Raw genomic sequence first — 288,358 nt, forward strand, 5'->3', positions numbered from 1 at the left:
AGTCACCAGGGGGCATAGGTTTGAGGTCTGTGGGGCAAAGTTTAGAGGAGATGTGCGAGGCAGGTTTTTTACACAGAGGGTGGTGAGTGCCTGGAATGCGTTGCCAGGGGAGGTTGTAGAAGCAGATACATTAACAGCATTCAAAAGGCATCTCAACAAATACATGGATAGGATGGGTATAGAGGGATACGGCACAAGGAAGTGCTGAGAGATTTGGCCAAGGTTGGTATCATGACCGGTACAGGCTTGGAGGGCCGAAGGGCCTGTTCCTGTCCAGTATTGCTCTTTGCTCTTTGTTCTTTGTTCTACCTCATGTCTGGAGAGTGCCATTTTGGATTGATACAAACCTCTGTTGTACTAGCAGTTCATCTTGTCGTTGATGCTGCACTGCGCTCTGGTCTTCCTCTGGGCACATTGGATGTGGCTGGTTTGGTGTAGATGGTCCTCAAAACATACTGATCCAATGCTTTCCCCTAATAATAAGGGCTGGCCAGCTGCAGACTTTTCCCAAGAACGGTTCTCTGCACTGCAAATGTTTCTTTTTCGGTCATCCTTATAGAAGTTGACTCACCATCTTAATGTTGTACGTCGATAGCTGCCCCAGATGGTCTGGAGGCCCAGCATGATGGAGGACTTGGTTGTTCATGATTTTGTCAAACTTTTACCCAATATTTCCGAATCCCACTAAAAAACTTACCTTTTCATGTACTTTGTATCAGCTTTCTGCACTGTAAATTTCTGTGGCCACACTTACAACGTAGTAGCTTACGCCAATGAGTTCAGCTCTAATTATACAATGCCATCAGTGACAGTATTCCAAGGCATCTTCCTGCCCTTTTGAATTGTGCTACGGTGAAATTTCTATCGTCCACGCAACTTGACTTTGCTGCTTGCTGAATTGCCCAGAGGCAATTTCTTATTTAATCGGAGACAAGTATATTAAATATGACAGTCTTGAATCCAGAGCAAGCAGGTGGTAACTTTAAATTCAAGGCCAGGGGTGATGTCAGGAACCTCTTCTTCACAGAGGAACAATGGAAATCTGGAACTCATCCTCAGAAAAATGCTGCAAAGGCTGGAGAACCAACTGGAAATGTCAAAACAAAGAGATTTTTCTCAGGCAAGGACTGTAGAACCAAGGCTGGAAGATGGAGTTGAAATGAAATGAAATGAAAATCGCTTATTGTCACAAGTAGGCTTCAAATGAAGTTTCTGTGAAAAGCCCCTAGTCGCCATATTCCGGCGCCTGTTTGGGGAGGCTGGTGCGGGAATTGAACCGTGCTGCTGGCCTGCCTTAGTCTGCTTTCAAAGCCAGCGATTTAGCCCTGTGCTAAACCAACCCCAGTTCAGATACAAAACAGCCAATATATAATTGGACAGTGGAACAGACTCAAGGGCTGAATGGTCTTCACCTTTTCCTATGTTCGTATTAAAATGTGGAGCCTATCATGGTCCAATTGCCAGCATCGACCCTGTATTTGAAATCCTGCTTCAACTAAAAGCGACACTTCGTTTTGACTCCCTGTGCACAAAGCCATGGGAGATTATAATCTACCTCTGTTGTGTCAGCATGTTCTGATCATACACTAATCCTTAACAGTTCATGTAATGCAAATTCAATACACAAATAGATGCGAGTTAAAGCACTCATTAGGATAGATTTTTTGTGAACTTGCTTCCTAACTCGAGTGCATACGTTGGGATTTGTATCAGATCCTCTAAGAGCTAATGCCCTTTACACTTAATTCATAAAATCTCACTCCATATCCATTCAAAACTGACTTCAGCTTTTAATATCACTGGCTGTCTGCCAGTCATTTATGGTATTGGGAAAGAGACGAGCAGTTTTGCAAAATTAAACTGAAGACATTTTGATGCTTTGAAAATCAAACTAGCTAAAGCCATGAGGAATTTTGCAACTTGCACCGTGTACTGATAGCAGAAGAAATAAAGTGTGTGGGAAGCTCAACTGAACTGAGAAGGGAGCCATCACCCCTTGTGATATCAATAAAGCTGAAGGCATTGGATACGGCAAAAGCTATGGACCCTGACAATATCCTGGCGACAGTACTGAGACTTGTGCTCCAGAGCTTGCCATGCGCCCTAGCCAAGCTGTTCCAGTACAGCCACAACACTGGAATCTACCCGACAATGTGTAAAATTGCCTAGGCATGTACTGCACACAAAAAGCAGGACACGTCCAACCTGGTCAATGACTGCTCCATCAGCCAACTCTTGATCATCAGTAAATGATGGAATGAGTCATCAGCAGTTCTATCAAGCGGCCCTTGCTTGGCAATAACCTGCTCACGGGCACTCATGTGGGCTCCGCCAGGTCCGCTCAGCTCCTGACCTCATTACAGCCTTGATCCATGCATGAACAAAAAAGCTGAACTCCGAAGGTCAGGTGTGAGTGACCGCACTTGACAATAAGGCCACACTCGACTAAGATTGGCATCGAGGAGCCCTAGCAAAACCGCAGTCAATGGGTATCAGGGAGAAAATTCTCCTCTGGTTGGAGTCATACCTGGTACAATGGAACATGGTTAGAATTGTTGGAGGTCAATCGTCTGAGCTTCAGGACATCGCAACAGGAGGTTCTCAGGGTAGTGTCCTCGGCCTAACTGTCTACAATTGTAGCAGCAATGACCATCCTTCCATCATAAGGTTAGAAGTAGGGATGTTTGTTGATGACTGCACATGTTCAGCACCATTCGCAAATGACTCCTCAGGTACAGAAGCAGTCCATGAAACAGACAATATCCAGGATTTGGCTAACAAGTGACAAGTAATGTTTGTGCCACACAAGTGACCACCTCCAACAAGAGAGAATTTCACCATTGCCCCTTGACATTCAATGGAATTGCATCACTGAATCCCCCACTATTAGCATCCTCAGGCTTACCATTGACCAGAAACTGAACTGGACTAGCCACATAAGGCTAGGAAACCTGCGGCGACTAACTCACCTCTGCACTTCCCAAGGCACAAGTCAGGAATGTGATGAATACTGTCCACTTGTCTGGATGAGTGCAGCTCCAACAACAGTCAAGAAGCTCGACAAAGCAGGCCACTAGATTGGCACCCCATCCACAAATATTCACCCCCTCTCCTACCACCGCACAGTAGCTGCCGTGTGTATCATCGACAAGATGCACTGCAGGAACTCAGCAAGCCTTCTCAGACAGCATGGGCGGGATTCTCCGAATCCACGTTGGGTCGGAGAATCGCCGGGGGCTGGCGTGAATCCCGCCCCTGCCGTGTCCCGAAGTCTCCGCCACCAGAGATTCGGCGGGGGTGGGAATCGCACCGCGCCGGTCGGCAGGCCCACCCCCGCCGATTCTCCGGCCCGCAATGGGCCGAAGTCCCGTTGCTGGAATGTCTGTCCCGCCAGCGTGGATTAAACCACCTTTTGAACGGCGGGACAAGGCGGCGCGGGCAGGCTACGGCGTCCTGGCGGGGGGGGGGGGGCGCGGGGCGATCTGGCCCTGGGGGGTGCCCCCACGGCGGCCTGGCCCGCGATCGAGGCCCACCGATCCGCGGGCGGGCCTGTGCCATGGGGGCACTCTTTTTCTTCCGCCTTCGCCATGGTCTTCACTATGGCAGAGGCGGAAGAGACCCCCTCCACTGCGCATGCGCGGGGATGACGTCAGCAGCTGCTGATGCTCCCGCGCATGCGTCGACCCACGTCGCCCGGCGAAGACCTTTTGGCCCTGGCTGGCGCGGCGCCAAAGTCCTTTCCCGCCAGCCGGTGGAGCGCAAACCACTCCGGCGCGGAGTGAGGGCCGGCCCCTAAAGGTGCGGAGACTTCATTACGCCACTCCATTACGCCGGAGCCCCCCGCTCTGCCGGGTAGGGGAGAATCCCGCCCCACGTTCTGAACACACCACCGCTACCATCTAGAATGGCAAGGGCAGCAGACACATTGGAATAGCACCACCTGGACGTTCTCCTCCAAGCCACTCACCATTCTGACTTGGAAATATATCACCGTTCCTTCGCTGTCGCTGGGCCAAAATCCTGGAACTCCCTCCCTAACAGCACTGTGGGTGTACCTACACCACACGGACTTCAGCGGTTTAAGAAGACTGCTCGCCACCACCTTCTCAAGGGCAATTAGGGATGGGCAACAAGTACTGTCCGAGCCAGGGAAACCCACATCCCCTTGAGTGAATTAAAAAAAAAAGCTGAATGAAGCTTTTTAAAAAGCAAACAGAACGTATATCTAAAATCTGGGTGTAAATATGTGGGTGTATGTGTGTGTGTGTGTTGCAAAAGGGATGAAACTATTGGGAGACGCAAACATGAGTGGGCCATTTAGCGCTACAAGTTTTTTCTGCCATTCAATTAGATTCTGCCCTATTAAAGCAAATTACCGCGGATGCTGGAATCTGAAAGAAAAGAGAAAATGCTGGAAAATCTCAGCAGGTCTGGCAGCATCTGTAGGGAGAGAAAAGAGCGAACGTTTCGAGTCCGATGGCTCTTTGTCAAAGCTAACAGACAGAGAAAGTGGGAAATATTTATACTGTGGAGTGAGAATGAAAGATGAGTCATAGCCACAGAAACCCAGGGAAACCGGCTAATGGCCACAGAAACCAAGGGAACAGAGTGCTAATGGCAGTCCCCAGAGAGGACAAAAGATGTGAAAGGTCAAACAGCAGAGACACTAACATCAGAGGATGAACTGTAGATGTGGGGGGAGGAGGAGGGGGAAGCAAAGAAGAGAAAGTTTAAGGAAAGGTGGATAAGATTGGGGGGGGGGGGTGTTAAATATATATTGAGAAAGAAATGGTAAAAGACAGTTAAAATGAAATGGAATGGAAACAAATGGGTCGAGGTGGGGTAGAGCTGATCATCTGAAGTTGTTGAATTCGATGTTGAGACCGGAAGGCTGTATGTAGCGTGTCTAACCGGAAGACGAGATGTTGTTCCTCCAGTTTGCGTTGTGCTTCGCTGGAACATTGCAGCAGGCCAAGAACGGGCATGTGGGCATGGGAGCAGGGTTTTGTGTTAAAATGGCAAGCAACAGGAAGGTCAGGGTCCTGAATGCGCACAGACCGAAGATGCTCAGCAAAGCGATCACCCTGTCTGCGTTTGGTCTCTCCGATATAGAGGAGGCCTGTATGAGATGCCTGACGTGCATCTCAACTCCATTGACCAGCTTTAGCTTCATATCTTTTCCAATCCTAACCGATTAGATGCAACTCAGAATCAGGACCATCCGTGAAGCAAAATCTCATGTGGCAATGTTGCAGCATGAAACTGCTGTAAATATGTTACCGAATGAATTTCCTGAAAAAACTCCAACTGATCTCTACTCCAATGACATTGCAATATCGAAACATTTCAGGAAAACAACCTGGGCTGGATTGTCCGCAGCCCCGCGCCGAAATCGTGTTTGGTGCAGGGGCGGAGGATCCGCTTTTACTCCCGAATCGGGCCCGGTGCCGCTCCCGCGATTCTCCGGTCCCGACAGGCCCAATTCCTGACGCCGTAGCTCTAACCATGTCTGGCTGGTCGGGACTCAGTCCGCAGCCACCCTGGTGGGGGCGGGGTGATTAAGTACTGGGGGGAGGCCTTATGGGAGGCTGGGGCGGCGGGTTTGATGGAGAGGCGCGGGGCAGATCGTTGGGACCTTCTTTGTTGGCCAAGGTCCGGCAGCTGAGTCTGCCATCGCGTTCGGCGCCAACGTTGGAGGCTGCTGCCGTGCGCGGACTCGGAACCGGAGATGCGGGGCCCTTTCGCACAGTGAAAGCCGCGAGAAGAACTCGGGGGGCCCTGCCAACCCCTTGCAGGTCGGTGAATAGGTCTTAATTTGTTTTAAAGGAAATCTGACGTGAAACGTCAGCGTTTCTATGCCGGCGTGGGGACATGGCCCCATTTTTGGAGAATCCAGTCCCCCATCTTTATACAACACCTTTTAAGATAGTGAAAATGCTCAAGCACAAGCAGACAGACCCCAGACCAAATACGCAGTGTAAGAGGATGAGTGACTAAACTATTGGTCAAAGGGGTGGGCAGAGTTCTCAAGGAGAATTAGCTGGAGGAGTTTTGCCAGTAAGTGCCAGAGTGTGACATGTTGTCAGCTGAATATGCGGCAGCCAATGGTCAAAGGGAGGGCTATGCACCAGAAATTAAAGTTGTAGATTCTAGTGGGAAAAGGTAATGGATGAAAGGGATTGGATTTTGCACTGCGGGTGGTGCGTGCCTGGAACCCGCTGCCAGGGGAGGTTGTGGAAGCAGTTACATTAACGGCGTTCAAGAGGCATCTGAACAAACACATGGCTAGGATGGGTATAGAGGGATATGGCACTAGGAAGTGCTGAGGAAGTGGCCAAGGGTGGTATCGTGACCGATACAGACTTGGAGGGCCGAAGGACCTGTCCCTCTGCTGTATTGTTTTTTGTTCTTTTATTCTTTGATATGGGCAGCAGAGATTTAGATGAGGGAGCAGGATAGGAAGGGGGGGAGGGGGGTGGTTGTGAGTATTGGCCTGTAACTCCCTGGCTCCCCGACGAGTTGGACACCCCAATCCCCTCCCGCCCGCGAGCACCACCCCTGACCTCCAACTCACCCCTAACCTCCCCACCCCAATCCACCACAGAAAATATTCCTCTAGTTTAAAGTGGAACACGATTTAACCTGCTATCTCGTGTCAATGTTCAACTGAAAATGATGTTATGTTGTTATTTCCCACAGTTACAAATACAGTTTTTGTTAAACTGACAACCAGGGGAACAGACTTAACCGATCTTTTTCTCGGAACTGTCCTCCAACATCACAGGTTTCAGGCTTGGTGATTGTTTGAGTGAATCAGCCATGGCTGGGTTGAAAGCACTCTTTGTTTCGGAGTTAGAAGGCTGTGAATTCGAGCTCTATTCCAGAGACTTGACCACCTAATCCAGAATAGTGCAACTTTGAGGGAACGATCACTCCACTGTTAAAGATGTTGTCCTTTTGGGTGAGAGGTCAAACTGAGCTCAGTCTGCTCTCTCAGGCGAATGCAGAAGATCCCATGACACGAGCTGAAGTAGATCAGTGGAGTGCTCCCCAGTGTCTTTGTCAATGATCATCTCTCAATCAACATCAATGAAACAAGATTTTCTGGTCATTATCACGTTGTTACTTTTGGGAGCTTGCAGTGCGCAAAGTGGCTGTCATGTTTCCTACATTACAATAGTCACTGCACTGCACAGGTATTCCATTGATTGTAAAGCCCTTCAGAACATCACAATAGGTACTGTATAAATGCAACTTTTTGTGAATGAAGAAATCACTGCATGGTGTTACGTGAACAAGTTTATGCTAAATTCGTCTTACTGTTTGTAGGTGGAAATATGGAGGTGTTGAAAGTGGTTGCTTGTTCAGTGTCATGGTCAGTGGAAACAAGTTGAATCGAACCCACCAGTCAGGAACCTGGTGGGATCGGGTGTAATATTTAAAAAAATCTCCATTTAAGTCAACAAGTAACAATGGGCGGCAGTAAAATCAGTGTTCCACCACTTGCATGGTTTTTCCACCTGGGGAGTTAGGTTACAATTGCTCCCCATGTGTAGAAAATGACCATTGCTTAATTGAGCTGTGCTTAGCGTGTATAAATACTGGGCTCCAAAGGTTAAATTATGGCGAGAGATTACGCGAACTGATGCATTCACTGGAATTTCGAAGGTTAGGGTGATTTGATCAAAAATGTTGTGATATTTAGGGGGACAGATAGGGCAGATAGTGAGAAACCTCCTGCCACTTGGAGAGTTCATCGGGCAAAAATGAGAGACAAACCCTTCGGGGCGAAACTGGGAAACATTCCACACACAGACTTATAGAACTTTGGAACACTCTTTCTATAAACAGTATTATGGACCAGGGTTTAGAGAACCCCAAAGTATATCATGGAGTTCACCTGCTCCACAACTTTAAATAGATTTTGCTTATAGGGAGCACAAGGGCCCACTTTACAGGTGTGGTGCAACAGAGAGCTAAAGTATGTTTAAAACAAAACAATGTTTATTCTATGAATCCAGTTAACATTTTATAAACACACAGTAAACAGTTTATCAACTACCAACACTTAACTCCACAGATACAATACTTTATAGATAACCCTTTAATAACTTCCCGAACAACATCCATAAGTTAAACCCTTTTTTAACAAAGACAGCAGGTTTAAATGCTCTACAGAAACAGGTATTACTTTGAAATCATCAATGATCTGGAGACATTCTTTAGGTTGTAGCGAGAGAGATCATTGTAGAGCTGCTTGCTTTGAATGCAGCTATCCACCTCAGAAAATGAAACCAAACACACTGCAGCTGCCAGCTCAAAAACAAAAGTGAAAGACAGACACCTCAGTTCCACCCACACACTGACATCACTGCAGCTATTTGATAAACACACAGTTCTTAAAGGTACATCCACCTGATAACAGCAACTGATACAAGATCATTTGTTAATTTTAAATATAAGGTTGGTAGATTTTTGTTTACCAAAGGTCCATCAGAACTTAAGGAATAGGAGTAGGCTGCACTGCTCTTTGTGTCCACTCTGCCATTCAATGGCATTGAGAGATATGGGACTAAGGAGAAGATATCAAGTTAGGTTACAGAGTAGCCATGTTCTCCCTGAGTGGCAGAATGGCCTTGAGAGGCTGAATGGCCTCCTGTTCCCATGCTCCTGAATTGGTTATAACCAACAATCATCCTCAAAAGGTTTCCTATAGTGCTATAAGAGTTCTTCCTGTTAATTCCTTTGTTTCCATTTTTCTTTTGTTATCTTTGGTCCGTGGACCCTTAATCGGGATGTGCCTTTTAAGCAGAAGACTCAGTTAAAATAGCCTGCTTACCAGTACTCTGTGTTCACAGGTTTTTTATTTTGCAGAGGAGAGACCAGACTCCTCGACATCGAGTGGATCTTAGGAACCGGTTTTGGAGGGACTCGGTTCGATTGGTTAACTGGCAACAAGTGGGTTGGCCTGGGGCAGTGTTCTGCCTCATAACATTCAGTGATTGGTTCCTGCCTGGTGCTTTCTGAGAGAATTTAGCAGAAGTGCTTATGCCTTGGAAGTAAAAGGAATGGTCTCTTTCTCTCCTGCTTGCTGAAGTGAAAGAGCTGCTCTATTGTCCTGCAAGCAGTGGGTGCCATGCACATCCTTTGCTGTAAAGCTGAAATGATGCTGAGTCTGCAGAGAAAGTAGACAATCCTGCCGGACAAAACAATCTCAAACCGAGAAGGAAGAAGTACCAAAACGAAAGCCTGAACTTCAGAAAGACATTAACTGGAAGTCATCCCAGCATCAACGATCCTTATCCTATTATTTTTATTAATATTTCCTTTCCCTTTCCACCACCGTGTCCCCTCTGTGGTGTTTGTCTGGGAGTTGGGAGAGTTAGAAAGTGGGGGTTGGGAAAGGGGTAGTAGATAGGCAGTTACATTTTCTACCCTTTTAATTATAATATTGTACATAATGATAGGTTACTTGTTTTTTAAAGTTACACATCTGGTCACTGTGGTATATTAGCTCAACCAAGGACCTCGGGTATTATAAATAAAAATCTAATTTCACCAGTGTTGTGACTCTGAGTCAAATGGGGCTGAAATCGACAGTGCTCTAGCCCAGGGTGTTGTGACTGTAATCTCCTGCACGGGACTTATGGCTGGAAGGCACTGACTGGAGAAGGAACCCTGTAGGGAATCTACCGGGTAGGGTAAATACCGGTACTATAAATAAGCCTAAGTTCTCTATTTTACTCGGTTTGGACTCCCTGCATCCTTATTAAAGTGACAGTGTACAACACAATAGTTTTACAGGGTACAGGGAGCGATGAGTTTGCCTGAATATTGTTGGCAGTGATTTGATCTGACACAAAGTATAGATTTTCCCTCTGTTACAGCTGAGTGAATGGGTTAGCATTGACAATGTGGTGTTCACTGATTATGTACAAATACCACTTTTGTCGAAGTACAATGGAATGCAATGTACCATTTGTACTACTCAATCGAGACAAGTTGACAGAATGAATTCTGCCATTGCTATACGCAGCTGAACACAACCAAACAATGTTCTGCATTATAAAGAAATGTTTAGCTCAGTTGGCTAGACAGCCAGCTCTTGAGGCAGTGCAAGACCAGCAGTGGGGAGTTCAATTCCCCGTAGTGGCTGAGATTATTCATGAAGGCCCAGCCTTCTCAACCTTGCCCCTCTGGGTGTGGCGGTCCTCAGGTTAAATCGCCGCCAGTCATCTCTCCCCCTCAAAGGGGAAAGCAGCCGATTGGTCATTTGGAACTATGGCGACTTTACCTTTACCCTACATCCAGCTGAAAGGAGAGACAAGGCCTCAGTTTAACATACACAAGACAGTGGGAACCCTCTGCGGCGTGTTTTGGGGTGGCGCAGGTGGCTCCCTCATTGGCTGGCAGGGGGTTCCTCTGATCCCACTGATGTCGACAACTGATTTCCCGTTGTTTGAACGCTCCATTGTCGGGGAACCCACGGCGTTCTGCCGGTAACGGCCGAAGCAGCCAGAAAATCGCACCCCATACCCCCAGCCACAAATGGCCATGTTAATTAGAGTAGGCTTGTGGTAGAGTTCCCATGGAGCCAGTGTTTGGACCCTCGCTTTTCCTGAGAAAGATTTAAGTCCTTGACCGTGGTGTACGGGGTGCAATCGCAATATTGATACAAAACCCTGGAAGCATAGAGAAGTGTGAAGTGGATATGTAGAACTTCTAAAGGGCATGGACAAGTTGGTGGAATGGGTCAGCCTGTGGAAGATGCTGGTCAATGCAGAAAAATGTGAAGCGTTTCATTTTGGTGGGAAGAACATGGAGAGACAATACAAAACAAAGGGTAAAACTCGAACTGGGTACAGGAGCAGAGGGACCTCAAATATATGTGTCTAATTCATTAAAGGTGGCAGCGCAGGTTGAGAGCATGGTTGATAAAGCATACAATGTCCTAGGCTTTGTTAATAGGATATAGAGCATTAGAGTGAGGAGGTTACGTTTGAACTTGTGTCAATTCGCCCTCAGGTCGCCCTGTTCTGGGTGCCGCACTTCGGGAGGATTGTGAAGAAACTGGAGAGAGGGCCGAACGAGAATGGGTCCAGTGATGAGGAACTTCATTTTTAAGTTTTATGTTGCCGAAGTTGAGACTGGGCCTCCCTTGGCAAAATGTACCCTGAGAAGAATTGTTCCCACTCACGAAAGGAGCAAGAAGGAGAGGGCACAGATTTAACCAAAGAAGCAAAAGCGATAGGAGAGAATGGCGAGGATATGGAAGGTGCTGCCTGAGAGTGTGGGGAAGGCAGGTTCACTCAAAGCTTTCGAAAGAGAATTAGACTGTTATCTGAAAAGGACGCTAGCTCCAAGTAATGGGATGAAGACAGGGGAATGGCACTAGGTGAAATGCTCATTCAGACAGCCGGTGTAGACCCAATGGGTGGGATGGCTCCATCTGCACTGCAACAATTCTGGGACTCTGATTCTAGATTTAGACTTATTGTCACGTGTACCGGGGTACAGTGAAAGGTATTGTTCTGTTTACAGTCCAGGCAGATCGTTCCATTCATGAAAAACATAGGACATATGATAAATACATAAAGTCAATACATAGACATAGACATCGAGTGAAGCATATGGAGTAGAGAAGGTGCATAGCGAGATCAGTTCGGCCCTTAAGAGGGTCATTTAGGAATCTGGCCAGAGTGAGGAAGGAGCTGTTTTTGAATCTGTTAGTGCGTGTTCTCAGACTTTTGTGTCTCCTGCCCGATGGAAGAGGTTGAAAGAGAGAATAACCCGGGTGGGAGGGGCCTTTGATTACGCTGCCCTCTTTCCCCAGGCAGCGGGAGGTGTAGATGGAGTCAATGGATGGGAGGTAGGTTTTGAGTGGTGGACTGGGCGGTGATCACGACTCTGTCGGATCTTACCATCTTGGTCTGAGCAGATGCCATACCAGGCTGTGATGCAGCCAGATAGGATGCTTTCTCTGTTGCAACTGTAAAATCTGCTAAGAGTCAATGCGGACATGCCGAATCTCCTTAGTTTACTGAGGAAGTATAGGCGCTGTTGTGCTTTCTTAGTCGTAGTGTCAATGGCGGACCAGGACAGGTTGTTGGTGATGCTCACACCTTGGAATTTGAAGCTGTCAACCATCTCCACCTCAGCACCATTGATGCAGACAGGGGCGTGTACGATACATCGCTTCCTGAAATCGATGACCAGCTCCTTAGTTTTGCTGATGTTGAGGGAGAGATTGTTGGCATTGCACCACATCACTAGGTTCTCGATCTCCCTCCTGTACTCTGACTCATCATTGTTTGTACTAGTTCCATTAACATCCCTGCCTTTAAGCAGCCTACATTTTCCAATAATGAAAAAAAAATAACTAGCAGAAAACATGTAGAAAAATGTAATTGATTTCCATGACAATTCCATGCCATCACTATATTCCCTGACACCATGATGTTTCATTATATCTCATCCCAATGTTATTGTCAGTAGGAACATGCTGCATAATCATAAATAATAGTTGTGTAATCAATCTGGGGGGTGTTCAATCCCATGCTATGGTTGGATGTGGTCCATCTGCTTTGATCAATTTCCTGTTAATGTCTCCACTGGTGATCAGCATACCTTCTTCAAAATGTAGGACAAGGTTGTAAGCTGCGTTTGGACTAAAATCACCACAGGTAAAATGTTCACAGTAAAGCAAACACAATTATAATCATTCCGGTAATGATTAAAATAAAGCTATTTAATGCGTGATTTTCCACCCATTTTGTGGATGACGTTAAATATAAATCCTCCCGCCCAAAATATGGTAGTAGCGAGGCTGATAGTTGCTTCAGAATCTAAGCTAGTACTCTTCCAATGATATTTACAATGGTATGATAATTGTATAATAATTCCCATAATTAAAATACCATGGGCGTCATTCTCCGCCGGCGGGAGTCTCCGTTCTGCCGGCGCCCGGGGGTTTCCCGACGGCGTGGGGCTGCCCCACAATGGGAAACCCCATTGACCGGCCGGTGTTACAGAGACTCCCGCCGGCCGGTCGGGGCAGAAATGTGGCGGGGCGGGTAGGAGAATTTCGCCCCATATGTTCCGCAATATGTCACAATCAATACTTAAAGCTGCTTTTGATGTAGTTGATTATTTTGTCTGTAAATTCTGTCTGTAAATTCTGTTCAGAAAAATTAGTAGCCAAATAATTTATCATGGTAGCTATCCCTGTAGTCAACGGTACTAGCTATTTTACAAAAATTTCTAACCCGAATGGTTTGGCATTCTTCAAAAATAACAGTGAAGGCATTTTGCCACGATTCTCCAGATCGGTGACTAAGTGCTCCCGCCAACAAGAAAACTTTCCTGTGCCATTCACTGGCACACCGGGGTTTTTGCTGGGTCTGAGAGGGCCAGGAACTAATCTAGCTGACAGGTCCCACTCCTTAGAGATTTAAAATGGCGCTCCAATCTCAGAATACTGGTGCATTCCCCCCTTGGATCACTGACAAGCCACCCTTCCAACTCTGAACATTGACAAGGGCCCCCCTCTGATTTCCTTTCACATGCTCAGATCCCCCCTCATTTGCCCCCTCACCCCCAAAGCCCACCCTCCTCATTCTCCCTTCAAACCCCACCCTTTGGCAGTGGCAACCTGGCACTTTGCAGCCTGGGGGTGATAAGGGGGTGAGTACCCTCTCTAAAAATGACTCCAGCGTGCTGAAGGGGCTCCTTCATCGGAAGTGGGGGTCAACGGGGCTTGTAATGGGCTGGAGGGGCTCAGGTCAGGGTCTTTCTGGGATGGGGATCTTTTGGCTGCTCATCCCGTCTGCAGGTTTAATACCCTTTAAATAGCCAGTCAGTATCTAAAAGTTAAAATGACCTTATAATAAAGTGAAAGTGTTCCCCTTGGAGATGTTGATGAGCCTAGCAACAGAGCAAACAGATTTTTACCTAAGGCAAGCAGGTAACAATGGGGTTTAGGATATAAAGATTTTGATTCATGTGTTAGAGGTTCAAAGAAGGAGACAAAGTGTCTGATTTGGCTTTACATTCAAAAAGGTAGAATCACAAAATGAATGTAGTTAAGTTTGCCTTCTGAAGTGTGTAGCTTAGATAAGGGAAGACTGAAAGGGAAAAATGGTACATCAGAACCTATGCAAAGGTAGCTGTTTGAGACCTCAGCCAACAGCAAGAATACTTGTTTTATCTCTGAGCAAGTCATGTCTGTGGAAAATGCCTGCCTTGAAAACTTTTGTTCTACCTCAGGAGCAACCCCAAAGAGGTATAACTGCCGGGTGTGGTAACTGTTACTGGATTATTTTATAGTTTCTAAAAATCTGCAAGATGTTGCATGAACCCGAGTAGAATTAGCAATGAATGCTTTGAAATAAAAGTGTTTGGTACTAGTTAAAATTTGTGGTACTGTGCATGCCCATTAATGCAGCTAATTTACTTTGATTTACAGTGACAAAATTCATAATGCTGAAGTGCAAAGGGACTTGGGAGTCCTAGTCCAGGATTCTCCAAAGGTAAACTTGCAGGTTGAGTCCGTAATTAAGAAAGCAAATGCAATGTTGTCATTTATCTGAAGAGGCTTGGAATATAAAAGCAGGGATGTACTTCTGAAGCTTTATAAAGCACTAGTTAGGCCCCATTTAGAATACTGTGAGCAATTTTGGGCCCCACACCTCAGGAAGGACATACTGGCACTGGAGCGGGTCCAGCGGAGATTCACACGGATGATCTCAGGAATGGTAGGCCTAACATACGATGCACGTCTGAGGATCCTGGGATTATATTCGTTGGAGTTTAGGAGGTTGAGGGGAGATCTAATAGAAACTTACAAGATAATGAATGGCTTAGATAGGGTGGACGTAGGAAAGTTGTTTCTATTAGCAGGGGAGACTAGGACCCGGGGGCACAGCCTTAGAATAAAAGGGAGTCACTTTAGAACAGAGATGAGGAGAAATTTCTTCAGCCAGAGAGTGGTGGGTCTGTGGAATTCATTGCCACAGAGGGCGGTGGATGCCGGGACGTTGAGTGTCTTTAAGACAGAAGTTGATAAATTCTTGATTTCTCGAGGAATTAAGGGCTATGGAGAGAGAGCGGGTAAATGGAGTTGAAATCAGCCATGATTGAATGGTGGAGTGGACTCGATGGGCCGAATGGCCTTACTTCCACTCCTATGCCTTATGGTCTTATTTGACTTTATTGTTGTATGTTTGGTTGCTCAATAAACACATTTGTTTAAAATCGTCACAAAATGTCTGAGACATCATTTGCGGGTTTCAAATCTTTTCTCACATTGAAATCAAATTGCAAAATACGGTTGAGGGCAGCTGTCTCAAGTTTACTTTCTGTGATTTGGGATATCTCAGTATTTACCATTCGTTGTATTCTTAACAATGAGTGATTCCATGCTACACAATGTCAAAAAATGACCGCCTTCTACACGAATAAACAAAATTGAACAATTTTGATTCGCACTGTTGTGATTGTGAAAAACAATTTAATTGTTTTGCTGCAATTTAATTGTTTTGCTGCTTATCTGATGACTGCTCATGAGAGGGTAGTACAGAATATACTGTCTAGAGGGACAGCCAGATATTGTGGAAATCTTGTCAGCCATAGGTTGCAAACGAGTATAAATCCATAAAGCAGATGTTTCTCACATACTTTCACCAAAATAGTTAAAAATCCTAATGTTGTTCACAAACTAGCTTACACACTTTTTAGATATGTCTTTGAAGATATAAATAAACTTTCAACAACACTTGAGAGAACATTAGGTCAAAATAATTGTTTTCTTATAAAGGTTCTTCACCGTTGGTTTTGCACATTATTTGTGAAGGTTTCGCAGTTGGACAGAGAGAATTTAGAGTGGTTTGTAGGGGGTCAGCGGATTTGCTTCCTCCTCCTTCAAGGTGCTAAACTTTGATTGTCACGGAGGAGCTATGATTAGGTGTCAATTTGCAGCTGGCAACGACCAAAATTGCTACCGATCAAAAAATGCCACATTCAACCCCATGGGAAGATATTGACCAGAGAAACACCTTCTGCATAATGAGGACTTACAACTCACCTGGCAGGAAATCATCCCCTAAATTTAAATGTTGCCGCCGCAACACTTGATGCGTGTCCGAACGTAATCATGGGAAATAAAGAAATAAATTGCAAATTACAAGCAGCGGGGTAGAAGTGAAAACAAAAATTTATATAATTCAAGAAATGTATCTGTGAATCTTGCCCACTGCAGCAGCAATGTTAACAATGCAAATAATTGTTTGACACTGACTGGAAATCCAGCAATTTTACCAATTGTATTGTAAGGATTCTATTGCAATGAACATACCTATATATGTGTGGTTCTTCAAAATTGCAGAATAAAACAGAGAGTCAGGAAAGCAGGCTTCTAAACAAATTATGTGGAGTTTGCAATTGTCTTATTATTCCCCCAAATTAAATAACTTTGATATCTCTTATTGATGGTTAGTTTTCATCATTCGCATCGACAGACATGTGTGATTATCTCCCACCATACAAATATCTTGTATAACTGGCAGAAAAGTGATGACATTGATAGAGAATGATCAGTTGTCCTGGCGATACCCACACAGTTTTCATAACATCGTGCACAGAAGCCTCACCAATGTTGAACACACCGACATCGATTACACGAATGTATTAACAGGTGTGCACTCGAAGAAATAGTAACAAACATTGGGCTGGATTCTCCGGCCCTCCCAGCTGTGTGTTTTCTTAGCCGCGCGCAACTTGCTTGTGACGGGATTCCATCATCCCGCCGCTTGTCAATGAGATTTCCCATTGTAACCACCCCATGGGCGGGGTTGTGATGCTGGCGAGGAAAGTTCATCGCAACAATCTGAGGTTTCCGGCCAATGAGTCATTTGTTGCAACATGAGCTTGTCCCAATGAGCAATATTTGCAATCTTATTATTAGGCGACGAAGCAAAAAGCCTTGCATTTATTCTGCACCTTTCATGCCCACAGGATATCCCAAAGTGCTCTACGGCCGAGAAAATACTTTTTGAAGTATTGCTGCTGGTATAATGTTGGAAATGTGGCAGCCAATTTACACTCAGCAAGCTCCCACAAAATACAATCTGACAATGATCTGATTCATTATTTTTGTGAAGCTGATTGAGAGGTGAATATTGACACCGTGGATAACCTCTCTGCCGATTCTGTGTAATTGTGCCATTGAGAGACAGCAGCTCCAATGGTACAGCACAGTGTTAGTGCTGTACAATAGTGTCAGCCTGAAAAACAGGGGAGAGGAGGCAATCAATTTGTTTACCTGTGGGGTCCCTTTAACTTGTTTCCCTGTCCGTGCGCCTGTGGTTACCACTTGCCCGTGGCCTCCTCGGGAATTGTTGGGTTCCTGCGAGGCAAGCGGCCTTCCTACTTTGAGGAATCATTGAGTGAAGGACTTCCTAAGCACAGTAATTTTGTGAAAGGTCCATTCTTGGATGTGTTAGTTGGTAAAACCACTGCATGTTACCACTCTTCAATACATCAAGGAATACTTTCTCAGAAAAGTTAATAACTGACTGCATTCTAGTACGCTGCCTGATTACACTGGCTCATGGAAGATTTTACCTTTGTGTTGGTGCATGTATATTTCATCAGAGATGGGGGACGTGCCGCCTAACCAGCACGATTGTGGTTACATTAAATTGTGCTGTGCAGGAAAACCTCCACCCCAAGATGCTCAGTTCCATGAGTGGACCTCGAATCTCTGACTTTCCAGCTTTGGAGTGAAAGCTCAAAATTATGAAGCACAATTTTGAAAATGTCATCATTCTTATTTTGTGAAATTTTGCCGACTCAAATTAAGGTGGGCGATCCTTCCCACGTCCTACGACTGGAGCACAGGCCTGACTGTAAGTAATTAAGTCTAATGCCTTATTCTCTTCTTGTCATCCCGTGCAAAATATATTTTCTCTTGACTTCCCTTTGAAAGCTGACACTTCTGAACGGTCAATTTTATGTTTTTTTTGGAATGATGTTTTAACACAGGAGCAAAACCGTGGGAGGGTGCGGAACTGGAAGAATACAGCTATCAATTTTGATTTGGTCTCGCTGCTTTATTTGCATCTACTTTTCATTAAAATGATGGAAAAGGCACAGTCACGTGAGTCTTTAAATATCTTGGAGGCCGCTTATGTTATTTAGACTAGTAATTCGGAGGCTTGGACTGATGAGTTGGAGAAATGAGTTCAAGACCCATTATGGGAAATTTAACTTGCCTTGATTAAATTAATCTTAAATGGTGGCAGGAATTCTCCGGCCATTGGAGATCTCTTTTCCCACTGGCAGTGCACCTCCGCCTGTGGGTTTCCAGGTGATGTGGCCTAGCTGCAAAGGAAAGTCCCATTGACAATCGGCAGGAGTATAGATCCCTGTTGCCAACAAACACGTGGCTGGGGAACCGATGAATCCAGCCTGTCTCAGCAAATAATCTTTATTATTGTCACAAGTAGGCTTACATCAACAGTGCAATGAAGTTACTGTGAAAAGCCCCTAGTCGCCACATTCCAGCGCCTGTTCGGGTACACAGAGGGAGAATTCAGATAGTCCAATTAACCTAACGAGCACGGAGCATCCGGAGGAAGCCCACGGGGAGAACGTGCAGACTCCGGGGAGAACGTGCAGACTCCGCACAGACAGTGACCCAAGCCGGGAATCGAACCTGGGACCCTGGTGCTGTGAAGCAACAGTGCTAACCACTGTGCTACCGTGCCGCCCACATGCGAAAGCATCTATCTGCTAAAAGCACACGCTAACTTATTCAGATGCTAACTTCATAAAGGGAATGCTGAGTAATTCAAGCAAGGGAGTTGAGGTTTGATTCTCATCTGCACTGAGTGATTTATGGAGAGCAATAAAGAAACTGTTACAATTGACTGGAGGGTGACGAATGTTCCTCAGAAACCATATTCCAACCGCGATCCAACAGGCCTGAGAGGAGGAATAAAATTTGTGCTGTGGTCAGCGGTCAATGCAATTAATTCCTCTCTGTTGGGTGGTGGTCGGTGCACTTCAATTAGCCTTCATGTCCTGAAGCGAGGGAGGAGAAAGGTATTAAAAAATAAATAAACAAGCTGGGCATTCCTATTTCCAGCTGCATTCCTGTGCTCGCTCCTGGGGACTGTATGTGCACAGGGCTGAGTGGATGGAGGACTGAGCTCAGCTTTGTTTCTGTCCTTCAATGTTTTAGCTCCTCTGCGAACGATCAACAGCTGGGCAAGGCGCCAGAAGAATAGTGGTGTGTGTCTCGCTCTGCAACATGTCGCTTAAGAGCAGGAGGAGGGTGAAAACATTCGAAAGCAAAACAGAATTCCTGTTTGACCCTCTGTGCCAGGTCATCGGAGGCAGTTTGGAGAGATTGGAAGAAAGCAAATCAACTCCAAAAAGTTTCCATTGTTTTGAATTTAATTCACCCCAAAAGAGAGAGTGTAACCCTTGCGGTTATATTCTACACCCCTTCGACATAAATGTACCAACCATACAGAAGGATTGGCAAAACAATTATGTTGGTTCTTTATTTGAAGATAAGACCTTTATATGGATTTACTAGAAGGCTAAGCATAGCACTGATCTCTAGCCTGCTGCTTTTACATTGCTGACAAGTCATGAAGCTAATACAATATCCTGTTGATGTACTATTGATAAATAGGAAATTAAGATACTCATCTCTAAATGCACATGCATATCATATCACAACATGCTCATTTTTACTCACTTAAAGAGTCACATTATTTGCAACGAAACAAAGTAATGTTGGGTGAAATTCTGCCACGTGGGACTAAGTCCTGTGGAGGGGGTGGGGACAGGAATTGTTTCCCTTTGCGGAAAATCAGGTCATATCTTCCTTGCCTGACCTCATTAATGATGCAGCCAGGGATTTAGCGCCGCATTCTGTGGTGAGATGGGCTTGATTTAATGTGTCCAACCGGCATATTCGGGGGCCATGTTGAAAAGACATCCAACATTACTAGCCCACCTGTTGACGAGAGAAGATGGATCTCCAGGGATACGCCGAGGTTGGAGAATGGGCCTTCTCGAAAACATTGAATCTGGGAGATCCACCTGCAGATGCTCCCCCCCTCCCCCACCCACTGCTGTTGTGGTCCAGGGTCAGGGGTCACTGCCGGCCTCCATCACAAACTGGTGCAGGTATGAGGCTGCACTAGCCACATTGCTTACTCGGCCTGCCTGCATTGGCAATTGTGCTAATGGCGGATGGATCGCACAGAACCTGCAGACTCTGCCTGTCCAGGAGGATAGCGACTGCATTGTAGTGCTACTTCCAAGGTGTGATCTTTGGATTGGTCCAAGGTGTCTTTTTGGAACAATGGCCTAGATGCTATCATGAGCTAAATGGTTCCGTCAGCTAGATCTGCCGCCATGCAGCCGCCTCTCACCTCGGCATCTATTTAGGAATTGGTCAATGGTCTCTTGTCCAAAAGGGTTATTGTCTAAAAGACATGAATTTCGGGCAGTGCATTCTGAAACTGAGCTTCATTCGTAAGTGAACTCCGAGTGTTGACCATAATTTATTGAGTTTTTAAAATGGATATCGGACAGAACTGATGTGTTCAGTCTGTGGAAGCCTTCCTTGCCTGAAGCAATTTGAATTTTTATTGCTTGTTTATCTCTTTTGGAAATACTAAGGCCCAGACAACACAGATTGATGCATTGAATCCATAGAATCCCCACAGTGCAAGCGGAGGCCATTCGACTCAACGGGTCTGCTCTGACCCACCAAAAGGACACGCTACATCACCCCCCCCCCCGCCATTGCTGTAACCGCACCCAATCTGCACGTCTTTGGACACTAAGGGACAATTTATCATGGCCAATCCACCTAACCTGCACATCTTCAGACTGAGGGAGGAAATCAGAGCACCCGGAGGAAACCCACGCTGACACGGGAAGAAACTGCAGACTCCGCACAGACAGTCACCCGGGGTTGGAATTGAACCGGGGCCCCTGGTGCTGTGAGGCAGCGGCGCTAACCACTGTGCCCCTGCGCTGGAACAAAGCTGAGCCATGTAGTTTTACTGCACAGAAAGAGGCCATTTGGCTCATGGTGTCTGCACTGGCCATCAGACGCCCCTTCTAATCCCATTTTCCAGCACTTGGTCCCTCGCCTTGAATGTTCTGACAATTCAAATGCTGATCTAAACGGTTCTTATGTTGCGAGGTTCACTGCCTCTTTCATCCGGAGGGTGGTGGGAATCTGACACTCACTGCCTGAAAGGGTGGTAAAGCCTTTCCTCAAATCCCCTCCAAATCTTCTGTTCCTTACCTTACATCTATGCCCACTGGTTATTTGCCCCTCTACTAAGGGGAATGGTTTCTTCTTATCTACCCTTTCTATGTTCCTCATCATTTTGTATGCCTCAATCAGGTCCCCCTTCAGCCTTCTCTGCTCTAACGAAAACAGGCCCAGCCTAACCAGCCTCGCTTGATAACTGAAACGCTCCAGCCCAGGCATCCTGATGGATCTCCTTTGCTCCCTTTCTAATGCAATCACAGTAAGAATTTTACAACACCAGGTTGACGTCCAACAGGCTTGTTTCAAATCACTAGCTTTTGGAGCACTGCTCCTTCCTCAGGTGAATGAAGAGGTGGGTTCCAGAAACGTATATATAGACAAAGTCAAAGATGCAAGACGATACTTTGATTGCGAGCATTTGCAGATAATTAAGTCTTTACAGAGCCAGAGAGAGGGGTAACCCCAGGTTAAAGAGGTGTGAATTGTCTCAAGCCAGGACAGTTGGTAGGATTTCACAAACCCAGGCCAGATGGTGGTGGGGGAATGTAATGCGACATGAATCCAAGGTCCCGGTTGAGGCCGTACTCATGTGTGTGGAACTTGGCTATAAGTTTCTGCTCGGTGATTCTGCGTCGTCACACGTCCTGAAGGCTGTCTTGGAGAACGCTTACCCGAAGATCAGAGGCTGAATGCCCTTGACTGCTGAAGTGTTCCCTGACTGGAAGGGAACATTCCTGCCTGCCGATTGTCGTGCGATGTCCGTTCATCCATTGTCGCAGTGTCTGCATGGTCTCGCTAATGTATCATGCTTCGGGACATCCTTTCCTGCAGCGTATGAGGTAGACAACGTTGGCTGAGTCGCACAAATATACACCGCGTACCTGGTGGGTGGTATTCTCACGTGTAATGGTGGTACCCATGTCGATGATCTGGCACGTCTTGCAGAGATTGCCATGGCAGGGTTGTGTGGTGTTGTGGTCGCTGTTCTGAAGGCAGGGTAGTTTGCTGCAAACAATGGTTTGTTTGAGGTTGCGCGGTTGTTTGAAGGCAAGTAGTGGGGGTGTGGGGATGAGCTTGGCAAGGTGTTCATCTTCATCGATGATGTGCTGAAGGCTGCGAAGAAGATGTCGTAGTTTCTCCGCTCCGGGTAAGTACTGGATGACGAAGGGTACTCTGTCGGTTCTGTCCCATGTTTGTCTTCTGAGGAGGTCGGTGCAGTATTTTGCTCTGGCGCGTTGAAACTGTCGATCGATGAGTCGAGCGCCATATCCCGTTCGTACGAGGGCATCTTTCAGCGTCTGTAGATGTCTGTTCCACTAAGGATGTACAATCACATCCTTCTTATAGTGTGGCGGCCAGAACTGCCCACACCAGTAAATTCAGATCGGAGATGTATTGCTTTCCATTTGATTGTTGCTTATTTTGTGGTCAGCTTTTAGTTCTTTAGAAGATTTTGGCTCTCCCCCACTTTTGATAGCTGTGCATGTTTCTCAGTGTTCTTAGGATTAATTCAGCTGTGTTCTGCAGCCCTTTTAGTTGTCACAGCCTTAGCTGGTCTTCGGATACTGCTTGACTGCAATAGTGGCACTGTTAGGATCTTTCTAATTTTTCCCAGTTTTTGTTCGAAGGTCTGTCCAGGAAACAGTGATTTTGGTTGGAAAATGGCTGCAAGGCTTACAAAGTGAAAGCAAATAGTGAAAAAACATTTTTTCACAGGCTTCTTTTAGTTGCTCTGGGCTGTTACAGGATAGATTCTTCTTCTTAGCCTAGCCTGCAATGTATAGCCTCATCAGTAATAAAGTCACCAGTCTAAAGTAAAACCTGCTGTTTAATTTCTGTTCTCATTTAAACTTTGCAGCGGTTATGAATTAAGCTCTCTTGGATTTAAGCATAATTACTCAATGCCTACTGGTTGAACTAAGGTTTGAACCCAGACTAGAGGTACGGTGCGCATAGAATCCCTACAAAGCTGCAGAGCCTTTATATAATCCTTACATCATGGGGCGGCACGGTGGCACAGTGGTTAGCACTGTTGCTTCAAAGTGCCAGGGACCTAGGTTCAATTCCGGCCTTTTGGTGTCTGTGTGGAGTTTGCACGTTCTCCCCGTGTCTGCGTGGGTTTCCTCCGGGTGCTCCGGTTTCCTCCCACAGTCCAAAAATGTGCCGGTTACGTGGATTAGCCATGATAAATTGCCCTTAGTGTCCAAAGATGTGCAGGTTAGGTGGGGTTATAGGGATAGGGTGGGGGAATGGGCCTAGGAAGAGTGATGTTTCAGAGGGTTGACACAGACCTGATGGGCCAAATTGCCTCCTTCTGCACCGTAGGAATTCTATTCTAGGATGTGACTCTTGATTGTTTCTTCACACCAGTTGCTTTCTTCTGCTGCCCTCTGACTCCTCACCACCAACTTGACAAGTCAAAGCGTGTCAGTCAATCCTGAAAAACAGGCAAATTTAATAAACCAAGTAGGTAATAGAATATTTCCTCCCAATTATTGCAATATCACTTCCTTGTTAATAGAAGAAAGATATTTATCAACAACTTGGATCTATATAACATCTTCAATCAATAGAAACATCCCAAAGCATTACAAAAATGATTCATGTCGAGACCATGATAAAGGCATTGGAATCAGTGATCAATGACTAAATCAAAGAGGTGAATTCTGAGTCGGGACTTAAGGAAAAACCACGTTGAAGGCGTGTCGGGAGGAAATTGCACAGCTTGGGAAAATAAGAATATCAGAAATAAGAACTCAGATAGGCTATTGAACAACTTGATCCAGGTCCACCCCAGCTCTGGCCTGGGCAACCTGCCTTCTTTGTAGAATTTAAATCCACATTTTGGATATATACTTTCCTGTCAGGATAGATGTCTGATGCAGCTATCTCCTTCCGGGGCTGCATGTTCTGCACATGGGTAGTGTTGTCCTTTGCAAATCATCCAGTTCACATTAAAGGCCATCCTATCCCAGTGAAGCCCACCTTCTGCCCTGCTAAAGATTACATTTTTTTTTCCATTAGCACATCTTGATTACCATCCGACTAGTGGCTTGTAAGGGTCAGCAGATATAATTCCTCCTCCTTTAAGGTGCTAAACTATGATTATCACCGAGGACCTATGATTAGGTGTCAATTTGCAACTGGCAACAGCTGAAATTACTACAGTTCAGAAAATGCCACATTCGACCCCATGGGCAGAGATTAGCCGTAGAAATACCTTAACGTGGACTTGCAACTCACCTGACAGGAAATCATCCCCTAAATTTCAGATATTACAGCGACACCACTTGAGTAACTGTCCAGACTTAATCATGGAAAATTAAAAAAATAGAAAACCACACATAGCAGGATAAAAATGAAAACAGAAATTAATGTATTTCCAGAAAGTCATTTGTGAACCTTGCCCACTCCATAGCTGTTTCAGAAACAACCATTTAATTGCAGCAGCAACCTTGGCAATAAAAATAATGACTTCACAATGGAGATCCAGCATTTCCACCAACTATGCTGACCTAGGTACGTGTGATTCTTCAAAATTACAGAATGAAACAGTCAGACAAATAGCCTTTTGAATTATGTAAATAGAGTTTGAAATCATCTTGTTCCCAACACTTGGCCAACAACTAAATAGTTTTGATATCTCTTATTGATGGTTAGATCAGATCATTCGCAACTACAGGCATCCGTGAGAATGTTGTGATTATCTTGCCGTACAAATTTCTAGTAAAACTGGCAGAAGGGTAATTGATACGGAATATTCAGTTTTCCTGGTGAAACCTGTACAATTTTCTCAATATTGTGCTTTGCGAGGTGCCTCAGTTTTGACAAGTCCTTGCACAGAACCCGCACCAATGGTGAACACACCCACATCAATTGCAGCAATCTATTTAAGGGCGCTATCGAAACAACTGACACGACCGTAATGGGTCAGATCTTGAACAACGATGAGTCAGAGTACAGAAGGGCCATAGAGAACCTAGTGGCATGGTGTAACGACAACAGCCTCTCCCTCAACATCAGCAAAACCAAGGAGCTGGCCATTGATTTCAGGGAGCAAAGTATCGTACACACCCCTGTCTGCATCAATGGTGCCAAGGTGGAGATGGTTGACAGCTTCAAATTCCTAGATGTGCACATCACCAACAATCTGACCTGGTCTATCCACTTCGACGCTATAACCTAGAAAGCGCAACAACGCCTTTACCTCTTTAGGAAACTAAGGAAGTTCGGCATGTCTACATTAACTCTTACCAACTTTTACAGATGCACCATAGAAAGCATCCTATCGAGCTGCATCACAACCTGGTATGGCAGCTGTTCGGCCCAAGACCGTAAGAAACTTCAGAGAGTTGTGAACACAGCCCAGTCTATCACGTGAACCTGCCTCCCATCCATTGACTCTGTCTACACCTCCCGCTGCCTGGGGAAAGAGGGCAGCATAATCAAAGACTCCTCCCACCTGGGTTATTCCCTCTTCCAACCTCTTACATCGGGCAGGATATACAAAAGTCTGAGAACACGCACTAACAGATTCAAAACCAGCTTCTTCCCCAATGTTATCAGACTCCTAAACGGCCCTCTTATGGACTGAAGTAGATTTAGGACTGAGTTTCGGAGGAACTTCTTCACCCAAAGGGTTGTGAATTTATGGAATTCCTTGCCCAGTGAAGCAGTAGAGGCTCCTTCATTAAATGTTTTTAAGATAAAGATAGATAGTTTTTTGAAGAATAAAGGGATTAAGGGTTATGGTGTTCGGGCCAGAAAGTGGAGCTGAGTCCATAAAAGATCAGCCTTGATCTCATTGAATGGCGAGCAGGCTCGAGGGGCCAGATGGCCTACTCCTGCTCCTAGTTGTTAAGTTCTTATGAACTCATCTCTCCACACATCTTTCCTACCGAGTAGTACTACACTCCATATGTTCAGCCGATGCCTGTACCTATGTATTTACATTGTGTATTTATGTATGTCCTCTGTTTTTCTCATATATGGAACGATCTGTCTGGACTGGACGCAGAACAATACTTTTCACTGTACCTCGGTACACGTGACAACAAATCCAATCCAATCCAAATCCAAATGGGAACAGAGTCCCTCCATGGTTGCGTTTAGCCTGGTGTTCCCGTCGCTCCGCTCAGCGGATCTCCTCGTGCAGGAGGAGATCGGGGCATCATTTTTATGTGACATCCCGATCTGATGATCCTCCCTGCCCCCACAACCCGACCCGACCTCCAGTTCCCCCAAAGCCCCAACTCACCTATAAGGGAGTCCCTGGGCCTCCCGCATCCACACCATCTCTGTTGCAGGAAAAATGCCAGCTTAGCACTGCCAATCTGGCACCGTGGCAGTGTCCCTGCTGCCTGACAGTGCCACCTGGTAACCTTGGCAATGCCAGAGTGCCAAGCTGTCATCAGCAGTGCCAGGATGCCACCCTGCCCAGAGGGCAAGCACCTGGGGGCCTCGATCCCCTGGGAGACTCCGGGAGTGCTGTTCCATCTTGTTCCCGTTTGTGGAGACCAGCACTAAATAACGTTCGCCCAAGGTCTCCGATGCGAAGGGAGTAGATCCCAACCCCACAGTACGACCATGGGGGTGCATATTAGAGTGAGGCGAGCAGTCTCACTAATATGCAGATTTTCAAAACAGTGAACCTGCCCATAATGGGCGAGATTCAGGTCTTGACGCCTCACGATACCGCATTAGATCTCGCGGGGCTTGGCGAGCCGGGTAGATCATAGAAGAGGGATCAGCTGGCACAGCCGGGACTGCACGCATTCCAGGTGCAATACAGGCGGCAGATCACGCCCCAAAGGTATGCACTAGAAGGAATAGAAACTAGCATTGAATCATATGTTGCAACATGAGCTACTCCCAAAAAGCAATATTCCAAACCTATTCGGTGAAAAAGGAAAAAGGATTTGCATTTATTTGCAACTTTCATGGCCACGGGGCATCTCAAAGTGCCTTACAGCTGATAAAAATCTTTTTGAAGTATTGCTGCTGGTATGTTGGAAATGTGGCAGCCAATTTACACACAGCAAACTCCCGCAAAATACAATCTGACACTGACCTGATTCATTATTTTTGTGAAGCTGATTGAGAGGTGAATATTGACACCGTGGATAACCTCTCTGCCGATTCTGTGTAATTGTGCCATTGAGAGACAGCAGCTCCAATGGTACAGCACAGTGTTAGTGCTGTACAATAGTGTCAGCCTGCATAACAGGGGAGAGGAGGCAATCAATTTGTTTAAGTGCAGGGTCCCTTAACTTGTTTCCCTGTCCGTGCGCCTGTGGTTACTTAAAGTGACCGACTTGTGCATGGCCGGCTGGGGAATTATTGGGTTCCTGCGAGGCCAAGTGGCCTTCCTACTTTGAGGAATCATTGAGTGAAGGACTTCCTAAGCACTGTAGTTTTGTGATAAGTCCATTCTTGGATGTGTTAGTTAGTAAAACCACTGCATGTTACCACTCTTAAATACACCAAGGGATACTGTCGAAGAAAAGGAAATAACCAGTTACATTCTGTTACGCTGCCTGATTACACTGGCTCATAGAAGATTTTATCTTTGCGTTGGTGCATGTGTATTTCATCAGAGATGTGGGACGTACATTAAATTGTGCTGTGCAGGAAAAACTCCACCCCAAGATGCTCAGTTCTGCGAGTGGGCCTCGAACCTCTGACTTTCCAGCTTTGGAGTGAAACCTCAAAATTGTGAAGCACAATTTTGAAAATGTCATCATTCTTTTATTTTGTGCAATTTTGCCGACTCAAATTAAGGTGGGCGATCCTTCCCATTTTGTTCAGGTGACATTCTGAGAATTTGGAATCTTATGGCATTAATGAAAGAAGTTGAACAATCAGGATTTACCTACAATCCTACAGGTTCTCCATCCAACCCCATTCTCACCTCCACACTTAAATCCCTCGTTGCCATGACCAGTCTTTAATTGAAATTTAAAATCCCGCACTTACTTCCAAGACTGGAGCACAGGCTTGACTGTAAGTAATTAACTCAAATGCCTTCTTCTCTTTTCATCTCCTCATCCAAAATAATTTTTCTCTTGACTTCCCCTTATGAACTGGCAATTTTGTATTTTTTGTGAAATCATCCTTTAATACTCGAGCAAAGCCACAAGAGGCTGTGTAACTGGAAGAATATCGCTACTAATTTTCAAGTGGACCTGCTGCTTTTTTTGTATCTACTTTTCATTAAAACTAGGCAAAGTTGTCACAGTCCCAGATGACCATCGACTGCTTTCCCCCTTGGAGGGGGTAGAGCTGACTGGTGGTGATTTAGGCTGAGGGTCCACCACACCTCAGGCGAGGGGCAAGATTGAGAAGGCAGAGACTTCATCAATAACCTCAGCCGGTACGGGACGTGGACCTATGCTGCTGGCCTTACCCTGCATCATGGACCAGCCGTCCAGCCAAGTGAGCTAAACCAGCCTCCCAGGCAAGGCAACTTGACAGATAATAAGGAAAGCCAGCAGGGGGCTTGGTACCGAAACCCAGTATTGAGCCCGGGACTTTTGGGTCTTCAGTCTAACGCTCTCCCAACTGAGCTATTTCAGCATTAAAACTAAAGACAGGCACAACCCCATGACTCCTAAAATACCCTGGAGGCCACAGTGCGATAACTTAGCATCAAGGGATAAGGTAGAATTGTGTTTAAGTGATTTGGACTAATCATAGAATCATAGAATTTTCAGTGCAGCAGGAGACCATTCGGCCCATCGAGTCTGCACCAGCCCTTGGAAAGAGCACCCAACTTAGTCCACGCCTCCACTCCATCCCCGTAACCCAGCAAGCTCACCCAACCTTTGGACACTAAGGGGCAATTTATCACGGCCAATCCACCTAACCTGCACATCTTTGGACTGTGGGAGGAAACCGGAACGCCCGGAGTGAACCCACGCAGGCACCGGGGGAGAACGTGCAGACTCCGCACAGACAGTCACCTGAGGTCAGAATTGAACGCGGAGCCCTGGAGCTGTGAGTCAGCAGTGCTAACCACTGTGCCACCATGCCGCCCCATAATTCCGAGGCTTGGACTGATGACTTGTAGACATGAGTCCAAGTCCCAGTATGGGAAATTTAACTTCAATTAATTAAATAAATTGTGAATGGCCTCAGCAACGGTGACCACGAAGCGTACATCCAGGTAATTCAACAGTACCCTTGAGAGAAGGATACCTGCCATTCTCGCTCTGTCTGATCTCTGATGTAGTTCCAGACCAGTAACAGCCTGGTTGATGTTCAACAATCCTATGAAATGGTCCCAGCAATGCACCATAACTAGTTCCTGTTCACAAGGTCGCTTACATGCATCATTATTGGGGCACTTAGGGATGGAAAACAAACGGCGGATTTGCCAGGAACCTTCACATCCTCTGAATTAATAAATTAAAAGATCACTTTTTTTCCATTTGCTGTGCCTGAATGTAGTTGTTTTTAAAGTATTAAATTTGCTTGGGTATGCAAGCTGCTGTGATAAATAACCTGATAAATGGCAAAAATGGCGAGAGGAGTTGTGATAAAATATCAAAGGATACTGATATCAAAGAATCCTGACAAATGAAAAACGTTCACAGCCATTTGTCAGCATCAGGAACTTCAATGCTCCACAAAATCTGTATCTGTCTTGAAATATTGTAAAACTGTTTGACAGGTCTCTCCGAAAACCCATTATTCCTCCAGGGCTCAGTGTAGTTCAAAGACACAAATCAATGGATGTGGTGAGACCAGCTTACTCCACACTATAGTGTCCCCCACCCCCGCCACATCAGCGACATATAGTTGTGCTGTCAGTGTTCAGCAACTCAAGCAGCACTGTGAAAGGTTTATCGTACGTAACTGGCATTTCCGTTTCAAAGGACTGTTCCTGTGTCAATTGTCAGAAGAAAGGCCCACACGATAGTGAACCTTTACTCAGCATGTACCGTATCAACCCATACTTCTAAACATCTGGGACATTTCCCATGCACCCGCCCTTTTCTGAAGGAAAATCGCCTTACTGGAGAAAGTTACTCTTACACAGGGGAACCATCAGGTCGAATATACAGTGAGCTGCTATCAGACTGGGCACCATCATCACAAAGTCTCCATTTGAAAGAACTGATCAGTGGTCTTTGCTAGGTTGAGTCTGTAAGGGGCTTCAGAGAGGACGGACACCTTCAAGGAGCCTCCATAGATTTCTCTCATGGTTCATCTGATGTGCATCGGGCTGAGCCCACACACATTGGCTGTCACGTGAGTTGATCTGGCGCCGGGGCATTGTCCAATAGTCTTCCCCAGTATTTAAACTTTACCCTGGCCGAAAGCTCTCCCCGATTAAACCGTCATTGCCACCAAGCGGCGATCAGCTTCTCCGGAATGAAGGTGTTGCCCCAACACCACCACTGCCAGACCAATGATGATGGGTCACCTCCCACACCCCATTCATTCTTCAGTGTTTTGCTTGGTTCCAACATTCCAGCGTTAGGCTGAGATTGTTGCCCTCCTACCTGTCCAACAACACAATGGAATGGGGTCCTGGCGTGCTACCCTTATGGTCAACATTGTCCACTCCAGTCAAACCATTCTGCCTCTGTCATTCAATCTGTAACAAATCCTGGACTGTTAGGGGGAGATCGGAGGTCCTGGGATATCTGGCGGAAAACCTAAGCTGCTACAATTTGAGAGACATGTGTCATGTGATTGTCCCTTTAAGAAAGGCTTGGTCTTATCACATGGCGAGTAGCACGACTTCAGTGATGTCATTTGTGGGTGGAGCTGGGCTGTGGCTGTCAGGTGAGAGGGTGTTTGGGATTTGGGGTTTCAGTTTTGGTTTTGGACTGCAGAAGAAAAAAAGCAGCATTTCCCTGTTTTCTCTGTTTTTATTTTAAAGCTGTTCCTGTGAACTGAAACCACATTGGTTGTGGCAAACTGTCTTGGTAACTTTAAAGATAGAGTTGCTTTCCGGAAGGAGCTTTGAATCTGCTGGGTTGTAAACTGGATCAAAATCTCAGGGAAAGGACCAGTCCCATTCAAGTGAGATTACAGTGTGCTGGGCCACGCCCTTGAAAGGGGTTTTGGTTTATTGGATTTTGTATTGAATTGGAACAGCTAAGGGGGGATTCATTAAGAGTTATATACATAGATTACTTTAGCTGTTGTGTGTTTTTTCATGTTTGTAATTGAGAACAAATTCTTGCTGTCTTGCATACATGTTAACTACATTCTTATAATAAACTCTGTTTTGATAAAAGTGCCCAGGAAGGCTGATGAATCACACCTGAATTGAGGGCTCTTGTACTCATCCTAGCCAAATTCAACATAAAGGTTATAGGTCAGGTGAACTTCATAATACATAGAACATACAGTGGAGAAGGAGTCCATTCAGCCCATCGAGCCTGCACCGACCCACTTAAGCTCTCACTTCCACCCTATCCCCGTAATCCAATAACCCCTCCTCACCTTTTTTTGGTCAGTAAGGGCAATTAATCATGGCCAATCCACCTAACTTGCACGTCTTTGGACTGTGGGAGGAAACCAGAGCACCTGGAGGAAACCCACGCAGACACGGGGAGGATGTGCAGGCTCCACACGGACTGGCCCAGCGGGGAATCGAACCTGGGACCCTGGTGCTGTGAAGCCACAGTGCTATCCACTTGTGCTACCGTGCTGCCCACAACGCACTTTGGAGGTTCTGAGCCCTGGCCCATAACACATATAACAATGCCAATCGGTATCAGAAGACATTCAAAGAGCAATACCATGGGCAAAATTCTCCGGAAACGGCGCGATGTCCGCCGACTGCCGCCCAAAACGGCGCCAATCAGACGGGCATTGCGCCACCCCAAAGGTGTGGAATGCACCGCATCTTTGGGGGCCGAGCCCCAACATTGAGGGGCTAGGCCGGCGGCGGAGGAATTTCCGCCCCGCCAGCTGGCGGAAACGGCCTTTGTTGCCCCGCCAGCTGGCGCGGAAATTACATCTCCGGGCGGCGCATGCGCGGAGCGTCAGCGGCCACTGACAGTTTCCTGCGCATGCGCAGTGGAGGGAGTCTCTTCCGCCTCCGCCATGGTGGAGACCGTGGCGGAGCAGAAGGGAAAGAGTGCCCCCACGGCACAGGCCCGCCCGCGGATCGGTGGACCCCGATTGCGGGCCAGGCGACTGTGGGGGCACCCCCTGGGGCCAGATCGCCCCGCGCCCCCCCCCAGGACCCCAGAGCCCGCCCACGCCGTAGGTGATTTAATTTACGCCGGCGGGGCAGGCAATTTATTGGTGGGACTTCGGCCCATCCGGGCCGGAGAATCGAGCGGGGGGGCCCGCCAACCGGCACGGCGCGATTCCCGCCCCCGCCGAATCTCTGGTGCCAGAGACTTCGGCAACCGGCGGGGGCGGGGCTCACGCCAGCCCCCGGCGATTCTCCGACCCGGCGGGGGGTCGGAGAATGTCGCCCCATGTCTGACTCTCAAGTGTGGTCTATTACTGCGACTTGCAGACTTCCGCCATCATCTGTAGTGAGGCAGAGATGACAGTATTATCCTACTATTGTTGATCAATAAAACGTGCACATAAAGAGAAAATATATCATATAAAGAGGAACGGACAGATGGTTACGTCTTCATTCCTGCAAATGGTTTAACGCTAAAAGCAGCGTACAGTCCTGTAGGGAAGTCAAGCACCATTATGAAATCACTTATTCTTCATTTCCCTCTGATTCTGGAGTCAAGAAAATAATAGATTCATCAACGTTTGCATATGATCATATCAGCAATATTCTGAGCCGGCAGGATTACAAATAAATTGCCTTCTGGGAAAACAAATCAAATACTTCAGCGACGTTGAGGCTGAAACTAATAAAGGCCAAACTTGATGAACATGTGGAATTTGATTAATTCTTGTTGTCCGATGTTAGCATTTTGCCTGCTTTCAGGAAGTATTGCGAGATAAACTTGCTGACCATGAGATGGTGAAAATTAGACAGTGTAACCAAACAACAGATATATTTATGATGCGTTGTTAAATGCTAGACGGTCTTTTGATGTGCTTAACTTTGTTAACCATTAACAATTTACCCATTGCACACTTTGACAACTGATTATAGAGAAAAGTCACACCTAACTCCAGGCAAACAAGGACGCAGATCACTGTACGATAAAATGTCACCACAGTCCCAGAGGTTCCTCTCCCTTTTGAGAGCTGACTGGTGATTTAGCTTGGGGGTCACCAAACCCTCAGGTGTGAGGTATGACTGAGAAAGCAGGGCCTTCTTGAATAACATCAGACGGTGAAGGAATTGAACCCATGCTGTTAGTGGCGCTTCGCACTACGAACCAGCCATCCAGCCAACTGAGCTTGGGCAGCTCGGCGGCACAGTGGTTCGCACTGCTGCCTCGCAGCTCCAGGGACCCGGGTTCAATTCTAGCCTCGGATGACTGTCCGTGTGGAGTTTGCACTTTCTCCCCATGTCTTCGTGGGTTTCCTCCGGGTGCTCCAGTTTCCTCCTACAGTCCAAAGATATGCAGGTTAAGTGGGATGGCCACACTAAATTGCCCCTTTGTGTCCAAAAGGTTATATGGGGTTAGTGGGTTATGGGAATAGGGTGGAGGCATGGACTTAAGTAGGGTGCTCTTTCCAAGGGCCGATGCAGATGCAGTGGGCCAAATGGCCTCCTTCTGCACTGTAAATTGTACGTATTTATGTGTGTATGAAATTGACCCCTGGCTGTGCGATAATAACTACCTGAAATGAAACAGAGTGGAGCCAAATGAGTTTTGCCTGATGGATTCATCTGAGAGTCACAAAGAAATTAAATGAATCAAACAGAAAAGAAACACAGTAAGTTTGGAGAAGTCACGTTTTGTTGTCCAGAGACGTGATTGGGCAGCAATGATCTTGATTCTTTTTGTATGTTCTTCCATACTGTGCGAATGATTGAACCTGCTCATGTTGCAATAGAGCTTTGCCGTAGCCAATTGGAATCGCCAATCTAAAGCGTTGCCAGGACAACTTGGGGCTGAGCTTAGTTTAAACAGAAAGTGCTGGAAATGCTCAGCGGGCCAGGCAGTGCTTATGAAGAGAGCAGCAGATTTAACGTCACATATTCTGCCTGATTTTTATTTCATGCCTCCGACATGCGCAACATTTCATACTAGGGCTGACGTGCAGGAACATAGTAACCACTTTGATGGGACTAAAAGCTACGCAGGACCTTCGCGATGGGTCAATTAGGTGGCACTGAGCATTTGTATGTTTTTCATTTTTCAGCGGCAAAGAATTTGTTGCACGGCAATTGACAAAGTTGCCTTTGAATGATTTGACATGAAGACGTGTGCTCTTTGCAGTTGCCTCCAGTATGTGAAAATGTTAAGAGGTTGGTGGCCCCGTTATCATCGGTGGAGCTTCTGAATTGATGCAATGAGAATGATCATAAACTCACCACTGGGAGGATTATTCCGCCATGCATCAATGTGATTTTCCAGACGCCATGGAATGCTTCAGTCAACATCAGTGTGGCAATTCACATTTGCCGGAACAGCAATTAAAGTTGTTTGTAAGCAAAGTGCTTGCTAAGCTTGACATCCTTTTGCTTCGCTGTCGTGTCAGATGGTCATCAAAGGACATCCGATGAGACGAAACCTTTACAAGGCGGATAGGAATTTTGGAATTGGTAAACAAACCTCCCTTGCCAGGAGGCAAAAACAAATTTACAGATTCCATTGAATAAGAAGATGGAATTCTGTCTTTTCCTTTATCAGGCAGCTTTGAATACTTCAATGCGACCAACAAAGAGCTCCAGGGAAGACACTTAGACTGAAAGTCAATGCACAAATTTTGAAAAGTAAGCAGTTATAACGGATTGATGAGGCGCTGAGAATGCTGCGCCGCTTGTCAAAATTTGCTGACTGGATTTGATGATGCAAGACGCTAACTTTGAGCTTTTTTTAACTTCCTGTGTTGTCTGAATGGGCAATTTTACTCATATTGAGCTGGATTTTGATGTGGTTGTCAGTGAAATGGCACTGCTCACAAAGGAAGCGAGCTTTGTGGCATGGATTTTCCAATGTTAATTTAATCCATATGGGATCTCAGGCATCTCGCAACAGTGCTGCCAACGCGCAGACTAATTGGTCAATCATGGTGAAGAATTCTCATAGCCAGCGAACCAGAAAATACAAACTAGTGATTATTTTTCTCTTTGTAATGACTTTTCAAAGTGAAATCAAAGACGGGACAGACATGGGTTTGAGGTCGAAGCTAATATCTCATAAAGTTCAGAACATCAATACTTTATAAAATTCTGGGATGTTTATGACTGGGGAATTTGACATTCCACCAATGTAAAATTGTTCTTTCAGGGCCAGAGAGGTGTTCAGAAGCACTTGCAAAAACATATGACATTGTAAAAAGCTGGGTTACACCTCTTTCAACAAGGTGGAAAGTTTTCTGGAGTTTTGAGGGAATAATTGTGCAAAATGTCGAGATTCATGTTAATTCAGTGATTTCTGACCGATTTTCTATCATCAAGGGCTTCAACAGCACACCCTGAGGAGGAGCAGGGAACTATGAACAGCAACCTCTGGATTCCTGTGTTTAACTGCGTGCGTAAGAAGCTGCTGTCAGCCTCAGACACTAATAACGTCGAATGGTAACAATGTCCCCGTCATTACAACCACAATATCTGGGCTCAATCCAGGTCATGATTTATTCCGGTGAGTTTACACTGCCTGCCCTTGATCCAGTTTCATTGCACCCCACGGACAATTAGAATCAGGCAGGCAATGCAGTATTTTCTTTGAGGAAAACCTAAGTTGTTGCTCTGACAACACTAATGTTTTTACATTGTGCCAATTGCCATCTGAGGAAAATGGAAGGGGATGGCAACTTGAAAATAATACTTCTCACAACGTCAGGCCATCCCATTTGCAGCCAATTAAGTACTTGTTGTAGCATAAGCACAGGAAGCAATTCAAGCACAGCAGGATCCCACCAACAGCAATTTGACAATGATCAGATGATTTGTTATCACTGTGAGGTGTTGACTGTGTTATATTCCTTGCCTTGTTCTCCAAGATAGTCAGATATTGGGCGCGCTAATCTCCCCCCCCCCCACACTCCGGGTGGGAGAATCGCCGGGGCTCCGCGTGAATCGCGCCACGCCGCCCTGACCCCCACATGCGATTCTCCCACCCCCCGGAAACCAGCGGCGCGCGATTCGCACCGGGCCGCTCGGAGAACCGGGGAGCAGCGATTCTCCGGCCCGGATGGGCCGAGCGGCCGCTACGACACGACAAGTTCCCACCGGCGCCGTCCACCCCTGGTCGCTGCTGGCGGGAACTCTGCGGGAACGCTGGAGGGGGGCAGCCTGTGGGGGAGGGAGGGTGTCTCCTTCACCGGGGTGGCCTCCGATGGGGTCTGGCCCGCGATCGGGGCCCACCGATCGGCGGGCCGGCCTCTTCCCCCCTCCGGGCCTACCTCCTTCCGCGCGCGGCCCCAGAACACAGGCGTGAACCGCTCCAGCGCCGTGCAGGCCCCCTGTGGGAGCCAGAATAGATCGTGCCCGGGCTCTGTTCGCACCGTCGTGAAACACGACAGCGTTCACGACGGCGCAAACACTTGGCCTCCATATCGGAGAATCGCCCCCATAGTGTTGACAAAGAATGTAAAATAAGAAGTTTAAAATCAAAATGAATTTATTTTACACTACTAAACTGGATTAGGTTCGCACACCTTACTAAGTAACTGATAATAAACTAGTAATACTGAATCTGTAGTACAGTAATCAATATTGTCTCTAACTATTAAACTACACTATAACTCAACCACGTGCTATATTTCTGCAATGAAATCTCCTTCTGCTTTCTCATCAGCTTCTCATCATCTTCTCCCAGAATTCCTAGAGATGCTGCCTTATATACAATACCTTAGTAACGCCTTTTAGTGTTGAGTTACACATAGTTTCTGTTGTTAACCCTTTACAGCACTTGTACTGTACATATCATTGCAGACTGGAGGATGAATGGTGGTCAGACCAGTGGAGAGATCTTTCCTGACCTTCTTTGGAACGCGTCACGAGAATTTTTGCAGTACATTGAGAGGGTAGGTGGTTTCAAATGTTATCTGCAGGATGTCACCTCTGACAATTCAGCCTTTCCTCAGTAATGCGATGAAGTATCAGGCTGGGTTAATTGCTCTAGCCCCTTGTGTGGGGTTTGAACCCATGTCTTCTGATGCAGAGGTGAGAGCATGGAGCCACAGAAGGCAAAACGCTGCTGCCTTCTTCGGAAGATGAAATGTGTAACCTGTAACCTGTAATAAGAGCAGGAGTATGTTGTGTCATGGCAGGCTTGATTTGGATGGCTATTGATACTTTTGTAAAACGCTAATAAATTCAATTGAACTTTATAACATACCAACGTGCTTCACAGGAGCAGCAAATCTTGCGTAAAATTCGATACTGAACCTCACCAGATGACATTACGATAAATGGCCAAAAACTTGGTCAAAGAAATATGTTTTTAAGGAATATTTTAGATCAGAAGTGAAGGTGGCGAGGTTTTGGGGAGAATTCCAGAGCTTAGGAGCTCAGGCAGCTGAAGGCACGGCCACCAATGCTGCAGTGATGAAAACAGAGGCTAGAATTTGAGGGGAAGTTAAATCCTTTTTGTTTCATAACCTTGACTTTTCCTCTGATTTCTTTTCTTTCTGGAGTAATTGAGGGGCGGGATTCGCTGACCCCCCCCCCCCGGGCCGGGTCGGAGAATCGCCGGGGGGGGGGGGCGGCGTGAATCCCGCCCCCGCCAGCCGCCGAATTCTCCGGCACCGAAAATTCGGCGGGGGCAGGAATCGTGCCGGTTGGCGGGCCCCCCCCCGGCGATTCTCCGGCCCATGATGGGCCGAAGTCCTGCTGCTGTCATGCCAGTCCCGCCGGGAAGGGAGGTTGTTTGATTCACGCCGGCGGGACTGGCATGACTGGCGGCGCGGGCGGGCTCCGGGGTCCTGGGGGGGGGGGGGGCGGCGCGGTGCGATCTGGCCCCGGGAGGTGCCCCCACGATGGCCTCGCCCGCGATCGGGGCCCACCAATCCGCGGGCGGGCATGTGCCGTGGGGGCACTCTTTTGCTTCCACCTCGGCCATTGCCTCCGCGATGGCCGATGTGGAAGTGACCCCCCCCCCCTGCGCATGCGCAGGGATGACGTCAGCAGCTGCCGACACTCCTGCGCATGCGCGGCCTTCCGCCGACCGGCGAGGTCCCTTCGGCCGACCGGCGAGGTCCCTTCGGCCCCGGCTGGCGTGGCGCCAAAGGCCTTTCCCGCCAGCCGGCGGCGTGCCAACCACTCCAGCGCGGGGCTAGCCTATCAAGGTGAGGGCTTGGCCCCGAAAGGTGCGGAGAAATCCCCACCTTTGGGGCGGCCCGACGCCGGAGTGGTTCCCGCCATTCCATCCCGCCGGGACCCCTTGCCCCGCCGGGTAGGGGAGAATCCCGGCCCTGATCTCCAGAGTAATGCACATCAGCATTGTGCTGTTAACCAAATGCCAGGAGCACATTTTGAGAATGGAACCATTTGTACAAATCTGTATTAGACACTTCTGCTGTGACTACCAGGGAAGCGTTGCTCTGTTATTTGTTGCAACATCGTAAATGCAGAGTTGCTGAATCTATCACTAAAGCTCATTCAGGGTAACTCATTTCCAGATGACATTATCCATTCCATTACTTTTACTCCACATTGGTTTCGTGTGCTCTTTGCCTTTTGTTCAATAAAGATTTGAATACTCTATATCAAACTTGATCTTTCCAGGACAGTTTGAGTTCTGAAATATTACCTTTCCAGAAACAATAATTCAAAATGTTATTTGTTTTGTTTTTATTCAACATTATATATTATGTAACGTTGATGGATTTTTCTGCATGTGAGCTTTCAAACCTGTACTGTCAGCAGGTCAAGGGGAAATAATGTTTTCCTAGTCTAGTTGGATTTGCTTTTCATTAGATTAGCATAATAACATTCTTGTTAAAACTTTGTTGACGAAAAAAGTTTTGTGTCTATACAACATTGCCACTGGTGAATTATTTAGCATTGCAGAATGAATGTGTTGGCTATTATTGGGTGTTTCATAGTAGTGTTCGAATTGGAGGAGCATGCAGTTTATAGAAATAAGCTGGTGAACCTCCATTGCATTCAATTTCAGTGACTGCAATCCCGATTTAATATATTACAAGCAACAAAGGCACTATCATAAAAAAACAGAGGGTGCTAGAAAAGCTCAGCAGTTCTGATGAAGGGCCAAAAGATTCGAAATGTTAACTCTGCTTTCTCTCCTTACAGATCTTGTCAGGCCCGCTGTTTTTTTTTCTAGCACTTCCTGTTCTTGTTCCAGGTTCCAGCACCTGCAGTATTTTGCTTATTTTATTAAAAGTGCTTTAATTATGGCTAATAATTAATAATACTATTTTATTGAAGAAACGTGTTGACAATCCAATACACCATTTCCACATTATAGGCATCAAGTACATATAGGTTAGTATCTGGGATGTATGGAAAGATGACAAAGGACTAACAACTTAAAACAGTTTACGTAAGATTTCTTCAGCAGCTTGTGGTGAATGTAAATACAGTTAATTCACCAGTTATATTCTATGTTTGTAAATACAGTTAATTCACCAGTTATGTTCTATGTTATTAACCCTATGGGTTTTATCTGTGGGCCATTGTATGGCTTCACCCACAGGGGGAGATGTTGGAGGATGTTGGAGCATGTACGGGCTCCGCCCATGGCCCCACCCCTTTGAAGGAGTATAAGAGTAGCTGGCCTGTGGGACTGTCCTCAGTATGTACCAGTCGCAGGCAGGCAAAGTTGATAGTTAATTAAAACCACTGTTTTACTCCGACACGAGTCCTTGAGTGAATTGATGGTCGCATCAATTTAATTAACTACCTGAACAAAAATGATTATGGAGTCAGCCCTCAAACCTGACAGACTGGAGCTCGATCCACAGGCCGCGGAGGCGCAGGAAATGTTTTTACACTGGCTACGGTGTTCCAAGGCCTACCTTGCTGCGTCGTCGACACCATCTGTCATGGACGAACAAAAATTGTGTCTCCTCCACGCACGGGTGAGTCACCGCATTTCTGTGCAACTCGAAGAGGCCACCTCATATACCGCCGCTCTCGCAATCCTCGAGCGCATCTACGTGCGGCCTGTGAACGAGGTCTATGCGCGACATATTCTCACTACTCGACGCCAGCGCCCCGGGGAGTCACTCGACGACTGTCTGCGCGACCTCAAAGCCCTCGCGCGCAACCGCAACTATCAGGCCGTTACGGCAACTCAGCACATGGAGCTCGCCGTCCGAGACGTCTACGTTGCGGGGGCCATCTTCATCGACGCCCGCCACGCTTGACCAACGGGGGCCGCCATCTTGGACGCAATCTGCTATGCCGCTCGACGTGTACGACCTGCTCGGACAATCACCGGGGGCCCGCCCCAGCACAGCCGACCACGCCGCCAGTTACCCTCAACTCAGCGCAGTCACCTTGGACCAGTCGCGACCCAAGCACCTCAAGAGCTCAATGATGGCCGTCCGGGTTAACGGGTATGAGACACCTTGCCTGTTCGACTCCGGGAGCACCGAGACTTTAAACCACCCGGATCTGGTAAGCCGCTGCTCGCTCCCGATATTCCGGGCGCAACAAACAATTTCCCTCGCCTCCGGGTCGTACTCGGTACAAATCAGAGGGTGCACTATGGTAACCTTAGCGGTCCAGGGCGCTGAGTACACTAATTTCCAGCTGTACGTGCTCCCAGACCTCTGCGCCCCCCTCCTTTTAGGGCTCGATTTTCAATGTAATCTCAAGAGCCTGACGCTTAGCTTTGGCGGACCCCTGCCCCCACTCACGGTGTGCAGCCTAGCCACCCGGAAAGTCGACCCTCCTTCCCTCTTCGCTAATCTCACCGCTGATTGCAAACCAGTAGCCACTCGCAGCAGGCGATATAACATGCAGGACAGAATATTTATTAGGTCTGAGGTCCTGCGTCTCTTGCGGGAAGGAGTCATCGAGGCCAGCAATAGCCCCTGGAGAGCTCAGGTGGTGGTCGTCAAGACCGGGGAGAAGCGCCAGATGGTGGTTGATTACAGCCAGACCATCAACCGGTTTACGCAACTTGATGCGTACCCCCTTCCCCGGATTGCAGCCATGGTCAATCAGATCGCTCACTACCGCGTGTTCTCCACGGTGGATCTGAAGTCTGCGTACCACCAGCTCCCAATCCATCCGGAGGATCGGCACTACACGGCGTTTGAGGCAGACGGCCACATTTTCATTTCCTCCGGGTCCCTTTTGGCGTCACAATTGGGTTTCGGTGTTCCAACGAGCAATGGACCGAATGGTGGACCAGTACGGGCTGCGGGCCACGTTTCCGTACTTGGACAACGTCACCTTCTGCGGCCATGATCAGCAGGACCACAACGCCAACCTCCACCGATTTCTCCAAACGGCCAAAAACTCAACCTCACCTACAACAAGGAGAAATGCGTTTTCCGCACCACCAGGCTAGCCATCCTCGGCTACGTCGTGGAAAACTGAGTCCTAGGACCCGACCCTGACCATCAGCGCCCCCTCCTGCTACTCCCTCTCCCTCACTGTCCCAAGGCCCTCAAGAGGTGCCTTGGATTTTTTTCCTACTACGCCCAGTGGGTCCCCCAGTATGCGGACAAAGCCCGCCCACTATTTAAGGCCACCCTTTCCCTCTGGCAGCTGAGGCTCGCCAGGCCTTCAATTGCATCAAGGCGGACATCGCCAAAGCCGCGATGCGCACGGTGGATAAGTCCGTCTCCTTCCAGGTGGAGAGCGACGCATCAGAGGTCGCTCTTGCCGCCACCCTCAATCAAGCAGGCAGACTGGTTGCGTTTTTTTCACGCACCCTCACCGCCTCTGAACTTTGACACACCTCGGTCGAAAAAGAGGCTCAAGCCATCGTGGAAGCCGTGCGGCGCTGGAGGCACTACCTCGCTGGTACGAGGTTTACCCTCGTCACCGACCAACGATCGGTAGCCTTCATGTTCAACAATACGCAGCGGGGCAAAATCAAGAACGATAAGATCTTGAGGTGGAGAATGGAACTCTCCACCTATAACTACGATATAGTATATCGTCCTGGGAAGCTCAACGAGCCCCAGATGCCCTGTCCTGCGGCACATGCGCCAGCGCGCAAGATGACCGACTACGGGCTATCCATGATGATCTCTGCCACTCGGGGGTCACCCGGCTCGCCCATCACATCAAGGCCCGCAACCTGCCCTACTCCACTGAGGAGGTCAAAGCTGTAACCAGGGACTGCCAAATCCGTGCGGAGTGTAAACTGCACTTCTATCAACCAGATAAGGCCCACCTGGTAAAGGCATCCCGGCCCTTTGAACGCCTCAGTATCGATTTCAAAGGGCCCCTCCCCGCGAATAATCACAATACCTACTTTCTCAATATTATTGATGAGTTCTCCCATTTCCCGTTTGCCATCCCGTGCCCCGATATGACCACCCCCACTGTTATCAGAGCCCTGCACAGTGTCTTCACCCGGTTTGGTTTCCCCAACTACGTCCACAGCGACAGGGGCTCGTCGTTCATGAGCGACGAACTGCGTCAGTACCTGCTCAGGAAGGGCATCACCTCGAGCAGGACTACCAGTTACAACCCCCGGGGAAACGGACAGGTGGAGAGGGAGAATGCGACGGTCTGGAAGACCGTCCTACTGCCCCTACGGTCCAGGAACCTCCCGGGTTCCCACTGGCAGGAAGTCCTCCCCAATGCGCTCCATGCTATTAGGTCCCTCCTTTGCACGGACACAAATCAGACTCCTCATGACCGCTTGTTTATTTTCCCGAGGGGGACTACCTCAGGAGCCTCGCTCCCACCCTGGCTGATGACACCGGGTCCGGTTCTCCTCCGGAAACACGTTTGGACCCATGAGACCGATCCCCTGGTAGAGAGGGTCCAGCTCCTGCACTCAAACCCGCACTTCTACATTTATTGAATGATTATAAGTTATTTTGCCTTTTTGCTTTGCATAAAATGTACAGCACAGAAACAGAATTTTCAGCCGAACTGTGACATTCTGATGTTTAACCCATTCAATCCATCTGCTGCCCCTCTTAATCTCTATCAGTATGAGTTCCTAATCTTTTCTCTCTCATGTTTTTATCAAATTTCTCCTTAACTTTTTCTGTATTATTCAGCTCAACAACTCCATTGCTGGCAAGTTTGACATTCGCAAGTCGCCTTCGCCCCTCACAAGTGCCAGGCTATGAGAATCTCCAAATGAGAGAATCAAACCATCACCTCGAGGCATTCAATGGCATTACCATCGCTGAATCCCCCACTATCAGCATCCGGGAGGTTAGCATTGACCAGAAACTGAACTGGACTAGCCATACAAATACTGTGGCTACATGAGCAGGTCACAAGCTAGGAATCCTGCAGTGGGTAACTCACCTCCCGATTCCCCAAAGCCTGTCCACCAGCTACAAGGCACAAGTCAGGAGTGTGATGGAATGCTCTCCACTTGCCTGGATGAGTGCAGCTCCAACAAGACTTCAGAAGTTCAATACCATCCAGGACAAAGCAGCCCCGCTTGATTGGCACCCCTTCCAGATTCAATCCCCTCACCACCGACGAACAGTGACAGCGTGTGCACCATCCACAAGATGCACTGCAGGAACTCATCAAGGCTCCTTTGGCAGCACCTTCCACACCCACAACCACTACCATCTCAAAGGACAAGGGCAGCAAAACATTGGCACATCATTACCTGGATGTTCCCCTCCAAGTCACTCACAACTCTGACTTGGAAATATATCACTGTCGCTGGGTCAATAACCTGGGACCCCTTCCCCCAATCGTACTTTAGATGTACCCACATCACATGAGCTGCAGGGGTTCAAGAAGGCAGCTCATCACCACCGTCTCAAGGGAGATTATTGATGGGCAACAAATACTAGCTGATCCAGCAAAGCCCACATTCCGTAAAAATACGGGCTGGGGCTGTTTAGCACAGGGCTAAATCGCTGGCTTTGAAAGCAGACCAAGGCAGGCCAGCAGCACGGTTCAATTCCCTAACAGCCTCCCCGAACAGGCGCCAGAATGTGGCGACTAGGGGCTTTTCACAGTAACTTCATTTGAAGCCTACTTGTGACAATAAGCGATTTTCATTTCATTTCAAAATAAATTTATAAATTTTAATCAATTTTGATTTCTCCTGAATCCCCGATTGGACTTATTGGTCATTGGCTATTTTTACATTTGTGCGTCCGAATTCACCACAAATGAAAAAGATATTCTCTATGTCTGTGCTATCAAACTCCATAATAATCCTAGACTTATTTTACCTTCGCCCTCAACATCCCTTTTCGAGAGAAAATAGCCCCAGTCTTTGATAAGTACAAAGGACAAAGAAAATTACAGCACAGGAACAGGTCCTTCGGCCCTCCAAGCCTGCACCGACCATGCTGTCCGTCTGAACTAAAAACCCCTACCCTTCCAGTGACCATATCCCTCAATTCCCATCCTATTCATGTATTTGTCAAGACGCCCCTTAAAAGTCACCATCGTATCTGCTTCCATTCCCTCCCCCGGCAGCGAGTTCCAGGTTCCGACCATCCTTTGTGTCAAAAACTGACCTCGTACATCTCCTTTAAACTTTGCCCCTCGCACCTTAAACCTATGCCCCCTAGTAATTGGCTCTTCCACCCTGAAAAAGGCTTCGGACTATCCACTCTGTCCATGCCCCCCATAATCGTGTAGAATACCATCAGGTCGCTCCTCAACCTCCATCATCCAGTGAGAGCAAACCAAGTTTCTCCAACCTCTCCTCATAGCTAATGCCCTCCATACCAGGCAACATCCTGGTTTATCTTTTCTGTACCCTCTCCAAAGCCTCCACGTCCTTCTGGTAGTGTGTCCACCAGAATTGAACACTATATTCCAAATGCGGCCTAACTAAGGTTTTAAAAAGCTGCAACATGACTTGCCAATTTTTAAACTCAATGCCCGGGCCGGTGAAGACAAGCAACGTCTCTGACAGGCATAAGCGCTCGCCTGTAGTGTCAGCCTCGCATATCTTATTCGATCCTTTCCATGATATAGAGACTAGAACTGTGCAGATTGTGAGAAAACTTACTTTGTGATGAAATCTTTTCTAAAGTAACTATTTAGAGACTGCATTTGTATCCTATTGAAACTCCATTATCATCCACTCGCTAATGTTTAATCAGAGACATGTGTTGTATGTTTTATATGCAACCTAAATTTTAAAGGGCGGCATGGTGGCACAGTGGTTAGCACTGCGGCCTCACAGCACCAGGGACGCGTGTTCGATTCCCCGCTGAGTCACTGTCCGTGCGGAGTCTGCACGTTCTCCCCGTGTCTGCGTGGGTTTCCTCCGGGTGCTCCGGTTTCCTCCCACAGTCGAAAAATGTGCAGGTCAGGTAGACTGGTCATGCATAATTGCCCTTTAGTGTCCAAAAGGTTAGGTAAGGTTAAGGGGATGGGCTGGGGATGGCGGCTGAGGTAGGATGCTCTTTCGGAGGGTCGGTGCAGACCCGATGGGCAGAATGGCCTCCTTCTGCACTGTGGAAATTCTATGATTGTGTTCTGTGATAAATCAGGTGGACGGCAACAAATACATTGCAGTCCTTAAACATACAGCATGCACTAGTACATTGTACTTAATAGGCTAATGAGCCATTGAATACACAAGTGTGATAATGTACATGCAAATTAACAGCTGCAAATTATGTCCTGATTCAAAATAATTTGTAAAAAGTCTTTTCATATTCATACAATGCAATGATCTAAGTGGGGGGGGGGGGGGTGGGGGGTGGGAGAGAGAGATGATTCATATGTAAATAGCAACCACTTGAGAAAACAAGGACCAAAAAACCCACTAAACATTCCACAGTGCTAGCGAGAAGAGAAGCTGAGGACATTTATAGCATTCCTGTATTAATGTTAGTCTGGGATGGACTGGCTGCGCCCGGCACACCTCGCCAGGGCACGGTTTAGCATTGGTCCACACAAACGTGGCGCAGTCATAAAGGCACCTGGGGAGGGGAGGGGTCTCCCAAGCCATCAGAGAACCCTGGGTGGTCAGCCCCTGAACAGGATGGTACCTTGGCACCCCCACTGGTTACTGAAACTGCCAGTCTGGCACCTTGGTACTGGCACCTGGGCACTGCCTGGGTGCTCGGGTGGCACTGCCAAGCAAGCAGGGGCACTGCCTGGGTGCCAGGCACTAGGGTTGCCCATGATCGAATGGTGGAGCAATTCGATGGGCCGAATGGCCTAATTCTGCTCCTATATCTGGGGCTGTTTAGCACGGGGCTAAATCGCTAGCTTTGAAAGCAGACCAAGGCAGGCCAGCAGCACGGTTCAATTCCCGTACCGGCCTCCCCGAACAGGCGCCGGAACGTGGCGCCTAGGGGCTTTTCACAGTAACTTCATTTGAAGCCTACTTGTGACAATAAGCGATTTTCATTTCATTTCATATCTGAGGCACTTATGCCAGGAAGTGGTGCCTTGCCCTTAAGAGATGAGGTGAGTGGGGGGGGGGGGCCGGAAATTGAGGACCTTGGAAGAGGTAAGTTGGGTGAAGTGGGGGGGGGGGGGGTGGAGGGTTCCGCGGTGGGTCAATGGTGGTGGGGGGGGGAGGGGTCAAAAGATCGGGGTTGCCTTTAAAAATGGCGCTCTGAGTTGTCTTCCTGACTAAAGCTCCTCGCCAAGGCCATAAAAACCGGTAAACTGCCGTTGGATAGCAGAGTCTTTCTCGGCCTTGCTGCCTCAATGTGCCCAATTTCCCGCTGAACTGCACCCAGCGAGAGAGGGGAAAGATAAAGTGCTGGGAATGACTGAGTAAATCAGGTAAATTAGAGTCATGTCAGTAATAATCATAACACTACACCTTTCGGCTAAGATCGAGCGTTTTCTAGTCAGCTTGGATCCAGTAAGATTCTCTTGTGGGGACAATGAATTGGATTCAATTGGAAAGGGTGTTTGGAGCAAGGAAGGAGATGGATTAAGAACTTGTGGTAGTATGTATTGGGGGTCATGTGGGACTGGAAGCCCTAATGTCATTGGCTGACAGATCCCGGGTCCTGGTTGGCCGTTGACGCACGGTTTCAGCTGTCGGTGCAAAGGGGAGGGGGACTGATCCTCCTGGGAAGGGGGCGGTCGCGGGGTGCGGCGGTGGCAGGAAGGGGGGCGGTTGGGTTGATGGTGTCGGGGGGGTGTGCGTGGAGTACCCCGACGGCCGACAGGACACGGTCTCCCTGCGGGATCTGGCGCCCGCCGGCACCACGCACACCCCCCCGACACCATCAACCCAACCGCCCCCCTTCCTGCCACCGCCGCACCCCGCGACCGCCCCCTTCCCAGGAGGATCAGTCCCCCTCCCCTTTGCACCGACAGCTGAAACCGTGCGGCTCCCGGAGGCGACAATGCTGGTACAAGCACCACCACCACCGCCGGGGCCGAGGCGATCGACACGGACGACCAGACCGCCCGACCGACTCGTGGCGTCGATGTAAAACAAAGATGGACTGTCCAATGAACATTTTGTTTTTCCTATACCCTCTGTAAATAGTTGTAACAGGACGATACTGTCCAATACTGTACTACCATGTAACTGTTCTATCCTACCAGGACCAGCCCTGTAAACCCTTACCACCATACGAAGCATCACCCCGCCGGGTTCATTTTTGACAAGGGGTGAATGTGGTAGTATGTATTGGGGGTCATGTGGGACTGGAAGCCCTAATGTCATTGGCTGACAGATCACGGGTCCTGGTTGGCCGTTGACCTCATACTCCGCCCTGAAGGCGAAGTATAAGAAGCCGGTGCCTTCCCCCGCAGGCCAGTTTACTATCGGGCTGCTGGGGAACAGACACGCTTAATAAAGCCTCATCGACTTCACTCTATTCGTCTCACGGAGTCTTTGTGCGCCACAGAACTCTCCCTGTCCACTCTGCACAATGGCTTTGTAACTGAGAAAGGAATAACATTTTTGAAAAGATAACATGTCGATGCATCATCGTTAAAATAGAACACATCCCGAGGCACTTCAAAAAGCTTTAGTCAACAGGGTATGCCAATGAACCACATAAGGAGATATGGGCGGGATTCTCCCCTACCCGGCGGGATGGAGTGGCGGGAACCGTCCGGCGTCAGGCCGCCCCAAAGGTGCGGTTTCTCCGCACCTTTAGGGGCCAAGCCCTCACCTTGAGGGGCTAGCCCCGCGCCGGAGTAGTTTGTGCGCCGCCGACTGGCGGGAAAGGCCTTTGGTGCCACGCCAGTCGGGGCCGAAAGGACTTCGCCGGGTGGCGGAGGTCCGCGCATGCACGGGAGCGTCAGCGGCTGCTGACGTCATCCCCACGCATGCGCAGGGGTGGGGTCACCTACGCGTCGGCCATCGCGGAGACCTACACGGCCGACGCGTAGTAAAAGAGTGCCCCCACGGCACAGGCCCGCCCACGGATCAGTGGGCCCCGATCGTGGGCCAGGACACCGTGGGGGCACCCCCCGGGGCCAGATCGCCCCGCGCCCCAGGAACCCGGAGCCCGCCCGCGCCGCCTAGTCCCGCCGGGAAGAGAGGTGGTTTGATCCTCGCCGGCGGGACAGGCATTTCAGCAGCGGGACTTTGGCCCATCGCAGGCCGGAGAATCGCCGGGGGGGGGGCTCGCCGACCGGCGCAATTCCCGCCCCCGCCGAATATCCGGTGCCAGAGAATTCGGCAACCGGCGGGGGTGGGATTCACGCCAGCTCCCGGCGATTCTCCGACCCGGCGGGGGGTCGGAGAATCCCGCCCATGAAGTCAACAAAAGGCGGAAAGTGAGGTAGAGCTGCAGAGCAGTGTGGGGGTGGTTATCTCGGGCTTAGCGATTAAATTTGGAGATTGGCATGTGAGCACAATTAGGGGAGAGCAGACATCTCAAAGGGTTGTGGAGTTTGAGATTACAGAGATAGGAAAGGGTGGGAGCACGGATGAACTTGAAAGCAAGGACAAGAACTTAAAAATCAAGATGTTAGTTGATCAGGAGCAGAAGATGTCGATGAGGACAGGGGTGATAAGGGATCGGGAATTGGTGCAAGTGAAGACATGAGCAGGATGAGTTTCAGGTGACCAAGTTCTTGGAGAGTAGAAAGAGAAATAAACAAAGAGAAAAGAAGACGATGCTAAGAGAGAGAGAGAGGGAGAGAAAAGAGGGAACAGACAGAAAGAAAAAGCACAAGAGAAACCTCCATCTTAAAAATTTCTAACAACAATTTACTACCTGTTGGAATGAGACTCCCGAGTTCAATTATCCCCTTTTGCTATGCAGACATTGCTTGGCATTGCAGGGGCAGAAATCTCATCAATACCAGGGTAGCACAGTGGTTAGCTCAGTTGCTTCACAGCTCTAGGGTCCCAGGTTCGATTCCCGGCTTGGGTCACTGTCTGTGCGGATTCTGCCCATTCTCCCCGTGTCTGCGTGGGTTTCCTCCGGGTGCTCCAGTTTCCTGCCACAGTCCAAAGATGTGCAGGTTAGGTGGATTGGCCATTCTAGATTGCCCTCAGTGTCCAAAAAAAAAAGGTTAGGTGGGGTTACTGGGTTACGGGGACAGGGTGGAGGTGGGGTGGGGTGCTCTTTCCAAGAGCAGGTGCAGACTCAATGGGCCGAATGGCCTCCTTCTGCACTGTAAAGTCTATGAAATTCTATGTAAAAGGGTCTTTACACTGCAAAACACCAGGCATAACTCTGGTGATTTCAGTGATAATTAACATGAAAATGCAGCAACTTCTTGATGTTTAGTTTGAGTAAGTTTAAGTTGATGTTGTGCAGCAACTTGCGACAATTTACAATCGATGAGTCAACTCTTCCACATCAACTGCTGGATAGGTTACACACTCATAACGGTGAATGCTATTAACCGCGCTGTTATCTTCAGAGCAAATTCTGGGCCGTGGCAGACTGTATATTTACAGATCGCATTTGCATTCCAGTTGATTTAGTTTAGCTTGCCATATGAAACATCCAAATGTTTTTCATGACGGTCAATTTAAATAAATCAGCAAAATCAGGCATCTTCAAAGCACAGAGGCTATCTCTGTAAAAACCGTTCTCATGGATTGTAGGTACCGAACCATAGTTTAAACAGTTCTTTCCGTCATGCATAACATCCCTGAAATGCAAGGAAACGTTCTAACTTGGTACATTTCACCAACGTAATTACTCGTCTAATTGTTGTTTAATTACTTCAGTGGCAACCTTTATCACCCATAATAAATTATATGGCGACTCCAATTAACACAACAGCCCGAGATAAACTATTCATTTATAGTGCCAAATATAAACAATTAGTTAACCCACCCACTGCTAAACAACCTCCCAAAATTGCACTTCATTAAAATTTGCCTCTGATCCTTAAACACAGCCTAATTGATGAATAAAACAAGGAGGACACATAAAAAGAGATTAAACTATCCCTTTAGTGCATTACAAAAATGTATTTGTCTGAGAAACGTGGCAACTACAATTAGCAAGGGGGATGCCTGATTGAGGGAAAAATATAGGCTGAAGCACCAGGAGGGTTCCCTCCTCCTTTTTGAGTAATACCTTGAGGTCATTTGCATTCGTTTGAACCACCAGAAATAGGGAAACGGATTCTTGGATTAAAGGCACCAGTGTCTCCAGCAAATGTAACAGTCTCCCCAACGGGCGGCCAATTGTATCGTGACATGATTGCATTACGTTACATGTGTGACAGAAACAGGCCATTCCATGCCACCAAACCATGCTGATGTTCATGTCCCACCTGAGCCCCTGTCCATCTTCCCTCACCTAAGTCAGTCATCAAAACCCTCCATTGCCTTCTCCCTCAAATGCTGTCTAACTTCCCCTCAGATACAATCGTTACTATTAGCACCAGCAGCTCTCTGTGGGAGTGAGCTCCACATTCTTAAAGGGGCAGCACGGCAGCACAGTGGTTGGCACAGTTGCTTCGCCGCTCCAGGGTCCCAGGTTTGATTCCCGGCTTGGGTCGCTGTCTGTGCGGAGTCTGCATGTTTTCCGCGTGTCTGCGTGGGTTTCCTCCGGGTGCTCCGGTTTCCTCCCACATCGTGCAGGTTAGGTGGAGTGGCCATGCTAAATTGCCCTCAAGTGTCCAAAAAGGTTACAGGGTTATGGAGATCGGGTGCAGGTGTGGGCTTATGTGGGTGTGCGTTCCAAGGGCCGGTGCAGACTCGATGGGCCGAATGGCCTCCTGCCGCACTGTAAATTCTGTGAAAGGTTCTTCTGAATTTTCTTTTTAATTCCTTGGTGACTACCTTACCTCGATGATCTGTAGTTATGCTCTTCCGCACCTTGCAGCCTGGGAAAGTGGCAGGATTCCCCGGGGCTGAACAATGGCTGTGCTCCGTGGAACCACGAACGTCGATCGGGAAAGGGCGCCACTCAAACACTTTGGTTCCTTTGTGACCAATAACACCGCCTCAGGCAAACAAATGTCCACTTTTCTGGGAAGCGCCCTAACGCTTTTCTTTTAGAGTATTGTGCAAACCAATTATTCTGTGACAATATTACTAAACTAGCTAAAATCTAAATATATTTAAGTGTTAGAAATTGAACTTTGAGTGCAGAGACAGCGGATGAATATGAAGCAGGCAGCGGACTGGATTCTCCGATTCTGGGGCTGTGTCCCCATGCCGGCGTGGGAACGGTGGCGTGTCAGAAGGAAATGGTGTAAACGGCCACAGATTCCCCGTTTTGCTGGGGGCGAGCATGCCGGCGGCGTAAAGCACCCAGTTCCAGCTGCCGATACAGCCCGGAGAATTGCCGAGTCTGTGGTCGCGCCTACAGCAGCCGCGCCGTGCCACCTGGCAGAAGCCGCTTCCGGACCTGGCCCGTGAAATAGTCCCCCCCCCCTTTGGCCGCTCGGGTGCCCCCTCCCCTGCCCGCCCCCGACTGTGGCAGCGCTGGACTGAGTCAGCAGCCGGCAAGCCGAGTTCCCGATGGATGAGGCCACAGGCGACCGACGCTGTCAGGAACTCGGCCGGTCGGTGGCGGAGCGTCGGGGGGCGGGCGTCAGGCAATGCCCTGAGGCCGTCGATACGTGGCGCGCCGTACTCAGAGAGTACGCCACTTTGGAGGGGGTGCAGCACCGTGAATGCGACTCCGCCCCCGATTTTGTCAGGAACTAAGATTCCTGAGAGGGTCGGCAACCAGAGAATCTCGCCTAGTTTTCCCACACATGAGGCATTCATTTGAACACAAATTAATCAATGGATACATTTAGTTTCGCAAGCTAGTAAACAAAGTATTGTAATGATCCTGGCTTAATGAACAGTGCAGTATAATAAGGGCAGCACGGTGGCGCAGTGGTTAGCACTGCTACCTTACGGCACCGAGGTTCCAGGTTCGATCTGGGTTACTGTCTGTGTGGAGTTTGCACACTCTCACCGTGTCTGTGTGGGACTCACCCCCACAACCCAAAGATGTGCAGGGTAGGTGGATTGGCTACGCTAAATTGCCCCTCAATTGGAAACAAAAGAATTGGGTACTCTAAATTTATTTAAAAAAAGAAAAGTGCAGTATAAAATCTTCTTTTCTGGTTATAGTGGGTTTTTCTCCCTCCTGGCTCGCACAAAGTCATTGGCTGTCTCCCATTTGGAGATTCTTGCGATTGGCTGCTCTCCATTTGGATTGGTGGTGGTGTCTGTCACGGTTTGACAGCTGAATTCTGCCAACTCTGGCATCGGGTGCCTGCTCTTTCCCAGAGTCGTTCATTTATCGCCATTTCCAGAAAAAATCTCTGACTGACTGGCTCAGCCATCAAACGTTTGCTCCTCTCATTTGTCTTTTTCAAAGCCTCGTTTCTTCGGGATTTTGAACAGGAAGAGTTTTTCCAAGATTGCCCCGCTGAGAGACTGTCTACTTATGAGCTTTTATCACACCAGGGTTGTTGGTTTTGGTGAGTTTTAACTTGACAGTGCAGAAACATCATTAATATAATTTACGCCGAAAGATGAGGAATCATATTACAAGGGATCAAGCAGAGTTGAATCTTTTGTTTCTGCATTCGACAATTAGCAGAAAGTGATACAACTATGTAAGTTACCTCAGGCAATACATTCTGCTTTGAATTAGACAATACAATTTGAATTAGATGGTATGCAATTCACATGTACACCACAACACCAGTGTTCTTTGATTGTGAAAGGTACATCTCTGCGTAGTTCATGGAAGAGCAAAGATTACCCCCGTGACCATGGCAGTTTACACATGTGCAACAAGGTTTTATCCATCTGCTTGAATTATCAGAGCATGCAACCATCGAAACATTGTAGTGCAGAAAGCGCGGTAAACCAAGGTGGGAACAAAGCAGAATAAGGCTGAGGCATGTGGCGAAGAGAGACAGACTCTGGTAACTGTGGTACTATCATAACTATCAGCACTGCAAGGGTTAATGTGGTGTCGAGAGTAGCCACTAGAGGGAGGTACAGTTACAACCAAATAAGTCAGTGATGCTAAGCCTTGTGGAAGAGTCTGGGTGAGTGTGCAGGAGTTAGCGAGTGAGAGTCAGAAGAGCAGATAGTGTAAGTGAGTGCAAATCATAGTTAAACCAGTAGTGAGATTAGATGCAGATAAGTGTAGTTTAGATGTTATTAATCAACTGTGTACTCTTAGGGAGTACGTGTCTAATCCAAGTTATTAGTGTTAATAAATTTATAGTTTTGTTTAAGTTGAAGCTATTTTGTGGTCTTTGTGAACACTACATCAACCATCCTGAAATAAGCAACACAAAAAATACCACAGTAACTAAACACGTTGGGTTAAAAGTAAAAGGAAGGTAAATAAATGGTCACATCCAGTTTGTTTTCTTTGAACTCTCTGCCTCGTTTTGCCTGGAAGAAAGACTGTAGAATTTGAAAGCGATGAGTTTAAGAAGTAACAGGGCAACTTTTACATTTATTTGTGAACAGAACTATCGGTGTCAGTTGCGAGTAGGTCAGAGTTGGTTCCATGTTCTTCAATGAACTGTAGGTAACTGGACTCTTTGGAGGAACCTCTCACGTCTTAAAAGTGCTTCAGTTACAGAACTTGCAATGATGTAACATCACTAATGTCCTCTGGATATCCCAAACTGCCTTACAGCCAGTAAGTACTTTTCACTTGAGTGCAGCGGCTGTTGGTAATGCAGGGGTTATGGCAGACAAGTTGAGGGAACAACGTCCCACCAGCAATACTGGGATAAATGGGCAGATTACTTGATTTAGTGATGTCTGTTGACTCCGGAAAGAACTCCCCTACTCTTCTCCGAGATAGGGATGAGGAGGTTTTTCCATTCACCTGAGAGGGCAGATGGGGCCTCAGCATATCTACTAGTCCTCAAGGCTGGAATCAGTACATTTGCGGTGAAATGCTGTGAGGCATATAAAGAAGCGAGCACTTTACACTGAGAGTATACACTTCCCCACAAACAATGTTCCTATAAAGACATTCAAAACTAAAGGAAAATATCGCTTATAATAATAATAATCTAATAATAATAGCTTATTGTCACAAGTAGGCTTCAATGAAGTTACTGTGAAAAGCCCCTAGTCGCCACATTCTGGCGCCTGTTCAGGGAGGCCAGTATGGGAATTATTGCCAGTCATAACAAGTGTTTTGCAAAGATTTTGCATTCTCATTCCAAACGGTGATCTTTAATGATCACAGAGTTGTAGTCACACCCCACTGAAATAAAGCCTGATGTCTTATTAGGGTGGGCTTTTTTTTCTTGCAGAGAGGCTTCTTGCAGGGGCATTCATTTCATGATTTCAGGAAGTTAAACATTTTCTTGACTAACTTCCATTTTAATACTAACAGACATTGTACATAGCATAAAAGCAATTTGCTGTTAAAACAATTCATCACCAAGGCAATCACGACTGATAGTTTATTCATATTTTTCATGCCAGATTATTAATGCAGCCTTAATGTCCATTTTCTGCTTTCTTGGGCAATTTAATTCATCCCTTGTCTTAGAAACCAACATTTTATCCATGACTTGTAATGTTAATCCTATAATCACCCATTTAATCTCTTTAAATGGAACAGCACTCCTGTCATGCACAAAGCCACAAACCAAAATTCATGCAAAGTAAAAATTAGCTACAAAACCAATTCCCTTGCGATGTTAATTAACTTAAACTGATAATTGATTAGTCCACTCACTGCAGCGAGTACGAAAGTACACAGTGAAAGATGCAGAAAACCAAATAAGGCCCCATTAAGCTGATGAAATGAATTTTGGATAGCAAATGTGTGCTGGCCAGAAATTTTACAGACATATGAAGGAACAGGAATGGGCCATTCAGCCCCTCGAGCCGGCCCTGCTATTTGAAAAGGTCATGGCTGATCTGATAGTAACATCACATCTGCACTCTGCCTATCCGCACGACCCATCACTCCCTTGATTACCAATCAATCTACCTCTGCCTTCCCTGCTTCCACCACCTTGTCAGGAAAAGAAGTTCCAGAGATTTCATGCACGCTAATGCACTGTTTAGCACTGTTGCATCACAGCTCCAGGGACCCGGTTTCGCTTCCCGGCTGGGGTCACTGTCAGTGTGGAGTTTGCACGTTCTCCCCGTGTCTGCGTGGGTTTCCTCTGGGCAACCCAGTTTCCTCCTACAAGTCCAAAGATGTGCGGGTTAGGTCGATTGGTCACTCTAATTTGTCCCGTAGTGTCCAAGAGTTAGGTGGGTTGCGGGGATTGGGGTGGAGGTATGGGCTTAGGTAGGGTGCTCTTTCAGGGGCCCATGTAGACTCGATGGGCCGAATGGACTCCTTCTGCACTGGAAACTCTGTGACTTCTATGACTTCTGACCCCGTGTGAAACAATTTCGCCTCCCCTCTGTTTTACTTGCATGGCCAATAGCGACCCCTAGTTCTCGATTCTCTGGCAAGAGGAACATCCTCTCCAGATCCATCCTGTCGACGCCCCTCGTATATGTTTAATCGACCTTGGAAGGTATAAATAAAAATGACTGCAAGGAAAATCTGGAAAGCTGAAATTTAATAGGAACAGAAAGTGCTGGAAATATTCAGGAGATCTGGCACCTTCTGTGGAGAAATGGGACTTGGCCGTCGTGGCCGACCCCGCTGGACTTCACCTCTGTACCTTTTTGACCAAGTCTCCTGAGGCCTTTCCTGATAAACCTTTTTCATTTTGGTCAGGTCAGGGGTTCCCATGAGTCAGTGGGGCTCTTTGGCCTCTCCAGGGGAATGGGTTTCCACGTGACCAGTAGCAAGCTGACCATTTGCAGGGTCCTGTCAGCAGTCAGCATCTCAACAGCCAGGATCCTGTAAGTTGCAGCTGGTGGGGGCGGTGGAGGGGGGGTTAAGATGATTTTATACAGCACTGGGGGACTTAGCCAGGGCACCCCTATCCTGAGGCGGACACATTGCTACCAAGTCATTCCCCGTTACTCCCTGAGATACAGTCATTGACAACCATCCAACCCACATAGTTTGAGAAGTCTTCTTACCTCCTTGCTACCCCTCAACGGCCATGACGCCTGGGACCGGCTTGTAAATACCGGCACCAATTTGTGCCTGCGTGACTCCAGCTGAGAGGGCTGAAGAATCGCAGGAGGCTGGACCATCAGGCAGTACTCGATGGAGTTTGGTAGGATGAGAAGGTGTCTCAATGAAACTTAGAGGATACTGAGTTGCCTAGATTGAGTGGACGTGGAGAAGATGTAGTCGGAGAGATTTGAACCTGTAGGCACAGCCTCAGGCTGGAAGGACAATCCTTTCAAACAGAGATGAGGAGGGATTTCTTCAGCCTGAAGGTGCTGAATCTGTGGAACTCATTACCTCAGAAGGCTGTGGAGGCCAAATTACTGAGTGTCTTTGAGGCAGAGATAGATAGGTTCTTGATCAATAAGGGACCAGGGGTTATGGGGAGAAGGCAGGAGAATGGGGATGAGAAAAATATCAGCCATGATTTAATGATGGAGCAGACTCAATGGGCCGAATGGCCTTATTCTTATGTTCTTATGGTTAATCAGATTCAAATGGGTGTAAATCACTGGAATCCATGGTGCTGCTGGGATGGAGCATGTAGCTGGCTGCTGGTGCTGTCGGGGGAGCGGACCAACAGAACAGGATTGGGGCCCAGCGTGGATCCCGTCGTTCGGCCGCTGCCCCATTCTCCGCCGGATCAGGAAACCCACTACTGGCTTTGGGCAATGGGGAATCCAGCCCCTTATCTACCCTTTTGTTACCTTCAGACCTGAGTATTCCCATACCCTCCTGATTGATGTCCGACAGGTGTCAGTTTGTAGACTTGAGTTTCAACATTTTGCTGTCCATAATCCTGGATCATCCCTCACCTGTTTCATTTGTACCCAATGACCAACGTTGGTTCCCAGTAAAGCAGGGAGGGGGGGTGGTCAATCTAGAATGGGCGGGGAGGGGGAGGGCTCAGTCCAGGACAGGGGTGAGGGGTTGGACCGCAGGAAGATGGGATTGGAAGGGAGGGTGGGGCTGGAGTTGGTAGGGGGTCATTCCGGCAGCCGGTCGCACGAAGACGGGGGCCAGGCCGGGTTGGGGGTGGGATGGAGTCATAGAGGGTTGGAGGGGGGGTGGGTAGCGGGAGAGAGGGGGGTCAGGCCGAGCAGGGGTGGGTCCAGATCTGGGTGGGGGTAGGGTGATGGGTCTCCTGGAGGGCTGTGTGTTGGAGGGGGTGGGTGGGGGGGGGGGGGGGGGGGGGGGGGGGGGGTTGTTGGGTGCTGCGCAAAGCTGAGTTTACAAATAGTTACTCTGGAGTTAGAAGTGAGTTCTTTCAACAAAGAACAAAGAAAAGTACAGCACAGGAACAGGCCCTTCGGCCCTCCAAGCCTGTGCCGACCATGCTGCCCGTCAAAACTAAAATCTTCTACACTTCCGGGGCCCGTATCCCTCTATTCCCATCCTATTCATGTATTTGTCAAGATGCCCTTAAACGTCACTATCGTCCCTACTTCCACCACCTCCTCCGGTAGCGAGTTCCAGGCACCCACTACCCTCTGTGTAAAAATACTTGCCTCGTACAGCTCCTCTAAACCTTGCCCCTTGCACCTTAAACCTATGCCCCTTAGTAATTGACCCCTCTACCCTGGGAAAAAGCCTATGACTATCCACTCTGTCTATGCCCCATATAATTTTGTAGACCTCTATCAGGTCGCCCCTCAACCTCCATCGTTCCAATGAGAACAACCGAGTTTTTTCAATCTCTCCTCATAGCTAATGCCCTCCATACCAGGCAACGTCCTGGTAAATCTCTTCTGCACCCTCTCTATCGCCTCCACATCCTTCTGGTAGTGTGGCGACCAGAATTGAACACTAATCTAAGTGTGGCCTAACTAAGGTTCTATACAGCTGCAACATGACTTGAAATTTTTATACTCAATAACCCGGCCAATGAAAGCAAGCATGCCGTATGCCTTCTTGACTACCTTCTCCACCTGTGTTGCCCCTTTCAGTGACCTCTGGACCTGTACATCTAGATCTCTCTGACTGTCAATACTTTTGATGGTTCTACCATTCACTGTATATTCCCTACCTGCATTAGACCTTCCAAAATGCATTACCTCACATTTGTCCAGATTAAACTCCATTTGCCATCTTTCCGCACAAGTCTCCAAACGATCTAAATCCTGCTGTATCCTCTGACAGTCCTCATCGCTATCCGCAATTCCACCAACCTTTGTGTCATCTGCAAACTTACTTATCAGACCAGTTACATTTTCCTCCAAATCATATCTAACTCTTTCAGAGTATCTATCAGGGAAAAATTGGCAGGACCATCTTAAGTTAGCGATTCAAATCTCTTCTATCGGATGGTTCCCAGTCCATCGCAATGTTTCAGAAGAAATTAGTATTTCTGGGCAATTGCTAGGTAAACCCTAACATGGGATCTTTCTCGTGGGATTCACTAGTGCATCATTGGGATACGCCGTACTTGTGACGCTGGGGAACCACAAATCCATCGAACTCCTACAGTGCAGAAGGAGGCCATTCAGCCCATCAAATATGCACCAACCTTCTGAAAGAGCCCCACTTCTTTGCCTTATCCCGGTAACCCCACCTAGCCTGCACATCTTTGGACTGTGGAAGGAAACAGGAGCATCCGGAGGAAATCCACGCAGACAGGCGGATAACTTACAACCTCCACACAGACAGTCACCCAAATCCGGAATTGAACCCGGGTCCCTGGCGCTGTCAGCCAGAAGTGCTAACCACCATATCCATCGTGCTGCCAACATATTAAAGGTGCTGCATAAATGCGAGTTGTTGTTGTTGAAGTTGACCCTTATTTTTCATTAGTTGATTTTCTCGGGTGGATTTGACTCTCCGGTGTTGTGTTTATCGATTCCATTATCGATACATAAATTATCTAATGCATAATCGCGGAATGTATAAACACAAGAGTCCATCCAGTCCATCAAGTCTGTGCCGGCCCTTTGAGCGAGCTGTCCAATTCGTCCCAACCCCCTGCACTTTCCCCAAATCCCCGCAATATGTTTCCCCTTAACCCTCGATCGTTACGCAATGTATCAAAATATCTTTGTTTTCCAACAGATTACTGAAATGGAATGGATAAATCCGGCCTTTCCATGACATTCACAGAAATGATCATGATAAAGAACTAATTTGAACTAATTGCATATATTCAAATATCAGAACCTGTTAACAAATTCTTGACTTCTTTAATTATTTTTTGCATTCATTACTTAGCTTTGATAATACGCTGTTCCTTTTTATCAAGAGAGATTCATTAGAGTAAGATTAAGCCAGAATTACTTTTTATATTCGGCTCAGTTTAATAAACATCCCAGATCTACATTGAATAAAGCACACACAATTTTACCTGCAAATTAAACAAAGGATATATGATAAATATTAATGAAAGAAAGCAAGGACGGCATGGTAGCACAGTGGTTCGCACTGCTGCCTCACAGCTCCAGGGTCCCGGGTTCAATTCCGGCCTTGGGTGACTGTGCGGAGTCTGCACGTTCTCCTCGTGTCTGTGTGGGTTTCCTCCGGGTGCTCCAGTTTCCTCCCACAGTCCAAAGATGTGCAGGTTAGGTGGGTTGGCCGTGATAAATTGCCCCAGAGTGTCAGAAGTTAGGTGGGGTTACTGGGTTACGGGGATAGGGTGGAGGTGTGGGCATTGGGTAGGCTGCTCTTTCCAAGGGCCGGTGCAGACTCGATGGACGGAATGGCCTCCTTCTGCACTGTAAATTCTGTAATTTTATAATTCTATGATAATGAAGGGGGCAGTTCTAAAAAGACTGGGGGTGGGATTCTCCCCTACCCGGCGAGGAGGGGGTTCCGGCGTAATGGAGTGACGGGAACCACTCCGGCATCGGGCCGCCCCAAAAGTGGAAGTCTCCGTACCTTTAGAGGCCAAGCCCTCACCTTGAGGGGCTAGGCCCTCGCCGGAGTGGTTTGCGCTCCGCCGGCTGGCAGGAAAGGCCTTTGGCGCCACACCAGCCGGGGCCGAAAGGTCTTCGCCGGGCGACGCATGCGCGGGAATGTCAGCGGCTGCTGACGTCATCCCCGCGGATGCGCAGGGGAGGGGGTCTCTTCCGCCTCCGCCATAATGAAGACAATGGTGAAGGCGGAAGAAAAAGAGTGCCCGCACGGCACAGGCCCGCCCGTGGATCGATGGGCCCCAATCTTGGGCCAGGCCACCGTGGCGGCACCCCCCGGGGACAGATCGCCCCGCGCCCCCCCCCAGGACCCCGGAGCCCGCCCGCGCCGCCTTGTCCCGCCGTTCAAAAGGTGGTTTAATCCACGCTGGCGGGACAGACATTCCAGCAGCAGGACTTCGGCCCATCGCGGGCCGGAGAATTCGGGGGGTGGGCCCGCCGACCGGCACGGCGCGATTCCCGCCCCCGCCGACCGGCACGGCGTGATTCCCGCCCCCGCCGAATCTCTGGTGGCGGAGACTTCGGGACACGGCAGGGGCGGGATTCACGCCGGCCCCCGGTGAGTCTTCGACCCGGCGTGGGGTCGGAGAATCCCGCCCATGGTGTGACAATGGAGAGATAAAAGGGAAAGAACGTGTTTAAGTGGGGAGTCAGTGACATAGTGGTGTTGCCGGCGGACTAGCTATCCAAAGTCAATCTCTGATGACCCGGGTTCGAATCCCGCCTTGGAAGATGGTGCTATTTGAATTCAGTAATCAAAATCTGTAATTAAAAGTCTAAAGATGTCAATGAAACCATTGTCGATTGTTATTAAATAAAACACCATCTGGTCCACTTATGTCTTTCAGGGAAGGAAATCTGTCATCCTCACCTGGTCTGGCCGACATATAACTCCAGATCCACAGCAATGTGATTGAGTCTTAAGTGCCTTCAGAATGGGCAATAAATGCTGGCCCAAATGGCGACGCCCACAACCCATGAACGATCAAAAAAGTAGATACGGAAACTTATGAAGGGAGCTGTTCTAGATTTAAGCAGACAGCAGGAACAGCTAGTCAGGCCCCCAGCAAGCAGCATGAATGAAGCCAGATCCGAAAAGCCAGCTGCTGTTACCCTCCTCATGAAAGAACTAAATGTGCTGTGTGTGAAAGTTACTGGAATTTCATAGACCTTAAAATCGATAAGAATTGGCGAACAGGTGGGGAAAAGTAGCTTTGAAGGCAGTTAAATTAAGATTGTGTGGAACTGTTTTAAAATATTGGCACTATGTGAAGACTTTGCCTTATTTAAGTGTCATTCTATTTAATTTTATCATTTTTTTTCCTGTTTCCTAATGAACATTTACTTAAATATAAAATCATCATAGGTAGTCAGGGACATCATTTTTGGATTTCCAGCCTCTCCTCATATTACACAAACTACAAAAACAAACGTGAGGGCAGTTGTCTCAAGTTCCCCCTCTGGAATTTGACCAGCACAGCGTTTACCATCGGACGTGTCCTTAACACAGTCAAAGAATGTTTGAAGAACGCTTTTGAAGATATCACATGTAGTAATCAATCGTTCTGAGTTTGATCACCGGAGTCTATCTGTGCTAGATTAGTTGAGCCTGGGCGTGGACTCAGAGGAAAGTAAATACACTGTAGATTTTTCTGGAAGCAAAGAGCAGCTATTTTTAAAAATAAATCTTATAAATAAAAGTTTCTAGACATGTAGAAACTGGTGTGTCATTCCTGCACTGCTTCAAGATATAAAATACATGCTTGGCCTGAATTTGTCGTCTGTAGTGTGGGCACAATCGGTGGGCCTAGAACTGGGCATGAAACATGTTCCTGGCACCGGTTGGCCCTGAAGCATGATTGCACGCTGGCGGGCTGATCAACGTCCAGCCAGCATCAAACTCGCCCTGTGAAAGACTGACGGGGAATTCGGGAAGAGAGCGGGTGCCGAGAAATTGAGGTGCTCCCGATCCGCTCCCTCAGGGGGACAGCCACTGCGGAGCATTCTCAGGGAGCTGCTGGCTCCGGGCAAATAAATATCGAGGGAGAAACTGTGCCACGAGTGTCCGGGCAGCACATACATACACAGACCCCCAAACCCCATACACATTTGTGAATTCTATTTGAGCCCTGGGTCAAGGTTGCCAATCGGCTTGCCTGCTGACCCTAAGGGCAGATGGGCGACACCAAATTCCGGGTAAATTGATCCTCAATTAATTTAAATTTGCTTCTAGATAATCGGCGGGCACACTTCTGATTTTCACGTGCGCCTTTCGGCGAAATATTGCGTCAGAGCGTGATGACATCAGGACGGGCATCCAATATTTTCTCACTTGATTTCACCTGCTTCCAAGTCGGGCACATGCCTGAACTTTGTACGTAAAATACTAGCCCAGGAACGCAAAGCGAAATCCAGAAGGCACGAGCAAAATGGCGAGATGATCATCCTCCAACGGCAGAGCAGATTCGCCCAAAGGCATTGCTTTAACTGGAGTCCGAGTAGCAGAGGGGGTGTGGGACAATCTGCCCATAGATAGAGTCATAGATGTTTCCAGCATGGAAACGGGCCCTTCGGCCCAGCTGGTCCATGCCGCCCAGTTTCCATCACTAAGCTAGTCCCACTTGCCCGTATTTGGCCCATATCCCTCTACACCCACCCTGCCTATGTAACTGTCTAACTGTTTTTTAAAGGAAAAAAATGTACCTGCCTCTACCACTGCCTCTGGCAGCTCATTCCAGATGCTCACCACCCTCTGTGTGAAGGAATTTCTCCTCTGGTCTCTTTTGTATCTCTCCCCTCTCACCTTAAACCTATGCCCTCTAGTTCGAGACTCCTCTACCTTTGGAAAAGGATGTTGACTATCTACCTTATCTATGCCCCTCATTATTTTATAGACCTCTATAAGATCACCCCTAAGCCTCCTATGCTCCAGGGAAAAAAGTCCCAGCCTATCCAGCCTCTCCTTATAACTCAGACCATCAAGTCCTGGTAGCATCCTTGTAAATCTCTTGTGCACTCTTTCTAGTTTAACAATATCCTTCCTAGAATAGGGTGACCAGAACTGAACACAGTCCATGTGTAGTCTTACTAATGTCTTGTACTGCTTCAAGAAGATGTTCCAACTCCTGTATTAAATATTCTGACCAATAAAACCTAGCATGCTGAATATCTTCATCACCACTCTGTCCACCTGTGACTCCACCTTCAAGGAGCTATGAACCTGTATCCCTAGATCACTTTATTCTGTAACTCTCCCCAACTCCCTACCATTAACTGAGTAGGTACTGCCCTGATTTGATCTGCCAAAATGCATCACCTTACATTGATCCAAATTACACTCCATCTGCCATTCATCGGCCCACTGGCCCAATTGGTCAAGATCCTGTTGCAATCTTATATAACCTTCTTCACTATCTACTCTGCCACCAATCTTGGTGTCACCTGCAAACTTACTAACCATGCTTCCCACATTCTCATTCAAATCATTAATATAGATAACAAATAACAGTGGACCCAGCACCGATCCCTGAGGCACACTGCTGGTCACAGGCCTCCAGTTGGAAAAACAACCCTCCACAACCACCCTTTAGCTTCGGTCGCCAAGACAATTTTGTATCCAATTGGCTACCCCACCCTGGATTCCGTGAGATTTAACCTTTTGCAACAACCTACCATGTGGTACCTTGTCAAAGGCCTTGCTAAAGTCCATGTAGACAACGTCGACTGCACTGCCCTCATCTACCTTCTTGGTTAGCCCTTCAAAAAACCCAATCAAATTGGTGAGACATGACTTTCCCCTTACAAAGTCATGCTGACTTTCCCTAATTAACCCTTGTCTGTCTAAGTGCCTGTAGATTCTGTCCCTCAGAATACCTCCTAACAATTTACCCACTACAGAAGTAAGGCTAACCGGTCTGTAGTTCCCAGGCTTATCCCTACAGCCCTTTCTAAACAAGGGCACAACATTTGCTACCCTCCAATCTTCAGGGACCTCTCCTGCCGCTGTCGATGATTCAAATATCTCTGCTAGGGGCCGGCAATTTCCTCCCTAGACTCCCACAACATCCTGGGATACATTTCATCAGGTCCCGGGGATTTATCTATCTTGGTGCACTTTAATACCTCCAGCGCCTCCTTCTCAGTAATATGTACACTCCTCAAGACATCACTTTTTATTTCCCCAATTTCCCTAACATTCGTGCTTTTCTCAACAGGAAATACTGACAAGAAATATTCATTTAGGACCTCACTTATCGCTTGTGGCTCTGCACATAGATGACCTTGTCTACCCTTAAGAGGTCCTACCCTGTCCCTAGTCACCCTTTTATCCTTTGTGTATCTGTAAAAGCTCTTTGGAATTTCCTTTGCCTTATCTGCCAAGACAATCTCGTGTCCCCTTTTTGCCCTCCTGATTTCTCTCTTAACTCTACTCTGACAAGCCCTATACTCTTCAAGGGATCCACTTGATCCCAGCTGCCTATGCATGTCATATGCCTCCTTCTTCTTGTTCCCCATGGCCTCAATATCCCGAGTCATCCAGACTTCCCTCCTTCTAAGATCCTTACCCTTTGCTCTAAGAGGAATGTGCTCACCTTGAACCCTAGTTAACACCTTTTTGAAAGATTCCCACTTTCCACCTGTCCCCTGACCTGCGAATAGGCACCCCCAATCAACATTTGAAAGTTCCCACCCAATACCCTCAAAATTGGCCTTGCCCCAATTTAAAATTTTAACTTTTGGGGCAGAACTATCATTCTCCCTAGCTATCTTAAAACTAATGGAATTATGGTCACTGGTCCCAAAGTGATCCCTCACTAACACTTCCGACACCTGCCCTTCCTTATTCCCCAACAATAGGTCAAGTTTTGTCCCCTCTCTAGTCGGGGCCATCCACATATTGAATGAGGAATTCTTCCTGAATACACTCAACAAATTTCTCTCCATCCAAACCCCGAGAGCTATGGTTGTCCCAGTTAATGTTGGGAGAGTTAAAGTCCCCAACCGGCGCGGCCCGATTCCCGCCCCCGCCCAATCTCCGGTACCGGAGACTTCGGCAACCGGCTGGGGGCGGGATTCACGGCGGCCAACGGCCATTCTCCGACCCGCTGGGGGGTCGGAGAATGACGCCCCAGAATCTCAAGAACAGAACTCTGGGTGAGCAGAGTTTGTATATACAGTGTTTAATTTTAGTTTCTGTGTGATTGATTACACTGCTCAGGATGCATCCTATCATCAGCATCATTTTACACTGATTACTTTTTAGCTCATCTGTGAAAACAGTACATTAATAACAGAAAAATGATTAACCACAAAGCAGACTTGACAACAAATTTATCATCTTATTCTGTAATAATATTAAAGAGACAATGCAGTAGGCAAAAAATTGTTTATCTTAATAATCTGATGAATGATTCCCATGGTATTAACTAGGTAAGCTGAAAATCAACATATCTCAGGGCACCGCACTGGGTTATTGCCACAAAATGGTCTGGGTTAAGAGACTGGAGTTGCAAGTGTTGTCCAATTACATTGTACCCGAGACTGTCCAAAAAGTAACAGCGAGTTAGCAATTCACACCATTATTAATGCACAAATCGCCCAGTGAGTTCAGGGAATGAAGTGATACATTGTGAGTTGCGAATCACCAGAGGTTGCTACTCGATTAACACTGTTTGGCTGTTTGCTTTACATAAACTGAATATCACCCTGAACTTGGCTGTTTTTTTAAAATGAACCTGCTGTATTAACACTTTAATTGGGTCAATAAACACATCACAGGATGTTAAATATAGTAATTAATAGCATTACCATTCTTTCAATCACATAATTGTTAATGCAATGCTAAGCAACCCTCAGAAATCGAACAATTTAAAAATAATTCAAGCTTTTTTCTTTAATTTGATTCCCTTTCTCTTAATCCAACCTCTCTTTCCCTCTCTTTGTTTCACTTTCTGTTCCTGATTTGACTCGAATTCAACTGATTTCCTTCTCCATCATTCCTCTGATTTTTTTTCTCAATCATTATATTGGGCAGCACGGTAGCACAAGTGATTAGCACTGTGGCTTCACAGCGCCAGGGTCCCAGGTTCGATTCCCCGCTGGGTCACTGTCTGTGCGGAGTTTGCACGTTCTCCCCGTGTGTGCGTGGGTTTCCTCCGGGTGCTCCGGTTTCCTCCCACAGTCCAAAGACGTGCAGGTTAGGTGGATTGGCCATGCTAAATTACCCGTAGTGTCCATAAGGGTTGGGAGGGGTTTTTGGGTTGCGGGGATAAGGTGGAAGTGAGGGATTAATGTGGGTCGGTGCAGACTCGATGGGCCGAATGGCCTCCTTCTGCACTGTATGTTCTATGTAATCTATGTAATCTCATTGGTTAAGGAGGCATTCTGTTGGCCCCATCACTCACTGAGGTGCCAGATGTCCCATTGCTCTCACTGTACTGTTATAGGTTTATGCCCTCAGCAAGGTACGGTGGAATTTTGCTTCAAGCTGAAGGTTCTATAAAAATGTCTGACTAGTAGGTCATGCCACAGTATGCCTGGTTATTTGCAATTACATAAAAACTGATGTCTAAAATCTGACCAGGTTGAAAAAATGTTTTTTTAACCAACATTTAAAGAGAAAGCATTGCGTTAAGAATAATAATGATAAATATTTTTAAAATATTTTGCTGCAGGATTCAAAGTAGTTTGGAGTTCTTTAATTAAATAGTGTTTGAATGAGCTCACAACTATTAAAATCCCTCTTATGTCCTTGCAAAGGAGACACCTGCCCTTCTTTAATTGAAAAGGGCTGACATCCTCTCTATGTATCTGATCGATTTAGTAGCTAATTTCAACATTATTACAATCAATTCTCATTACATCAGTTCTGTTAAATAATGAAGTTCATTGATTGTAAACGAGGTTGTATTATCTTTTTTCAAAGCGGTGACGGGTTTTGAGATTAGATTGCTGATATAATATGTGGGAGATGTATCGCTGTCCTGTGCCCTGGGAATAAATAAATCTTGGGTGTTTGCCCTATAGAGAAACAGTCTGCTTCATGCACTGATTGGCAATCCCATGTGTAAACGGTTAGCAAAACAGGATAGATGCTGTATTCTTTAAACACAAAATGAGTACAGCACTTAAAATAACATCTCTAATGGAAAGGAACAAATGCATCCCCATAACTCTTCAATAAGATGCCTGTTGTTATTATAAATCAGTCCTTAGCCTTACTGATGAAAGTATTTTCAGGATGTTCTTAAGAATCGGTCATTCCACAAATATATATCTCTTCGACCTCAAATTTCAGGAAGTCGACACCTGGATTCCGAAATGGTGAATTTCAATACAACCTCCTCAGCTCTGTTCACAACTGTTTTGACTGCGTGAATCCACCAGAATCACTCTTACCCGACACTTGTGTCGCAGCTCTGTGCACTCTATAGCCAAGTTCATGACTTTAAGTAACCAAAGCAGTTGCAACAACCCTGGTATTTACCTACTGCCGGCTCCTGGATCGGGCTTTCATTTTCTTCAGCCTGCCCTGCACTGCACCACCTGGTGGTCAGTGCCCAGATGCCTCCGCGTCTTTTGTCTGATTTCAACCAGCTTCAGTTTCCCTTTCAACCTGAGGTTTTAGTTTCACATCCCCGAGAAACCTGAAGATTCAATTTCCCTTTCAGTTACGGCTTGACGCAAAAAAAAGTACCAGCTTTGAAACCAGGGTCAGTGAACCCGAGGGAACATTTGACTAACTGCCTGTTCAGAAATCCCGCACTTTCTTCCCCACTTGTCCTGAAATCTGCACATTCTGTCACATTTGTCATCCCCATAACAGAGCAAGAGGATTGAGAGGCGGAAAGTCCAACAATACATCAGAAGAAGACAGGTATAGAACATAGAACATAGAACATAGAACAATACAGCGCAGTACAGGCCCTTCGGCCCACGATGTTGCACCGAAACAAAAGCCATCTAACCTACACTATGCCATTATCATCCATATGTTTATCCAATAAACTTTTAAATGCCCTCAATGTTGGCGAGTTCACTACTGTAGCAGGTAGGGCATTCCACGGCCTCACTACTCTTTGCGTAAAGAACCTACCTCTGACCTCTGTCCTATATCTATTACCCCTCAGTTTAAAGTTATGTCCCCTCGTGCCAGCCATTTCCATCCGCGGGAGAAGGCTCTCACTGTCCACCCTATCCAACCCCCTGATCATTTTGTATGCCTCTATTAAGTCTCCTCTTAACCTTCTTCTCTCCAACGAAAACAACCTCAAGTCCATCAGCCTTTCCTCATAAGATTTTCCCTCCATACCAGGCAACATCCTGGTAAATCTCCTCTGCACCCGCTCCAAAGCCTCCACGTCCTTCCTATAATGCGGTGAACTGTACGCAATACTCCAAATGCGGCCGAACCAGAGTTCTGTACAGCTGCAACATGACCTCCCGACTCCGGAACTCAATCCCTCTACCAATAAAGGCCAACACTCCATAGGCCTTCTTCACAACCCTATCAACCTGGGTGGCAACTTTCAGGGATCTATGTACATGGACACCTAGATCCCTCTGCTCATCCACACTTTCAAGAACTTTACCATTAGCCAAATATTCCGCATTCCTGTTATTCCTTCCAAAGTGAATCACCTCACACTTCTCTACATTAAACTCCATTTGCCACCTCTCAGCCCAGCTCTGCAGCTTATCTATATCCCTCTGTAACCTGCTATATCCTTCCACACTATCGACAACACCACCCACTTTAGTATCGTCTGCAAATTTACTCACCCACCCTTCTGCGCCTTCCTCTAGGTCATTGATAAAAATGACAAACAGCAACGGCCCCAGAACAGATCCTTGTGGTACTCCACTTGTGACTGTACTCCATTCTGAACATTTCCCATCAACCACCACCCTCTGTCTTCTTTCAGCTAGCCAATTTCTGATCCACATCTCTAAATCACCCTCAATCCCCAGCCTCCGTATTTTTTGCAATAGCCTACCGTGGGGAACCTTATCAAACGCTTTGCTGAAATCCATATACACCACATCAACTGCTCTACCCTCATCTACCTGTTCAGTCACCTTCTCAAAGAACTCAATAAGGTTTGTGAGGCATGACCTACCCTTCACAAAGCCATGCTGACTATCCCTGATCATATTATTCCTATCTAGATGATTATAAATCTTGTCTCTTATAATCCCCTCCAAGACTTTACCCACTACAGACGTGAGGCTCACCGGTCTATAGTTGCCAGGGTTGTCTCTGCTCCCCTTTTTGAACAAAGGGACCACATTTGCTGTCCTCCAGTCCTCTGGCACTATTCCTGTAGCCAATGATGACATAAAAATCAAAGCCAAAGGTCCAGCAATCTCTTCCCTGGCCTCCCAGAGAATCCTAGGATAAATCCCATCAGGTCCCGGGGACTTATCTATTTTCAGCCTGTCCAGAATTGCCAACACCTCTTCCCTACGTACCTCAATGCCATCTATTCTATTTGCCTGGGGCTCAGCATTCTCCTCCACAACATTATCTTTTTGCTGAGTGAATACTGACGAAAAATATTCATTTAGTATCTCGCCTATCTCTTCAGACTCCACACACAATTTCCCATCCCTGTCCTTGACTGGTCCTACTCTTTCCCTAGTCATTCGCTTATTCCTGACATACCTATAGAAAGCTTTTGGGTTTTCCTTGATCCTTCCTGCCAAATACTTCTCATGTCCCCTCCTTGCTCGTCTTAGCTCTCTCTTTAGATCCTTCCTCGCTACCTTGTAACTGTCCATCGCCCCAACCGAAACTTCACACCTCATCTTCACAAAGGCCTCCTTCTTCCTCTTAACAAGAGATTCCACTTCCTTGGTAAACCACGGTTCCCTCGCTCGACGCCTTCCTCCCTGTCTGACCGGTACATACTTATCAAGAACACGCAGTAGCTGATCCTTGAACAAGCCCCACTTATCCAGTGTGCCCAACACTTGCAGCCTACTTCTCCACCTTATCCCCCCCAAGTCACGTCTAATGGCATCATAATTGCCCTTCCCCCAGCTATAACTCTTGCCCTGCGGTGTATACTTATCCCTTTCCATCATTAACGTAAACGTCACCGAATTGTGGTCACTGTCCCCAAAGTGCTCTCCTACCTCCAAATCCAACACCTGGCCTGGTTCATTACCCAAAACCAAATCCAACGTGGCCTCGCCTCTTGTTGGCCTGTCAACATATTGTTTCAGGAAAACCTCCTGCACACACTGTACAAAAAACGACCCATCTATTGTACTCGAACTATATCTTTTCCAGTCAATATTTGGAAAGTTAAAGTCTCCCATAATAACTCCCCTGTTACTTTAGCTCTTATCCAGAATCATCTTCGCCATCCTTTCCTCTACATCCCTAGAACTATTAGGAGGCCTATAAAAAACTCCCAACAGGGTGACCTCTCCTTTCCTGTTTCTAACTTCAGCCCATACTACCTCGGAAGAAGAGTCCCCATCTAGCATCCTCTCCGCCACCGTAATACTGCTCTTGACTAGCAGCGCCACACCTCCCCCTCTTTTGCCTCCTTCTCTGAGCTTACTAAAACACCTAAACCCCGGAACCTGCAACAACCATTCCTGTCCCTGCTCTATCCATGTCTCCGAAATGGCCACAACATCGAAGTCCCAGGTACCAACCCATGCTGCCAGTTCCCCTACCTTGTTTTGTATACTCCTGGCATTGAAGTAGACACACTTCAAACCACCTACCTGAACACTGGCCCCCTCCTGCGACGTCAAATCTGTGCTCCTGACCTCTATACTCTCATTCTCCCTTACCCTAAAACTACAATCCAGGTTCCCATGCCCCTGCTGCATTAGTTTAAACCCCCCCAAAGAGCACTAACAAATCTCCCCCCCCAGGATATTTGTGCCCCTCAGGTTCAGATGTAGACCATCCTGTCTGTAGAGGTCCCACCTTACCCAGAAAGAGCCCCAGTTATCCAGAAATCTGAATCCCTCCCGCCTGCACCATCCCTGTAGCCACGTGTTTAAATGCTCTCTCTCCCTATTTCTCATCTCACTATCACGTGGCACGGGCAACAACCCAGAGATAACAACTCTGTTTGTTCTAGTTCTGAGCTTCCATCCTAACTCCCTGAAAGCCTGCCTGACATCCTTGTCCCCTTTCCTACCTATGTCGTTAGTGCCAATGTGGACCACGACTTGGGGCTGCTCCCCCTCCCCCCTAAGGACGCGGAAAACACGATCCGAGACATCACGTACCCTTGCACCTGGGAGGCAACATACCAAACGTGAGTCTCTCACGCTCCCACAAAATCTCCTATCTGTGCCCCTGACTATAGAGTCCCCAATTACTAATGCTCTGCTCATCTCCCCCCTTCCCTTCTGAGCAACAGGGACAGACTCCGTGCCAGAGGCCCGTACCCCATGGCTTGCCCCTGGTAAGTCGTCCCCCCCACAAGTATCCAAAGCGGTATACTTGTTTCTCAGGGGAACGACCGCAGGGGATCCCTGCACTGACTGCTTTTTCCCAGTCCCTCTTACAGTTACCCATCTATCTCCAATCTTTGGTGTAACTAATTCCCTGAAGCTGCTATCTATGACCCCTTCTGCCTCCCGAATGATCCGAAGTTCTTCCAACTCCAGCTCCAGTTCCCTAACTCGGTCTTGGAGGAGCTGGAGATGGCAGCACTTCCTGCAGGTAAAATCAGCAGGGACACTAACTGCATCCCTCACCTCAAACATCCTGCAGGAGGAACATTGCACTCCCTTCCCTGCCATTCCCCTAACTTACTACCAAGATCTGGCTAACAACTAAATTAAATTTTTTATAAAAAATAATAATAATATAATAAAATATGGTACTTACCTCAGACCAATGGGTTTTATTATTAGGTTAGAGGAGGAGGGCGGGTGGGAGACACTACACGTGTAGTGTCTCGGGTTTCCTCTCCACCAGAATTTATTGGTGAGGGTCTTCCCAGACGTCCGCGGGTCGACTTCCTGTTCCCGCCTAAAACACTAATTAAAAAAAAAAAAAAATTCTCAGCTCCTGCTGAAATTGACTAACCAGCCAGCTCCACTCCCGCCGAAATCGACTGGCCTGCCCCTGCAAATACAAGTGCTTTTAAAGGACAGACTTACCTCCCAGCAACCACTTCCGCACTGCTCCCGCTGAAACTGACTCACCAGCTGTTTCCCGCCGAAATCGACTGCACATTGAGTCTCATATCAATTCCCACGGTGACTCTCATACCTGGAGCACAGGCCAGGAGTCAAGAGTGAAGGTTAGAACAAGTTTTAGCAAGAATAGGAAGGTGATTACCAATGATGACTAACTGATCGACCAACTTTGTGAGGAATCTGTGGAGGATACCACGGACTGTCAGAGTGAAGGGGAACTGGCAGCCAAAGTGGAAAGACGACACTAGAGAATTATCAGTGTGCCATTCTCGAAGCTCCCCAGTCCTCCCACTCTCTGTTTTCCATTAGCCCTTTATCTCTTTAACATCTTAATGCCTTCCAAAGTTCTATTTATTATTCTTCTATGCATTCTATGCAAAAATGTCCCTTTCCCTTTGCTGCCACTCAGGTTTGTCTCTTGTCTTTCCCTTCTCAGGGGTCTGCACACCTGATATTAACCTACTTATCCTCCCTCAAAGACACTGACTGACCCGTTGTGTACGCCTGTCAGATTTTATGTTCCGATTTCCAGCATTTGAATAATTTTACTCCTCCCTTGCGGAATTTGTTAAGGGCTTTGTCAGCATTTGTATTTTTTTGTTGAATGTACTTTTAATCATTCTTAAAATCGAACTCCATCTACAAGTTTGCTGACAACACGACCGTAGTGGGTTGGATCTCGAACAACAATGAGGCAGAATACAGGAGGGAGATAGAGAACCTAGTGGAGTGGTGTAACGTCAACAATCTCTCCCTCAATGCCAGCAAAACTAAAGAACTGGTCATTGACTTCAGGAAGCAAAGTACTGTACACACCCCTGTCTGCATCAACGGGGCCAAGGTGGAGATGGTTAGCAGTTCCAAATTCCTAGGGGTGCACATCACCAACAATCTGTCCAGGTCCACCCACGTGGACGCAACGACCAAGAAAGCAGAACTGCGCCTATATTTCCTCAGAAAACTAAGGAAATTTGGCATGTTCACATTGACTCTTACCAACTTTTACAGGTGCACCGTAGAAAGCATCCTATCTGGCTGCATCACAGACTGGTATGGCAACTGTTCGGCCCAAGACTGGAAGAAACTACAGAGAGTCGTGAACACTGCCCAGCCCATCACACAAATCTGCCTCCATCCATTGGCTCCATCTACACCTCCCACTGCCTTGGGAAAGCGGGCAGCGTAATCAAAGACCCCTCCCACCCGGCTTACTCACTCTTCCAACTTCTTCCATCGGGCAGGAGATACACAAGTCTGAGAACATGCACAAACAGATTTAAAAACAGCATCTTCCCCGCTACCAGACTCTTAAATGACCCTTTTAAGGACTGATCTGATCTCTTCACACATCTTCTCTACTGTGTAGTACTACACTCCTGTATGCTTCACCGATGCCTGTGTCTATCCATTTACATTGTGTATTTTAGGTTTGCCCTATTATGTATTAGCTTTTCATGTATGGAGTGATCTGTTTGAGTTACACTGCAGAACAATACTTTTCACTGTACCTGGGTACACGTAACAATAAACCAATCCAAACCAATGGAAAACATTTTTGAGGATAGAATATTAATGAATCTCTTATTGAGGGAGGTGAAACAATAGCATGCCTCGGACTAGTTGAACGATCAATTGCCACTTGGCTCAGGCCGAACCTACTTTGTTCATTGGAGCTGACGATTTGCCTCTGCTGTGCCTTAAGCTGGACCTCTATTGGTCACAACTTTCCAAATTAACAATTGTAAAAGAAAAATGTATTTTACATGTCCGAGGACACCTTATAATTAAAGTCTGATTAAATAGAGATGAACAGCTAAAAATAAAGTGGTGGTGTGCAGGATGCCTGAAGCAGCAATGAAGCACAGTACATTTTAATCTGTTAGGTCTCTCACTTATTTAAATGCAGATTAAAGTAAATTTAGAGATCGTGGGGAAGGAAAATGTTTAGTTTTATGAAGCAAATGATTACGTTTTAATATTTGTGTTATTAAAATAACAAGGCAACAGTAACATGTATTAATGCAGTGCCTTCGGCATCCTAAAATGTATCAGAGTGCTTCACTGAAACACTGCTAAATATGATTTGACACCGAGGCACATAAGGAGTTGTGAGGCGAGTCCGAAAAATCTGTGGCCATCGTCAGGGAGAAGGGTGACGTGGGCGGAAAATCCACAGAGGATTGGGGAACGTGATTCTCTCTGGAGAGATTGCATATCCCAATCTTCCCCGCTCCATGTCACTGACACGTTGGAGGGGGGGGGTTTCATTTACATGAATTATAATAAATTTCAATATTATTAACGTCACGGTAGTGAGATTTACAACAGCTTTTTTAAAACCTGAATCAGTCCGGAGGATCCCTCCGGGGGTGGCATGGTGACACAGTAGTTAGCACTGTTGCTTCACAGCGCCGGGGACCCGGGTTTGATTCCCGGCTTGGGTCACTGTCTGTGCGGAGTCTACATGTTCTCCCAGTGTCTGCAGTCCAGGAAAAATTCACCCTTTATGCCCAGTTTGACAGTGGTCCCTTAATTATGAACCGATCACATGAGGTTAGCCTTTAAAAAAACTCCTGCGGAAATCACTGGCTGTGCTTTTTAATTTTGAGCAAATTCCCTTTCACCTTCTGTATTCTGCGGACCCTTAATTCCGCGTTGCACTGTTGCTATCTTAAGCCTCTCATGCGCCACCGTGTTGAAAATCCACACCCACTATCTCTTTCACCTCGTCTCGGTTTTATTTCTTCCAAAGAATGCTTTAAATTTGGTCAAACACGGCTGGCTTTGGTTAATTTAAACTTCTCCAAGTGCTTAGTAATTTCACCATGTATTATCGGATCTCATATTCTTATAATTGAAGATCAATAACGCATATAAACAACTCTACAAATCTGTCACTTTCTAATCAATGCTAAAGTAACACTAAACAATTGACCACCAGTCACTAACATAGAAGATAAACTTCAGAAAAAGTTTGTGCGTTCATTATTAAAAATGTTATTGAGGTTTTGCTTTTGCTCAGGGAATATTATTCTAACCTCTGAGCTGAAGGATTGTAGATCAAACCCCACTTTGGAGATGAAAGAAATATTCTAGGTTGAGTGATCTGCGCATCACTGAGGGAATATTCTTCGCAAGGTCTTGTGATGCAGTGAGTAGCTTCCCTGCGTTTGAGCAACGCCTTCATGGCTTGTATTCCACACCAACATTATTTTTTGACACAGTGGATTAGGCAATGGTTTTCGAGGAGTCACCAGATTCGGGGCAAACACTCCCTCGTAACTTAGTGAGCCTAAGAAAGGTCGGAGTTGGTTAACATTCTGAGGTGCAGGTGCCTCTGTAATGGCTTTGACCTTCAAAGGCCGACTTATGCAGTCCCTTGGTGATGATTACATGTCCCAGATATTCGATTGAAGATCGGAATAATTCGCATTTGTCTTTTCAGACTCTTAATTATTGATCTTCTAATCTCTGCAGTGTGGCATCTGGGTTGGAGGGATGCTTTTCCTTGTTCTTCCTGTGGTGATATACCTACGAGCCATATCATAGTTGGGTGGTATGAGGCCTCCAACCAGGAGGTGGCGGTACAGACACCCCATGCAGTCTCAAGACCAAGGTCATGTGACCTGGAACTGGTCTACAAAGAGGGGCTCATCTGGCCACCTGCAGAACATGAAATAGAGGGTAATAAGACATACATGTAACAGGTCAGCAGAAGTTGTAAGTTCCAGAGTGGTAGCGAGACTCCATGATAACGTGCTCGGTATGAGATTGCCATCTTACCGCACGAGACACAATTAAAGCATCTTGGTTTGGACAGATCAAAGTGTTTGGTGAGTATAATGGGTGGGGGGGGGGCGAGGTGGGGGGGGGACATTTAACCTCAGTAGGAGTCTGGTACAGCAGGAAAATCCAGGCACAAAAACACATGAAGATACTGTAGAAGATCTGCAGGGCCACCATTCACCACACCTCTCGTCATCGTCATCGCAGAAAGGTTTAGGTTTCACAAGCAATGCCAAGAAGGAGGGAAATCGATTGCACAGTTTCTAGCCGCGTTGAAAAGATTGGCTGAACACTGCAAAGTCGGGGACATGTTAAACGACACCATCCGAGACAGACTAGTCTGTTGGTTGCGGAGTGAGGCAATTCAAAAGCGGTTGTTAACCAAATGCGACCTGACGTTAAAGAAAGCTTTGGAAGTTGCCGCATCAATGGAAGTAGCAGAAGAAGAATCTCAACAGTTGAGCTCAACCACAGGAATTCACAAGATGGCGGCTGAAACCTGAATGTATCTCCTCGATGCTCATTAAAACAGCTGCTCACCGGAATCCCCCCACACATTCTAAGCTTGCGTCAGGCCAGAGGGAAATTATGTCAGCCTCAAACACGTTTGAAAAATAGCGGCATGCGCAAGTCGGACCTCGATGCGATTGAGGCTTCGAGGTGAATGCACAATAAGTAGCCTACCTGCCACAGTGCTGCGCTGCTCTTGTTGCATTGAATGCTGCGCTGCTGGGGCAGAATGGCTCATGCCCTCCAGCTCCATACCGATGTTGGCTGTCTGGACAGCACTCTGCTGAGAGACTCATGCTACCTCGCTACTCGAAGTTTGATCAGGGATGGCATGTGAGATGAGAGTGGGGCTGACAAAGGCAAAGGTGGGGGGCAGAAGGAGGGTTGTGCAAGGGAAGGGGGAGGCAAGGGGGTACAATGGAAGACAGAGGGGCAAGGAGAGGAGGATGATGAGCAAGGGAAGGCAGACGGAAGACCATGGGTTCAGAAGCTGCATCTCGACAAGGGTCCATGAAACATTGACAGAGAAAGGAGTCAAAGGGATATCACATCATTGACTGGAAGGGGGTGCACGCAGACTCCGGAATGGGGTGGGGGCATCTCTTTAGTGTGACACATAGGGGATGGTCCACAAGAAGACACAGTCGTTGAGCGGTCTGCAGCTTGGGAGGGTCAATGTTGTCCTTAGTCCTCATTCCAAAGGTGAACTCTGAGGGATCTTTGTGAGCCTCCTTGTCATTGGGCTCCTGCTGAGCCTGAATGGCCTCGATCTGCTGGTGCCGAGAGAAAGAAAATAAGGTTTCATTGGACGAGCTGAAGCTATTTCAGTGTACATTTGACTCAGCGTGGTTGTCAGGGTTTGATGAAGTGATGGAGTTGCGATCCATGCTAGTTTGTTGGGGCGGGGGGGGGGGGGGACCAATCTCCAACTTGACACAGGAGCGATTCATGTTGTCCCCAGCAAGGTCAGCTGTAGCCTCCTCAACTTCAGCGAGGGAGGGGATCTCTGCCAACCTCCCCTCGGTCTGGGCTCATTCACGTTCGTTGTGCGCCAGCCTGGCCTGTATGAAGACGAAAGAACGGCATGTGATCAGAGGGGATGGAACAAAGCCTGAGTGAGGTGCATGCCGCCTGTGCATGGTGAGGCCTCCCCAGGAAGAACAGAGGAAGGTGTGAGGACCATGATAGATATATGGGCCGGGATTCTCCGCCGGCGTGATTCTCCGGAAGGCCGGCGCCCGGGGGTTTCCCGACGGCGTGGGGCTGCCCCGCAATGTGAAACCCCATTGACCGGCTGGCGTGACGGAGAATCCTGCCGGCCGGCCGGGGCAGAAATGTGGCGGGGCGGGGAATCCCACCCCATCATGGTTGTAATTTGAAAGTGCCCCTGAGAGAAGGCGTGTCGAAATGTGTTCCCCCGTGAATGGATGTGTGGGATCCATCAAGCGAATTGGGATTTGAGTGCATGATGCCAAGATGGGAATTTGATGCTGGAGGGGGCTGAGAGATGACTGACCCTGGCAGAGCAGATGTGGTCATTGATCTACTTCCTTCAGGCAGCAGGGTGGCGCAGTGGGTTAGCATTGCTGCCTCACGGCGCTGAGGTCCCAGGTTCGATCCCGGCTCTGGGTCACAGTCCGTGTGGAGTTTGCACATTCTCCCCGTGTTTGCATGGGTTTCACCCCCATAACCCAAAAGATGTGCAGGTTAGGTGGATTGAACACGTTAAATTGCCCCTTAATTGGAAAAAATGAATTGGGTACTCTAAATTTTTTTTTTAAATGTACCCACCTCCTGCACGACGTGACGCTTTGGGTGTGATTTCCAGCAATGCCGACCTCCTGGAGGACAGCCTCCCAGGCCAGAGGGGTGACATTCTGGTGCATCTTGGATCCACCTGGTGGGTAAGGAACACACCTCTGCGCCCGGACTCCGCGGATCAAGGCCTCGAGGGCCTAGTGGCTGCAGCAGGGTGCTGCCTTTTGCTTCTGGCTGGATGCACTCTTCAGCAGTCTCCCACTGGCAGGTGGCCTGGAGAGAGTGAGATGGGTGTGTTAGACTGCCGTTTAGATAGGACGCTGGGACCAGCTGACGGCGGTCGGACGAATCAGCTCCTGACCTGCCAGGTGATTCAGAGAGATACTCGCCTGTGCATAATTAATGAGGTTCCAAGCATGGAATCGAGCAGGAGCTCGCACCATTCTGGCCAAGGGAAACGGTGTCGCCGGATCCACAAATGGAGAATTCCGCCCCAGAGCTTGATAGCTCAAGAAGGTGTGCCTTCATGGCATGGCCACCTGTAAATCGGCTCCAACACATGCCAATGTGAGGTGGTAAGAGTGGGTGAGAGTCCTGGTCAGCCATCTGATGGAAAGAATGTCAGAGCCTCTACCATTTGGATGTGCACATGCGATCCAAGAGCATACAAGGCTATGGGCCAAGTGTTGGATTAGGATGGTTAGGTGGTTGTTTTTGACCAGCAGAGACACGATGGGCCGAACGGCCTTTTCTGCGCAGTACAATTCCATGACTCTACCGGACCGTGTTACGTGTGGAAACGCTTATGTCACCACAGCAGCTCAGGCATCCTGAGTGAAATGTGCCACAAACGACACAAGAGAGGGTGAAAGGAGATTTACAGAACGCCACTCATTTCATTACCATCTTTGCGATCTTGTGTCTAAAATGGCTGCTGGAGGTCCCGGACAACAACAGCTTGCATTTATATAGGGCCTTTACGGTAACAAAATTTCCTTGAGGCCCTTCGCAGGAGTGATGTCAAACAATATTCGACACCAAGTTGCCTGAAAAGATATTCAGACAGGTGGCCGAAAACTTGGCCAAAGAGGCGGGGTTTCAAGGAGTGTCTAAAAAGGAGAGAGGGGTGGACAGGTGGAGAGGGTTAGGGAGGCGATACCAGAGTCAGCTCCTTGGTGGTTGAAAGCATGGCCGCCAGTGGTGGAGTGATGAATGTCAAGCATATGCTCTTGTGTTATGTAGCATAAGCTGCTTCCCTGATGTATGCTCTGACAAAGGAAGGTTCAGACTTGGAGATAGGTTCAACACATTTATTGAACAGTTAACAATTCTCTTACTTGAGTTCGACTCTCCTGCTGATCTTGCTATAGTAACTCAGTCTAACTAACCAGTCTGCTCTCAGCCATGCGGTGAGTGTGACGCTTCAGATCTGCCCCTGTCCTTCTCTCTGAGTGTCGCCTGTGGAAAGAGAAAGAGCATGTGTGCCCTGTCTTTTTATATGGGTTGCCCCCTTGTGGTAATGTCACCTCTGGGTGTCTTGACTGTCCATTGGTTGTGTCCTATTCTGTGTGTTCATTAGCTGTATGTCTGCATGTCATGATGTCTCTAGTGCTCCCTCTAGTGTTTACTTAGTCTTATTGTATTTACATTAACCCCTTGTGTATTTACAGTGATGCACATCACCACATATGCAAAAGGCCAGAATGGCAGGAGTGCAGCAGTCCAAGAGATAAGGGGCGAAATTCTCCCCCAACGGCGGGATGTCCGCCGACTGGCGCCAAAGACGGCGCCAATCAGACGGGCATCGCGCCGGCCCAAAGGTGCGGAATGCTCCGCATCTTTGGCGGCCTAGCCCCAACATTGAGGGGCTAGGCCGCGCCGGAGGGATTTCCGCCCCGCCAGCTGGCGGAAATGGCGTTTGTTGCCCCGCCAGCTGGCGCGGAAATGCGGCGCATGCGCGGGAGAGTCAGCGGCCGCTGTCAGTTTCCCGGCGCATGCGCGGGAGCATCAGCGGCCGCTGTCAGTTTCCCGCGCATGCGCAGTGGGGAGAGTCTCTTCCGCCTCCGCCATGGTGGAGGCCGTAGCGGAGGCGGAAGGGAAAGAGTGCCCCCACGGCACAGGCCCGCCCGCGGATCGATGGGCCCCGATCGCGGGCCAGGCCACTGTGGGGGCACCCCCCAGGGTCAGATCGCCCCGCGCCCCCCCCAGGACCCCGGAGCCCGCCCACGCCGCCTGGTCCCGCCGGTAAATACCAGGTTTGATTTACGTCGGCGGGACAGGCAATTCCTGGGCGGGACTTCGGCCCATCCGGGCCGGAGAATCCAGCGGGGGGTCCCGCCAACCGGCGCGGCCCGATTCCCGCCCCCGCCCAATCTCCGGTACCGGAGACTTCGGCGGGGGCGGGAGCGGGATTCACGGCGGCCAACGGCCATTCTCCGACCCGGCGGGGGGTCGGAGAATGACGCCCAAGAGCTGGAAGAGGTTGCAAAGCAGAAGGTGGAGGCACAGAGGAATTTGAGAAATGCAATGAGGGCCTATATACACTTTTACGTTTCTGATGAAGTGAGGTTTTTTTAAATCATTAAATCAAACAGATTTTTCTTCCGACAGGTTTATGAGCTGCATACATTCTGAAGAAATACAAATTTTCTTCTGGTATTACTAGGATAATACGAAGTTGCTAATGCAAGTTATCAGGTCCATTCTATCACTAATAATGTGCAGTGAGCAGGGACAGGGATTGCTCCGACAAATAGCAGAGTTCATTTAATAAAGTGATCTCTTACTCTCCTGCGACTCTGCCTTCCGCGTCTCACTTAACATTAAATTATCCGGATATTGTCCGCTTCGTTTGAGGGCAGAAGAAGAGGCACCTTTTTTTATCACGGCGTGTCAGTTCAGAATTCAGATGCTGGAGTTTCAAATCTATTATCATAATTGACCAGCAAAGATGCTGATGGGCTGGTGAAAAGAAAAATATTGCCATCAGGACCCCTGGAATTCGAATCCAAATAATTAAAAATAATTCATGCCCAGGCCCCACTTTGTGGGATTAAATTGGAAATGCGTGACTGAGTTAGGATCGCACCCAGAATTAATTGGGCTACAAAAGACAAAACTGCAGTGTGTTTTTTTACTCTCCTGACAGTGACAATGGTGGTGATAACAAAATGGCAACGTTTTAGCCTCACTGCAGATTAGCGGGCTGTTTTCCAATTGCAATCAGCCGCACTTGTACCCACTGTGAACGCGGCTTCATTCGACAAATGCTTGCTTTCAAGTACAGATTCTGACATTGGGGTTTCTTAATGGAAATCACTTGCCCATTTTGTCCACGCTGTGCGCTTCAGAGAAGAAAATCAATCTCTGGCTTGTTGGAAAATATTCTTTACTTTTAAAAATACAATCTGACGGCGAGATATTCCCCGTTTACTCTTTGGTGGCTGTCCCTGATCAGCACCCAGCGAATTACGTAGTGCATTCCCACCCCTGCTTTGAAACTGGTCACCAAATCTTCGAAAGCTACGTGAGTTGAAATCTGTTAACCGTCTCGAGGTTGTGGTCCAGTTCAGAAGCTTCAACAACGGGATTTGACGTTGCGGAGAGCCGCCCTGTTTGTCTTGCAAGATGCATTTTTCAGGTTCCTTAGGTTAATCACCAAACCCACCTCACGCTGTTGCCTTCCATTACATTGTAATTACTGAGTGGCGGGGGTAGGGGACAATGGAGCTTGCTGAAATTATTCCAGCTCCTCCCCCCCCCGCCTACACACACACCGTGAATCGAGTGCTGCAGGACAGATTTCATTTAATTTGGTGACAGCTGCAAACATTACCCCCAACCCCCCCGATGTGCCCAGAGAGTTAACAGTGACATTGATAATAGCCCCAGAAATAAATGGGAGCCGATCATTTTACTTGCTATGTCCTTGCACAAAGGCAATCCAACATCCTCAGTGTAAGCCTAAACAAAGTTTATACTTTCTCGCAATTGATAGTCCGGCGATTAGTATTTTAACCCCAGAGGTTTTTCCTGTACACTTTACCTTTCTTTATCATTGTTCTCACATTGATCAACAGTTTAAACTCTGCTTCCTGTAACCTACCTCACACTGAGTCCCACTCACCTAGTCTGGCAATGCGTTGATTTTTCAAATTTGACTACTTGTTTTCAAGTCAACACATGGGCGTCATCAGTCGACAGCTATCGCCTCCTCCAGTCCACAATCGTCCGAGATCTCGGAGCAGCTCCAGTTCTGGGCGCTTGGGCAGCCCCAATTTTCATCGCCGCACAATGGGGAGGCAGTGGGGCAGTGGTATTATCACTGGACTGGTAATCCCGAGACCCAAGGTAATGCTCTGGGGACCTGGGTTCGAATCCTGACAAGGCAGACGGTGAAATTCGAATTTGATAAAAAATCTGGAATTAAAAGTCTAATGATGACCAGGAAACCATTGTCAATTGTCCTAAAAACCCATCTGGTTCACTAATGTCCTACAGGAAAGGAAATCTGTCATCCTTACCCAGACACTTAAATACCTCATCCCATTACCGAATAAAGAAAGAAAAACAACTCCACCCATGCCTACAGGTGCCTAGGCCCAAAGCTCTGAAATTCTCTCCCTAAAGACCTACACCTTTCATATCTTCTCTCCGCTCCTTTTAAGACACTTCTTAAAACCCATCACTTTGTTAATAAGCCCTTGGCTACCAGTTCCAGAGAATAGTCAGATTGGACTTGAAACATTAACTCTGTTTCTCTTTCTCTCCACATGCTGCCAGGCACGCTAAGTTTTATCCAGCTCTTTCTGTTCTTATTTCTGTGTTATAACCCAACAGAGGTCCCAGAATCAGGACCATATGGTTTCCCATGAGCCCCCCCCCCCCCGGAATGTGTACTTCCTCTTTAAGAGGGCGGGACTTCCCCTGAACACGGAGAGCCCAAGCTGAATAAAAACAGCAGCCTGGTTTCAGGTCGAGGAAGGAGGCCATCAGGGGAGTAGAGGACTAGTTGAAATTGTACCGTAATAAATCCTGTTGGTGATTTCTACTATCGTCTAGGCCTCCTGTTTTCCGCAGATTCAACACTGGCGATGAGGATTCAGTGGAGCTGCCCTCGATACCGGTTGCTGCATGCGCGGTCCACCTCGCCTCGGCCTCCGGAGACCCCACTACTCACCGCTGAAATGCCGCATGTAGTAAAGCTGGAGCCTTTTGGCGCAGGTACAGGTGATTGGAGGCAATATGTGGAACTATTTTCTTCGAACAAATGTGATTGCAGACGATGAGAGACAAGCTGAGGTATTACTAACAGCTTGCAGAGGGCCTACCTACAGTGATAAAGAGCCTGACTCACCCGCACCCCCCAGAGAGCTATCATCACCGTTCTGGTGGCCCCAGTGGGGGAGGATTTCAACCCGAAACTACCACTCATCGTACTCCGTTTCTAGTTCCTCATGGCTGGTCAGGCCCAACCCGAGTCGGTGAGTGACTTCCTGTCCTGCCTCTGAAACTGGCTTTGACTTCCGAATTCGGAGCGACATTGAATGAGACTCTCTGGGATCGCTTGGTATGTGGACTCCGCGATGCGGCCACGCAACATAAATTACCAGCTGAGGCCCACCTGGACCCGCAACATGCGGTGGAGATAGCCATCTCCAGAGAAAGCGCCGAACAAGGGGTCCAAGAACTCCAGGGACTGGCGGTGCTCAGTCTGGGTCACCAATCACACTCGGCTGGAACTGAGGAGGCTGACCTGGCAAGGTCACACATACCAGAGGAACCCAGGCCATCGTAATAGAGGCTGGGAAAGCCGCTGGATGTCCTCCCCCGATCAGGAGTAACTGGAATACAACCACCGGGCAGCGGTGGCCACAACTGGCCGCAGAAACCAGGGGACAAGGAGGCCTGTGAGGATTTACCCACCTGCTGACCCGCTAGGCACGACCACCCCCCATGTGACAGGGCTTACTACGTGGTGGATGATGACAACACCTAGCAGCAGTTACACTGCATTGCTGCACCAAGATGTCTATCTATGTATTAAAAGTTGTATCTTTATCCTATGTCCTTTCATGTATGGAACGATCTGCTGTACTGTACGCAGAACAATACCTTTCACTGTACCTCGGTACACATAATAACGATAATAATAACCTTTTATTGTCACAAGTATGAAGTTACTGTGAAAAGCCTCTAGTTGCCCCATTCCGGCGCCTGTTCGGGTAAGCTGGTACGGGAATTGAACCCGCGCTGCTGGCCTTGTTCTGCATCACCATGATCGTAAATCTAAATCTTAAATCTTAAGAGTGGCGCACGTTCAGATCTTCCTGAAATGGACTCCCAATCTTCATGGACCTCGACACAGGGCAGCAGTGTTGCTAATCAGTCACCCCACATTCGACTGCATTTGGTGATTTCTATCGCTGACCCTGTTGGACACTGACGCGAGGCTGGCCACTTATACAGGGGAACCACTGGCAATAGCGGGCACTTCAACTGTTCCGGTCGGGTTTTGTCAACAGTCTGCCAACCTTCCTCTTGTCGTTGTCCACGGGAGCGGTCCAAGCTTGTTGGGGCGTGACTGGTTACGCCACCTGTGGTTAGATTGTGTGTCACATGCACCCACATGACCCAGAAGGGGTTATGACAAGGTTTCTATTGGTGTTCCAGGATGGCTTGGGCACCATTAAAGGGGCTATGGCCCAAATAAGCGTGGAGCCGATGGTTGAACCATGCTACTTCCGCACTGGAAGGATCTGAATGTCTCATCGCCTTCGCCTCAATAATGTTGGCCGACGCAGAGAAACAATATGCTCAGAGTGATAAAGAGGGTTCAGCTGTCATGGTTGGGGGTCAATGAATTCCATCAATATGTCTACAGGCATCGCTTCCCCGTTCTCACGGGCCACAGGCCCCTCCTGGAGATCTTCAAGGATAAACGAGCAATTCCCACAGCGATGGGCACTGCTGATAGCAGCGTATGGCATGTGTTGGAGCACTGCTCCGGGGCCCCACGCCGACGCATTCAGCCATCTGCTGACCAGGCCACCGGCACCAGCGGCGGCCAGCGAGATCATTGCCGCTCTCCATTTTATGGACTCGTTACCGGTCACGGCGCCCTGCATCAGCACGTGGATCCAGACGGAGAAGGACACAAGCCACTGCGTGAGTTCACCCCAGGAGATGCGCTAGACGCCCGGAACTTCGGCGTCGGGGCCACTTAGATACCGGGGATCGTGTTGGGGAAAAAGGGCCCTAATTCCGACCAAATAAGGACATTGGGCCATGAGACTAATGGCCACGTGGATCATCATCGAAGCCGCGTGTCGAATACTCCTCCCGTAACAGCCATTGATTTGGGCATGCCAACTCCGCCGCCTTCACAGCTGCCCCCTGCTGCCCGTGTTACCGCCACCCCGCCCACCCCGCTGCTGGCCCTGCCAGTTGTCGAGGATCCAGAGGTCATTGTTGGGAACACTGTGATGTCGAATGAAGAACCGCCTAGCTCCTACTTGGAGACTGAGATGGACTGGACGTTTCCGGCACCACTGGAGACGCGTTGGCTGGCTCTCATGACCGCATCAGCAATGCAGCTGCTGCCTAGGCACTTGTCTACTCCTCCAACCCGATATACTCCTTCTGTCGCCGAGAGTTCTGCATCTGAACACCGTCCACAGGCGAAATGGCCAAACGGAACGCCGCACTCACCAATGGGTGTGCTCTGGACCTAGTGGGGGAGAAGCGTTATAACCCTAATGGAGGTCCCGGGATCAGGAACATACAGTTTTCCATAATCTCCCGGGAATATGAACTTCCCCTTTATGAGGATAAAACTGCCCCTTTAAGGGGCAGGGCTTCAACTTAACGCGGAGATGCCCAGCCACGTATAAACCTCGGCATGGTTGCAGATTGAGGAAGGAGGCCCTTCGGGGGGGGGGGGGGGGGGGGGGGTGTATGAGTATTTGTAATTTTATTGTAATCAACCTTATTCAATAATTTCTACTGTCTTCGGGGGGGGGGGGGGGAAGAGTATTTGTAATTTTATTGTAATCAACCTTATTCAATAATTTCTACTGTCTTCGGGGGGGGGGGGGGTGGAAGAGTATTTGTAATTTTATTGTAATCAACCTTATTCAATAATTTCTACTGTCGTCGAGGCGTCCTGTTGACCACGGATTCAACATTCTGATTTCCAGCATCTGCAGTATTTTGCTTTCACTTTGTCCCTCCTTGTGTGGCCGGGCGAGGACTGTGGTGTGTTGACAATCTTGGAACGAGCACAGGCGATGAGTTATTATGTTAAATGTGCTGTGTAAATACAAGTTATTTGTGGGAGATTTTTCCAGGATAAATAAATGTGATACACCTCGAAATATTTTCAGAAACGTTCACAACGAGCAACAATAACTTTCGCCATTCAATTGCCGGTGTAATGATTATCTTACCCACAAATTACTTTGGAAGAATCTGAAGGCACTTTTAGCTGCTTGCTTTAGAAACTTATGATTTGATATTATGCTCTGGGAATAGTGCTTGATTTTTCACAGCACCTTTCACATTCAGCACCATTCCCAGAAACCATACTGCAGCTTGTGAAGAGAATTCAGGAAAATTGTTCAGAGAACACTGATGAAACGACAAGGCATCATTTTAAAATGAGGAGATTTTACAGCAATAAATAGGGAATTCTGGCAAATCTGTTCAGTCTTTATATTTACATGAGCATCTGGCAGATGTTTCATATACTTGACCTTTGGAAATTGAGATGTAAACATTTCCCAGCATTCCACATGCTTGGTTCTAATGTAAAATATTAATATTTGAAATTCTGTTGAAGGTTGTCAGAGAAAAAACTGTTGGTTGAATATTCTCCCGCAGCAGCTGAATTGCAACCGGTTTATGATCCCCCTGGGAGCGCAAACCGACAAGCTACATCGTGCAAATTGATGAATGTCTTGGAATACGAGGGACCCCCAGAGGGTGCTGCCTTGAGCGGGTGGCCCGATAGCGAGGCCCCACGGCCAGCCAGCCACCCCCTCCCCCATCGCAAATTGTCCCCAAACCGACGCATCGCACAACAGCCCCCCCCCCCCCACCCCCGGATTGCCTGGGTGCCCAGGGGTGACCTGTCCCCCCCCCCCCACCCCCCCCCAGAGACCCCTGTCGGAAGGGGAACCCCCACAGGGACCCCTATAATCGGGGGGGGGTGTCCCCCACAGGGACCCCACAATAGGGGGACACACCCGGGACTCCTTAATAGGGAGATCCTCCACAGGGGGAGTCCACACACCCTGCCTAAAGGGTACCCCCATAGACCACCCCCTCACAAACAGACCAGCCCCCCCCTCAACAACGGAAATGAGACACCTGTGGGAAGCTAGAGAGCAGTCCAGCCAGGGGCAGTGAGAAGAATTACAGCTGTAACACTTACCTAGCAGCTCCACGTGTCCATTATGCGCTGACCACCGCTACCACTACCTGCCAAGCCAGAGTGATGCGGTTGGTGGACCTCCTCCAGCCATCACGGGGGTAGAGGACATTGCGGCGGGCCTTGACAGCGTCCAACAGGCAGTTCAATGAGCAGCACTGAATTTTGGAGCAGCAGCACGCGTCTCCCCTTTGCGACCCATGACTTCCACGAGGCAATCTTTGGCTTGCGACATTGAAAACGGTGTGAAGCCGCTTAAATATGGCACACTGAGTGAGGAAGCAGTGAGCTCAAGGCAGGGCAGTCAAAGGAGAGGCTGCCCACCCGCGGTCTGGTGTGTTTCCCTGGCGGGATCCTTAATGTGGCAGGAAATGGATGGGACAGCGCAAAAACCCACCATTGCGGCCAGCGGGTTAAACCCCATTTTTCTTCCCACCCCACTGTGCCACGGAGGGAAAAAAATCACACCCTTGGTTCTTTTCAAATTCAAACGGCTGCAACGTTTAGAAAATGGAAACTGAGGAGTCTGTGCATTTCATATTCCAATTGGATGAGTTTTTCATTCCAAGGGAATAGATTTTGTGGTTGTCTTTCACCATGGCTGTGTGATTTAGCTGACTAATTGTGTGTGAGTAAGAGATAGAATACTGTGCCAGCTTACAACAAAATAAAGTCTATGAATATCAATGCCTGGTGTATTTTTGAAAAGTCAATTGGCGAGTTTTATTGTGAAAATGCTGGAGTGCCTTCTCCCCGATGACAAATCCTATCGGTAGCCATTTGCAACTCCTCCACCATTCCCACAGCCCCCTCCCCACAAGAGCAATAATCTCGAACGTTCTATCCACAAGACCTGGTCTCCCCGCCGCATGTTTCTCGGCGACACCCTGTCTGTGCGCGGCCGGATTCCCTCTTCCCTCAGCTTGTCAATGGGTGGCACGGCAGCACAGTCGTGCTGCCTCACAACCCCAGGGTCCCTCGGGTGACCGTCTGTGTGGAGTCTGCACGTCCTCCCCGTGTCTGCGTGGGTTTCCTCCGGGTGCTCCGGTTCCATCCCACAGTCCAAAGATGTGCAGGTTAGGCTAAGGGGTTATGGGGAGTGCTCTTTTGAAGGATCGGTGCAGACTTGAGGGGCTGAATGGCCTCCTCTGGCACTGTAGGGAATTTGTAGGGTTTCTATAAACTCCTCTTCCAGGCTACTGCTGCCAGTCTGATAATTTCAAGTTTATATGTAGGTGAAAATCACCCAGAATTATTGCCTTCCTTTTATCACAAGCACCCAGTATTTCCTCTTGTATACTTTGTCCTACATTATGATCACTGTCACGGGGCCTGTTGACCTCTCCCACTATTGGTTTATTTCCCCTGCTATTCCTCACCTCCAGGCAAAGCTATTCCACAACCTGATCTCCTGATCCAAGCTAATCTCGAACTATTGCACCAATGCCATCCCTGATTAACAGTGCTACCCCTCCACCTTGACCGAGCTTTCTATTCTTCTTGAATGCCATATACCGCTTAATATTCAGGACCTATTCCTTTTCCTGCAGCCACGTCTCCGGAATAGCTATCAGATCATATTTATTTTTATATTTAAAATAAATTTAGAGTACCCAATTCATTTTTTCCAATTACGGGGCAATTTAGCGTGGCCAATCCACCCACCCTGCACATCTTTGGGTTGTGGGGGCGAAACCCACGCAAACACGGGGAGAATGTGCAAACTCCACACGGACAGTGACCCAGAGCAGGGATCAAACCTGGGACCTCAGCGCAGTGAGGCAGAGTGCTAACCACGGTGCCACCGTGCGGCCCCAGATCATATTTATTTACTTCAACGTGGGCTATCAATTAAATTACTTTGTTATGAATGCGATACGCATTCAGATACAGAGCCTTTAGTTTTGTTGTTTTTGTTATCTTTGTAACTATGGACGGGATTCTCTGATCCTGAGGCTAAGTGTTGACGCCGTCAGAAAGGCCGTCGTGTTTCTCGACGCCGTCAACGCGGCCTCAGGATCAGCAATTCTGGCCCCTACAGGGGGCCAGCACGGCGCTGGAGCAACACACGCTGCTCCAACTGCTGATCCTGGTGTCAACTGGGCGCCGCGGGATCCGCGCATGCACAGTGACTCCGGCGCCAACGCGCGCATGCGCAGTGGCTCCCTTCTCCGCGCCGGCCCCGATGCAACATGGCGCAGGGCTAAAGAGGACGGAAGAAAGGAGGCCTCCAGCCCGAGAGGCTGGCCCTCCGATCGGTGGGCCCCGATTGCAGGCCAGGCCACAATGGGCCCCCCCCCCGGGGTTGATCCCCCCCCCCCCCCCCCCAACAGGCCATCCCCGAACCCTTCCAAGCCAAGGACCGGCCGGCTGAGAGCCGATAAGACCCGCGCCGGTGGGACTGAGTTTTCTGTTACGGCCGCTCGGCCCATCCCAGCCCGAGAATCGCTGGGAGGGCCGCGTAGAGCGGCCCCCGACCGGCTCCTTGCCAACCACGCCGGCGCCAATGGCGCCGATTCTCTGCTGTGCGGAGAATTGCTTCGTGGCCTCGGGGCGGCGTGACGCGATTCGCGCCGGTCGCGGTGATGCTCCGGCCCGGCCCCGGGCTGAGAGAATCCCGACCCTAGTCTTGCCTATTGGTGTGTTCTTAGGTTTTATCTGCGTACCTTCCTGCTATTCTATGGCTCCAATTTACCATATTATTATTGTCCTTGAATCTGCCCCTTTATTTGCTGCATCTACTCAAGCCTGATCCCTCACAGCTTTGTTCAGTTTCAAACCCTCTCTACTTCCCTAGATATGTGATTTTCAAGTGCACTGGTCCCAGTATGGGTCGGGTGTAGGCCTTTCCAACAGGGCCCAATGAACTGGGACCAACTTAACCTACACCAACCTTTGAGACATGCATTCATTTCTCTGATCTTATGTAGCCAGTGCCAATGTGCACATGACTCAGGCCATAATCCAGAGATTATGACCTTGGAGGTTATGCTTCTTACTTTGGTGCGTAGCCCCTCATTCTGACCATGCAGAACCTCTTCCCTTGTCCTGCCAATGTCGTTGGTACCACTGTGGACCTCGATGGCTGGATCTTCCCCCTCCTGTTGCATGCTCCTCTCCAGCCCTGCGCAGGTGTCCTGAACCCTGGCACTGGGCCGGCAGCACAGCTGTCTGGATCTTCCCTTTTTTGCCGCAGACAACAATGTTAATCCCCCTCATTCTACTGTCCTCTAACCAAGATCACATTCCTGTTTGGTCGCCGCTCCTCGCTTGAACAGCTTCCTGTACCATGACATCATGCCCAGTCTGCTTACCACTTTGATGGCTTCGCTCTTTCATCCACACAGGTTGTGAGCACCTTAAACCTGTTGGACAACTGCAAGATCTGACGCTCCTCCATTACCTTCAATACTTTTACCTGCCTCACACACAATCACAACCTCCTGTCTCTCAGCATTGAGCAAAATCGATCTACTCTGAGAAAGGTGACTGTCTTCTGGGGCAAAATGTCTAAATATTTCTCCCCCTGTGTTGCACAATGTTTGCAGTTTACCTTCTCGTCAATAACCGTGATCCTGAGTTCCTCTAACTGTTTATACTTTCTGCAGACATGTTCTTTCCTCGCATTGGTGTCCAATACCTCCCATAAGAGTTATTTGAAGCTAATTAAGGGAGTGAATAAATTAAGTTAACTAAATCGTATAATTTGCAGTAGTAAGACAGGTGCTTTGTTACATCTGTGGAATGTGGGTGGCAGGATGGCACAGTGGTTAGCACTGCAGCCTCACAGCACCAGGGGCACGGGTCCTGGGTTCAATTCTGGCCTTGGGTGACTGTGTGGAGATTGCACATTCTCACAGAATCCATAGAATTCCCACAGTGCAGACCGAGGCCACTTGGCGAACATCCTGTTCGCACCAACCCTCCGTAAGAGCACTCTACCTCGGCCTAGTCCCCCGCCCTATCGCGTGGCCCTGTAATCCCACCCAACCTGCAAATCTTTGGACACTAAGGGGCAATTTATCACAGCCAATCCACCTAACCTGCAGATCTTTGAACTGTGGGAGGAAGCCGGAGCAGCCGGAGGAAACCCACGCACACACGGGGAGAACGTGCAAACTTAATTATCTCAGAGTAATTCCTATGTACACCACACCTCTTCCTCCCCGTGGTCCGAATCCCCCATGTGACCCGAATACATTACTCACTCAGCCAATTTGTGCACAGCAAGTTCCCACAGGCTGCAATGTGATGAGGGCCAGTTAATCCACTTTTGTGATGTTGTTTGAGAAATAACTGGTGGCCTGGACACCAAGGTAAGCCTCTCTGCGCTTATTGCGCTGGTACAATGGGCTGACCTGCATTCAGCTGAAACGGCAGCAAGACCTCTTGTCAAAATAAATGTTGCTTGATGGAGTTAAGGACAGAAAAATCTGGAAATTCTGAACATTTCTGAACCATTAACTCTGTTTTCTTTTTCTCCACAGATTCTGTCAGACCGGCTGAGAACTTCAAGAATTGTCTGCTTTCTTGTTTCGGATTTCCTACACCTGCGCCATTTTACTTTTGTAGGTTGTGAGAATATCTGTTTCGATTCGAACAAAAAAAAGGATTCGCTTAGGGATTGCCCCTGCTCCTAATAGTGCTTTGTTCTACTCAGACAACCTTATGCTGTCAGCAGTCATGACTAATCATAGAATCGTTGAATTTACAGTGCAGAAGGAGGCCATTCGGCCCATTGGGTCTGCACCTGCCCCTGGAACGAGCACCCTACCCAAGCCCACAACTCCGCCCTATCCCCGTAACCCAGTAACCCTACCTAACCTTTTTGGACACTAAGGGCAATTTAGCGTGGCCAATCCACCTAACCTGCGATCGGGGCCCACCAATCGGCGGGCCGGCCTCCCCCCCCCCTCCCCCCCCCCCCCCCCCCCCCCCCCCCCGGGCCTACCTCCTTCCGCGCGTGGCCCCAGAACACCGGCCCCATGTTGGTGAGGGGCCGGCGTGCGTAAGACGTTCCCCACGCATGCGCAGGACGGTGCGGCCCAACTGCGCATGCACGGTTTGGCGCGGCGCCCATTTGGCAACGCGTAAGGTCACTGGAGCAGTGTGAACCGCTGCAGCGCCGTGCTAGCCCCCTATGGGGGCCAGAATAGGTCGTGCCCGGGCCCTCTTCGCGCCGTTGTGAAATGCGACGGCGTTCACGACGGCGCGAACACTTGGCCTCCCCCCCGTCATGTTTACTTTGAACATGAAACACGCTATACAAACAATTTGATCATTATTCTGGAATTAATATTTTCCAACGAGTTCTGTAAGTTCCATGAGGCCACGGAAATCCAATGATTTGCATCAAATTGAGGCCTTCCAAAATTTATTATCCGCCCCCCCCCCTTCCCCAGTTCTCCTGATTTCACAGACTGTCCAGTCGACGACAGAAATAAGTGGTCATTACAATACACATAGAGCTGATCCAAGGAGCAGGATGGTGGTGTAGTCATTGAGTTAGTAACCCAGCGACCCTGCCTAATCCTTTGGCAAGACTGGTCCTAATCCTACCATGGGTGATAGAATTTAAATTTCTGACAGAGCTAGGCCGTACAGAAGCCCCAACAGTGAAATCCAGCATTAATCGTGAACTCATAATGGGGGGTTTTTCAGCAGGTTGTTCATGATCCAACGCTATTATTCCAAACACACCTGTTTGGAATTTTATTTCAGCAGATGGCGCATCACATTATATTCCTCAAATGTGAAATTCTCAAAGCACATTTAATATCTGTATATCTAGTTATTTAAAATCCACATCTCTGTTTTTTTGACATTAAGATCATCTGTAAATAATATCAATAGCAAGGTTATAGGTTTTGTCTCGTGGGTCCTCTGCTGGTCTCAGATGCCTAATTTTAACGATTTAGATTGATCGCTATCCTTCATTTCGTGTTAGCTAATCAATTCATTATACAATTTACTCCTTCGTCATGGTTCCCAGGAGTTTTATCAAGTACTTCAACCACATTATCGTTGTCCACCAGCCCTGTTACATATTCAAATAACTCAAAAAGCATTTGTTTGACACGCACCTCCCTCCCCAAGCTCCTCTCAGCGGCCTTTTACAGAAGTGTGCATTAGCCTGGAATCACCACCTGATTAAGCGCACTTCATATTGCTCGAGGGAAATGGCTGTGCAGCCCCTAGCTTTGTTCGGCGGAGTCTTGCCTCTCCGGCTGAAGGCTGGGGGTTAATGTCAGGTACCTGAGCACGAAGAGTTGGTGTTCCAGTCTGGTAGCTCCAGAAGTGTTGTATTGTTGAGAGAACAGGGGCGAGATTCTCCGACCCCCCCGCCGGGTCGGAGAATCGCCGGGGGCTGGCGGGAATCCCGCCCCCGCCGGTTGCCGAATTCTCTGGCACCGGAGATTCGGCGGGGGCGGGAATCGCGCCGTGCCGGTTGGCGAGCCCCCCACCCCCCCCCGCGATTCTCCGGCCTGGATGGGCCGAAGTCCCGCTGCTCGGATGCCTGTCCCGCCGGCGTGGATTAAACCACCTACCTTACCGGCGGGACAAGGCGGCGCTGGCAGGCTCCGTGGTCCTGGGGGGGCGCGGGGCGATCTGGCCCCGGGGGGTGCCCCCATGGTGGCCTGTCCCGCGATCGGGGCTCACCGATCCGCGGGCGGACCTGTGCCGTGGGGGCACTCTTTTCCTTCCGCCTTCGCCCCGGTCTCCACCACGGCGGAGGCGGAAGAGACTCCCTCCACAGCGCATGCGCGGGGATGCCGTGAGCGGCCGCTAACGCTCCCGCGCATGCGCCGCCCGGCAATGTCATTTCCGCGCCAGCTGGCGGGGCGGAAATCAGTCCGGCGCGGGCCTAGCCCCTCAAGGTTAGGGCTCGGCTGGTCAAGGGGCGGAGGATTCCGCACCTTTGGGGCGGCGCGATGCCCGACTGATTTGCGCCGTCTTTGGCACCGGTCGGCGGACATCATGCCGATTACGGAGAATTTCGCCGCAGTTCTTTTTTGATGAAGTGTTAAACCATCAGCCCTGTCAGATGGGAATGCATTGGCCAGGCTACGGGCTGGATTCTTGGGTCCCGCAGCCGCATGTTTCTTCGCAGCGCGCCGTTCGCTGGCGGCAGGATTCTGTACTCCCGTCGCTTGTCAATGAGATTTCCCACCGGAGCCACCCCCAGGCTGCCAGGAAACCCCCATGCATGAGGGTGTGAAGCCGGCGAGAAAAATTAATCGCAACGGCTGGAGAATTCCGACCTACGTCACTAAAGTAGATCATCACATTGCTCTGACCATACTGGCTGCTGCATTTCCAACATCACAACAGTGACTACCCTTCACAAGTCCTTATTTGGCTGTAAATTGCTTCAGGAGGTCCTGAGTTAATAAAAGGTGCTGTAGAAATAAACATATGTCTTTATAATGAGCTATTTGTCATTCGTTCATGTGATGTGGGCTTCGCTGGCTAGGCCAACATTTATTACCCATCCCGAATTACTCTTGAGAAAGTGGTGTTCTCGAAACGACGCTGTCACACATATCACATCACATATCACATCACATATCACATCACATATCACATCACATATCACATCACATGTATCAAGGTGGGAATATTTCGGATAATATTTTTTAAGGGGAAAGGAACTATTTATTTTCCTGTTTTTGCCTGTCCATTAGACTGTAATTATTCTGTGCTACTGCTCCACTCACCCCTTGTTTCAATATGGGCACATGCACTCTCAACGTGGTGTCTTTTTCTGAATTTCCAATGATCAGAGATTTGCCCAGAGGCTTGCTTGAAACCCTGAGAATTACTCCACGTGGAAGTAATTTTGCCCTTTTAAAAAAAAAATGATGCGGAAGCAAAATACTGCAGATACTGGAAATCTGAAATAGAATCAGAAAATGCTGAAAATACTTGTCCGCTCCAACTGCATTGGTGAAGAGAAAAGCAGAGTTAACAGGGCCTGGGGGGGGGGGGGGGGGGGAGGATGTTCTCCCCACCCCCGTTTTTGGCGGGTGTAGATGATTGAGGGGGCGGAGGATCGAGCCGGAGACCCAGAACGACTTTTACGCTGACCGGAATTCCCCACTCGATTGACCCCGCCCTCCCAAAAGTGGCGTATTGGGGTTCCTATTGTGCAATGACAGGAACCCCATTAAAATACATTTGAATGTAATTCGCGGCCTCCCCATTGTAACATTCTTAAAAAATGCATTTCCGGGATGTGGCCGTCGCTGGTGAGGCCAGCATTTATTGCCCATCCCTTCAGAAGGAGATGGTGAGTTACCCTCTTGAACCGCTGCAGTTCTTGAGGTGTAGGTACACCCACTGTGCTGTTAGGGTGGAAGTTCCAGGATGTCGTCCCAGCGACTGTGAAGGAACGCCGATATACTTCCAAGTGAGGGTGGTTGAGTGACATCCTTCCGTGCAGAAAAGTCCCCCCTAACCCCAGCAACGTGGCGCAACATTGGAGCAGCTTACAACAGATTTTTACAAACAGGGAACCCACTGGTGCACAGGTGAGTGCAGCCCCCAGAGGGGGAGAGGGCCATGCCCGGTCAGTTGTGACGTTGTGTCATCCGTCTCGTTTTGCCTCCGAGGAAAAGCCTGAGATAACACTTGGGCAAAAAAAATTAGAAAATTCTGCCCAATGTTTTGCAGCAGTGAATTTTCATTTGAACTGACAGGAAAGGAGGTGGAACATATGAAGGAGCAGGGGTTGAGTGCAGAGGCGCAGTAAATGTTTACAGCAAGGGGGAAGGGAAGAAAATTGATGGCGCGTTGTACAAAATATGAACAGACTATTTGGCAACACACAAGACTAAATATTTGTTAACAAAGAGCGTGATGTGTTTTGCAAATTTGCTTTCTGAGCCATTGAGGAAATTGTGCAGCATTGCGCTAAATCATAACCTGCATAATTCACTCAGGAATAACCTTGGCATTCATGATTATAAAAACTGCAAACATCTCAAAATGTCACCACAGCTGTGAGAGAATTGAATAGGATGATCCGCTACAGAAACAGGGTGAGGGAGTTCAAATTCAATCCAGCGAATTACATGCAGCTCACGTGGAAGTGCTGAAGGAGATCAGGGCCGGGATTCTCTCACCCCGGGGCCGGGCCGGAGAATCGCCGGCCCGCATTGCGCCACGCTGCCCCGACACCGGTCCGCCGATTCTCTGGCGAGCGGAGAATCGGAGCCATTGGTGCCAGCGCGGTCGGCGCGGCGGAAGTCGGGGCCGCTCCACATGCGGCGCCGGCGCCGTTCACATCTGCTCTTCGCCGGCATGACCTCAGCGTGGATGCATCCAGAGGTGGCCTGGTGGGGGGGGTGGAGGGGGGGTCCGACCCCGGGGGGGCCTCCGCTGTGGACTGGCCCGCGATTGGAGCCTACCGATCGGCGGGCTGGCCTCTCGGGCTTGGGGCCTCTTCTGTTCCGCGCCGGCCCGTGTAGTCCTACGCCATGTTGCATCAGGGCCAGCGCGGAGGAGGGAGCCACTGCGCATGTGCGGCAATCGCGCAGGTCCACTGCTCATGCGCGCGTTGGCGCCGGTCCCTCTGCGCATGCACGGACCTCGCGGCGCCCATCTGACACCGGGATTGGCAGTTGGAGCGGCATGGGTTAATACTTGGCCTCAGGATCACAGAATCCCGCCCAGGGTCTTTTACTTTTCTTTTAATTTGTACCCCAAAATCAGTGTTGACCAGCTCGACACAGGGTTAAGGTTTTGCTTCTGCATCCTGCCACGGAAACCCTCATTCAATGCTCCAAACCTCTCCAGGTTGGTCGCCCACCATCCCCCCTCCGTAAACCTCAAAAAAGCTGCACCAGTAGTGGAGCATTGGAAAATCGGGATTATGCAAAAGATATAAATTGGAGATGTGCAAAGATTTTGGAGTGAACAGTTTTGGCATTGGGGGAAGTGCAGAGGCTGTTTATTATGTTGAAATCGGATATGGTGCGACTTTCTCATGAGGAGAGGTTGAGGCTGGGGAAGTAATATTAGGAAACACAGAAATGTCAGAGGGACTGAACAATTACTTTGCATCAGTCTTCACGGTGGAAGACACCAGTGAGATACCAGAACTTCGGGAGAATCAGAGGGCAGAGGTGACTGTAGTGGCCATCAGTAAGGAGAAGATTTTGGGGAATCTAAAAGGTCTGAAGGTGGATAAATCACCTGGCCCGGATGGAATATACCTCAGGGTTCTAAAGGAGATTGTGGTGATCTATCAGAAAAAACTGGAGGCATGGAGGGTCCCAGAAGACTGGAAAATGACTAATGTTATACCGCTGTTTTACGAAGGGAGGAAGGCAGAAGATGGGAAATTATAGGCCGGTTAGCCTGACTTCGGTCATTGGTAAGATTTTAGAGTCCATTAGTAAAGATGAGATTGCGGAATACTTGGAAGTGCATGTTAAAATAGGACTGAGTCAGCATGGAGGTCATGTCTGACAAATTAGTTAGATTTCTTTGAGGAAGTAACAAGGAAGTTAAACAAAGGAGAACCAGTGGACCTGATCTATTTAGTTTTCCAGAAGGCCTTTGACAAGGTGCCGTATAGGAGAATGTTAAATAAGTTAAAAGTCCATGGTGTTAAGGGTAAGATCCTGGCATGGATAGAGGATTGGCTGACTGGCAGAAGGCAGAGAGTGGGGATAAAGGGGTCATTTTCAGGATGGCAGCTGGTGGTGACTAGTGGTGTGCCTCAGGGGTCTGTGTTGGGACCACGCCTTTTCACAATATGCATTAACAATCTAGAATGAGGAACTGAGAGCATTGTTGCTACGTTTGTAGATGATACAAAGATATGCAGAGGGAAAGGTTGTATTGAGGAAGCAGGGGGGCTGCAGAAGGACCTGGACAGGCTAGGACAGTGGACAAAGAAGTGGCAGATGGAGTACAATGTGGAAAGGTGTGAGGTTATGCATGTTGGTAGGAAGAATGGAGGCATAGACTATTTTCTAAATGGGAAAATGCTTAAGAAATCAAAGGGACTTGGGAATCCTAGTTCAAGATTCTCTTAAGGTTAAAGTGCAGGTTTAGTCGACGGTTAAGAAGGCAAATGCAATGTTAGCATTCATGTTAAGAGGGCTAGCATACAAGACCAGGGGTGTACGTCTGAGGTTGTGTCAGGCTGTGGTCTGACCCCATTTGGAGTATTGTGAGAAGTTCTGGGCCCCGTATCTAAGGAAGGATGTGCTGGCCTTGGAAAGCGTCCAGAGGAGGTTCACAAGAACGATCCCTGGAATGAAGAGCTTGTCATATGAAGAGCAGTTGAGAACTCTGGGTCTGTACTCGTCAGAGTTTAGAAGGATGGGGGGGGATCTTATCGAAACTTACAGAATGCTGAGAGACCTAGATAGAATGGACATGGAGAGGACGTGGCGAGGATGTTTCCACGAGTAAGAAAAACTAGAGCCCAAGGCCATAGCCTCAGACTGAAGGAACGATCCTTTAAAACTGAGATGAGGAGGAATTTCTTCAGCCAGAGGTTGGTGAATCTGTGGAACTCTTAGCCGCAGAAGGCTGTGGAGGCCAAATCACTGAGTGTCTTTAAGACAGAGATGGATAGGTTCTTGATTAATAAGGGGATCAGGTGTTATGGGGAGAAGGCAGGAGAATGGGGATGAGAAATATATCAGCCATGATTGAATGGAGGGGCAGACCCGATGAGCCGAATAGCCTAATTCTGCTCCTATATCTTATGGTCTTATAGCACAGTGGTTAGCACTGTTGCTTCACAGCTCCAGGGTTCCGGGTTCGATTCCTGCTTGGGTCACTGTCTGTGCGGAGTCTGCATGTTCTCCCCGTGTCTGCGTGGGTTTCCTCCGGGTGCTCCAGTTCCCTCCCACGTTCCTGAAAGACGTGCTTGTTAGGTGAATTGGACATTCTGAATTCTCCCTCCGTGTACCTGAACAGGTGCCGGAATGTGGCGACCAGGGGATTTTCACAGCAATTTCATTGCAATGTCTTCTTTAAAATTTAGAATACCCAATTCATTTTTTCCAATTAAGGGGCAATTTAGCGTGGCCAATCACCTAGCCTGCACATCTTTTGGGTTGTGGGGGCGAAACCCGTGCAGACACGGGGAGAATGTGCAAACTCCACACGGACAGTGACCCAGAGCCGGGACCGAACCTGGGACCTTGGCGCCATGAGGCAGCAGTGCTAACTACTCTGCTGCCATGCTGCCCCATTGCAATGTTAATGTAGGCCTAATTGTGACAATGATACAGATTATCATTGTTATTATAGGTTGGTCTGTACTCATCAGAGTTTAGAAGAATGAGAGGTGTCCTCATTGAGGCGTGTCGGACTCTCAGGGGGTTTGACAGTGTAGATGCTGAGAGGTTGTTTCCCCTTGTGGGAGAGTCTGGGACCAGAGTGTGTAAGCTCAGAGTAGCAAGTCACCCATTTGAGACAGAGATGAGGAAGACTTTCTTCTGTTAGGACAGCAGGCCAGAACCCAATTTTTGTGAGGATATCGGATGAGAAACGGCAATCAATTTGCAATTTGTAAAAAGATGAGGAAAGGATTCTTCGCCCCAGGAACGATGTCTCCAATAAGTATCTTTTAGTTAAATCAAACTTTAATTGAAACATAGAATTAACCACATTAACATCAAAGAAAGAGCTTTACTGTTATCAATTCACAGGCATAGCAGCCCCTCACATCTGTTCTGACAACATGGCAACCATGAAGCATTACTCTCTCCACCGAGACTACCAGACTCTAGAATCCATACTGTGGTGAAATGTATTCACCAGGAGATGTGGTGCCTGTGTAACCTTTAACCTTTAAGGATTGAGCTGGAACCCCGGTAGGCTCCGCCTCTGCCCCCCCCCAGGATGGTATATATTCCTGCGCCCAGTGGGTGGCGCTCATTTGTACAGAAGTCACTGGCAGGCTAGTTCTTTGTGTAATAAAGCCTTCGTTCACTTGTCCATATGGTCTCGCTGTGAATTGATGGTATATCAATTTATCTCACAAACATCGTCGCTATGGACGCCGCTCTCAAGCCAGAAAAACTCGACTGAGACGCCTGTGCCCCAGAAGCCAAGGGGATCTTCTCTCACTGGCTCCGCTGCTTCGAGGCCTACCTCGGCTCCTCCGAAGCGCCTATCCCCGAAGCTCACAAGCTGCATCTCCTCCACGCCCGAGTGAGCCATCGAATTTCAGTTTTGATCGCAAAGGCGGCCACGTACAAGGCAGCGGTCGCGATTCTGAAGAAGCGCTTCATCAAGCCTGTAAACGAGGTGTTCGCACATCATCTGCTCACTACCCGCCGGCAGCGCGCAGGAGAATCTCTGGACGAATATCTGGAAAACCTGACCCTACTCGCCAGAAACTGTAATTATCAAGGAGCACATGAAGCTGCAGATCCGGGACACCTATGTGGCTGGGGTCCGCTCTAATTATGTCAGGGAGCGACTGCTGGAAAATGTGGCTACCGACCTGCAGGACACGGTAAAACTAGCCATCTCGTTAGAGGTGGCCTACCAGAGCGTCAGCGTGATCCCCGCAGACCCAGCGAGCCCCATGTGGGCCCCGTCGACGCGGATTTCGCCAAACCCGGCCACGCCACAGGCCTGTGCCGCGCGGCTGCCCGCCCAGACCGGGGGACCATTGTGCTTCTTCTGCGGCCAGGGCCAACACCCACGGCAGCGTTGCCCAGTCCGCTCCGCAAAATCATAGAATTTACAGTGCAGAAGGAGGCCATTCGGCCCATCGGGTCTGCACCGGCTCTTGGAAAGAGCACCCTACCCAAGGTCAACACCTCCACCCTATCCCCATAACCCAGTAACCCCACCCAACACTAAGGGCAATTTTGGACACTACGGGCAATTTATCACAGCCAATCCACCTAACCTGCACATCTTTGGACTGTGGGAGGAAAGCGGAGCACCCGGAGGAAACCCACGCACATACGGGGAGGATGTGCAGACTCCGCACAGACAGTGACCCAAGCCGGGAATCGAACCTGGGACCCTGGAGCTGTGAAGCAATTGTGCTAACCACTGTGCTACCGTGCTGCCCAACATGCAGCGACTGCGGCAAAAAGGGTCACTTCGCCAGAGTCTGTCTTGCCAGATCAAGAGCCCGGAAGCCGAAAGCTCCTCAGGCCTGACCCATGGGCTCACAGGCCCGCAGACCCCGTAATGCGGCTGCGTGCCTGCCGGAAACACCCCCTTCAGACGCGTCATAAGCCACGTGCAACTCGTGGGGGCGGCCATCTTCAGCTCAATCCGACACTTGCCGACTCGTGTGGGCCGCCATTTTATGACCCAGATTCCTCCGACTACACTGATTACCCGCAGCTCGGCGTCGTCATCCCCGACCAGTCGCGGCCGAAGCACCTGAGGAGTTCCATGATGGTCGTCCGGGTCAACGGGCACGAGACCCCCTGTCTCTTCGACTCCGGGAGCACGGAGAGCTTTGTACACCCTGAAACGCTAAGGTGCTGCTCCCTGCGCATCTACCCCGCATCTCAAATGATCTCCCTCGCCTCCGGATCCCTTTCGGTCCGGATCCGGGGGTACTGTGTCGCGAACCTCGCGGTACAGGGCGCTGAGTATGCCCTTTTTAAGCTGTATGTCCTCCCTCACCTCTGCGCCCCTCTACTGCTTGGACTGGACTTCCAATGCAGTCACCGAAGCTTGACCCTGAAGTTCAGCGGACCCTTACACCTCCTCACGGTATGTAGCCTCGCGACCCTTAAGGTTGGCGGACCCCTCGCTCTTCGCGAATCTCACCCCCAACTGTTTGCCCGTCGCCACCAGGAGCAGGCGATACAGTGCACAAGATACGACTTTCATCAAGTCAGAGGTCCAGCGACTCTTGAGAGAGGGGGTCATCAAGGCCAACAACAGCCCCTGGAGAGCTCAAGTGGTGCTTCCACAGAACTGGGAAAAGAACCGGATGGTGGTGGACTACAGCCAGACCATTAACCGGTTCACACAACTGGATGCGTACCCCCTCCCCTGCATTGCGGAGATGGTCAACCAGATCGCGCAATACCGGGTTTTCTCTACGGTGGATCTGAAGTCTGCCTACCACCAGCTCCTGATACGCCCGGAAGATCGCCACTACACGGCTTTTGGAGCAGCCGGCCGACTCTTCCACTTCCTCAGGGTCCCTTTCGGCGTCACCAATGGTGTCTCGGTCTTCCAGAGAACGATGGACCGAATGGTGGACCAGTACGGGCTGCGGGCTACATACCCGTACTTGGACAATGTCACCATTTGCGGCCATGACCAGCAAGACCACGACGCCAACCTTAAGAAGTTCCTCCAAACTGCCCAATCCCTCAACCTCACACATATTAGGGAGAAGTGCGTTTTCCGCACAACCCGGCTAGCCATACTCGACTATGTCGTGGAAAACGGAGTCCTGGGGCCCGGCCCCGACCGCATGCGCCCCCTCACGGAACTTCCCCTTCCCCACAGCCTCAAGGCCCTCAAATGGTGCCTGGGGCTTTTCTCGTACTACGCCCAGTGGGTCCCCAGCTACGCGGACAAAGCCCGCCCACTTATTAAGACCACTATGTTTCCCCTGACGGCTGAGGCCCGCTCGGCCTTCAGCCACATCAAGGCCGATATCACTAAGGCCGCCATGCACGCGGTGGACGAGTCCATCCCTTTCCAGGTAGAGAGCGATGCGTCAGACGTCACCCTGGCTGCTACCCTCAACCAGGCGGGCAGACCCGTAGCCTTCTTCTCTAGAACCCTCAATGCTTCCAAGATTCGACACTCCTCTGTCGAGAAGGAGGTGCAAGCCATTGTGGAAGCTGTGCAGCATTGGAGGCACTACCTAGCTGGTAGGAGGTTCACCCTCGTCACCGACCAGCGGTCGGTAGCCTTTATGTTTGACAATGCACAGCGGGGCAAGATTAAAAATGATAAGATCTTGAGGTGGAGGATCGAACTCTCCACCTACACTTACGATATTAAGTATCGTCCTGGGGAGCTCAACGAGCCCTCAGATGCCCTGTCCCGCGGTACTTGTGCCAGCGCGCAGGAGGACCAACTGCGGGCTCTCCACAACGACCTCTGCCACCCAGGGGTCACCGGGCTTGTCCATTTTATTAAGTCCCGCAACCTGCCCTACTCCATCGGGGAGGTCAGAGCCATGAACAGGGATTGCCAAGTCTGCGCGGCGTGCAAACCGCACTACTATCGGCCAGACAAGGCCCATCTAGTAAAGGCCTCCCGGCCCTTTGGGCGCCTCAGTATCGACTTCAGGGGTCCACTCCCGTCCACCCACCGCAATCTGTACTTCCTGACCGTCATTGACGAGTACTCCCTCTTCCCTTTCGCTGTCCCTTGCCCCGACCTGACCTCGGCCACCGTAATAAAGGCCCTGCACAGCATCTTCACACTGTTCGGTTTCCCTGCATACATCCACAGTGACCAGGGCACTTTGTTTATGAGCGATGAGCTGCATCAGTACCTGCTCGGTAAGGGCATCGCGTCGAGCAGGACTACCAGCTACAACCCGCAGGGCAACGGGCAGGTGAAGAGGGAGAACGCGACGGTACGGAAGGCCGTCCTTCTAGCCCTCCATCTAGAAGTCTCCCGGTTCCCCGCTGGCAGGGGGTCCTCCCCGACGCGCTCCACTCCATTAGATTGCTCCTCTGCACAGCCACGAATGAGCCCCCTCACAACCGCTTGTTTGTCTTCCCCAGGAAGTCCATCTCCGGGGTCTTGGTTCCATCCTGGCTGACAACCCCGGGGCCTGTTCTTCTCCGGAGGCATGTGAGGAGCCATAAGACTGACCCCCTAGTTGTGAGGGTCCAGCTGCTGCACACAAACCCCCATTACGCCTATGTCGCGCACCCAGACGGACGGCAAGATACAGTCTCCCTGCGGGACCTGGCGCCCGCTGGTTCCCCTGCCAATGGGGGGGCCGCATCCCAGCATCGCCTACCGCCACCAACCGTGTCTCTTTCGCCCTCCTGGGGCTCCTGTGTCCTCCCACGCCTACGCCGCCCCCGCTCCTGCACTGCCCCCCGCGCCTTCACAGCAGCCACCTGCCACCCACCTGCTGACTATTACCCCGCAACCGTCTCTGACACACCGGGCGGAAGCTCTGAACAACACGCTCTCAGAGTCACCATCATCTACGCCGTCCGTGCCCGCCGCACCGCCAGAGCTGAGGAGGTCTCAAAGGACGATCCGGCCTCCGGATAGACTGGACATTTGACGCACGTCACTCCCGCCGGACTTTGTGTTTTTTTTAAACAGGGGGTGAATGTGGTGAAATGTATTCACCAGGAGATGTAGTGCCTGTGTAACCTTTAACCATTAAGGATTGAGCTGGAACCCCGGTGGGCTCCGCCTCTGGCTCTGCCCCCCCCCCAAGGACGGTATATAGTCCTGCGCCCAGTGGATGGCGCTCATTTGTACAGAAGTCACTGGCAGGCTAGTTCTTTGTGTAATAAAGCCTTCGTTCACTTGTTCATATGGTCTCGCTGTGAATTGATGGTATATCACCTACAGTGCAGAAGGAGGCCATTCGGGCCATCGAACCTGCACCGACCCTTCGAAAGACCACCCTACCTAGGCTCAATACCCGCCCTATTCCCGGAACCCTACCCTAAGGGGCATGGCCAATCCATCTAGCCTGCGCATCTTTGGACTGTGGTAAGGGCGGAATTGAACCGGGTCCCTGGCGCTGTGAGGCAGCAGTGCTAACCACTGTGCCACCCCAATACTCCTGCTATCGATTTGTGTAAGACTTTCCATGGTTGTCAATGCAAACATGAATGTGATTTCAAACAATACATTGCCTGCCACGCTAGAAGCTTCCTTTAAAATGTCATTAATGTTGCTCTTGAAATGAAAATCGCGTATTGTCACATGTAGGCTTCAAATGAAGTTACTGTGAAAAGCCCCTAGTCGCCACATTCCGGCGCCTGTTCGCGGAGGCTGGTACGGGAATTGAACCGTGCTGCCAGCCTGCCTTGGTCTGTTTTCAAAGCCAGCGATTTAGCCCAGTGTGCTAAACCAGCCCCTGGTTTAAAGAGCTAAACGAGCTCTTTAAGATTGACAGAAATCAGAAGCAGTGATTAAAACAGCAAACAGGAGGGCTATGTGCCAGATTAGTTCAAATATTTTGCGTTAATCTTGCCGCGTACAACTTTTCCCCAACGCCTCATTCCATTGTTCCTCTGTGCTTGATGATTTTATATTGTGGATCTATTCCTGGCCCTATCCAGCTGTATTCTGCCAAGAGACTTCACGCTATTCCGCCAATTTTTTTTCTCCAGAAATCAAGCTGTTAGCAAGGTTTGTTAAAGCCATTCTAATTATCCTGGGGAGAACAGTCTATAATTCATGTCAAAATGCAGGATGGAATATAATGTGAACAGGTTGCATCCCTTTTGTCAAATGACCATTTGGAATTTTGACATGAATAATTGTGCCATTTCTTTTTTCCTCTTCTTAAATTGTTTTCCTCACCTAAGCTTCAATAATGCCATCTCACACCGTGTACAGACGTTTCTGTTTTTTTAATAAAAGGAAAGACATTTGCAAATGATCATTTTCACGGTGCATATAAATTAAGTGACAACATTTGCAAAGCCGTATGGATAGGGTAGGGTGCAATCTTTGAATTTGTGTTCTCTTTGGTTTGCGAAACAAGTAAATGTAACAGAATATTGATTGGTGAGGTCGGTGCAGTAACTTAATTAACAGTGTAACTGCAATTCAATGTGTGTTATGTCGACTGGCACATGTAATTTTAATGCAAATCTGTACATCCTGGTCGAAACTCGGTATATTCTACTTTCCAAGGGCTTTGTAAGATTAAATTATAATTACCTTCAATCAAATGCCTTTGTCTCGTTTTTTTTTCTTTCCCAACTGATCCTTTTTTCATTTCTAAAAGCTAAAAAAAAAGACTCACTTAGCACATTACTGTTACCAGACCTGCTTCGTATTGGCAGCGTATTCTCTTTTTATTTTGAATCTCCAGTATCTAAAGTATTTCATTTTGTTTCACCGGATGCAATTTTCATTTACAAAGTAATAGTAGAATATTAATGCACACCTGAAAATGATTATGCGAAAGCCATAGGAAAACCTCTGGTTTTGAGTGGCACGGTGGCATAGTGGTTAGCACTGATGCCTCACAGCGCCAGGGACCCGGGTTCAATCCCAGCCTCGGATGACCGTCTGTGTAGAGCTTGCACCTTCTCCCTACCTTTGCCTGGGTTTCCTCCGGGTGCTCCGGTTTCCTCCCACAGTCCAAAGATGTGCAGGTTGGGTGGATTGTCCATGCTAAATTGCCCCTTAGTGACCAAAAAAGGTGAGGAGGGGTTATTGGGGATAGGGTGGAAGTGAGGGCTTACGTGGGCTAGTGCAGACTTGATGGGCCGAATGGCCTCCTTCTGCACTGTATGTTCTATGTTTCAAACAAAAAAACTTAATAGAACTGATTAAGATTACTTGCCAATCTTTCACAAAAAACATATTCATATAATTTTGCTCTTGTTATCAATGACAACAAGCAATTTAGAATTATTATTGCATTAATATAGTTTGGAAAACAGGATTTTGTTTGTGGCATAGAAATGACATGATCAACACGAAAACGCTAAACTCAAGCGATGCACAATTTATTTACAATGTGTTTTAGATCAACTATTAATAATCACCTTTGTAAAAATGATTGAATTGCATTTGTAATGTCACTAATGATGGCAAAATCTAACGATGCAGTCAAAACATACATCAGCTCTCTCATTCCAGAAATTTTGAATAGATTTTAAAACCTCAGTCTGAATACTCGTAGTCATTGAGCGAATATAATTCAAGTTCAATAACGCTGCAAGTTTCATAGCTCAAAGCTGTTGATAAAGATTGATATCTTTGATTTTCAGCTTTCTGTTGACATGTTCAATGAGTCAGCTCACAGTATTTCCAAATAAAAACACCATTAAACAGTTACAAGGCTCAATCATAATATCGGTACCTGAAGGAACATGCCAAAGAGATGTTTGTCCCACATTTTAATCATGGAGAGGTGCCTATTTTGTAACGTAAGCCCCACATTGCAGCTCACCATCAATCAACTTCTTTTGTGTTCATTTATGGGTGTGGGTGTCACTGGCTGGGACAGCATTTATTTGGTGAGTGACTTGGAGGGGAACCTCCAGGTGGTGGTGTTCCCAGGCATCTGCTGCTCTTCTAGATGGTAGCTGTTGTCGGTTTGGTAGATACTCTCTGAGGAGTCTTGGATTACATCTTGTAGAAGGTACACACAGCAGCCACTGTGCATCAGTGGTGAAGGGATTGAATGCTTGTGAATAGGATGCCAATCGGGACTGGTTTAGCACAGTGGGCTAAATAACTGGCTTGTAAAGCAGACCAAGACCAGCAGCGCTGGTTCAATTACCGTACCAGCCTCCCCGAACAGGCATCGGAATGTGGCGACTAGGGGCTTTTCACAGTAACTTCATCTGAAGCCTACTTGTGACAATAAGCAATTTTCATTTCAAACAAGCGGGGCTGCTGTGACCTGGATGGTGTTCAGATTCTTGAGTGTTGTTGGAGCTGCACTCATCTGGGCAAGTGGAGAGCATTCCATCACCCTCCTGACTTATGTCTTCCTGATAGTGGACAGGCTTTGGGAGTCAGGAGGTGAGTTACCTGTTGTGGGATTCCTAGTTTTTGACCTGCTCTTGTAGCCACTGTATTTATGTAGCTAATCCAGTTCAGTTTCTGCTTAATGGTAACCCCCAAAATTTTGTTCATGGAGGATTCAGGGTGGTTTTGTGGTATTGTCGCTGGACTGGTAAAGCAAAGACCCAGAGTACTGCTCTGGGGACCCAGGTTCAAATCCCGTCACTGCCAATGGTGCAGTTTGAATTCAATAAAAATCTGGAATCTAACAATGACCATGAAACTATTCAGGGAAGGAAATCTGCGTCCTAACCCAGTCTGGCTTACATGGTGATTCCAGACCCACAGCAATGTGGCTGACTCTTAATCCTCAAGGGATTTCGGGATGGGATTTGATGCTGGCACAGCCTGCGACACCCATGTCCCATAAAACAAAAAGCATATTCTGCAATGGTAATGTCATTGAATGTCGAGGGGCGATGGTTAGATCCTCTCTTGTAGGAGACGGTCATTGCTGGCACTTGTGCGGCACAAATGATAGTTGTCACTTGTCAGCCCAAGGCTGGACATTGTCCAGGTCTTGCTGCATTTGGACATGGACAGCTTCATTATCTGAGGAGTTGTGAATGGTGCTGAACATTGTGCAGTCATCAGCAAACATCCCCACTTCTGACCTTATGATGGAAAGGAGGTCATTGATGAAGCAGCTGAAGATGGTTTGGCCGAGGACACTGCCCTGAGGAACACCTGTTGTCAATGTAGCTTACTTAATACAGCATTTTGTTTCAGATTCTTTGATTTGATGTTCTTCATGCTACATTTACAAATGGGAACTCTGGGAATGCAGAGCTTTGCGAAAGCAACAACCAGAGAAACGTATGAGTGCAAAAGGAAGTATTTCTATATATTGTAAAACATCTTGTAGAAACAAGTGACTTTAATTGATTGCAGACATTAATTAGATTCATATATGTGTTGTGGCTGAGTAATTTGCATATTTGCACATACAGTGCCACCAGCAGTTCCTCTAATATGCTTCACTTCCATAGATTTCAGAATATTTTATTGTTTCACCGCAAGTAATAAGGTAACCAAATAGGATTCCAAATGTGATTACCACAGTGAAGAATTAGACCTGACTGTTCTATATATTCCACCATTTTTCTTCAAGCTTCCATGTTTTTAAGTTGTGGTGACTATTCAAAAGGGAATTCACAGAAATGGAACATGGGAAAAGTCAGATGTTAGGTGTGATAGAAATAAAATGGAGGAGCAGAAAAAAAACCCAACATGGTCTTGTCTCTGTAATCTCCTCCAGCGCTTCAACCTTCTAAGGTCACAGCGCTCCTCCAATTCTGCCCCTTTTATCCATCTCAAACTTCCTTTGTTGCATTTTGATGGACAAAGAGTCATTGGACTCGAAACGTTAGCTCTTTTCTATCCCTACAGATGCTGCCAGACCTGTTGAGATTTTCCAGCATTTTCTCTTTCCACGGACCACATGACTGGCTCGGGTCCAATTGCGTGGGAGCACCCGGCCAATAGGGTGTTGCGCGGGGTCGCAGGCCGTGTAGAACAGGGAGCTGAAGTGTGAAGACCTGTTGGAAAGTGTCTGTTACTTGACTGCATTTGCCTTTGTTAACTCCAGTGTCTGTCTCCAGCCAACTCAACATACTTCCAGACTTTTCAATGACACTGCTTAATGCATGCGTAAATTATGGGTTAAACAGCCAATTTTCTACCCCTGTGATACAAATACAATTTCTTTTTTTCATTGTTTATTGCCCTTGAGGAGCAGTTAAGAGTCAACCATAATGCTGTAGATCTGGCGTCACATGGAGGCCAGACCAGCTCAAAGGGGCAGATTCCCCTCCCTACAGGGACATGAGTTTACCCGATGGGTTTTTGCAGCAATCATTTCAAGGGCACTCTTAATTCCGGACTTTGGTTGAATGCAAATTTCACCATCGGCTGTGGCGGGATTTGAACTCAGGCTCCCAGAGCATTTTCCTGGGTCGCTGGATTTTCAGTCTCATGACAAGACCACTCTGCCACCGTCTCGTTTAGCTATTTACTGATGAAGGAAACTTTCTCTGATATCCGTACTGAAGGATATTGCAATCAGTGTTTACTGAATGATAATCAATAACAAATTGTCCCCCCCAACCACCCACCACCCACAAAAGACATTACACTGTTATAAAGAAGATTAATTACTTGATTGTCTTAACATCACTTAATGGGAAATTATGGTTGCTTTAGGGTAGAGGAATCTGCACAGCCTTGTGCATTATAGACATTGCAATAACATCTCACATGTTGAGGCTCCCCAATTCCAATTATATCATGATATCATGTATTTGTTAAAACATAATATTTTCCGTGACAGATACCCATTTCACTGAGAAGGATAATCTGTCATTGTTAACCGATGTGATGTTCTAGCACGAGACCCTTCATTTAAACATGCACGTTGATTGCACAGATTATCAACGATATTAAACAATACAGACTAATCCATTGTTTAAGACCGCTTGAGGTAGAAACTGACACTCATAAAGGACCCAACATTCATTTCATTTAATGTAGATAAACTAATTAATGCAGACTATTTGAAAATGATTACTTAAAAGAAGAGGTGTGTCACCGTATTGTACTTTTCAGATCCTAAACCCTTTTAAACCATAACTGTTACTCTCCATTGGATCAATCTGAATCATATCGTAGAATTTACAGTGCAGAAGGAGGCCATTCGGCCCATAGAGTTAGCACCGGTCCTTGGAAAGAGCACCCTACCCAAGCCCACATCTCCACCCCATCCCCACACCTCCACCCTATCTCCGTCACCCCATCTAACAATGTTTTGCACACTAAGGGCAATTTAGCATGGCCAAGCCACCTAACCTGCACATTGTTGGACTGTGGGAGGAAACCGGAGCACCCGGAAGAAACCCACGCGCACACGGGGAGAACGTAATTAATCACACAGACAGTTACTCAAGCCGGGAATCGAACCTGGGACAGTGGAGCTGTGAAGCAACAGTGCTAACCGTTGTGCTACCATGCTGCCCACGCGATTGATGTCACAGTTGCCAAAGGGATAGTTTTGTGAGGGGCTGGTCGCAACTCGGAGTCTCACTGGAGGAGAAAGCAGGTCAACGTTTCAATCTCGCAGTGTCATAAATGTAATCTGCATTTCACTTATCAGTTGGCACGGTGGTGCAGTGGTTAGCACTGCTGCCTCACTGCTGCCAGGGTCCCAGGTTCAATTCCGGCCTTGGGTCACTGTCTGTGCGGAGTCTGCACGTTCTGCCCATGTCTGCGTGGGTTTCCTCCGGGTGCTCCAGTTTCCTCCCACAGTCCAAAGATGGGCAGTTTAGGTGGATTGGCAATGATAACATTTCCCCTTATTGTCCCAGGATGTGCAGGTTAGGTTGGGGCTATGGGGCTACAAGGATAGGGTGGGGGAGTGGCCACAGATAGGGTGCTCTTACAGAGGGTCGGTGCAGACTTGATTGGCCGAATGGCCTCCTTCTGCATTGTAGGGATTCTATCATGGCTCCAAACTGGGAGCAGAATGAAGGAAAACTACCCTTTCTTGTATAGAATTTCCCCTGATCCCCATGAAGATTTGGTGCAGGGATATAGGGTGGGATTCTCCGTTTCTGAGACTAAGCAGGTGATTCTCCGGAGAAATTTCAAAGTGTGATAGGAAGCGGAAATTGCCGTGAGCTTCCCGGTGAGGCCAGCAACGCAATTCAGCGTTAATTGGTCCACTGAACGAGGTCTCACAGGCCTCTCGCCCTGAATGCCAGCTCGCCAGCTGATTCGCCGGGACCGCGCTCGCCAGTCGCCCGCTAACAAGGTCGAGCAGCACTTAAGCTGCACTTGCTCAGCCACCCCCAGCCAGCTCGCAACAATGGAGCTGAGTAGACCAGCCCCAAGATTCGGGGATGCTGACTTGCGGAGGCTCCTGGACGCGTTAGAAGCCAGGAGGGACGTCCTGTTCCTTCGAGGGTCCTGGTGGGTGAGCTAGAAGGCAGCCAGTGTGCCCTGGGACGAGGTGGCAACATCTGTCAGCTCAGGGAGTGTGACCAGGAAGACGCCTCCAGTGCAGAAAAAAGGTCAATGACCTACACTGGGCAGAACGAATGAATAGACACCAACGCCCTCACCTGCCCCCTCCCCAAAGGACCATCCACCCCCCAACCCCCAGGTGACCCCCAACCCTTCCTCCACTACCCTCCCCCTTCAACTCTCCCTCCACCCACTTCAAACACCCCCACCCCAACCTTCCCTTCACACCCCTCTCCACCACTGTGAACCATGCGTCTGGCTAACGATGATCTCTTTCTATCTCTGCAGGATAAGCTCTCCCACAATCGCCGGCAGAGGGCCCAGACTGGCGGCGGAGTGCCGGACTTAAGACTCCTCACCTCCTTCAAGGACCGCACCCTAGAGGTGACTGGGGTGTCCGAGGACAGAGCGGTCACCCACGCGGAGGCTGGCGGATGCTGTAGAGGTGAGGAACCACCGGGCTCCATCCAGAGGACCTGTTAATCATGTGGTGTTATTGCCTGACTGACTGACCCATCCCTCCCACTGACCACATGTCCGTTCTCCTGAAGTCCTCCAGCCGACGGCGCAGGCCCATCCTGGACGGCTGCTTATCCTGACTCCGAGGATGCAACTGTTATAGTTACGACACAGCTGTCATCCCCACCCTCCACCAGCACAGATACACACACACCTCGGTGGGACATGTTAGTGGATAGACATCTGGGGCACAATCTGGGGAGCACCGCACTCTGATGATACACATCAGGTGGAGGCAGGAACCCCCAGGCGAGACAGTAATCGGAGGTCTGCTGGATACCAGGTCCCAGCCTGATGCTGAGCCTGTGGAAGAGGTCATCGTGGAGGAAATAAGGGAGAGTATCAAATTGAATGAAAAAGCATACAAAGTGGCAAAAAATCAGTGGGAGACTAGAGGACTGGGAAATCTTTAGGGGGCACCAGAAAGCTACTAAAAAAGCTTTAAAGATGAGGAAGATAGATTATGAGAGGAAACTTGCTCAGAATATAAAAACAGATAGTAAAAGTTTCTACAAATATATAAAACAAAAAACTGTGGCTAAGGTAAATATTGGTCCTTTAGAGGATGAGAAGGGAGATTTAATAATGGGAGATGAGGAAATGGCTGAGGAACTGAACAGGTTTTTTGGGTCGGTCTTCACAGTGGAAGTCACAAATAACATGCCAGTGACTGATAGAAATGAGGCTATGACAGGTGAGGACCTTGAGAGGATTGTTCTCACTAAGGAGGTAATGATGGGGAAGCTAATGGGGCTAAAGGTAGACAAGTCTCCTGGTCCTGATGGAATGCATCCCAGAGTGCTAAAAGAGATGGCTCGTGAAATTGCAAATGCACGAGTGATAATTTACCAAAATTCGCTAGACTGGGGTGGTCCCGGCGGATTGGAAATTAGCAAACGTGACACCACAGTTTAAAAAAGGAGGTAGGCAGAAAGCGAGTAATTATAGGCCAGTGAGCTTAACTTCGGTAGTAGGGAAGATGCTGGAATCTATCATTAAGGAAGAAATAGCGAGGCATCTGGATGGAAATTGTCCCATTGGGCAGACGCAGCATGGGTTCATAAAGGGCAGGTCATGACGAACTAATTTAGTGGATTTGTTTGAGGACATTACCAGTGCGGTAGATAACGGGGAGCCAATGGATGTGGTATATCTGGATTTCCAGAAAGCCTTTGACAAGGTGCCACACAAAAGACTGCAGCATAAGGTAAAGATGCATGGCATTAAGGGGAAAGTAGTAGCATGGATAGAGGATTGGTTAATTAATAGAAAGCAAAGAGTGGGGATTAATGAGTGTTTCTCTGGTTGGCAATCAGTAGCTAGTGGTATCCCTCAGGGATCAGTGTTGGGCCCACAATTGTTCACAATTTACATAGATTATTTGGAGTTGGGGACTAAGGGTAATGTGTCCAAGTTTGCAGACGACACTAAGATGAGCGGTAAAGCAAAAAGTGCAGAGGATACTGGAAGTCTGCAGAGGGATTTGGATAGGCTAAGTGAATGGGCGAGGGTCTGGCAGATGGAATACAATGTTGACAAATGTGAGGTTATCCATTTTGGTAGGAATAACAGCAAAATGATAAAATGTTAAAACATCCGCTGTGCAGAGAGACCTGGGTGTGCTAGTGCATGAATCACAAAAAGTTGGTTTACACGTGCAACAGGTGATTAAGAAGGCGAATGGAATTTTGTCCTTCATTGCTAGAGGGATGGAATTTAAGACTAGGGAGGTTATGCTGCAATTGTATAAGGCGTTAGTGAGGCCACACCTGGAGTATTGTGTTCAGTTTTGGTCTCCTTACTTGAGAAAGGATGTACTGGCACTAGAGGGTGTGCAGAGGAGATCGATTAAGTTAATCCCAGAGCTGAAGGGGTTGGATTACGAGGAGAGGTTGAGTAGACTGGGACTTTACTCATTGGAATTGAGTAGAATGAGGGGGGATCTTATAGAAACATATAAAATTATGAAGGGAATAGATAGGATAGATGCGGGCAGGTTGTTTCCACTGGCGGGTGAAAGCAGAAGTAGGGGGCATAGCCTCAAAATAAGGTGAAGTAGATTTCGGACTGAATTTAGGAGGAACTTCTTCACCCAAAGGGTTGTGAATCTATGGAATTCCTTGTCCAGTGAAGCAGTTGAAGCTCCTTCATTAAATGTGTTTAAGATAAAGATAGATAGTTTTTTGAAGAATAAAGGGATTAAGGGTTATGGTGTTCGGGCCGGAAAGTGGAGCTGAGTCCACAAAAGATCAGCCATGATCTCATTGAATGGCGGAGCAGGCTCGAGGGGCCAGATGGCCGACTCCTGCTCCTGGTTCTTATGTTCTTATGGAGATGTTAAGGTAAGGCTGGGTCATTCAGAGGGAGATGTCAGCGTCACTCCAGCAGATCCATAGCCGACCGGAGGAGTCCCAGGGGCTACGGGCACAGGAGATGGTGCCGGCAATGTGTGGTATCGAGGCCGACACTGCCAGGGTGGCGATTGCAGTGGAGAGCCTGGTGCATGACGTCGGCACCATGAGTGAAGGTGTCCAAGGGGTCACTCAGTCGGTGACGGCCACAGCTGATGGTCTCGGCAGAATATTAGACTCACTGGGGGTTGTCACCCAGTACCAGGCTAACCTTGATGAGGTTCTGCGGGACATGTCCAGCTCTCAGATGGGCATGGATTAGGCACTGCGAAGCTTGACCCAGTCGCTGAGGAGCATTGCCGAGGGCATCGACACAATGGTGCAGACCATGGAGAGCCGCCAGGGTTGGCAAAGCCAGATGATACGGGGCAGCCCAGGATCGGACGAGCTGCCTCTCCATCCCAAGGTGGACCCGAGGGCTCTCTAGGCACTGACCGGGAGGAGAGGGTGCTGGGTACCAACCCGGACCCGTCCCATAGATTGTGGATGGTGGCCACCAGCTTGAAGGGGTGTCCAGAGATGAGAACCCTTAAAACTGAATAGCTAGGACAACACTAGAATAGTTCTACATAAGTTAGTTTATTAAGGATTGAGATTAATAATAGAAAGTATACCCAGTAATCATTATTCATCATTAAACCTGTATTTTTTAGGAAATAGCAGTAATGAGCATTTAAACTCTTGCTCCAAGCAGTGGTCACAATGCATGATGGGATTTAAGATAGCTAACTTGCCCACGTTTTTGAGACAAATGGGGTTGTGTGGTCAGCAAATAACATAGTCAACTCAGTAAACAGTTCTTATCAGAGCCCCCAATATTCTGTCTTAAACAATCCATGGCGTAAAGAGGAACCTGTTTTGGCATCCTGCCCCTGGATGAACAATGAGGTGGACAGGAACTGACTGCGACAGGTAGGATGGGAATGGACAAAAACAACTTTATAATGGACACAAGATCCTAGTAAATAACAGGTGGCAGGATAGGGTTAAATCATGAGCTGATCACAAGTCATCATTTTGCATAAAGTAACTTTCACTGGACACTATAGAAGTGGCAGCTCCGAGGTTTGGACCAAGTCCAATTCGGGTGGGCTATTGATTTTTGGGAAATGCTATAATTGGTGTGTTTTTGTCAGCATTAGACAGATTGATCTTGGCATTTATCCAGATCTTTCTCTCATGTACATGAAACCAAGCTTGGAATCATAAAGCCGTCTCAAACAGGTTGATGTGTCTGCCGATTTGTGTATTAAGCTGAGCCATAACTATGAGGGAGAAACTCCATGTAAAAGCTGGCTCAGTACTCAGGCCTTGGAAATGCTCCTACACAGCTCCCCCGAGTTCCACCCCTATGATAAGGTCTCAGAGTCAGTACATGGGACAGGATGGCACAGCTGCGCACGTGCCGCCGACACGCCCAGATCACCCAGAGGATACCTGCGAGGGGCATCGAAGGTTGCAGGATATGGTAGGCAGCTGGCAGCCTCCATCGCTGTTATGCATCCTGGGGAGACACCTAGGCGTAGTGGTAGAGTGGTGGATCAGGTCGCGATGACGGATCAGGCCACGTCCTCAGTGAATTGGGCGAGTACGAGGGCCTCCTTGGCCCTTCTGGCTTGCTGGGCTTTCATTGTTGCCACCTATCCTGCAGCCTCTGGCTGGGCCTTACGTTCCTATCCGGCCTCGTCTTCCAGCCCCTGCTGGTCCGGCGCCTCCCCATCATCCTCGTCCTCCTCCTCCTCGCAGATGGCCCCATGTTCCTCGTCACCAACCTCCAATTCGTCGCCCAACTGCTGTGCGAAGTTGTAGATGCACAGCTGACCACCACAAAGTGGGCAACCCTCCGGAGCGGTCGAGGCATTGGGACGGCATCTTGAGGAGTCTAATGTGCAGTTCAATGGTGGCTGCATGGGCCTCATTGCAGAAGGTCTCTGCTTTGATCTCCGGCCTCCCAATTTGCATCATTAGCCAGGTCCTCAGCATGTCCCCTTATTCCCCCAAGAGCCAGCTGCCCATCCTGGGGTGGTCCTTGCAGAGGGCAGGGATGACCGATTGCCCCAGGATGTAGCTGTCGTGGCCACTCACTGGGAAGCGGGCACACGCGTGCATTATCTTCATCTGTAGGTTGACACGAGCTGTATGTTGAGGGAGTGGAACCCCTTTCTGTTGACGTAGGGCACCCCCAGATTGCCCGGTGAGCGCAGGGCAACATGCATAGCATCTATTATCAAAAGAGAAAATGTTGCAAAATCTCAGCAGACCTGGCAGCATCTGTAGGGAGAGAGAAGAGCTCACGTTTCGATTCCAGATGACCCTTCGTCAAAGCTAAAAGATATAGAAAATGGGAGATATTTATACTGTGGGGTGAGGAATGAAAGATGAGTCATGGCCACTGAAACTCAGGGAAAAGAGCGCTAATGGCAGTCCCCAGAGAGAATAAAAAGTGTGAAATGCCAAACAGCAGAGAAACTAAAATCAGAAGGTAAACTGTGACAGATGTAGATGTGGGGGGAGGGAGGACGTGGGTGGGAGAGAGGTAAAATGAGAATGACATCTCCTACCCCCTGGACCTGGGGAATCCAGGCAATGGCAGAGAAACCTGCTCCTGGGCATCTTGCTGGGCTGGTCCACGTTAAAAACGATGTAGTCTTCTGCCCGGGCATATGGGGCATTTGTGACCTGCCGGATGAACCTGTGAGCTGTGGCCTGTGAGATACCACACAGGTCCCCACTCGAGCCCTGAAATGACCCCGAGGCCTAAAGGTTCAGGATTGCGGTGATGTTGATGGCCACTGGCAGCGGCTGTCCACCTCCTACGTGGTGCCAAGTCCGCGAGGAAATGGCACAATGTCACACCATCTCCTTGTTGAGGTGCAGCCTCCTGCGACACGCACTGCCTGTCATCTGCCCGAATGACCATCGACGCCTGTACACCCTGGGCAATCGCGGGTCTCTCCCTCTGGATCCCTCCCTGGCCTGATGGGCGGCCTGGTCCTCAGGGTGTGGGGCAGGGTCCAGTACATGGCCACCTGCAGGCGTTGCTGCCGCCACCTTCTCCAGCGCCTGGCCGCATCGCGGAGAAACAGCACTACTAGGGCAACTTCTGCATCCAACGTCCCTGCTATCGCGTTCAATATCTGTCAGGCATTGGGAGAGGCTGTTAGACTGTCAAAGGGCAGAGTCTCCCACCCTCCATTCCCCCACTGATCCCCCGTCCCCCTACCCAGAATGCCCTGCCCGCGTACTCCTGGCCACAGCCAAGTGTTCTCTTCACCACGATTGCCAATTCCCTATAAGCTATAACCTTCAGCCACACGGCCAGAGTTGGTGGGGTTATGGGTGGTCAGTGGGGCAGACATTCAGAGACAATGGTTGTCCCCGGAACGGGTACACACGACCCAGGGGTTGGCATGGCAGAGCCGCGAGCTGTTGCCTCCCGGTTGCCTCTCCCAGCGCCTTACCCCACTCTCCCAGCCAAGGGTCCACCACCCCACACTGAGCTCAGGGGTAGCAAGCCCAGCGCCCCCGGTCTCTTTGCCTGTGAGCAAAGATGGCTACTCACCTCCTCGGCTCCCCACAGAAGCCCTTTCGCCAGGTTCACGTTTTTCAAACGGAGTACTAATCCGCGCAGACTTGAGCACTTGTTGGGGAGACCGCTGAATGATAAGAGGCTGTTGGATATGGGGTGGCTTCCTTTAATTGTATGGAAATGGGGCTTAAATAGTGACAATTGGTTTCTTGCCACGCTGCGGCGAGATCCTGATTTTGCCTACGGGGCGGGCTGGTTGCATTGCAAACTGTTTGGCGCACGTCGCGGATCTCGTTTTGGCCTCTCCCGCCATTCACTGGCTTCGTTACACTTCCAGGTTAACGTCCAACAGGTTTATTTCAAATCACTAGCCCTAGTAGTGCTGGTGCTCCGCGATGCGGCCAAACGCTGGAGAAGGTGGCGGCAGCGGCGCCTGCAGATGCCCATGTACCGGACCCTGCAGATGCCCATGTATCGGACCCTGCAGATGCCCATGTATCGGACCCTGCAGATGCCCATGTATCGGACCCTGCAAGCTGGTGATTTGAAACAAACCTGTTGGACATTAACCTGGTGTTGTAAGACTTCTTACTGTGCTCACCCCAGTCCAACGCCGGCATCTCCGCATCTTCGTTACACTTGGGCAGCACGGTAGCATTGTGGATAGCACAATTGCTTCACAGCTCCAGGGTGGCAGGTTCGATTCCGGCTTGGGTCGCTGTCTGTGCGGAGTCTGCATATCCTCCCCGTGTGTGCATGGGTTTCATCCGGGTGCTCCGGTTTCCTCCCACAGTCCAAAGATGTGCAGGTTAGGTGGATAAGCCATGCCAAATTGCCCTTAGTGTCCAAAATTGCCCTTAGTGTTAGGTGGGGTTACTGGGTTATGGGGATAGGGTGGAGGTGTTGACCTTGGGTAGGGTGTTCTTTCCAAGAGTCGGTGCAGACTCGATGGGCCGAATGGCCTCTTCTGCACTGTAAATTCTGTAAAATGAAATTCTATGAAATAAGTAAGATTTTTCCATGTATCTGCCAGGAACTATGCTCCATGTTTAGTCATTTTCAGCAATTGTAAGTATGTGACCAGTTAATATCGACAGTTAATTGGAGACTGAATGTCCAGATTGATGCAGCCAGCTGGGATATTCTTGGGTTTGGGGATTTTTTAAAATCACAATCTGCAGCTCAGAGTGAACACACATTTCTTTCTGCTGTTCAGCATCAAATCTGTTTTATAGGTGATCAGAAAGATTCCATGATGTTATTTTGAAGAAGGAAGGGTCAAAGTTTATCTCTCAAGCAACAGCCTAAAAACATCACCTGATCATTGATAGGTTGCTATCTGAAGGAGCTTCACGTGAGCAAATTGTCAAGACCCCCGTTTCCCACATTAAACCGTTGGCCGTTCATCAAAAGTACTTCATTGGCTGTAAAACGGCAGGACAGTGAATGGAAAAGAAAATTGGACAGGATGGAGAACGAATGATCGATCTGTACACGCCTTTTCACCAGCACACCAACGCTAAAGTTTGCCCCAATATTGGCCCAGTTATTATCGAAATTCATTGTGTCAACGTTATCGAGCCATCTGTGTATCACCATCAGCCAGTTCCACAAAGCCTTCACTGCCTTTCATAGCACCCAATACAGGCTAAAGTAAAGCGCACCCAAGGGTAAGCAGCTACAATTCGCATGGGCAATAAACGCTGGCCTAGCCAACGATGCTTAGATCCCGTAAATTAATTTTTAAAAATTTGTATCGCATCTTTTAAAGTACTAAATAATTCCAGTTCTCTTCAACGGGGACATTACCAGGCTAATTGTCATGTTCATTATCAATTTGTTGTTTGTAGAGTCTTGCTGTGTGCAAAGCGACTGCTGCATTTCCTCGATTGGTCTCGGCAGGGGGAAGCCGATCCAGCCTTCTGGACGTCCTCAAAGCAGCGCTGAAGGTGTGTAACATTCTCACTGACTCATGGGAGTGCCAGGCTCGTGGCCAACAAAATGGAGAAGGTTTTCTTGGGAAGACGCTGACCACATTGAGAGAGGCAGGGGTGACATCGAGGCCTCGGAGAGAGTGCATCTCGAGAACCATCTGTTCAAACCTTCAAGCACCAGCTGCTCAGTATGTGGTAGAAGCTGTCGAGGGTGAATTGGACTTATCGACCTCCTCAGAATCCGGCGGGCCAGAGCTGAAGAAAGTCATTGTCAATCCTGAAGAAGAACAGTGACTGCACATCGGCTGGAGGGAGTGCTGCGATAGCAAGCCGTCATGAAAGGTGCGAGACAAATGCAAACTCTTTCTTTTGTATGCACCCATTCACCTGGAAATTTCTCTAAGTTGTTCTCCCTCTCTGCTATATCTCCCTGATGCAAAATTCCCTTTTATTTCCAACAACATTTCAGGAGCGGAATGGAAACAGCTCCAAGGCAATTGAATTCTCCTCAAACAGGCATTCAGGATATAGCACAGAATGTGACCCAATCACTAAACATTATTGGATGCCCCATACCATCTGAAAAACATAGATGAAAATCATTATATATATTTAGCAAAGCAATTGGAGTGAGATTATTATTGAGTGAATGAATACATATCCCCTCCCCCAGGGCTCATTAAATTTGAAGAATGCTCAACTTGTAAAATGACCTTCACATTCTGTTTGCCATTTACTTTCCAAGGGGACACGAGGTTAAATTATGAGTTGAATATTTTTCAGCAATGAAAGCTCCCCAGAGAATAGACACTCAATGTAATGTTCCAAAGCAGGATTGAGTTATATTACTGCATGATTCCATTATATTCTAACATTGGAATTGTCTCTGAGAGGGGAATTATCTGATTCAGATAATAATAATAATAATCTTTATTGTCACAAGTAGGCTTACATTAACACTGCAGTGAAGTTACTGTGACAAGCCCCTAGTCCCCACATTCCGGCGCCTGTTCATGTACACAGAGGGAGAATTCAGAATATCCAATTCACCGAACAAACACGTCTTTTTGGGACTTGTGGGAGGAAAGCGGAGCACCCGGAGGAAACCCACGCAGACACGGGGAGAACGTGCGGACTCCGCACAGGCAGTGACCGGAGCAGGGAATCGAACCTGGGACCCTGGCGCTGTTAAGCAACAGTGCTAACCACTGTGCTACCGTGCCGCCCCCATTGTGCTGTCCCAACTTCCTGTAATAGAAATTTAGACCAGCACTGTGATAATACGATCATAGAATTTACAGTGCAGAAGGAGGCCATTTGGCCCATCGAGTCTGCACCGGCCCCTGGAAAGAGCACCCTACCCAAGCCGATACCTCCACCCTACCCCCGTAACCCAGTACCCCCACCCAACCTTTTTGGACACTAAGGGACAATTTAGCCTGGCCAATCCACCTAACCCGCACATCTTTTGGACTGTGGGAGGAAACCGGAGCACCCGGAGGAAACCCACGCAGACACGGGGAGAACGTGCAGACTCCGCACAGACAGTGACCCAATCGAACCTAAGACCTTGAAACTGTGAAGTGACAGTGCTAACCACAGTGCTACCATACAGGCCTGGAATTTACGATAAAATAAGCAGGCAGCATGTAAATGCTCACCATTGTGACTGAGAAAAATCAACAGCACTTAATCGCAGGCACACATTCGCAGTTTAACATGGAAATTGTTTGGACAGTGCGATAAAACGGAGCAGACTAATGATTACTGGTGAAAGCTTGGGTCACTATTCATCATCATCTCCCGGTGTCTATGCACTGCGTCACAAAGGGATCAGATGCTTTAAAACCTAACAAGATCTGTGGGCAACCCATACTTTCAGGTTTCTCCACTGTTAAACTTCACCCCCCCCCACCCATCAACATGCACTCACTCTGCCACCCTGCGTATTTCAAGGCCAAATAGGTACTGCAGTGTCCTTTCCAACAAAAAGCACATTTAGCTGTAATGTGCCACGTGGAACATCCGATAGGGCCTGACTTACATTGTGCAGCAGGTGAGTCATGAATGGGAGAGGAGAATGGATCTTCACATAAAGGAAGAGGCAACTGTTCTGCGGTTACCCATCCAGAACACTGTGGAAAGCTCAATGAATAGACAAAAGCAAATCATTGCCATTTAAATTTTACACCTTAAAATCACTCCTCCAAGGAGGATTTTTAAGGCCTTGTACAAACTGACACGTAGAATGAGTTTTATCACTGTGACCTGTTCTACTCCACTGCTAGCATGTTCAAATGTTGGTATAATGAACAAGCTTACAGCTCTGCCTGCATTAATAGTAAGCCACTTCAGAGCATTCAAATGATTCCCAATTCCGACAGGTCCTCAGCGTGTTGTAAATAAACAAAAATGTCAAATTGTGTTACTTGAGAACAGCCAGGTTATTCTACTGAAAAATGAGCAAAATAATGAGAATACTGGAGATCTGTAGTAAATCCGGGACACGGTGAAAATAATCAGCCAGCCTGTCTGGGCTCACGTTTCAGGTTGTTAATCTTTCGTCAGATTATTCTTTCACTTGTTCTAAACACATTTCAATGCTGTTGATATTTGACGTAAACTTCCCTTCATCAAACCCTCTGTGCTTGAGAATGAGTTGCTGAACGGCACTTTGGACTGACGGGTTTTCACCGCCTGCACACGATAATCTGTCCAAGCCCTCCGACAATCAGGCCTTCAGCTGTATGTTTTAAGAACATATGTAACAGGAGTAGGCCATTCAGCCCACTCAAGCCAGCTCCACCATTCAAGAGAGATCACCTACAACCTATCCCATAGAATCCCTACAGTGCAGAAGGAGGCCATTTGGCCCACTCCCCCGCCCTATCCCCGTAACCCCACCTAACCTTTTGGAGGGTGTTCTTTCCAAGGGCCGGTGCAGACTCGATGGGCCGAATGGCCTCCTTCTGCACTGTAAATTCTATGATCTATGGGCTAAGGGGGAATTTTAACCTGGCCAATCCACCTAACCTGCCCATTTTTGGACTGCGGGATGAAACCGGAGCACCCGGAGGAAACCCACACAGGCACGGGGAGAACGTGCAGACTCCGCACAGACAGTCACCCGAGGCCGGAATTGAACCCGGGTCCCTGGCGCTGTGAGGCAGCAGTGCCAGCCACTATGCTGCCGTGTCGCCTCTTACTTCAACTCTCCCTTTCCCGTTGACTCCATATCCTTTGATTCTCTCAGTGTCCCAAACTTCACCACTCTGTGGTTTGAATAGAGTCAGTGGCTGAGCATCCATAGCTCCCTGGAGGTAGAAAGTGACAACCTAGTTGCAGAGTACCTGCCCAAGGGAAGCTACCTCCCAGCATCTACCCTGCCAAATTGTCTAAGGGTTTTATGAGGCCACCTCTCTTTCTTCTAAACTTTACAAAATATGGCCCATTCAGTTTCTGTTAATGGGCACAAGTATCTCACCCCAGGAATCAACCTCGTGGAGCATTGTTGTGGGCAATTTTGATTGAGGATTTTCTTCCTAATTTTCCTGCCCAGATGGGAAAAACAATAAAACATGGAAATTCTCCTCTGTTGGGAAAATGACTGAAATCCAGGTTTTCCCAGGGCTGAGCCCCTGAATTGATGTGGAGATGTGTCTCCTGTCCAATTAAAGCTGGTGGGGACAGAATGGAGGCAGGTTTCAGACACCCACGGCAACCATCACTCCGGCTGCTGGTTTGTCTCAAAGCCTCTCACTGCAGCACAGGGAAGTGGGATGTCTCAGTGGAGTGAGAGAGCCAGGGGGGAGAAGAGGGAAATCCTCTTCCCAGCAGGCGGCAGATGGAGGCCATCGCGTTACACAGCAAGGCACCTCCCTATTCAGAGCCATCTCCCTCTGCCGCCAATTCTTCCTCCTGTCTTACCTCCTGATCCTCTCCAGGTGAGCTCACCCCTTCCGGGGCCTCACTGTCCTCATGGTACACACTGCTCTGCAAGGCCATGTTGTGGAGAGCACAGTGGACAACCACAAAGACTGAGATCCTTTTCATAGAATCATAGAATTTACAGTGCAGAAAGAGGCCATTCGGCCCATCGAATCGGCACCGGCTCTTGGAAAGAGCACCCTACCCAAGCCCACACTCCCACCCTATCCCCATAACCCAGTAGCCCCACCCAACACTAACGGCAATTTTGGACACTAAGGGCAATTTAGCATGGCCAATCCACCTAACCTGCACATCTTTGGACTGTGGGAGGAAACCGGAGCACCGGGAGGAAATCCACGCAGACATGGGGAGAACGTGCAGACTCCGCACAGACAGTGACCCAAGCCAGGAATCGAGTCTGGGACCCTGGAGCTGTGAAACAATTGTGCTAACCACTATGCTACCGTGCTGCCCTTTTGGGATGGTGTTTCAAGGCATCACTGGACCTCACCAGACCCAGTACCCGCTGAATTTGCGATGCCTTCTACAGCTCTGACCCTGACTCTATATCCAACCTCAGTAAAGATGACATCTGTCATGGGTGATGCACTGGTGTGCAGGCATCTGTGTGATGCCACAGAGGTCACACTGATGAGGGCACAAATATCTGTGACCATTCATCTAGGGAGTCACAATCTCCTTCGGCACTGGTTCTCCGTCATCAAAAGATGTTTGCGCCTCTGTCTGTAGGTCCTGTGCCTTGGGTGGTGTCTCCTCCTTTGTGCCTCTTGTCGATCTCTTCTGTCCTACCGCTGCCCAGTGTTTTGTGCCTCCTCTGCAGATTGTTGCTCCTTACCTCCCAGTGGCCTAGCTTTCAAAGGTTGTGGTGCCCATTTCAGTCTGCAGCCTTCCCGGTGGTCAGGCGTGATCCAAAAAGCCGTGCCTACTGCTCCTCGCTCACGAGGCCAGGAGGGTAACATCTCCTCAGCCGACAAAGCCTCTCATTCCGATATCTTCCCTGACCTATGATGGGCTGCTGTAAGTGACGCATCATGGTGCATATACTTCGTAAACACGGCCTAGTCTGAGAGGCTGTGAACCATTTTATTGTCTTCTTCATTTTGAGAACTTTAATTTCAAGGGTTGAAGCCCTTTAACCTTTGAAAAACACGAGCACGCACCTTTTAAGGTTTATCGCGCCTCGATTGCGTGCATGGTTCTTGTCTCTATGTGGCTGGGGTGCTGGATGCAGTCGTCCCTCGGAATACTCAAAGAGAACATTTCCAGGAATGGGCTTTCCACCGGCTCTCAAGTTAATTGGCCTGTTCAAGAACGCAGGTGCTTCAGAGGCCCAAGGTCTGTCCTGCCCTTGAGAAGGCCACGTTCTCAGTCACAGGTCGATGGCACTGTGATGAAGTGATTTGATAAAATTGTTCAAAATCATGAGGGGGCTGGTCTGAGTGGATCGTGGAGAAACTGTCCCCCCCCCCCCCTCGTAAAAGGACCGGGAGCGAGAGGGCACTGATTACAATGATTTACAAAAGAAGCAAGTGTGATGGGAGAAAATACTTTGTCATACACCAAGTGGTTTGGGTCTGGGATGCGCCGCATCGGATAAAATCGATGCATTCAAGAGTGCATTCGATGGTGATTTGAATAGCAACAATGTGCAGGGATATGGGGAAAATAATAATAATACCAAGAATAATTTTTATTGTCACAAGTAGGCTTACATTGACACTGCAATGAAGTCACTGTGAAAAGCCCCTAGTCGCCACATTCCGGCACCTGTTCGGGTACACGGAGGGAGAATTCGGAATGTCCAATTCGCCTAACAAGCACGTATTTCGGGACTTCTGGGAGGAAACCGGAGCGCCCGCAGGAAACCCACGCCGACACGGGGAGAACGTGCAGACTCCGCACAGAATCGAAGAACCGAACCTGGGGCCCAGGAACTGTGAAGCAAGGCGTAGGAATGGCACTGGGCCATAATGCCGAGATGGCGCAGGCACGGTGGGCTGATTGGCCTTCTTCTGTACTGTAACGGTTCCGTGATTCTGTGAATTAAACTGTTTCAGAAGTTACTGTCTTGAGGCTGTTGCTCGTTTTAGCCTTTGTTTATTTGCTCTAATTCTGTCACCTTTGCTCTTGAGTCGCCAGGTATCTTTCTGATACCGCCATGTGGTTCAAGTCCAAGTAATGATTAATAATCCAACACACCGCTTAGTAAGAGTTAAATCAACGCTCATTTATTATATACAGCAATCAATACTTATACAATAATTCTACTTCTAAACTACTACCTACCACTAACAGGCCAATACTTAACTTTGGAAATGGCCCACCAGGTCAGGGAAACTAATGGCCTTTCGAATGGGTTCTGAGCCTGCGGGATTCAAAAGCTGGTACAGGTCGATAGTCAGGAGTGTCTATCTGGTAGCGATCGTTGGAGTAAAATTTACGGTTTCTTGCAGCAAGGGTCTCGAAGGGTGCGGAGAGGAGAAGACGGGGGTGCTGCAGCCGGGAGGAGAAGAAGGGTCGATTTGAACTTGGCCCCTTGTCTTATAGTCCCCAGGGGCTTCCCGCCTCTCGGGGCGGACCTTGTACCTGGTTCCAAGTGATTGGACTTGGTCCCAATCACTTGGTTCGATATTCTCCAATGCTGGAGCGATTCCTTGATCGAGGGGTGGTCGTTTACCTCTCTTTGTGTCAGCTCCTGCTGGCGCCGAAAGGTCTGGGTCGGCTTTGTGTGTCTATTTTGTATCAATTGTTCCCGGGGATTGTTGCTTAGTATGCAGATTGCTGGGGTGTTGTTATGTTGATGGTTGCAGGTATCGGTTTGGTCTGGCTTCCCCAGAGGCGAATACACTGTTTTACCTGCAGCTGTCTGTTTGAGTCCTGTTGGCTGATTTTCCCACCAGCCTCTTCCGTTCGCCATTTTGGATCGGGGTTTGGCCATTCTAATCGGGAGTCAGCCATTTTACATGGCTACAAGGCTAAGTTCCACATTGTACAATTGAAATGAAAAATACGAAATGAAAATCGCTTATTGTCACAAGTAGGCTTCAAATGAAGTTACTGTGAAAAGCCCCCAGTCGCCACATTCCGGCGCCTGTTCGGGGAGGCTGGTACGGGAATTGAACCGTGCTGCTGGCCTGCCTTGGTCTGCTTTCAAATCCAGCGATTTAGCCCTGGCGCTAAACCAGCCCCTAATTGAAACACAGGAAACATGGATCTGATCGGTGCTCATTCCTCCGTTGGTATCACATTAATCCCTGCCATTGATTTGCACCTCTGTCTGTCCTGTGCTGCTCTTACCCATTCCACGTTGGGTCAACTGCATCCCGTTCATTCAATTTGTCATCCGCTTTCTCCTCTGCTTGCCTCTCCTACATTTTCTATTGCACCTCCCTCTCCAGTACCCATCTCTGCCTACTGCTTGCTCTAATGATGTAACTGAATTATTTTGGGCCGGATTCTCCGTCGACGGGATCCGCCGCTTCGCCGGCAGCGCACTCACGCCCGCGGATTTCCCGACGGCGTGGGGGGCGCCCACAATGGGAAACCCCCATGGGCCGGCTGGCGGGGCGGAGGAATCCCGCCCTTCACCTTTCCGTCGTGTACTTTGTGCACTAATTGTCTCCTTTCTCCAACCATTTCCATCCAGAGGCCTGGGCCAACGCTCTGGAGCCATCTCTTCAAATCCCCCCCCATGGTCAGCTGGGGAAATGTGAATTAAAAATCAGCTGATAGAGCTGGAACGAAATGAAACCTCAGCATCGTTCTGAACACCCACCTGGTTCGCTGGTGGCCGGGCCTGCATGTGACCTCCGACCCACGCCAACATGAATGGGTAAGCCATTCAGTTTCAGGTGGTGTATCAGCACTTGCAACAGGATAATTAGGGATGGGCAATAAATGCTGGCCCCCAGCGGTGAACCTTACATCCCAAGAGCAAATTTAAATAAAAACTCTGCGAACCGTTCATTTCCGTGTGTGACAGGCAGACCCTGAAGATCATAAAGCTATTCATAGTTTGAAAGCAGCAGCATCTCTTGCCAGTTAATTATTAGCTGTCACTGGCAGTTGGAATTTATGAAGAGAAAAAATCAGGCCAATTAATTCCTGCAGTTGGTAAGAATGTAAGTGACCTATCACTGGTATATATATACTTATAATAAAATATAACTCAGTATGAGAGACTGTGGCCCATTCCGTTATTTTCCTCATTTTGTGAAGTTATTACGGTCCAGCATTAACTGTGAACGTATCTTACTCTTATTTATATGCTTGTTCATTTATCCAAATGAATGTGGGAGGGGACTGTTAGAACATAGTTCAAGGTTCTTTTTAAAAATAAATTTAGAGTACCCAATTCAATTTGTTCCCCAATGAAGGGGCAATTTAGCGTGGCCAATCCACTTACCCTGCACATCTTTTGGGCTGTGGGGGTGAGACCCACGCAGACACGGGGAGAATGTGCAAACTCCACACGGACAGTGACCCGGGGACAGGATCGAACGCGGGTCCTCGGTGCCGTGAGGCAGCAGTGCTAACCACTGCGCCACCGTGCTGCCCCCTTCTTTTTTTTAAGATTACTCTGTTGCTTCAAGAAGATATGAATTCTGTGGTGGCATGGAATGGAGCCAACAGCCAATGGAATTGAAGGTTGAGAAGGTAGCAAATCTGATGGCTCCGGATATTTTGTAGCCATTGAAGTACTTTTGAACTGTATTCATTAATGGGATGTAGGGAATGACACCAATATTTCAAGGCAATCCACTGGTTACGACAACTTCCTGCAAGAGTCTGGAATAGGATGCATGCAATACATGGGGCGGGATTCTTTGGAAACCGGCGGGGAGGGCAACTCCGGCGCCGAGGAGTGGCGTGAACCACTCCGGCGTTGGGCCGCCCCGTAGGTGCGGAATCCTCCACACCTTCAGGGGCTAGGCCGGCCCCGGATTGGTTTGTGCCGCGCCGGCCGGCGCAGAAGGGGCATGGCGCCATGCCAACCAGCGCCGAAGGGCCTCGGCATGAGTTGGTGCATGCGCGGGAGTGCCAGCGTGTGCTGGCATCATCCCAGCGCATGCGCGGGGGAGTTCGTCTCCGCACCGGCCATGGCGGAACGGTACACCAGCCTGCGCGGAGGAATAGAGTGCCCCCATGGCACAGGCCCGCCCGCTGGTCGGTGGGCTCCGATCATGGGCCAGGCCACTGTGGGGGCAACCGAGGACCCCGGAGGCCGCCCGCGCAGCCAGGGCCCGCCGGTAAGTACCTGTCGTAACATGCGCCGGAGGGACCGGCCGAAAACGGGCGGCCACTCGGCCCATCGCGGGCCGGAGAATCGCCAGGGAGGCCGCTGCCAGCGGCCCCCGACCGGCGCGGCGCGATTCCGGCCCCCCCCAAATCCCCAGCGCCGGAGAAGTCGGCAGCCGGCGGGGGCAGGATTCATGCCGTCCCTCGGCGATTCTCCGACCCGGCGGGGGGTCGGAGAATCCCACCCATGATTTTCACTTAACCTCCATGTGATCTTTCCCGTTGGTATAGTGTTAAGGATCTGCCTGTAAATCTCTTGTCATTCCTCCTTGAAACAGAGAAGATTCTTCGGAGAGGCTTGACAGGGTAGATACTGAGAGGATATTTCCTCTCATGGGCGGAATCCAGAACCAACAGGGAACAGTTTCAAAATTAGGAGTCATCCATTCACAATGGGGAAAATGAGGACCTTCTTCTTTCAGTTGGTTGTGAATCTTTGGAATCATCAATTCCATTGACCGTTACTCAATAAATGCAAGGCTGAGATCAATAGATTCTTGGACCTTAGGGGAGTCGAGAATTGTGGAGAACAGGCAGGAAAGTGGAGCTTGTAGCATCCGGGCAGGAATTTCCGGTCACGCCTGCCCTGGGACCAGAAATTCCGGCCGAGGTCAACGGACCTTTAAACCATCCATCAAATTGTTCATCCTGCTCGCAACTTTTCCCGCAGCAGGCGGGACTGGAGAATTTACCCCGAGGTGCCTGCCACGTATCGGGTTAATGTGGGACTGATCGCAGTAGCACCCACACAGTGATGAAAGAGAACACATGACCCGCATGTAGGAGTCAGTTTAGGTTAGACAGGATGTGGAGATGCCGGCGTTGGACTGGGGTGAGCACAGTACGAAGTCTTACAACACCAGGTTAAAGTCCAACAGGTTTGGTTCAAACACAAGCTTTCGGAGCGTAGCTCCTTCCTCGGGTGAATGAAGAGCTTTGTTCCAGAAACATATATATAGACAAATTCAAAGATGCAAGACAATGTTTAGAATGCGAGCATTTGCAGTTAATTAAGTGTTTACAGATCCAGAGATAGGGATAATCAAAGGTTAAAGAGGTGTGTATTGTCTCAAGCCAGGACAGTTGGTAGGATTTTGCAGGCCAGATGGGGGGGGGATGAATGTAATGCGACATGAATCCCAGGTCCCGGTTGAGGCCGCACTCATGTGTGCGGAACTTGGCTATAAGTTTCTGCTCGGCGATTCTGCGTTGTCGCGCGTCCTGAAGACCGCCTTGAAGAACGCTTGCCCAGAGATCCGAGGCTGAATGCCCTTGACTGCTGAAGTATTCCCCGACTGGAAGGGAACATTCCTGCCTGGTGATTGTCGCGCGATGTCCGTTCATTCGTTATCGCAGCGTCTGCATGGCCTCGCCAATGTACCATGCTTCGGGACATCCTTTCCTGCAGCGTATGAGGTAGACAACGTTGGCCAAGTCGCACGAGTATGTACCGCGTACCTGGTGGGTGGTGTTCTCATGTGTAATGGTGGTATCCATGTCGATGATCGGGCACGTCTTGCAGAGATTACCATGGCAGGGTTGTGTGGTGTCGTGGTCGCTGTTCTGCAGGCTGGGTAGTTTGCTGCAAACAATGGTTTGTTTGAGGTTGCGCGGTTGTTTGAAGGCAAGTAGTGGGGGTGTGGGGATGACCTTAGCAAGGTGTTCATCTTCATCGATGACGTGTTGAAGGCTGTGAAGAAGATGTTGTAGTTTCTCCGCTCCGGGAAAGTACTGGATGACGAAGGGTACTCTGTCGGTTGTGTCCCGTGTTTGTCTTCTGAGGAGGTCGGTGCGGTTTTTTGCTGTGGCGCGTTAGAACTGTCGATCGATGAGTCGAGCGCCAAACCAGCAGACAAAGGAGGGGCCACCGTCATACTGAACAGAATGGACTACTGCAAAGAAGTATACCGACAACTCAACATCCAGGAATACTATAGACAGTTACTCGCAGATCCGACCAAGGAATACATCCGCCAACTCAACAGACTGATTAAGACCTTGGATCCAGACCTTCAGAGCACCCTACGTGCTCTCATCCCACGTGCTCCCCGCATTGGAGATCTCTACTGACTCCCGAAAATACACAAGGCCAGCACACCAGGCCGTCCTATCGTTTCAGGTAATGGGACCCTGTGTGAGAATTTCTCTGGCTACATCGAGGGCATCTTGAAACCCATCGTACAAGGTACGCCCAGCTTCTGTCGCGACACGACGGACATCTGACAGAAACTCAGCACCCATGGACCAATTGAACCAGGAACATTCCTCGTCACAATGGACGTCTCGGCACTCTACACCAGCATCCCCCATGACGACGGCATTGCTGCAACAGCCTCAGTACTCAACACCGACAACTGCCAATTTCCAGAATCAATTCTGCAACTCATCCGCTTCATTCTGGATCACAACGTCTTCACCTTCGACAACAAGTTCTTCATCCAGACGCATGGAACAGCCATAGGGACCAAATCCGCACCTCAATATGCCAACATCTTCATGCACAAGTTTGAACAAGACCTCCTCACTGCACAGGACCTTCAACCGACGTTATACACCAGATACATCGATGACATTTTTTTCCTTTGGACCCACGGCGAAGAATCACTGAAACGACTACACAATGACATCAATAGGTTCCATCCCACCATCAGACTCACCATGGACTTCTCCCCAAAATCAGTTGCATTCTTGAACACACTCATCTCCCTCAAAGACGGTCACCTCAGCACTTCGCTTTACCGCAAACCCACGGATAACCTCACGATGCTCCACTTCTCCAGCTTACAACCTAAACACATTAAAGAAGCCATCCCCTATGGACAAGCCCTCCGTACACACAGGACCTGCTCAGACGAGGAGGAACGTAACAGACATCTACAGACACTGAAAGATGCCCTCGTACGAATGGGATATGGTGCTCAACTCATCGATCGACAGTTCCAACGCGCCACAGCAAAAAACCGCACCGACCTCCTCAGAAGACAAACATGGGACACAACCGATAGAGTACCCTTCGTCGTCCAGTACTTTCCCGGAGTGGAGAAACTACGACATCTTCTTCACAGCCTTCAACACGTCATCGATGAAGATGAACATCTTGCCAAGGTCATCCCCACACCCCCACTACTTGCCTTCAAACAACCGCGCAACATCAAACAAACCATTGTTTGCAGCAAACTATCCAGCCTTCAGAACAGCGACCACGACACCACACAACCCTGCCATGGCAATCTCTGCAAGACGTGCCAGATCATCGACATGGATACCACTATTACACGTGAGAACACCACCCACCAGGTACGCGGTACATACTCGTGTGACTCAGTCGACGTTGTTTACCTCATACACTGCAGGAAAGGATGTCCCGAAGCGTGGTACATTGGCGAGACCATGCAGACGCTGCGACAACGAATGAAAGGACATTGTGCGACAATCACCAGGCAGGAATGTTCCCTTCCAGTCGGGGAACACTTCAGCAGTCAAGGGCATTCAGCCTCTGATCTCCGGGTAAGCGTTCTCCAAGGCGGCCTTCAGGACGCGCGACAACGCAGAATCGCCGAGCAGAAACCTTTTGCCAAGTTCCTCACACATGAGTGCGGCCTCAACCGGGACCTGGGATTCATGTCGCATTACATTCACCCCCCACCACCTGGCCTGGGCTTGCGAAATCCTACTAATTGTTCTGGCTTGAGACAATTCACACCTCTTAAACCTGGGGTTACCCCTATCTCTGGATCTGTAAACACTTAATTAACTGCAAATGCTCGCATTCTAAGCATTGTCTTGCATCTTTGAATTTGTCTGTATATATGTTTCTGGAACATAACTCTTCATTCACCTGAGGAAGGAGCAGTGCTCCGAAAGCTAGTGTTTGAAACAAACCTGTTGGACTTTAACCTGGCGGTGCAAGACTTCTTACTAGGTTAGACAGAGCGGTGTACACAAGCAAGCACGGAGATTTAACCGTATAGTGTACATACGTATCTAGTTGTTGTCGTTCATAAATGTATGCAGTTAACCTACATAAGACTTCATTGAGTCTCTCCCTGTGTGTGCGTGGGTTTCCTCCGGGTGCTCCGGTTTCCTCCCACAGTCCAAAGCTGTGCAGGTTAGGTGGATTGGCCATGCTAAAGTGCCCTTAGTGTCCAAAAAGGTTAGTTGGGGTTACTGGGTTACAGGGATAGGTTGGAAGTGTGGGCTTAAATGGGGTGCTCTTTCCAAGAACCGGTGCAGACTTGATGGGCTGAATGGCCTCCTTCTGCACTGTAAATTCTGTGAATAGGGTCCAACTACCTGCAACATGGTGGCAAGAATGGAAAAACCTCGTTAAAAAATGCAGGGAATAATCAAAATCCTGTAAGACTAAAGAAAAATTGGAAGAAGAATTCTTACCTGAAGAAAAGCTTGAGAAGCAGACACACGGCAGAAAATCACAAGGGAAAGATTCAAAGAAATATTTGGAAGCTCAAGACAGAAATTTAAACTTCTTCTTGGTAGCAGAAGACTCCATAGGATCTCCTGGAAGTCCAGCTTCAATTCCTGGAATGTAGAGTCAGCATCCCTAGCCGGGGTGAGCTAAAACTTTTAAATTCCGGGATACAGCAAGTCCTGAGAAACTTTCAAATAGTTTGTTGGTCAGAAATTGCCGCGTAAAAATTCCATTGGATAAAACCGATTCCCGAGTCAGTGCCTGAATAAATGCCATTCAACTCTCTCTGAAAAGGGAAAAATAAATTCATTGATTTGGAAGATTTGCGACTTAAGAATCAGCTTTAGAGGCCAGCTGAGGCCACGTTTTGACAATTTTGCAACCCTCAAGCATGACATTGAAATGGAGAAGTATGCAGCTAGTCAATCCAAGCAGCTATTATTTAAAATCTTCTCAAGGCTGAGCACTAGCTGCATTGTAGCGGCAGCTAGCCAAATCTGGCAAGACAGAGAAAGCCTCTTTTCTTTGAACGAACAGCAGTACCATCTTAGATTTCAGCAACATCTTAAAATTGAACCTACATTTTAACTTTTTTTAAACCATGGAACAAAAATCCAAATTGCAAGACCAGTTTGTACTCCACTAATGGCCAAATCCAATGGAAAAATTAGCATCCTGGAAAAGGGAATGTTGAAACTACCAGAGTGTACCAGGTCTAAGTAGAAAGTCAGAATGAGTCGAGATCTATACTGGTTTCGTGAACTTGCTGATGAAGTAATCCTAATGTAGGACATTGATGAGTCCTCAACCGGCTTTAGCTTAATATTAAAAGCCTTTGACATATTTTAAGCTTCAAATTGTGGAACACACAGAGTTGTACGGTAGCAGTATGGGCGGCACAGTAGCACAGTGGTTAGCACTGTTGCTTCACAGCGCCAGGGTCCCAGGTTCGATTCCCGTTTGGATCACTGTCTGTGCGGAGTCTGCACGTTCTCCCTGTGTCTGCGTGGGTTTCCTCCGGGTGCTCCGGTTTCCTCCCTCATGTCCCGAAAGACGTGCCGTTAGGTGAATTGGACATTCTGAATTCTCCCTCTGTGTCCCCGAACAGGCGCCGGGATGTGGCGACTCGGGGCTTTTCACAGTAACTTCATTGCAATGTTAATGTCAGCCTTCGGAGGGTCGGTGCACACTCAATGGGTCAAATGGCCTCCTTCTGCACTGCAGGGATTCTATGAACTAATCAGTTGAGAGAGTCAACTTTCATGAACAAAAGATGCATTTGATAAAGAAATATGAGAACAAATGAGAAGTCGAGAATTTCTTTTTAATTCATTTCTACAGGATGTGGGAATCGCTAGTTAGGCCAGAATTTGTTGCCCATTCCTAATTGCCCTTGAGAAGGCGGTGGTGAGCTGCCTTCTTGAACCTCTGTAGTCCCCATGGTGTAGGTAAACTTACTGTGTCATTAGGGAGGAAGTTCCAGGGTTTTGACCCAGCGACAGTGAAGGAACGGTGATATCTATCCAAGTCAGGATGGTGAATGATTTGGAGGGGAACCTCCAGGGGGTGGGGCTCGTTCTAGATGGTAATGGTCGTGGGTTAGGAAGCTGCTACCTAAGGAACCTTGGTGAGTTCCTGCAGTGCACCTTGTAGACATGGCTACTACTGTGCATTGGCGGTGTAGGGAGTGAATGTTTGTGGAAGGGGTGCCGATCAAGCGGGCTTTTGCACTGGATGGTGCTGAGCTTTTTGAGTATTTTTAGCGCTGCACTCATCCAGGAAAGTGGAGTGTATTCCATCATACTCCTGACTTGTGCCTGTTACACGCAGAAAGTAGAACACTTGAAAGGTGACTTCAAACCCTTAAATGATGTTCTTGTCAAATTTGTCAAAAGATGGATGCACTTCATGCATCAGAAGTCTTGAGTAAGCATTGGACAAACATTTGGGGACAGGAGGGATTGCTGATGAATCAAAACAGCTGGTAGAAAACAGAATTAACCACCAAAACTGATTAACGTCTGGAACTTTGGTCCAACATGAAGCATGAGATGCGCAGGATGGAAGAGTGTTAAATGAAGAAGAGGTGAATTCTACAAAACAGGGTGAATATCGAACAAAGTCTGAGGTTCAGTCAGTCACCATGGAAGAAAGATTCCAAACAGAACTGAATGCCCAAGGAATGTTGTTAAGTTTATACACAAGGAAAGTTGTTAAGTTTATACACAAGGAAAGTTGTTAAGTTTATACACAAGGAACGTTGTTAAGTTTATACACAAGGAACGTTGTGAAGTTTATACACAAGGAACGTTGTTAAGTTTATACACAAGGAAAGTGGTTAAGTTTATACACAAGGAAAGTTGTTAAGATTACACACAAGGAAAGTTGTTAAGTTTACACACAAGGAAAGTTGTTAAGTTTATACACAAGGAAAGTTGTTAAGTTTATACACAAGGTCAGCAGATAACTCTGAAGCGAAAAGAACTTAACCCACCAGGGTTGTTGCTGAGTTGATTGAAAAGATTCATAAGCTCAAAAATCAACGGGAAAAGAAGAAAATAATAAAAAGATATTTGGCTAAAGTCGTGTAACAATTGGGAATGAAGGTTCCATTGCTGAAATTTGAACTTCCAGCTGCATCGCGGTGAGCCACATGTTGAAACTGGGAAAAGCGCAATGGCAATGGGCGCAACATTCGTCCAACCCAGAGAAACACGATGAATCGACAACTCCGCAATGGCCAAACGACAAGGAGCAGTGCAGTACCAAGGACATGTGGCAGAGTGGTATTGCGGTGGGATAGTGGTATTGTCACTGGACTAAAAACCAGAAACCCAGGGTAATGCTCTGGGGACCTTGGTTCGAATCCCGCTACTGCAGATGGTGAAATTTGAATTAAAAATCTAATGATGACCATTGCTGATTGTCATAAAAACCCATCTGGTTCACTAATGTCCTTTAGGGATGGAAATCTGCCGTCCTTACCTGGTCTGGCCTACATGTGACTCCAGACCCACAGCAATGTGGTTGACTCTTAACTCCACCCCTCAAGGGGACAATTAGGGATGGGAAATAAATGTGGGCCAGCCAGCGATGCCTACATCCCATGTATGAATAAAAAGAAATGGAAAGGAGGATGAAAAGACACCCAGATGTTGGAATGACCTCCAATCATGATGATTTTCCTGCAACGACAGAGCCTGCCACTCCTCTGACAATCATGGTTCGGGTCATAAGGCCCCCAGGCCACCTGAACCTATGGTCTCAGACTTGAAGGGGGAGGTGGGGTAACGGTAATGAGGGGCTTGATTCTCCAGTCGCCCAGCCGCGTGTTTCTCAGCGGCGTGCCGTTCACTGGCGACGGCATTCTATTTTTCCACCACTTGTCCATGGAATTTCCCATTGAAGCCACCCTAAGCCTGCGGGAAACCCACGGTGCAGGGGTGCACCGCCAGTGGGAATAGAGAATCCCAATGACCAGAGAATTCCGGCCGAGGTAAATGGATGAGGTAAACTAGAATGACATTGGAAAAAGACTTGTTGTTCCTCTTCGACCACTTGATGTTGTACAAGACAAACTTTCACCTGCTCCAATCGCAAGGCTTATCCTGGAACAGGTCACTGGCATCTTATAGCTCTGAGCGTCACCACTCCACATCAAGCATGGCTGACCAGGAGTCTCTCCCCTCGCCACTGGCATGTTGGAAAAATTCTACAGGTTGATAATCAATCTGCTGGCTGCCTAATGAAGGCACCTTCCACAGCCATCAAGTCCTGAGGTTAGATCTGAACCTGTAACTTCTGGTTCAGAGGCAAAACACTCCCCACTGCTCAACAAGACCACCTTGTAAGGACATGAGGTGAGGTGTATTCTCGGCATCAGGCTCACATAGTGTTAATGTGGGATTAAGTACAGCCCCACCTGCACAGAGATGTAAGAGAACACATGGACCTGCGCCCAGGGGTCAGTCTAGTATTCAACAGAGACGTGTGCACAAACAAGCATGGAGACAGCTTCTGGCTTGAACGCTTTGCTGTTTCTATGTCCATAGTTCGGCTAGGTAATAAATACATAAAGTTGACCTAATTTAGAATATGAAGGATGCATTCAAACCTTCCAAACTGAATTCAGTACCCTACAACAGAGCTGAGAATTAGTGAATCTGAAATAGGCTGGAGGGGTTAAAATACTTCCTCCTGTTTCTATTTCCTATGTTCCTGTGTTCTCTGTTTACAAATGACTTAGGATTTCTTCTGAGACATAACTCTGATTTCCTATTACTGACTCTGTACAGAGTAGAGGGATATGTCACAGGAAGCTGTTGGGCAATTCATACAGAATTCCAGAGGAATGATGACTGTTTCGCTTCCGGAATATCAAAATAGTGTCATGGAGTTTTCCTTGCACCCATCTCTGAAGGTAGTGCCTCTTCTAGAAATATCAGAATTGGTCATACTCAAAGATGTGGGCTAAGGGGAGCTAAGTGCTTTCTGCTGAGTAAAAGAGGAAGTGAAAGCACTTAGCTTCTTTTGATGTGGCGAGGAGCTGTGATCATAGCAAGGGAGTGTTTATGAACATTGTGGTTAGCATCAAAGCAGGGTAATTGAGATGCATTCAAGGGTGAAGAGAAAAATAAACAAACCGCCGAAGTAGCTGGATCAATAAAATTGTCAATCACTGGCTAGTGCAATGTATTGCTGTGTGAAATTGAATGCAAGATTTGCATTTCAAAGTCTGTCAAGTGATTTGAAGCTCTTTGAAGTGTACTTGGCTTTTCAGCAAGCCTCTGCCTCTTACAACAGCTGTTGTTTTAAATATTTTTGTCTGAGGCAGCAGATGTTAGGGATGGTTAAGTGAAGATTCAGTGATTTTTCATTCGACTGCCTGGACTGCTCCTCAGCTTTCAGGCAGGGTTACTGATGGGGGTCTCTGGTGGGGGTCTTTGTTGAGGGTCTTTGTAGGGGCTCTCTGATGGGGGAGGGGAGGGGAGTCGGCTGGAGTGTCTGAGAGTATTGAGAGAAGAGGGCGATGTGGTAGTTAAACAAACACTCCAATACTCACATCGGTGATCTGCATCGTCTTGCTGGTGCGGGGCAGGTAGCACGCTGAGGCCGGGGAGCAGGGTATCAGAACATCGTAAGAGGTTTTGTGCCCTTTTCCCCTCAATGCTCCATTCCCCGCCCGATCGGGAATCCCGATATCAGTGTCAGACATTGGAGAATCCATCCCGTGATATTTTATCCCTCATTGCTGAGGATGACATATTTTCATGTGGCAGCTGCACCAAGTATTTAATGCTGAATCTCTTGAACACCCAAAGGATTAGTATTTGTATATTTGTGTCAAGACACACAAGTGGGTTATGCCCTTCATTCTGAGGTAGTTGTTTACTTGATAATTAACCAAATTCTTTGCTGCTCTCGGATGGATAAGTTAATTACGTATCTGATCCATGCATTTTCTATCGATACTTCCAAAAGTACTCAGTAGGGAGATGGCTTCACTCTGACACATATCAATAAAGGTTTTGATGCTTGGGCAAGAGGTGTAGGTGGTAGCAGCATAAATGAATTAATGCCCTGTCTCCTGGCAGAATAAGAGTGAAAATGATGTGAATCCATTGGTGCAGATTGTAGTTATGGGGTATGAGAAAAGGATGTTAACCCACCACCAAGTGACATCAAAGAATATTCCCTTGAAGGGATTCAAGGTGGTGTGACAAAAACGGAATGGTATCCCGAACTTTCACCGACATTAATGTGACTGGGATTGTCTTGAAAGCATGCGGGAAGGTCTTTGTCCGCAGTGCCTGGTGCATGAGTTTAAGAGGAGGACTAAACTCAAAGAGCAAGGCTCGGTTGGCTTCTCAAAGTTTTCTTTTAGCAATCTGAGCTTATTTTACAATTGATCGATTGCACTGTGCTTGGAGCTGGGCGACGTAATTCTGGTCTGACGTGATATTGAGAAAAAAGAGCAGTGTACCAGTTTACAAACACTCCGATACTCACATATTCATTTTGAATCAGCTTTGGGGCAATTTTGTTCTCAGTAGTAACTTGCTGCACTTTAAGTATTACCTTTTTGGATCAGCGCGGAGCAGCATATGTTTTAAAGGTAAGGGAACAGTAGATTTATTACGGACAGGAGAGGATTTAATTTAAACAGTCCTGATTTCGCCTCTCACTACCCATTTATAATCAGAAAGGCGTTTTGATTTCCATTTATTGGTGGTGCTTATATTCCACAGCCCCTCAGTTTTGGAGTGATTCAATTTTGATTAACAACTCCACGGCAAACTTGAGGTAGGGTAAAAATCAGAGGGTTTGTTTATTTTACACATGCTCAAAAAGTGGGAGGGGGTGTCGCTACGTAGCCCCTAGTACGTTGATACAATAAAAGAGGGATAAGGGAAAAAAAGAGGTGCAGGGCAAAGACCACAGGGAAGATTAGAATTATTGTTTCACGTGAGTCCAGAGTCCAGAATCAAAGTCCAATTGTGCTTGTTAGGTGAATTGGACATTCTAAATTCTCGCTCGGCGTACCCGAACAGGCGGAGGAGTGTGGCGACCAGGGACATTTCACAGTAATAATAATAGTCACAAGTAGGCTTAAATGAAGTTACTGTGAAAAGCCCATAGTCGCCACATTCCGGCACCTGCTCGGGGAGGCCGGTACGGGAATTGAACCCGCGCTGGTGGCCTGGTTCTGCATTACAAGCCAGCTGTTTAGCCCACTGTGCTAAACCAGCCCCAGATGACTGGTTGCAGATAACTTCATTGCAGTGTTAATGTAAGCCTACTTGTGACACCAGTAAAGATTATTATTATTCTTTCAGAGTTGGCAGGTTGAAAACGGCTGTTGAATAATTCACTTTTCCAGTAGTGACGATTTCCACGATGAGGTGGGCACTTGGAGATTGAGTTATTTTGAGGTGCTGGTACAGAAGTTCCAGTTATAATCAGTGTAGATGGGGGGCCAGGCAATTTAAACCTGGACAGAGCTCTGTTTCTGCTTGGCTTGAAAAAGATGGCTGCATCTCTGTAGCTCCACATGGCAATATTACTGGTTCTAGCAGCTTGACTCCTACTTCTGCACCTCTGTTTGGACAAAGGATTGTATATTCATTTGTCTGTATTTCCGAGATGGTTAATGTTTCAACCATTAATAAGTTCAACAGAGCTTTCAAGGTATTATCTTTGGCAACTCATTGTGCCAGTTAGTCGGGGCCTGGCCGTCACAATGTAAATGGCCTTTGTATATTTCCTTGAAATTTGGATGTGGATTCTCTGTTTTAGGGACTATGTCCCCACGCCATCGTAAATACCATAGCCTTTCATGCCACAAAGACTGGCGTGGAAAGGCCCCATATTCATAGCCCTGCAGGGGGCCAGCAGGGACCCGGCATGAATCTCGCAGCTTTAGCTACAGGTACAGCCCCCCACACTTCCGGGTCAGGGGCCCCGCATGTGCATGGCGGAAACCTTCAGCGGCCTCGCCGTGTCCATGGCTGGACCTCCCAAATATTGCCCCCGATTGGCCGCGTGGCAAACCCGGACCGCCCGCCCATACATTGCCCGGTCCCGTATGAGGTCCCTCCCCCCTCCGATCGGCCCGGCCCCCGACCACGGACTGAGTCCGCAGCCGCCACGCGAGTATCCTGAATGGCAGGACCATGAGTGGTCCACGCCCTGGGGGCTTCGGCCGGTCGGGAGCCGGGAATAGCTGGGCGGGCCTTCAGGAATGGCCGCAGGTTGGGGATACGCGGCGCGGCATACTCTCCGGGTCCGCACCTTTTCGAGGCCCGGAGAATCGGGGAACCGGCCCTGGTCCCGATTCCATGCATGGATCCAGCGCCCACGCGCCAAACGCGCTTACGGTGTCAGCGTGCGGAAAATCCAGCCCTTGGGATCTCTGCAGTCACAAGGGGGATTAGAGATGCTTTGGTGGCATCTGTTCAGAATTCCAGGAAGTATCTTGAGTTTGAGTCACAACTGCGACGCCCAAATAATGGGATGTTTAATGATAATTCACAAATATAAAATAATCTTTTCCAGGACTGTGGTCCAGACGACTTTATTACTCAAATCACTGTTAATGACCCAATCACACCTGCATGAACAGGCAGTAATTTTCTATGGGTTTTCTAACAGGAATGTCAGAGTGGGAAAGGAGGGTGTCGCTCAATCAACTGATTTCAGTGTTTGCTGGCTCTGGCGTTGGTCCACAGCGCAGCCTGTGGTGGAACAGTGAATGACAGGCTATAGTTTCTGGGTTAACCTATCCTTGCATCAATCATAGAATTTACAGTGCAGAAGGAGGCCATTCGGCCCGTCGAGTCACCACCGGCCCCCGGAAAGAGCCCCCGGATGAGCAGAGAGATCTCGGTGTCCATGTACATAGATCCCTGAAAGTTGCCACCCAGGTTGAGAGGGTTGTTAAGAAAGCGTACGGTGTGTTAGCTTTTATTGGTAGAGGGATTGAGTTTCGGAGCCATGAGGTCATGTTGCAGCTGTACAAAACTCTGGTGCGGCTGCATTTGGAGTATTGCGTACAATTCTGGTCGCCGCATTATAGGAAGGATGTGGAAGCATTGGAAAGGGTGCAGAGGAGATTTACCAGAATGTTGCCTGGTATGGAGGGAAGATCTTATGAGGAAAGGCTGAGGAACTTGAGGCTGTTTGCGTAGAGAGAAGAAGGTTAAGAGGTGATTTAATTGAGGCATACAAGATGATCAGAGGATTGGATAGGGTGAACAGTGAGAGCCTTTTTCCTCGGATGGTGATGTCTAGCACGAGGGGACATAGCTTTAAATTGAGGGGAGATAGATATAAGACAGATGTCAGAGGTAGGTTCTTTACTCAGAGTAGTAAGGGCGTGGAATGCCCTGCCTGCAACAGTAGTGGACTCGCCAACACTTAGGGCATTCAAATGGTCATTGGATAGACATATGGACGATAAGGGAATAGTGCAGATGGGCTTTAGAGTGGTTTCACAGGTCGGCGCAACATCGAGGGCCGAAGGGCCTGTACTGCGCTGTAATGTTATATGTTCTATGTTCTACTTAAGGCCACACCTCCACCCGATCCCCATAAGCCAGTCACCCCACCTAACATTTTTTGGACACAAAGGGCAATTTAGCATGTGCAATCCACCTAACCTGCACGTCTTTGGACTGTGGGAGGAAACCGGAGTACCCGGACGAAACCCACGCAGACGCGGGGAGAGAGTGCAGACTCCGCACAGGCAGTGACCCAAGCCGGGAATCAAACCTGGGACCCTGGAGCTGTGAAGCAACAGTGCTAACCACAGTGATTAGCACTGCTGCCTCACAGCGGCAGGGACCCGGATTCGATTCCCGGCTTGGGCGACTGTCTGTGCGGAGTCTGCACCTTCTCCCCGTGTCTGCGTGGGTTTCGTCCAAGTACTCCGGTTTCCTCCCACAGTCCAAAGATGTGCAGGTTACGTGGATTGGCCATGCTAAATTTTCCCTAAGTGTCCAAAAAATATTAGGTGGCGTTACTGGGTTACGGGGATAGAGTGGGGCGGACAGGAGAGTGCTCGTACGAAGGGCTGGTACAGACCGATGACCCCTGTGTAGGACGGGGCTGGGAAATTTACCCCTGTGTTTGCTGTAAGGAATATTATTTGATAAATTTATGTGTCTTGTTGCAATGATGCATTGCAATACATATTCTTAATGCAAATATACTGATGCTTAGGGTAAAAGTTAATTCCATGCAGTTCTACCTTTACACTGGAGAGCATAAGAATGAGTAAATATTCTAAATAGCACTTAAACAACAGTGCTCCTTTGAATTGCACCTTTCGCAAAGGATGAAAAGCTTAACAAAGGCATTAAAGACAAATTGACCGAATAAATCTTTCATCCTTTTAGAATTGAAAAGTGATCCACCTCTGGGGATTTCAATGCAACACCCTCTGAGGGAAATTTGATCAAACTCTACTCTAGTTCTGAGTTTCTTTCCCGGCTGAATCGTTCAAAGAAGAGCTCTATCCCCAGTGGCCAGCTCACTTTCTGTGATCCCCATAATAACAGCGTGAAATTAAAGAACCCACAAGCTGAGGTCAAACCACTTAAACTCTGGCTGCCTCCTCACTGTTTCCTGGGCAGCGATTATGTATTGTTGTCTAATGCAGCACTGACAGTGCCAGTGGGTGGCCTCTGATCACATGCCCCAACCCCAGTCGGGAGATGAGTGCTGCTTATAAAGTGTGGAGTCAGACAGATGAACTGGCGGGTAGGATAGATTGCTCTGGATTATGAAGAGCATTCTGAAGGATAAAGCAGTTTCCAAGTGATATGACAGCTAAACTCGTAAACTTAAATTAAACTAATTAATTAATTAGAGATGGTTGGTCAGGTGATGTGCTTGAGTTGCTTGATGTGGGAGCTGGCAGATCCCATTGCGAGCTGCAGCGACCACATCTGCAGTAAATGTTGGCTGCTTGAAGAGCTCCGGCTCAGAGTTGATGAGCTGGAGTCTGAGCTTCAAACACTGAGGTACATCCGGGAGGGGGAGACTTACCTGGACACTGTGTTTCAGGAGGCAGTCACACCTGTCAGAGTAAGTAGTTTAAATCCTGCCAGTGGCCAGGGACAGCAGGGTGTGACTGCAAGTCAGGCAGGTAAAGGGAACCAGCAGTCAGGAACTCAGGAGCCTCAGCCCTTGAACTTGTCCAACAGGTACGAGGCACTTGCTCCCTGTGTGGATGGCGAACAGGGCTGCAGGAAGGATGGGTCAGCTGACCAAGGCACCATGGTTCAGCAGGCCATTCAAGGGGAGGGAGTAAATAGGCAAGTTGTAGTTGTAGGGGATTCTATTATCAGGGGGATAGATAGTATCCTTTGTAAGCAGGATAAAGAGTCCCGCATGGTATGTTGCCTGCCCGGTGCTAGGGTGCGGGACATCTCTGACCGGCTTGAAAGGATACTGGAGAGGGAGGGGGAGGATCCAGTTGTTGTGGTCCATGTCGGTACCAACAACATAGGCAAGTCTCGGAAAGAGGACCTGTTTAGAGATTATAAAGAGCTAGGATTCAAATTAAAAAACAGGTCCTCAAGGGTCATAATCTCCGGATTACTGCCCGAGCCACGTGGAAATTGGCATAGGGAGGCAAGAATAAGGGAAGTTAACACACGGCTGCAGGAATGGTGTGGGAAAGAGGGGTTCATTTATATGGGACACTGGCATCAGTTTTGGGACAGGGGGGACCTATACCGTTGGGATGGTCTCCACATGAACCGAGCTGGGACCAGTGTTCTGGTGAAAAGAGTAAATAGGGTGGTCAATAGGACTTTAAACTAGAGATTGGGGGGGAAGGGAAAGTCAGGGAACCAAGAGGTGAAGTAATCAGTGGGAAGCGTAGCTGCTTAGGAATACAAAAAAGCACGAAAAGACAGAACTCAGGAGAGGTTACGATAGTCCCCATCTCACAAAATATGACACAGTGTATGGAAAGGCTCAGTAAATCAAGGTCCACCACACTAAGAAAACAAAAAGGGACGGTCAATAGAGAATTAATGGTGCTATATTTAAATGCGCGCAGTGTACGGAACAAGGTAGATGAGCTTGTGGCCCAGATTGTGACTGGCAGGTATGATGTGGTAGGCATCACAGAGATGTGGTTGCAGGGGGTTCAGGACTGGCATTTAAACATCCAGGGATTCACAACCTATCGAAAAGACAGAGAGGTGGGCAGAGGGGGTGGGGTTGCCTTGTTAATTAGGAATGAAATCAAATCAATAGCTCTAAACGACATGGGGTCGGATGATGTGGAGTCTGTGTGGGTAGAGTTGAGGAATCACAAAGGCAAAAAAACCATAATTGGAGTTATGTACAGGCCTCCTAACAGTGGTCAGGACCAGGGGCACAAAATGCACCACAAAATAGAAAGGGCATGTCAGAAAGGCAAGGTCACAGTGATCATGGGGGACTTCAATATGCAGGTGGACTGGGCAAATAATGTTGCCAGTGGACCCAAAGAAAGGGAATTAATTGAATGTTTACAGGAGGGCTTTTTAGAACAGCTTGTGACGGAGCCCACGAGGGAACAGGCCATTCTGGACTTAGTGTTATGTAATGAGCCAGACTTGATAAAAGATCTTAAAGTAAGGGAACACTTAGGAGGCAGTGATCATAATATGATAGAATTCAGTCCGCAATTTGAAAGAAAGAAGGTAGAATCCGATGTAAAGGTGTTACAGTTAAATAAAGGTAACTACTGGGGCATGAGGGAGGAACTGACGAAAATCGACTGGGAGCAGAGCCTAGAGGGAAAGACAGCAGAACAGCAATGGCAGGAGTTTCTGGGAGTAATTGAGGACGCAGTACAGAGGTTCATCCCAAAGAAAAGAAAGGTTATCAGAGGGGGGGATTAGGCAGCCATGGCTGACAAAGGAAGTCAGGGAATTCATCAAAGCAAAAGAGAAAGCCTATAATGTGGCAAAGAGTAGTGGGAAGTCAGAAGATTGGGAAGGCTACAAAAACAAACAGAGGATAACGAAGAGAGAAATAAGGAAAGAGAGGATCAAATATGAAGGTAGGCTAGCCAGTAACATTAGGAATGAGAGTAAAAGTTTCTTTAAATACATTAAAAACAAACGGGAGGCAAAAGTAGAAATTGGGCCGCTCCAAAATGACGCTGGTAATCTAGTGATGGGAAACAAGGAAATAGCTGAGGAACTAAATAAGTACTTTGCGTCAGTCTTCACAGTAGAAGACATGAGTAATATCCCAACAATTCAGGAGAGTCAGGGGGCAGAGGTGAATATGGTAGCCATCACAAAGGAGAAAGTGCTAGAGAAACTAAGGTCTAAAAATTGATGAATCTCCGGGCCCAGATGGGCTACATCCTAGAGTTCTAAAGGAGATAGCTGAAGAAATAGTGGAGGCATCAGTTATGATCTTTCAAAAGTCACTGGAGTCAGGGAAAGTCCCAGAGGATTGGAAAATCGCTGTTGTGACCCCCCTGTTCAAGAAGGGAACAAGAAAAAAGATGGAGAATTATAGGCCAATTAGCCTCACCTCGGTTGTTGGCAAGATTCTAGGATCCATCGTTAAGGATGAGATTTCTAAATTCTTGGAAGTGCAGGGTCGGATTAGGACAAGTCAGCATGGATTTAGTAAGGGGAGGTCGTGCCTGACAAACCTGTGAGAGTTCTTTGAAGAGATAACAAATAGGTTAGACCAAGGAGAGCCAATGGATGTTATCTATCTTGACTTCCAAAAGGCCTTTGATAAGGTGCCTCACGGGAGACTGCTGAGTAAAATAAGGGCCCATGGTATTTGAGACAAGGTACTAACATGGATTCACGATTGGCTGTCAGGCAGAAGGCAGAGAGTTGGGATAAAAGGTTCTTTTTCGGAATGGCAACCGGTGACGAGTGGTGTCCCGCAGGGTTCAGTGTTGGGGCCACAGCTGTTCTCTTTATATATTAACGATCTAGATGACGGGACTGGGGGCATTCTGGCTACGTTTGCCAATGATACAAAGATAGGTGGATGGGCAGGTAGAATTGAGGAGGTGGGGAGGCTGCAGAAAGATTTAGACAGTTTAGGAGAGTGGTCCAAGAAATGGCTGATGAAATTCAATGTGGGCAAGTGCGAGGTCTTGCACTTTGGAAAAAAGAATAGAGGTATGGACTATTTTCTAAACGGTGACAAAATTCATAATGCTGAAGTGCAAAGGGACTTGGGAGTCCTAGCCCAGGATTCTCCAAAGGTAAACTTGCAGGTTGAGTCCGTAATTAAGAAAGCAAATGCAATGTTGTCAATTATCTCAAGAGGCTTGGAATATAAAAGCAGGGATGTACTTCTGAAGCTTTATAAAGCACTAGTTACGCCCCATTTAGAATACTGTGAACAATTTTGGGCCTCACACCTCAGGAAGGACGTACTGGCACTGGAGCGGGTCCAGCAGAGATTCACACGGATGACCCCAGGAAAGGTAGGCCTAACATACGATGAACGTCTGAGGATCCTGGGATTATATTCATTGGAGTTTCGGAGGATGAGGGGAGATCTAATAGAAACTTACAAGATAATGAATGGCTTAGATAGGGTGGATGTTGGGAAGTTGTTTCCATTAGCAGGGGAGACTAGGACCCGGGGGCACAGCCTTAGCATAAAAGGGAGTCATTTTAGAACAGAGATGAGGAGAAATTTCTTCAGCCAGAGAGTGGTGGATCTGTGGAATTCATTGCCACAGAGGGCGGTGGAGGCCGGGACGTTGAGTGTCTTTAAGACAGAAGTTGATAAATTCATGATTTCTCGAGGAATTAAGGGGTAAGGAGAGAGAGCGGGTCAATGGAGTTGAAATCAGCCATGATTGAATGGTGCAGTGGACTCGATGGGCCGAATGGCCTTACTTCCGCTCCTATGTCTTATGGTCTTATGGACCTAAAAATGCACTTGATGCTGCAAAATCAGAAGGGGTAATTTCTACCGGAGTTAAAAAGATTCCATTTTCTTCTCAGTTATGTGGCTGTTCGATAATTGGAACATTTAATTCCTTCTCCAGCCCTTTTCCAACTCTCAGCAAATGTCAAACTTACATCTTGTTTTTTTTATGCTCTTATCGTAGCATAAGCTGCTTCCTTGATGTGCACTCTGACAAAGGAAGGGTCAGACTTGGAGATAGTTTTAACACGTTTATTAAACTATCAACAATTCTCCTACTTGGATTCGACTCTACTGTTAATCCTGCTATAGCTACTCAGACTGACTAACCAGTCTGCTGCAATCCACGTGGTGGGTGTGATGTTCAATCAGCCCTGTATCTGTACTCACTGAGTGTGTTCACTGGAAAGAGACTGAGAATGTTTGATGTGTCCTTTTATATGGGTTGGTGTAATGCCCTCCTGTGGTAGTGTCACCTCTGTGTGTATCGTGACTGCCCATTGGTCGTGTCCTATCTTACTGACCTATTGGTTGACTGCCTGTGTGTCATGACTCTGGTGCTCCCTCGAGTGCCTGGCTAGGTGTAGTGTATGTATATTAACCCCTTGTGTACTTACAGTGATGCATATCACCACACATCTCTCGAGTGCATATGAGTCATTTTCAACAGGGGATTCAGGAGGTATCAAACTGAACTAATACCAGGAGCGGGCAAGTTGTCTTATGCGGAACAGTTGGAGAGGTTAGGTTCGTATCGGCAGAGTTCAGGAAAATAAGAGGTGAGTTGATCGAAACCGTTCAGGGTGGATGTGGGAAGCATGTTTCCTCGTGTCGGAAAATCTAAAATGAGGGGTAACTTAAATGAGCGGCCCCTCATTTTTGACAGAGATGAGGAGAAATTTCTTCTTTCTAGGTGAGTCTCTGGAAAAATCTTCATCAAAAGGCAAAACAAGCAGAGTCTTTGAATATTTTTAAAGCTGAGCTGGATAGGTTCTTGATTGACCAAGGGGTGAAAGGTTATTAGGGGTAGACAGGAAAGTGGGGTTGAAGTTACATCCCGATCAGCAATGATCTTATTGTGTGTTGGAGCAGGTTCAAGGGGTTGAGTGGCTAGTCCTGCTTCTAATTCGTATGTTTGTAAACTGTCCGGAATTTATGGTGAAAAATCTTAAAACATTTCCCCTCCACTGTGACGATGTTCTGAAGTCCACATGGTTCACAAAGATACATCAATCATTGATCAAAAGGCAATAACCAGAATTGCCATCTATTTCCCATCCAATCTCCTGTCAGATGGGGGATCTCACCCCCTGCAGAAAAACATGCTTCTATTTCCTCACCTGGCAGTGAATGCTCTCTTTCACCTCGCACGTTCCAGATCTAACTGGACTGTCTCACTTTCAAGCTTTGCGAGCCACACTATGGCTTTAAGCCAGACTCTTGTCATTTTTCATGTGTCTTTCTGAACATTGCCACAAATATAGGTGACCGCACACTGTCACTGCACAGTCAAGCACTCCATTCTGTAGGGAATCCATCCAACAGTTTCAAAATGCACCACAGGCGAACACTGATTGCCTGACACACTCCTGGATCACCTCACCTCACCTTATTCAAACCATACCATAAATGGACAAAGGTAGCAGAGACATGGTAACACGCGCCTACCTCCAAGTTTCCCTTCAGGTCACAGACCACCCTGAAGTGGATATGCCTGTTAATTTGTGGTCTCTGGGTCAAATTCCTGGAACACCTTCCATCACAGGGCAGTAGGAGGCCCTGAATTCACCTCATGGAGCGCTGTGATTCAGGATGAAGTTCCAACACCGTCTTCATCGGAAGGGGTATTGAGCACAAGAGTTGGCAGGTCATGTTACAGCTATTTAAGACTTTGGTTCGGCCACATTTGGAATACTGCGTACAGTTCTGGTTGCCACATTACCAGAAGGATGTGGATGCTTTGGAGAAGGTGCAGAGGAGGTTCACCAGGATGTTGCCTGGTATGGAGGGTGCTAGCTATGAAGAGAGGTTGAGTAGATTCGGATTATTTTCATTAGAAAGACAAAGGTTGAGGGGGGGCCTCATTGAGGTCTACAAAATCATGAGAGGTATAGACAGGGTTGATAGCAAGAAGCTTTTTCCAAGAGTGGGGGACTCAATTACTAGGGGTCACGATTTCAAGGTGAGAGGGGAAAAGTTTAAGGGAGATGTGCGTGGAAAGTTCTTTACGCAGAGGGTGGTGGGTGCCTGGAATGCATTACCGGCGGAGGTGGTAGAGGCGGGCACGATAGCATCATTTAAGACGTATCTAGACAGATACATGAATGGGCAGGAAGCAGAGGGATACAGATCCTTCGAAAATAGGCGACAGTTTTAGGTAGAGGATCTGGATCAGTGCAGGCTTGGAGGGCCGAAGGGCCTGTTCCTGTGCTGTAATTTTTCTTTGTTCTTTGTTTTAAATTGGATGGGAAATAAATGGTCTCGAGAAACAATCTTTAAAATATCATCGCCGGGATTCTCTGAGCCTTCACGCCAAAATCGCGCTCGGTGCGGGGGGGGGAGTGGAGAATGAGGTGCGGACCCGCGACGCCTTCGCGCGATTCTCTAGCGACCGGAGAATCGCTGCCAGTCGCGCACGCGTGGCCAACGCGGCGCCGGTCGGGGGCCATTGAAAGAGGCCCCCGCGGCGATTCTCCGCGGATGACCGACCGAGTTCCCGTCGCCGTGGTTCTAACATAGTTCCACCCGGCGGGGGCTCGGAGTCGCGGCTGCAGTGGCCGTCCTGGTGGAGAATCCGTCACCGGGGTGGACTCCACCAGGCCCGCGATCAGGGGCCACCGATCGGCGGGCGCATGCGATCTGCGGGGGACCTACTTCTTCGGCGCCGGCCCGCTGTGTGACAACCGCCAGGTTGCGCGGGGCCGGCCCCACGCGCATGCGTGGATCCGCGGCCGGAAGTGCAGGGCCCCGTATCGGCAGCAGGAGCTGTGTGGAGCACTCCAGGATCCTGCAAGCCCCCTTAAAAATGGAGAATCACCCCGGACTTTCTAGAAAAGAGTGATTCGTGCCCGTTTTCCCGCGGGCGTGGGGACATGGCCCCATTATTGCAGAATCCCACCCTATGATTTCCTTACCGACTACACTTTGATCGTCAGTTTGACATAGCACTGTAAAAATAAACTATCAACCACACATTTCCATTGAAGATTACATTAGATTATATCTGTGTTGAAAATTCCAGCTGATTTTTACAATGCCTGAAAGTGACTGAGCGTAAATCATATATTTTTTAAGAAAAAGATTTAGGAATTCACAAAACCAATGTATCCATCATTCTATAAACTCAGTTGATAAGTAACAAACATTGATAATTATTAGATGTTCTGACATTCCAGCAGCTTAATTAAGTCTATCCCTGTGTGCAAACGATATACATAATACAAATGTTGCAGCTAATACACAGGCCAGCGTCATTTGGCACTGCCTACTGTGATATTCATGTTACTTTCTCACTTTCATCTGACTCACTAAACAGTAAGATCCTGAATTTTCTGGGATCCTGGTTGACTGGGACAAAATTACTTCCTGGAATTCCTGCCCATCGATGCTAAACAACCAGACACTGTCCCAAGATTGTGGAGATTCGCTTTTCCAATTGAAGAGTGAAGTCTTCCTGACTTCCCCAGCTGGAGGCACATTCTGTTTCGTTGCCTAAGACCATTCCTTAGTCTCTCACCGACATTGAATGGGTAGCCAATCTTTCCTCGCGCCATCCCACGTGGATCATCGCTGTAAATGCGCTATCTGGAGGAAGAGAAGAAGGAAGGGCGTTCAGGAAATCCTTTTGGATTTCAGGGGGTGATGTGGCATTGTCAAAGGCGGAAGAGATCCTACCTCTTGTTACTAACTGAATACATCCTGTAACACAGGAATTATCTAGACTTCACAAGGGAGCACCTTTTTTGGGATCCTCAATTCACCGACAGGCAGTGACAAGAATTCTTCAAGGTGTTGTAGGAGGAGCTGACATCTAGCTAGTGTCTGCTGAGGCTCTCAATAGTTAGCATAATTGTGTCTGAATCCAATAGTTATGGGCTGAAATCCCACTTCAGATGCTGAAGCACAAAATCTAGACAGATACAATTATGTGATATTGAGGGTGCGACACATTGGCGGGACCATCTTTAAGTTAAGGTGTTAACCTGAGGTCCTGCTTACCATGTCAAGATGCAACAGGTTCCATAGCAATATTTTGAAGAAGAGAGGAGTAATTATTTTTCTCCTGTCCAATATTAAATGTAAAGTCACCATAGTCCCGGATGACCATAGGCTGTTTTCCCCTTTGAGGGGGAGAGCTGACTGGTGGTGATTTAATCTGAGGGTCACCACACCTCAGGCGAGGGGTAAGGTTGAGAAGGCTGAGCCTTCATGAATGACCCCAGCCAGTACGGAAGGTGAACCCGTGCTGCTGCATCACGAACCAGGGGCGGGATTCTTCGGCAACAGGCAGGGCGGGCAACTCAGGGGCGAAGGAGTGGCGTGAACCACTCCGGTGGCAGGCCGCACCGAAGGTACGGAATCCTCCGCACCTTCAGGGGCTAGGTCGGCACCGGAGTGGTTTGCGCCGCGCCGGCTTGGCGTCATGCCAAACGGTGCCGAAGGGCCTCCGCCGGCTGGCGCGAGTTGGCATATGCGCGGGAGCGCCAGCGTGTGCTGGTGGCATCCAATCCCATGCGCAGGGGGGTTCATCTCCGCGCGGCCATCGCAGACCGGTACACCAGCCAGCGCGGAGGGATACAGTGCCCCCACGGCACAGGCCCGCCCGCTGATCGGTGGGCCCCGATAGCGGGCCAGGCCACCACGGGTGTGCCCCCCCGGGGCCAGATCCCCCCGTGCCCCCCCCCCCCCGAGGACCCCGGAGGCCGCCCGCAGAGCCAGGTCCCGCCGGTAAGTACCAGCTCTAATTTACGCCGGCGGGACAGGCCTAAAACGGGCGCCCACAGCGTCGCACCGGTCTTCGGCATTCTTCGAGGTGGGCGGCGGGATTCACGTCAGCGGGATTTCTGGGGGTCCGGAGAATTCGGCAGCCGGCGGGGGCGGGATTCACGCCGACCCCCGGCGATTCTCCGACCCGGCAGGGGTCGGAGAATCCCGCCCCAGCAATCTAGCCATGTCAGCTAAACAGGTCCCCTGACAGTATTAACAGTTTGACTGACACTGGTAACATAGAGCATCTGGTAACATAGAGCATCTGGTAACATAGAGCATCTGGTAACATAGAGCATCTGGTCATGACCACGGTTCTGTCTATTGCACTTTGCTTTGTGATTCCTACATTTTCAGTAGTGACTGCAATTCAAATAGCACTTAATTGGTGGTGAAGCCCTTTAAGATCCCCTGCGGCCGTGAATGGTGCTGTATTACGCTTGCAAGCGCAATTGTCTCCCTGGGTCTGTGCAGGGTGCTAATGGGAACATCAATAGCATCAGTCTGTCTGCAGTGCATAACTGCATTGACCAGGATATTGATGAATCGTTTGCCAGAGCAAGCAGATATATAACTTTGCACTATCTGTCTACAGATTTCATCTACAATTCCTTTTGGTGGCCTATCAATGATGTGATGGATCCATTGATACATCTCAACTCAAGAGGAATTATAGTTTGCTCGCTCTCTCCCTTTGAAACCTGATGCTGTAATGTTATGACATTATGTCTAATTAATACCACTCTTCCTGCCAAACTTTTTGCAAACTGAAAATTTAGGTGCCAATCACTATCCAGTTTCCATCACATTTCATTTGTTTTAATCAATGATTCTCGTTCCACAATTTCATTTCTCATGCTCTGTGAGTTGATATATCCCAAGGAACCCTCAGCAAATGTTTTTTTTACCTTTTAAACCAAAGGACAACTGACCTCTTTCCATCCAGTTCCCTGTTTTAGTTTAAGATATGAGATCAAAGGTTTACTCTGTTAAGTAATGGGTTAAAAGTTCAGTAATGCATTAAGAGGCATTGCAATTAGTTGTCTCATTTATGTTAAGTATCCAATGATGGACACTGATATGTGAAGGGGCTTCAGGTGGCCCTTGTGGCAGGTGATGTGTTGTTAGAGTTTTGTGCAGAGGCTGTGGAAGGGAAATAAATGGTGTTATGGTGAAAAGGAACAGAACTTTTGACTCTTCATACAACGGTAACTAAAACATCTAACATACTCATCCAGTTACCCCGGGTGATATCTGCAAAGCTGATTCATCCGCACAGTCCTTAACCGTGCCCCTACAACCCTTTACTTCAACCCACAGGGGAAAAAACCCACTGGTTGCTTTCACCCAGACTTCAACTCAACCAGGAGATTAAAGGGTTACATGCTCCCTGAACAATACTCACAATGCCATAGTCCCGTTCACATCTGAAAAGCTGATCAGACACCCAGGGGAAACGAGGTAACTTCTGATGTGTTGGCCAACATCTGGCTGCCATGATGTGGCGATGCCATCGTTGGACTGGGGTGGGCACAGTAAGAAGTCTTACAACACCAGGTTAAAGCCCAACAGGTTTATTTGGAATCACGAGCTTTCGGAGCGTAGCTCCTTCATCGGGTGAGTGAAGAGGTAGGTTACACAAACACAGCAGAGACAGACAAAGCCAATGATGCAAGATGATACTTTAAATGCGAGTCTTGTGATGCTGATTCAGGGATAATTATTGGTCCAGATGTTACACCAGGGATAATCCCCTGCCCCTCTTTGAAATAGTGACAGGGAACCTTTTGTGTCTTGCCCGTGAGGGCAGGCAGGGTTTCAGTTTAATCTTTTAGGCGAAAATCTCTGCTGTTTTGCTGGTGGCAAGATTGGAGTTGGGAAGGGCATGTCACTAAACGGGATGGTGGTGTGCCAGACTGCTGCCAACCTCCCGGGCTTCCCTGAATTAAGTTCTGGGTGGGAAGGCCCATGGTTGACCTTCCAGCCTTGCCGCCTCTTGAGGCTCTTAAGTGGTCAATTAACGATCACCGAATAAGGGACCCATCCCACTGCTACTAACCCAGCTGCAGAGGGACCTGGCGCTTGCATGGCAACAAAAAAACCATGTGGCCAGCTTGTCACCTCTGGGGTTTGGATGCCTTAGTCAAAGGCAATCCGTGCCTGATTGAGGGGCTGGACATCGGGAAGGGGAGACTTGCTGAGAGCACACTCTCTGCCCTTGCTGCCAGCTCCCCATGCACCCCCCATGGCCCCCGCACCGCAAAACATCCCCACGCCACAATGCTTGCCTTCGGCTTGGGCCCCTCTGTGATACTGTTCCACCGGCAGATGCCACAGGTCTCCCCTGTGATGCTGCTGCTGAGCACTGGAGCTATTGGCCGCTAATTGACCGACAGCTCCAGGGACGGCTCACTGGTGACCTCACCACTGCCTGATTGGCTTGCAGTTTGAAGGGCCTTCTCAAAAAGAGGCAGTGCGGCTCTCTCAACAGCTTTCCAGCTGGCAGACGGTACGCCCCCAACGTCCCCACAAGACTCCGGCATTTATCCGAAAAATGGCACTGTCCGACAGTACAGCATTCTCTGAGAAATGGAGAGCGTAATTCTCCGCCTCGCGATGCCGCAAACACTTACCACGCTCGAGCGGAGAACCGGCTGTCTGGCCAAAATAGAGGTCCGCGGCCAGGACAGATTCGAGCACTATCCTCCGGCCCCTCGCTGGTGCCGATATCGAGGTTATTCCCCATGCCCGGGCGGCATGCGAAACCGGCATTTGCATGTATTTAAATGTGATTAGTGGGTTGGACACAGTATGCTCCCCCCTTCCGCGATGCTCTCCTCTCAGGCGGAGGTCTCGCTGACGTGAATTACTACAAGTATTTACAAATGGGGACTGGACGCCATGGTTGCAGAGAGGGAGGGGGAGACTAAAGAAACATTGAAAACTGTTGGGCTTGCTGGGGGGTGGCTGCCCGGGCCAGGGGCAGCAGCGGGTCGTGACTTGGTGCCAAGTCCATGGATGTCCCCCTCGGGATCAGGGTGGCTTGGCACAGACGCCATTGCTGCAGTTTGTCTTTTAAACGCACCTCTTTTGTGTAACTTACAGTTTCCAGGCTGCTCACACTGCAGCACACTGGCTGTGTTCTTTAAATGCTCAGAGAGCCTCTGGTCATCTGGGAGCCCACACAGGCCACCCCTCTGGACACCCTCTTACCCCAGCTATCCCCAGTATAATCAAGGGTATGGGCATGGCCTAGCTCAATCAGGAGTCCACCAGGTGTTCGCACGCCTCAGAATCTGCCCCATTGCAGAGGAAACAGGGGATCAGCAGAGCTCACCCCAACCAGAGGTCACCTGCACCGCAACCCTTGGAACCCTCCCTGGTTCTCTGAACCCCTCAGGGCAGAGGCCTCACCAATGACCCCCTCCACTCCACTAAATTGGCAGCTATCTCCCCCTGGTAAGACTGGCAGTGCTGACTGCCTCTGCCACCACCTCCCAGGCAGTGTCCAGGAGGGCAGGCTTGAGTCTGCGACCCACGCTGGGGAAGTGTGTGGACCTCAGCTCCTCACTGACATGGAGCTGTGGGTCCACCTCGGCGTCCTGACCCCGGGGGGACGGGGACGGGGGGGGGGGGTGCTGCCTTCTCTGAGCCATGAGGTGGCTGCTGTGAGTGTGTGCTAAGTGGAGTGCTCAAAACCAGCTCCAGCTGCCAGGTTCTTTGGCATGAACACAGGCCCCAGTGGTTAGAGCGCCCGCTGGACCTAGAATTGCTCTGAATTCGTGCCAGTAGAGTGCTAGCTCGTTAGCATGTCCTGAATTGCTCCACAAATAACACCCCCCCTACAGGAACGTGATCCGCACACAATTCAGTCTCGACGTCAACACTGACCCAAACGGAGCGTTCGCTTCGATTTTTGTGCTCAAGTCTCAGTCAGTACCTTCCAGCTCAGAGGTGGCAGATCGACCGACTGGGCCGCAACCATCATGTGAGTCAGGATTTGATTCCTGGCTGTGTCTTCCTTATTTAATCAGCCCAGGAAATACCTTGTTTGTAGCTGATTACAGGATTGCATCAGAGGATATGTTCAAATTGTATTAACACCAGTTTTCCCCATTCTCTTTAATTATTCTCATTTATTACAGCGCGATGAAAAACAATTTCGAACTCCATTGTACGACGGAAAAAGGCTTCTACAAAGAAAGAAACAGTATTATTTTCTTATCAAAGACGCAGGCATATACAAATGTAAATGAAGTCTTCAAAACGACCAGGGCTGCAAAATGGCTTTGTGTTGCAGTTGTTTGTTGAAAGCGATTTTTCTCTTCACGGGCAACGGCAAACGATAACCCACAAGACAACCTCATTAAAATTTAATTTGTTGCCTGGTTTCCTGTTGCACCTTTTGTTGAATTGGAGTGCCTTTGTGTGCGGAGGGAGGGGGGAAAAAGAGTCCTCATTGAAATGCTCTGACACTGTGACCTTGGAATGTTGATTTCAACATAAACATTTATCTCTGACTCGTCACCATTTCAGCCCGTGCCTTATGATCAAATCCTTTCAACGAACCAGCATCCATCATCCCACTGATGTTGCCTCTGCTGTGATTTATAGGTGACATCTCGAAGCAATAGTTATTTTAAGCAGTTTAATATCTCTTGAATTTCAGTGAGAAGCTCGACACTGCTCAAAATCTCTCATAACATTGCTCAATTGCCTTTAATATATTTCAATGCAACTGTTTGGCCTTTATAATGTGACGCCACGGAGGCTAGTTAGAACTTTTACCTGTGATTCTTTGGGATCGATTGTGAATTATTAATACAAAGCTGGTAAAGGGAGGGGGGGTTGTGGTTTAATTTCATTGAAAGAATTACATGGTGGTGGGCGGATTTGTATGCATGTGGGACAGAATAGAAATGAATTGTAAATGTTACAGCCTGAGCTCTCCAGGATGCGAGATTCGGTTGTAATAGTATTGGTTTTTTTTTGTTGCATCTTATGCGAAGGATAGAGCTGCATTTTTTTTCACACCCATTTGAACTGAAGTCGCTTTCCAAAAAGCAACCAGGTGTGTAAGGAAAGCATGTGTTGCAGAATAAATGGGTTTGGCAACCACACCATCATTAATCAACAGAGCCCACGCCACAAGGTTAATTTTCAAAGCACGCGCTGCCATTGGGGAGTCTCAACCACTGGCTGATTATATTGGCATCTCGCCTGTGATTTTCGACCCATTAGTTTTAACGGATAGGAAGTGGCTGGTGGCAGGCTAATTGGTGAGGCCGTTAATTTTATTCGACAGCCGACAGGTGAGGTGAGCCCGTTGTGGGGTAAATTTGGAAAGTCTGCCCTGCTATTTTGTTTATGAAGAGCACGTTTGCAACAAATAGAGAAATGAGGACAGGCTTTACTGCATTGTTAGCATTGGAAATAAGGGGCTGGATTCTCCAGACCCCGGAGCCGAAATCGCGGCCGTCGCCAGGACGGAGGATCCATTTCACCGCGTGGAATCGGGACCGACGCGCGTTCCCCGATTCTCAGGGCCCTGAAAAGCGGCGTACTCTCGCCGCATATCCCCAACCTGCGGCCATTGCTGGAGACCTGCCTCGCCATTCTCCGCCCCCGACCGGCCACTCATGGTCCTGCCAGTCGGGAAACTAGCGTGGCGGCGGTGGATTCAGTCTGTGGCCACTAGGTCGGGGTTGGGGCGATTGGAGGGCAGAGGGGGGCCTCATATGGGCCAGGTGTATTTTCGGGCGGGCGGTCAGGGTCGGGCGCGCGGCCGATTGGGGGCACGATGTGCAAGGTCCAGCTCCACGGTCTGAGTCTGCCATGGAGCACGGCGTGGCCGCTGGAGGCCACCGCCCTGTGCTTGCACGGCCTCGGACCCAAAAGTGCGGGGACCTGTAACTGCAGCAAAAGCTGCTAGTTTCACAATGGTTCACAGCTAGCCCTCTGCAGGGCTAGAAGTATGTGGCCCCTTCATGCCAGTTTTTAGGGCGACGTGCGGACATAGTCCTAAAAACAGAGAATCCAGTCCAAGCACTGGAGGAGGCCATTTCGAACTTCGAGTCCGCTCCACTGTTCAATAAGGTCATGGCTGATCTTCCGCCTCAATACTGTCTCCCCACACCGCACCCCAATCCCTTAATTTCCTTTGTCTCCAAAGATCTATCATTCTCTGCCTTGAGTAACTCAATGACTGAGCTCAATGACGCTCTGCAGTAGAGTTCCAGAGATTCACAACCCTGTGAGTGAAGACATTTCTCCTCCTCTCTGTTCTAAGTGGTAGACCTTACTGTGAGACTTTGAGCCCCAGTGATAGTCCCCGCAGCCAGAGAAGATTGCTGCTCAGTGAACCACTGTGATATTTATTCATTCCCAAGACATTAACCTATTTAAGACCAAGTTTTCTGTGACTGTTGTCATGAGAAAAGTAGCATATGCTGACATTTGATGTGTTCGTTTGCAACAGAACGTAGGAGTGGGAGTTGGCAATTCAGCCCCTCGAGCCTCCTTCTCCATTCAACACAATCATGGCTGATCTCAACCCGGCCTCATCTCCAACTTCCTGCTCGCTCCCCATAACCCTTCATCCTGTTGCTAATTAAAAACCTATCTATCTCACCCTTAAATTTGTTTGGTATTTCCGCGTCCGTTACACTCTGGGGGGGAGAATTCTACAGATTCACGACCCTTTGAGAGAAGTAATTCCTCCTCATTTCTGGCAGATGTTAACCTAAAACTATGGTCTCTCATTCTCGAATGTCGAACAAGGGAAACATCCGCTCTACATCAACCCCGTCAATCCCAATTAGCATCTTATATACCTCAATTAAATCTCCTCTCCTTCATCTAAACTCCAGCGAGTATGGGTCTAAACTGCCCGATCTCTCTTCATAAGGCAGGTCCTTCATCCCTGGAATCAATCCAGTGAGCCTTCTCTGAACTGTCCCTTATCCATCTATGTCCTTCCTCAACTAAGGTGCCCAAAGCTGCACGCAGTATTCCAGATGCGGTCTCGCCAATGCCCTACAGTTGCAGCAGCACTGCCCTACTTTTATACTTATTCCATTTGCAATGAATGCATGGCGTCCATGTCAATGAATTGTTTGATTATGTTGAGCTTGGTACCTTTACTGTAGAAATATTGTATTTAGCAGGTGCATGACACGTCTGCTACATGTAAGTGGGTGTTAAGCTTTGAAATGTCTACAAGTTCAAGATTAACAAGCGATCCATGCATGCCTTTGCTATTTGTAGTCATTTTGCCTGTTAACATTGTAGAGGTCTGTCAATAATAATAAATATCCTTTGCAATAAATTCCTTATTATGTCATGTGCACATTGACCTATAATCTATGAGGCACCGACAAAACCTTTTGGAAGTTGCAAAGCAATTAATTTCTCAACACAAGTAGGGTCTCTGGAGCACTGAAGATATTGGTTGCACATTGTCAGGTTGTACAGAGCTGAGCTCCCAAGGTGATTAACTTTTAATACCGAGATAGAATGCGGGTGGTTCTTTTGTCCCATCTCATTAAAAGTATTCAAGATTCAGTTTGAAAACTTCCCAGAGCGGTCCAATTGAGTTAAGACCTGAACTTGCCTTCGCACCAAGCTGGAATTAAAATAGAACCTCAAGTGGTGTGTGACTGCCTACGAGAAGTAATCAAGGGTCTCTTAATTTATCGTTCCATCAAGTGGTTTGAGGAGTGCTGGGGGTGGGGTGCGGTGGGCGCAGCGGTGTTGAGGTTTCGTCCAAATTTGAAGTAATCCCGGCAAAACCTGTTTGAGACAGGAAAGGTTGTAAACACTCAGTGGGTTAAATAGCAACTGGGGAGAGTAGATCATCTGTTTAACCTCAGTGGCTGCTTCCTCAGAAGCCAGATGCATTCTGTAGCTCCAATTCAATATCTAGCGGAAGAGAAGTTAAATAATATTCCATTGGAAAGTACATTTTGTGACCCTATGGTTGACTTGAGATCCTTGAAAAATATACATTAATAGACATTCTGTTCTATGGGTTGTAATGTCCGAGCTGTACTGCAGAGTAACTGAGACGTATCCCAAAATGCACTGGGGACACCCCCCCCCCTCCCCCCCCACTGCCCCCCCCCCCCCCCCCCCCCCCCCATAACCGGAAGTTCCCCGGTCAGGTTTGTATGGCAATTGCCTGGGAAGTACAAACTCACAATGGGTTATTGTCCTACACGGGGACAATCCAAAAGTGCAATTTATGTTGTGGACTTCGGACTGTTCTGTCGCAAGAGCCATCCCTGCAGTCTGGGGTAGTCATCGAAGACCCCAGGGATCTGCAAGTTCCCCAGGGCGAAACTGCCACGCATGCCTCAGGGAAGCATGCAGAGACGTGCATAGTATTCACACTCCCAAACAAGTTCATTAAAAAAAACAGAGTCCCGTTTGACAATGGTCATTCTCGGGGCTGCAGGCACCGAGAAAATAGCCCGCTATACATGCCCAAAATGAGACTCAATTTTTTCGGTGCTAAATTGTGCCCTATACGGGCGGTGTGGTAGCACAGTGGTTAGCACTGTTGCTTCACCACGCCAGGCATTTTCACCCGCTTCATTAATGACTTTCCTTCCAACATAAGGTCAGATGTGGCGATATTCGGTGATGACTGCATCATTCACAACACCTCAGAAACTGAATCAGTCCACGTGCAAATGCGGCAAGACCTGGACAATATCCAGTCTTGGGCTGACAAGTGGCAAGTTACATTTGCGCCGCACAAGTACCAGGCAATGATCATCTCCATTAAGATAGAATCAAACCATCATCCCCTGAGATCCAATGACATTACCATCACTGAAATACCCACAATCAACATCCTGGGGGTTACCATTGTCCATAAACTGATCTGGACAAGCCAAATAAATACTGCGGCTACAAAAGCAGGTCAGAGGCTGTGTTAGAGGTGAAAATATTCATACGTAGGCCTATTTGAGTGAGTAAAGAAGCAGTTTATTATATCCGATCTGGGAGAAAGATTTGGACACAATACTCTTTCTCACTTGAGCTAAGGTTCGCATTGGGTTAATATACAGATTCAAGGGGCAGAAATAGTTGCATTCTCATTTACATACAATCAAGCAACTATATTCGCATCACAATTGATTACATGCAGTCAATTAATTTTCTTAGCTTCACAGTTTATCACATATATGGTTAAAGTGGGTGTTGTCTCACCAGCCCCTAACTTCATGCAAAAGTCACTCAAGACTAACATAAGGATATGTTCTGTCTGCAGCTGGGGACCTTGAGCTATTAAGGATACATTGCGTTCCTTGTCCTGTGAAGCTGTTATCAGCGGCTATTGAAATACTCCCAATAAATACCCACGCCTAGTTCTCATGAGGTAGTTTACACAGTTTGTAACTTATTGTTCAGGAATGTGGCTAGTTCAGCCATTTTGTGTCTTTAGTATTGCTATCTTAGCTGACAGCCATTTTGTGACCTTTCTTATATTAACAAGCATTGTGTCTACATTATCTATTCCGACAAATTGCCTCTTCTAATCAGGCATCCAAGCCAATGAGTACCTTTTGTCTAAGCAGAACTATTCAAAAGTAATATGGGAGCAAAAATGTAGTTACAGAGCCACCTGTAATTTATATCATAGTCCAATATCAGAAAATGTCCCCCAACAGGCTGGGAATCCTGTGGCAAGGAACTCACCTCCTGGCTCGCCAAAGCCTGTCCACCACTTACAGTGCACAAGTCAGGAGTGTAATGGAATACTCCGCACTTGCCTGGATGAGTGCAGCTCCAACAACACTCAAGAAGCTGAACACCATACCGGACAAAGCAGCCCGCCTGATTGGAATCCCTTCTACAAACATTTACTCAATCCACCACCAACGCACAGTAGCAGCCATGTGTATCATCTACAAGATGTGTATCATCTACAAGATGTGTATCATCTACAAGATGTGTATCATCTACAAGATGTGTATCATCTACAAGATGTGTATCATCTACAAGATGCACTGCAGGAACTCATCAAGGCTCCTTAGGCAACACCTTCCAAACCCATGACCGCTACATAGAATCATAGAATTCCTGCAGTGCAGAAGGAGGCCATTCAGCCCATCAAGTCTGCACCGACCCTCTGAAAGAGCACTGCCCTCAAGTCTACTCCCCTGCCCTATCGCAATAACTCCTTAACGTAAGCCACCAATCTTAGGACACTACGAGGAAATTTAGCATGGTCAATCCACCTAACCTGCACATCTTTGGACTGTGGGAGGAAACTGGAGTACCCGGAGGAAACCCATGCACACATGGGGAGAACATGCAAACTCCACACAGATCATCACCCATGGCCAGAATTGAACCCAAGTCCCTGGCGCTGTGAGGCAGTAGTGCTAACCACTGTACCACCGTGCCACCCCTAGAAGGACATCGAGAAGGACAAGGATAGTAGATACCTGGGAACACCTGGAGATTCCCCTCCAAGTCACTCACCATCCTGACTTGGAAATATATCGCCATTCCTTTACTGTCGCTGGATCAAACTCTTGGAACTCCCTCCCTAATAGTACAGTAGGTGTGTCTATATGACATGGACTGCAGCGATTCAAGAAGTCATCACACCACCAACTTCTGAAGGCCAATTAGGAATGGACAACAAATGCCGGCCTAGCCAGTGAAGCCCACACCTGGTAAAATAAATAAATAAATAAATAAAAATTAGCCAAACACAATCTCTTTACAATCCATGTTGGCTCTCTTTAATTAACTCAAAGCTTTCTGCTGTTAATGGATTTCTTTCCCCCGATTATGGATTCCACTACATTAAACTGTAGTTGCTAGGACATTCCTCACATCCTTTCTTGAATAAGGGTGTAACTTTTTTGCACTCTCCGATCCACTGCACCTCCCCCATGTCAAGGGAGGATGGAAAGATTTAGCCAAGCCCTTTCGCCATCTCCACTCCCACTTCCTTTCTCAGTCTTTGGATACAAGCTATTCGGACCAAGTCATCCTTTCTAGTTGGGCTGAGAAAATACTGATCAAGGAGGTTTTCCTGAACACACTTCAGAAATTCTTCCCCCTCCTTGTCCTTTACTCGAACGTTATTCCAATGTCGTTATGTGATCCATCAGATTTCTTGAAACCAGATTGCTGTAATTATACTGAAGCTTGTGGCTAACAATCATGCAACTTTATTTGTTGTTACGTGGCTTGGTGCTACATTTCCTTATGGAATGCTCCTGTGCAGTGCCTCCGGATGTTCCAGTACATCAAAAGGTGCTATATAAATATAAGTTGATAAGTTATTGCTGTTGAGTCTGGGGTGCGGACCACGGTTATTTGAAACATTGAAAGCCTGCGTTGATGCTATATTGAGGATTACAGAACCAAGGCGGATGTCAAGAATCCTTGATGTTAGTTCAAAGGATGAGAGATGAAAGTTAATGCTGGGAATGGACACAATGACAAACACAGAGTGAACATTCTGACTGACCTCTGATCCCTTTCCAATATTTGCCATTTGTATTTAATTTGCAAAGCCAGCTTTGGGCTAGCAACAGTTTTACTGACAGTGTTGAGAAGCAAATTAAAATAGAGAAGAAAATGGGCAGCACGATAGCACAGTAGTTAGCACTGTTGCTTCACAACGCCAGGGTCCCAGGTTCGATTCCCGGCTGGCGGTACTGTCTGTGTGGAGTCTGCACCTCCTCCCTGTGTCTGTGTGGGTTTCCTCCGGGTGCTCCGGTTTCCTCCCACAAAGAATGCCAAATTTTAAATGATCACAACAATTTATATTACAGGAGAAAAAGGTGCTGATTGGTTCATAATAAGTCAATTCTGATTTGCTGAGGTTTTGCCATGGAGAAAGCAATGATGAACTATCAGCCCCCAAGGTCCCGGGTAATTCAGAAAAGGTGCAAGGTGTGAACAGGTCCCTGTGTATGAATGTGTGTCACGACCAGCTAGCATAATTGAGCCATACTATGAGGTCAACTGATTAGCTTAAATTGGTTGTTAGTGTAGCTGTGAACGCACTCAGGATTGTTCAGCAAGTGCTGCCTAATCCTGGAATCACTTCTGACAGTAAACCTTTGTTTTGGGTTTTGCAAGCCTGGGCTGCTTATGTAAAGTCTATATTTGTCTACTATGAACAAACAAAAGGACATGGTGTTTTATTTGATCAACCAATGACTGGTCAGTATGCAGGCCATACTTCCCATCACAGGAGATCAGAGGTTATGGGGAGATCGCGGGAGAATGGGGATAAGAAAAATATCAGCCATGATTGAATGGCGGAGCAGACTCGATGGGCCGAGTGGCTTAATTCTGCCCCTATGTCTTACGGTCTTTTCACTGGCACTGAAATTCATATATAATGATGCTCAGTTGTGTAACAGGCAGAATGTCTTTTTTGGACTATCGAACTTGTAAATACCAACATATTTATAGCAGTTTAATCAGTTACCATTGTGAGACAAGTTTTCCTTGCTTTCAGTTTCCTAAGTGCTACAATTTTTGAATGCTTCCTTTTGTCACTTTGCATTATTTAAAGACACACTGAAAGTTTTTCAACATTTTAGAACAATGTTACATACAAGCATAACAATCATGCAGCGAGAGCTCAAATGTTTATTATTGGATGCTCAAGAAGTAGTTTACATTCACATAAATACCAGTCCTTTGCTGGCAGTAGCTTATAATTGCCTAATCTGTTACCATAGGAACAGTGTAAGGCTGATATGCTGACATAATAGTCACCAAATCGCAAATGTGTTGAGAGATTATTAGTCCTTGAAGTTAGTTTTCATCTGAATAGTTTTGAAAATATTCAAAGTGACATGGAACAGCTTTACATACAAAATTAGTTGTTCAAAAATCAGTATTGTTAAGATAATGATAGTGTAGTAATAGTAATCTTCATTATTGTCACAATTAGGCTTACATTAACACTGCAATGAGGTTACTGTGAAAATCCCCTAGTCGCCACTTTCTGGCGCCTGTTCGGGTACACAGAGGGAGAATTTAAAATGTCCAAATTACCTAACAGCACGTCTTTCGGGACGTGTGGGAGGAAACCGGAGCACCCGGAGGAAACCCACGCAGACACAAGGTGAACGTGCAGAGTCCGCACAGACAGTGACCCAAGCTGGGAATCAAACCAAGGACCCTGGCGCTGTGAAGCAACAGTGCTAACCACTGTTCTACCGTGCCGCGCATGTGTGCGACATTGGCAACTCCTTCTCTGAAGTACATGAGAAAATGGGCATTCACCAAACACCAGGGGTGGGATTCTACCGTAATTGGCGGGGCGAGCATTTCTGGTGGGACGGAGTGGCGTGAACCACATCAGGCCGCCCCAAAGGTGCGGAATCCTCTGCACCTTCAGGGGCTAGGCCCGCCCCGGAGTGGTTTGCGCCCCACTGCCCGGCGGGAAATGGGCTTGGCGCCACGCCTACCGGCGGCGAAGGGCCTCCACCTGCCGGCGTGAGTTGGCGCATGCGCGGGAGCGCCAGCACGTGCTGGCGTCATCCCCGCGCATGCGCAGAGGGCTTCGTTTCAGCACCGGCAATGGCGGACTGCTACAGCCGCTGGTGCGGAACAATAGAGTGCCCCCCCCGGCACAGGCCCGCCTGCGGATCGGTGGGCCCCGATCGCGGGCCCGGCCACTGTGGGGGCACCTCCCAGGGCCAGATCCCCCCGCGCCTCCCCAAGAACCCCGGAGGCTGCCCGTGCCGCCAGGTCCCGCCGGTAAGGACCTACTCCAATTTACGCCGGCGGGACTGGCAAAAAATGGGCGGGACTTCGGCCCATCGTGGACCGGAGAATTCGGGCAGCCCCGGGGCCCATTGAGTCGCGTCGGTCCCCGCCATTCTCCAAGGTGGGCGACGCCATTCACGCCGGGCCGATTTATGGGGGGCCGGAGAATTAGGAGGACGGCGGGGACGGGATTCACGCCGACCCCCAGCCATTCTCCGACCCGGCGGGGGGGTCGGAGAATCCCGCCCCAGGAAACTAAGGTTCCTATCCAAGCAGCTCCCACCGCACATTGCCCCGTGATCCTGCAAAATGTGACCCATTTTCTGTATCTTGGGATTCTCCTCCGGCGAGACATAAGTAGATCACAAATTTCAGCATTGCCTCCAATGTACCATCTCACCCTCTGACCAGTTGAGGGAAAATACTATTTGAGGACTGGCATCTCACACCCGAGAACATTGTTATAGTTTGCTGCATAGCAGTGATATCCATGCTCCTGTATGCTTCAGAGACTTGGACAACCTCAAAGCACTGGAGAAGTACCAGTGGGGATGCCTTTGCTGGATCCTCTGAATCTGCTGGCAGTGAAGATGGTAGCTTCCTTTCCTAAGACAACTTGCAAGGCATCGAGGTGCTAATCCTTCAAAGCCAGTTTGGTTGGGTGGGGCTTAACGTTTGTCTGCCTGCCATCAGCCACCCAAAGCAAATGCTCCATTGGGAATTCGGTGACTGCAGGGGGCTCCCAGGAGGACAGTGGAAATACTTCAGGGAGCTTCTCAAAGCATTTGTGAAGAAGTCAAGCAGGCCCATCGACTTATGGGGGTGCCTGGCCTGTGACTGACCAAATGGAGAAGATTTATTCAGGAAGGCCCCAAACAGATTGAGTGACTTCATCAGAAACATGCAGAGGCGAGGTTGAGGCATTAGAGGGAGCGCACAAATCTCCAAGCAACCAACTACTCAATTCTTCAAATACCACCTGTTGTAGACTCTTTAAATTTGGACTTAGCAGCTATCTCAGAAGGCAGGGGTAACAAATGATCTGTAATCCTGAGGGTTGGCACAACTACAGTGCTGTTAGGAAGGGGGGTACCGGATTTGTGACCCAGCAATGGTGAAGGGACGGCGTTATATTTCCACATCAGTCGGTGAGTGGCTTGGAGGGGAACTTGCAGGTGGCAGCATTCCCACCTGTCTGCCGCCCTCGTCCTAGGCGGCAAAGGTCGCGGGTTTGGAATGTGCTGTCAAAGGAGGCTTGGTGAGCTGCTGCAGCGCACCTTGGAGAAGAAGCACACTATTGTGTTTTGCAAAGCCTACTGAAGATTTTTCTCTTCAATTTGTTTCGGCCCCCTATCCTAGCTTGGCTGCACATGTTGTTTTTTTTCTCTCCTGTTCAATTTCCACATTTATTTCCCTCCCTAGAAACCATTCTGTGTTTCCATAAAAGTATTCCTGACGTGATAGGTACTGTACAGAATAAAGCTGTGAACAGCCAGTGTCGGAGCAGAAATTCAAAGAATATCAAGTTCAATACTTTGCAATTGATAATGTTCCCTGGCTTCTGAATAAGAAGTGATTCCACAGGTGTCCCATTGATTAACTTGAAAGCGTAATTTTCCAGTAATAAATTACACTTGTGATATGTGTCTATTCTTCCTACCACTTGACATAACTAAAATGTTGATACTTCTCAACATCGCCATCTGGTACAGCGACCAGTCTCCTGTCGACACCTTCAGTCCTGCAGGCAGCGAGATAAGTCGATCTGTACCAATAAGTTGTCAGTTGATCGCACTGTCGTGCAATTTCATCTTGACAGCTTTGCATGAAAGCTGGCTGTGCTTAATGTCGATCACATTGCATCCAGTTGCATGAAATCGTTAGTTAATCCCAATTGTTATTTTCTGGGTGATCGGTAAGAGCTTCTCCTGAAGTGTACAAGTGAGCAGAAAACTGGAATAGAATACTATCCCCTGGCTACCTGCTCCAACCCCCCCCCCCCCCCCCCCCACTGACAACTTTCCGAGGCTAAATCAGCCCCTTCACAAACTTGGGGTTGGATTCTCCAATTGGGAGGCTCCACGCTGGCGTGAAAACGGTGTTTATTACGCCAGGAAAACTGGCGCAAAACGGTCACCGATTCGCCGTTTTGCTGGGAGCTAGCAGGGAGGCAGGGTAGAGCTCGCAGCCCTAGCTGCCGATACGGCCCTGAGCATTGCCGGGTCCATGGCCGCCATTGCGCCAGGCCGCCGCCGTGCTTCATGGCGGACTCGGCCCGCGGACCCGGACCACAAAAATAGTGACCCCCCTTCGGCCGCCCGCCCGCCCACAGTGCCCCCAGCCCCAAATGAAGCACCCACTGCCCCCGGATTGGCCCTCCCATGACTGCGGCGGCGCTGGACTGAGTCCGCAGCCGCCACGCTAAGTTCACGATGGGTGAGATCATGAGAGTCCCACGCCGTCAGGAACTCAGCCGGTCGGGAGTGGAGCATCACGGGGCGGGTCTCAGGCAATGGCGCGGATACGTGGTGCAGTGTGCTCCTAGAGTATGTCGCTTTTCAAGGGGCGGAGCGCCGTGTAAGTGGCGCCGTCCCCGATTTATCGTGATCGGGAATTCTCCGCCCTGTCGCTGAACGCGATTTCGGCGTCAGGGTGCAGAGAATCCAGCCGTTGCCGTTATATTTGCCTCAGGAGGTGAGCATCCGGCCAAGTAGCCACATCATTTCCACCTCTGTGACATTGTCCAATTGTGCCCCTGTCTCAGCACATCTGCCGCTGAACCCTCACTCATGTCTTTGTGACCTCTGGTCTTGACTATTCAAATGCACGCCTGGTTGGCTAACCATACTCTGTAAACATGAATTCATCCCAAACTCTGCTGTCCATGTCCGAAGTCCTATTCAGCTGTGCTCAATTAAACAACGCCTCAATTTTTAAATTCTCATCTTTAATTAATTCAGCTTCATAATGCTCCTATGAAGTGCTTGAGATGTTTTATTATGCTGAAGGTACAATATGGATTTAAGCAGCTCTGTTGCTGTTGAATTTACTGGAGAGCATAGCGTTCTAAATCCAAAATAAATAGGGTCAAAGCACAGGCCCAATTTGGCCCAATTGGTATTTGCAACAGGCAGCAATTTGGGAGTTTAGGTTGAGGGTGGGGGAGGGGTTCAGTGGGGGTACAATGTGTGCAGGGGGTGGATGGCAGGCAAGAGGTTCTACATGTGAATATTCACATGGAGAGTAAAATTAGCTGTGGATACTACTAAGCAATTGGGCAGAAAGTGAAACTTAGGGCGGCACAGTGGCGCAGGGCACATGGTGGCAGAGTGGTTAGCACTACTGCCTCACAGCTCCAGAGACCAAGGTTCAATTCCAGCCTCGGGTAACTTTCTGTGTGGTGTTTGCTCATGTCTGTGTGGGTTTCCTCCCACAGTCCAAATATGAGCAGGTTAGGCGGATTGGCTGAGCTAAATTGCCCCCTAAAGTCCAAAAGGTTAGGTTGGGTTACGGGGAGGCGTGGACTTAAGTAGGGCGCTCTTTACAGAGGCCGGTGCAGACCCGATGGGCTGAATGGCCTCCTTCTGCACTGCAAATTCTATGATGCGGAGATGCCGGGGCTGGACTGGGGTGGGCACAGTGAGAAGTCTTACAGCACCAGGTTAAAGACCAACAGGTTTGTTTTGAATCACTAGCCTTCGAAGCACTTCACCTGATGAAGGAGCTGCACTCTGAAAGCTCATGATTCGAAACAAACCTGTTGGACTTTAACCTGGTGCTGTAAATTCTATGATTACACATGAGCCACAAGGTCATGGACGGAGCTTCCTACTTCACCTTAACCCTCACACTCCACCACCGCCTCCCTGAACAGGCGCCGGAATGTGGTGACTAGGGGTTTTTCACAGTAATTTCATTTGAAGCCTACTTGTGACAATAAGCGATTTCTTCTTCTTCTTCTATTATCCCAGGACAAGCAAAAAAAATGGAAAAAGTCCTGGGTCGATCAAGGAAAAAACAATTCTGTCAAATGTGCCTCTGACTCCTTGAGGTGCCAGAAACAACTGAGGACATTTTGCCCCAAAGCAAAAATTATTATGGATGCTGAAAATCTAAAATAAGAACAAACAAAAAGCTGTAAAAACTCAACAGGTCAGGCAGCGTCTTTGGAGAGAAGTAGAGTTAACGGGAGAGATTCTCTGATCCTGAGGCTAAGTGTTGACGTCGTCGTAAACGCCGTTGCATTTTACGACGGCGTCAACAGGCCCCCAGGAGCAGCGATCATCTGCCCTGCAGGAGGCCAGCACGGCACTGCAGCGACTCACGCAGCTCCAGCTGCTGATACCAGCGTCAAATGGGCGCTGCGCGCCTGCACATGCACGCTGCAACCGGCGAGAATGCGCGCATGCGCGGTAGCTCCCTTCTCCGCGCCGGCCCTGACGCATCATGGCGTAGGGCTAAATGGGCTGGCACGGAGTAAATGAGGCCCCCACCAGGAGAGGCCGGCCCGCCGATCAGTAGGCCCCGATCGTGGGCCAGGCCGCGGTGGAGGCCCCCCCAGAGTCGGCCCCCCCCGCCCCCCCACCAGGCCCCCCCCCTCCCCCCGCAGGATGGATGCCGCAGTCTCGCCGGGTAAGACCAGATGTGAACGGCGCAAGCGGGACTCAGGCTTTTTTGGGCGGCTACTCTGCCCATCCCGGGCGGAGAATTGGCGGGTGGCGGGGGCCATGTAGAGCGGCCCCCGACCGGCGCCGCGCCGGCCCCAATGGCGCCGATTCTCCGCTCACTGGAGAATCGGCGGAGCGGCGTCGGGGCATCGTCACGCGATTTGCGCCCGTCCTGGCGATTATCCGACCCGGCGTGGGCTGAGGGAATCCCGCCCAACATGTCAGGCTGGTGACCTTTCATCAGAATGGAACAATGTAAGGGTTCCAGTGGAAGAGGGAGGTGGCAGGAAGAACACAGATGAAGGTCTGTGATAGGATGGAGGGCAGGAGAGAGTCAAGAACAAAAGATTTGATGATGCCATGGAGAGTAAAAATTGGGACAGGAAGGAAACACGAGCTGACGTATCGATACAAACCTCCTGAAAGCAGCATGAAGGGATAAGGAAAGAATCAAGATGAAGACTGCCCCAGCAAAACAAAATAAAGGCGAAAAATAACTTACAGAACAAGATGGAGGCAGTGGTTATGATCTAAAGTTATTGAACTGAATGGTGAGCCCAGAAGTCCGTTGTGGTTATCTGTTGAGACCAGACTGATTCCTGGGATGGCGGGACTGACGTATGAGGAGAGATCGAATTGGTGGGGATTATATTCGCTGGAGTTCAGAACAATGAAGGGAGATCGCATAGAAGCCTGTAAAATTTGAACAGGACTGGACAGGGTAGATGTAGAAAGGATGTTCCCGATGTTGGGTGTTCCCAGAACCAGGGCTCACAGTCTGAGGGTGCGGGGTAGACTATTTAGAGCAGAGATGAGGAGAGACTTCTTCATCCAAAGAGTGGGGAGCCCGCGGAATTCTTTACCACAGAAAGTGGTTGAGGCTAAAACATTAAGAAGCAGTTAGATACAGCACTTCGGGCAAAGGGGAACAAAGGATATGGCGGGAAAAGCGAGATTAGGCTATTGAGTTGGATGATCAGCCATGATCATAGCGGAGCAGGCTCGAAGGGCTGAGTGGCCTAGTCCTGCTTCTATTTTCTATGTTTCTATGAGTGCAGAGCTTGAGAGATGGGGTTCTGTTCCTCAAGCTTGCATTGATCTCCACTGGAATACTGCAGCAGGCCGAGGACAGGAAGGTCAGCACGGGAGCAAAGTGGAGAATTAAAATGACAAACAGCCAGAAGCTAGGGGTCCTCCTTGCCGAACGAATGCCGATCGTCCGCAGACCAGTCAGCTTTAGCCTCCCAATAAAGAGGAGACGGCGCCGCGAGCAGTGAATACACGAGGAAAGAAGTATAAGTAAATTGTTGTTTCACTGGGAAGGAACGTTTCGGGCCTCGGACAGTGAGAAGGGAGGAGGTGAAAGGGCAGGTGCATCGCACCTCCAATGCTTGCTTGTGGAAAAGTGCCGTCGGGGAGGGGGAGAACGTTGCTGGCGACCGAGGAGTTGACAAGAGTGTCGGGAAGGGGACGTTCCATTTGGAATGCTGGAAGGGAAGATGTGCTTGGTGGTTGAATCACACTGTGGGAAAGGTGGAGGATGAGTACAGACCCCGGTGGGGTGGAAGGTGAGGACAAGGGGAACCCAATAATGGTTTTGGGAAGGAGGGATTAGGGGTAAGGACAGTGGGGCAGAGGAGCAGGGGACATATTATAGATGTGGATGGAACCTCCTGTTTGCCTGAATTCTTCTCTCAGAAGTTAGGTGCACCATGGAGAGAGAGGAAAGCATGTGTTACAAGGAAGGTGTTGGAAATGAACAAAGATACATTTTGGCCCACTTGCTTTCCTCTGTGTTCAGATCACACCATTTTCAAAGCGAACACAGTTTCTGTTTTCACAGACTGATGTGACATTGAATGAAAGGAAGGGAAGGACAGCCCAACAGATGGCTCTTTGTTTTTCCTTTACAAATTATTTTCAGCTTCCATTCTCCCATGGCAATGCAAAAGAGAAAATGCAAGTCCATGTTTCCTGGTGATAATAAGGGCATCTTAATTTGAGTCAAGTAGCTCCCTGGGTCTATGCTAATGGTAGACCATATCCTCACTCTCTTACTTTATTGGCTAAGATCTGAATCCGAATCACCAGGCAATCGATACGTAGGAAATGAATTATGTCCCTGCGGATTATGTGGTGAGATAGTTTTTGTGTTTGTTCCTGATTTGGTTTGAGTATTTCTCTATTCCACTGCCAGCTTGCATTTTACTCATTTGTATTCACAGTTAAACAATTTCAATTTCAGCTAATTCACAGGGAGCTCCAAGGATGCATTCCTGCTACTGTTGATCACAGTGGGTCTCAAATGCAAAACAGTGGAAGTTATGTAGAAAAGCCTTGAATGGAAGGAAGGGGCATGAGGTCCTGCAGCAGGAGTTCAGGGAGCTAGGCAGAAAGTTAAAAGACAGGACCTCGAGGGTTGTAATCTCGGGATTACTCCCTGTGCCACGTGCCAGTGAGGCTAGAAATAGGAAGATAGAGCAGACAAACACGTGGCTAAACAGCTGGTGTAGGAGGGAGGGTTTCTGTTATCTGGACCACTGGGAGCTCTTCCGGGGCAGGTGTGACCTGTATAAGATGGACGGGTTGCATCTAAACCGGAGAGGCATAAATATCCTGGCCGCGAGGTTTGCTAGTGTCACACGGGAGGGTTTAAACTAGTATGGCAGGGGGGTGGGCACGGGAGCAATAGGTCAGAAGGTGAGAGCATTGAGGGAGAACTAGGGAATAGGGACAGTGTGGCTCTGAGGCAGCGCAGACGGGGAGAAGTTGCTGAACACAGCGGGTCTGGTGGCCTGAAGTGCATATGTTTTAATGCAAGGAGCATTAAGGGTAAGGCAGACGAACTTAGAGCTTGGATTACTACTTGGAACTATGATGTTGTTGCCATTACAGAGACCTGGTTGAGGGAAGGGCAGGATTGGCAGCTAAACGTTCCAGGATTTAGATGTTTCAGGCGGGATAGAGGGGGATGTAAAAGGGGAGGCGGAGTTGCGCTACTTGTTCAGGAGAGTATCACAGCTATACAGCGAGAGGACACCTCAGAGGGCAGTGAGGCTATATGGGTAGAGATCAGGAATAAGAAGGGTGCAGTCACAATGTTGGGGGTATACTACAGGCCTCCCAACAGCCAGCGGGAGATAGAGGAGCAGATAGGTAGACAGATTTTGGAAAAGAGTAAAAACAACAGGGTTGTGGTGATGGGAGACTTCAACTTCCCCAATATTGACTGGGACTCACTTAGTGCCAGGGGCTTAGACGGGGCAGAGTTTGTAAGGAGCATCCAGGAGGGCTTCTTAAAACAATATGTAAACAGTCCAACTAGGGAAGGGGCGGTACTGGACCTGGTATTGGGGAATGAGCCCGGCCAGGTGGTAGATGTTTCAGTAGGGGAGCATTTCGGTAACAGTGACCACAATTCAGTAAGTTTTAAAGTACTGGTGGACAAGGATAAGAGTGGTCCGAGGATGAATGTGCTAAATTGGGGGAAGGCTAATTATAACAATATTAGGCGGGAACTGAAGAACATAGATTGGGGGCGGATGTTTGAGGGCAAATCAACATCTGACATGTGGGAGGCTTTCAAGTGTCAGTTGAAAGGAATACAGGACAGGCATGTTCCTGTGAGGAAGAAAGATAAATACGGCAATTTTCGGGAACCTTGGATGACGAGTGATATTGTAGGCCTCGTCAAAAAGAAAAAGGAGGCATTTGTCAGGGCTAAAAGGCTGGGAACAGACGAAGCCTGTGTGGCATATAAGGAAAGTAGGAAGGAACTTAAGCAAGGAGTCAGGAGGGCTAGAAGGGGTCATGAAAAGGCATTGGCAAATAGGGTTAAGGAAAATCCCAAGGCTTTTTACACTTACATAAAAAGTAAGAGGGTAGCCAGGGAAAGGGTTGGCCCACTGAAGGATAGGCAAGGGAATCTATGTGTGGAGCCAGAGGAAATGGGCGAGGTACTAAATGAATACTTTGCATCAGTATTCACCAAAGAGAAGGAATTGGTAGATGTTGAGTCTGGAGAAGGGGGTGTAGATAGCCTGGGTCACATTGTGATCCAAAAAGACGAGGTGTTGGGTGTCTTAAAAAATATTAAGGTAGATAAGTCCCCAGGGCCGGATGGGATCTACCCCAGAATACTGAAGGAGGCTGGAGAGGAAATTGCTGAGGCCTTGACAGAAATCTTTGGATCCTCGCTGTCTTCAGGGGATGTCCCGGAGGACTGGAGAATAGCCAATGTTGTTCCTCTGTTTAAGAAGGGTGGCAGGGATAATCCCGGGAACTACAGGCCGGTGAGCCTTACTTCAGTGGTAGGGAAATTACTGGAGAGAATTCTTCGAGACAGGATCTACTCCCATTTGGAAGCAAATGGACGTATTAGTGAGAGGCAGCACGGTTTTGTGAAGGGGAGGTCGTGTCTCACTAACTTGATCGAGTTTTTCGAGGAGGTCACTAAGATGATTGATGCAGGTAGGGCAGTAGATGTTGTCTATATGGACTTCAGTAAGGCCTTTGACAAGGTCCCTCATGGTAGACTAGTACAAAAGGTGAAGTCACACGGGATCAGGGGTGAACTGGCAAGGTGGATACAGAACTGGCTAGGCCATAGAAGGCAGAGGGTAGCAATGGAGGGATGCTTTTCTAATTGGAGGGCTGTGACCAGTGGTGTTCCACAGGGATCAGTGCTGGGACCTTTGCTCTTTGTAGTATATATAAATGATTTGGAGGAAAATGTAACTGGTCTGATTAGTAAGTTTGCAGACGACACAAAGGTTGGTGGAATTGCGGATAGCGATGAGGACTGTCTGAGGATACAGCAGGATTTAGATTGTCTGGAGACTTGGGCGGAGAGATGGCAGATGGAGTTTAACCTGGACAAATGTGAGGTAATGCATTTTGGAAGGGCTAATGCAGGTAGGGAATATACAGTGAATGGTAGAACCCTCAAGAGTATTGAAAGTCAAAGAGATCTAGGAGTACAGGTCCACAGATCACTGAAAGGGGCTACACAGGTGGAGAAGGTAGTCAAGAAGGCATACGGCATGCTTGCCTTCATTGGCCGGGGCATTGAGTATAAGAATTGGCAAGTCATGTTGCAGCTGTATAGAACCTTAGTTAGGCCACACTTGGAGTATAGTGTTCAATTCTGGTCGCCACACTACCAGAAGGATGTGGAGGCTTTAGAGAGGGTGCAGAAGAGATTTACCAGAATGTTGCCTGGTATGGAGGGCATAAGCTATGAGGAGCGATTGAATAAACTCGGTTTGTTCTCACTGGAACGAAGGAGGTTGAGGGGCGACCTGATAGAGGTATACAAAATTATGAGGGGCATAGACAGAGTGGATAGTCAGAGGCTTTTCCCCAGGGTAGAGGGGTCAATTACTAGGGGGCATAGGTTTAAGGTGAGAGGGGCAAAGTTTAGAGTAGATGTACGAGGCAAGTTTTTTACGCAGAGGGTAGTGGGTGCCTGGAACTCACTACCGGAGGAGGTAGTGGAGGCAGGGACGATAGGGACATTTAAGGGGCATCTTGACAAATATATGAATAGGATGGGAATAGAAGGATACGGACCCAGGAAGTGTAGAAGATTGTAGTTTAGTCGGGCAGTATGGTCGGCACGGGCTTGGAGGGCCGAAGGGCCTGTTCCTGTGCTGTACATTTCTTTGTTCTTTGTTCTTTGTTTGGACTGTCCGTAACACGATTAGGCGAAGGAGCAGAAGTAGGCCATTCGGTCCATGGAGTCTGCTCTGCCATTCAATGAGACCATGGCTAATCTGAAGTGATAATCCGCAACTCCACTTTCACGCCTTAGGCCCATAACTCTTGATTCCTAAAACCCTGTCTCCCTCAGCCTTGAACATGTTTAATGACCCAGACTCCACAGCTCGCTGAGGTAAAGAATTCCACAGATTCACTGCCCTCTGAGAGAAGAGATTCCTCCTCATCTCTGTCGAAAACGGACGACCCCTTACTCTGAAGACGTGCCCTCTGGTCCTTTGGCAGTTGTATAGTCAGAGTTGTCAATAAAATGCGGCGAATGCTCCGTTTGGAAGACTTAGGGTGGGTTTATCCATCCCACCGCACCGGATTCTCTGTTTCGCCGGCTGGTCAATGGGGTTTCCCATTGTGGGGCAGCTCCACGCCGTCGGGAAACCCCCGGGCTGCCGGCAAAATGGAGCATCCCGACGGCGGAGAATTCAGCCCTGGGGTGCTGTCGCTAGGACTGAATCGCGAGAGTTCGACGTGGACAAAAGCGGTGTCAGTCCCAAAGCAATTAATGTCCCATTAATGGGCAAGCACTGGCACCACATAGAACTCGGGCAATATTGTCATGCGAGAGTGCCTTTGAGAACTGGATGTTTAAGCAATGTACCTTTAAGAAAACAGTGATGTCATAGAGTGGGTGGAGCTCAGCTCAGTTCAGCCATTTTGCAGTTTGGTTTTGCAATTTAAAAAAGAGCCTGGCTGGTTTTGCTGAGAGCAGTTTAAAAGTGCCTGGCTGTTTTGCTGTGAGCAGTTTAAAAGTAGAAAGCCAGTTTGAGACAGCAGCTTGAGAAGTTCTGGTTTGCTGTGAGTGCTTGAAGGGAGAAAGCCAGGTTTAAAAAAGCAGTGGGTGTGTGTCTGTGTGTGTTCAGAGAGCTGCAAGAAAAAGCAAGGTGCTGGAGCTGAAATCAACCTAATATATCTCTGTCATTCTACAGAAAATATATATATCCTTTAACCTGATGTGATACTGTTTAAAGGTGTTAAGTCTCTTGGAAGTTTGAAGGAACATTTTAAGGAGTTATTTACTGTTGCAATATATTCTGAGTTATCTTTGAAGTAAGGGGTGTTAAGAGATCCAATGTTTATTTAAGATGTTACGTTGAGTTCATGGAATAAACAGTGTTTTGTGTTTAAAAACCCACGTGTCCACAATTGTAATACCACACCTAGGGAAAAAGCCGTGTGCTAGGAAAAGCAACAAATCCATTAAAGGGAGAGGTTGGTTGAACACCATGATACATTTTGGGGTTCATAACAATATCAATATGCATGCTGGCCATCCTCCCAGACAAGATAATGGCACTGGTTGTGCTGGAGAATGCCCATTCCATTGATAGGTCGGCTGGGGCCAGGGAGTACCTCGTGGGAATGGCCTGGAGAGGCACCCGTACGACTCATGGCGCTACGTTCACAGTGGGCAGTCAGAGGTGTGCGCAGCAACACGGCTGCCTTGCAGGCTACGGCCCACTTCCTAGTCACCACCCGCTACTCCCTTGAGCCCTGGCAGAACCCCCTCCCACCCGAACTGTCAGGCTACTATAGCGATGTTGGACACTGTTTGTACTCCTTCCCACACCCTCAGCAGTTTCGGAGCCTGAGTCACGGTAATTCCTCCTGGTGGAGGTGGAGCACCGCGGAAGGTTCGGAAAATGCTGGGTGGGGCCCGTCATTGATATGCCAACAGCCTTTCCTGTCCAATTTGCATGCCCACACCGGGGTGCGGCGTAGAACGTAGAGACGTCACTGTCGAGGGACCGGAGCAATGTGCTCCTTTTGGTGCCCATCGCCAACCTCGATTTCCGGCTGAGGCCAATTTCTCCGTCCGATTGTGTTTCCCGATTCCGGAGTCGGCTGACGAAGAATCCCGCCCAACGTACTTTACTGGGCGTTATTTGATTCTCAGGATCTTTGTTCAAAATCCTTGGCTACACTGAGACTAGTTTGATGTGGTTATTTGACCACGATTCAACCATTTCAATTTCCAGCCAGTTTGGCTATTGAATGGTTAACATGCCCTTCCGTCATTTCATAACGTATCTCCAAAAGTAAATCCATAGTTTTATGACCCAATAACTACAGTAGACAGTTACAGGATATATACAGGGACCATGAATAGAAGATAGTCAACAATAAATTCAACAGCAAATTCAGAAGAAACGTCTTCACAGTGAGCGTGGCGAGTTTGTGGAATCCACAGCCCAAAAGCATAATCTATTTAATGGGAAGCTAGCTAAGTACAGGAAGGACAAAGGAATAGAAGGATATGTTGATAGTGTGAGGTGAGAGAGATGTGCCATAAATGTCTATATAAATCTGTTGGACCAAGTTACCTACTCTTGTGTTGTAAATTCGAAGAAATATTTGCAGCGATCCATGAAATAAAACAGCTGTACATCTTGTCACAGTAATATGATGAACAATTTAAAAGAATTCAAAGATACAACAATGCAGGAATATAGATACCATGAGCAGGGGTTGATTATTATCCCCGGAAATTCTATTTGGTTGAGTTAGTTAAGTTTCCTTTGATGTTTTTCCCTGCCAAGGGCTATACCTCCTCTCATTTTTATTTTATTTTGCATAATTGCATCATCTTGAATGGCATACTACATACTGATTTGCTGTGGGCAGGATAAATGTTGCACTTTGAGCAGATCAAGGACAATTAAAAGTGAAATGATAAATGTCTGGAATTATCCGATAAGAACTTTCCAGAGGATGTATGTTTAGACTTTGACTGGCATCAGCAGTATTGGTTGGATAATTTATTTGAACAGGAGAAATATCCTCCTGTCTCTCGGCCCTTGTGATCGTCCATCTCGTATTTCCCAGCTTTTGGTCTTGCTTTCTGTCGCTGGTTCCCACTGTCCCTCAGTTGTTATTGTTCCTTTTGACACGTGCTAATCTCTTGAGAGTTGCAAATCCTAAAGCTGAGGCTTTGCAGATCAGAGCCGGAGCGCGTTACAACGACTACCAATCTGCTTCACGCATGAGATAATTTGCACTCATTATTGCAATCAAGGAAAATGTTTTAGTCATAACATGATAATTGTTATTGTGCCACTTGACACTTTCTAAACTTGTAATAATTATTCTGCATTGGAATTAATCCCAAACCCTGCTAATGGCCCTGTAGATAGTTTTATTTGAACAGGCAATGTCACGAAATAGAACCTCCACTGATTTTTAGTGAGCTTCATACCAGACTTGAGTTGCAGTTTTATTCAATCGCGTTTATACCTCTCGCCTCCAGCCGGGTCTGTTCTGTATCTTTGACATATTGCAACTCAAGTGTACTTTTAGTCAACAAACAACAATGATTTGTGGATTAGAGGAAGCTTGCCTCTAAATTCAACACAAAAGGAAGGCAACTGGGTAAGTAGTTAATAAACCTTCTGTTAACAAAATATAAACATTTACAACACACAGATGTTTCTCCAGCTGATTATCTTCTCCTGTGTGCATCATTGTTTGATTATGTATATTTCCATTCAGCTAAACCTATCGCACAGCTGCACAATACACTCTTTTACTGGAGGCATGTATATTACTTCTTTTACTGCCTGTCATAATATCCACTCATGTATATAATGAGATGCAGACAGGCAGTGATTGACACACAGGATAACCAATGAACACACATGACACATAACAACCAATCACCAGACAGGACACCACCACTATAAAGCACACAGGGCATTAAGACTCTCCCTCTCTCTACAGGACACAGTTACTGAGATAGTAAGAGTGCACAAGCCAGTGAGCACTATCACCATGAGGTAGAGAGTTAGTCTGGTCAAGCCAGTAGGAGGTTCTCAGTTAGATTGATAGAGTGTCAACTCACAGCAGACTATGTACAGCAATCAGGAAATTCAATAAAACAGTGTTGGAGCATCTCCTGTGTCAGAAGCCGGTTTCTAGTTTCACTGCATCCAGTTGCAGTCAACGTTGAACCAACTTACTTAACACATCATGGTACCAGAGTGCTATTAATCCTAATGAACCTATCTCGAGTGCATCTGCAACGACCAGCAAGCAGCCATCCAGCGGCATGGAAAGGATCCAGCCTCCTTCGCAACTCCGGATCTCCGGCAACCTCGCGCCAACTGGAAAGTCTTCAAACAAAAGTTCCTCGTGTACATCGAGGCCTCCGACCTCGAGGCAGCATCGGATGCCAGAAAGATCGCGCTGTTCCTGTCGACTGCGGGGGATCACTCCATCCACATAATAACTCGCTTACGTGTGCCGATGGCGAAGACAAGACAAAGTTCAGGACAGTTCTGCTGAAATTCGACGGCCACTGCAACATTGAGGTGAATGAGAGCTTTGAACGGTACATCTTCCAACAGAGGCTTCAGGGTAAGGATGAAGGCCTCCGACCTCGAGGCAGCATCGGATGCCAGAAAGATCGCGCTGTTCCTGTCGACTGCGGGGGATCACTCCATCCACATAATAACTCGCTTACGTGTGCCGATGGCGAAGACAAGACAAAGTTCAGGACAGTTCTGCTGAAATTCGACGGCCACTGCAACATTGAGGTGAATGAGAGCTTTGAACGGTACATCTTCCAACAGAGGCTTCAGGGTAAGGATGAAGCTTTTCAGTCCTTCTTGACCGATCTCCGCATCCTAGCGCAGTCATGTAATTATGACTCGACGACTGATTCCATGATCTGGGATCAGATCATTTTCGGGGTCCAGTCCGACTCCCTGCAGGAGCAGCGCCTCAAAATCAAACAGTTGACCCTCTCCGTCGCCATCGAAACGTGCGTTGTCCATGAGCATGGCAGAAATCGTACTCCCACATCAGGGCGGCAGAAACTGCAAAACTGGCCTCCCACGAGGCAGAAAGGGTGCAGGCCATCGCGAAAATGCAAGGCCTGAGCATCGAGGAGAGTGGCTGCTTCGCGCGCTTTTCTCGGGTCCCCACGCATGCGCGCCATGACCGGGTGGACGATGAGGCCGAAGACCCTGAGGCGCATGCGCGAACGTCGGCCGACCAAACTGCGCATGCGCAATGGCGTACAGAACGTGCTGACTTCAGTGCCATGACGTTCCCGAATTGTGGCTCCGCCCATTTAAAGCAGCAATGTCCAGCCAAAGGCAGGCGATGACTACAGTGTGGAAAGCCTGGCCACTACGCGGCCTTCTGCAGGTCCGCTCCCCCGAACAACAGCCAGCGATCCCAGCTGCAGAGCAGGCGTATCCATTGCGTACAACAAGGCATGCAGGATTCTAATCCAGACAGCCCAACTGACCCTGATGCTGACTGCTTCGAGTCTCCATATCGGGTGGGCATAATCACCACATGCGAGTTGGTCTCTACCGGGCCTGCCAACCGCCTTTCGGTCCTCAGTGTGGATCCTGACGACAAGTGGTGTGCCGTCATCACGGTCAATCAGTCTCGCATCCGATTTAAATTGGACACTGGCGCATCTGCGAACCTCATATCACAGTCGGACCTCGACAGCATCCGACAGCAACCTAGCATTCTTCCACCAGCCTGCCAGCTCCTTGACTACAATGGTAATGCCATAGCTGCCAGTGGGTCGTGTCAGCTAGGTGTCTCTCACAAGGCAATCAAGGCGACGTTGAGATTCGAGATCGTCCGGCCTGACAAGGCATCCCTGCTCGGTGCTCGTGCATACAAACTCCTAAATCTGGCCCAGCGAGTTCATGCCATGTCCTCGACACCGGCGACGGCCTCGCCCAATGCGAATCTCCAGGCTGAGATAGACGACATTCTCACACAATACTACAGTGTGTTTGATGGGATGGGCACGCTCCCATACCGCTGCAAGATATTGCTCAAGCCGGATGCCACCCCAGTCATCCATGCACCACGCCGGGTGCCGGCTCCTCTCAAGGATCGTCTGAAAACGCAGCTACAAGAGCTCCAAGACCAGGGCATCATCTGAAACATCACGGAACCCACAGACTGGGTCATCTCCATGGTCTGCGTCAAGAAACCCTCTGGCGAACTCCGCATTTCCATTGATCCCAGTGACCTGAATCGCAACATCATGCGAGAGCATTACCCGATCCCGAAGTGTGAAGAATTGACCTGTGAGATGGCTCATGCCAAATTCTTTACCAAGATGGACACCTCCCATGGCTTCTGGTAAATTCAGCTGGACGAGTCCAGTCGGAAGCTGTGCACGTTTAACACTCCGTTCGGCAGGCATTGCTACAACCGCATGTCTTTCGGTATCATCTCAGCTTCCGAAGTATTTCATCGCATAATGGAGCAAATGATGGAGGGCATCGAGGGGGTGCGAGTCTATGTGGACGACGTGATCATCTGGTCCACAACGCCCGAGGATCACATTGCTCGCCTCAAACAGGTTTTCCAAAGGATTCATGAAAATGGCCTCCAGCTCAACAGGGCCAAATGCTCGTTTGGTCGGTCCGCGATCAAGTTTTTAGGTGACCACATTTCACAGCAAGGTGTGCAACCTGACGCCGACAAGGTGCTGGCAATCAATGCCATGAAGACACCAAGGACAAAAAGGCGGTCCTCCGCTTCCTCGGGATGGTAAATGTTCTTGGAAAATTCATTCCCAACATGGCATCCCACACCACGGCCCTCCGGCATCTCCTTAAAAAGTCGACAGTGTTCCAGTGGCTTCCCGCACATCAAGCGGAGTGGCTTGAGCTGAAGGCGAAGCTCACCACAGCCCTAGTACTGGCATTCTTTGACCCAACCAAGGATACCAAGATATCCACAGACGCAAGCCAGGACGGCATTGGGCCGGTGCTCCTCCAGCGAGACGATTCCTCATCCTGGGCTCCAGTGGCATATCCTCCAGGGCCATGACTCCGACCGAACAACGGTATGCCCAGATTGAAAAGGAATCTCTGGGTCTCCTGACAGGAATAGTCAAGTTTCATGACTACGTATACGGTCTGCCGAAGTTCACGGTGGAAACAGACCACAGGCCTTTAGTCCACATAATCCAGAAGGATTGAAATGACATGACACCTCGGCTGCAGCGAATTCTTCTTTGTCTCCGCCGATATGACTTCGAACTCGTCTATACACCGAGCAAGGAGCTGATCGTCACGGATGCCCTATCCCGATCCATCACTATGCCGTGTGAGCCGGGCGACTTCATTCGCCACATCGAGGCACAGGTGCAGTTGTATATCGGCAACCTCCCAGCCACTGATGAACGAGTTGTCCAGATACGTGAAGAAACTGCCAAAGATCCTCTACTGCAGCACGTGACGCAACACCTTGCCCATGGCTGGCAAAAGGGGCAGTGCCCCCAGTTCTTAAACGTTAAGGTTGAGTTAACGGTTGTCGAGGGGATCCTTCTTATACTAGATAGAATCGTCATTCCCCAAAGCATGCAAGCCATGGTGCTCAGACAGATCCATGAGGGTCATCTTGGGGTCGAAAAATGTCGATGCAGAGCTCGGCAGGCAGTCTACTGGCCTGGCATCAGCCAGGACATTGCCAACACGGTCCTCAACTGCACAACATGCCAGTTTCAACCAACTCAGTCCAAAGGAAACACTGCAACAGCACAAGATTGTGACTTTTCCGTGGTCCGTATGCCAGGCACGGCATACCACTCACAGTAATGAGTGACAACGGCCCGTGTTTCTATAGCCAAGAGTGGTCCTACTTTGCACAATCCTACCACTTCAGTCACATCACATCCAGTCCCCATTACCCGCAAAAAGGGGTCCATATTGTCAAGCGGTTGCTGTGCAAGGCTGCAGACTCAGTCTCGGACTTCAACCTGACGCTTTTGGCATACAGGGCAACCCCTCTGTCAACTGGTTTGTCTCCGGCGCAGCTGCTCATGAATCGCAACCTGAGGATGACTGTTCCAGCCATCCATGTTCAAAACCTTGACCGCCTCATGGTGCTGCAGAAAGTGCAGCGATCCAGGGACCAGCAGAAGATCACGTATGATGCTCATGCCAAGGATCTACCTGCACAGGCACCAGACGATGTTGTTCGCGTCCAGTTGCCTGAGGGAGGTTGGTCAGCCCCAGCTATTGTCGTCAGGCAGGCTGCCCCCAGGTCCTTCGTTGTCCAAATGGTTGATGGCTCCATTCTACGGCGCAACAGGAGGGCGCTACGAAAAGTTCCCTGCCCACCGCCTGGCCGCACTTCTCCGCATGTCTTCATGGCTCATCTCGCAACACGAGTCCACCGATCTGGCAGCGATCCCGCCTCTCCATGAGGCCACTGACACGGCAGCAATCCCGCCTGTCCAAGTGCCGGCGTCCCCCCTCCACCTCTGAGGTGATCGACAAGAATTCATCGCCGCTACAAAGACTGAATCTATAGACTTAAATCTTGTAAATTTTGTTCAGTTTGCTCTGCATCTGCACGATAAACAACTTCCCATGTACATATGTTCATTCACTCACCACTTGTATATAATCATGCATGTATATATATCGCCACGTTCCAAAATTTACTTCAAAAAGGGGAGATGTCATAATATCCACTCATGTATATAATGAGATGCAGACAGGCAGTGATTGACACACATGATAACCAATGAACACACACGACACATAACAACCAATCACTAGACAGGACACCACCACTATAAAGCACACAGGGCATTAAGCCTCTTCCTCTCTCTGCAGGACACAGCTACTGAGATAGTGAGAGTGCACAAGCCAGGGAGCACTATCACCATGAGGTAGAGAGTTAGTTTGGTCAAGCCAGTAGGAGGTTCTCAGTTAGATTGATAGAGTGTCAACTCACAGCAGACTATGTACAGCAATCAGGAAGTTCAATAAAACAGTGTTGGACCATCTCCTGTGTCAGAAGCCTGTTTCTAGTTTCACTGCATCCAGTTGCAGTCAAGGTTGAACCAACTTACTTAACAGATCACTGCCCACCCCTAATTACCCCTTGACAAGGTGGTGGTGAGCTGCCTTCTTATAGAATAGAATTTATAGAATTTACAGTGCAGAAGGAGGCCATTCGGCCCATCGAGTCTGCACTGGCTCTTTGAAAGAGCACCCTATCCAAGCCCACACCTCCACCCTATCCCCATAACCCAGTAACCCCACCCAACACTAAGGGCAATTTTGGACGCTAAGGGTAATTTATCATGGCCAATCCACCTAACCTGCACATCTTTGGACTGTGGGTGGAAACCGGAGCACCCGGAGGAAACCCACGCACACACGGGGAGAACGTGCAGACTCCGCACAGACAGTGACCCAAGCCGGGAATCGAACCTGGGACCCTGGAGCTGTGAAGCAATTGTGCTAACCACTATGCTACCGAGCCGGCTCAATTGGCTGGACAGTTGGTTTGTGACGCAGGACAGTTGGTTTGTGACGCAGTGAGGCCAACAGTGTGGGTTCGATTCCCGTGCCGGCTGAGGTTCTTTATGAAGTCCTGCCTTCTCCATCTTGCCCCTGGCTTGGGGTGTGGTGATCTTTCAAGTTAAATTACCGGCAGTCAGCTCTCCCCCTCAATGGGGAAAGCATCCTGTGGTCATTGGGGCTGTGCAACTTTACCGCTTTTGTGATGACTATTTCAGTGCTCTGATTGTGGATGTTGGACTGTTTCCCTGAGACAAAAGAGTCCGAGAAGAGATTTGATGGAAGTGTTCAAAACCATGAGGGGTCTGGACAGTGTAGATGAGGAGAAACTGTTCCCGCTTGTGAAAGGGCAGAGATTCAAACCAATCAGTAAAAAAAGCAACCGTGTTATGAGGAAACCATTTTTCACACTGTGCATGGCTATGCGGGGAAGGCCTGACAGTGTGCTGGAGGAAGGTTCAATCCAAGCGTTCAAAAGGGAAACTAGAGAAAGAAAAGAGAGAATCTTCAGGGCAGAGGTGAGAGGGTGTGAGAACGGAACGAGGCGAGTTGCTTCTTCGGAGAGCTGGTGCACTCACGGTGGGCCAAATGGCCTCCTTCCGCACCATAACAATTTTACGATTCTGTGATACTGTTCGCCAGCTGGCCAGCTATCAGCCCCTGTACCTGCGAGTCTATCCAAATCTTGGCTGCCTGCATTCCAACTCATACCAATTTATTTTCATCCACATACCCATGGCTGGATTCTCCGGTCCACCAGCCGGGTTTTCCTGGGCGGCGCGCCCTCAATCGGCAGCGAGATTGTCCGTTCCCGCCACCTTCCAATGGGATTCTACCTGTTCGCGCTGAGCTACATTGACTCCCCCCCCCACCCCCCCACTGTGGTAGTGAGTTCCACATCCTCACCGCTCTCTGGGTAAAGAGGTTTCTCCTGAATTCCCTATTGGAATTATTAATGAACACCTTATACTTACGGGTCCCCCAATTCTGGTCTCTCCCCTCAAGAGTGGAAACGTCGTCTTCAATTCTCTTGCACATCTCCGAATTCCTCCGAATTCCTTTGCTCCACTATTTCTGACTGTGCCTTCAGTTGTTTAATCCCGACATTCTGAAATTCCTTCCCCAAACGTCTCTACCGCTTTCCCTCTTCCTCCTTCCTTAAGTCGCTCCTTAAAATCCAGCTCTTCCGCCAAGCTGTGGTCATCTGTCCGACCATGCACTTGTCTGGTTCGATGTCAACATTTCTGTTTGACGATGTTCCTGTGAAGCACTTTGCAATGTTTCACTAGGTTAAAGGCCAAAATAAATGCGGGTTATTTTTGTTGCTTGGTAAACGAGGCTGGTAATTGTTCCACTCCATTTTCACATCACTGTGAAGTAAACTCATCACAGGGTGCGAAGTCAAGTTATTTAAAGCCAAAGTATCTTTCAATAACATGCTAATTAATACCAGCCAACATCTCTGCCATTGGAAATTAACAGTTGTCAATGTGAAGTCTGACTCCATTGTTGCTGGAGAGGTTTTAAAAAAAAAGCAAAAGTTTTAATTGAAACATTTTCTTTTAGTGTCTTAGGAGCCTTTCTGGCTCCTTTTTCAAGGAGGGGGCGGCACAGTGGGGTGGTGGTTAGCACTGCTGCCTCACGACCTTTTACATCCTCTTGTTAATTGAATTTTTTGAACAGAGTATCAGCTGTGAAATGTTTTGCGCAAGCATTCAGAAACTTGGGCACGCAGAGTGCTACCTGCTTAACTTTGCAGCTTTGTGAAATGTTAAATTGCACAGATTTATGTTACAACGACTGCATTCAATGTTGTCAAAGACAACATTGTCGAGAAGAATACTGAGATGCAGGCTATTAGACTAGAAGGACTTGAGGTTCATAAGGAGAAGGTGTTAGCAATTCTGGAAAGTGTGAAAATAGATAAGTCCCCTGGGCCGGATGGAATTTATCCTAGGATTCTCTGGGAAGCTAGGGAGGAGATTGCTGAGCCTTTGGTTTTGATCTAGAAGTCATTTTTGTCTACAGGAATAGTGCCCAAAGACTGGAGGGTAGCAAATGTTGTCCCCTTGTTCAAGAAGGGGAGTAGAGACAACCCCGGTAACTATAGACCAGTGAGCCTTACTTCTGTTGTGGGCAAAGTCTTGAAAAGGTTTATAAGAGATAGGATGTATAATCATCTGGAAAGGAATAATTTGATTAGAGATCGTCAACACGGTTTTGTGAAGGGTAGGTCGTGCCTCACAAACCTTATTGAGTTCTTTGAGAAGGTGACCAAACAGGTGAATGAGGGTAAAGCAGTTGATGTGGTGTATATGGATTTCAATAAAGCGTTTGATAAGGTTCCCCACAGTAGGCTCCTGCAGAAAATACAGAGGCATGGGATTCAGGGTGATTTAGCAGTTTGGATCAGAAATTGGCTAGCTGGAAGAAGACAAAGGGTGGTGGTTGATGGGAAATGTTCAGACTGGAGTCCAGTTACTAGTGGTGTACCACAAGGATCTGTTTTGGGGCCACTGCTGTTTGTCAATTTTATAAATGACCTGGAGGAGGACGTAGAAGGATGGGTGAGTAAATTTGCAGATGACACTAAAGTCGGTGGAGTTGTGGACAGTGTGGAAGGATGTTACAAGTTACAGAGGGACATAGATAAGCTGCAGCGCTGGGCTGAGAGGTGGCAAATGGAGTTTAATGCAGAAAAGTGTGAGGTGATTCATTTTGGAAGGAATAACAGGAAGACAGAGTGCTGGGCTAATGGTCAGATTCTTGGCAGTGTGGATGAGCAGAGAGATCTTGGTGTCCATGTACATAGATCCCTGAAAGTTGCCACCCAGGTTGAGAGGGTTGTTAAGAAGGCGTGTTAGCTTTTATTGGTAGAGGGATTGAGTTTCGGAGCCGTGAGGTCATTTTGCAGCTGTACAAAACTCTGGTGCGGCCTCATTTGGAGTATTGCGTGCAATTCTGGTCGCCACATTATAGGAAGGATGTGGAAGCATTGGAAAGGGTGCAGAGGAGATTTACCAGAATGTTGCCTGGTATGGAGGGAAGATCTTATGAGGAAAGGCTGAGGGACTTGAGGCTGTTTTCGTTAGAGAGAAGAAGGTTAAGAGGTGACTTAATTGAGGCATACAAGACGATCAGAGGATTAGATAGGGTGGACAATGAGAGCCTTTTTCCTCAGATGGTGATGTCTAGCATGAGGGGACATAGCTTTAAATTGAGGGGAGATAGATATAGGACAGATGTCAGAGGTAGGTTCTTTACTCAGAGAGCGGAATGCCCTGCCTGCAATAGTAGTGGACTCGACAACACTAAGGGCATTCAAATGGCCATTGGATAGAGATATGGACGATAAGGGAATAGTGTAGATGGGCTTTAGAGTGGTTTCACAGGTCGGCGCAACATCGAGGGCTGAAGGGCCTGTACTGCGCTGTAATGTTCTATGTTCATTCTGCAGTCTCCATTTAAACAATATCAGTTTCCCCATTCTTCCAGCCAAGTTGGGCAATCTTACATTTTCCCACATTATACACCACCTGCCAAATGTTTGCCCACTCGCTTAACCTGCCGATATCGCTATTTAGGCACTTTATACCCCCCACCCATGGCAACTCACTTTCCCAGCTATCTTTGTACTGTCAGGAAATGGGATTTGTACGGTGGCACAGTGGCTAGCACTGCTGCATCACAGTGCCGGGGACCCGGGTTCGATTGACCTTGAGTGACTGTGTGTGGAGTTTGCACGTTCTCCCCGTGTGTGCGTGGGTTTCCGCCGGGTGCTCCGATTTCCTCCCACAGTCCAAAGACGCACAGGTTAGGTGGATTGGACATGATAAATAGCCCCTTAATGTCCAGGGATGTACAGGTTAGGCTGCAGGGATAGGGCGGGGAAGTAATCTGAGGTTATGGTGTTCTTTCTGAGGACAGACTCGATGGGCCGAATGGTCTCCTTCTGCATTGTAGGAATTCAATGGTTTCATAAATCCCTCCATCCAAGTGATTAATATAGATCATAAATAGTTGAAGCTCAAGCCCTGATCCCTGAAGCACTCCAATTGTTTAGTTTCCCAACCTGCATGTGACACATTTATCCCAATTCTCTGTTTCCTGTTAGTTAGTAAACTCTCTATCCATGCAAATGTATCACTTTCAACACATGAGCTCTGATCTTGTAATAATCTTTTGTATGGTACCCTATTGAACACTTCTCCGAAACCCAAATACACGTCTGCTATTTCTCTTTAATCACCCTATTTGTTCCATCCTCAAAGAATTCAAGTAGATTTCTACAACAACATTTTCCTTTCACAAAACCATGTTTATGCTGCCTGATTGTATTATGATTTTCTAAATGTTCTGCTGCTACGTCCTCAATAATGGATCCTCGCATTTTATGACTTGATGTTTTAGGAGCTTGTGAACGGGCCAGGATGTTAAGGATTAAAATTTTAAAGCTTATTTTGGTGAATCCAAACAATCTAGCCCATATTCGTGCACAGCTGTCAGGTTTGGCATGGGATCCCAAGGAACATTCACCCTGTGACAGGGTACGTTATTGGGCACTTAATTAACCTGTGCAGGAACAGGCACTTTATCTTGATTTTGTCTGGTTACCCTAATTATTACCCTCATTATTAACCATTTATTCTCCATGGCCCTCTGAAGGGATGGTTGCTCTCTTGCGTCAAGGCAGCAGCAGGCTCCAACATGGCTACAGTTTCTATTTACCTCTGGCGCCAACCATGCCGCTCCCGCCCCCTCGAGATGTTTGCGGCCGTTAATTGGACTCCAACCGCGTCTCCTGCCCAATTGAGTAATTCACATTTGAAAATAGCGCTCTGAGAAAATTCAGGCATGGGTTTGAGACATAAAATTAAAAATTTGGCCCACGTTGTTTTGCCCAGCTGAAAACTGGCTCATTCGCCTCATTGCCTTGTACTTTCAATTCTATTGCGCCAACAGTAATTTTCTCTAATGCTTCTTTGCAATTTAATCCACTTGCCTTGATGTTTGTTATTTCCAACTCCTGGAATTCTACATGATTGGAAAATCTGCTTTAACAACAAATTATAAATGCGAAACTGGACCTGTTCAAGTGACAAAAGTCAAAAGGACAAGCCAGGTGAATAAATCTAAGTGGTATGAAAAAGACAATAATTGCAGTAAAGATGAGGGTTTCTGTAATACAGGGAACTCTGATTGAGATTATGACCACGGCTTCATAGTGAAGCATTTTATTGTAACTGGAACACCAGAAGATTCCTCAGGAAATCATAATTTATTTGCCTCAACAAAGTGTGTCCAAAATTCTGCCTGCATTGCCGACTGGGCAAAATGCTGCTGGATGCTCCTCTGTTGTTAATGTTCCTGCCTCAGGTTTACCAGTTTGTGGGTTCAATTTCCATTTCTGAAAAAAAACCTTTCTCCCCATGTCTGCGTGGGTCTCACCCCCACAACCCAAAGATGTGCTGGCGAGGTGGATTGGCCACGCTAAATTGCCCCTTCATTGGAAAAAAAACATTTGGGTACTCCAAATTTATTTTTAAAAGTGGAACAAATGAAAACCTAGGCGGTCACTTCAGCGTGGTACTGAGGGTGTGCTTCCCTGGCTTTCGGATGACATCAAGGCCTTGCTTTCCTTCCCTGGTGAGTGCAAAAGGTCTGCTGGAATTCTCCAAAATCCTGGCCAAGTGTTGACTCCGGCGTCAAAACCTGCGCGAGCGACTCCGGCGTCAACGGGCCTCCAGGCCCAGGCATTCACCTCTTCCTGGGGGGCTAGTATGGCACCGGAGTGGTGTCCGCTGCTCCGGCGCACACGGCTGGCGCAGCTCGGTGCATGCGCATGGGTTGCCGTCTCCGCGGTGGCCCCGGGCAATATGGCGGAGCCCCACAGGGGCCCGGGGTGGAGTAACATAGGCCCCCACCAGAACTAGTCCGCCCGCCGATCGGTAGGCCACGATCGCGGGCCAGGCCACCATGGAGGCCCCCCGGAGTCTGATCCCCCCCCCCCCCGGGACAGCCCCCGCAGCCAGAACTCAGCGGTCCTGCTGGGTGGGACCTGCTGAGTAACCCACGCCGAACTCGGCAGGCACCCGGCCAATCGAGGCGCGGAGAATCGCCAGGGTGAGGGGGGGGGGGCGCTTTCAACGGCCCCCGACCAGCGCGGCGGTGACCCCGCGGGCGCGATTGCTGCCGATTCTCCGGTCGGCGGAAAATCGGCGGCCTGGCATCAGGGCGGCGTGGCGTGATTCTCGCGCCACGCCCCCCCCCGGCTATCCTCCGACCCGGTGCGGGATCGGAGAATCACAGCCCCCATCGCACTACTTCAAAAAATAGCAGGGGAGACCTCCCCAGAGACTTACTAACATTTATCATTCAGTCGACATTACTGATGGAGATTGTCCTGTCATTATCAAATTGTTCTTTGTGAGAGTGTGGAGTGTTCAAATTGGTTGCTGCATGCTCTGGGATGTCCTGAGGTGCTAGGAAAATGAAGGCTTCTCTTTCTTGACCTGCTTATTGCAGGCTGCGATCCCACTTCGCTTCTGGTGGAGCGAGGACCAGGACTGCAAACCCCAACAGGCCTTGGGAGTTTCTCACATGCGCAGGGCGGGAGTGTGTAGCAGTTAAAGGGCTGGACCATCCTGACAGCGGTGTGCCTGCGTAAACGCGGGGAGGGGGGGAAGAAGCTGCACAAAAAACAGGGTCAGCGGACTGGGAGCGGCATGCTATAACAGAGCAGAGCGCTAGGAAGGGGACAGGGAGAGGGGACAGGAGAGGTCCCAAAGAGAGAGGGAAAGTTCAAAGTTAAGAAGAAAGAAAAGCAGAAAAGGACTGCGTTTGGTAGGCCTCTCGAGGAGAGGGCTCAGGAGAAGCCCTAGCAATCGAACATGGCAGCAGGAAGTTGGTGATTCCATGATGCGGGCTGTTGGAGCAAAGGTACCCATTTGGAGCAGGGGCGTTCTGCTGGGCGCAGCTGAACAGTTGAAGTTAGCTGGTGGCTTGATGCTCGAGTCCTGACTGGTGGATAGTGTGTCAGGGGACGAGACTAAAACCCTGTGAGGTGTGCTAGTGTTGAAGCCCTCCAAGTTGGAGTTACCTTCGGAGAGAATTCCAAGGTGAGATCTTCGAAAGTGAAGACAGGAATCCCTCCTGAGAGAGCCAGAGGGCGGGTCCTTCTCTGGCCTCTCCCGCCGATGGGATCTCCCAGTCCCGCCGAAGATGTCCCCTCCCCACCCGCACCCCCACCCACCCTGACCCCCTGCAGTGAGTTCCCAGCAACGGGATGGATGAGTCAGGCAACATATTATCCTGAAAATTCTGAGGAAGGCCATGAGAGAGGAGCAATGTATCAAGGCAAGATTGATGCCAATTCCTCCAGCCTGCAGTTAGATTGCTCCCGGATTGTGGAATAGGAGTACGATAATAGTCGGGATGGACGGCTGTGCCTGTGTCAACAGCAGAGTCACTTGTCACGCAGAGGAATTAGAAGCCACAGTGGTAACTTGCTGTTGCAAGATGGAACATTTGAAGCCCAAAATAGCCGAAGAGAAGTGACATCAAAATGTTACTGCTCCCTTGAATGGATGGACATCTGTGTTGATTAACGTTGCAGTGCCTGGGGTTCTTAGAACCCAACAGACGTGTGTTCTGCTGGCTCTATTTAGCAGAATAGGTGCGATTCTCCATTTGGGGCACTGTTCTCCCGCCGGAGGAGAATTGCAACTGATTTACGTTCCCCCTTTGAGCGCAAATCAGGGAGCAATTACGTATTCCTCGCCATGCAAATACAAGGGATTCCCGAGGGAATCCCGCTATCTGGCCACCATTTCGGGCTGATAGCAAAGTCCCGCTGCCGGCCACCTCCCCCTCCCGCACCGTAAATCATCTCCCATCCCACCGGCACCACAAAGTAGCCCCCCACCCCCGGGTTGCCTGGGTGCCGCCCCACTTTCCCCAAGTGTGGGGGTGACCCGCACCACCCCCTAGGACTCCCTAGCTTGGAAGACGCCCACACCTCAAGTGCCCCCATAACAGGGACACCCCCCTCCAGAGATCCCATGAATAGGGAGTACCTCCTCGGGACCCCCAACTGAGTGAAGCTCCACCCCCACCCCCACCGGGACCTCCTGACTAAAGGGACCCCTCACAGTAAGTTCCTAATGGAGGGCTGGAGAATAGAGTGCCGGGTCCGCCAAATGGATGAAAATGGGTCACTTGCAGATGCGGAGCCAGGATCTACAGGAGGGGGTGTTAGCAACTTTCCAGCGTCTCCAAGTGCAGTAGGAAGAGTCGGAGATCGTGCCGACAATGCAGGATACCCAGGCCAACACTGAATGGGTGGCGTCCGCGGTGGAAGCCTTGGGTCAAAACGTCACAGCCATGGGTCAAGATAGCCAAGGCTCGGGGCGCCCTGTGTGGTCAATGGCTGAGGCTGAGGACAGGGGAGCCCAGTCACAGGCAGCCATGTCCAGGCTCACAAGGACATTGCTGCGGTGCTCCAGAACTTGGCCCAGTCACAAAGGATTATGGCTGAGGGCGTCGAGATCATTGGCCGGGCGCTGACTGACCTGGACCAGTCACAGGGGGACATGATCGACACGCAGAGGGACACGACTTACTCGCTGAAGAACGTGGCCCAGTCTCTGTGCTTCGTGGCTGAGGACACTGAAACCCAGCTTGACAGGAGAGCGGGCCTCCAGGACTGGCAATGCCAGGTGACGGCAGAGCCTCCAGAGCTCACTCCAGCCTCACCTCTTTACTACGGAGCAGCTCAGGGGCCCATCGAACACCCCAGGGGAGGAGGAAGTGATGGGGCCCGTGCCAGAGCCCTCCTGCAGGAGAGGTACTGGAACACTGCACGCTTCTGAATTCCCCCACCCAACTCATAGCAATGGGCAGAACAGGGAGGTACTTTGTCAACTGTGACACCCAAATGCTGTGCAGGATACAGCAGGCCAGCACGATGGGAGAGACTTTCCTGGGGTTATATTGGAGAGCCCCACTGGAGTGGTGCAGCATCGGAAGAGCATCTTTAGGACACTGATGCACCGCACCTGGTTCTTGCATGGATGTCGTTATAACGGTTCTCCATCTCGGCCTGGGGCCTCCGGACTGGCATCATGAGCCAGGACCTCAGTGGGTAACACTTGTCGCTTATGAGCCAACCCCTCACCCGCAGGAGCGTTTTGAGGTAGCCCGGCACCGACCAGTGCGCCAAGGACGTATGCATCGTGCACGCTGCCTGGATGCCGAGCACAGACGTGCACGATGTGCAGCTGGTGGTCGGAGCTCCTCGGAGCAGGAGAAGACGCTAAGCGCGGCCTCGCAGACCATTCCCCGCCGGGGCACGAAAACAAGACAGAGTGCCGTTTGATAGCGGGGATTGTTGTGTAGCGCTGGGAACAACCCCAATAATCCTGCCCAGAAGAGACTGTGTTTTGTTTTGGTTCGATCGGGTCCATCATCTTGGCTGAGCAATTTAGGAAGGCTCTGAAAATCTCCTTGTGAAATGTTTATCACAGAGCTGAGGGGAGGTGAGCCGCCATATATCTTTAGAGGTTTGATAGATTGAATACGATGAAGGCTGCAGTCCAATTTTACTACTCATGATAAAACTTGACCTTTTTTCAACATTCTCCCTTTTACTGGTGAAGAATAAAAGAGACTAAATCAGAGCTCAACGGCAACTAGTTTTTGTCAAACACACTTACAGCTTTCCCATATTACAGCAACACTGCACCCAAGCTGCTCGTCAGGCATATCATCCCGAATCTTCTCACGATCTAAAGCAGAGGTGCTGTGTGCATATCTTCTGATTCCACCACGAAGGGGGGCAATAAGGATTAAGTCTTAAAATTAAAATACAACTTCACCATTAGTCCAAGCAAGCACAATGGAGGCAGACAACAGGCAAAGGGAAGTTGCACATTCACAGAAACATAGAAAATAGGCTGATAGCATAGAGTTTACTGTGCGGAAGGAGGCCATTCGGCCCATCGAGTTTGCACCGGCCCTTGGAAAGAGACCCACGCAGAGACGGCCAGAACGTGCAGACTCCGCACTGTTATGGGCCAGGGTTTAGAAAGCTCCAAAGTATATCATGGAGTTCACCTGACCTACAACTATTTCTTAATTTTAGTTGCAAGGGCCTGCACAAAGGGCCTACCTTTTAGGTTATATTCAACAGAGGCCTTAAGTACTTTTAATCAAAAACAAAGTTTAATCTACGAATTTAGTCAACATTGTTATAAACACACACATTTTAATCAACTACAAACATCAATACCCCACACAGCTACAGTACTCTATAGGTAACCCTTAATACAATCCCCCTTTAAACTGTTCCAATTTAGTAACAAGGGGCAGGATTCTCCCCTACCCGGCTGGGCTGGGGGTCCCGGCGGGATGGAGTGGCGTGAACCACTCTGGCGTCGGGCTGCCCCAAACGTGCGGATTTCTCTGCACCTTTAGGGGCCAAGCCCTCACCTTGAGGGGCTAGCCTCGCGCCAGAGTGGTTGGCGCGCCGCCAGCCGCCGGAAAAGGCCTTTGGCGCCACGCCAGCCGGGGCCGAAAGGCCTTTGCCGGGCAGCGGAAGTCTGCGCATGCGCAGGAGCGTCAGCGGCTGCTGACATCACCCCACGCATGCTCAGGGGGGGTATCTCTTCCGCGTCGGCCATGGTGAAGACTGTGAAGAGTGCCCCCACGGCACAGGCCCGCCCGCGGATCAGTGGGCCCTGATCGCAGGCCAGGCCACCATGGGGGCACCCCCCGGGGCCAGATCGGCCCGCGCCCCCCCTTAGGACCCCGAAGCCTGCACACGCCGCCTAGTCCCGCCGGGGGGACAGGCATGACAGCAGCGGGACTTCGGCCCATCGCGGGCCGGAGAATCGCCGGGGGTGGGGGCTCGGAGAATTCGGCAACCGGCGGGGGCGGGATTCACGCCAGCCCCCGGCGATTTTCCGACCCAGCGGGGGGTCGGAGAATCCCGCCCAAGATCCCATAAACCAGAAACCCCTTTCTAAAGGTGTGGCCCAGCACACAGCACTCAAGACCTGGGGCGGGATTCTCCCGCAACTGGCCGGACGGCCCTACGCTAGCGCCAAGAGTGGAGCGAAGCACTCCGGCGACGGGTCGCCCGGAAGTAACGGAATCCTCTGGAATCCAACCGGCGCCCAAGGGCCGCCATGGGCCGGTGCGAGTTGGCGCATGCGCAGAACCGCCAGCGTGTTCTGGCGCATGCACGGGGGGTTTCTTCTCCCCGCCAGCCATGGCGGAGCCTTACAGAGGCCGGCGTTGAGGGACGATGCCCCCACAGCACAGGCCCACCCGCAAATCGGTGGGCCCCGATTGCGGGCCCGGCCACCGCCCACCCGGGGCTGGATCCTCCCGGGCCCCCCCCCACCCGAGGACTGCGGTAGCCGCCCGCCAAAGCCAGGTCCCACCGGGATGGGCCGTGTCCATTTCACGCCGGCGTGACTGGCCGACCCGGCGGGGGGTTGGAGAATCCCGCCCCTGGGAGACACTCTTGTTTCCGTTTCAAACAGCAGGTTTGAATTTCTCCCGGAAAGCAGTTATTCCTTTTCAAGTTATCAAGTAATCCGGAAACAGCTTTTAAAACGCAGAAAGAGAGAGAGAGAGAGACAGGACAAGACGTCTCTGTCTGAATCCAGCAGCCAAAATGTGGAAACGAAAGTAAAGCTCAGAGCCACACAACTGTCCCCAAACCAAAGTGAATGTAAAACTCAGAGCCACAGCCCAGCTCCACCCACACAATGACATCACTGAAGCCATGTGATAAGACAAAATATTTCTTCAAGGGACACTCCCATGCCAGCACAGACAGTGACCCAAGCCGGAAATCGAACCTAGGACCCTGGAGCTGTGATGCCACAGTGCGAACCACTGTGCTACCGTGCCGCCCCTCTATCTCAATGCCATACTCCCTCTGCCTTTTCAAAGCAGTGATAGGTACATTCATACATATATCCAGTGTCGCGTGTTGCATGTTGTCAGCGCTGATTTAGTGGATGCACTGTTGCATCTGGATTTGCTGATGTTGGGTCCAAGTTCCAGGACAGTACTGAGGGAGCGCTGCACTGCCTGTGTGCCATTTTTTGAATGAGGCTTTAAACTGAGGTCACACATGCTCCCTCAGGTGGATATATGAGAATCCAGGACAGTATAGGGTGATGGTGGCAGGGTGGTAGTTTCACTGAACTGCTCACTCAACCTAACACCCTCGGCTCAAAGCCCACCATGGCAACTGATGTGATTTAAATTACATTAATAGATCTGGGATGCAAAGCAGGCCTCAGTAATGATGACTATGAAACCACATACATAGCTGTAAACTTCCGTTTGTTTTATTAATGTCCTTTAGCGAAGGGACTGCACTTGTTGGAGTTTAGAAGGCTGAGGGGGGATCTTATTGAAACGTACAGGATACTGCGAGGCCTGGGTAGAGTGGACACGGAGAAGATGTTTCCACGAGCAGGAAAACATAGAACCAGAGGACACAATCTCAGACTAAAGGGACGATCCTTTAAAACAGAGATGAGGAGGAATTTCTTCAGCCAGAGGGTGGTGAATCTGTGGGACTCTTTGCCGCAGAAGACTGTGCAGGCCAAATCTTTAAGACAGAGATAGGTAGGCTCTTGATTAATAAGGGGATCGGGGTTATGCGGAGAAGGCAGGAGAATGGGGATAAGAAAAATATCAGCCATGATTGAATGGCGGGGCAGACTCGATGGACCGAGGTGGTCAAATTCTTCTCCTATGTCTTATGATTTTATAGTCTAAATCTGCCATCCTTGCCTTGTCTGGCCCATATGTGGCTCCGGACCCACAGAAATGTGGTTGATTCTTAGCTGTTCTCTGATAGGGCAATTAGGGATGGGTGGTATCTTGACACTGACCCCCACATCCCAGGAAAGAATAAAGAAAAAAGGATTGAAAAAACAGCAGATCAGTACTTTGCAGAGTCCTGGGCAATATTTATCTTGAACACCCGTTTTTAGTCAAATGTTCTCAAAGTATCTCACACGCCGCCTGTGAGTATGGGTTTATAATTCCTTTCAGAACCAAAGGAGACATTTTTCCTGTTCAATACATTTCCATTGTGAAATGTGACCAAAACCCACTTCAATTATTCATGATATAACAAATGAGTTTTGCCCAGTTTTCTGAAATTGCCTCATCGGGGTAATTTATTTGCGTAACTATCATAATATTTGCTTTGACATTTCTTTGACTAAAACTATATGTTTTAAATTGCATGTATTTTTGACCACAATATGTTGCAATTTCTGCAACAAATGCGACATAGGGTAGGGCATGATTTAGTATGTGTCGGAGGCACTACCTTGGTTCTCTGTAGGATTGATTTTTAACTATGGATATTGCTCATTGAAACTAAAAGTGACAATGATTAATCTTGTGAGCTGAACTCGAGCGTTGATGCACAAGAAAAACACTTGTTGAAAGAAGAGAAACAGAATATGAAAGAGTACAAATTAATGTAACCAGCTCCCCTGTGGACTCAGTCTTGTAGGTGAAAAAAATAAACACCCCAGTATTAAAGATACAATTCAGATTCTAAAAACGTTGCAATAAACCAAGATAGCCACACAATCAAAGTGTCACTAAATCTGATAGTTCAAATCAAATTACGTTGCCTAGAAATTCATATTTTAGGAGAGATAATGGAGCAGTAAATTTAATAAGGCCAATCAAATGTAATTTAGTCTAATTCTTAGAGACATAACAGACCAGGATAATCATCGATTCCCTACAGTGCAGCAGGAGGCCATTCTGCCCTTCTAGTCTGCACGAGTCTTCCAAAAGAGCACCCAACCTAGGCCCAATCCCCCGCCCGATCACTGTATCCCCACCGAACCTGTGGACACTAAGGGGCAATTTAGCACGGCCAATCCACCGAACCTGCACATCTTTGGACTGTGGAAGGAAACCAGAGCACCCGGAGGAGACCCACGCACACACGGGGATAATGTACAAACTCCACACAGACACCCAAGGCCAGAATTGAACCCGGGCCCCTGGCGTTGTCAGGCTGTGCCACCGTGCCGCTCACGTCAATCAAGAGCACTTAAGTCTAATCCTTAGGAACCTCGGGAATATTTTCTACTCTCCGTCTTCTTCCTTAAGTTGTCCATGCTCAGAGTGCCATTACAGCCAAAGCTTTGTTGCAAACTTTGTGATCAGTGTGATTGTCAAAATTGTGCACGAACATAGACCTACCTGAGAAGAGCAAAATACTGCAGACGCTGGAAATCTGAAATGAAAAAGAGGAAATGCTAGAAATAGTCAGTCAGCAGGCTTGGCAGGGTCTGTGGAGAGAGAATAAACGTTAACATTTCAGATCAATGGCCTTTCCTCAGGACGGGGAGCTCTTTGGGATATAGCAGTTTTAAAACAGACAGGGAATGTCGGAAAGAGCAAAGAGGGTAGAATGGAGGATGGGAGAGTTAAACAACGAGAGGAATGATGATGAAAGACAAAAGAGGTTGTGATAGAACATGATAGAATATGTAATGTCACATAAGTTGCACCAATGTGGAGTGCAAATGGGTGTAACAATATGTATATTGTCTGGGAAGTAAAGGGTTATATTAATAATCTTTATTCGTGTCACAAGTCGGCTTACATTAACACTGCAATGAAGTTACTGTGAAAATCCCCTCGTCGCCAGACTCCGGCGCCTGTTCGGGTACACGGAGGGAGAATTCTGAATGTCCAAATTACCTAACAGGATGGCTTTCGGGACTTGTGGGAGGAAACCGGAGCACCCGAAGGAAGCCCACTATTCACTTAAATTTGCAGAGCTTAAATATAAGAGAGCTCAATATCATAGATTAACGGCGTGCGGCGCGCAACATGATGATGCCATTTCAGAGGGGGCGGGACTCGAAAATTGGTGTGAAACCGATGTTGCCCCCGTTTTGGGAGCCGGAGGGGATTCTCCGCCCGATCCCCGATTATGATATCGGCGTCGGGCAACAGATAATCCCGCCATTCATGTTTTCACAGTTGGAAATAATCCGCCGATTGTGACCCATAATCTATATATTGTTTTCTGGGGGGGGAATTGGCGCTATAAGTATATGAGGCCATTGAAGTTTGGATAGGGCACAAACAAGGCAATTTGTCACAGCTGGAATCCAGACGCTTCTTCTTTCTGAGATGCAGCAAAATACATTTCTGATGTTAAAACGTTCTCCAGTTTTCTCAAGGAGTAAATCTGCAGATTCAGCGGCAGATAAAATCAAAGGTGAATTTTGATTGGCCGATACGATGATTTTGGCTAATCACAAATAACCATTGCTCTGATAACACCAAAATGACCGTCCCGAATTTGCTGCAGGCTGCATGGTACAACAATGGAACCCGCACAGCAGCATGGGAATACCAGTTTAGCACTGGTTTAATATTCAATGAACTGTAATGACAAGGTGGGTATTTGGACAGGCGAGGAGAGTGGGCAAAGAAGAGGCAGATGGAATACAATGTGGAAAAGTGTGAGATTATGCACTTTGGAAGGAAGAATGGAAGCATTAATGGGGAAATGTTGAGGAAATCAGAAGCACAAAGGGACTTGGGAGTGCTTGTTCATGATTCTCTTAAGGATAACGTGCAGGTTCAGTCGGCAGTTAGGAAGGCAAATGCAAGTTAGCATTTGTGTCGAGAGGGCGAGAATACAAGAGCAGGGATGGACTTCTGAGGCTGTATCAGGCTCTGGTCAGACCCCATTTGTAGTGTTGTGAGCAGTCTTGGCCCCCGTATCTAAGGAAGGATGTTCTGGCCTAGGAAAGGGTGCAGAGGACGTTCACAACAATGATCCCTGGAATGAAGAGCTTGTCATATGAGGAGCAGTTGAGGATTCTGGGTCTGTACTCGTTGGAGTTTAGAAGGATGAGGGGGATCATATTGAAACTTATAGGATACTGTGAGGTCTGGATGGAGTGGGCGTGGAGAGGATGTTTCCACTTGTAGGAAAATCTAGAACCGGAGGACACAATCTCAGACTGAAGGGACGATCCTTTAAAACTGAGATGAGGAATTTCTTCAGCCAGAGGGTGGTGAATCTGTGGAACTCTTTGCCGCAGAAGGCTGTGGAGGCCAATTCATTCAGTGTCTTTCAGACAGAGATAGATAGGTTCTTGATTAATAAGGGGATCAGGGGTTATGTGGAGAAGGCAGGAGAATGGGGATGAGAAAAATATCAGCTATGATTGAAGGGTGGAGCAGACTCGATGGGCCGAGTGGCCTGAATTCTGCCCCTATGTCTTATGGTCTTATGGGTACAAATATGGCAAGGCATTAGATTTTTTAAATTTATCTATACATCATTACATGTCCAACCATTATTCATTTAAATCTTGCTTCAATGACTGTAAAGTGTTTCTCTCTCCAACTTTGCCCAGCAAATCATTCCAAGATTTGTTTACTCTTCGTATGAAGAAGAATCTCTTGATATCTGTCTTAAAATTGCATTGTCAGAGTCACTGATGTCAATAAAAATAGGATGCCCAGATGGTTATTGAACCATGGTCCAGTTTACTCTCTTGGGTGGAGTCATGGGCGGCACAGTGGTTAGCACTCACAGCGCCAGGGGCCCGGGTTCAATTCCGGCCTTGGGCGACTGTCTGTGCGGAGTCTGCACGTTCGCCCCATGTCTGAGTGGGTTTCCTCCGGGTGCTCTGGTTTCCTCCCAGAGTCCAAAGATGTATGGGCTATGTAGATTGGCCATGCTATGTTGCCCTTTAATGTCCAGGGGTGTGTAGATTAGGTTAAGGGTTGTCGGGTGGAGTGCTCTTTTAGAGTGCCGACTCGACAGGCCGAATGGCCTCCTTCTGCACTGCAGGGATTCTAAGACCCCATGGCACTATTTTGAAGAAGAGTATGGGAGTTCTGCCCACTGTATTATCAACATTACTATGATCTGATTATTATCACAATTGCTGTTTGTGGCACCTTGCTGTGCACTAATTGGCAGTTGATTTTCCTGCAGTACAATACTGACTGCATCGAATCATAGAATTTACAGTGCAGAAGGGGGCCATTCGGCCCATCGAGTCTGCTCCGGCTCTTTGAAAGAGCGCCCTACCCAAGCCCACACCCCCACCCCATCCCCACAACCCAGTAACCCCACCCAACACTAAGGGCAATTTTGGACACTAAGGGCAATTTAGCATGGCCAGTCCACCTAACCTGCACATCTTTGGACTGTGGGAGGAAACCCACGCACACACAGGGAAAGCATGCAGACTCCACACAGGCAGTGACCCAAGCTGGGAATCGAACCTGGGACCCTGGAGCTGTGAAGCAATTGTGCTAACACTATGCTACCATGCTGCCCTACATTTCAAATGTACTTTATTGGTGGCCCTGATGTCATGAAAAGTGCTTTAAAAATGGAAGTATTTTCTTTTTTTTTCCATCAATTTTGAAGATGTGTTTGAGAGATAATGTGGTTCATGACATTAGACAGTCAGCTGCTCATTTTAACACCTCAACTGCAAGACTTTTCTGAAGAAGGACTCCGTCTTCAAATGTTATCTTTTTCCTCTTTACAAATAACGATTTATGTGCTGCGTGTTTTGAGTATTTTCTGTTTCTGATTTCCAGTATTTATAGTTCTTTTTCACTTTATAACTGTAAATTACTTGTTTTTTTGCCACTGTGATGAAGTTGTTATATGAATACATTCCTTCCCGGCTCATTGTCAAAATTTGACTGACTATTATCAAAAATCAAGGTTAATCTCTCTGTCCTGAACTAAATGCCAGAATAACAGTTTCAATTTTCTCGTCTTCTCGCCACACCAGTTGGATTTATAGAGCTCCTAAACTTGTTGACCTTGGCCACAATTAAACTCTCAATAATTTCCTGAACAAGTCAGGGGTTTTGCCTTCGTTCAGCTTGGCTGTTATTGCCATGATATGAGTATCTGTGAATGAACACTGCTTGAAATGATCAAAGTCAACACCTCCACCCAACACTAAGGGCAATTTTGGACACTAAGGGCAATTTATCATGGCCAATCCACCTAACCTGCACATCTTTGGACTGTGGGAGGAAACCGGAGCACCCGGAGGAAACCCACGCAGACACGGGGAGGATGTGCAGACTCCGCACAGACAGTGACCCAACCCGGAATCGAACCTGGGACCCTGGAGCTGTGAAGCAATTGTGCTATCCACAATGCTACCGTGCTGACCTTAAGAACAAATAAATCTACACTATATCATTTTACCGTAATCCATGTACCTATCCAATAGCTGCTTGAAGGTCCCTAATGTTTCCGACTCAACTACTTCCACAGGCAGTGCATTCCATGCCCCCACTACTCTCTGGGTAAAGAACCTACCTCTGACATCCCCCCTATATCTTCCACCATTCACCTTAAATTTATGTCTCCTTGTAATGGTTTGTTCCACCCGGGGAAAAAGTCTCTGACTGTCTACTCTATCTATTCCCCTGATCATCTTATAAACCTCTATCAAGTCGTCCCTCACCCTTCTCCGTTCTAATGAGAAAAGGCCTAGCACCCTCAACCTTTCCTCGTAAGACCTACTCTCCTTTCCAGGCAACATCCTGGTAAATCTCCATTGCACCTTTTCCAAAGATTCCACATCCTTCCTAAAATGAGGCGACCAGAACTGTACACAGTACTCCAAATGTGGCCCTACCAAAGTTTTGTACAGCTGCATCATCACCTCACGACTCTTAAATTCAATCCCTCTGTTAATGAACGCTAGCACACCATAGGCCTTCTTCACAGCTCTATCCACTTGAGTGGCAACCTTCAAAGATGTATGAACATAGACCCCAAGATCTCTCTGCTCCTCCACATTGCCAAGAACTCTACCGTTAACCCTGTATTCCACATTCATATTTGTCCTTCCAAAATGGCCAACCTCACACTTTTCAGGGTTAACTCCATCTGCCACTTCTCAGCCCAGCTCTGCATCCTATCTATGTCTCTTTGCAGCCAACAACAGCCCTCCTCACTATCCACAACTCCACCAATCTTCGTATCGTCTGCAAATTTACTGACCCACCCTTCAACTCCCTCATCCAAGTCCTTAATGAAAATCACAAACAGCAGAGGACCCAGAACTGATCCCTGCGGTTCGCCACTGGTAACTGGGATCCAGGCTGAATATTTGCCATCCACCACCACTCTCTGACTTCTATCATTATCCAACTGGCCAAATTTCCCACTATCCCATGCCTCCTTACTTTCTGCAGAAGCCTACCATGGGGAACCTTATCAAATGCCTTACTAAAATCCATGTACACTACATCCACTGCTTTACCTTCATCCACATGCTTGGTCACCGCCTCAAAGAATTCAATAAGACTTGTAAGGCAAGACCTACCCCTCACAAATCCGTGTTGACTATCCCTAATCAAGCAGTGTCTTTCCAGATGCTCAGAAATCCTATCCTTCAGTACCCTTTCCATGACTTTGCCGACCACCAAAGTAAGACTAACTGGCCTGTAATTCCCAGGGTTATCCCTAGTCCCTTTTTTGAACAGGGGCACGACATTCGCCACTCTCCAATCCCCTGGTACCACCCCTGTTGACAGTGATGACGAAAAGATCATTGCCAAATCCTTGGATATATCCCGTCAGGCCCGGGGGACTTGTCTATCCTCAAGTTTTTCAAAATGCCCAACACATCTTCCTTCCTAACAAGTATTTCCTCGAGCTTACCAGTCTGTTTCACACTGTCCTCTCCAACAATATGGCCCCTCTCATTTGTAAATACAGAAGAAAAGTACTCGTTTAAGACCTCTCCTATCTCTTCAGACTCAATACACAATCTCCCGCTACTGTCCTTGATCGGACCTACCCTCGCTCTAGCCATTCTCATATTTCTCACATATGTGAAAAAGGCCTTGGGGTTTTCCTTGATCCTCTCCGCCAAAGATTGTTCATGCCCTCTCTTAGCTCTCCTAATCCCTTTCTTCAGTTCCCTCCTGGCTATCTTGTATCCCTCCAACGCCCTGTCTGAACCTTGTTTCCTCAGCCTTACATAAGTCTCCTTTTTCCACTTAACAAGACATTCAACCTCTCTTGGTTCCCTCACTCGACCATCTCTTCCCTGCCTGACAGGGACATACATAACAAGGACACGTAGTACCCGTTAGTCGCAACATCTGTTCCTCAGACCTATGTTAATGGATAAGGAGCAGAGCAATTTCAAAGATGATTTCCCAGTATATGCTGCAGTGAGATGGCACAGATCCTTATATCCTAAGTTGCTTGTTTGATCATGCAACAAAGTCACAGATCCAATGCAATGAACCTCCCGATATATCACTGGAGTCAGGCTTCACAATAAATCCAAAAATGCCATACTATATTGGGTGCTTTGAAAATGTCAAGCTACTGTTCTGACTTTGTGATGAGGATCAAGGGAATTGCTCCATTTATCGACCATGAGAATAGATTCATCACCAGTTGACCGTATGCTATGTCCTCTTCCCTCCGGAAAAAAAAAAGCGGGTCAGCTCCTTAAGGAGCCGTAAAACTACACTCGAAATAGATAGTCCCTCTCAAACTGGATCTTTCTGTCTTGACGCAATGAGCATGGATTATTGCTCAAGAGATTCTAATGGAATATGCCCGTTATGTTAAATATTAGCACGACAAGAACCTAATCAATACGTCAGGGAATATTAGCTGCTGGCCCAACAGGAAAGATATTAAATAAGCCACGATCCCAAATCCGAATAGCAAGGGCAAGAGCTGTCCTCCAGGGACAAGTGCGCCTTTGCAAATAGTACTGAAACATACTTGAAATGTATGGACGCTAAGCATGGATGTATCAAATTCGAATGTTTCACAAAACATCACAAGCGTAGAAAACGAGAGTGATGGCATTGATCACAGAACATTAACTTTCCATCTGAGAGATTGAAGCTGTAATTCCTCATGTCAAAGATGGTGCAAACAAATAAACATCTGTCAGAGTAATCCAGCTTTTACTGGTGCGAAAACAGAGGAATAAAAGCACGGCATTTCAAATAATGAAATCAGAGAGAATGAGATGAATAACATTGCAAAGTCCTGCAGTTAAGTCACTGACTTTAGTATCCACTCCCGTCAATAGACACTGTTCATTTGAATTGAAGGGTCTTGGATTTTTTTATATCAGTTTTGAGGAAGATAAAAATAAAGGTTGCATTTCTCGAAAAGCAGAACTGGATTCAAAGTATGACGAAGAAAGGCTAGGAGGCAGCATTGCTAAGCTGACAACTCAGAGGGCGAACTGACCATGTACGGTCTTGCAGGAAAGCGGCCAGATTAGGGAAGGCAGCAGCACCTTGAGAGACTGTGGGGCCTTTTGAAAACTGCTTTAGCATTAGAGAGGAAGAGCGAGAGAGAGAGAGAGGGAGGGAGCGAGAGAGAGAGAGAGAGAGAGGGAGGAAGAGAGAGAGAGAGGGAGAGAGAGAGGGGATGAAATATTACTGAGGATTTAGTTAGTCAGCAGCCAGGGTACAAAGCAGAACAGTTTTACCCTCCCAAAGAAGAGGAACCTTGGTTGATGGGAAGAGCATATCCCGTTCTAGGAGAAAGACAATGGGCTGGATTCACCATAGCCCGACGCCGAAATCATGTTTGGCGATCGATGGAGAATGGATTCCCACGCCGAAATCGGGACCGGTGCCGCTTGACGCCGTTCCGCCATGCTCCGTCCCCGCCAAACTGGCGTCATCATGACGTGCGCCGCGTGCCGTTTCAACAGCATTGCCGTGTCATCGGCCGGCCCACCCGCGATGCTCCGCCCCCGATGGGCCGGGTTCCTGACGGGACGGGCCACGTGTTGCCCCAATTTGTACAGGAACCCTACGTAGCAGCTGCAGACTGTGTCCAGCGCCACCATACTCGTCCGGGATCTGTGCCGCTGGCCGGAGGTGGGGGGGGGGGGGGGGGGGGGGGGGGGCTTCTGCTAGGGCTGGAAGTACTGGTGGCCAGGGGGTGGGCAGTGGGGTCACGGTTGGCGGGTTAGGGTCGCGCACGGCCAGCGCCATGTTGTACGTCGTGACCGGTGCAGGTCGTCAGCTGTGCGCGGCCCGGGACCCGGCCATTCTCCAGTTGCTTTTGGCGCGGGCGGCGGGCGTTTCAAGCAGAGCCCGTGCAAGCCCCTCACCGGTGCTGGAATCGGTGAGGTTTCACCCCGATGTTTCGGTCGTGAAAGTCCACACATGATCCACTGGCAAATGGAGAATCCAGCCCAACATCAGAAGCACTAACCTTAGAGAAGAACGTGATCAATCCTTTGTTTTGGGTATCATCCAGACTTTCCTTTGAGGTTGCAAGATTGGAAACTGGTTATTGAGCAATTGGTAGATGTAATAAAGGAATGTTGACTTTACCAATATGTTGCCTTGTGTTACATTTCCCTTGGTTTGGACCTTAAATCTATAGATGTTAGAGTGAAATCTGACAATATGTGGATTTTGATTGGTAGACGATGCAGAAACGCCTGTCCTGTAAATCAAATATGGCATGTTAACTTTGCAATAACGGACGAGATCTTCTCGCTCTTCACGGCGGAGGTATCTTTCGGTCCCGCCGACAGCGCACCCTCACCGTGGGTTTTCCGGTGCCGTGGATTCTTTAGGATATCCCATTGACAGCAGCGGGAAGATCCATCAGCAGATGACGGTGGCCACTGAGAAATGCACCGCGGGGAGGCCTGATAATCTCGCCCAAACTTACAACTCAGAGCCAGGCCATTTGTTCCAATCAGACCACGTCAACATTGACATGCCCCCAACATCCTAATGTGAAGATGAATTCCCAACTCCACATTGAGGATACCCTCCATCGTGTTGTGTGGCACCATTGTGCTAAATGAAACAGGCTTCGAACAGATCTAAGGTCTGCAGTCCCAAAATGGGCATCCATGAGGCACTGTGGGCCATCAGCAGCAGCAGAATTCTGCTCAACCGCAATATGAAACCACAGGGCTTGGCATATCCCCCACTCTACCATTACCACCAAGCCTGGTTCAATGAAGAATGAAGAAGAGCATGTCAGGAGCAATAGGAGGTCTACCGAAAAATGAAGTGTCAAACTGGTGAAGCTATGTGAGGGCAAGAAAGCATAAGCAGCAAAGTAATAGACTGAGATAAGCGATCCCACAACCAACAGACCAAATCTAAGCTCCGTAGTCCTGCCACATCCAGCCGTGAATGGTGGTGGGCAATTAAGCAATTCACTAGGGGAGGCAGCTTGACAAATATCCCCATCCTCAATGATGGAGGAGCCCAGCACGTCAGTGCAAAAGATAACGCTGAAGCATTTGCAATAATCTTCAGCCTGAAGTGCCGAGTGGATGATGCATGTCAACCTGCTCTGGAGCTCCCCAGCATCACAGATGCCCTGACAATATTCCGGCAATAGGAGTGAAGACTTGTGCTCCAGAACCAGCTGTACCCCTAGCCAAGCTGTTCCAGTCCAGCTACGACACTGACATCCACCCAGCAATGTGGAAAATTGCCCAGGTGTGCCCTGTGCACAAAAAGCAGGACAAATCCAACCCAGCTAATCTCTGCCCCATCAGTCCACTCTCAATCATCAGCAAAGTGAGGGAAAGGGTCATCAACAGAATTATCAAGCGCCATTTTCTCAGTAACCTGCTCACGGATCAATTTGGATTCCGCCAGGGTCAATCAGCTCCTGACATCATTCCAGCCTTGGTCCAAACATGGGGAAAAAAACTGAATGCCGGAAGTGAGGTGTGAGTGGCGGCCTTTGGCATCAAGGCAGCATTTGAGCGAGTATGTCATGAAAGAGCCCTAGCTAAACAGGAAATCAGGGGAAAATCCTCCACTGTTTGAAGTCATACCTGGCACAAAGGAAGATGGTTGTGGTCCTGGGAGGTCAATCATCTCAGCTCCAAGACATCATTGCAGGGGTTCATCAGGGTAGGCCGGCATGGTGGGGCAGTGCTTAGCACTGCTGCCTCACGGTGCTGAGGACCCGGGTTCAATCCCAGCCCCGGGCCACTGTCCATGAAGAGTTTGCACATTCTCCCCGTGCCTGCACGGGTCCCACCCCCACAACTCAAAAGGGTAGGTGGATTGGTCACACTAAGTTGCCCCTTAATTGGAAAAATAAATTATTGGGCTCTTTAAATTTATTTTTTAAAAAGGAGTTCCTCAGGATAGTGTCCTTGGCTCAACCATCATCAGCTGCGTCATGAATGACCTTCCTTGCATTATAAGGTCAGAAGTGGGGATGTTTGTGGATGACTGCATAATGTTCAGCATCATACCCAACTTCTCAAATACTAAAGTGCACATCCAAATACAGCAAGGCCTAGACAATATCCAGGCTTGGGCTGTTAAATGGTTAGTAACATTTGTGCCACACAAGTGCCAGGCAAGGACCATCTCCAACAAGAGAGGATGCAACTTTCACCTCTTGACATTCAATGACTATCATCGCTGAATTCCTCACTATCAACACCCTTGAGGTTACTATTGATCAGAAACTGAACTGGACTAGCCATATAAATACGTGGCTACCAGAGCAGGTCAAAGGCTAGGAATCCTGCAGCGAGTAACTCACTTCCTGACTCCCCAAAACCTGTCCACCATCTGCAAGGCACAAGCCAGGAGTGTAATGGAATACCCTCCACTTGCCTGGATGAGTGCAGCTCCAACAACACTCAAGAAGCTCAATACCAGTCAGGACAAAGCAGCCCCGCTTGATTGCTACCCCTTTCACAAACATTCAATCCCTCTACCATTAATGAACAGTGGCAGCCGTGTGTAGCATCACCGAGAGACACTGCAGGAACCCACCAACCTTCCTTTGGTAGTACCTTCCAAACCCATGACTACTACCATTTAGAAGGACAAGAGCAGCAGATACCTGGGAACCCCACCACCTGGAGGTTCCCCTCTACGTCACTCGTCATCCTGAGTTGCAAATATATCGCCGTTACTTCACTGTCGCCGAGGCAAAATCCTGGAACTCCCTCCCTAACAGCACGGTGGGTATACCTACACCTCAGGGGCCACAGAGGTTCAAGAAGGCAACTCGCCCTTCTTCTGGCTTTTTTTTCTTTTACTAACCTATCCAATATAATACTGACATAATTTCAGCTTCAACCAATATCACCGGCAGTGAATTCACAACCTTAACCCTCCATGCATAAAGTGGTTACTAGTATCCTCTCGACTAACTTTCTTACAGGTGAACATTTTTGAAAAAAAGAGACATATTGTCGATATTTTTCATCTTACACTCACCTGGAGTGTAAGATGAATGTCAAATTTCAAACGATCGCAACAGTTAATGCCACATGTTTAAAGGCTACAGATTGGTTCGCCAATTGACTCTGATTGACCAGTGCATTACCATGGAGAAAGCAACAGGGAACTGTAGGTTCCCTAGGCTCCCAGCACTTGTACATTTAATCATATATCCATCGTCTCCCATTCAGCCCTCTTAACTATTGGACAACAGCTGACTTCAATGTACACTGTCACATTGCTACATAATTTTAAAAAACTTTAGAGTACCCAATCCTTATTTTTCCAACTAAGGGGCAATTTAGCGTGGCCAATCCACCTAGCCTGCACATCTTTTTGATGGCCAGAATGTGTAAACTCCACACGGACAGTGACCCGGGGCCAGAGTCGAACCCGCGCCCTCAGCCCCTTGAGGTGCCATCATGCTGCCCCACATTGTAACATAATTTTAAGCATTTCTATAATGATACCCTCAAATTCTTCGAAAGCAAATAGACCCATTTTTTTTCAGTTTTTCTTTGCGTTTATATTTCATCAAACCGGGAGCATCCTCGTGAATCTGCGTTTTACCCTCTTTTCAGCCTCACAGTCCTTTCTGCAGTTTGGGGTCCAATAGCGCACATGTTCTCCCAGCTGAAAACTGCTTTCCTATAAACTCAGCATTTCCTCTTGGCTTTTATTTTAGAAGATAATCTACACTCTCAACAGGCCATTCATACCCACAGATCTATGTTGGTGTTTATGTTCTATGCAAGCCTAACATCACCTACCTTCATAGCATCCTGTCTATATACACATTGATTCCCTCATGTGTTTATCTCAAAGCTCCTTAAATGCATCTATGTTATTTACCACAACTTTTTAAAAGTTGTTTAATGGGGTGTGGATCTCACGGGCAATTCGAGCATTTATTGCCGATCCCTAATTTCCCTTTAAATGAGTGGCTCGCTTGTCCATGAGGTGTAGATTGTGGAGTGTTGCGGCTGTTGAGGTCAGGCGGTTTCTGGTAGATTTCCGGAATTGACCATCGTTGAGGCCTGCACTTTGTTGACGCCGCACTTATTTGTCTCCAGAAGCTACGAGAATGAAAGATCTGTTTTGTTCTTTTCTTGCAGGGCTCTTAAATGACTGTCATATTTATTTTCTTCCCTCTTGTCCCCTGTACTCTGCACCTCAGCGACAGCTTTAAACTCATGCCTGTGCCTTCGCAGAAGGGGATTCAATTCCCATGTCTTTCGTCCATTGTTGGTGCGTGCACAGTTATTTTGATCTCTGATCTCAGGAATCTTGACATGTATTAAGATCAACAGGAGATGGGGATTATCCAGTCCTCTGCAGGGGGGGGTTTGAATGTCTGATGAGTAGCTGATCTAAGTCAAGCATTTTGCATCTATAATGCCCTCCTTTCAAGAGTCTCAGTTCGAAGTGGGCTTTGACAGCCCCTCCGTGTGAGATTCCATGTCACAGGTCCGCAAAATGCAATTCATTTAAACTTTCCAGAGAAGTGGTCAACTTTACGGTAACAGACATCAGGGGCGCAATTCAGCGGACTGGAGTTCAGTGCCGAGAAACATCCCACTATTCAACTGCACTCTGCCATTTATCTTGGCCTCAGGGAGATTCTCTCCACCAAGGCCGCACTCAGAGGGATTTCCTGCTGGCAAGCCGAAAGAATGCTCTCAGATTGGGGTGCCATTTTTCTTGCTGTCCCGATCTTGCCCACTCTTCTTTCAGGCCCTCCCCGCATTTTTGACCCCCCCCCCCCACCCCCTGGGGAAGCCCCATCACTACTCCCGCTTACTCTACCCACTACCTGGCGTGCCCCCCCCCCCCTGCCCCGGGCCCAGGCCCAACCCCTGGCAGTGCCAACCTGGCATCCAGTCACTTTGGCACTGCCAATCTGGCACACTGGCAGTGCCCCTGTCACCCCTGAAGTGCCACTGGACACCCTAGCAGTGCCAGGATGGCACTTATCGGGCATCAGCCTGGCTGTGCAAAGGTGTTTGGGTACCACGGAGTGCCAGGTGCCACCTTGCCAGATCCACAACCACCTGGAGTCTCCAATGACCTGCAATAACAACTCCCCAGATGCTGTTACACCTGGTCCAAGTTTGTGAGGACCAGTACGAAACGGCGCCCTGGCGTGGCCTCCCAGACACAGCCATTGAATCCCAGGCAACGGTTGAATCTGGTGAAGGGTTATTTTACTGAGCTGTTAAAAATTACGATCTAGATCAGGCCTAGTGAGAACAAGATCCAGAAAATTTGCGCAGTTCAGCGACCTCGTCCTGACACCAAGTCGGGCGCGACAAAGCCATTGAATCGCGCCCCAGGTGGTCAGTGGTCAGTGGTCACTCAAATTATCATCTGCCCGGGGATTGAGCCCTTTGTGCGGTTGTGCTGCCCGGAAACTCCTGGCACAGTTTTTCCATCGATATTTATTTTTCACGGATCGGCAGCTCTCTGAGACAGCTCGGCAGCGCCTGTCCCCCGGATGGAACAGAGACTAAGTGGCAGCCCGCATCCTCCCTTTTCCCCATCGCCTGCCCTCTTCCTGCCCTCCCCGGCAGCACTCAAACTTTCCCAGGGCACGCTACATGCTGGCCGGCCGTGGATTTCCCAGCTGGCGTGAAATTGCACTCCAGGGCCGACGACAGCCGGAAACGTCTTTCCCTCCTGCTTCCGAGCTTGCCGAGATGGGACGTTCAGACCCATGGTTGGCTGATGAAGCTGTAGGTAGCTCCCGCTCTGTCACAGTGGTCCGATAGTGGCAGCATGCCCAGATTGGGAGTCAGGGCACAACATCGTAGAGCACCCCTGCAGTCGGCAGTCTGGTGGATTGGGGCAATGATCGAGATATTCTGTGCTTTCTTGATTTCGCCTTTATCTGCAGTTTGCAACCGAACACCACTGCCGGGAGTCTCCGTCCCGTCGCACCCGTTTTCCGGTGGGGTGCGCCCCCGCCAGCAGCGGGACCCTCCATCCCGACAGCCGGCCAGTGTGTTTCCCATTGTGGGCACCCCCACGCCGTCGAGAAATCTGCGGGCCTGAGTGCGGCGAAACAGTGTATCCCACCGACCGAGAATCCAGCCCCACTTTTCTTCCCGGTTCTGTATTAAGACGCATATTCTTCTTTCGATTTACCTTGCCCACTTCCATGAAATGAAAATCGCTTATTGTCACAAGCGGGCTTCAAATGAAGTTACTGGGAAAAGCCCCTAGTCGCCACATTCCGGCACCTGTTCGGGGAGGCTGGTACAGGAATTGAACCCACGCTGCTGGTCTGCCTTGGTCTGCTTTACAAGCCAGCTATTTAGCCCACTGTGGGCTAAACCAGCCCCAATTCCACAATCGCTGTTAGCAATTGCTGAGAGAGTTAAGCTTTCCCTGCACAATGAGGTTACATGGGATAAGATTACCTGGCCGATATATACGATGGATGAATTAGTGAGTAAGCTGTCATGAGGTAAGTTATTGAACTCAGTTTATGAGTTTTGATCTTAAATTGGAACAAGTAATTCCTGCTGGAAAGTGCATTGCACAGCGCCTCATTAATAAGGATAACAGACATGCATGTATATGACAACTTTCACTGCCTCCAGGACATATCAAGGTACATCACAGCCAATGGAATACTTTTTAAGTGCAGTGACTGTTGTAATGACAGCCAATTCGCACTAGCAAACTTGCAAAATAAAAGCAGTGATAACGATGAATCATCTGTTTTAGCAATGCCGATTGATGAGTAAATACCTCTCATCATTTCCATTATGCATCGTTGGTGGGAGCCGGATTATTTTTGCTGGTTTACCCTGATTCAAGGATCAGTGGTATGTGGGATACTTTAGCTCCATTCCCTTGTAAATCTCACATAGTTCAATATTAAACATTCAAATTAGAATGTAAACAGATCTTTTAATCCCACACTCGTACTGTATTGGAAAACTAATTAGGCCGTTGCTGCAGATCGAGAGATTTTACCCATCTTGTGAACAAGAGTACTTGAGTATTTAATTAGTTATCCAGACTATATGGGACAGAAACAGAAAGAATGTCTGCAAAACAATACCCAACATTGGCCACAGCTGAAGACATTAGAATCATAGAGTCATAGAACTTACAGTGCAGAAGGAGGCCATTCGGCCCATTGAGTCTGCACCAGCCCTTGGAAAGCGCACCCTACCTAAGCCCACATCTCCACCCTATCCCCGTAATCCCACCTAACCGTTTTTTGGGGGGCACTAAGGGCAATTTAGCAGAGCCAATCCGCCTAACCTGCACATCTTTGGACTGTGGGAGGAAACCGGAGCACCCGGAGAAAACCCACACAGATACGGGGAGACGTGCAGAGTCCGCACAGACAGTGACCCAAGCCGGGAATCGAACCTGGGACCCTGGAGCTGTGAAGCAACTGTGCCAACCACTGCGCTACCGTGCTGCACTAATTGGGCGTATTCCCATAATTGGGAATACTGATTGCCATATTGTGGTATGGCAATCAGTATTCTCACAAGACATGACAATTTTGACTCTTTCCACCTTATATTCACTCTGTTTTAGATCGACACCTGAACTCATTGTACAAAATAAATATTCAACGAGCTATGTTGCAACTTGTCCTCCCATTTTTGAAAATAAATTAAAATGCCGGTGGAACATACTGAAACAATGTGTGCCAGAATTTCTGTCATTTGAGGGGGAACATAAATGAGAATGGAACGTAATCGATAACTTCCTAAACCAAAAACATCAAACTGCATAAGCTTCACAGAAAAAAAAACGTTCAGTCGAACTGTTCCATTTTGTGCTCATCTTCCAGACAAGCCTCCTTATAATTTACTTCATTGCACTCTATCAGTGTTCTATACTTTATATCTCAGCGCTGTGTAGAAAGTACACTCATTTTTATGTGTACAACAAGTACCATTCAGTGCTTCAAAATGTCTGCTCCATGCTTCCTGCCCCGGTTGCAAGCTCTTTCTGCAACTTGTTTACTTTTCCTCTGAGTTCACACCCAGGCTTAATAATGTCCCAAAGTGGATTATCATCTCCACCCCTTTCTGGAGCCGGCACAGATCCTTTAACATGTACTTCCACTTAAGTTTAAACGAGCGACTTTCTGCAGTTACCTTTTTGGGTCAAAGCAAGTGAAGTGCTTCTCCCCCAAGGAAGTAATCATCAGGAGGTACAACCTTCTTCCAGGTAGTTGCTTTAATAATTCTCAGGGAACTTTTAATTATCCAGGTGTTGTAAAGGTCTGGGTGTTCTCACTTCTAAAAGGAATACTCTCCATTTTGGAGTGTACAAGAGAGGGGGTTCTTAATGTTGCATACGGAATACTATGTGAGATTCTCCATCCCTGGGTGCCCGGAATGCGTTTCCCGATGGGACAGAGAATTGGACGCTGGGAGAAATTTGGGATCGGCGTTCCTGATAGCCCCCTCCCTCGCCCCTGTTAGTGGTGTGAATGAGGTCCATGATGCGTGCAGGTGAGGGGATGTAAATAAATGACCCATTTGCAGCCACTTAGCCAGCCCAGTGCCCCGTGCACCAGGGTCCCGCGATTCTCCATCCCCATGGCCAGGAATCACGTGGGTGGCGATCACTTGTGGTTTTTACCGGCATGACCCTGATGTGGTGGATCTCATGGTGGGCCTCCCTTGGTCCACTGGGAGGTCCACCTCACCAAGGCCACGCTGGTAGAGACCATCAGAGACCACCCGAGTGCCACTCCCCCCAACAGTGCACGGCCTGCTCATGCCTCCTCTACCAGACCCTACAACACACCCCCACACAGGGAACCCTGTAATAGGGGTCACCCCACAGTGACCTCTGTATTGGGTGGAAAACCCCAGTCAGGGACTCCTGTAATAGGGGGATCCCAACAGGGACCTCCATAAAAGGGGACCCCCCCAGAAACTCCTGTAATAGGGGGTCCCTCCACAGGGACACCTGTAATAGGAGGGCCCCAAAGGGACCCCAGTAATAGGTGGTACCTCCAGAGACCTCTGTAATAGGGGGACCCCCCACAGTGACCCCTGTAATAGATCCTGTGTAATGGGGATCCCCCAGGGGTCTCTGTAACAGGGGCACACCTCACAGGGACCCTAGGCCTAAAGGAAAACCCGACAGAGCCCCCAAATACAAATGCCCCTCACTTTCCCCCAGCAAAGGGACCCTTGCCTGGAAGTTATTGAGCAGTTCAGGTAGGGGCTATGGGAAGCATTATATCTGTAATACTTACCTTACAACTCCACATGTCCATTCCTGGAAGGAGAACAGCTGTTTAGCGCGGCCAATCCACCTACCCTGCATATCTTTGGGCTGTGGGAGTGGGACCCAGGCAGACACGTGGAGAATGTGCAAACTCCACACGGACAGGACCCAGGGCCGGGATCGAACCCGGATCCTGGGTACCGTGAGGCAGCAGAGCTAACCACTGCACCACTGTGCTGTCATCCATCACATATTTAAAGCAAAGTGTTACCTTGAATCCCTGCGTGTTTTAACTCACTGGTGAGTTGGACAGCGCTACAATTGTTGGGGTCTACTTTAAACTATCCAGCTCCTCAGTGACTGGAAAAGCATTGACCTAAAGGCCAACACCTATGACTAAGGATCTTATAGACTATTACATTGAATACCATCATCCTTTGTGTTATGTATCAGAGAATACATTCCTGCGGGTTTCATGTCACGTGGTGTGTACTGACGGCAGCCGATTGCACGGGCTTTGAGCACCATCTTGATTGTATGAGCAACACCCTTAATAAACCGCTCATCGTGTTTTGCAATAAGTAGAGTTTGGGCATCTCCATATCTTTTCTCTTTGCGGCCACATAGAAATATAACACTTAGCAACTGTGGGTGTTGACCTCTTTGTCTAAACTTCCATTTTTGTAAGGCTTTTTAATATCTATTATTGCTAATTATTGAATTGTTGATGATTACCTCATTATGAGATGATTGCCTCATATCTTTCAATAGTAATGCCTATAATGATATTTTACTTAATAATTTGTGTTTTATGAAAAGGAATTTAAATTTTAAACTTTACTACATGGTCACCTGAAATTTCCTTTTATAGAATCATAGAATTTAGTGCAGCAGGAGGCCATTCGGCCCATCGATTCTGCAACGGTCCTTGGGATGAGCACCCTACCCAAGTCTTTCTCCAGGATGTGGTCATCAAACGGTCAAAGTCTTTCTCTTCTTTCATATGTTCAGCAAAAGTTGAATCTTGGAAGGGTGATGTGCAATATTCCAATTAAGTTGACCCAATGATCGGTCATGATTAAAGGCGGCGTCCTGAATCATCCGAAGCCAATGTGCGATGAATCCTTCTTTTAAAAAGAAAAATGTGGGCGGCTCGGTGGTGCAGTGGTTAGCACTGCTGCCTCGCAGCGCTGAGGACCCGGGTGCGATCCCGGCCCCGGGTCATTGTCCATCTGGAGTTTGCACATTCTCCCCGTGTCTGCGTGGGTTTCACCCCCACAACCCAAAGATGTGCAGGATACGTGAATTGGCCACGCTAAATTGCCCCTTAATTGGAGAAAAATAATTGGGTACTCTACATTTATTAAAAAAAAGAAAAACGCATCAGTGTGCCCTTTCACACACTAAGTTGACCCCAGTACGTTATGATATCTTTTTAACATTCCTTTTCACAAAAAATGTAATCATTTGGAACGTAGAATAGACAGAGCTTAAAATATACTATTTGTTTCTGGAATATTCCAGTGCTGTAATATTTATGTCCTTTGGGACCTTTAGTAACATTCTGTACCTGTATGTTTATATCAAAGTGTTTGGAATAGTTCCATTTGGTATGTCAGATTCAAAGATGTCTCTGTGTGTGTGCAAAGACATCCATCTGAGCAAGGTCTGGCTGCCTTGTTTAACAAAGGTAACCATTTAATCAGTTCTCAGGTACAATATCACAATTAGATATGAATTCTACTTACTACCTATATTTCACTTAACTAATCTATATTTTTATGACACCAGTCAGCATCAGTAGTGAACAGACTCACATAAACAAACAATTGAATACCTCAATCAGCATATCCTTCGATTTCTTTCCCTCTTATTCACTGAGACAGCTTCTTTTTCAATACATCTGTACCATTCGCTTCAAACAGTCTATGTGGTAACGAGTTCAACATACCAACCACCCTCGGAACAAAGAAGTTTCTTCTCAAGTCACTATTGAATTCTTTAGTGCCTCCTTTATATTTATGGACCGGATTTTTGCCTGCCACAAGTGGACTGCAGCCACTTAAACTCATAATCTCGGCTGACATTCCCAGTCCGATATTAAACGAGAACTGCACTGTGGTAGTTGCCATTTTTCAGATGAGACACTGGAATAAAAGTTGAACCTTGTAAGAGAGATGGGCAATATTCCAATTAAGTTGACAAATGATTAATAATGATTTAAGGAGGCGTTCTGGGCCATCTAAAGCAAATGTGTGATGAATCCTTCCTTTACAAAGTTGACAAATATGTTATGATATCCTTTTAACAATATGTTTCATTTTTTGAAATAATTTTCGGTGCAAAAGGAGGTAATTCAGCCCATCGAGTCTACACCAGCCCCTGGAAAGTGCACCCAACTTAAGCCCACACCTCCACCCTATCCCCGTAACCCAGTAACCCCACCCAACCTTTTTTGGACACGATTTAGCATGGCCAATCTAGCTAACCTGGACATCTTTGGACTGTGGGAGGAAACCGGAGCATCCGGAGGAAACCCACCCAGACACGGGGAGAACGCGCAGACTCCACACAGGCAGTCACCCAAGCCGGGAATCGAACCTGGGACTCCACTGCTGTGAAGCAGCAGTGCTGCCCACTGTGCTACCGTGCATAATATAGGATGGATCGACACCATTTCAAAGGATGAGAGCAGAGTTCTTCCAATATTTATCCCTTGCCCAACGCATAAAAAATATATTCTTTAGTTATTTTCCCATTGCTGTTTTGTGGGATGTTCCTCTACATTAGCTGGCTGCTGCATTTCCTGCAGTGATCTCTGTATGTGCATGTACATAAGGGGTTAATGTGTAATTAGAAGATCACTAGAGGGCAGCACTAACGGGTATAAAAGCCAGACTCAGGCTGTTCCTCGCTCTCTTTTTGGTTGTACTGTAACGAGAGCAGGTTCATAGATTTTCAGAGTGATTAGTGTAGTCAAACATAGCTACTGTATTTAGATCTTGTAACCTTACTACTAGTATTAATCTTAAAGTAAAGAACTCACAAAATTGTTGATTTAACATAGAACTTACAGTGCAGAAGGATGCCATTCGGCCCATCGAGTCTGCACCGAACCACTTAAGCCCTCACTTCCACACTATTCCCTTAACCCAATAACCCCACCCAACCTTTTATGGTCACTAGGGGCAATTTATCGTGGCCAATCCACCTAACCTGCACGTCTTTGGACTGTGGGAGGAAACCGGAGCACCCGGAGGAAACCCACGCAGACACGGGGAGAACGTGCAGACTACGCACAGACAATAACCCAGCAGGAAATTGAACCTGGGACCCCGGCGCTGTGAAGCCACAGTGCTAATCACTTGTGCTACCCTGCTGCCCATGTATTTGAGTATTTGAGTATTTAGTTACTCAATAAACCTTTTATTACCTCTGGACGACTTTGAGTCTTTTTCATCAAGATACAGACAACCTCTCCAGCAACTGGATTGAGTAACGCATGTTACGTCCAGCGGTATAACCAAACATACTACAGAAGTGTAACAAAAGATTTCCTATACTACAACAGTGGGTGCACTTCAAATTCCTTCCTCCATCCCTCTCTCCCTCCTTTCCTTTCTTTCTTCCTTCCTTCCTTTTCTTCTATCCTTACTCTCTTCATTTTCTTCTGTCCTTCCTTTCTTTATTTTCTTCCTTCTTCTTCTTCCCTCCCTCCCTTTATCCTCCCACCCTCTGGGAAAGTATATGGCTTCCAGTTGCACATAGCTGCGTGGGCATGACACACGATTAACCATCTGGAGAATGTGCGCGCCTTGGGTAATGGACTGTAGCTGGCTGTAACACAATGCTTCGGGCATTGATAATATATTGAACGATTACAAGATTTATATTTCTTGATTGATGCAGTAATTAACATAAGAAATGCCTTTGGAATTAATCTCATTTCAATCAGCTATGAAAATAGTTGCCTGGGTATGAAACACATCCCTTTATACCTGCAACGCCCCTTGCTTACAAACAACCTGCAAGTAAAGAGACATTGGACAGTGAGCAGTTTGTGAAGTATATTTGCTCGAGCCTCAAGCTATTATTGTTCACTTTGATTCAGACGTATTATCTTGGTATTCAGTCCTCACTTCAAGGGTGCAGTATGCGGTGTAAATGGAACAAAATTCTCCATTGTTGCAAATGATAATTGGCATCATTACTCTTTTGCTATGTTTGAGAAACAGGTAATTTCAACTGCAATTTGCTACCCGTTTTCACTTGCTGCAGTTGTACGGTCTGACAGGAGTATGTCTCGCGTCAGCGCGGTGACATGAAGATTTGCATCCAGCTGCACTCCAAAATGGAGACACATGCAGAAGTGCAAAGAAGCGCTCTCTTCACTTTCTTGTTAGGAATTGTGTCTTGTCATTCCTGACATGGAATGGAGACAAATAACCAAACTGAAAATAATACTCTTGCATAAATTAGATAAGGGGAGGTTATTAGTCTTGTCCCCTTAGACTCGGTGTTGTACTTTCCAGATCTACAACTCGAATTGCAATTGCCGACGTGTAATTGTGTTTGTCTTTTCAGCAGGAACAATAACATGATATTAATTGCTGAGCATTGTTCACAGCTCTCCGTCTAATCTCACAGAGCGAAAAAAAAAAACCAAGTGAGCTAATTGGGTCTCTTGATAATGATTGAATATGCTGAAAAGCGAGGAAAGACTTCTTATTAATCATTGGAGCAAGGCCACCTTTGGTTTGTTTGATTGCTAGAATATACCGTGTGGCTTTAAAAAAAATTATCATACCAACTGCATTGTGTCTAATCCCCCAGCAGTCCTAATTATGAACAAATGCAGAAGCTATAGGAAACTGAGTAGTGTGGTAAACAATGTGGCATTAATTTTCTCTGTGGATTTTATCTGCTTGAGCTAACCGTATTGACCCTTCACTTTGTGGAGGATACAGCATGCATGTAGATATGGTACTGACATTTCAGTTTTATTCATCCTCATCATTGAGAAAGGAACACAAGTTCCCATCTTTTTCTTTCTGCGAAACGAACATGTACTTTTTGTGTTCTGCTGACAGTGTTTCTTTAATTGTTCTTTGTGGTAATATAATAAGGGCCAAGTTTTAAGGCTGAGTAATATGGATATCCTCAATTAAAGAATTGGGCCCTTTAAATTAAAACCACAATCCGCTCCAGCAAGAAGCCTGCAGAATCTGAATATATAGAACTCAGTCTGCCGGAGCATGTCTGAAGCAGCCCCTGATACCCCGTCAAGTAATTATCGCTCCTACTTAAGATGCATTGGCCTATTGTCCTTAATTCCTGATCACCCCATCAAGCAATCATCGCTCCTCCTAGGGCAGGCTCAGGTGCCCTGTCAACAGGTCATTAACCAGACCATTGGGTGCTGAGACCCTGACTCCCGAGGCTCCATTGGCAGAAGACCAAGGGCAGATGGAGAAAGGCGGTGAGTGGCAACAGGGGGATAGAAATAGGCATTCTGGACATCTCGGAAGCAAAGACTCAAAGCAGCAGCCGAGAGCAGACCAGACCAGGAAGGAAGCAAGGAAGAAACAGCCAGCGAGAATAACCTTTGCAAAGAGGAACCAGAGGGACTCGAGGATCGGATCTACAGCTTACCAAACCACGTTTGCGGGTAGTATAGTCTGATGTGTTGGGTGTTCTGGATCACATACAGATCACCAACACTTGAAGTAGTGCAACATTATTTTATTAAAAGGTTAACTATTTAAACATACTTGCACTGTGGGTAAATACGATACCAGCTTTAACTAAAGACCTTTGCCTTGTCCTGACCAGTTGATGCACTCAGCACATGGTGAATGTCTGTGTTGCAGGTTGTGAGCTCTGTGCTCCTAGCTAGCTGCTACTCGAATGAGCGGGAACTCCGATGCCCCCTGTCTTTATAGTGCGTGTGCTCTCACTGGTGATTGGCTGCGGTGTTGAGTATGTTGATTGGTCCCACTGTCTGTCCATCAGTGTGTGTCTGCACCATGATATACTGGTGTATATTATGACATAGTCGAATCCTGGGTGTTTGTTGTATACATAGTGGATAATGCACGGGTTAAGTACATTTAATAAAGTGTGCTGCATTATATCTGTGTCCGTACTTTGTTCTCCTCATAAATAAAGACGCCTGGGTAAACTTTCATTCGGAGCTGGTTGAAGTATCTGAATTGGACAGATACAACATCTTTTAGGAGTACAGGTCCACAGATCACTGAAAGGGGCTACACAGGTGGAGAAGGTAGTCAAGAAGGCATACGGCATGCTTGCCTTCATTGGCCGGGGCATTGAGTATAAGAATTGGCAAGTCATGTTGCAGCTGTATAGAACCTTAGTTAGGCCACACTTGGAGTATAGTGTTCAATTCTGGTCGCCACACTACCAGAAGGATGTGGAGGCTTTAGAGAGGGTGCAGAAGAGATTTACCAGAATGTTGCCTGGTATGGAGGGCATTAGCTATGAGGAGCGATTGAATAAACTCGGTTTGTTCTCACTGGAACGAAGGAGGTTGAGGGGCGACCTGATAGAGGTATACAAAATTATGAGGGGCATAGACAGAGTGGATAGTCAGAGGCTTTTCCCCAGGGTAGAGGGGTCAATTACTAGGGGGCATAGGTTTAAGGTGAGAGGGGCAAAGTTTAGAGTAGATGTACGAGGCAAGTTTTTTACGCAGAGGGTAGTGGGTGCCTGGAACTCACTACCGGAGGAGGTAGTGGAGGCAGGGACGATAGGGACATTTAAGGGGCATCTTGACAAATATATGAATAGGATGGGAATAGAAGGATACGGACCCAGGAAGTGTAGAAGATTGTAGTTTAGTCGGGCAGTATGGTCGGCACGGGCTTGGAGGGCCGAAGGGCCTGTTCCTGTGCTGTACATTTCTTTGTTCTTTGTTCTTTGTTCTTTTATTGCATTTAATGTGATTTGTTGGTAGCTCCTCTGCACTGGAGTCTATTTGTTGTCTATTCAGCCATCTTTTAGGACAGAAGATAGCGAAAATATTCTCTATCTCATTTATTAAGCAGTTGTTGTGTTTTATGAGTACTTAATAGGATCTCGACCACAATGTCTGGAACGTTTTGGGGCTCTTAACTATTTCCAGACAACTCTGGTTGTCTGACACTTGTTCACATTTCCTTTTCTTATCGGGCAATCCTGTGTGTTAACTTTTCCTGATGGTAATTTTCCTCTGTGGTTTTCTATGATGGAGACCTTTAATGTAAAGAGTAACCACGGGAGGAGGTCAGCAATACTGGCCCCCCATGTGTCCCATCCTTGGCTGCATCAACAGACTTGACTTCCTTCCCTGTTCTCAGACAGGCCATTAGATTGACAAAGAAATAAAAGTAAGACATTCAGCTGGCAAAGGGGGAATATTGATAGCCTCTGATCCACGCTGCTCCATCAGGACCCTTCTGCGATTGACTGAGGGGCAAGGGATAGTTAGATAAGTACTTTTTTGAAAATTCATTTACGGGATGTGGGTGTCGCTGGTTGGGCTAGCATTTATTGCCATCCATATTTTCCTTCAGAAGGTGATGATGAAGCTGCCTTCTTGAATCACTGCAGTCGCTGAAGTGCAGGTACACCCGCATCCTGGAACTTAGGGAGGGAGTTCCAGGATTTTGACCCAGCGACAGTGAAGGAACGGCGATATATTTCCAAGTTGGTGAGTGACTTGGAGGAGAACCGCCATGTAGTGGTGTTTCCAGGTATCTGCTGCTTTTGTCCTTCTAGATGGTAATTATTTAGTGTTGTTGGAGCTGCCCTCATCCCGGTAAGTGGAGAGCATTCCATTACGCTCCTGACTTGTGCCTTGTAGATGGCGGACAGACTTTGGGGAGTCAGGAGGCGAGTTACTCGCTGTAGGATTCCCATCCTTTGACCTGCTCAGGTAGCCACAGTATTAATATGGCTAGTCCAGTTCAGTTTCTGATCAATGGCAACTCCCAGGTTGATGATTCTGGGGGACTCAGCGATGGATAATGCCATTGAATGTCAAAGGGATGATGGTTATGAAGGAGAATAGGAATAGACGGACATTTTGACAGTGAAATTAAGTATATGGATTAGGAGCAGGCTTGTCTGGTGCATAAACATTTCCATAAACTGGTTGGGCGAAACGGTCTTTCGTGGTGCTGTATATCTGTGTCATTCCACGGAGTGTGGATGTCAATTATATCTATCGCCCCTATCTCGTAGGAAAAAATGTGTATCAGGTTCGAAAGGTAATCAAATGTATTCGCGGACAGAAAATAAATTAGGTTTGAGAAGGAAGGTAAGTCAAGTTGATTTATCAAAGTGCGATTGGCTTGTGAGGCTGAATGGACATTTCCTAAATCATCCTATGATGAGGTGCATCAGGCAGATTGCTGGCGGTAAGGATAAGCATCATTTATTTTATTTCTCCAAACAGGCGAATGTTCGAAAAACTATTCCGTCATACCGTAATTCATGGTGACAATTAAACATGTAACGATCTTTCACTACCCTCTCTGTAGCAAATGGACATTCCAACTTTAAATTCGCACAACCGTGAGAAAGCCCATCCTCAAAATGATAATGAACAAACTGTCCTCTATTTGTTCTCAGAAATAAATCAATTAAAATTGTTAAAAACACCCATGTGGGTTAACTTGTTTTTAAAAAAAATCCCTTTTGTGATCTCACCCATCCATTTCTCTGTAAACTCTGCAAAACCCTTTGCAGATCTCTGCACTCCTTCATCTCTGGTTTCTTGCATACCGTTCCGGACAGGAGGGGGCCAGTTCAAACAGCATTGGTTTTCCTCTTACCACCTGACCGTATGTTTTGAATTAGTCGCTTTTAAGGAGTAGACAGTGATGTATTTTCTCTCAGCCCGCTGGTTTGTTCGTGAGATCCAACTTTACCAATAACCCCACGGCAAAATTGAGTTAGGATTAACTCAGAAGGTTAGTTTATTTCACAGGTTCAAAACCCAAGGAAAGTAGTGTCAGGAAAATCTCACTCTGCATTCACACAGCATAGGGAGGGATAGAGAAAAGGATGTTTACATGACAGAAAATTTGAATATTGCTTCAGCTAAGTTCCAGTGTCCCAAAATCAGAGTTCAATGACAAAGGACACGACCCTCCGGCTACGCTGCATCGGAAACGCGTCTCGCCGCGGTGTAGCGTGGAGTTGAAAGCCTGGAGACCCCATTCTCGGGACCTATCTGGCTCGCAATGCCTCGCGAGATTCAGCGCAATCTCGCGGGACGTTGCAAAGTTAATTTTGGCCCACAATGGGCGGGGATCACCTTTTAGCAAATCTGCCTATCAGAGTGAGGCAGTAAGCCTTACTCTAATGTGCAGATTCCTGAGGTACCTGAGGCTTTGGGATTCAATCCCTTCGCCTCGGGGACCTCGGGCGAGCACTGTTTGGTGCTGGTCCCCACAAACAGGGACCAGACGAGACGGCACTCGTGAGGGTCTCGGAGGCCCCCAGCTGCATGCTCTTTGGGAAGGGTGGTGCCCTGGCACTGCTGATGTTAGCAGTGCTAGCCTGGCACCCTGGCAATGCCACCTGGGTACCAAAACGTTGTTTTACAAACATTATTGCCACTGAAACGTATAATAAAATGAAGCTAATTAATTCTAGCCTAGTTTAAAATGTAGCTCTGTGTATTGCATTAATTTCAACTTTAATATTTAATTGGTCACACTATTTTTTTTGCTCTGTTATTCTGCTGTTTGACTTATCAACAGATTACTTTTTTTTCCAGCTTCATAGAATGATGTTCTTTGCTCTTTGAGGCGACGTTAACCCTGTTCATTATCAGGGCTGTTTGGTAAGGTTCTGGTGGGCATTTAGGAGCCCGGAAGATTCTTCTGCAAACAGGTCAGGATATTGCAAGTTTTGGACAGGTTGCTGGCTTGGAATTTCCTCTCTTTGCGAATTCTCTCTGCCTCTGATGTGCACTTGCTTTTGAAGCAGGCTGCATAATTTTTCAATTGGTTATGCCAGGTGTAGTGATTCTGGGTGACCTACACCCGGAACTTGGGGTCGATATCAGAACTTCTAAGTGAAGGTTTTGGAGTGTCCTATCGCACTTCCGTGGACCGCCATGAGAGTGCAGCGCAGACTCAAGCTGTACCGAGATTGATACGGAGTCAAAGCAGGCGGTTAATCGAGCTTGCGCCAACACATTGAAAGAGCTCACAAAACAGTTCCACTCACCTTCTCTCACCCTGTAGCCCATAAACCTGATCCCCTTCATGTATTACAATTCCCATTTGACAGTTATTGTTCAAATGACTTCCATCACTATTTTAAGCAGTTCATACCAAGTCAAAACAAGTTATTTGTGACATTATACAAATGTACAGCATGTGAAGAGTTCATGTTATGTTTTTTCTGTTCTTTTATAAATTTAGAGTACCCAATTAATTTTTTCCAATTAAGGGGCAATTTAGCATGGTCAGTCCACCTATCCTGTACATCTTTTTGGGTTGTGGGGGCGAAACCCATGCAAACACGTGAAGAATGTGTAAACTCCACATGGACAGTGACCCAGAATCAGGATCGAACCTGGGACCGCGGCGCCGCAAGGCAGCAGGGTTAACCCACTGAGCCACCGTGCTGCCCGAGATTGTTATGTTAAGCCTTGCCACTAGAGGGAGCTAAGGGGCAATACTATAAATTGCACTGGCTTTTAAGCTAAGGGGAGAGATTGGACTGGGTCTGAACAAGATTAAATTCATAGTGTATTGCAGAGTTAGTTAAGATATAATAGTTATAATTAGCAGATAGAGACAGTGTTAGTGAGTGTACTTTAATTCTTACATGTATGTTTGCTATTCAGATTAAGTGTCAAACTCAAATTTAGTAGTGTTAATAAAATTAGTTTAGTTCTTCAAAGGAACTTTGTGTATCTTTGTGATCACTACGCCTTCCGTCCTGGAAAACCCTCACAAAGATTGCCACATCACGGTGCAACAAATTATTCCCCCCCCCCCCCATTATGTTACCTCAATTTTTGCTGACTACCTTGAATCGCTCTGCCAGTGGGAGCAATTTCTCCTTTTATATTCTCATTAATTCATTTTTGAACACTTCTATCAAATCTACCCTTAACCTCCTTTGCTCGAGGGAGCGCAGTTCCAGTTTCTCCATTCCGTCACCGTAACTGAAGCCTTGCATCCCCCGGCGGAAACCATTCCAGCCAATTTCCTCTTCCCTGAGGTTTCTCCCTAAGGTGTGGTCCCTGGGGATTGACTGCAGTATCCCAGCTTGGATTTAACCAATGTTTTGTGAGGATTGAGTCATTCATTGCACCTTTCCGAGTGTTTTCTACTGCAGAAAGTGATCACGGTAGACTGGCGCCTTCATGTTCATAAACCAGACATGACGTACGCCTCAACCTCGTTCACACTGAATGAAAATTGGTAAGATAGTTTTCAATGTCATCCCTCTAACTGGGGTGACTTGCTGTCTTTCTGCTGTCTCCTCACAGGCTCATTATGCATCATCTGCAACTATCAGTGAGCAGCTGCAGAAAGCTACAGGTAACTCATAAGTAATTTATTGCGACAAAAAGATTAAAACACAACAAAAGGTTTGACGCTGAACAGAGCTCTCATTGAAAATTGAATTAATCAGCCTCACTTATTCGTTGTGTGCATATTGAACATGCAAAGATTATTTGTGAGCTGGAATTGTATCCATCTGAGGGGTTGGCAGGTGCATCTTTTGTAATCTTGTGCTTCAGATGATTCTTCCTATTCACAGACTGTAAGAAGCAGCTCTGATTTACCTTTTTATCTCTGAAGTGATGCTTATATCTTCATAGGTGAAGACCTGCAATATACTAAAGCGATTTGAGGGTCATCATGATAATATATAAAGGGTTGCTTATGGAAAATGATTGATTGCACTGACTTGGTCTAAAGGCTTTTCACACAAGCTGCAAGGGTGAAAGATAATTCTGAATACCTGCAAGCCATGTATGCTTCTGGGCTCAAGCATTTGCTGATTATCAATATAGAAGGGCGGCACGGCAGCACAGTGGTTAGCACTGTTGCTTCACAGCGCCAGGGTCCCAGGTTCGATTCCGGGCTTGGGTCACTGTCTGTGCGGAGTCTGTACATTCCCCCTGAGTCTGCGTGGGTTTCCTCCGGCTGCTCCGGTTTCTTCCCACAAGTCCCGAAAGATATGCTGCTAGGAGAATTGGACATTCTGAATTCTCCCTCCGTGTACCCGAACAAGGGCCGGAATGTGGCGACTTGGGGTTTTTCACAGTAACTTCATTGCAGTGTTTTTTTTAAATTTCGAGTCTCCAATTAATTTTTTCCAGTTATGGGGCAATTTTTAGCATGGCCAATCCAGCAATGGGTTGTGGGGGCGAAACCCCCGCAAACACGGGGAGAATATGCAAACTCCACACGGACAGTGATCCAGAGCCGGGATTGAACCTGCGACCTCGGCGCCGTGAGGCAGCAGGGCTAACCCACTGCGTCACCGTGCTGCCCTTTATTGCAGTGTTAATGTAAGCCTGCTTGTGACAAAGATTGTTATTTTTATTATTAGAATCAACGTCTCCAGCATGTCGAATGATTGATTTCAAATGATGCCAAGTGACGGTGATAGAAAAGTGAAGGAAATGTAAATGAAAATCCAGATGTGGTTCTAAAAGTGCAAGGAGCATTCTGTTCCACTTCTCAAGACGCTGACTGCAGGAACAGAGGAACAGGGATGAGCCGAAGGAGCAGCAAGCAAATTGCAGATTCGTGCACTTAGCAGAATGAAGTCAAAGCTGTGTTCTTGCACTCAAAACTCGCTTGAATTAGCCGAGGCTCAAAGTGCCCCGTGCACTTACTTCCTGACTTGCATTTGTGCTGGAGTTGGTGCTTGACGTCAATGAGGGCTTGCTTCTCTTCCCCATAATGTTTCGATCAATCAAAAGCTCGGGTGAAGACAGTTATTTATCATAGTGACTAGGCCAGAACACTCAGAATAGAGTTGGTCGTGATTTTAATTTTCAAGGTGTAAATTGTTAATTCACCTTGCCATGATGTCAAAATGTACTGTTTCGGTTAATTTCATGAAATACACTCCAAATCAAATTAGATATGGAAACATCAATCAGTTCTCTGAATCTATTTCACACAAACTAATTCCAGATCCTTGACATAAGCCTGCCATAAAGGCTCTGTTCTCAATTAAGACTTCAGATGCATCCCACTGCTTTCTGAACACATGACATGATATTACTCCATCGCATTTACGGATCTCCTGATTAACTTCTCTTTCTGGCTCTCAGTCAACTGGTCTCTCTGAAAGCATTTCATCATCTATTCAAGCAACGGATCTGAATATGTCGTGTGCTGTCGGAGCAGTGACTTTGATACATGGTTCAACCTTTATGCAAGCACTTCATTCTTGCTATTTTTATTTTTAGTATTATTCCAAGGCGATAATATTCAGTGGAGTTGAATTTTTTCACTGTATCAAAGTCACGGCCTAGGATACATCCAATAAGATGGGGAGGATTGTCTGTACTTCTCAAGTTTTACCTTCCGATGCAGTTAAGCACATTCTAGCTTTGTCACAGATCATACCCAGGATCACAGATCGTTACGGCACAGAAGGACAACACTCGGCCCACTGCATTTGCACTAGATCTCCAAATGGGCATTCTACTTAGTTCCATTCTCCGGCCTTCTCCCCACAACCATGCACATTGTTACTTTTCAAATAATCATCTAATTTCCTCTCGGCTGGCCTGATTGAAGTTACCTCCATCACGCACTCAGGCAGTGCATTCCAAATCATCAGTCAAGTCATGGAAGGGGTCATCAACAATACTAACAAGGGGAGCTTGCTTGGTAATAGCTTGCTCGTGGATGCTCAGTCTGGGTTCTGCCAGGACTGCTCAGCTCCTGAACTCATTCCTGCCTCTGTTCAAACATGGACAAAAGAGCTGAACGCCAGAGGTGAGGTGATGGTGACTGTCCTTGACATCAAAGCTGCATTTGGTTGAGCATGGCTTCAAGGAGCCCGAGCTAAACTGGAGTCAATGGGAATCAAGTGGAAACATTGTCGCTGGTTGGAGTCATACCTGGCACAAAGGAAGCTGGTTGTGGTGATTAGTGGTCAATCATCTCAGCTCCAGGACATCACTGCAGGAGTTCCTCAGGGTAGTGTCCCAGGCCCAACCATCTTCAGCTGTTTCATCAAAGACCTTCCTTCAATCATAAGGTCAGAAGTGACGATGTTCGCTGATGATCGCACAATGTACAGCACCATTTCTGACTCCTCAGATACTGAAGCAGTCCATGTCCAAATGCACCAAGACTTGGACTGACAGGTGGAAAATTAACATTTGTGCCCTGCAAGCACAGGAGAGAGTCTAACTATCGCCCCGTGGCATTCAAAGACATTGCCATCACTGAATTCCCCCCTATCAAAGTCTTGGGGGTTATCATTGATCAAAATCTTAACTGGACTAGCCATATTAATACTTTGGTTACAAGAGCAAGTCAGAGGCTAGGAATCCTGAGATGAGTAACTCACCTCCTGATTCCCCAAAGCCTGTCCACCATCCACAAGGCTGTGGTATTATAGGTATTACGGTACCTGGTATGCTGGAGCACCATTGGTGGAAACTGTATGCTTTCTATTGGTTAAGATGTATGGTAGCTCCTCCCTAAGAGCCAGTGCCGCCCCAGCAGCCTTCATTCTGTACCTGAGCTGCTGGGGGAAACATCTAGCTTATTAAAGCCTTCAGTTGGACTACAACCTCGTTTTAGTGGTCATTGCTCGTGCATCAAAGGCATAATTCAGGATTGTCATGGAATACTCCCCATTTGCCTGGATGTGTGCAGCTCCAAAAGCACCAAAGAAGCACAGCACCATTCACAAAAAAGACCAGCCCCCTTGATTGACATTCCATTGACAAACATTCCCTCCCTCCACCACTGCTGAATAGTGGCAGCCACGTGTACCATCGACAAGATGCACTCCAGGAACTCACCAAGGCTCGATGGGCAACAACTTCCATACCTATCACCTTTATCATTTGGAAATACAAGGGTAACAGACCTATGGGACCCCCAGCAATTTCCCCTGCAAGCTGCATATTATCCTGACTTGGAAATATATTGTCATGATATACACCAGTATATCATGGTGCAGGCGCACACTGATGGACACACAGTGGGACCAATCAACATACACAACACCGCAGCCAATCACCAGTGAGAGCACACGCACTATAAAGACAGGAGGCATCAGAGTTCCCGCTCATTCGAGTAGCAGCTAGCTAGGAGCACAGAGCTCACAGCCTGCAACACAGACATTCACCATGAGCTGAGTGCATCGACTGGTTAGGACAAGGCAAAGGTCTTTAGTTAAAGCTGGTATCGTATTTACCCACAGTTCAAGTATGTTTAAATAGTTAACCTTTTAATAAAATAGTGTTGCACTACTTCAAGTGTTGGTGACCTGTATGTGATCCAGAACACCCAACACATCATGATACCAGGAGTGGTTGCATACTACCACTTCTTAGACCTACCTACAAGTGATCTGCCTTCCACCAGCATTCCGTCATTCTGCAACATGGACAACATCAGCCCGCCGCCGCCGCTCCGCATCGCCGGCAACCTCGGGGCCAACTGGAAGATTTTCAAACAGCGCTTCCAGCTCTACCTCGAAGCCACGGACAGGGAGGGCACCTCGGACACCAGAAAGATTGCTCTTCTCCTCTCCACGGCCGGGGACCATGCCATCCACATTTTCAACTCTCTCACCTTTGCAGGTGATGAAGACAAGACGAAGTTCAAGAGGGTTCTCCTCAAATTTGACACTCACTGCAGCGTAGAGGTGAATGAAAGTTTTGAAAGCTACGTGTTCCAACAGCGTTTGCAGGGTAAGGACGAACCTTTACAAAACGTTTTAATGCACCTCCGCATCCTTGCGCAATCTTGCAGCTACGGGCCCACCTCCGAATCCAGGATACGCGACCAGATCGTTTTCAGTGTTCGGACCCCCTACGTCAGCAGCTGCTCAAAGTAAAGCAACTCACCCTAGCGACTGCCATTGAGACCTGTGTCCTACATGAAAATGCCACCAGTCGGTACTCCCATATACAAGAGGCTGAAACGGCGCGGCAAGGTCCCCACGAGGCGGAACGGGTCCAAGTGATTGAACACCTCCAGAGCCTCAGCCTGGATGAGGGCGGCCATTTCGCGCACTTTTCGTGGACTCCCGTGCTTGTACGCACCAAACTAGGGGACGGCGACGTGGAGGAACGTAATGCGCAGGCGCGCACTATGCAGGACCGCACAGCGCACGCGCGGTAGCGCAGCGAGCGTGCTGACATCACGACATGCGGCAACTGTGGCTCCGCCGATTTAAAGCGGCAATGCCCCGCAAAATCTCGACAATGCCTACGATGTGGGAGACTTGGCCACTATGCTGCCTGCTGTCGAGCAGCTCAGCCTTCCAATTCATGTCGCTTCAGCCAGCCTCGCAGGAATGTTCGGGCGATTCAACCCACGGTCACCGAGTCCGATGCGGACCTCCCACACAGCAGTGACACCGAGGACCCGAAGGCGCCTTTTCGAGTCGGTGTCGTCACGAAAAACAGGCTGTCGCCGAAGCAAAGACACCAGCCGCCGTCGGTATACAGCATAGATCCAGACGATGAGTGGTGTGCCACCCTGACGGTCAACCAGAATTCGTCGCCCACCTCAGAGACTTAATTTGTGAACTTTGCACTAATGGACTCTCTGGTCTGTTCTGTTCTTCCCTTTAATCGTTCAAGTGGTTTGTATATCGTGTTCATCTCATTATTTGTGTGACACACTGTTTTTTCTGCACCAGGCACCTTCCCATGTAAATAGCTTAGTTTTATGTACATAGTCCTGTAAATATTTCGCACACACGTAGTCAGGAACATTCACCACACACTGGGCGAAATTCACCGACCCCCCGCCGGGTCGGAGCATCGCCGGGGGCTGCCGTGAATCCCGCCCCCGCCGGTTGCCGAAGTCTCCAGCACCGGATATTTGGCGGGGGCGGGAATCGCGCCGCGCCGGTTGGCGGGCCCCCCCGCTCGATTCTCCGGCCCGGATGGGCCGAAGTCCCGCCGCTAAAATGCCTGTCCCGTCGGCGTAAATTAAACCACCTACCTTACCGGTGGGACAAGGCGGCACGGCCGGGCTCCGGGCTCCTGGGGGGGGGGCACGGGGCGATCTGGCCCCGGGGGGAGGCACGGGGCGATCTGGCCCCGGGGGGTGCCCCCAGGTGGCCTGGCCCGCGATCGGGGCCCACCGATCCGCGGGCGGGCCTGTGCCGTGGGGGCACTCTTTCCCTTCCATTCTCTCCACTGCGCATGCGTGGGAAGCTGTCAGCGGCCGCTGACGCTCCCGCGCATGTGCCGCCCAGAGATGTCATTTCCGCGCCAGCTGGCGGGGCACCAAAGGCCTTTTCCGCCAGCTGGCGGGGCGGAAATTCGTCCGGCGCCGACCTAGCCCCTCAAGGTTGGGGCTCGGCCCCCAAAGATGCGGAGCGCGATGCCTGTCTGATTTGCGCCATTTTGGGCGCCAGTCGGAGGACATTGCGCCGTTTCCGGAGAATTTCGCCCACTATTTATTGTCACGCACGCACATTTTTTTTATATAAAAGGGGGGGGATGTCATAATATACACCAGTATATCATGGTGCAGACACACACTGATGGACACACAGTGGGACCAATCAACTGACACAACACCGCAGCCAATCACCAGTGAGAGTACACGCACTATAAAGACAGGGGACAGGAGAGTTCCCGCTCATTCGAGTTGCAGCTAGCTCGGAGCACAGAGCTCACAGCCTGCAAGACAGACATTCACCATGTGCTGAGTGCATCGACTGGTTAGGACAAGGCAAAGGTCTTTAGTTAAAGCTGGTATCGTATTTACCCACAGTTCAAGTATGTTTAAATAGTTAACCTTTTAATAAAATAGTGTTGCACTACTTCAAGTGTTGGTGACCTGTATGTGATCCAGAACACCCAACACATCATATATGACCGTCAGTGTCGCTGGGTCAACATCCTGGAAATCGACTCCTTAACAGCGCTGTGGGTGTATCAAGAAAACAGCTCACCACCACCTTCTCAAGGGCAATATATGCTTGCTGAGCCAGCAAAGTCCACATCCATTGAATGAATAGAAAAAAAAAGACTCTAACCATTCGTCCTGTAAAAAAAGTTTTTCTCTGATATCGCTTTGGAAGAATATTAGCAGCATGTGAAGAATTTATGTTCCCAAATTTTTTAATGAAATAGCACTTTCCCAGAAAATTTCATGCCATTAATTTTCAAGAATATCATGCCAGTACAATGAATTATTTCATCTTGCCCTTCTGAGCTTATCCTTTATATTAGTGTTGGGTGGGGTTACTGGGTTATGGGGATAGGGTGGAGGTGTCGACCGTGGGTGGGGTGCTCTTTCCAAGAGCCGGTGCAGACTTGATGGGCCGAATGGCCTCCTTCTGCACTGTAAATTCTATGGAAACTATGAAACTATGAAACAAGCTCATTTTCCCCCAATGGTCCGACTGCAATGGAGAATTTATTCTCCATCCCATACTTATGTTCCATCCACGTCAGCGCAATTCTGGTAATATCTCCCCTGCCCGTTTTAGTAGACACAAACCTCCCCCCCTCCCCCCACGTCACCCTGCCCTCTTTGTTTTCTTATGTACATATTGCCTCGCACAGACTTTGCTCTTGTGGTTAAGTAGGCTTCTACATAAATGTTTCAAGACATCTAGCCCCACTTGTCCACATCCACCTTGAAAAAATATCTCTGTGCTGCTGTTTTATTGCTTGTGGACGGACTAGCAAACCCTCCAACTGAATATTTGGAAAATCCAAGCTCTCCTATCTGACTATCACCAAAGGATTTTTCACCCTCGGCACCAATGCTTATCACGAGCTGTCAGCTCAGGACTCATCCAGACAGTGCACAGCTTCCCAATCCTAAAATGCGCTCAAAATTTCATAACCTATCCATTCCCTAAATGGTTCAGTTCTATCACGGCTGCCACTGCCAATCCCCCGTTGCGAAAGAAACTGCTTCCTACACTTATGTCACCTCCACATCAACTATTTTCAACACATCCCTTGCTGGTTTTCCAAGTTCCACCCAGCAGAAATGTTCAAACTCTACCAGTTGCATCAATTTTCTCCTCGTTAACCTCCCCTGGTATTCACCTCTGAATGCATTGTGTTCAAATTTAATGTCCTTACTTCGAAATCCCTCACCCTATCCTCTTTCTGCAGATCTCTTTGGTCTTATATCATTCCTCTGGTCCTTCAAAGCTGTTCCTCATCATTCCCACTCCCTTCTGTCCATCATTGAAGACCTCAGCCATCTCAGCTCCGGTTTCGGAAACTCGCTCCCTCACCTTCTACATGACTACTTCATCCATTGCCTCTGAAAGATTTTTTTCTTGAATCGATCTCTTCTGTCCCGTTTTTAATCAGCTTTGCCAATTTGTCCATCACAATTTAACATCTTATTCTCCGTTGAGAAGCGGTTTAGGCCGTTGCTGTGTTAAAAGTATTGTGCAAATGCAAGATGTTGTCACTGAATGCATTGTTTATTTCTCCTGGGCCTTTGAAGCATACAGTTCTCTTCAGCTTGACTTAAATTAGATTTCAAAACCTGCTGACAATTCCAAAAATACCCTCCCGGATCTATGATTACATCCAGCAAAAACCATCTTTTAAATCTTTCAACTTCACCTCATTTCCTGCTCTCAATATTGTTATTGCCACCCTGAGTGAGTGTGACTTGACTTGCTGTTCTCTTCAGGCTAACACTAGGAATTGAAAAATAAATGGCTTGATCTGAACTCAGATCTTCCTCCCCATTTTATCAGATGTGCCTGATTGAGATTGTAACTCACCGTATGAAAATGATAAGCGTGAGCCATGTCTTAGCACAGCATCGTGCTGAGGTTCTAAAACAGTATACTCTCCGTGCTCATAGAATCATCAAATCTACAGTGCAGATTCGGCACACCGAGTCTACACCAGCTCTTGGAAAGAGCTCCCTACTTAAGCCCACTGCTCCACCCTATCCCCGTAACCCAGTAACCCCACCTAACCCTTTTTGGGACTCTAAGAGCAATTTAACATGGCCAACCTACCTAACCTGCACATCTTTGGGCTGTGGGAGGAAACCGGAGCCCCCGGAGGAAACCCACGCAGACACGGGGAGAACGTGCAGACTCCGCACAGACAGTGACCCAAGCAGGGAATCGAACCTGGGACCCGGGAGCTGTGAAGCAACTGTGCTAACCACTGTGCCACCATGTTGCTCATCTCCTTTGCGTATATTTATAATTTTTCTAACAGCTTGTGAATAATTTTTTTTTAAATTTAGAGTACCCAATTCATTTTTTCCAATTAAGGGGCAATTTAGCGCGGCCAATCCACCTACCCTGCACATTTTTCAGTTGTGGGGGCGAAACCCACGCAAACACGGGGAGAAAGTGCAAACTCCACATGGACAGTGACCCTGAGCTGGGATCGTACCTGGGACCTCGGCGCCGTGAGGCAGCAGTGCTAACCACTGCACCACCGTGCTGCCCTCGCTTGTGAATAAATTAATGGTATGCAGCCTGGCTCCAAGATGCTTCTGGCTTAAAGATGACAAAGAGAATGAAAGGCTTTTGCATTTATATTGCACCTCTCATGACCTCCGGGCATCGCATAATCCTTTGGGCCAATTCCCTTGAGGGGGACAGCTGATCGCTGGTGATTTGACCTGAGGTTCAGAAGGCGGTAACGGGAATTGAACCCACGCTGTTGACCTTGCCCTGCATCACAAACGAGCTGTCCAGCTAATTGGGCTGAACCAGCCTTCAACATAACTGAACTCAACCCATTTGACACTTCAAACCAGAACTCCAGTATCCCCAGATCCCTTCATTCTCTAATACTATTGACTTCTGCCTTGAATATGTTCAAGAATGGAGCATCCACAGCTCTGCCCTTTGGGTGTGGACATTTTTCTTCATCTCAGTCACAGATGTTTTCCAGCACATTTGGCCATTGTATCTGCCCCAGTTCGCCAAAGAGACTCCTACCAGTCCCCTGCTTTTCCCCCATATCCCTGTACATTGTTTTTACTCAAATAAACATCTAATGCCCTCTTGAATGCCTCAATTGAACTTGCCTCCAACACACTTCCAGGCAGCACGTTCCAGACCCCAGCCACTCGCTGCGCAAGGACGTTTTTCTCACAAAACATTTATTTCTTTTGAAAATCACTTCAAATCTGTGCCCTCTCATTTTTTGACCCTAGAATGAGCTGGAACAGTTTCTCCCTGTCTACTCTGTCCAGCCCCCTCATGATTTTGAATACCTCTATCAAATCTCCTCTCAGCCTTCTTCTCTCCAAAGAGAACAGTCCCAACCTCTCCAATCTATCCTCATAACTGAAGTTTCTCATTCCTGGACCCATTCTTGTGAGCCTCTTATGTTCTCCCTCCAATGCACTCACATCTTTCCTGCAGTGCGGTCCCTGTCTTCCACATTCCCCAGCAAGGGGAAGCATTTTCTCAGTGTGGTGTTAGTTATATAGGTAAAGCAAGGGTTAGTGAAAAGCATACAGACAGCCACTAGAGGGAGCTAATCCCATAAGTATATATGGGATGATGTTGAGCCTTTTGGGCAGAAGGTTGGAGAAGATGGTAGCAGCAGGAGTGAGGAATTAGCGAGAGAGACTGAAGCTAGAAAGATAATAGTTTAATTGGCCGTGAGTTAGTTGTAGAGTAGAATAGTTTATATGTTATTCGTCAACTGTTACTGTCATAGTGATAAATGTTGAACCAGGTAAGAAGTGTGAATAAAGTTAGTTTTGTTTGTCCAGATGTCTCGTTGTTCTTTGGATAAACACTACGGATCAAATCATGAGGGTAAACACATTCAGTATCCACCTTGTCAAGACCCTGAACAACTTTACATTTTTCAGTTCACCTCTCATTTTTTTACTCATCAGAATTTAATCAGGTGAGCAAACCTTGACCACCATTTTGCCTCAGATTTTCGATGTTGGCATTTCATTTAACTCTTTCACTTACTTCAGGCTATTCCACCAAGGTTCTGCACTGTTCAGCTTTAGAGTATCCACTTAGTCTTTGGGAAAATCCTGTTCAATTCGCATCTGTTATAAATCTTCCATCCTTAGGTTACGAAACAGTTTTCCCTTCAAAATGTCCCTGACTGGATGAGTCTGTTTCTCGTGGTCAAATTCATCAGCCATTTTGTTTTGAAGCCTCATTGCTTGCAGAACTCTTTGCCAGTTATATAAGACCACAAGACATAGGAGCAGAATTAGGCCATTCGACCTATCGAGTCTGCTCCGTCATTCAATCATGGCTGATATCATTCTCATCCCCATTCTCCTGCCTTCTCCCCATAAACCCTGATCACCTTATTAATCAGAAACACCTCTACCTCCGTCTTAAAAACTCTCAGAAATTTAGTCTCCACAACCTTCTGCGGCAAAGAGTTCCACAGATTCGCCACCCTCTGGCTGAAGACATTCCTCCTCAACTCAGTTTTAAAGGACCGTCCCTTTCGCCTGAGGATGTGTCCTCTGGTTCTAGTTTTTCTTACAGGTGGAAACATCCTCTCCACATCCACTCTATCCAGGCCTCTCAGTATCCTGTAAGTTCCAATAAGATCCCCTCTCATCCTTCTAAACTCCAACGAGTACAGACCCAGAATCCTCAACTGCTCCTCATATGACAAGCTCTTCATTCCAGGGATCATTCTTGTGAACCTCCTCTGGACCCCTTCCAAGACCAGCGCATTCTTCCTTAGATACGGGGCCCAAAACTGCTCACAATACTCCAACTGGGGTCTGACCATGGCCTTATACGGTACATCCGTACATCCCTGCTCTTGTATTCTAGCCCTCTCAACGTGAATACAAACATTGCATTTGCCTTCCTAACTACCAACTGAACCTGCGTGTTAACCTTAACAGAATCTTGAACTCGGACTCCTAAGTCCCTTTGTGCTTCTGATTTCCTGAGCCTTTTCCCATTTAGAAAATAGTTTATGCCTCCATTCTTCCCACCAAAGTGCATAACGTCACACTTTTCCACATTATATTCCACCTGCCACTTCTTTGCCCACTCGCCTAGCCTGTCCAAGTCCTTCTGCAGCAGCCCCCTGCTTCCTCAATACTACCTGTCCCTCTGCAATTTTTTAATTTAATGGCACTTGTATTGAATTACACCACATTTAATTAAAGGTACAACATGCACATCACAGTCATACGTTCCACCATCAGGAGAGAATTGTTGCATAGAAAATGCACAATAATAATAATGGAAAGAATTCTCCCATTTTGAGACGAGAGCGCAATCATTCGGCCCATTCACTGCACGTGCAAATCCCACTATGGACGCTAAATAGAGAGAGTGAGAGAGACAAATAGAATTTGTACCAGCGAGATCTTGAATTGAGCTATGCTCCTCGCTGGTGATGCTGGGCGTAAACCTGATTGCAATTAATTTAAATACATTTAAATATAATTAAACAGCTTTACGCTGTTCCTTCCAGCCCCGTGTCATGGGCCGGGATTCTCCAATTCCGCGGCCAAGTTCTGGCGCGAGCCACTTCGGCGTCAACCGGCCTCCAGTGGCAGGTATTCACCCCTTCCTAGGCGGCTAGTATGGCGCCGGAGTGGTGTCCGCAGCTCCGGCGCCCGAAAGCCAGCGCGCCACGGCCGGCGCGAGTTCGCGCATGCGCGTGGGTTCCTGCCTCCGCGCCGGCCCCCGGGCAAGATGGCAGAGCCCTGCAGGGGCCCGGTGTGGAGGAACAAAGGCCGCCCCACGGAACTAGCCCGCCCGCCGATCGGTAGGCCCCGATCGTGGCCCAGGCCACCGTGGAGGCCCCACCCCCCGGGGTCGGATCCCCCCCCCCTCCCACCCCCCTGCCCCCCCCTCCCCCCCCCCACCAGGATGGCCCCCGCAGCTGGAACTCCGAGGTCACGCTGTGTAGGACCATACGTAACTCATGCCGGCAGGGCTCGGCCAAACCCGGCGGGCACTCGGTCCGTCGAGGCCCAGAGAATCGCTGGGAGGGGGGGCGGCGCGGCGGCGATCCTGCGGGTGCCCAAGAATCAGCGGCAGTGAATCGGCAGGCTGGCGTTGGGGCGGTGTGATGTCATGCTGGCGCAAATCACTACTTGTTTACAAAAATAGGTGAATCTGTCATGATGACCATCGGGGATGTGGAGGTGCCTGAAGCCCTGGGGTTGAGGGCTCAGGGTGGGCACTGCCACCTGGCACTAAAACAATGCCCCCTGGCACACGGGTTGTGCCTGGAGGCACTGAGAGGGGGCAAATCCTTCTGCACTGGGGAGGTGGGGGCTTCCCATTATGTATGTTGAGGGGGAGAGGTGTACGTGCTGATAAACGTGCAGGGGAGTCCTGCATAGCTGTGGGGGGATGGGGTGCCCCTGGGACTCATGGGCCCAGCAGCACAGTGCGGTCCAGGAAGACCAGCTTTGAGTTGGCACAGGAACCGGTCTGCCCCGGCAGAGTGGTGACCAGCGCCGCGTGGCACTATGGCAGAAGGTTGTTGCACTCAACCTGGAGTCTCTCGCCAGGTGAGGACCACCTTGGGCACGCCATTATTTAGCAATCGGGTTTGACGCCGACGTGATTTGCTGCTGGCGTGATGCAAGATTGGAAGGTCTGCCACGATGCCAAGGGGCAGCTGTTTTAACAAACATTCATGAGATGCAATTGAATGTAAATGGTGCTTGTGCCGCCTGCCAGTGGGACGGCTGACCTGCCATTAACCCGCCATTGGGAGAATCACAGTGTAATTTCACGCTGGTGGGTTTCCAACTTTTTGGCTCCCGCCAGATTCTCTGCACCCACCCACGACCAAACTCGCCCACAGCCGGGATGGGAGAATTGTGCCAATGTCTGCGGATTATAACTCATATTGAAATAATGAAGCAATATTTAGCCTCTCCTGTGGTGGATGATATATTATTACAGGCTTTAAATGATGTGAACAAAATTCAGATTGCAGATATCCTTGAATTTAGCAAAATATGAATTGAATCGCTAAAATTAAACCTGAATGATACCAGGAAAGGGTGTAAATAATAATTTCTCTTGCATATGATGAAGCTGCTTTGAACTCGCAGCAGGGAGCTGGTTAGCTCAGTTAGATAGATGACTAGTGTGTGGTTCAGAGTTAACGCCAGTAGTCTGGCGTTCAATTCCCCTCTTGGTTGCGATAGATTTGGGGCTTGTTTCCTCAATCTGCTGTGTCGCGTAATTTCAGCGTAAAATGTGGAGACTCTTGAGTAATCGAGGATGCTGCCTGGGAAAGACAAAGTGTTTGACAGCATTCACGAGCATCATTCAGCCACTGAAGGGAGCTGTGTTGCTGCATTAACTGCGAACAAAAAGCTCAGCGAGGCCATTTAATCTCACTTGTACCCTGAGTGTTTCTGCGATACTGCTAATTAAAACTTGCAACCTTAGAAAACAGAAGCAGGATTATGATCATGGTTGATCATCAGGTTCATTACCCTGATCCCGCCTCCCCACCCCCCCCATATCCCTTGACCCCTTTAGCTCCAAGAGCCATATCGAATTCCTTTTTGAAATTACACAACGTTTTGACCTCAACTACTTTCTGTGGTAGCAAATTCTTTTTTCCCCCTAAATTTGGAGTACCCAAATCATTTTTTCAATTAAGGGGCAATTTAGCGTGGCCAATCCACCTACCCTGCACATCTTTGGGTTGTGGGAGCGAAACCCACGCAGACACGGGGAGAATGTGCAAACTCCACACGGACAGTGACCCAGAGCCGGGCTCGAACCTGGGGCCTCGGCGCTGTGAGACTACAGTGCTAACCACTGCGCCACCATGCTGCCCTTGTGGTAGCAAATTCGACAGATTCACCACTCCCTGGGTGAAGAGATTTCTCCTCACCTCAGTCCGAAAAGGTTTACCCATAATCCTCAAACTATGACCCCCTAGTTCTGGACTCCCCCACCATCTGAAACATTCTTTCTGAATCTACCCGGTCTAAACCTGTTAGAATTTGATAAGTTTCTATGAGTTCCCCTCTCACTTTTCTAAACTCAAATGAATATAATCCTAACCTCATGTGACAGTCCCGCCATCCTGCCAGAACCCAGCCTGGTAAACCTTCGCTGCACTCCCTCCATAGCAACAATCCCGCACCATTTCTCATTGGGACTGATTATGCATCACGTGGCGTCGGTGCTAGCCCCTCCACAGTTGCTGAATCGATGCAGGGTCGGCGGCAGGTTTGCTGTCGTGAAAGCCCATGAATTCTGCGTCGACGTCAACACTTAAGTCTCAGAAATGGAGAATCCTGCCCCAGAATGCTCATCTCTAGAATTCGCTTATGCACCCAGATCACAACCTCCATTTAAACACTAAAGAGCTTGTCAAAATTGTTTGTCTCTCAGTCTTGAAGTTTTGACTTTAATAATAATAATAGCTTATTGTCACAAGTAGGCTTCAGTGAAGTTACTGTGAAAAGCCACATTCCGGCGCCTGTTCGGGGAGGCTGGTCTGGGAATTGAACCCACGCTGCTGTCTTGTTCTGCGTTACAACCCAGCTACTTAGCCCACTGTGCTAAACCAGCCCCACTTGCTGGTGCACCATGTTCCTTCACAATAAACAGAAGTGTTGGTTAAAAAGGGTGCCTCTGCCTAAACAAATAGGAAAGAAGAACAAGCTGTAAAGAGGAGAGTCAACTAATGTTCCAGGAGGAACTGAAGAAGTCACCTGCACCGACTCACCTTCATAAGTTCAGAGTCAACCCATTGAGGTTCAAACCGAATTGACCTCTACCGCTGGAGTAGCCTCGAGTGAATCACAAAGGATCAGCAATTCCCTGACCCAACAAATCTCATCAAGGACTGGTTTGAGATCCATCTGTTGGATAATATTGTAAATAGTTCCGTTGTAATTGGAATGTGTTCATCAGAAACTTAAAGATGGAGCCATGTGGTAGCATGCCCTTAGAAGGGGCAAATTCTTGGAGGGTCACGTGACCCATTCGGCCAGTTGGGCTGGAGCATGTGAACCCTGGGCTGGGCACGGTTTTCTTGACCAGTTTTGAAGTCCTTTTTCTCACTCTCTGTAAATAATGACGTATCATAATAAACCGTTTATTCATCGATCTAGTTGGTGGTCACCAGTTTTACGGGATACTAATAATAATTAATAATCTTTCATCAGTGTCATAAGTAGGCTTACATTAACATTACGATGAGGTTATTGTGAAAATCCCCTAGTCGCCACACTCCGGCGCCTGTTCGGGTACACAGAGGGAGAATTCAGAATGTCCAATTCACCTAACAGCACGTCTTTCGGGACTTGTGGGAGGAAACCGCAGCTCCCGGAGGAAACCCACGTAGAGTCCGCACAGACAGTGACCCAAGCCAGAATCGAACTTGGGACCCTGGCGCTGTGAAGCAACAGTGCTAACCACTGTGTTACGGTGTCGCCCAACCGGGCCTGGCCGTAGGTGGCAGAGGCAGTGAGTACCGCGGGCCCGCACAGAGTGCCCCAGGGGATCAGTGCCTGAAAAAGCTACATGCAGTTCCCAACAGACAGACTGGTAGATAGTGCTGTGTTAGGCGGGGAAACCCCATAGGCCAGACATGGTGGGTCACCACCTCTGTGTCCCCGGAACCACCCCGATCACACTCCACACGCACACCCTTCACCTCGTAGAGGGCGACCACAAACCTCGCTCTGGCAGACTCCTCGCACCCCTCGTGCACCACATGTCAACAATTGTACTGCCCACCATTGCCGGGTGTCCCGTACACACAGGCCACAGGTAGGACCCCCTGAGGGGGCGGAAGGTTGGAGGGCAGCCAGGCCCCAGGGACTAGCTGCCGCCCAGCTGGGTCCCGGGCTTCTGGAAAAGGCAGCTCCATCAATGTTGGAGATGCTGGCACAGCGTTGGGGATGACACGAGGGAGTGTCGGCAACCATCCAGCTGCCTACAGGAGCTAGAGGATATCCTGGCCCACACGGCACAGGTGGCGTGCATGGTGGAGGTCTTGGGTGCGACGGTATCGGCCATGGGTCAGGATGTCCAAGGCCTGGGGCACTCTGTGCGGGCGGTGGCTGAGGCACAGGACAGGGCGGCCTTGTCAGAGGCAGCCATGTACTTGGGCCACATGGACGTTGCTGCGGCGCTCCAGAGAGTGGCCCAATCGCAAGAGGCCACGGCTGTGGGCGTCAAGAGCATTGGCCTGGCGCTGGCTGACCTGGGCCAGTGACAGAGGGACCAGGCATGGTCACTGAGTGATGTGGTCCAGACACACGGGTTGTGCCGACCTGTCTGGGGGCAGGATGGATGGGAGGAGGGGTGCAGTGGGCAGGCGGGGCTTGGTGCCGGCCGGTGTTCCTGTGGAGTGGGCTGGCTGATGGTGCCACTGGTGGGACACCAGCCCTGGTGGGCAATGTGCCGGAGGTGTGATTGGCTGAGCTGGACCATGCCCATCCCATTGCTCAGTCAGCTGGGGTCTGGGGGTTCCGGGGGTGTGACCTGGGTGGGGGTCAGGGGCCGGAATAGGAGGGGGCACCCATATGGTCGGTGGCGCTCCGCACATTTACAGGTCACAGTGGGGAGTCAGTGGGGTGCGTAGTCAGATGGCTGCCTTAAAGCTGGCTGCTATAGTGGCCTGTTCCCGGATACCGCGGTCCCAGTGGTACACCTCGGGCCCATGGCCCATCTCCTCGCCGCCCTCCTGCTACTCCCCCCCGGCCCTGGAAGACACCCCCAGCCAGCGGCACCCCCGGGAGCCAAAGGTTGCATCTTTAGAAATATGTCTTATTTTGTCCCTCACCCTCCGGCAGCCATGAGTCCACCTCCACAGGCACGGTTCCTGTTTTTAAATACCACAAGTGAACCGTGCCTGTGGAGGTGGAGCATCGCGGGGAGGCCGAAGACTATCGGATCGGACCTGGCGATGATATGCTAACAGCCGTTACTGTACAATTAGCATGTGCATGTGGGCTCTGGGGGTGGAATGCATTCACTCCATTATATTGGAGTACTGGGTGCCTGGCGCCGAGCTCTATTTTCAGCTGGCACACAATTCTCCGCCCGATCGCGGTTCACCCACTAATTTGAACTGGCACCGCTGTGTTGTTCTCTGCTTTGCTTTTCCTGGCTGGCTTGGATGCATAGTGTTGAACAAAAAAACAACAAGCTTTGTTAACGAACAAAACTAATTTATTAACACTACTAAATAAGATTCGGACGTATTCCTAAAGTACAAGGTTACTATATTAAACTATGCTATCTCTAACTACAATATTCTCAAATACACAACTGCCCCAATGCCTCACCATCTTCTACTACCTTCTAACTACCACAAGGCTTAGTTAGCATCAATGTCTTATATACTTATAACTTTAGCTCCCTCCAGTGGTTGATCTAGACATTTCATGAACCCTTGCCGTTTTTACATTTATGATAATGTCACAACTACAATGAGATGAGTGCCTCGAGATTCTGCACAGAGGCCTCAACAAAAAATTAACACCGAGCCAAATGAAGGATAGATTCGGATGAAGATCAAATGCTGACCCAAGAGTTAAAATTAAGGAGGATCTTACAAGAAAGGACGTTTTAGGGGAGGGAATTTTAGGATATGAACATGATACAATTTTGTCATGTTTCCCATTTACCAGTTAGGTAAATGACAATTGCAATGTTTATTTGTTTAGAATTACCAACGCAGAGGCTTACAGCCTCATGACTGTGTGTCAGCTTCGAGGATCGAACTGATGCAGAAAAAAAAAACCAAGTTAACGCCGAGAGGTACCGTTGGGCAGCATGGTAGCACAGTGGTTAGCACAGTTGCTTCACTGCTCCAGGGTCCCAGGTTCGATTCCCGGCTTGTGTCACTGGCTGTGCGGAGTCTGCACGTTCTACCCCTGTGTGCGCGGGTTTCCTCTGGGTGCTCCGATCAATGTCCAATGGTTCTTTGCTGAAATATCTTTGACTGTGGGGGGCGGTGGGGGGGTGCGGTACGGAGAAGTTAAAAACAATGCTATTACATGAATACGGCAACCAAATAAGGCAGTACCATGACTCATTAACATGACAAAACTACCCCGCATTGTGATCAAATGGCTACAATGGTGCCTTCCAATGTGTGCATATCTGGGAATCAGCGGTTGGCTTATTTTAGTCAAGATTGCCCCATTTCTAATGAGTTTAATTAGTGCTTTAGCCACTGTGCAGTAATCCATTTTGAATGTAGTTAATTAGCTCGGATAAAGATACGTTTGCAATAATTACACCAAAAGCCTCGTTACTCCCAAAATAATCATTTCACTTTGAGCGGAAGCTGGATGCTGACATGGCCACCAGCCCTTGTATTGGTCCAAAGTTGTTCAACTCCTCAGCTGGTGCTGGCAGCCAGTCCAGATGACTAGCTATTTTAAATAAATATTTTAAATAAATGAATTTCAAATAAATATTTCAGTTCAAATCAGCATTTTAGGAATGCTGCCGCAATGCTGCAATACTACCGGGCTTAAAGGTGAATTTAACAGCAAATGGGAACTGGCCATTTTTCTGGTTCTCAATAATTGATCTCCGTGATTGCTAACCATTTGAACAATAAGCATTAGTCCCAGTCGTTAAGCCCGTCTGTACAGTGTAATGGGCAGAGAACCACCCCAATTCAAGTTTCCACTGCTCAGTTTTTTGAATATATTCCGTAATGGGATGCAAACTTTGCTGCTAAGGTCAGCATTGGTTGCCCATCCCGAATTGCCCTTGAGAAGGTGATGGTGCACCACCTTCTTGAACTGTTGCAGTCCAGATGGTGTAGGGAGGGAGTTCCAGGATTGTGACCCAGTGACACTGGTGTGTGCGGGCAAGTGTCACTTGTACCTTTTCATAAATTTAACTGATTGAAATGTTGTGTTCTGTGAGGTTTCTTTGCTCCTGTAATAATTATCAGTGGCTGCTACAAGTTCACCACTTTGATTCCTTTCTGCCTGCCCTTTTTCAAAATTAATATTAATAATAATAATCCATTAGTATCACAAGTCCCAAAAGGCGTCCTTGTTAGGTAAATTGATCATTCTGAATTCTCCCTCAGTGCACCCGAACATGCGTCGTAGTGTGGCGACTAGGGGATTTTCCCAATAACTTCATTGCATTGTTAATGTAAGCATCCCCTCGTCGCCACACCAGGGCGCCTGTTTGGCTACACTGAGGGAGAATTCAGAATGTCTAATTCGCTTACCAATCACGTCTTTTGGGAATTGTGGAAGGAAAACGGAGCACCCGGAGGAAACCCACACAGACACGGGGAGAACGTGCAGACTCCGCACAGATAGTGACCCAAGCCGGGAATCGAACCCGGGTCCCTGGCGCTGTGAAGCAACAGTGCTAACCACTGGGCTACCGTGGCACCCCCCACTGTGCAACCCTAACTTCCTGTAATAGAAATTTAGATCAGCATCTGTGATAATATAATGGTCTGGAATTTACGATAGAATAAATAGGGAGCATGTCAATTCTCACCATTCTTACTGAGGAGTAAAACAAACAGCAATTAATTGCAGACACTCATTCGCAGTTTAACATGGAAATTGTTTGGGCATTGTGATAAAACGGGAAAAATAAGAAATCCGATAATTGGGAATATATTCTGGGGGCTGTATGTTTGAAGGGAAACCAAACTATTTTTTAAAAATCGAAATTGGAAATAAATGACTCGCTGATTTGGTGGAATTGGAGTTTTGAGATACTGATTAGCTTAGCAATACTGGGGATGAATGTTTACCGAAAGCAATTTGGTAATAATGGCAGATGGTGGGGCGGGTGGGGGGGGGGGGGGGGGGGGGAGGGTGTGGTTAATTTACGTTTACATGGTAAAAGCTGAGCTGATGTAATAAAGGTTATTAATAATATCTCCTGAGACCTTTAGATCAGAGAAGGGAGGGCCGAATGGGAATACAGTATGTCAGAGGCCAATTCACCCTGTGCAGGAAAGCTGTTTGAGATGGCAGTCCACACAGCAGGAAGCCTTCTCCCCTCCCATCAAGTTGTGTCTGGAGAAGAAGTCAATTGTCTGTATGCTAAAGCTGAACCAACCCCAAAAGATTTAGGTGCCTTGTATTGTAACTATTGATTGATTCTGCCTATAGTTTCAAAGCCTAGGAGATGTTGTTTGTGGATGGTCAGATCAATAAAACCATAAGATCACAAGAGACAATAGTAGACCATTCGGCACCATTCAATAAAACCGTGGCTGATCTGAGTGTGGCCTCAATGCCACTTTCTTGGTGCACCTCCCCCCACCAAAACTCCTAGCCTATCCAATTATCCAGCTTAACTCCCTTCGATAAAAAAATCTGTCTTACTCGGTCTTGAATAGATTCACTTTGTCATGCATTTTCTTCGCAACAGCAGTAAAACGCATTTAACAAAACATAATAGGATGCAAACTTCCCAGCAATGAGTAGAAATCTGCCTAGAGATAGCAGTGGCCTGTTTTCAAAAAGCTTGATGAGATATGTCCGTGCTGAAAATGCAACAAATATTTCAGATTTTGTCTTGCTTATCCTGTCAAAATTCTACGATCCATCACTGTTTGTTTTTCTGATATTTGGATCCAGTTGTGCCTCTCCCAGTAACAGGATTCTAAGGCAGCTTAGAGAAGAATTAGATGGAAATAGATTGTAAGTCGGTACAGTTTACCTGGATGATTTGGATCAATGAGGTGCACATATGACATGTCAAGAGTCAACGAATGTGATTGGGCAGACAGGCAAATAAGCAGAAGGCAAAATCAACGTGGAAAAAAGGTTCAAATTGATTGGACCCTCAGAGGCAAGCAGGCCAGTTAACACCCAGCAGGCAGAAGCAGACAATCCAATTTGCAGCTACCAGCCCCTATGTCTTAGAGCCAAGGCAGTGCCGAAAACCATTGTTCAGACAGTTTAAGGTGTTTCCCAGACTTGATGATAATCCCTGTAGGGTGTGGTAATTATAAGCTTATTTCAATTTAATTTATTTAATTTGGATGTTGTTTGATAAAATGGGGAAGTCTTAAGGAGCTCAGAGATCGTTGATATATTTTGGAACAAGGGGTACGTTCTACATAAAGGATGTGATCTAACGGGAAAGTGTCTAAGTGTTAATTCATAGAATCATAGAATCATAGAATTTACAGTGCAGAAGGAGGCCATTCAGCCCATCGAGTCTGCACCGGCCCTTGGAAGGAGCACCCTACTTAATTCAGGCATGTTTGGCTGGGACTTTCTCCCCAGCTCTGTTAATGAGTTCCCCATTGCTATCAAGCCACATTTAGTCAATTTTCTGGGCCCCGGGAGTTCCTCTCTGGGTTAGCCCACACTTTCTTCACTGGGGAGCTGAACTTGCTGGCCAGACCAGCTCCTCAGAGATCGGGCCACCATTTTGAAAGGATTCCCCAATCTCTAAGTGAGCTTGAGGGTTCCCCACACCTCCCACCCATAGACAATGTCACCCCCCCCCCCCCCCCCCGCCACATACATGGGCATTACCCCACACCGCACTGTGAATTCGCTGATGGCTCCTCCCCTTTACAGACCTTCTCATGGCCCCTTTTGGGCCCCTCCCCTCCACAGGTTCTCTACCATTCACCCCTCCCAATCTTCCGGAAGACCCTTCTTACCCGCCCTTCACCTCTCCCACCTGTCATACTCACTTCATCCTTCCTTTCACGGGTATAGCCCCCCCCTCAGACTCCGGCCCTTTGCAGTGACACCCTGGCACCTGGGCACCATGGCACTTCCACCCTGGCATCCTGGAAGTGCCTCTGCCAGCCTGGCAGGTGTCAAGATGCCCTGGTGCCAGAGAGGATGCCAGGGTGCCACCCTGCCCTGTCCCTGACCTCCCAGGATCTCCAATGGCCCGGGAGATAGCCCAGGTGCTGTGACCCCTGCTCCATGTTTGTGTGGACCTGGATTAGTCGATGCCCGTGTGTCCTCTCACTGGGAAGCCGGTTAGATCATGGGAGGCCGTTAGATCGGGCTTCCATCTCGCTAATGAGATGGAGATTGCCCTCAATTGGCCTTAATTAGCTTCCTGCTGCATCTAGGAGGATCCAAACCCCACCAATGCGAGTGGGCGGGTTCGATCGCAAACCGTTTGTCGCCTAGCACGGTTCCCATTTTGGGCCTCTTCTGCGATCTAACCGGCCATCACGGATCCTCGCTGGGCGCAACCAGGCTGATTAAAAGCGCACATGCTGTGTGTATGTTTAGTAATTCATACACCGTAATTATCGTAGGGTACTCCTGTAACTGTGTGTTGCCTTTTCTTTACTTTAATAAATAGTCCTTAATAATTGTGACTGGCCTGCTTATTCTCGCTGGGTTTCACTTGTCTCCTCACATCAAAACAACACACCCCTAAGAACCGGTGTTCCAAGTTAGGATCTCATTCACCTGAGGAAGGAGCTGTGCTCTATTCCAGTCAGAACTGGAATAGTTCTGACTGACATTGTTCCTGGTGCTTTTATTGGGGAACAAGGAAGTATCAGCGAATCCGACCTGGAGGCCATTCAATTGGACAAAGTCTGAAGGTTATGAAGATACTTTTCTGGGAACAGGTTTTCCAAATTCGTTGCTGATAATTTTAACATTTCATCATGCAATGTCCTTTTGGAAGCTCGTGTCTGTGGCAAAGGCTGTGCCAAGTTTTCTAAGTTCCTGGCTATGCTGAATGTGGAAGAACGCAATCAAAAGCTACATTTCAGCTACTTTGCAAATCATTATTTAATGGACTGAACGCAAATAGAATCACAAGAGTAAATCGCAAGCAAGTTTGTGAATTGTGCTGGAGCCGAAATGCCAGGTGTAGCCACTGCTTACGAGATTGCTGCTTTCTTTCTCCCTTAATTCAACAATATCCCACCAACCACAAATCCAAATAAATCTCTAAACGATCAGCTATGACTGAACAACTCAAGTGAGATATCAACTTCAATTCAGAGATGGGTATTGTACCATCCTATATATTCACAATGACTAATGTAAAACGCGATGCAGTCTCTGTGAACACATTCAGTGTTCAAACGATAACAGGCCCACCAAGCACACAGTCCTCTGCGGACTACAAAAGTAATTTCACACACGAGCCGTCCAGTCCATTCAGAACAACAAGAACAAACAGCGAGCGACAATGAATGATACGATGGTCACCCCCAGGGTACGGCAGCTCCAGCAGAGGTTTCTCTACCTGCTTCATGTGGTCCGAAATATAAGAAGGATCGTAAGCAGCGTCTGGAAATATTCCGGCAGACAATCACCACTCTCATTGATATTGAGCCATGATGTGGAGATGCCGGCGTTGGACTGGGGTGAGCACAGTACGAAGTCTTACAACACCAGGTTAAAGTCCAACAGGTTTGTTTCGATGTCACAAGCTTTCGGAGCGCTGCTCCTTCCTCAGGTACATTGATATTGAGGACAGATGTGGCTGGGATTTCCAGCCCCTGCACAGCAGGTACCACATCGACGGATGCGACGGCCAGCCAAGCGTCAATTGACTTTGGCGGGACACTACGATCCTGCCAATGGGAGGGTCTGGTCCATTAATATGCATATGCTCCCTGAAAATCAATTAAAAAAAAAAAAATCTTTATTGTCACAAGTAGGCTTACATTAACACTGCAATGAAGTTACTGTGAAAATCCCCTAGTCGCCACATTCCGGCACCTGTTCGGGTACACAGAGGGAAAATTCAGAATGTCCAATTCACCTAACAGCACGTCTTTCGGGATTTGTGGGAGGAAACCGGAGCCCCCGGAGGAAACCCACGCAGACACGGGGAGAACGTACAGACTCCGCACAGACAGTGACCCAAGCCGGGAATCGCACCTGGGACCCTGGTACTGTGAAGCCATAGTGCTGACCACTGTGCCACCGTGCTGCCCCAATTTTATATTAGACATGCCTTTGTTAATTGTGTCTAAATCAGAGTACAACTTTTATCTAGCTGGAGAAGAAAAATGATTTATCATTGGAGACCATCCTGGTATCCAAATTCAGCACTGGCTCTGCGGCGTCACACCACAGCCACCATGGCTAGTCACCATAACATGAAAATGAAAATCGCTTATTGTCACAAGTAGGCTTCAAATGAACTTACTGTGAAAAGCCCCTAGTCGCCACATTCCGTCGCCTGTTTGGGGAGGCTGGTGCAGCTGGTAGAGGCTGGTACATCGTACAGCTTATAGACAAGAAATAATCCTGACCTAGACTGGCTCTATTTTCAGCAACAATTCAAATATATATTCTCCTCCTTGTTTCCAAATTCCTATAACCTTGACCCTCCCTGTCTCTGAACATAAAAAACATAAGAAAGAAGAGCAGGTGTAGACCACACGAGTCATCTCGACCACTCAGTAATATCAGAGTTAAACTTATAGATCACTTCCTCTTTCTCATCCTGTTTCCATGTCCTTTGATTCCTTTAGCTTCCAAAAATCGATTGGTCTCCATCTGAAATATACTCAATGACTGAACATTCATAGCTCTCTGAGATAGAAATTTCTGAAGATTCACAACCCTCTGAATGAAGGAATTTCTCTTCATTTCAGTCCTAAATGTTCAACCCTTTACCTAAGGCCTTGACTCCTCATTCTGGATGCTCCAGGTCAGTGGAAAAGTCCATCGCCTGTATTCTGCCCAACTCCAACAGGATTTTATCTGCTCAAATTAGACCACCTCGCCTTCCACTAATCTTTACAGAATATGGGCCCATTCTATTCAATCCCACCTCATAAGGCAGCCCTCTCATTAAAGAAACTCCTGAAGAATATTCGCTGTGTTCGCTCAGCAGGTATATCGGGCGGGATTCTCTGAGCCCGGGGCCGTGCCGGAGAATCGCCGCGACCGCGTGTATCGAGCCACACCACCCCGACGCCAGGACGCGATTCTCCCCAGCACGGAGAATCGGCGCCATTGGCACCAGCGTGGTCAGCGTGGCGCCGGTTGGGGGCCGCGTAACCCATTCTCGGCCCGGGATGGGCCGAGAGGCCATCACAAAAAACCCCGAGTCCCGCCGGCACCGTTCTAACCTGCTCATAGGTGGTGGGACCTCAGCGTGGAAGGGTCCGAGGGCGGCCTGCGGGGAGGAAGGTGGGGTCCGACCCGGGGGGACCTCCGTTGTGGCCTGGCCCGCGATCGGCAGACCGGCCTCTGAGGCTGGGGGCCTCCTTCCTTCTGCACTGGCTGCTGTAGCCCTACACCATGTTGCATCGGGGCCGGCGGGGAGAAGGGAGCCACTGCGCATGTACGCGTTGGCGCCGGTGCCACTGTGCATGCGCGGATCCCGTGGCGCCCAGTTGACGCCGGGATCAGCAGCTGGAGCAGCGTGGGTCGCTCCAGCACCGTGCTGGCCCCGTGTAGGGGCCAGAATTGCTGATCCTGAGGCCTTGTTGACACCGTCGTGAAACGCGACGGCGTTTCCAACGGCGTCAATACTTCGCCTCAGGATCAGAGAATCCCGTCCATCCTTCCTTCCTCAAGGAGATTAAAGCTATAGGCAATATTCCAGGTGTGCAGCAAGATTTCATTACTATTACAATCCAACACTCATGCAATAGAGCCAAAATACCATTTGCCTTGCTAATCACTTGCATGCTAATCCCCTTCTACCCACAACTCTCTGAGTCCAAGTCACAGCATGTAGATTTTGCAGCATATGTAAATCTATCCAGCAAAGGGACAACTTTTATTTTCAACCAATGATTTTGCACGCTTTTTCAAATTGAATAACGGAGACAATGCAGTTTTAGCAGCCGAGCATTGAGGACAGAAAACGTCAGCAGAGAGAAATAAGAAGACATACCAAGAAAGAATAAGGAATATATCTTTTCCACTTAAACCTCAAAGTCTATGAGCTGTCGCAGGACCACTAGACAATGAAAAGGATTGTTGGAAGAATGTAAGCACTATTGAAATAATGTTAAGGATCAGTAAGAGGTGTGGGAGGACATGCAACAGAATGGGAGGAATTACAGTCATGAGCAGGTTGGGGAAAAGATGGTCAGAGGGTGAGGAGAATCACGACAGTTAATCTCGGGTATTTCAAGTCCTCAGGATATCCCGTAACATTTCACAGACAATAAAGTACTTTTGAAGTGTTGTCACTGTGATTGTAGCCAGGACAATCAAACTACGGACAGTAAGGCCGACAGGAAGGGGACAAGTGACCAGGAAATCTGCTGATATAGTGGCGCGAGTTGAGGCATAATTGTTCCGTCGGACACCAGGTGAGTTCCTCTGCTAGTCTGTGAAAAGTGCTGTGGGTCTTTGGTTAATATTCCATCCAAATGACAGCTAAACTGTCTTCCTCAGCACTTCTAAAGAAGGATTTGAATCATTTACTCTGTTTCACTCTCCAGACCTGCTGAGTGCTTTCCAACACTTTCTGTTTTTATTGAATCTTGGTCTTTAGTCTTCCATCACACGCCAATGGCAGCCGGTGAGAGTGGGGGAGATTCCTGGTCGGCTATGTGATGGAAAGAAAGTTGGACCCTCTCCCATCGCTATCCATAGATCCAGACTACAACCACCATGTAAAAGTGTATGTAGCCACAGCAAGCCATACCATAAGACCATGAGACTTAGGAGCAGGTGCAGGCCATTCAGCCCATCGTGTCTGCTCCGCCGCCATTCAATGAGATCATGACTGATCTGGCACGATAATCCTCAACTCCACTTTCCCACCTTATCCCCATAACCCTTAATTTCCTGACTGATTAAAAGACTGTCTATCTCAGCCTCTAACATGCTTAACCCAGCCTCGACAGCCTTGGGCAGTATCCCTGAGTGATCCGTGACACATGGCCTACCCCCTTTATTCTGTTCAAATCGTTGTATTTCTTCCCCTATCTGATGCTTTTCTGTTTTCGAATAACTTGTACTCATTCCCGTGTATCTTTGATTGAAATGGACTCATTATTGATGGCAAATGGTTTGAATTTTCAATCCAAGTGTTCCGACTGATAACATTTATTTTCTGTAATTCATTAAAATCTCCAGCGTGGACATGTTAAAACATATTGCCTCCATAATGGGTGGAGTACAATAGGTGATTGTAGCAGGTTAATTTTATGTTTTAAGGCTTTCCATCTTTTATACATGATGTGGAGATGCCGGCGTTGGACTGGGGTGAGCACAGTAAGAAGTCTTACAACACCAGGTTAAAGTCCAACAGGTTTGTTTTGATGTCACTAGCTTTCGGAGCGCTGCTCCTTCCTCTTATACATTCATCGTGAATCATACACTGTATGCTGGTGAGATGATTTTGACTGTGAGTGTGTGTCTAAAGATCTTCATCTTGAGTTTTGTTGTCCGAACTCTGCTTCTCACTGATTATCCTTGAAGGTGAATATAATACTGTCATTTTTTTGTTACAATCCACGGTGAAAGAACCGTCCCAAAAGAGGCCATCAATGCTTCACTTGTCAGCGAGTTCTGTTAAGCATTGAAAGAAATGGAGGACAAGGCACAGATGATAAATGAACTTTATCATAAAAGGTACGGTTGCATGCGTTTGAGGAAGTGAGTTGCACCAAGTGACATGAACTTTCAAGTGTATGAAAGATTGCTCTTCCTTATCCGGTATAGCCCTGCTGCTCTGCTGAAAGAGCGTATTCTCTTCAGACACTTAAGGCCTTGGATTTCGGACATTTACACTTTGGTTTAACTGCCTGGGAAAAGGTGGACCCTGGACCGTCCTCTTCACAGGAAAGGACGGGAGTCAAATGGACAGCGGCTCAGGTTTTTTCCGAGGGCAGTGGTCAAGACTCACAGATGAAGGATGCCCACTTGCGCCTGCCAATGGAGAGTGGCTAACTTGGTGGGATTAAACCCTTGAGTCAGCCGCTAATTTAAGAGGAAGAATTTGGATGAGGATTTAATGTTATGTGCAAAAAGTAAATCCACCAAAATTTCTGGCACTAATGATTCTTGTAACGAATGAAGGCAGCTTGCTTGTAATTAAGTTAGATATACATTGGTGCTAGTCTGCATTTATCAGAATTATGGAAGAGGGCTTTGAAACAATCGCAATGGAATTAATAATTGGATTGCGTTAATGTTTGTATTATCATAACCCTTCCTAGGATTCATTATAAAAATCAATAATTCATTGATAACTCCAAAGCCAGAGCTTACTGTTTGTGATATTAATGCACATATGAATTTGTAAAATACATGGATTAACATCTCTGCTAAACTAACAAAGTGGTGTGACAACAATTATGTTCAGTGTTTAGACACTTACAGCACAAACAATTATTTATAACCCCTAATCTTTTGTATTCAGAAATAATGCAAACATTTCTTATGCAATTATAAATTCTACCCCAGTAATACAAATATAAGCCCATCAAAATAGAACTCGGTGTTGTTTACTTATTTAAATTACTAGTGTGACACGCAGAGAACGTGCAGACTCCGCACAGACAATAACCCAAGCCGGGAATTGAACCAAGGACCCTGGAGCTGTCAAGCAACTGTGCCACCATCAGCCCACATTTTTAGAGTACCCAATTATTATTTCTTCCATGTAAGGGGCAATTTAGTGGCCAATCGACCTATTACTACATACACCACGATGATTTATCTTCCAGTTTTCGCACAATTTCCATCTTCCAGTGTAGATCTCTGAAAATTAAATAGGCAGACTTCCAAAGGTTTGAATTCTGTTTTATCCTGGTTTTCTTTTTTTTGGAATTACCCAAATGAGTTGTCATGTAAACCAGCTACCTATAACCTGTTACATCTGGGGAGGCAGCGGTGCAGTGGGTTTGATGCTGGTCTAGAGAATCAGCCATGCTCTTGGGACCTGGGGTCAAATCCCACCTTGACAGATTGAATTCAATAAAAAGAAACCTGGAATTAAAAGTCTGAAGATTATTTTTTTAGAGTATCCAATTCATTTTTTTCCAATTAAGGGGCAATTTAGCGTGACCACTCCACCTACACTGCACATCTTTGGGCTGTGGGGGTGAGGCCCATGCAGATATGGGGACAATGGGCAAACTCCACACGGACAGTGACCCAGGGCCGGGATCAAGCCCGGGCCCTCAGTGCCGTGAGGCAGTCAGTGCTAACTACTGCGCCAGCTTGCTCCCCTGAAAGTCTAAAGATGATCATGAAACCATTGTCGAGTGTTATAAAAACCAATCTGGTTCACTAATGTCCTTTTGGGTAAGAAAATCTGTTATCCTGACCTGGCCACAAGATAAGCTGTGCGATTGGGAAGTGGGTTGGGAAAGGGGGCTGGAGGAGGGAACCCAGTAACTGCGGAGGCACCAACTTTCATAGTGTAGCATCGTGAAAAGCTCCTAGCACCACAAAAAAAGTAAACATATGCTACAAAATAATGATTGAGGTCATTTAAATCACGACTGCCCACATCTTACACTGGCTCCCGATCACCAATCGTCCTGACTTTAAAATTCCCATCTGTGTTTTGCAAGTTCTCCATAGCCTGGCAGCTCTCTGTCTCTGTAATCTCCTCCAGCCCCATGACTCTCCAAAATACCTGTGCCCATCTAATTCCAGTCCGTCGAACGTCCCCAAAATTAATTGCTTCACCATTGATTGCCGTGCCGTCAGCTGCCTGGGCCATGGGATCTATCCCTTCCCTGTAACAATATGTACGTTGTAAAGAATACAGAGGGTTAAGAATGTGATGTTAATACTTCTCACCACCAGATGGAAATAAGGAGTAGTCATTTAAATATGGTGTGACTTCTGAAATTCTGGGAGAAGGTGCTTCGGTGTTGGAGAGAGTAGTAGCTTAGTATAGAGTTCTATGGTTAGAGATATCGCATAGTTTAATTTACTAACTTATACCTTGTGACTTGTTTGAATCTTTAATTTAAGTAGATATAAATAAATTCAGCTTTGTTCAGTTACTTAGCTTAATGTTCTTTGTCAACACGACATTCTGAAGATATCCGGATCGACACAACAGAGAACTTCACACTCTCTAAACCTCTCTGTCTGTGTTCCTCACTTCAGACACTCCTCCAGATCTATCTCTTTGACAAGCTTACCGTTATCTGACCTAATATCTCGTTCTATGGCTCTGTGTCATACCTTGTTTTGGATTGCTCTGTGAAGCCTCTTGGGGCATTTCATTGAATACACAATACAAATCAGGGTTATCTTTGCTTCTCATTAGAAGAGAAAGTGAAAATCGTGCCCCTGACGGTGAAGCAAGGAATTTTGAGAGCTGAGTCTGATGGGCAATATCACTTGTCCACTTGCTTTGTTTCTGTGAGAAAACCACCCGTTATGTGCTTGCCCATGCACCTGTCTGCTAACGTATTATTTTAGTTGAGGCACCAACCCATTTAAAATAGTTGGCAGAGGAGTGTCATGGGAACAGTCGCTTGGTGTCACAGAGCGTGAACATTATTGAAAAGAGAGATATATTGACAAACAAAAGGAACATGTTCAATCTTGGTACCTTTTTTTAAAATTACCTGGGAGTATAGGAAGCCTTTAGTTCTCCGTGTCTTTCCCCACAGCAACGCCTCAGCCAATCAGACTCTTTTTTTTGCTTTCACCATGACAATATATTAGCCAATCAGAGTCGACTTGCCAAGTAGTCAGCGCCCTTTTGTCCTGTAGTATAAATTGTTGTTACCGTTTGAAACTTGGCATTCTTGCATTTGTCATGATCAGAGCAGGACAACAGCAGGACAACATGTTTCTTTTTTTAAGCAAGGCTCATTGGAAGACTTCAATCTTTTGTCTCTTAATCCCCATCTAACAGTAGTTTTCTCACCAAATGGGTGGAATCTTATCAGATTTTTTCAAAGTGCCAGCTCAGTCGAAAAACTTGAAGTGTTTGGGTACTCTGAGGTACAGACGAACCAACACGGTTGCGATTGGTACAACGCAGTTTTATTTCTTTTAACTATTTATATAACAAACTCTGGTACTCAGCACATGGTGACTGTCTGGGTGTCTGGCATGGAGGTCCTTGCCCTGAGCCGTCTCCTGCTGGACTGCCCAGGAACTGTCGTGTTCCTTGTTTTGTACCGCGTATGCTCGTTTCTGTGATTGGCTGTCGTGTTGTGTGTGCTAATTGGTCCGTTGATCTGTCCATCATTATGTATGTGTGTATGTGCTGTGATGTTCACTTGAATATCATGACAAAACTGACGTGTAGCTCGCCAGTTACTCACAATAGTTTTCTCTCCAGATCTTGAGCCTCTTCAAGGCGTGGACAAGGTTTATGTCGTCGCTCTGATGGGATGGAGTCTCACAGAGCTGGCATCAGGCTCTACAGAGATCGGGGTGCCATCTTTAAAAGCACCCTGATTAGAACTGCAGTTTAACACTCTCCACCTGGACAACCAGTAGAGGCTCCCCACCAACCCAGGCAATCATCAGGGTCACCCCTCCCCACCAGTACAGAAGTATCGCCGGCGATTCCCCTGCCGTACAAATAGTCGATCACTCCCATGCCCGCAAGCTTCCAGCCCCCCGCCCCCCACTGCCTGCGCTCCCCCCCACCAATCACACGTTATTGGAACCCCCCCACCACATGGGACTACCACTAGAGCCTGCCCTTTGCACTCTCCCCCCAGTGCAGGTTGACACAGCTAGGGTGGCACTTCCAGCCAACCTGTGCCAGGGGGCAGTGCCCAGGCATGTTGGTCTGCCCCCGCGGGGCTATACTTACCTTTGCGCTCCCGGATGGATCCCCTTGCCTGAATCCCGTATTCCAAAAGCTATCGGAAAACTCTCTGACGTCACGTTTAGGTATGAATATTTAGGGACGGAGAGGGGGGGGATCATGTGGAGGGGAGGCCAGTTAATAATATTGAAATTTATTATAACCCATTTAAATGCGGTCCCCGCGCTTTGCGAGCTTGCACCTCGCGATGTCGTCAGTGAAGGGATGGGAAAATCGGGAAACGTGATACTCCCCGGATTTTCCCCCCTGCGTCGCCATTCTGTCTGACAGCGATTGCAGGCTGAAAATCGCATCGAACCCCACCCCCCACCATTTCCCACATAGCTGTGAAGACAACCAGTAAAATCACTCGTGCCAATTAAACTCTTCGAAATAAAAGTATCTGGTTAGGAAGACAGCTGAAGGTTACAGAGATAAGCAGAGACCCTGCGACAGGAAGGAGCACGATTCCTGATCTGCTTAGATGCGGCAAGCCATGGAAACCAAGCAATGCACTGATGACTAATGCAGATAATAAGGTTAGACAGATACTCTGGCGTTTTAGCTGATTACCTTTGAAGGGCAGGAGGAAAGGTCGCTGCATCATCTTTCCAAAGATTAAGTAATTTAAGCAGCCTGTAAAAGGACAGATTTTGGTGCACAGCCTTTGGAAGGACTCACCTTGTATTCACCTGGGCGAGAATACTGACTTCATAAAGTAAAGATAAATCGAATTAAAATTAATACTTTGCTCTGTGAGTTCAGGGGAGCTGAAAAGAAAGCGTTTCATTCAAATGGAACCCAAATCCTTTCAGCTTTGAATCTAAAAAGCACAGAACTAACATCCAGGGTATAAATAACAGCCCAATGCTGAACAGATAAAAGGCGTGCCTTATTTTTAGCTGTGAGTCACTGAGGAATATTTACATTTCAAAGTTAAATATAGAGCCGACCAAACACACTGAAATGCTTCGCCACCATGCGTTATGTAAATACGTTTGGCTGCAGCCTGTGCAGCCAACGAGACGGTTTGTGAATGATAACGTGCAGCTTTACCTTGGTATTATTGGTGTCAGTCAAAACACGGCTCAGGCAGCAGGAGCTTGGGTTCACCTTACAGAACCTTCTAAAACCGCAGGCTTACATTCTGCTGAAATATGGAGGAAATTGACGGCCGCAGCGCGCCGAATGAGTTCAAATCTCCCCAGTGACTCAGCAAGGCTGGCGTTTGTCCTTGACGGAATGAGGAATGAGAAATAGACGATAGCCTATTAGCGACACGTCCTATCGCTGACTGGATTGGTCGAGGTAATCGTTCATTTTGCATTTCTGCCAAGACCAATTTCGTCCAGTGCGGAGATCAGCTTTGCTCAGGTGTCAGCTGTGGTTGAGTGGCTTAGCCTCCTGACCAATACTTGTTCCTTGACCAACACCAAAATTAAAATGATCTGACCACTGCCACATTGTTTGTGGGAGCTGGCTGTTAACAGATTGGCTGTCACATTCTTACAGAAGTGATTACACTTCAATAAATACTTTGTTGGCTGTAAATGGAACACAGGACAAGAAAAGCAGATTGAGATAGGCCCTGATTCATGTGGGACGATGGAAGACCTGCCCCTGTGCCACTGCAAAGAGACAGCAGCCAGATTTAGAATTCCTACAGTGCAGAAGGAGACCATTCGGCCTGCCAAGTCTCCACCGACCCTCTGAAAGAACACCCTACCTAGGTCCGTTTGCGCGGTCCGTCCCTATAACACCATCTAACCTACAAAACCTTGGACACTAAGGGACAACAATTTAGCATGGCCAATCCACCTAACCTGTGTATCTTTAGACTAGGGGAAGAAACTGGAGCACCCACAGGAAACCCACGCAGACGCAGGGAGAATGTGCAAACACCACACAGTCACCCAAGGCTGGAATTATCATAGAATTTACAGTGCAGAAGGAGGCCATTCGGCCCATCGAGTCTGCACCGGCTCTCGGAAAGAGCACCCTATCCAAGGTCAACACCACCACCCAATCCCCATAACCCAGTAACCCCACCCAACACTAAGGGCGATTTAGGACACCTAGGGCAATTTATCATGGCCAATCCACCTAACCTGCACATCTTTGGACTGTGAGAGGAAACCGGAGCACCCGGAGGAAACCCACGCACACACAGGGAGGATATGCAGACTCCGCACAGACAGTGACCCAAGCCGGAATCGAACCTGGGACCCTAGAGCTGTGAAGCAATTGTGCTAACCACACTGCTATCGTGCTGCCCAGGTCCTTGGCGCTGTGAGGCAGCAGTGCCATTATGTCACCGTGCCACCCCTAGTGCCACTAAAATAGTGGGGTAAAACTTGCCCCCCATTCCTACCATCAATTTGGTTGATTCCATCTTTCCAAGGGCTTAGTACTGGTCAGTTAAAGCTTTAAGTCTCTATGACCTTGTAAGGATCTGAATCTGGGCACAGTTCAGCTATTCTTAGTTTCACTGAATCAGAAGGGTAATGTTTTGATTTTTTTTTTTTAGTTGTGGGGTCAGTGGCCTGCAGGATTCCAGAAATAATGTGGTCCTGTTCCGCATCAAGTTCTGACCCTTCCACAGTGACCAACCTTTGCCCCGAGAAATGCCAGCTCAGTTGGCTGGATGGCCGGTGTGGATCAGATTGGCGCCAACAGCAATTGGGTCCATTCCCCTGCTGCCTGGGATGGATTTTGGACATCGCTCCTTGTCCTCACCATGGTGAAGGTTGTGGAGCTGTGGGTCGGACCTGCCTTCAGGCAGAGCTGGGTGGAGTAAGAATGTAAATCCACTGATGGAATATACCTGGCTCCCTCATAAATAGACACATCATATGGCACCTCACCAATGAGCTTGGTCTTGATGAAGTGTTATTTTTGAGAAACTCCCAGAGCACACTTTATAACGAGAGGGATATTACATTTGCTTTCGCCATGTATTTGTGATTTTCCTCTAATTTCCTTAATCAAACAGGAATATTGCAATGCAATGCATCAAAATGAGAATGTTTCCCACAGGGATTGAGGCAGGCGAAGGCGCTATTTGCATCTCAGACAAGATGAAAACAAGAACTAGACAATTCAATTCCCTTTCTGATCTGCATATCAGTTGTTATCTCTGCTATGGACAATCTTACAATGAGTTGTAAGATTATGCAAAGAGGGCTGATGGTGTCACTTATGAGGGAATCTTGTGAAGCCTTGTCTGTCCTGATTAACTAATTATTCCATTGCATTTCAACAATGGACAGTTACAATATTAGCAAAGCGCCAGCATTTGCTGATAAGAATATAAATTGATGAGATATGGTAATATTTAAAATCATCTCTTACACAAATATTGATGGATGTTTGGACCCTAGTTCACCCAGGATCTTTGTAAATGTGTTGAGCTGACGTGCAGCTGATAATGAATACCAACCAAAAACATATTTGCCGCACAGAAATCCAAACAGCGCCTCTATCACGGAATTTAGCATTCTAAAAAATGCAGCGGAATCATAGAACTCTAGTATTGTGCGTGTAATGATGATATAAAAAACACCAATCGCTTATTGTGTAAACACATTGTGAGTTCATTTGTTTATTCCACGTACATTGGCAGACAGCTGGAAGGTACCAACAGCAGAACATAGGTATAGAATTTACAGTGCAGAAGGAGGCCATTCGGCCCATTGAGTCTCCACCAGCCCTTGGAAAGAGCACCCCACTTAAGCCCACACTTTCACCCTATCCCGTTACCCAGTAACCCCACCGAACCTTTTTGGACACTAAGGGCAATTTAGCATGATCAATCCACCTAACCTGCACATCTTTGGACTGTGGGAGGAAACCAGAGCACCCGGAGGAAACCCACGCAGACACGGGGAGAACGTGCAGACTCCGCACAGACAGTGACCCAAGCCGGGAATCGAACCTAGGACCCTGGAGCTGTGAAGCAACAGTGCTAACCACTGTGCTACCGTGCTGCCCCCACATGCGTGTGTGTTCTTTCACCAGGCCAAGGTGAAATTGAGACTGGAACACATGGCACACCTTCCTTAAAGTGACAGCCTGTGGCTATCCCTTAAAGACATATTGCAACATCAAGCACAAAAAGGAAGGTTTTCCCCCGATTAAATCTTTCTTTGACGGCACAATCTTGTCCTCTATAAGATTAATTGCTGAGTTAGACCACTGACAGGTTCCGAGCCTGCAGTTGATGGGGGTGTGTCCATTTATGAAATCTTCCTGAAGGCAAGCCATGAGGAGGCTCCCTTGAGGAGCACTGTCCAATTGGGCAGGTGGGTTTCTGATGGGTCCCAGGGGGGCTGCAGACTTGGAAGGATAGTGCAGCAGGGTGAACCCAGGCTACCTCCATCATCTGGAACCTCGTCTGGAAGAGGCCTCCCTTTTAAAAAAAAGATCTGTGGCCACAATTTGTGATACATAGCGAGAGCAATCGAGTATATAATCTGTTATGTATTGCAAACCAATACATCTCTGTGTGGTGTGTTGCATAATTATGTGGTGACACCATCAGAGACACTTGGGAAATTTTCATATTTATACACCTTTGTGTGAGCAAGCAACACCTCTCTAATAAAGTCTGACTTGCTGGTTAAGTAACCGGCTGTGTAGCAATCTTTTCATGCTTTGTTTCCACTGGAACGAACAGAACCCCTAAAACACGTGACAGTAAAGAACCAAGCAGGCGACGAGGATGTTATCCCAGTAAAAATCGTCAAGAAAGAATTCGGACCCGTACCTCCAGTCAAGGATTCGCTTTTCTTTTATAAAATAAATTTAGCGTACCCAATTATTTTTTTTACAATTAAGGGCAATTTAGCGTGTCCAATCCACCTACCCTGCACATCTTTGGGTTGTGAGACCCACGCAGCCATGGGGAGAATGTGCAAACTCTACGCAGACAGTGACCCAAGGCCAGGATCGAATTTGAGTCCTCAGTGCCGTGAGGCAGCAGTGCTAACCGCTATGCCGCCCAAGGATCGATTTTCAGGAAACCACCCAACCATCGATTGAAGTGCAGTAAATCTGGCCTCGGAAATGGGTTTTTAGCCGATGCTAAGGACGCACAATGATTTTGAAATTGACAGAAAGCACTCCGGACCATTCCTCAATTAATTTTTTTACCCGCCTGCTGCGTGGAAAGTTGGAGGAGGGAAAAGAAAAAAATATTCTCAGCCAGTGCTTCGACGATATCACTGGGTAATTCAAATGACCGATGGGCTCAAAACCCCTGGAAAACAATTGAAGGAAGAAAAGACGGGGCTAGACTGTGTAAAAAACAAGTTTACTCACCAAAGCTGGGAGGCTTTCCCAGCTCCGCATGTGGCGGGCTGTGGTGGTGAATCCTCGATCTCAGTGAGAGAGAGAGAAACCCGCTTTTGGGAAAACAACTGTTCATATAAAAACCTAAAAACACGACAATAACCAAGATTATTCAGAATTCAAGCTGAAATCTTCTGGTTTGAGAACAGATTGGGTGTTTGCTGTAAGAAGAAATTCTTTCTTAAACCCACAGTCCAACCAATAACAAGAACTGGTAACTGCGATGGCAGAAGAAGATAGCGCTATGGAACCATTCAATGAGAATGGGGCAGCACGGTAGCATTGTGGATAGCACAATTGCTTAACAGCTCCAGGGTCCCAGGTTCGATTCCGGCTTGGGTCACTGTCTGTGCGGAGTCTGCACATCCTCCCCGTGTGTGCGTGGATTTCCTCCAGGTGCTCCGGTTTCCTCCCACAGTCCAAAGATGTGCAGTTTAGGTAGATTGGCCATGATAAATTGCCCTTGGTGTCCAGAATTGCCCTTAGTGTTGGGTGGGGTTACTGTGTTACGGGGATAGGGTGGAGGTGAAGACCTTGGGTAGGGTGCTCTTTCCAAGAGCAGGTGCAGACCCAATGGGCCGAATGGCCTCCTTCTGCACTGTAACTTCTATGAAATATCTATCAGAAACTTGGAGTTCCCATGAACAGATGTTTCAATATTACCTTGTTGCAAACAAGATACCAGATTAAATTAAAGTGCCATCTTTGTTGAGTGTAATAGGATGAAAAATCTTCAACCTATTACAAAGTCTTGTTCATCCTGCAAAGCATCAGACAAAAACTTATGAGGAATGCTCCAATGATCATTGCAGAGAAATTCAGATTTTAATTCACATAGCCAACGAGGGGGTGAAAATAATCCACAATTTATTGCCATGCTATGGAAACTAGCGAACAATTGTGAGGTTGGGCTGATCCGTGAGGACACGCTGTGAGACAGACTTGTGGTATGGATTTATAAAGGAGGAAATTCAGTGATGATTGTCAACAGAAAGCTCTCTAACACTCAAATTTGCTGTTGAAATTGCAGTGTCTTTGGAGTTGGCAGTCACAGAAGCTTCCCAAATCGGAGCTGGTGCCAAAATAAGCAAGGCCAACACTGAGAAAAGAAGATCTCTCAATACGCAGGCATGCCATAGGTGTGCCCAAGTGGGACATCCTCCACAGGAATATTGGTGGCGAGAAAAAAAAATGTTGGAATTATGGAAAGAAAGGTTACATAACAAAGGTATGCCCTGCCAGATGGAATCCTCAAATCTCGAAGGTGGGCAACTGTGGGAACACACCCTAATCCACACAAAAAGTCAAGAGAATAACCAAAACAGTGCAAATTCCCAGGAAGACACAATGTCTAGTGAGACCAAGTGACTAAAACTCAGTGTATTATCGATACAAATTGGGAGAGATGTTGGGTTTATCCAAAACTGGATGGGAATGAAATGAAAGTAGATACAGGAGCCGCTGTATCTCTCATCTCTGAACATTTATATCAACAAAACCGAAACAACAGACCATTAAAACCATCTGATAGAACCTTGAGGTCTTACATGGAAGAAGTGCTTCCAGTGAAGGGTTATATAATAGTGCAAGTCGAATGGTGCAAATGGTCAACCTGTAAAACTGAAAATACATGCAGTAAAAGGAAACTTTCCTGTACGTTTTGGAAGAGCTTTGTTGAACAAAATCAAACTAAATGGGCAGGCTGTGAACCAATTAATTGATGAGAAGAACACAATACAGAAACTCCTAGAAACATATAAGAAGATATTTGGAAACATTTCAGGAGAAATTACCAGAGTCAAGACAGGACTTAAGATAAAACCTGATGCATCCCAAAATGTTCAAAGGCAACAACTGTGCCATATGCAAGCAAACCAAAAGTTGAAATGGAACTGGGAAAATTGATCAAAGATGGAGTGATCGAGTCTGTAATGACAAGCGATTGGGCAACCCCAATTGTCCCAGTTGTCAAGCCTAATGGCTCAGAAAAAATCTGCGGTGACTTTGAAATAATGATCAACCCAGTGTTGGGTGCCCACCAGTATCCTTACCATGAATGGAGGATGTGTCTGCTGGATTGTTGGGGTGGACATAAGTTCAGTAAGATAGATTTGTCCACGCATACCTCTAGATCAAGGTAGCAGCCAGGTCGCAACTTCTTCGAACTATTGTAACACACAAAGGTGTTCAGGTACAAGCACCTACCATTCAGAATAACATCTGCACCGGGCCCTATTCCAAAAATCCATGGACCAAATTCTTAATGAAATGAAAAATGAAAATTGCTCATTGTCACATGTAGGATTCAAACGAAGTTACTGTGAAAAGTCCCTAGTCGCCACATTCCGGCGCCTGTTCGGGGAGGCTGGTACGGGAATTGAACCGTGCTGCTGGCCTGCCTTGGTCTGCTTTAAAAGCCAGAGATTTAGCCCAGTGTGCTAAACCAGCCCCGGGGCCTCAATTTTGTTCAATGTTATTTGGACAACATCAGAATTATGAGCAGGGCTGGACAGGAGCACCTTAAATAATTTGGAAGACGCATTGGAGCGTCTTGAAAGACACAAGACGTGTTACAACCAAAAAATTCAGGTCCGTTGTGGGTGTCAGGAATGACCCCGCTATCTAATGGCACTCTTTTGCTATTTTGGGCATTGGCGGGAACACCCTCCTGAGACTGCATTTAACGTGATTTCCTGCACTGTGGAGCTTGGACGAGTGGATCTCACAGGCATAATGACCGTTGGGAATCCCTGGAGAGGCCTCTCCAAGAACCTACCAGCTGTGTCCCGCCCGGATTTCAGTGGGTCACCGCCGGTAAATCACACCTAGAAATCTTTGCGTCAAGAGAGAGGAATGGAAGGGCAGCACAGTGGTGCAGTGGTTAGCACTGCTGCCTCACAGGACTTGGGTTCGATCTCAGCTCTGGGTCACTGTCCGTGTGGAGTTTGCACATTCTCCCCGTGTCTGCATAGGTCTCACCCCCACAACCCAAAGATGTGCAGAGTAGGTGGATTGGTGACGCTAAATTGCCCCTTAATTAGAAAAAAAGAATTGAATACTCCAAATTTATATTAAAAAAAGAGAGAGACAAGGACATTTTTCTAGTCATCAATAAGCTATCTTGGCCGTGTAATTGATAAGGACGGGCTCCACAAGGAGCCCAAGAAAATAACTGTGATTTTAGATGCGCCTATCGCAACTGAAATACCTTTTTTTTAGGACTCTCAATTGCTATGGAAAATTTATTCCAAATCTTGCTACCATATTAAAACCACTTCACACATTATTATACACAAACCAACATTAGACTTGGACAAAAGATTGCGAAGAGGCAGATAATGAAGTCAAAAATTAGCTGAAGAAATCAGAAGTTCATTTGACCTTAATTAAGAAAAAGAACAACTCGTAAATTCTATGTAAATATCGCCCTATGGGGTGGGTACAGTTGTCTCTCATATAATGCCAAATGGAGATGAAAGACCAATAGCTTTCACTTTGAGAACGTTGGCAAGCGCTGAACAGAACTTTGCTCACTTGGAAAAAATGAGTATAATTTTGGAGTCAAACGATTTCAGCGCTACTTTTATGGGAGACATGCTACCTTGGTTACAGACCACAGGTCTTTGACATCGTCTTTTGGTCCATACAAAGGAATACCATCTCTTCCTGCGAGACATTTGCAGAGATGGTCACTCATCTTAGCAGCAGGTAATTATAAGATTAAATACAAAAGATCTGAGCAACATACGAATGTCAATGCTCTACCACAATTACCAATGTGGGACAAAGCTGAATTACAGGAGAACTATGTAAACAATGTGTACTTTTCCCAGGTTGAGAATGTACCTGTTACTGCATCTAAAGTGCAAAGGCACGAGGTCAGATCCGGAGATCGGGAAGGTCATAGACATGGGGCTGGGTTCTCTGCCCGCCGCGCCACATTTCTATTTCACCCCGCCGGCGGGATGCTCCGTTATCCAGGCTGGTCAATGGGGTTTCCCATTGTGGGGCAGCCCCACGCCGTTGGAAGCTCCCGGGGTGCCAGCAAAACGGAGCATCCCGCTGGCCGCGAATCCAGCCCATGATTTTGAAAGGAACCCGGAATTCAAGCCGTACCGAACAAGGGAACTTGAATTAACGGGACAAAGCGGAGCACTTATATGGGGAATACGAATAATCATTCCCATGTGGAGTCGGACACTGGATCAGCTCCACCAAGGACAACAGGAATCATATGGATGAAAGAACCCGCAAGGAGTTATTTTTGTTGGCCGGGAGTAGACCCGGCAGGTGGGTGTCAGTCTTGTGCTAAAATACAAAATATTTTAGATCTTCTACCACTTCACCCTTGGGTTGGCCAAAACAGCCATGGCAGGGAGTACATATTGATTTTGCGGGACCAACTGAAGGACATATGTTTGTCGACCTGGTTGTCACACATTCCAAATGGCCTAACTAATGATGATTGAAGTCGATGACTACTAAAAAGGCAATTGAGCGTCTGGACGAAGTATTTGCACGGTTTGGCAAACCGGAATTAATTAGTTAGCGATAAAGGGTCTCAGTTCATGCCAAAGGAATTTGTGGACTACCTTAGGAAATGGCATACAGCATATAAAAACTGCGCCTTATTATCCTTCCACAAACGGAGCCATTGAAGATAACATCAAAGCATCAAAGGATTAAGGACCATGAGTTAAAACATTTCTCATATCTACGGAAAAGTTGTCCATTCGACAACACAAAACTCACTGGCAATATTGTTTGTAAAGAGGAAGTTGAGAACCAAATTCAATTTATTCTTATCACCTGACGCTTCCAGTACTGCAGAGTGACAACAAAACCAAATTACTCGCCATGAACAGACATCAAAACCAAAATGATTTGATGGAAGAGAAAGAGTTTTGGTGGGAAGCTACTCTTCAAGTGAGAAGTGAGTACCTGCCACAACACTCTCAAAAACAGGGCCCTGATTCTTATACGGTGCAAACCAATGATGACAGAGTTTGGAGGAGACACGCCGATCAAATCCTCACTTCAACAAGAGAAACAAGTCGACATCTGAAAGGCCAGCATCGGACACTAGAGGTTTGGACATGCCTGAAGGTTTAAAAAAATGAAGCATCTTCCTTTAAATATTATCCTAAGGACGTACACAGTGTTGCTAACTTTTGGTTGGCTCTTAAATGTTGCTCGTTGTGTCTTTACTTAACTTGCTCTGTTTCTATAACCTTTGCTCTAGAGTCGCCAGGTATCTTTATGATACCACCACGAGGTTCAAGTTCAAGTGCTGATCAATAACTCAATACACCAGTTAGTACGTTTCAAATCAAAACACATTTATTATACACAGTCAATCACTACTCATGTATAAAACTCTACTTACTAGACTATCTCTAACACTAAAAGGCCTATACTTAGCTTTGGAACTGGCCCACCAGGTCAGGGGAACAAATGGCCTTTTGTTCGATTCTGAGTCTGCAGGTTCCAAGCTGGTATAGACTGGTATCTAGGAGCGCCTATCTCGTAGCGTGCGTTGACTGGAGACTTACTTGGTTGGTGCAGCTACCAGGCAGGTCACGGTCAAGGGTTGTTTCGAGCTGCTGAGAGACCCTGCCAAGAAGGACAAATTGAAATTGGGGACTCTATTTTATAGTCCCCAGGGGCTTTGCGCCATTCGGGGCGGACCCTGTACCTGATTCCAAATGATTGGACTAAGTTCTGATCACTTGGATCGATTTCTCCAATATTGGAGCTGTTCCCTGATCGCTGGGTGGTTCCTAAGTGTCCGTTGGCCTTCCTTTGTCTTGGCTCCTGCTGGCGCCGAGGAGTCTGGCTTTGCCTTGTTTACCTTAACTGTTTCCAATTGTTCCTGGGGATCGCTCATTAATTTGTAGATGGTTGTTAGTTTCAGTGCTGTCTGGGTTCCTGCAAGTTCTGAATACAGGAAACTTTGCACCTGCTGCTTTTCCTGCGTTTGACTGAATTTCCCTGCATTCTTAGCGGATCTCTATTTTAAGTCGGGAAGTGGCCAACCTAGGTGGCTACAACAGAATGATTGTATTATTGAAAGGATGCATTCTGGTAAAAGTAAAAATACAAGGACATACAGCCTCTTCATGTTTTCCATGGAGATTTTCCTGCTTTATTTGGTAGAGCATGGTTGGGGAAAATTCAATTCAACTGGGGAGCTGTGAATCAATTAGTCGATTCAAAGAATGATCTACAACAACTTCTGGAGAAGTATACATAGGCGTTTGAAGATTTATTGGGCAAGGATATCTAGATGATATCTAGATCACTGGTTCGAGTGGACAGGAACATTTGAAGAACTTGGAAGCTACACCGAAATGTCGACACAATCTCGGAGTCAAAAAGAAAAAGTGTGACTGGGTCGCATCATCGACAAAGATGACCTACACAAGGACGGGAGACGATGACGTCAGTCTTAGAAGCATTGCATCCTCAAAATATGTCACAACTGACGTTGTTTCTAGAGTTAATTGATTATTATGCAAAATTTGTTTCATATTTAGCAGCACGGTTGAAGCCGTTACACATTTCACTATGCGACAAACAGGTATGGTCAAATAATTCGGGAGTGCACATGACGAGGTAAAAGATGCCTTTAAGAAGTCAGAGTTATTGGTCCACTACAATCCCAAACTGAAGTTACAACTTGCTTGCGGTGTCACCCTATAGGGTTGGTCTAGTTGTCTCGCACATTATGCCTTCAGGATAGGAACGCCCGGTACACCTTCTTCACAAACTCTTACAAGGGCAGAAGCAAATTAGGCTCAGCCAGAAAAAGATGCTTTGAGCAACATTTTCGGGGGAAGAAGATTCCACCACTGCATTTATGGACACCATTTTATTCTTTTGCCGGATCACCGACCCTTGATGACAATCTTCGGGCCGTATTAAGGTATTCCTTCTTTAGCAGCGAGCATGTTACAGAGGGGGTCTTTGCTATTGTTGGCACCCACGTACGATATCTAATATCGTAAATCGGAACAGGCAAATGCTGGTGCTTTGTCAAGGTTTCCGTTACAAATCAAGCAAGAACCTGAAGAGGCTTTCCTCAACCTCCCTTATTTCTCACATGTGGATGATGTACCTGTGACTTCATCTCAAGTTTAGACATACACAAGAAGGGATCCAGTGATGGGAAGGTGATGGACATGGTCCAAAAAAGAGCAATGACAGATGTACATCGTAAAGATCCAGACCTCAAGCCCTACATCACATGAAGACAATCCAGACGGAGTTTTATTACGGGGAATCCGATTAATGATTCCTCCGTGCTTGCGTAGTAAAGTCCTTGACAAACTGCATGAGGGACACCCTGCTGTGGTGAGGATGAAGGGATTGGAACGCATTCATATTTGGTGACCAGGATTAGATGCTCAAATGGAAGAGAAAGTGGGGCAACGTCAGTCCGATGAAAAACGAAGGAACACTCCGCTATTGCAACCCTGACATAATAATAATCATAATCTATAATCTGTATCATTGTCACAAGTCGGCTGACATGAACACTGCAATAAAGTTACTGTGAAAAGCCCCTAGTCGCCACATTCCGGCACCTGTTCGGGTACACTGAGGGAGAATTCGGAATGTCCAAATTGCCTAATAGCACATCTTTCGGGGCTTGTGGGAGGAAACCGGAGCACCCGGAGGAAACCCACGCAGACACGGGAGAACGTGCAGACTCCGCACGGACAGTGACCCAAGCCGGGAATCGAACCTGGGACCCTGGCGCTGTGAGGCAACAGTGCTAATCACTGTGCTACCGTGCCGCCTATAGGAATGGCTGACACAGCCATGGCAGAGATTACACATCCACTATGCTGGTCCAGTGAAGGGGCACATGTTCCTGGTGATTGTGGACGCACGCTCTAAATGGCCAGAAGTAGTGATTATGAAATGCACGATGACAGAACAAGCTGTTGAGAAGTTGGCAAAATATTTGCAAGATTCGATACACTGAAGCAGGCTGTAAGTGACAATGGAACTCAGTTCACTGCCAAGGAGTTTGAGGAATACTTAAGAGGGAATGTTACACAGCACGTAAAGCCAGCTCCATACCATCCGGCAACAAATCGACTGGCAGACGATTTTTGCAGCCACTTAAACATTCCATCAAGATATCAAGGTACATTGGCAGGAAGAGTTTACAAACTCTTAATGTCTTGTCGGGAGACCGCAAACGCAACAAAACAGTATTCACCAACATTTCTGTCCTTCAAAAGGAAACTGAGAACACAGTTTGATTTGTTAATACCACCTGACACTTCCGAGACTGTCAAACGACAACAACAAGCACAGATTACTAGGAGAGAACAAAACTTTAAAAAGTGAGTATTCACTCAAGGAGAGCGAGTGCTAGCGAGGAGTTACACTATCGATGCGATATGGGTACCAGCTATGATCCTAACAAGGACAAGTCCAATATCATACTCCATACAGACGGACAATGAAAGAGTTTGGCGACATCATACTGACCAACTACTGATTTAAAAAAGTGAAATGACGGAAAAATCTCAGGAAATATTTCCACCGGAAAATCTAAACAGTGATACTTCAGAACAGACACTAAACACAGAAACAAGTTCGGATCCTGTTTCTGAGGAGTTTCGAATACACCAGTAAGGAATCCAGTTGTGTGGCACCTCCTACCTTTTCCCTTTGTGGCATTTAGAAAATATAACAGTTTCCTACCAAATTTATCGACACCATTGGCCCCTTTGCATAGGCTACTGAAGAAGCACCAACGTTAGGTTTGGAAGAGACCCCAGAGAGAGGTTGTTAACAGAGTGAAGCAATTGTTATATTCATCGAGTTTATTGGTGCATTTCAACCTGTGCAAGGAATTGTCTTAACCTGTGATGCCTGTTCTTGAAAATATGGAAAGATGTGTCATTTGAAACATGGAAGTCTGGCAATATCTGGTCTGAGAGAAACATGAGAGAATGTAGGGAAAGATCCCACAAAGGGTTAACAGCAGCTGCCAGGAGCAGGATTGTAAAATGCAGATAGCCTTGGTCAAGCAGGCTTAGCAAACAAGACAAACAGGATTTTGAATGAAGCCAAAAACAATGGCTCACACCTTCATTGAAAGTAACTATCTTCGTGAGCAGCTGAAAAAGAATGGATGAGCTTCAGTTGAATTTGGTGATAATTCTAGGTGTGAAAATTTGCTAATACCAGGTTTATCAGTCTACGAGAAACATAATTCAAAGCCAAAATCAAAGTCAAAATTGAGCTGAGGACACAATTGGAAAATAAAACTATAGAAATGACAGGAATTAAAATTCACACCTTTATTGAAACCAAAGCATTTTGAACATCACAAAGGAAACAATGTAATCAGATCTATGAGATGAAGTCATGTCAAAATAAATACTTAGTTGAATTAAAAGGTTTAGATCAAAGATACTTTTTGCAATCAAAGTTAATCAAGAGTTACTTTACAATAACGTCATAAAAACATAATTGTTAGAAAGAGAATATAAACCAAGAGACCAGGGCAGAACCAGAACCAGAACTCAGAGAGAGAGAGAAAGGGAGAGAGGAGAAGCAGAGACAGATTACAGTCAGCTCGGTCATGGGAAAGAGACAGGGCAAAGCAGCCGAGCTAAAATAGCTGATACATCTAAGGAAGACTAGAATTTAAAGAGTATCCAGATTCAGCTCAGAGTCAGCTCAGAGATAGCTCTCACAGCTCTGTGATTGGGAAAGATAGGACACAGCAACTGAGCTCATCAGCAAATACATCTAAAGAAGACCAGATTTTAAAAAGAAGATTGATTGTCAAGTTGGGCCTGAAGGTCCCTTCAACCAACCAGAAGGATCCAGAAGCAAGATCTTTTTACCTTTCTGTAAAGACAGTGATTGCATCTTTTAAAAAGAGGGAAAAATATAATAATAATATAACTTAAAAGTTTTAACCTGAAACAGTGGTTATTAGTCTACTTTACTTAGCAATGCGGGACCCACGATCGATGCTACTACGTGGTAAGTAGATAAAATCTTCGGTGAAGGTATGGGTTATACCGGGGGATAACTTGAAAACATAGTTTGACCTGAATAACACCCACTGAAACTTGCATCAGAGTTGGGGAGTGAGAAACCCTGATCACCATTTAGAACGTCGGCCCTTTTTGGTATAGGGGGACTTCTAAGAATAGTGGTGAGTTTTCAAAAACACGCCTCTCCATATTGGTGCAATATTGTTCCAGAAGGTGGATGACAGATTTGAAAGACCTCTGGGGTATGTTTCAAGAACCCTTTCAGCGGCCGATAAATCCTACTCTCAGATTGAAAAAGAAGGCTTGTCAAGTTCCAACAGTTTGTCTATGGGAGGCACTTTACGATTTTGATGGACCAGAAACCATCCTTCGACCTTTTTACAGAAGAGAAGGGTATTCCGCCAATTGCTTTGGCAGGAATTCAACATTGGGCGTTAATTCCGTCTGTCTGCAAATATCCATTCAAGTACCAGCCTGGAACACATATTGCGAATGTGCATGTGCACAGGCCCCTGCCTTTGCCAGAAAGTGTGGCACCTCCCCCAGTACCACAGGAGATTGTTATGGTGTTGACGTTCTTGGGCACATTGCCACTTTCAGCGCTTCATATCAGGTAGTGGACCAGCAGGGATCTGCTCTTGTCCAAAGTGAGGCACAGCATACTAAGGGTTTGGGCCAGTGAGCCAGTTTCTGAAGAGGTGAAACTATACAACATACAAAAGGATGAATTAAGTTGCAAAGGTGGCATCATACTTTGGGGAGCCAGAGCCGTGGGTTATGCCCATATGACATTTCACTCTTAGCAGAATCTGTGATGTTTACCTGCTAGGCATGTGTTGAATGGAGGACTTTAGGAATATTGGCTACTAAATATTGGCACAATTCAAGCGTTAAAAGCCTGGGGCTATAGTGTGTTTGACTGCAGTGGTCATGTTTCAAAAAAGGATTTTGTTTTGCTGGGCCTGGGAATTTTTAGGAGACAGAAGGTAAAATTGACCAGAAGAATATGGTTTTCAGTCTGGACTAATGCACTGTAGTTTGACTGGGGAAAGTCCCTGGGCAGTTAATGTGCTTTCAGACTGGAGAGTTAAATTGTTTTGCAGCTTGGGGTGATTATGTCATTGCTGGATGGAGCTAAGTGATGAAGAGACTTTTAGGAAAAGCTTGGGGGAGGAGTTAAAGTCTGATCTGTCTGACACCGAGTCCTCCATTCCCGCACAGTAGGATAGTTATCACAAGAGTAATAATATTTAAAGCAGAGCAGTCTTGTCTGAAGATATGGAAGAAGCTGAAACATGCCAGGTGAACCAGCCTTTTGAAGATATTCAGCCAGAGTCTGAAGGAGCCAAATTTGTTCTGTAAAAGCAAGTATTACTCTATGCCATGCTTATTTTAAGATGGATTGAGAGCTGTATGTTTCTTTTCTTGTTGTTTAATGGGGAATTAAGTAGTAGTGTTTAAGGGGTAATTATAAGTTGTTACTTTTGGGTGTGAAGTCAAAGAGTTTCATATTGTATTCATAATAAAGGTTTGTTTTAAAAATACCAAATCCCTATTTCTTCATGCAATCACTCCTGGAGCAAATCATTCTCTCTTCAGTCTTACAAATAAACTAAAATATTGGGAATTCGGTCCAGCATCTCAGCCACTGTTGGGGTCTGGCCTGGGATCGTATAGGGGAAAGGTCGTCTGTAGCTTCAGCTGGCACATTTCTTTTAGTTGCGAGATGTCTTCTCGTCATGTCTCTCAAACCTGCCCCACCAAAATGGCTTCTTGCAGCACTTTTATAGTTGAAAAAAAGCACAAAATGGCCACCGTATCAATTTATAGGCGCCATTATTCCACGAAGCTAAGAGGTCAATTAAATTGCAGTCTTGTGAAGCCGTCCTTCCTGTCTCCTGTTCCCTCAGAAGCAAAAAGGTTTTTTCACGTGTTTCGGAAGGTTCAGTTATGTTGCCCAGGCCATCCTTGAATTTGAAATGTCATGTGATCCTTCCTTGAGATAAAGCCAATCTGACTGACAGCGGCTGGAATCCCACCAAGGAAGTCCTGCTTCTTATGGGAGCCCTGTTTTAAGACTTTCTTTGTACATTTAAAAAATATATTGCAGTTTGTCACAAAATCTATAATATTAAAATTACAGATTGGTGACAAAAAGGTTATGTTGGCCTTAAGGCAATGAGGCAGAAACCGAGTGAAATGATACCTGGACTCCAAGCGTCAAGTGACAAGGAGAGATTAAATAAACAAGGCCTACTGAGTGTTTCCAGCATCAACAGTATTCTTTTTTTCCCTGTAAATTTAGAGTACCCAATTTATTTTTCCAATTAAGCGTGGCCAATCCACCTACTCTGCAATCCACAGTATTCTCAGTGCTAAGGTTTCCCTGGGATTCAGAGGAATTAGGGGTAATTTAATTGACATTTTCCAGATATTAAGTGCATCAAGTAGGGTAGAATGAGAATAACTATTCCTGCTAATTGAGAAGTCTAGGACTAGAGGGTATAGTCTAAAAGTTAGACCCAGACCTTTCAGAGATGAAACGAGGAAACAATTCTTCACGCAATGGATGGTAGAATTTTGAAACATTTTTCGCAAACGATAATTAAAACTGCATCAAATCTTCATTTCAAAACTGAGATTAGTAGATTATTTTAAACCAAAAGTATTAAGGACATGTATATTTTCTTTTTTTATAAATTTAAAGTGCTCAATTCTTTTTTGTTCCAATTAAGGGGCAATTTAGCCTGGCCAATCCACCTACCCTGCATATCTTTGGGTTCAAGTCCAACAGGTTTGTTTCAAATCACTAGCTTTCGGAGCACTGCTCCTTCCTCAGGTGAACCTTCCACTGTTCGCCTGAGGAAGGAGCAGTGCTCCGAAAGCTAGTGATTTGAAACAAACCTGTTGGGCTTTAACCTGGTGTTGTAAGACTTCTTACTGTGCTCACCCCAGTCCAACGCCGGCATCTCCACATCATGGGCGTCATTCTCCGCCGGCGGGAGTCTCCGTTCTGCCGGCGCTCGGGGGTTTCCCGACGGCGTGGGGGTGCCCCACAATGAGAAACCCCATTGACCGGCCGGTGTTACGGAGACTCCCGCCGGCCGGTCGGCGCAGAAATGTGGCGGGGCGGGTAGGAGAATTTCGCCCCATATCTTTGGGTTGTGGGGGTGAAACCCACGCAGACATGGGGAGAATGTGCAAACTCCACACAGACTGTGACTCAGGGACAGGATCGAACCCAGGTCCTCGGCACTGTGAGGCAGCAGTGCTAACCATCGCACCGCCCTAGTATTAAGGATATGGGACAAGATCACAGGTCAACCATTGTCTCATTGCATGGTGGAACAGGCTTGAGAGGCTAAATGACTTTTCCTGTTCTTATCTTTATAAAGGCAATGTAATGTCCACCATCGATCGTAATGCTTTATCATCCGTTAGCTATGGGGCAGCACGGTAGCACAGTGGTTAGCACTGTGGCTGCACAGCGCCAGGGTCCCAGCTTCGATTCCCCGTGTCTGTGTCGATTTCCTCCGGGTGCTCCGGTTTCCTCCCACAGTCCAAAGATGCGCAGGTTAGGTGGATTAGACATGCTAAATTTCCCTCAGTCTCCAAAAAGGTTAGGAGGGGTTATTGGGTTACAGGGACAGGGTAAAGTGGGTCAGTGCAGACTCGATGGGCCGAATGGCCTCCTTCTGCACTGTATGTTCTATGTCTATGTCTGTGTCTATGTCTATGTCTAGCTAATATCCCGTCACTCATTTGAAATGTAAGCATATGGTTATTGCTTCAAAACCATTTCTCAGACAATGTGACTATCTAAAAGAAATGTCACTGGGGAAGCTACAGTAGCAAAATGCTATACCTGCCCTGCAGTGGTCCCCTAATCTTACAGATTTACCAATGCATACGTTTCTAAAGAAAAAGTCATTTTAGCTATTCAGTTTTTGGTGGCAATTTTTGCAATTATGATACACAGCATTACCAAAAAATATCTGTGAAGCAGATACGTCACATTTGCATTTGCAATGGGCGCTGTCAAATGTAATGGGTTTGCTCTCAGCTTTCACTGTTAACCACACATGCAGATATCCAAAGTCTTTTAACAGGCTCGCCAGTGGATGTGAGTCCTGCTCCTGATTCAGCACAGACTGATCGACTGGATAGGTGTCGCATCTGCGAACAGGAAAGGCGACAGAAAGGTTATCCAATCATCTACTGGAAGAATCCTCACTGAGACGCGCAGACTGCAAACGAGGAAGTAAAAAGCAGGAAACATAACGTGCATTTAGGTCATGTACAGGAAGTGAAACAATGATTGGGACACATATCAGCCATTGGTCACAGATCATTGGCCATACTCATGGGTTTCAGGGAAGGGGATATAAAGATAAAAACAGAAAAGTAAAAAACATTCTAAATCATAATATTAATTTCCTTCTGAGAAAATGAGTCTCCACACTTGTAAATATACGTTTTCGGGGCCAGACAGGTTGTTGACACCATTGTTAAAAAGTACTTTACCTCTGAATGCACTAGCTCTATCCTTTCTAATCATTCTGCCAATTTGAGACTAAGCACAGTGGCAGGTGGCTCTGGTGGCACCTGTCTTGCCGATCAGAGTGGCGGGATCCCACGTCAGATTCTGCGCTTGGAACCTCGTTAATTATGGATAGGCGAGCTCCCCTCCGACTGTCCTGGCAGGTGGTAGCTGATTTATACACCAACCCTCGGCAGGCGGGTTTGAAGATCCCAGCGCCGTATTCAAATACTAGTCCAGCACACACATATCACTCTCTCCAGCCCTCTCCGGTCCTCACCAGACCATGCAGGATTTCAGCAACTCACATCTGCGTGCCATGAGGAACCCTCACCCTATGTATCCCCCCCTTCTTGCACAGCTCTCCTTCCACCTTTCCCCTCCTGTTTTTGTCAGACCACTGCACTGCCCCCCCCCCTCCTCATCTTGTATTTAGGTGCAGTACTGAACTGAGGCAGTGACACAGGAGGGTACATGGACCCAGCCGCACGCCGCTCTCTGTGAAGACCAGCTTGACATAGAGATGGAGGGCAGGAATTGGCCTGCCCTGTCAGAGTGTTGGAGAGCACATCAGGAGCAGCGCAGCACCATGGCAGAAAGATTTGTTGCGTTCACCTCAAAATCTGCTGCCGACCGAGGTCTGTCTTGTGCACGCCACTCTTCAGCAATCGGGTTTACCACCAATGTGATTACCCATGGAGTGACGCAAGATTGGAAGGCCTGACGGGTTGCTGGCAGGCGGCTGTTTTAATGAGTTTTCCTGGGGCGCAAATGAATGTAAACGATGTTTACGCCACCTGACAGTGGGATGTCTGACCCGCTATTAACCCGCCATTGGGACAGTGGCGACATAATTTTACACCGAGGCTTTCCAACTTTTTGTTTCCTGCCATATTTGCTGTGCCCACCCACATCTAAACCCACTGTAGAGAATTGGATCCATTATTTTAGTGCAGAATTAATGAGGAACCTCCCTCATTCCATGCCAATACAGTGAATTCAGTGTTGAGTCTGTTCGTGAAGACTACAGCGGTCCATGCTGTGGAGGAGCAGCATATCCATGACAGTAACCTCTGGATTTCCATGTTTAACTGTGATGCCAAACATTACTGTTGGATTTCCCTGCAGATGTAAGACACCCGTCGCTGTCATCATTACCACTAAATCCAGGATTAGCTCTAAAATAGGTAAATTTATTATTAATAGGACCAAAGCTATTACCATCATTTAGCATTTCAAATTGGATTGTTGATCCTGGGAGAGCAGGAAGCAACATAAAACCGTTCAAGTTGGTGTGCTGTGATTTTTGAATCCCTGTTTGTAGGTTATCCCTGGATAATCATAATTTATTGTCAATAAATACTCATTATAATTCGGAAAGTACCATTTTTGGTGAAATTGTCCTTGAAACGTTATCCGCAGCTTTGATGGCTCCCGAAGTGTTCTGACATTTGAGCAGAAATTAGATTAAATCTAATTGGAAATATATCTATCCATGAGACATGGGCGGATGATGGAAGACGGAACATCCTTCAGCAATTTCACCCTCACTTTCAACATAGATAGGTTTCTCTGCTGACTTAGAAAATAAATATCCCTTGCCTGGAAATTGTGACAAGTTGGAAAAACTCCAAGGCCCTGTTATCTTAGTGCTTATCAAGAAATTGACGAAGAACATGCGAATGACTCAACTACTTAACTACTTGGAGCATAGATTTCTGAAATATTACATCCAAGGTGTCAACTGTGACAGGAAAGATTTGACAGATTAGGAAAATCATGATCACTGCTTACTGAGTCTAATATTTTAGGCAGTTTGTTAAAAGCTCCAATATGATCAGCCCATGGCTTACCAAATAATGTTAATGGGACATAATTGATGTCCCTCCATAAATATTACAGCAATGGTATAAAAATGCAAATGTTATCATTATTAAAGAATATTAATGCGGTTCAAGGACAAACAGAGGATTAAATAAAGAAGTCCTTTTGTGTACATCCTGTAGATGTACAATGATTTTCTGAAAGGATGTTACCTTTATTCTTGATGCTGTTATATTCAACCAGTAAAGAATGATTTCCTTTCATACACAGGGTGGCACAGTGTTTAGCACTGTCGTCTCACAGCGCCAGGGACACCCATTTGATTCCAGCCTTGAGTGACTGTCTGTGTGGAGTTTGCATGTTCTCCCCGTGTCTGCGTGGGCTTCCTCCGGGTGCTCTGGTTTCCTCCCACAGTCCAAAGATGTGCAGGTTAGGCGGATTGGCCATGCTAAATTGCTCCTTAGTGTCCAAAGGTTGGATAGGGTTACAAGAATAGGGACGGGAATTGGGCCTAGATAGGGTAGTCTTTCAAAGGGTCGGTATGGACTCGATGGGCTGAATGGCATCAGCCTGCACTGTCTGGTTTCTGTAATATAGCTAAATGATTTGGACTCAATAATCAGACGTACAATTAAAACATTTGTGAATGACACCAATTTAGGAGATGCCATTGATCCAAAGAAAGACAATTCTGAAGTACAAACAAACAGTGACAAACTTATAGAATGAGCACATGGTTGACAAATTACCTTCAATATACGGGCGGCATGATAGCACAGTGGTTAGCACTGTTGCATCACAGTGCCAGGGCCCCAGGTCCGATTCCTGGCTTGCTTGGGTGACTGTGTGGAGTTTGCACGTTCTCCCCGTGTCTGCGTGGGTTTCCTCCGGCTGCTCCGGTTTCCTCCCACAAGACCCAAAAGACGTGCTGTCAAGTAATTTGGACATTCTGAATTCTCCACTGGTGTACCCGGACAGGCTCCGGAATGTGGCGACGAGGGGATTTTCACAGTAACTTCATTGCAGTGTTAATGTAAGCCTACTTGTGACAATAAAAATTATTATTATATGCATAATCCTGGGGCGAAATTTTCCGATATCAGCGCGATGTCCGCCGACCGGCGCCAAAAACGTCGCAAATCAGTCGGGCATCGCGCTGCCCCAAAGGTGCATCTTTGGGGGCCGAGCCCCAACCTTGTGGGGCTAGGCCCGCGCCGGACTAATTTCCGCCCCGCCAGCTGGCGGAAAAGGCCTTTGGTGCCCCGCCAGCTGCTTCGGAAATGACATCTCCGGGCGGCGCATGCATGGGAGCGTTAGTGGCCACTCACGGCATCCCCGCGCATGCGCTGTGGAGGGAGTCTATTCCGCCTCCGCCATGGTGGAGACCGTGGCGAAGACGGAAGGAAAAGAGTGCCCCCACGGCACAGGCCCGCCCGCAGATCGGTGGGCCCCGATCGCGGGCCAGGCCACCGTGGGGGCACCCCCCTGGGCCAGATCGCCCCGCGCCCCCCCCAGGACCCCAGAGACCGCCCGCGCCGCCTTGTCCCGCCAGTAAGGTAGGTGGTTCAATCCACGCTGGTGGGACAGGCATCCTAGCAGCGGGACTTCGGCCCATCCGGGCCGGAGAATCGCGGGGGCGGCCCGCCAACCGGCACGCCGCGATTCCCGCCTCCGCCGAATCTCCAGTCCCGGAGAATTCGGCAACCGGCGAGGCGGGATTCACGCCAGCCCCCGGCGATTCTCCGACCCGGCGGGGTGGTCGGAGAATCTCGCCCCAGATGTAGTACGTTTTGCTTCGAACAATAAGAAGGTTACATACATGTTGGATAATGGAATAAAGTTGAGTGTTTGGGGATAGAGATGCGCAAATCATTAAAACTAGCATCACATGGAGTCAGGCCATAAAGAAATCAAACAGAGCAGGGATAGAATTAAAAAGCAGAGGGGTGGCACTGTGAAGCAGTGGTTAGCACTGCTGCCTTACGGCGCCGAGGACCCGGGTTCGATTCTAGCCCCGGGTCACTGACCTTGTGGAGTTTGCACATTCTCCCCGTGTCTGTGTGGGTTTCACTCCCACAACCCAAAGATGCACAGATTAGATGGATTAGCCATGCTAAATTGGTCCTTAATTGGGAAAAAAATTAATTGGGTACTCTAAATTTATTTTTAAAAAAGAATTAAAAAGCGGAGAACGTACACCAAACTAATTTTGAATCTTGGACTATTGTGAATAGTTCTGATCTTCATATTATAAAAAGGCTACAGAGGTACTGGGACTGTTTAACGCAGAGCTAAATCGCTGGCTTTGAAAGCAGATCAAGGCAGGCCAGCAGCACGGTTCAATTCCCGCACCAGCCTCCCTGAACAGGTGCCGGAATGTGGCGACTAGGGGCTTTTCACAGTAACTTCATTTGAATCCTGCTTGTGACAATAAGTGATTTTCTTTTCATTTCACTACGGGAAAGATTGTCCAGGCTCGTGTTCTTATCTCCCAATCAGAGAAGGCTGAGGGGTGAGATGTTTTTAAGAGGTTAGAAGTTTTGAAGATTACGAGAGGGTTTGATATGGTAGACGTATGGATGTTGCCACTTGCAGGTGAGACCAGAACTAGGGTGGTAACTTAAAAGAGTTACCAATAAATCCAGTTGGAAATTCAGGCGAAACCTCTTTACCCGGAGAGAGGTGAGAATGTAGTTGAGGTGAATGGGCAAAGATGCATTAAAGAGGAGACGCACCAAGTAGAAAGAAATGGAAGGGTATGTGGATGGGGTGAGATGAAGAAGGATGGGAGGGATGTTGTGTGAAGCGCATACACCAGCATAGAGCTGTCGGCCTGATGGGTTGGGTCTGTGCTGTAAAAACCTTGTAATACTTTGCAATAAATTGATGCTACAAGCACAAGAGGTTAAAAATTCTGACTAGTTGTCGGTCGGAAATAATAAAAAGGTTGATGGTGAAGCGGATAAGAAAAAGCAGCAGACATAATTTAACTCATAGAATGGTAGAAGCACAGAATCAGGCCATTTAGCCCATCGTGAATGAGTCAGTTCTCAGCAAGTGCATATCCACAATTCATGCACCCCCCCACCCACCCCCTCCCATCCAACCCTTTC

The 288,358-nt window shown here is 47.9% G+C and overlaps 1 long non-coding RNA gene across 1 annotated transcript; it reads right to left on the minus strand.

Moving 5' to 3' along the window:
* Positions 1-23,490: 23,490 nt before the first annotated feature.
* Positions 23,491-158,788, minus strand: LOC140391361 (uncharacterized). The gene is made up of 3 exons (XR_011935005.1): positions 158,543-158,788; positions 107,294-107,360; positions 23,491-23,741 (listed from the first exon to the last, which is right to left on the minus strand). It is a non-coding gene; the product is annotated as an uncharacterized lncRNA (long non-coding RNA).
* Between the last annotated feature and the right edge of the window lie 129,570 nt (positions 158,789-288,358).

Source organism: Scyliorhinus torazame, chromosome 15 (assembly GCF_047496885.1).
Source record: "Scyliorhinus torazame isolate Kashiwa2021f chromosome 15, sScyTor2.1, whole genome shotgun sequence".
In the NCBI taxonomy this organism is placed as follows: Eukaryota; Metazoa; Chordata; class Chondrichthyes; order Carcharhiniformes; family Scyliorhinidae; genus Scyliorhinus; species Scyliorhinus torazame.